This window comes from Tenrec ecaudatus, chromosome 14 (genome assembly GCF_050624435.1).
Source record: "Tenrec ecaudatus isolate mTenEca1 chromosome 14, mTenEca1.hap1, whole genome shotgun sequence".
Lineage (NCBI taxonomy): Eukaryota > Metazoa > Chordata > Mammalia > Afrosoricida > Tenrecidae > Tenrec > Tenrec ecaudatus.
The window spans coordinates 11781526-12067018 of NC_134543.1; the positions used below are offsets into that span (position 1 = coordinate 11781526).

Genomic DNA, 285493 nt, shown 5'->3' on the forward strand with positions numbered 1-285493 from the left:
TGGCTCTTTCTTTTATTACCTACTCCCTACTGTGTCTTGGGTCTAAAAAAAAGAATCAGAATTCCATGCACTAAGCAGCACAACACAACTGATTCAACCAAAAACCAAGCTCACGGCCATTGAGTCGATTCCACCTCACAGTAACCCTATAGGGCCTATAGGGCCAACCTGTTCCTGTGAGCTTTTGAGACTATAACTGTTTATGGGAGTAGAAAGTCTCATCTTCCCATGAAGCCGCTGGTGGCTTTGAACTGTGGATCTTGGGTTAGCCACTATGCCCCTAGGGCTCCCAGAGGTGACAGAACATGAATAGGTGATGGAACAAGAAAACCACTGCCCTTGAGTCAATTGTGACTGCTGGTGCCACCGTGTTGGGCCAGGTTGACTAGCCAAGCATCCACAATCTTAGAACATCTCACCTGAGAGCATAATTAGCAAATTCATTGACACTCATATGTGTGTAAGAGACAGCTTTATATCAAAGAGTGGTTGTATATTAAGAAAACATCTCAGTGCAGTCCAGATCAAGTCCACAAGTCCAATATCAGCCCCTAAGTCTGATACTAGTCCATCAATCACGCTTCAGACTCACACAGTCACAAGCAAGGATGCAAAATGTAGGAAGATCACAGGCCGGTGGGTACAAAGTCTTGTGGATCCAATGGTGGTGAACTCATCTCCAGGGCTCTGGCTGCCATCAGTGTGGCTCCATGTGACTTGGCAACAGGAATGTGAAACAGAGAGAGAGTGTGTCCCACCTCCAGGGAGGAAGAGAGAAAGTTGCCAGAATCCTCATGAGAAGGCCACGCCCACAAGGAGGCATCATCAGACTGTGTCCCGTTTAACAGGCTAGACGACACTCCCTCACTCTATTTATCAAGTTGACACCAGATTATGTAACTACCAGAGCGACCCAATAGGACAGAGAAGAATGGTTCCCTAGAGTCTCCAAGGTTGGAAATCTTTCCTGAAGCAGACTGTCTCATCTCTTTCCCCTGCGGCGGCTGGTGGATTCTAACTACTGACCTTTTGATCAGCAGCCCAAATCTTAACCCACTGGTGGTTAAAGAGCCCTCCAGTCCAGCTAAAGAAACCGAGGGTCAGAGACGATGAGATTTAGCCAAAGCCCCATCATCGGTGGCAACACCAACCTTTCAAATCGCCAGTCACTGTTCTTTCCGGGGGGAGATCCTCCTGCGTTCTCCCCAGCAGGTTCACCATCTGTGCATTTTAGATGCTAGACTGGGAGCCCTGGTGAAGTAGTGATCCTGAGTTGGGAGGCTAGCTGCAAGGCCAGCTGTTCAAAACCACCCTAAAGAGTGACAGTCTCAGGAACTGGCAGCAGCAGTCTACCCTGTCCTGCAGGGTCGCCAGCAGTCGGCATCCGCTCGGCGGCAGTGAGTGAAGTTTTCCTGAAGGCTGGGGACAAGACCCAAAATACTGGGGCTAAAGAAAGCATCCACAATCTTAGAACATCTGAGAGCAAAATTAGTAACACGGAGGAAGGGTAAGGGAATATATATCTATTTCACTCCCACATACTGGCAATGAAGTGGGCAGACTGGACTAGTGGGTGAAGCCTTCAAAGCCAGGAGTCTGTTTGCTAAAAGGGTAGGAAGTTGCAGCAGATACAGTGGTGCCCCACGAGAAATGTCCCCAAACAGCCTTTTCTCCCTCCTTGCTCCGTTTCCACCTCCCCACCACTCCCCACCTCCCCTGCTACCGCCTCTCTCAGGCAGCCTTGCAGCCCTGCACTGAGCGCTGCTGGGGGAGGTGTTCCTAGGTTGTCCGTATATTGCTTCAGACTAAATACTCATGGAGGCAATTGATCTAGTACAATTCGTAAACCTGTTCACTGTGGACATTTCATGGTTCATGCAGACAGCCGACTAGCATCTTCCCTCCATTGTTTCTGCAGGTCGTTGCAGACACATCCCTTGAGGGACGGGCACCGGCTGCAGCAATGGGTGCACAGGTAACCATTGTGAGGATGACGCCGGGCTGGGTGATGCTTCGTTCTGTTGCACATGGGCAACACAGGCTGGGCAACACCTAACAACAACATACATGACTTATATTTTGTCATTCTAGCTCAGCATGAACATCTTTCCAGGTCACAAAGGAGTATTGGTCTAAATTATTTTTAAGTGCGGCGTGTTCTTTTAAAATATTAGGGCATGTTGACTTTGGACATATCGTCAGGAGGGACCAGTCTCTGGAAAAGACACGGTGCAGCAGAGGGGCAGCAAGAAGGAGGAAGACCCCTGACAAGATCATCCAGAGCCACATAGTGGCTTCAACAATGGGCCCAGACCACAATTGTGAGAATGACGTCAGCCTGGGCAGTGCTTCATTAGCTAGCTAGTATGTGGAGTCATTGACTCGGGCCCAACTCAGCGGTGAAACTCACACCAGCCATTCCCCATGACTGTTGAGCTAATGGACCCTCACAGTGACAGAGTAGAACTGAGCCATCTCATAAGGTTGCCGAAGATGTAATCTTTATGGAAACTGACGGACACATCTTTCTCCCACACGGGGACTGATGGGCTCAAACCATCAAGTTTGGGATAGCAGCTCTTGACCACTGTGTCACTGGTGTCCCAGGGGTAAACACTCCCCTATTGGTGGGTGTTCCTTGTGGCCATCAGTCCAGCTACTGTAGTGACAGAGTGTCCCGCCCAGCATCTGCCAGGTGAGTCCAAATGCCGGGTCCCTGTCTTCATTATGCACCCCTCCCACTCAGTCAGAGAACTGCAGTGGCAGCTCAGTTCAGCAACACCGGTGACCTGCCAAACATTGGGTCCATCTTCCCCCTGCTTGCCAGGATCATGGGGTGTCCTTGATTTGGGAATCAGCACTTTAGCCCCTTCTCTGCTTTATCTCAAAAGCAGAGCTCCCCAAATGTTAAATCTGAAACAACTGTCAGGAAGAGAAAAGGGCCCCCAAACATGACACTAGACACTAAGACAAGGGAAATCCCACGTGATTCTGAGGAAGCGAGGGGAGGGTTCTGGAGCAACCACCAGTTCTAAGCCAGGGGCTGGAGTGTGGGGTGCACACCAGTTCTAAGCCAGGGGGCACGGTTTCTGGTTTGAAATGGTGGCAAACAAAGGCAGCTGAGGCCTTGGAAACAAGAGGTCCTGGCATTTCAGCCCAATGGACACGCCTGGAAGTGTCCTTTGAAATCAAGAACATCAACGGTCTTCCCTTGGCATCCCACATTTCCATTCATAAAACACACTCCTTCCTCGTCTCCTCTGTCGCCATTCTCTGGAAGTCTTTCTTTGGCCTAGGTTGTGGACTTCGGCGCCGTCAGAAGTCTGGACAGGGCCTTGCGGTTGTTGTGTGTTGCCAAGCTGATCCCACCTCCTGTCGACACTACAGGATGCCAGGACATGGTGGCTGGTACAGCACAGGGGCAGCAGGAAAGAGGAAGCCGCTGACAGAAGGATGGACACAGTGGCTTCAACAATGGGCGCCCCAGGGCCCACAAGGATGTCGTCTTTATGGGGGCCGAGCAGCAGGGCTCTCTCAGAGCCACAGGTGGGCTCAGCTGCAAACCTTTTGGTGCGCGACCGAGCACTTTAACCACTTTAACCATGGCGCCACCGGGATTCCTAGACGGCTCTGACTTGAGAGTGACAGGCACCTGGAGAAGGCTCCGCCTCCTGCTTTCCTCGTCTGTTGCGGAGCATTCCGGGGAGACCTGGGGTGGGTTGCTGAGGACACATTCATGCATGGCATGTGGGTGACAGTCAGTAGCCAGTCATTGCCCCCTTCATTCTGGGTCTGCAACTCAAACAGTCTTTCCCTGCGCAGTGTCTTCCCACAGCGGGTCACACATGCTGTCATTGCGGGGGGGGGGGGGGGGGGGGGGGGGCCCGCAGTGTGTCTGCTGCCCTGCATTGATTTCCAATTGCAAAAAGCAGTTAATCCTTCCGGCGCTCTGGGGAGCTGACTATGTAAACACCAGGCTGCCTTGACGTGCGCATTGGTGTTTGTCAGGCTGTGATTGCGTGTGCCTGTGGCCAGCACCCTGCTTCCCCCCGCGCCCCCCCCCCTGCCCGCCGGGGAACATATTGTTGCAAGTTGCTGGGAGGAAGGGAGTGAGGAGTCTCCCCAGTCTTTTAAAATTGTGTTCTAGCTCCCCTGGGGTGGGCAGGACCAAAGGTGGTCTCTTGAGTCGTGAGGGAGTGAAATGGTCTTTGATAAAAATCGTGGGAAGGGAAGAAAGGGAAATGTAGCCAGCTCACACGTAAGGTGTTGGCAAAGGAAGGAACTTCCCCGACCCATGATGCTCGGGGACTGGCAATGAGTAGATGACAGCTGGCCTCATTAAGCTTTGCCCTTTGAAGATGGTCCTTCCCTTCCCAAAGAGGGCATCCTGCACTGGGAGCACGGAAACTGGAGCACTGCTGGGGACGGAGGGCCACCAACCTCCCTGGGAGACAGCTCTCCCCTTGGGTGCCTCTGGCAAGCTTTAGCTCGTGATTTATAAGGATCCCCTTTCTGATCCAGCCCTGTTACAGTCATATGGCTCATAGGAGGTGCCGATAACGTGCTGAAAATTTGCAAGGCGAACCAACCTAGAGGTGACTCAGACAGGCCTGGTGATGTGCCTGTGGAAGATGGGAGCCTTGGGAATCGGAAGTGCGGAGCAGCTGGGGCGGAGATGGACAGTGGGTACCGGGCCACCCTAGGAGTCACCATGGCTCTGGGAAGCACCTCATCACTTGTGCCCCCAGACCTTTATGCCGGCTGACTGGCATTGATGACAAAGGGACAGCTATGGTGCAATGCCACAATTCCTGAAAGTCAAGGGAACGTTTCTACACCAAACGAAACAATCTCTGGTGGTTAGGAAGGGGGGCGGGAAAGACGCCCCTCACTGCAGGGTAGATATGTATTAACTTGGGTGGAGGGGACTGTGCTGATAGTAAGAGGGAGGGCAGCACAAACGAAAAAGGCAAAGGGTCACAAGAATGACAGTCAAGGGAGGTCAACACTGTGACGCACACCGGTCTGCAAGAACAGCATCTACCTAGAAACACGTAGACTCGCCATCCAAACAGGGGTGGGAAGGGGAACAAACAGCACTATCCCTGTGCACGTAGAGGTCTATGAAAGAGGACATTTCTAGGTATTCTTCACCTGCGCTGCAAATAATGAGCTCTGGTGGCACAGTGGGTTAAGCATGCTGAGGTGGTGGGTTCAAGCCCACCTGCTCCAGATTTAGTCTCAGGACACAAAGGATTAGTTCTACTTTGTCCTGCACGGTCTTAGTTGGAAGTGGTTCAATGGTAATTTTTTTTTAATGCAGCAAAAATATATCTGCAGGGGCAGTGGATTATTTACTGTGGCCCTTCTAGCCAGTCTCTCACCAAATGATCTTTTTGTGTGGGTCTGGTAGAGGTGGGGGAAGATATGGGAAAAACTTATCTGTGAGTCATTGCAAACAGGATTCCCTGGAATGCCATCCTGCTGTGTAGACAAGGAGCCGCTGAGAAGCAGGGGGAGGGAGGAGTGGAGCATGTCTGGAGAGATTCCTGAGCAGGGAACTTCCTGGGTCCAGATGACAGCAGCAGTTGAACCAGGAGCCAGAGCAAGTACAGCTGTGTGCTTTTGTGCAGGAGGCTGGCTAACGGAATGGTGCGCCTCTGGGCACTTAATTGGGGAAGCTGGACTTGCTGAGCCATGGAAGTGGAGCTGAGTGCCTCTGGGCACTTCATTCCGGGAGCTGGGGTTACTGGGCCCTGGAGCTTGAGCTGAATGCCTTCAGGTTGAGGCTTTTAAGTGGTATGCCCTTTGGGCACTTATTAGCAGAATTATGATGTGTCCTGATGTACTGTGCTGTGCTGTGCATTTCTCCCTAGGATTACAACTTTCTACCTTCCTTCATAGACCCCCTTCCCCATTAACATTATGAGTTCAGTGTAGTCACCTCACAACAGATGCTAGAATCCAGAGATCATTAAAACACTCATGAAAATATTGCCCACTGCGATGTTCTGAGACATCATTCCAAACATCTTTGGGGAATCCACATGAAGATTCTTGGATAAATACATTCTTATGCGACCAAGTTTGAATGGGACAAGAGAAGATGCCCTAGCCAGACGCTGCCTACAACCAGGAAGTGCATTTAAATTCTTAGAAAGGGTCTAAAGGTAAACACGTCTTGGGTCCAAGTTAGGTTGGATGGAGTAAATCCTAGTGTGATAGAGGAAACTTGTGTGTGTCCCTGGGACAGAGTGGGGGGTGGGGTGGGGCGGCTGTTGGTCGATGAAGTGGCTTGGGAAGAGCCCCAGGTTCACTGCTGATAAGCCATGACTTTAAGTAATAAGCCTGTTTCGTTACTTGAGGAAACAGGGGTGGTGGGCAGCCCACAGGCTGTGCTGAAGACTGCATGAGGCCACAACTGTGACGCACTTAGACCTGTGAGGAAGTGTTACAAGGCGCCACTGGGCTTTACCCGGTTGAGGACACAGAACGATCATGCGAGCTAGGAAGTGGCACGCTTGCTAGTCCCCTATAGCTGATGCTCGAACATGAAGGAACTGGCCCAGTCCAGTTAGGAAGTGGATTGGCATGTGAAGCCCTGACTCCGGAGCCGGCCTGCTTAGGTTGTCTCCCAGCACCCATGTGCTTCCACCTGTGTTAACAGCCTGTCCATCTTGGTGGTGGGCACGTTCTTCTACACGTCTCATCTGGGTAAGTCTGAAGTCAAGGTGTCCATCTTGCAAGCCACAGAGGACAAGCTGGACTCCCCTGAAGGTCTGGGATGCTGAGGGACCTGAGTTGTTCCTCTGGGCTGGACCCCCGAAGCTGCCTCACGTGACCCTGTAAACTCACTCCCTTCTGAAGTTAGCAGCCAGCCTCTGACTCAACACTGAAGCGCTCTGGTGTGAAAAACAAGGCATAAAGTAGCCTGAGCCCCGGAGCACTAAGGTCGGACCGTGACGCTGTTTCCTCGTCGGTCAAATGGAAATATTAAGAGGAACAGTCCTGCCCACGAAGTAAAGGAGAAAATGCACAAAAAAGCAGCTGAGTGTTTCGTACACAAGTGCTCAGGGTCAGCTCCTATGGCTACGGGCTTGGTTATTTTTCAGTGAAAAAACACCTAAGCAATTATTTCCATTAGGTGGACCAAATCTACAAAATAGAAGTAATTGTGCTCCTAGACTCCTACCCAGGTTGGGTAATTGGACTCCCCCTCAAGTTCCCCAATGCATCCCTTGCCCAGGAACATGGCATTCTTCCTCCCACTGCAGGCTGAGCAGCGAGTGTGTAAAGGAACACCTCAGCCCTCACTGCTGTGAACTTTGTCCTGACACTCCTCAAACTTAGAAAGTCAATTCAACTGATGCAGTGACAAGTAATTTTTCCTTTTTTGCAAGGAAAGTTACAAAACCTGTTTTAGCAGAGTTTAAAGATCTTTAACTGAAAATGCACTTTTACTTAGGGAGCGTTCTGGGTAACACCCTCCCCGCCCCGCCCCCCCATCCATCTACTACTCCAGATTAGGTTTCAAGCCCTCCTTTGTGGACTTCAACCCACACCAACTACTACTTCTGTCTGCGGCTGGCTTGAATATTATAAGGTTTAACTTGAAGAGTAAAAATGTTCTCACAAAATAGATGAGCTAGATACCCAAAAAGCTATCCAGTCCCTTTCCAAAAATGTGTGGAATCTACACCTATTTCACCACTGAGACCACCACCTAAATTGGAACCCGTTTTGGCACTGCCAGTTGATCCAAAGGCACTGGGGTAGTTTATTGTGCCAACCTGGCTGATAAACACGTGAGGCTAATTGAAGGACAGAGGGATAAATGGCTGGGTGAGCCTCACCTTTCTAGTTCTCAGGTCTCTTGCTTTCTGATGGTCAGACCAGGGTGGAGTTACCTTAGCCAGTTCCCTGCTTTAGCTGGCAAGGTTCACTTCCTGCAAGACATCCCTGAGAAGCCACATGGACCTACCCCGATGCAGCCCTGGGTGCTACAGCAGCCGTGTGGAGAGCCCTGCCAGCACTGGGATGGTTACCCTTCCACTGAGTTGGCTTTCCTCCTGCAGCTGGCATCATTGCGTCTGTTTAGTGAGATGGAGGACTTTGTGGATTCATGTTGGACATAGGGGTTAGTGTTGGATTTGAGGGCTTAGGCAGCACTGGGTTGGGATGTTTTCTTGTTGTGCACTTAAACTTTATATAAAACTCTCTTAAACATGAGCTTCTGTGGATTTGTTTCTCTAATGTACCCAGACTAATACAGGCGCCTTAAAAAATATACTCTTGTATAGTCAATGGACAGGTGCTGCCATGATTGAGAAAGGCAGGAAACTGCCCCTGCTGCCATGGCCAACACAGGCAGGGAGGGGTGCTGGAGCCCAGGAGCCACCTCCATGGTCAGGAGCTTGGGGCCCAATGGGGACCAAGCAAAGAAAGGGATATGATTTGGTCCTTAAAACTACGGCCCGCTGGGTGTTTTTGCCATGTTTGTTTTTTTTCTTCAAAATATGTGCAGTGTGCATAGGAATTTGTTCATAGTTTCTTTTTAAAAACTATAGTCCATCCCTCCAACGGGTCTGAGGGACATTGTCTAGCCCCGTTTTAAAAGTTGAAGACCCCTGCTTTGGACTCCTGTAGTGAGCTAGTCTCAGAAATGCACAGGGCAGTTGTACCCTGCCTTATCGGATGACTGCGAGTGGGTACTGACTTGCTGGCTGTGAATCTGGCTTTATGGGAGTCCGGTCTCTTACTATAGAGCAACATGGATGCATGAAAGCACAGCATCGAGCTCAGCTCTTGGTTCTTCAATCTCACTAGGATGCGCCAGAACTCCTTGGGCAAACGGCTGATTCCAGGACCGAGGGAGAGAAAATATAAAACGAAAGCATCTGGTGGGGCCAGAAGGAAGTGCTTCGAGAGGCACGGGGCACAGCTAAATACAGGAACTGGCTCCAAGGGAGCTCCAATGAGCTAAACAGGAAACAGGAGCATCAAAATAAATATTCCATACTGCTATCCGTAATAAATGAATGAATCAGGGCTGTATGGTATAGCCTAGTTTTCAACTGCTGCCTTGTTATCTTTGAGCCACACAGGGCCCCCAAGAAGGCCTCAGTTGTAAACTCCCACGCTCGTCAGATGTGGCCCCCACCCAACAGGAAAGGCTCCCCACCTGGCTAGTGGCCATCAGCTGGACCATTCCAGTGGCATTGTGGTACAGTGTCAATTAACAAATGTAGAACAGTGAAGGAACTAGAAAATCACCATTTCACAATAATTGATTCACACAAGAACCATCAGAAGGCATTAAACATAACAAATAAAAATGATAAAACACAGGATGGTGAGTCTCACAGTAACTCCCTGCAAAAACACTTATTAATCATTATAAGTATAAAATACTTAATTTCATGGTAACCTCATATGCCAAATATTAAAAATTAGTGTCACCTGTAGTGGGACAGCCTGGCACCATGTGCCTCCTGAAATAATGCCAAGAGGATATCCACACTCCCTTCTCTAGCACCCTGCCCAAACGAATAACGCGAACCTCGTTCTCAGGAACCAGCAGTCAGAAAGTGAAAGTCATCCTACAAACCAACTGGTCTGCATGCTTCAAAAATGTCAAGGTCAAAAAGGACAAGGAATCTAAGGAGACGCCTATCAGCCTCTGTGACCCAAGGATTGTAAATAACAAAATACAAGTTAGGAGGAGGGAACTGTACTAGAGCTCAAGTTCTGAGCACGTGGTTTGCAGAAGGCTACGGGTGACAGTGAAAGCCCAAAATCCATTTGCAGAGACACCAGAGATTAAGCCTCCAATGAATTCTCTCAAGCCACGGAACAGAGACGTGAACAGCCTTGCTTGCCCTCAGACACACTGCATCGGAAAGCAAATAAATGCAGGTTCACTTAGGTTAAATTCTAACATCACTTGTTTCCCCTTTGGCCCATTTTAATTGGTGCTGGTTTCTATTACTTTCTGCTGTCCTGTGGATTGATGTTTTTCTGTTGATTTCTTTATATAAAATCCAAGCTAGGTAGATCTATACAGCGACTGTAGATTAGATGAACAGTTTCTTAGGGTTAAGGTAGGGGCAGTGGGCAGGAAGTGGGGGCTATTAATAATAATAAATACAAACATGACAAGATGTTCTAAAATTGTGACCGCACAACTCTTTAATATGTTCAAACCACTGAATTACATGGTGAATGAATGTCAGTGACTGTTTCTCACAAAAAGCCGAAGAAAAACTTAAATGCTCCAGATTGAGGAAGACTAGAGGGAAAACTTGCTAACTCAACACATGCAAGCGCCTGGATGGGGTCTTGGCTCCCAGAGGCTGTTTTTCTTGGCGTGGCTGGCAACATCTGAATGGGGCTTATGTCCTTATCAACATTACTCCCTGACTGTGATGGCTGTGTAAAACTACCCAATAAAGGGCTCGGACCCAATAGGGCATAATAACAGCAACTTACTTTCAAATAGTTTAAATGTCTGCCCATCTATTGATCGATCTATCTATACATAAGCATGCGTGCGCGCACACGAATGCTCATGGCAGATTATCCATAAGCACAAAGTAGAAAGAACCCAAGTGCGCATCAATAGGTGCGCGGATAAACAAACTGAGTTGAAACACAGAGCAGAATACTAGCCAGTGATAAAGAAGAACGAAACTGACTTCTGCTACACCACGGATGAGCCCTGAGAGCACGATGCGGAGTGGAAGTATGACACAAAAGGCCACACACTGTGTGGTTGGCTGTGGGGAGGAACCGCCAACGAAGACAGGCTAGGGGCTGCAGTTGGTGTAGAAGTCGATACTGGTGATGCTGCGCAGATGGCGGCACATCCGCCAAGATGGGAACAGCTCGATTCTACGCTTTACAAGGAAAAAGTTTGATAGACTGTGAATTATATCTCAAATTTTCAAAATCTAGGGAATGGTTCTCCTTAGGAAATTGAAATCTCCTGGTTCACGCCACCTACTGGTTCATGAAAATAGGGATCTTCTTTGCAGAGATCTGACATTTCTCATGCACCGCAACAAATATCAGCCCCCCAACATCCCATTTTAACCACATGAATTACAGATACCAGCTGATGGATGGTCCATTTGTATTTATTCTTACTGTTAAACAATAAAGATCTGAAAGTTCCTCTAAGCTCATGATTTAGCACACAGTCCTTTTGGAAGCATTTTTGATAGCTCACTGGGGCTCAAACAAATACCTTCATTTTCAAAATTTTAGTAATGCCGCCATCTAGAAACAGTTAACAGTATTGCTCTTGAAACGACATTCGTTAGCACAGCCATCTGCAAGCTGTCCCATTCAAATTCAATTCCGGTTGATCAGACTACAGTACAAAGGCTAGGCCAGGAACAAATCTTCAGTCTCACAGCATTTCAATGTCTAAGTAGTAACTGGAAGCCTTAATCCATCAGACAATGCAAGTTTTCTTTCCCCTGAAATATAAATAGGATTCTAGGCTTTCTCTCTACACTAGCGAGTTTAAATGGGAAAAAGAATTCCAAGGCTCTGAAAAGGGAATGTATTCTGAATATGCACCTTTTGTGGCACTGTTTCATAAATCTGGCTCTCAGTATCAGAGTTGTAACTTTGCATTCATACCATCACCTGCAATAGAAACTTTGTAAGAATGTGAAAAAGAATGAAATATTAAGTATCACCGAGTTGTACTACTCTCCATTGTTCCATTTTAAGTTAAATGAAAACAATGATCCTCCTGAATGCTAATAGACAGAGGAGGGTTTATGTATATATATGAGACACAGACACCAGGGTCTGCCATGAGTAAGCCGCTGCTGTTAAAGCAGTAAGAGATGGCAATAGGGCAACATGGCCTTCTTTACGTAAGTTCAGTGTAAATGGCAAACATCTGCCTTTTTTCCCTGAACACAGGTGGTCTACACGAGTACCATCTGGGCTTCTGGGCACGACAAAGACACCAACGCAAGGAGAGTGGGAGGGTCAACCTTTGCTTTCCTAAAGCAGCGTTTCTTAAAACAGTACAACAGAGTTTCCAATGCCTAGCTGACAATTCAGATACATCTAAAGCATATGTCAAACACTTAAGACTATCCAGAAAAATCAAGACAAATTATAATATATACTCAGTTGATGCTGTTCTAGTCCAGATTGGCAAGAAAAGCCTCGAGAGAACAAGAAATGGGAGAAATAAAAATTGGTTTCTGAACCAAGCACGCACTCCTCCCTGAGGCTAGCTTCACTGTCGGGAACAGTTCGTGTGGAAACAGTTGCAGGTGAGATTTCAAATATGCACTTGTGCACACAGTCAGTGCAAGCTTGGATTGGTTTGTTTGTTTTAATAGCGTGATCGCAAAAAGACTTTTATCAGTTTGGGCTTTTAGTTGCAAATCTTTGCTAAAGCAATCTGGCTTCTCACCCAGGAGACACATGAAACCATTGCAAGGCGGCCTGCAAGCCCGCTTCTCTAAGGCCATGAACTGGTTTCTTCAAGTAAACAGTCCCTCTCCGAGTGAAGGGTCTGCAGAGGAGACCCAGCATCGTCAACTCTGGGGCCTATGCAGCTGCGAGGACACCTCTCACTCTGAAAGCTAAAAGGAACAAGTGCTCTTTTGAGCATTAGCAAAATGATGTCTTATTTACATTACTGAAAATCTTAGACATCATGTTTTTCTGGCGGGTCCTTTTTGTATGTTACAAAGCAAAGCCTTAGAATGAGACCCCCTTTTTCTTCAAAAGGCCAGACAGACACTATGGTACGACAGCCTCTACACAATGGCGTACTGCTCATACAAGAGGCCTCTGATCCTGTAAAAATCTTGACAGAGGCAGCCTTCTAGTCCAATGCGGCCCGTTTCCGTCTGGAAATCAAAGGGGGAAAAATAAGTTTATTTTCTATTCATTATTATGTAACTATAGCAACCAAAATATAATGAACGACTTTTGGATAGGCCAGGGAATACATGGTTCTGACTCACAGAATATGGATACATAATAGTCAAGACATGAATTTTTCATAGTCATAAATGTCAGTGACTTCAAATAATAAAAATCGACCATAAAATTACATCGCATTTCTTTGGAAGTCACTCTTCTAAGACCGTCAAGGTCATCTGAATGTAGCTGATTTATTGGATCCTCAGCTTTGTAAAATTACCAATCAAAAAAGGCCATCCGGAAATAGCTGATGTACTGATCCTCAGCTTTGTAACAGCCAATCTTCTGAAACTTCGTTGAAAATAGCCTTACCCTGCGGACTGCCACTTGATTGTTGCACACCAGGACCCCGCCAACGAATTCCGCTTGAATCCCCTCGCGTAAAAGAACTTGTTTGAAGTCCGAGAGCCTCGGTTCATTCATAAAAACCGACTGATGTCCAGGAACCTTTGCAAAGGGCAAAGAGGAAAGGAAAAGCAAATAAACACCTGCAGCCACAGCAGCAGCTCCACTGTTTGCCTGAACAGGCGACACCCACCCGGGAGCTCTCAGATGCAGACTGACTGCCTATCACTCCCTGCATTTCTGACAGCGCCTTCAACAGTGTGCGGCACATTCCAAGCTGCCATCCCGAGTGTTTCCGAGGTATGAACATTACAAAGCCCTTCACGCCTCCTGAGGGCTCCACAGTCCACTTCAGCAGTCAGCGCTCAAAACCACAGCGAGATGCGCTGGGTTGTGTTATGCTCGTCCCGCACCCACTGGCCTGGTCGGGTGCACGAGAGTGCCGCACGCTAGGACTGTCCAAGGGTGGGTGGTCCAGGTCCCTCCTGTCCCGCCTCCCTGTGCTACCTTCCTCAGAGAATCAGCAAGGCATGTGGTTCAGCCTAATGCTGTGTCTTTGACATGGCTCTGGAGAGTGCTGGTATGAGCCCAGAGAGAAAAACGAGTCCACCTGGCCCCTTCTCCCAGAGGCCCTCTATTACTCACTCCTTTGACTCACGCCAAGGACTCTCACAATGAAGCTCAATACTGTCAGAGGCTTAGGACAGCCAGTTGCCACCTGCGCTGACTAGGTCCCCGAGAGTGTGGTCACACTGGGCTGGCACTGCATTGATACCTCACGGAAGCGTTAGGAGGATGCCAGCCCCAAAGTGGTTGAATGGAGGAGACAGCATGCAAAGAGGGCAGCCTCGGAAAACGACAACCTTCCCAGCTGGAAGCAGGAAGGCAACCATCAAACTAAGTATTTAAAGATATATCATAGAAACATAGGTCAGGAAGCAGTCATGCTCCTGATAATAAGAAAGTTTCCTATAAATGGTTACAATGTGTGTATTGTACCATGCGTTAGTCACACAGAACACACATACACACACACACACACACACACACTTTGATCAAACTTTTAAAAAACTCCAAATCATTCTGCACGCATCACATTTGAAATAGCTACAAACACAAGAGGACAATGGGAAGTGGCTGGCGAGAGGCCAGGACTACGCTCCTTCACCTCGTGAGGCGGCAAGGGCTCCAGCGTGGGAATGATCTCGCTTTCCTCGCCGGTCTCTTTCTCGTCGTCCCCAAAGAGACTTTTCATGGCCTTTTGCTGTGCTATGACGCTAGAGTCCGACGTCGCGTCCACTTGCATTTCTGAATCTTCGCCGTCATCCTTCAGTTCGCCTTCTTCTAAAATAACCCCTGTGTCCACCTTGGAGACTCTCATGTCCAGGACACCATCAATCCAAGCTAGCTCAGCGTCTTTCGCCTTACAAAACTGAAGGGAGCTGACCAGTGAGTCTTTCAATCTCACCTAGACAGGCCGAGGGGAGGACGAGGAGAAATACAAATGGTGAAAAAACTGGGCACCACCCATTGTTCTTTCAGAACTCTGACAATGTGCAGAAAGACACAGACGTCTTCTGCTCACCTGATGAACACAGCACACCTGCGAGAGCACTAGCCCTCGCCTCCTGTCTATGCCGAGCTTCTGGACCTGACCCTACCCTGGAGTCACACGGCCCCCATGTGGCCGTCTGTGAAAGCTGCTGGGCGGAGGACCGGGGACAGCTCTCCAGATGAGTCTCCTCCTCTAACGCCTGCTGTGTCCAGGGACACGGAATCCCTCAGCTTTTGCAACAGGCCACGATGCTGCACACCGTCAGATGCAAGCAGTGCTGCTGCTGCCTCTTGCTAAGCCCGCATGACTTTTCTGCCCGGTGAATTCTCGTTCATTTTCCCTGAGCAACTGTTTCCACACCTGTGGGACAACTTCACCACCAGCAGCTCCCACCGCCAAGTAAGAAGCCACCCGCTTCTCTGTTTGGGAATGCTTCTTCCATTTACACTAACAGGCTCGTCATTGGGTTTTTAACTACGTTTTTGATCTCTTGAATATGAGGGGGCTTTAAAAAGTTCAAGGAAAAATTCCGTTTTCCTTTTAATTCCACTTTCCTAGAATTTTCTTGAAGCCCCCTCATCCTGACCCATTCTTCCTGCCTCCACATTTTTTGCAAACGTTCCCTATGCTTGGAACACTCCCACCCCACTCAACCCTGCAGACGCACACGCTGCTGGGGTTCAGGTTAGGAACCACACCCTCCAGGAAACCTTTCATCCTTCAGACCAGCAGTGGGGACGTCCGGCCAAAGGCCCACAAAGTCCTCCACACCAGCTCATGTCACAGGTCTCACCAAGGAGAAGCTATGGCCGCCACCACAGCAGGGAGGAGCTCATTCAATGTCGGACCAGTATGGACCGAGAACGATGCTATAAGTAAGTGTCCCAATGGCTCTCGGAAGAAAAGCGTTCCCCACGCCCGCTGTACGCTCTCTGCTCTTTAGTGTACGAACAGCGTGCCAGAGTCCCCGACGACGAGCTCTGCCCGGCAGGTCTCAACCACCACTGCCCCCTCGGGCAGCTCGGCGCCCCACACATCTACTTGCAGGAGCTCCGCTGCAGTTACCGACCTGGTAGATGTGCGTCTCACTCGTGGCGTCCACTGTCTCGTGCAGCTTGGGCATATACACTTTGATGTCCTTCCCGCCAAAGGCCCGGCAGCACTCCGCGAGGTCCTGGCTGGCCTCTGGGGGGCCATGGACGATGATCAGCTGGCGAGGCTTCATCTGATTAATGATTTTTTTGATGGAATCCCCATCGGAGCGGCCTTCATAGTCTATGTAAGTAACCCTGGCTCTAGAATGAGACATGATCACCCAGGTGAACTTCTGAGAAGACGTCAATTTGGAAACAGGTTTCTTTTTTTTTTTTAATAGCTTTTATCAGTAGGAAAGAAATGTGTACAATACATGAAATGAAGATCTGAGGAATAGACAAACATCATTGTGTTAAGAGCATTATTTAGATCTTAGCTGTGCTCAAGAATATATATTAACTGCATCACTGGAAAATTACAGCACCTTGTTTTTGGGTGACTGAAAAGAAACAAGTTCCAAAAGGTCGTTGTGGCCTTCAGAAGAAGAGGAGGGGCCACGAGGGAGAGCTCATGTGCTAAGCAGGCAGGGACAGAAACTTCAGATCACACCAGTATTACTTGAGATGCTTAGGCTAGGATTATACTTTCTGAAACAAACACTCTAAAAAAGTAAGTCTGTAAGATGTGCTATTCTTCTTCATCGGCCTCTACATTTACGACAAAGACCAGATGTACACTAGTTTAGTTTGATGTGGGATTCCCTGCCCCACACCAATTCAATGTCCTAACACTCAAATCTGATTGCTAAAGAAAAAAATACATTTCAAGTCTTTGCACAAAAACAAACAAAAAAAGAATTTTTAAAAGTACACAAATACTCTAGAGCAGGGGGTGCTCAAACTACGGCCTCCGGGCCACATACAGCCCGCCAAGGACATTTATCCGGCCCGCCAGGTATTTTTGCTCGTTTTGTTTTTTTTACTTCAAAATAAGATATGTGCGGTGGGTTGGTGCACTCAGAGCTGTCAGAGTGTGAGAGTGGACGGGAACCTGGTGGCACTGTGTCTTTCTGCAGTTTCTCCTCCGGGGCGAGGTTTTCCAGAATCACTTTGAACCCGCTGTCTACGTGTGTGCCAAGTGCGGCTATCAGCTGTTCTCCAGTCGCTCCAAGTACGAGCACTCGTGGCCGTGGCCAGCCTTCACGGAGACCATCCACGATGACAGCGTGGCCAAGTGGCCGGAGCGCAACCAGCCTGATGACTTTAAGGTGTCCTAAGGTAAATGCGGCCACGGGCTTGGCCACGAGTTCCTCAATGATGGCCCCAAGAGGGGGCAGTCCCACTTCTGCATATTCAGCAGCTCCCTGAAGTTCATCCCTAAAAGCAGCACATCTGCCTCCCAGGGAAGTAAGCAGGCAGCCCAAGCAGCCACAGGCATTGGTCACCCCCCTTAAGAACTACAGCCTACTGACCTTCAGGCAGGGAGGGCTGGAGGGGGGTTGTTTCCTGACGACCCTAGCCCCTGTGCCAGGATGGGGACAAGGGCTGGTACATCTTGGCCTCCGAGACTCGAGGCTGGGACTCTGGTCTTAGGGTGTCTGTGTCTTGAAAGACATAACACCCTTGGCTTCTCTCCTCAGCCTGGCGGCCCCTCCCTGCCTGTCTGGTCTCACCCCTATGAGCCCCAATTCCCAAAGGGGCTCCAGCCCTCACCAGGGCCCGTGCTGACCCCCTAAGTTGGGTGAGCAGATGCAACCACTACAAGGCCATGTCCCAGTAGGCGGCTCCAGATCTGGGCATGCAGGCCCATGGCACAACCCCTGAGTCCCAGGTCTCCATCTGTGTGGGAGAGCAGCCACTGATCCATGGCCTTCCTACCAGTCCCCGGTGGGGCCTGGGAGGTCTTGTCCCAGTCTGAACCTGCCAAGCCTGCCCCAGGAGAGTACGTCCAGAGCTCCTGGTGGCGGCCCCACCCTCTCCTGCCTCACCCTCTCCAACTTTCTGAACTGATCGGCTGGAAACTAATAAAGCAAGGAGACCCAGCAGGCCGCCGTGTCCATGACTGGGTCTGTCTCCACCCTTAAAAAATGTGCAGTGTACGTAGAAATTTATTCATAGTTTGTTTTTTTAACTATAGTCCGGCCCTCCAATGGTCTGAGGGACAGTAAACTGGCCCCCTGTTTAAAGTTTGAGGACCCTGCTCTAGAGGATACTCAGAAACTGCACTTTTGAAACATTATGAATTTATGTAATTGAAGTGTCTTAAATTTTATCTTGTCAGTGATTCTCAAATGCAGCAAAACTACTTACTTTATCTCAATGGACTCCGTCGTGGAAATACACTTAGTAGGAACATCGGATAAATCCTGATCCATGGGTTCATCTCCATTTGTCAAGCCAGATTCTAATTTGCTTTTTTCTTCTTCAGTAGCTTGAAGTTCTGGCACTAAGAAATCCTCTGGTCTAAGGAATAAACCTCTGGTTAGAATAGTAGTAGAACACTTGTAGCGAAGCAGGGAAGCTGACTCTGACACTGGGCGGCCCCACATGGAGCAGAGTAAGCAGGTACTCCCCGGGATGAGTGTGGTTAACTGTGCAGAAGTAGACTGCCAGGCCTTTCTTTCCAGGTGCCTGGGGGTGGCTTCAAACTGCCAGCTTCTGGTTCGTAGTCAAGCACATGTGTGTTCCATGTAGGGACCCCATCAGCCTAGTCAGTCGCTTAGTTTGCAGACTGCTCACCTATCACAAATTTAAACAGATATTTGATCCCAGTCCACATGCGTCACCTAACGCCTCCATCTGACCCTAGCGGAGTGGTCATTGAAGATCGCCATGGACAGTGTGAGGCTAAGGGTGCTGGATGAACTCCAGCCACTGCTCCTCTGGGTTAGGCTCCAGGCTGCTCACCAACAGGCCAGTGGTTTAAACCCACCAGCCACCCCAGAGGAGAAACAGATGATAGTCTCAAAAATTCTCTCATCCTCCACCTAAGTCCCACCCCCAAACTGCTGACACATCTCTCTGAGAACACGGACTGTCGCAGTAACTTCCCAACCGCTGATGTCACAGTCTAGTATCAACCACGGAAAGGCACATCCTGTGCAGAGTGACTTCAAAACACAACCTCACCTAATCCTTCTCTCTTATTTGAAAACCCAAACCAATCTCACTGCCATCAAGTCAATGCTGACTCACAGCAACCTTCTGTGGGTTTCTGAGACAATTACTGTTTGCAGGAGTAGAAAGCCCAGTCTTTCTCCCACGGAGCTGCTGGTGGTTTTGAACTGCCGACCATGTGGATCACAGCCCAATGTGTACTCACTACACCCCCAGAGCTCCTTACAGCGGAAAAGCAAAGTCCATATTCTAAACCGATTAGCCACTTGCTAAATGCTAATTAAAACTTGCCAAATAAATTGTGCTTCATCCTTTCTATATTATTTCAGAAGGCCAAGCACATAGTAGAATCCTTGTTAAATCCAAGAATGACGTTGAGCCTACTCTGCTCAAGACAGCAATCTGGACAGCACAGGAGAGACACTTGTTGGGATGGCAAGGGGTAGAATTGGGAAAGATTTCCCCCAGTTTGTGAAGCCAGGTTCTGGCACGTGGATACCGGATGGTAGCCGAGTCAAAGGAGACACACATGCAAATGCATGACGTGACAAGAGCAGATGGGAACCAGAAGGTGGGTCCGAGCAGAGGGGAGAATACACCCTGATGGAACAGGACATCAGTCTAGAAACGGAGGAGGGGAAACTAGATCGTGAAAGATGTGGTGCTCTGTGCAGTACCTGACAATTACCTAAAAGGCAGAGGGATTACATACAAGATAGCAATCTTTCATGAGGGAGGGAGGAGCGGGGAGGGAGGAGGGAAATGAGGAACTGATATCAAGGGCTCAAGTGGAAAGCAAGTGTTTTTAAAAAAAATCATTTTATTAGGGGCTCATACAACTATTATCACAATCCATACATGCACCAATTATGTAAAGCACATTTGTACATTCATTACCCTCATCATTCTCAAAATATTTGCTTTCCAATTAAGCCCCTGGCATCAGGTCCTCATTTTTTCTCCTCCCTCCCGCTCACCACTCCCTCATGAACCCTTGATAATTTATAAATTATTTTGTCATATCTTGCCCTGTTCGACATCTCCCTTCACCCACTTTCCTGTTGTCTGTCCCCCAGGGATGTCACATGTAGATCCTTGTAATTGATTCCCCCTACCCTCCCAGTATTGCCACTCACACCACTGGTCCTGAAGGGATCATCCGCCCCGGATTCCCCGTTTCCCGTTCCAATCTGTACCAGTGTAGATCCTCTGGTCTAGCCAGACTTGCAAGGTAGAATTGGGATGATAGTGGGTGGGGAGGAAGCATTTAGGAACTAGAGGAAAGTTGTATTTTTCATCGTTGCTACATCACACCCTGACTGGCTCGTCTCCTCCCTGAGACCCTTCTGTATGTAAGGGGTTGTCCAGTGGCCTACAAATGGGCTTGGGGTCTCCACTCCACACTCCCCCACTCATTCACTATGGTAAGATTTTTTGTTCTGATGACGCCTGATACCTGATCCCTTCGACACCTTGTGATTGCGCAGGCTGGTGTGCTTCTTCCATGTGGGCTTTGTTGCTTCTGAGCTAAATGGCTGCTTGTTTACCGTCAAGCCTTTAAGACCCCAGACGCTATCTCTTTTGATAGATGGACACCATCTGTTTTTGTCACATTTGCTTATGCACCCGCTTTGTCTTCAGTGATTGGATCATGGAGGTGAGCACACATGATATGATTTTTTGTTCTTTGATGCCTGATAACTAATCCCTTCAGCACATCATGATCACACAGGCTGGTGTGCTTCTTCCATGTGGGCTTTGTTGCTTCTCAGCTAGATGGCCGCTTGTTTACCTTCAAGCCTTTAAGTCTCCAGACGCTATATCTTTTAATAGCCGGGCACCATCAGCTTTCTTCACGTTTGCTTATTCCCCGGTTTTGTATCCAGCGGTTGTGTAGAGAAGGTGAGCATCATAGAATGCTAATTTAATAGAAGTATTCTTGCATTGAGAGAGTGCTTGAGCGGAGGCCCAATGTCTTTCTGCTACCTTAATACTAAACCTATAAATATATGCACATAGATCTATTTCCCCATCCTGATATGTAAATTTATTTGCGTATGTACATGTCTTTATCTAGACCTCTATAAATGCCCTTTGCCTCCTAGCTCTTTCCTCTATTTCCTTTGACTTTCCTCCTGTCCCACTATCAAGCTCCATCCCATCAAGGGGAAAGCAAATGTTTTGAGAATGATGATGGCAACAAATGTACCAAGTGCTTGACACAATGGATGGATGGATGGAGTGTGACAAGGGTTGCTTATAAAAAAGTTATTAAAAAAAAGATAACAATCTTTTCGGCCAAGTGATTAGAATATGTGATTTCAGTTCTTTTTCCAATGCTATCTCTGTTTCTTTGGTAATTAAAACATGCAAGGAGTTCTGTTTGAGACGTACTTCATTCCCAAACAATACCAGCACAATCATCATTAGAAGTTCTTGCTACTCTATGTCTTTTCCAATGAATGTCCCTTATCTTCTATTTCCCTTAGTAAATATAAGTTCTTTTGACAATGCAGCCAATGCCTCCCCCGTGTGAGAACGAAGAGCCGAGCTTGGTTTACGCACGTACTTGATAATCTCCCCATACTCGTCCCATTTGATTCTTTCTTCTGGGGCAGGAAACATGGGGTAGGACTTTTTCGCCTGTTTGAAGAAACTTCCTTTACGACTCCCTTCGCCCTTCATCATGAGGTCATGCTTAGTCTTATGAACAGAAGGCTGGTCGACATCTTCTTCAACATCACTCTCGTCGCTGGAATCTATGTCTGCCCTGAGAGGATTTCAAGAGAGAGGATGGCCGTTACGGTCCCAAGAGATTCTGTGCTAACAGAGTTATTGACATTAACAACCAGCATCATTTAATATTAATTCAGTGATAGTCCTGTAATGTTAAACATTAGACTGGCATTTTATAAAACACTTGTTTTTCGGGGGAGGCCCCGGGACAATGACCACCACCCGAGGAGAAGCTGACAGTTCTTCCTGTCTCACTTCCCGCTTGCCACCAAGACGGCGCCATGAAAACATAATAAAACAGACCACTCACTCCCTGCCAGTTAATAAGACATGCTCACGATACTCTGTATTCTACCACCACCTGACAGGCGTCTTTCATGGCAAAAGACTGAAGTCAAAAGAAAAGGTTAAGTCTTTTCAATTGGGTAACTTCGAAGGATTAGCAATAGAAACTCTTCTATTACACATAAGAAGTCTCCCAACCGTTTCTGGGGGAACTGCTGCCCGATGGACTTCTGGGGAGTCTCCTGGGTTACGTGTGTGAGAGTAATGTCCTGTCAGAAAGTAACGTACTCTTTTGACTGCTCAAGCTTCTTAGCAGCCTCTTTCTTCAGCTTCTCCTTTTCCAAGTATTCCTCCAGCTCCTTCCCTTCAAGTTTCACACGTTTCCGCAACTAAAGGAAAGGAGCAGACGGGAGACAGCATCACTAGTAGCAGGTCAGGGCAGTGGGGGGCTGGGGGTGGGGCACAGGGACCATTGCACCTCTAAATGGAGGCACCATTTTCCTTGAAATGACAGGTGTTTCAATTACATGCAATTTTGATCCTATTTAGGCTAGTACTGAAATTCCACCGTCTAAACTCACTGCCATCAAGGCCATGCCGACTGACAGCGGCCCTCTAAGAAATTCTCTAGAAAGTTTATTTTTCTCTCTCAGAGGGGCTGGTGGCTTCAAACTGCCGACCGTGAGGTTAGCAGCCCAACTTGTAACCCACTACGCTACCAGGGAAAGGGCGAATTTCATTTTACTGAAGTCAAATAGAACACTTGTCAGTCAGAAAAACATGATATGGTCAGCATATTTTATAATTCAGAGTATGTGAAGCCTACATACGACATGAAATCCAAACACTGCAATGGAGAATAATGAATAAGCATGGCAGGCAACGCTGGGGGAAATCGGGTTTGTATTTTAGATCTCAGAAAATCAAAACAACAGAGAACAAGAATCACAGCCAAATGACTGTCAGACACCATTAAGCATTCCTTCGAAGCAGCTAAGTAAAATATGGGCAGCACATTAAAGAGGAAACAACACAGGCGATTCACAAAACAAGCAAGACGATAGCCGTGAGCCGAGAAGAGGTCTAATTATACTAATGGCTCTCGTAAAATAGTAATGTTTACAAACCTAAGATGAACTTTGATGTCTGAGACCGGCTAATCATTAGTATGCGGGAATGGGGCCCTTCACTCACTGTCTACGGGGAATTAGCTCAACTGTGTGTGAAGGCAACTTGCCGAGATCTGAAAGAAAACCTGTGCTTGCCGTCTGACCCAGCACCCCTCACCTCGAGGAGCACCCCCCGAAGGCACCACAGGCCGGCGGGGGGTGGGGGTGGGGGTTTGAGGCACGTGTACACCGCAGTCATATTTGTAATGGTGAAAAGCGGGAACTCCACGTTACACCCCAACCACATCTCAAACTCTTTGATCTCCGGATGGCTTTGACTTTAAAAAAACTACTGGGCACTTCAAAGAGCTATTGTATTTATCACTACTTATCGGAAATGAAAACAGAGATTTAGATATATTTATTTTGAAAGAACAAAGTCATTAGTATGATCAGATTTGTAGGAAAGATAATTCCACTGAAAACATCCACAACAAACAGCGGAAAGCACGGGAATGCTTTCTATCCGTGCACGCCTCTTAGAAGGGAGGCTAGCTGGTTCTCACCCGGGCTTCTGCATTCGACGGCCTCTCAAATTGCGATTTGGATGAGAGTCTATGAAGAAAACCCAGTCTCACACAGATTGTGTACTCGGGGAAGAGAAAAATGGAATTTTATAGCCTTTACAGGTTAATTGTGAAAATTATTTTTTGATACAACTCAAAAAAGTCATTTTTTAAAGGTTAGTTGTAATGTGGAATCTGAAACTATTACCAATAAATTTTCTGTACTCTGCTACACTCACATGCATTGGCCTTTCGTACAGTTTTGTACAGATCTTTTGTCCACACATTGTTTTGAAATATCATGCATTAATTATTTGGGAATTGTTTCATCAAGTTACGTAGCTCTTTTAAACATTGCCAATAGAAAAAGAGTCACGGCAAAAATACCACCACTGTTGATTTATTGGAAAATCAAACTCACCGATGGATATAAGTTTTCTAAAACTCTTTTGCTGGACAGCTTGGCTTTCCCATCAGCAAGAAACAACGTGTTCCTTGCGGTGACAAACACCATCCATTCATTTCTGAGGAAAGGGATGCCGAAGGGCCAAGGAAGAATATGAGCAACCAGTTTGCCTGTCAGTCATTATTTCAAGTAAACTGGTGTTCTCAGTAGTGCTGACTTTAGCCTGTAACTCAACCACACAGGTGGACCCTTCAAGACTGCCAGCGTGCTTCTGGGCGCAACAGAGAAGCCTAACACAGACTGCCCTGGGCCACCCAAACTGAGGCATTGTAAGATCACTACCTATTACTGCGGTAAACGGAAACAGACTTTGCTCTACTGCAATGACTATTACTACCAGTACAGCTTCCGTGCCACTGCCCCGACTTACTCCAAGGCACCAGCACTTTCCCCACCATGGTTTTTGATTATCAGGAGACTTCAAAACGCTCATGAAAAATACTACGATATTTTAATTCCACTTCCGATGAACTTTTTAAAGCCCCTCATAAATGTCAGCAAAGTAGAAAAAGGCAAATGTGTCACTATTAAGAAAGGCATTTAGACCTCATGGATCTCAAAGAGCCGAGTGCCCTCATGCCACACTTTAAATACCACTGACTAAACAAAATCCAGTACACATTTACAGTGTACTCTGAGAATTCAAAAATACGTTTATAATATATGAAGCAGTATGTAAATAATCTGTTTTTATCAACACCATTCCTGATTCAAATGAAAACAGTGTAAAAAATGTAGGTAATTACCCTTCTTTAAAAAAAAAACATTATCAATATTTGTATCTGGGTAGATAGCTCCCCAGAACATATGCTTCAGATGTCAACACTCTTGACAACTGAACGCAATGTGCAATTCCAGGGAATCCTGGGAGAAAGGGAAAGGGTACTTACAAAGGGTGCAATAAGCCAACGCTGAGTGGGGTCTGTGGGGTAATGGCACAACGGTACTGACTGCGGAGGATGTACTGTGCTTTTGTTGGAGACTGTCTGTGTTTAGTAATACACCCTGCAGTGCTTACGTGGTGAAAAATACTGCCTACAATATACTCTCAGATAGCCCCGAAAAGAACTCTCTACTATTGTGTCCATAAAGAGTAAGGCAAATTGTACACTAAAATGTTGACTATTTAGAACTTTTCTGCTATATATGGTATTGTTTCTAAGTAAAAAGTACCAAAAAATTAATTAAAGAGCATCAGGTAATTCTCAAGTATAGGACAAATGGTTAACTTCCATGTCTAGATCTGGCACTCCACCTTGACTTAGCTTACGTTTCATTTAGAAAAGTGTCATTACTTGTCTTTATTACATAGTTAATCCCAAGTACAGTTAACCCCAGTGTTCCCAGGGTGGAAGTCTTTACAGAAACAAACTCCACATCTTTCTCCCAGGGAGCAATTGGGGTTATCCAACTGGTAACCCTTCGGCTCGCAGCCCAGCGTTTTGAGCACTGTGCCCACAGGGCTCCTGGTACAGAACTCGAGCTCATACAGACATCCATCTTTCCCACAAAGAGACGGACTGGATCAGAACACTTACCGCCTTCTCTTCTGAAAACCAAAACATTACTCCCATGATTTAGTTCATGCCTGGTGACAAACATTTTGTTCTCTTCTATTTACGAGCTCTCAAACTTACAACTAGATGCCTACAATGACCTGCCCTAAAGGATACTCTCCTTCCAAACTCCTTTACTACGTAACACCTGCCCCCCTGCATCTGTAAAGGTTCCTTCTCTAAATCCACCTCAACCCCATTAGTCCTTATTCCTTCCCCATCAGGAGGGCAATAAAGGTAGATGAAAAAGATACCATGTGCAGTTCTCTTGTCTAACATGATCAGAAGTCTGGTTTATTACATATTCATCCAGCCACCATGAATTCAACCACAGCTGTTACGGAGGACCTCCGACGTGTCCACACACTGTAACCACCTCTGCCCACCCTAGATCTTTTTTCCCCTCAAGGAACTTGAATTCTAGTTGGCAGGGTAGAAACAGAGGAAAAAGGCAGGAGGTGCGAGTGCTTGACAAATAAAGTAAGGCAACTACCATGACTGGGTTGTTATGCCAAGTGGAAGGCCGAGGTCTCCCTCAGGACCAGCCCTCTAAGCTGGGATCTGAATGCCAAGTGCCAGCGGGGAAAGCAGACTCCCAAAGGAATGGAGTGTGGGACGACCTGGATGCACTGCCTCGGCAGTGATGGCGCTAAAAGATCAGAAGGTAGGCAGGGTCTTTCTTGATCCTGCAAGCCTGGGCAAGTTTGGATTTTATCCCAAAAGTCAAAGAAGGTCATTGGAGAGTAGTATAAACAAGGGAATGACATGGTTTGAAGAATGCTTAAAACAATCTCTTTGCCAGCCATGAGAGAAATGGCGTAAAGGGGCCCAAACGGAAAGATAGGAAGCAGCTGGGAAACGACTGTAAGTGCTGGCCAGTTTATCTGGCACAGAGAGGAGTTAGAGTCAAACTGCTAGACAGACATCTGCTGTTGCTCTTGGTCACTGCAGAGGCTGCCTGGTCCCAGGCCACCTTCGTGGTCACTGGCGGACTTGCGTCCATTGCCGTCAGCTCATCTCCGTGGTGGTTTCCTTCATTTCCCTTGGTGCCAGCAAATACGCACGAGAAGCCCGCCTCCTAGCTAGCCTTGGAGAAGGAAAAAACAGGTCTGGAAGGCGATGTCTGGAGTCCTCCAAACCTAAGCCAAACACACTGCCCTTGAGTCAATTCTGACTCACAGCAACCCGACACGACAGAGAACTGCTCCGTGGGCTTCTGACACTCGGCCTCGTTCCCCCTGGGAGCAGCTAGCTGATGGCTTCTTAAAACTAAAAAATAGGTAAGCTTAACTAACAAAACCTGCCTGTCTTGAAGCATGAAGTTCTTTTAAGAACTATATATGAGGTCGACAAAGTGCTCAGTAGAAGCAAGGATGGCAAGAGTTTCCCTCGACTCTGAACATGCTGTCAGGAAGACCAGCCCCTGGGGAAGGACATCGTGTTACGTAGAGGGGCAGTGGAAACAAGCAAGACCCTCAGCAAGGCAGACGGACCCGCTGGCTACACCAAAGGGTCCAGACACAACATCAACTGTGAGGACGGTGCAGAGCCCTCTGGAATGGCACCTAACTTCAACGTAGAGCCACAAAGTGACAAGAGGAACGCCAAGAGCAGACAGGACCCTCCGGGGCCATGGGTTCGTTCACGGAGGAGGAGCCGCTCAGAGAAGGGTGAGAAGAGCTGCACCACCAGAAGGTCATCGGCGTTGGGGAATGGCATATGTTGATGTGGCTGCCCCCGCGATGTCCTTACCACCACCATACAATTGAATATGGACTGCAGTCCCACTGTCACGCACACATGCTCTCTCGCGCGCACACACACAGACACACACACACACAGAAATGGGAGAGTCAGAGACTGAGAAGGTCAGGCACCACACTTGTGGATGCCAGAGTCATCTGGAATGGAACTCTGGGTACCAGCAGACTGGAAGGCTTTGAGCCACGTTGTAAAGTCATCAGAGAATGACAGAGCATGACCAAGAGATCAGCCAATGTGACACAAACAAAAAGGAGTGGTCAGGAGATTATACACCCTGCTGACAGGAACCATAAAGGACAAAGGAAAATGTCTTGAAAGAAACAACGCACACTAAAAAGGATCCCATTTCAGCTCAGGGAGTGTAAGAAAAAAAACGAGAGAAAGTTTCAGCGAGAGACTGAGAAAACAGTGTAGTCCCTATGCCTTCTGAGGGTCCTTCCGGATGGCACCACAGAAGGATCCGGAGGAGAGTTTCCAATGAAGGGGCTCTGAAACTTGCTCTCCCGGTGAAAATGATCAAAACCCTGGACCATCTCCCAGTTTGATTTTTGGCCACTGATTTCGATAAACCACCCACAATCTTATCTACAAACAATGCAGATGAAGTCCCCCAAACAAGTGCTTACCTCTATTTCTGTAATTTTTTCAGAAGGGTTATCAATCAAGAAACGGGCTAAAGTCCCAGGAGTAGTTCTGTACGTTAGAATGATTGAGTTTTTAGGGTCTTGACACCACTGAATAAAGAGGTCCCTTGAAAATCCACATTCAAGGTCAGGTTGGCTGGCCAGGACAACTTTGGGGCTTGGTACTCGAGCCAGGTCAGTGAGGCCATGGCATAAGGAGAGGTGGCGAAACTGGAATGGGTTATTTCTTTTGTCTTCAAAACATCTCATCAACTTGTCACTCATCCATTCTACCTACCATTGGGGGAGAGATGACATGAATTAGAACACTGCATTGCCAAGGCACTCCACAACCCATGCATCAAGTTCTGCCTTGAGTCCTTTTGCTGAGGAAGCATTTCCTATTTGTGCTGCTGGGTGGGCAGCTTGCCTTCTGCACACAACAAAACGAGACCCCCCAAGCTCAGCTGTGTCCCTAAAGTCACCAAGGATGCATCACAAAGATGACCACCCACCCCCGAGACTGCCATTTCACGCAAGCGTGCTTCTTCTAACCTTCACATGAACCCTAACGTTCAACCTATGGGGTAGGTTCTGTTTTTGTCTCCATTTTATGATGGGGATGCTAAGACTTAGCAAAGAAACTTTCCCAGGCTGTAAAGCCAAAAACTGAAGTGACTTGAGGAGTATATAAAAACTAAACGAACAACTGACAAGTAACGTGCACAGAGCAGGAAGTGGCTGTACTAGTGTGACTAACAACCGCGTCAGCAGAAGTATCAAACCCGAAGGATGATTATGACACCATGCCACAGGCGTCCGTCAGTCATTCCCGCATCCTTCTTTAGAACCAAGGCCAAGATGAAGACACACCTGGGACTTGGAAAACTCCACCACATTATAACTGACATTATTGAGGAGCGCCAGTGAGTAGACACCCAGTCCTGCATCTTTGGTTCTCCAAATTTGATCAAGAAGTTGAGCAAGTTCCAAAACTCGGCCCGCAGTGTCCACTGCTATTAATACATTTCCATCACCTCGAAGGGTCTCCAGGACGTTGGCTAGAAAACAACAAGGTACATGCCCTTTAGAGCAGCGCTTCTGGGTCGAACGACCCTTTCACAGGAGTCTCCCAATTCTGAACAGTAGCAAAATGAGTGATGAAGTAGCAATGAGAATAATTGTATGGTTGGGGGTCCCCACATGAAGAACTGTATTAAAGGGTCGCGGCATGAAGAAGCTTGAGAACCACTACTATAGCACATAAGGCTGACTTCATCCTCCTGTTTGACTTAAAAGACTATAATGTACAAATAAGCAATTATGAGGTCTGGTATACAATTTTTACAAATGTCATTCAAGTTATAGCTGCTTTTTATCCTAATAAGTATATCTTCACAGGAGTGACATATAAACTGAGTAAGGCGCTTCCCCCCCCCCCCCATTTAAAATACCTTGTCAGTATGCAGGGCAGTGAATTTAATCAACCTAGCCAAAGCTTCTAACTGCCAGCAAATGACCTTTCCTTGCATGGGTCTGGTAAGGAGGGGGTAATATAGGGATAAGCTTCATCTGTGACTCATTGCAAACAAGAATCCCTGGAATGGCAACCTACCGTGTACACAATGAGCCCTCCAAGAAGCAGGAGGAGGGAATCTCATCACCAGCAAGAGTCAGGAGTAGAAAAAGATTCCCGTGCAGTGAACCTCCTGGAGCCAGATGGCAGCTACACCATCAGAGGAGCACCAGCAGAACCAGGTGTCAGAGCACAGGACAGAGTGACGGACCTTCCAGCGCACACAGCAAGTTAAGATGAGTGCTTTTGTGCAGGAGGCTGGCTTGCAAAAGGCGGTGGGGGGGGGGGGGTGAAGGGCGGAGTTCCTCTGGGCACTTCATTGGGGAAGTTGAATTTGTTGAAGCATGAAAGTGGAACCGAGTGCCTTGGGGCTGAGGCTTACTGGACTGGGTGCCTCTGAGCACTTGATTCAGGGAGCTGGGTTTGCTGACCTGCAGAGCCTGAGCTGAATACCTTTGGGTCGAGGCTTATAAGTGGTATGCCCATTTGGGCATTTATTAGCAGACCTGGAACTTTGTAACAAGTCTTGGTAAACAATTACCCTGAACATTTATCACTGACAGGACAACTTGTTAGCATCCTTAAAAAACCCTTAATCATGCATTTTATCTGGGAGCTTCTGTGTAGGCATTGCAGTGGGTATTATAACTCAGAGAGAGAAAACAGAGTACACCTAAACAGTGCTTAGTAGTTCCCAATCTGCTTCACATCAGAGTATAAACAGCAAGATAGTCTGTACCGTAAGCTAGATAAATGAACAACTACGTTAAGACAAATGCCACCAGCCTGCTAGTCCCAGGTGACTTTGGTCTTACCAGTCCACCCCATGACCTGCTAGAAACAATCCCCAAATATGTATGTATGTGTGGGTATATATATCACTCATATCCATACATACATATTTAATATACCATATATTTGAAATGTACGTTTACAGGATCAAATATATATCAACTCCCAACAAAAGTATCTTTAGAGATTTTCTCACTCTAGATAAATTTTGCTCAGAAATATTTGATAAAACCAAATTCTAGCAAAAAAGAAATATATAGCACAAGAATTGAAGAGCTTTTTAAAGTACTTGTAGTATACAACCCAAACCAAGTCCACTGCCATCAAGTTAATGCCGACTCTCAGCAGCCCGACTGGACAGAGCAGAGCCGTCCAAGGGTTTCTAAGGCTGTGAATCCTAACAGAAGCAGACCAACACGTGTTTCTCCTTTGGAGTGGCTGGTGAGTTCACACTGCCGATCTCTTGGTTTGTCACCAAGTGCCTAACCCCTGTGCCACCTGGGTACAGTATTACAAAACCCACTGCCATCCAGTACATGCCAACTTGTAACACGTTCCTTGAGGCTGTAAGTCTTTGTGGGAAGAGATAGCCTCATCTTGCTCCTGCAGAGCAACTCGTGGGTTTGAGATGCTGACCTCGCAATTAGCTGCACCCCCAGCATGCACCACTAGGGCTCCGCTGTGTAGCAGGGTATATAGTCACAGATATTTAAAGAAAAGAGGAAGGTTATGGTTTCACATGTCTAAAAACAGGATCCAGTTTTCCCGGTTGAAACCCCCTGCAGCTGAGGGGAAAGACACATTACAGCAGCCTGTGTCGGAACAGAAGTCAGCAGCAGAGGCTCCGAGGCCCCTCTTCAGAAAGAGACAAGCCATCTGGATAGGCCCAGGAAACTCCAACAAACTTACTCCAGTGTTTGCCCTCTCACCCAGCTCCATTCCCATTTCTTTTAGAGTTTAAATGGCTTTCAAAGAGATTTGTCTTAGGTCTTTCTATACCTCACAACTGAGTGCCAGGGAGAGCTGCCTATTTGCTGGATGACATGGAGAAGCCAGTCTCTAGAACCATTCTGCAAAAATGAAATTTAAATGAACTAAAAACATTTCCTTATGTAAGCTAGCAAAAAATATCCGCCCAAGCCAAGTGTGAAACAGAACAGCATACCAGCAATCCCTGGTGCCATACCCTGGCGCTGCTCTCTAAAACGCACACTCGATCATACGTACTCAGAAGTTGCTCGTCTCTCTGTTTTCGCCTGGGCTGCACGTAAGTAGCATTAAATGAATCTGTGATAAGTAGAGAGGGTCTGCTTAGCATTTCCAAGGAACATCCATTTAAGTGGCTATAGAAAAAAGTAAGGAAAAGAGACTATTTTATAACACTCCAAATAAACAATACTAGCTTTTCTTATCTATAATAAGCAACTTCTTTAAGAGGCTTCATCTTCCTCTAACTAGCAAGCACATATGCTTACCAATTAAGAAATCTGGACAATTTAAAGTGTTCAGGGTAAAGGAAAATCTTCTAAATATCGCCACTCAGCGATAGTCAACAGACTTGGGTCAACTCCCTTCTATGCATACAAATCGCATTCTGTCTACACAGCTGCATTTTACAGCAGTCGATATTCCATGTGATAGTCCTACATCTTCACTTTCATCTCCCATGACATTAAAAGATTTTTCCTAAACCTAAATTTTAAACAATTTCAAAAAACACTTTCCACTGTGTCTGCACTGTAAGTATTTACTTCCTTTGAGTAGAATTAATAAATCCTAACGTTACTTCCACCCCTATGTCCCAGCTACTTGCAAATAGTCTTTCAAAACACATTTTTTGTAAAAACATTCCATTGCATTTCTAATTCTTTGAGGTATAGTCACAGAAATGTATATTCTGGAATATACTGTATTTAAAAAAAGCATTCACTATTTGATGTTTTAAATTACTCTAATGGCTTGGTTTATAAAGTAGCTTTGTTTCTAATTTTGTCCTCAAAGGATAACATATCACCAATTGCATTTATTTCAGTTTTGGTTTTCATATACCTAAATCTCCCCCCCCGTTTTTGGAAGTTGAGAAAGATTTTACTGAGGCAGGAAAAGAACTCCCGGGAGGGAAGGGAGAGCAGAGAAGGACAGGGGCATCTTGAGGCCCCGGGCGAGTTCCGAGACCCAATGAGTTAGGTCAGGGAAATTGCATCTGGCAGTGAGGCAGTGGGACATCTACGGGGCTTGAGCCAAGGATGTATGTACTGATAAGGGGAAGGAAGGTATTCTAGTGCTGCAGCTGCAGGTTGTAAGTCAGGATGTGGTCTGTGAGTAAATCGTCCCGGAACACTGAGGGAAGGGGATGTATGTACAAACCCAGCCCTGAGAGATAAGCTCCTTGGACCGCTGGAGGCAGGGACTGCACAGTCTAGCTCTGGCCTTGAGAGGCGGGGGGAAGGGGCCGCATAGTCCAGCAAGCCATCTTTCAGAAATGCTGAGGACAGCGGTTGCATGGTTCGGACCCGGCCCAAACATCCCAAACTCTTAATAGTGGTAATGGGTGTAGTGTTCTGTCTTAACTACTTCCTGCTGAGATAGGGCGAAGAGGGGCGATTAAGTATTGGAAGGTTTGGGGCCTGGGTCAGTCGGCAGCAGACTATAAGGGCAAAGCAAAAGTTGGTTGAAGGTGAGGTTGGAGATGGCATTCATTCGGTCCTGCAAAAATGTAAATACAGCGGGAGCCCAACAGTAACAGTACACATATTATTGCCAAAGGCCCAGCAAGGTGCAAATCCATGACATGACAGAACTCTGAAACCGTGAGGAGGGGCTGGTGGTGCCCCGCTGACGTTTTCTGATTTCCTTGGCCATGTTGCGGAGCGCTTTAGCATTTACTTTCTACTTACTGATAGTAGTGTACATACCTTTTTGTCAGCTGTTAACAGACTTAGTGCACAATGGTTTTGAAGGGTTACCTATGCCAGGGATGTAAGTTGTTGCTGCGAGGAGACGAGAGAATTTGAGGTGGAGTTGTTTTGTTAAAGTTTTGTCTTTGGAGTACGCTGTACCTCAATGGGTGAGTGTGCCGACGTGAGCATGCGAATGCATGAACATAAGTGAGCAAGTTTGTGCCAATTAGTGGGAGTGGGCACATGTTCACGTGAGTGTGTGCAGGCATGTGCACACATGTAAATGAATGTTGTCTGAATAGTGAATATAGCAGTGTGATAAGGTGAGCATGAGAACAAGTTGTTGTGGTGAATATGAGTGTTAGAATGAGCTGGTGCATTAATAGTTACATTATGTTTGTAAACTTTAACCTACATCTCCCTCTTGTGGTTGAAGTCAACCGCATAAACAATTTCTTCTTCTCCATCTTTGACTATTTTCCATATGGTTCCACCAATCATATGGCCAGCTGGCAGAGGTGTGATAGATAAGCCATGTCCTTTGCCTGTGTCAACAAGATAATGGCAACACTCAGATTTCATTTCCAATCCCCAGTAAAGATTATTTTCTTCTAAGATCTTTTGCATAGGTAGTACTTGCAATGACACCAAAGTAAAAAGACATCGAGTGCAAAGCAATTCTCCCTCACCTCTCCCCAACCACGGCATTCCTGCACAGAGGCAAACACTGCTCCCTTTCATTACATATTCTTACAGATACCCACGCTTCGAGAGAGGATAAGGCACTGGACTTAATAAGTAGTTGATCGCCAAACTTACATAATATAAATTAATCAAAGTTAGTGTTTATGTCACATCACAGTTACCAAGTGTTTCCATATATGGAGGCTGACAAAATAATTCATAGCCTATATGGTAAATCACAAACCCTATAGTGTATGGTTGCGATAAATGGTACTTTCTGGCTAAAACTTCCTAAGTCTATTGTCAAACCATTTTCCCAATACCAGGGTCTCTATTTCTGAAAATCTCTTAGTACAATCTCCTCTTCAGATAACAAAGGTCAATATTTACTGTATGGCTCAATTACACAAAAAACAGCTTGAACACCCAATGTTAGAACTCCATCAATGCTGACTGCGCACCACCATGTCCTCCACATCCTCTCACCACTGCAAAGACCCGTTTGTGCTCCTCGGTCCCCCACACCCACTCGTGAACTCCCGGGGGAAGGAGGTGATCAGTTCACCTTTGTCTGCTGTCGTTGTTAGGGACCATCGAGTCCGTCAGAGCCACTGCCACCCTATGCACACTAGAACGCAACACTGCACGGTCCCCACAAGGTTCCCATCGCTTACTGGGCATGGCGCACAGTAAACACGGACTACAGGTCTCCACGGCACTGTGAGAAGGTCTCAGGTGGTAACACTCGCTGAGCTCCCTCAGGATTGTTTTAAAATCCACATGATTTAGGAGGAACTTCTGAGTTCTCCGTCAAAGAAGAAAATGGCTTATTTTCCTTCTTCAGACCATAAGGTGTATCATTTTACAATAACTTCTCAGTAGTTTTTTTGGTAATTAAATGCCATTTATCCAATTATTTCCTACTAGAGACATCTTTTACCTTTCAAGTTCACAATCTGAGAGAACTTCAGCTGCTGTATTTTATCAAAGGCAGCATCAACGTCATCTAAGGTGAAGAGTGTGAAATCTTCTGTATTGTGTCGAGACTAAGAGAATAGCACAAAGGAAACATTAAAAAGGAACCCTGTACAAGTGGTAAGATTGAGAAGCAAACGTGGCCGCGCTTACCTGATAGAGATCGTACATGAACATCTGCCCCATTTTGTACACGGGGATGGTGGCGTAGATAGCACAGTTCAGACCTAGCTTCCCAACAGCATACGGAAGCGCCCCGAGGTGGAGGGGATCGGGGTGGGACAGCAGGACAGCATCCACCTGGTGAACGTGCCTAGAAGAACACAATCACATTGGGCACCCTCTTAGACCGACTCCCAAGGGGCAAAAGACGGAAGATTCCAACGTCACTTGACAAAATGCTGACACCTCTCACTAGTCTGGATGAAAGGAAACGCTGGAGTAAAAGAAGGACACCTATAAACTTCAGTTATTACTACTACTGCCAAGCACACAGTTACACAGTGCATCTAAAATAAATGTCAGGAGGGAGGAAAGAAAAGCAGCAGTCATCACCAATAATTTCAGTTCAATAACTCAGCTTGGAATTTCAACAGACACAAATAATCTGTCACATTATTTATATACCTTGTCTCAGTTTATAGGATGGTGACTAACAACATAACCAGTCCAGTAAAAAAAACTTTTAATTGTGGAAGCAAAGGTTCTCATTGACAAAAGATGTTCAAGTTGAAGGCTCAAGTATTCTTTACTTCCAGTTGGTGCATCTCGCTGCCTTTACGCAGAGGCTCTCTTCTCAGTGTTTAGCACCAGACGATATGGAGAATACTAAACATGATCTATGACACAACTTTCACAGGGAAGGCTTCTCCTCTCCTCCACCCTTTTAAAAATTTTTCTTGAAGAGAACATTAATTAAATCTTAAATCAGAGAGGACAAGACAACGACAGAGGCAATCATTTGGATGAGGGAGCCCATTAACCCAAGGTCATAATGTGGTCCAAGGGTTTGCTGAGATACTGAGCTTTTATAAAGTGCATAAGGGCTAAAGAAAACTGTCACAAAACCATGACTGGTGGCAGAACAACACAACCTCGTCACAAATGGAACTCCTGAAGCAGGATTAGGAGCCATGATTGGGACATGTATGCTACATTAGGCAGAGGAACTTACAATATTGGTCCAGGAGCTTCCCAAAGGTAGTCAAAGAATGATTCATGACTGTAGCCAACAGTAAGTAATCTCCATCAAGGACACACAGGTAAGCCACTAAGGAAGATTGCCCCTTGCTAGGCTGGTAGCAGAAGGGAGTAGGAGGGATAGAAGTAATCAACTTTCCAATGCTGTCTGAGGGCAAGACTATTCGCATCCTCGCTCAGGGAAATTCAGAGGCTTAATCCATGGGAGTATTCTGCAAGTGGATTTGGGGCTTTCACTGTCATCCAGAACTTTCTGCAAAACCAAGTACTCAAAATTTAAGTTCTAATTAATATAATTCCCTCTTCCAAACATGGATTTTATTATCAACAATCCTTGGATTTCAGAGGCTGGTGGCCTCTTTCTGTGTGGACATAGCTGACACTTCACTTAGACAGCTGCTTGTTTTAAGTCAAGCCTTTAAGACTCTAGACATTACTCTTTGTGGTAAGTGGGAGCTATATAATTTCTTTACCATATTTTGCTACAGCACCCCTATCTTCAGTGATCAATTCTTGTCTTCTGCACTCCTATGAACTTAATCTTACTGTTACCTAAAGTTAGGCTACAAACATTTCTGAGCCCTTCATTAGCTAAGAAGCAATTAAAATGTTGCTGAGTTTTATAAACACAGTCTATAAGTCAATAAGTTCACAAGTATCAAACAGTTACTACATTAGGACAAAAGCAAACACTGTCATATCCAAAAGAAAGTTGATTTAAAAGACTAGAAAAATGAAAAGTGACTTACTTCCTCAGGGAATCTATGATATCCAGAGAAAAGTGCTCATCCCAGCCACAGTCCAACAAAAATCTAAATTCATCCACCTGCAGAAGATAGCACAGAGCAGACTCTTCTTGGACCCCAGAGAGGGTAGTTAATTTGATAATCGATGTCATTTTATTGGGGTGGGTGGGTGTCCGAAAACAACAACCTAAAGGTTCTTTCAAAAGAAAAACACAAGTGTCAGAGCACAGACTAAATATAAAACTGGCAAATTAACTAAAAATATATCAAGTTGTTCCATGAACAGAAATCCCACACCTGGAGAACAAACATTTTAAAGACTCCCTGCCATCAAGCTGACTAACTCATAGTGAGCCTCTATTGGGCTTCTGAGACTGTCAATCTCTACAGGAGCAGCTGCCTGGTAGCCTGGACTGCCACCCTTGTGGTCAGCATCCCTACTGCCCAACCCTCAGGACCTCCAGGCCCCTTCTCAAGGAGCTTCATGTTAAGAACTACCCTCTAAGCCTGTGAGCAACTGAAAAATAAAGGTGACATGTCCGAAGCTCCCCAAACAGAGCCTGGGACACAGGTAGTGGTCAATACATATTTAAGGGACGGATGACTAGAAATGGTGAAATATTTCACAGAGGTTGAGCATGTCTATTACACAGAGGCCACGAAAATATTCATTACCAAAGTGCAACGCCATTGCAACGTTTCAGATTTCAGTTCCTCAAGATAAACTGGCCTTTCTGAGAACTTTAATATCTAAAAGGCAAGGAGGAGAGAAACCCACTGCCAGGCTTTTCTTCTGTGGTGCCGCCAGGCGGGCTACTGACCGACATGGGTTAGTTAGTCCTCAAGGGCAAACCGTTCCGGTCACCCAAACAGCCTGATTCCCCAAAGCCCTCCCCCAGCTCAGTTACATTTCTACGTCATTCTCTTTCCCTTAAGAGCCGGCCTGTTCTCTCGAACTGCTGATTTATTTACTTGCTTTGTTTGCCCTCTTCTCTCATCCTGACCCTACTAGAATGTAGACGCCACAAAAGCAGAGTCCTCGTCTCTTCTATCCAAGTTACATGACACTGTCTGCACAATGTATGCCGAATGTATATTGGTGGTAAAGAACTTTCTAATGAATGAAGAAAACATGATCAGTATAAAACGAGCTCAGTGCCCTTACCAGACCATTAACAGTACCTAGTCATATGGGGTTTCTCTTGCTAGGAAGAGCTCAGCGGGCAGGGTAGGCTTGATTCATTTTATACTGTTAGTATATTAGCACATGCTTTGCATATAAGGAATGCTCAATATAATAGTTGCTGAAACAAATAAGCTAAACTAATTGACTTACTTGTCAATTCCTGGATATAAGGTATGAGAAGTACAAGGATGCTATATATTTTCTACATATAGCACATGTGTATGCCTGGGTGTGTGAGCATGTGCACACACACATACCATGCAGAACTTGCATTACAAAATAACACGAGAGGGCTAGGCAGTTTGCAAAATACCGTCAGGTGCATTATCTGCACAAAAACACTAATTTTCTAATCGATAAAATGTTTATCTATACAAATTTAAAGGAATCTAGGAAATTCTCCTTAAAAACATTATAATTTTCTTTACCACAATTAATTGAGTTACTAGAAGCTCTTTTCCCACTTACATATACCTTAAATTCCTCTTTGAAATTTTGGATCACGAATGAAAATACAAAGTCATGTCTTGGAATTTTTTTAACCAATAAAACCAGATATCAACATATAAGGATTTTTGAGTTGCTCATAGTATTAACTTTTCTATTTTTATCACTCACTCATTACTTACTGATTACTAGTTGTGTATCTGATGAAACACCATGAATTCAGAGGAAGACTTCTGTACAAATCTGAAAAATAAAAAGGCCTTCATGAATATGGTAGAAAGATTTACTTCTTTTTGCTGACGGTGTCTAGCCAGCATGACTTGTCCTAAAGGTGAACACCGTAGGCAGTGCTGAGTCCTTTTTCTTAACAGAAACGTGTCAACATTTTAGGAAGCCTACATTTACATAAAAGAGATCAAATAAAAGGCATTAAAAATGAATACTATACAGCACTGGCTATGCTAGACTACACCATTTAGGAAACAACAAGTTTTGAGAAATCAAGGTTAGCTCATGTTACTGAGAATCAAGGAAGAGGTAGGACCCAGCTTTCTTGTTAAGAATCAGGAGGACCTGTATAGGAACAGGAGCCCTGCTAGCAAGAGAAAGATGTGACAATCTGCTTCCATGGGATCTACTGATGTGCAAACTCTGAGGTCATTCTACTCTGACTGACAGGTACGTTCTGAGTGGGAACTGACTCACAGGCCGTGGGTTTGGTTTAGGTATACAAACACACAAAAGGAGAAAGCACTCAAAATGAGAAAGGGCACTGTATTGGACAGGGTTCTTTAGAGAGACAAACCAGTGTTTATCGGCCAGGCTGGCACAATAAACTATAGCAGGCACGAAATATACATGTACAGCTTACCAGTAAAGAAAAAACAAAAAAAACCCAACTCAGAAACAAGCAAAAAACAAGCAGGCCTGGTACCGTTTCATACTGTCAAAAAATATTTAAGAACTGGCGAACTGAATAGAAAAGAACAGCAACAAACCCCACTGCCATTAAGCCTTTTCTAAGTCACAGCGACCCGGCATAAGGCTTCTGAGCGCTAAAGCTCTACAGGAGCCGGTGGCCTCGCCTCTTCCCTGGAGCGGTTGTTAGATTTGAACCACGGAACTTGGGGTTAGTAGGCCAACACTTCCTCGACAATGCCACCAGGACTTCCTAATTGAACAGAAAAGGGCCAGATAATGAAAAACCAAAAAACTCACTGCCTTTGGGTCAATTCTGACGCATGCCCTTGTGAATTTCCAAGACTGCAACTCTGTGGGAACAGAAAGTCTGTCTTTCTCCGTCAGAGCAGCTGGTGGTTTAGAACGACTGACCTGGCAGCTAGCAGCCTGAAGCGTAACCACTAGGTTACTAGGGCTGCGCAGGGCCTTGGGAAATTTGGGTTCAATTTCTACAAGCAACAGAGAAATCTTTTCTGCCCCTCTACAAGTCAGAAAATAATGTGATACATACAAGTAATCTGTGCTTTCGGGAAATTGGTACATGTGATTGATTGGAAAGGGAATGACAGAAAGCAGGGAGATAAAAAGGACTATTCAGCAAGCCATTTCCTGCTCTTAACTTTGCTATTTTGGGATTCATTTTTTTTTAGCCTCAAATGTACTTTTCATCGCCCTTTGACATCTATTCCTTAGGCATTATTCTCAGGAGCCGAGTCTTGAAATGACATCTCTGATTTCTCCTATACTTCTTGCAGTTTCTTGCCAGCTCCTGCTTCTTTCCCACTCAAAATGGCTTGTACACAAATCACTCCCTTTCCATTCCTACTTTCAGTACCTGAAAGCAGGGGGCCTGGCACGTCATGCCCTCCATTTCTCTGCCTCCAGCTCCCCGCTTCCTTCATCTCAACCTCAACACTGCTGCCAGCTAAACCTCCAGAATGATTCTGCACATCCTACCCTGTGCTCAGAGATCTCTGAAGGCTTACTATTTGAAAAAAAAAACAAACAACAACATAAAAAGCAAAACAAACAGCTTAAAGGGCCTCAGCAAGCTGCCCGACATGACTGTTCATCACCATCGCCTCAGACCCATGTTCAAAGCCCACCACCTTTCCAACTCCTCTACTGTCAGTGAAGCTGTGTGACAGAGATAAAATTCAAGTTACACGCACTGTAACATTTCATCGTAACCGCGTTAAAAGGTAAAATATTAACCCACTCAAAACCAGACGCACTGCCATTGAGGCAATGCTGACTCATAGCCACCTGATACAGAAAAACTGCTCCTATGGGTTTCTGAAACTGTAACTCTTTATGGGAGTAGAAAACCTCTTCTTTCTAGCTTAGATTGAAGATTTCAAACTGCTGACCTAGTGGTCAGTAGGCCAACTTGTATCTGAAATGTTAGCATTCCAATTAGGAATCCTTATTTTAAATTATGAATGAGAATTTCACCGTCTTTGGTTGTAGTCTTACTATCTTCAAAAGCAATGTGTACTTCACACTTGAACCATGTTGCCTAGTGCTGGAAAAGCTCATGAGCCTGAACGGAGCAGGTCCAGGCTGGGCTGCTAAGATCACCGCCTGAGTCTGCAGAGCACCAAGCTGTCACTCCTGGAGGTTCAGGTCTTGGACTTCACAACTCTAGAGTCATCTATCTACCTACCATCTAATGGAACTTTCAGAAATGTCTCCCTCATCTTCTGAAAGGAAAACCATTGCCAGCGAGTCAAGTTCAATGCAGAGACTAGACTGCGCTGCAGGGTTTCCGAGTCGGTAAAGCTTACCACAGCTGGCTGCCAGGACCTTCTCCAGAGGAGCGGCTGATGGGTTCAGACCACCCACCTTGTTTAGCAGTCAAGTGCTTAACCACCGTGCCACCTGGGCTCCTCCTTGGGGGATAACTGGGGCCCAAATTACTTTGCCAGAATGACAGCAATTCCCTGGCCTCTAGTTTCCCTGCTTCAAAAGGATTCTCCAAACAACTACGGAGCCTGTTCTCACCGATATCTTCAAGCGCCCTGCTCCCGGCCACCACAAAAGGGCCACAGAAAATAGAAAATCCTTAGTTGGACACCAAGGTCCTCCACAGCGATGATCCAGCCTTACTCTTACCCTGAAGGTTCAAGTCCCTTTACTGCCATCCTATAAACTCCCCAAACGTCTCAACTCTCTCTGCGGGGCTGCACTGGTTGCCTCTCCAACATGACCCCCTTGTGTTTAGATTTCCTCGGATCCTTCATGACCCAAAGGAGATAAAAGCTCCCTTCCCCCCCAGGCAAAGCTAGTTATTTTCACTCTAGCTTTAGCATGGAGCGGGTTAAAAAACTATTCGTAGAGTAAATAAACAGTGGATGCAGGGAGGAGGAACCACCGATCTTGGCATTTCCAAACCAAGCACAGTGCCCCAATCGACATGCACACGCGTACTGAAAAATGAAATCTACACAAGACCCTCAAGAGCCATGAATTCAGCAGGCTCGGCTTCGTGTCGACTCCCTGCCCAGGTCCTTGCTCTGTCAATCGCGGACTTGCGGGGTTGATCATGGCAATTACAGGGCACTATGCAAAATCCAAGACTTGAGTACTGCTTAGCACTGGCGCTCGTTGGGGGCGAGACGTTTCCGGTCAAGGGCAGGAGTGCAGGGCTCTCCAGAGCGGGAAAGCTCACGAGTCGACTCCGACTCGCACGGACCCTACAGGACCGCGTGGAGACGGTAAGGCTGCCGGAGTAGAAAGCCCAGTCTTTCTCCCGCAGAGTGGCTTCCAACTGCTGACCGATGCACGCCGACTAAGCCACCCGGACTCCCACAAGCGAACCAAAGGGGGACTCAACTGGCGAAGATGAGCAAATGGTGCATCGCGTTTGGCTGACTCCAGGAGGCTGGACTTGCGGGGTCGTACCTAGTCTGTTTCCCAACCCCAGCGACCCCGCACTGCCACCCAGTCCGTGCCAACTCCGATAGCCCCCGTGAGTTTCCGAGGCTGTAACGCTGAAGCGCCAGCCTTCAACCGCGGAGCAGCAGGTGGTTTCGAACCGCTGACTTTAAAGTGGTCCAAGTGGAAGCCCACGAGGCGGGGAAATGGGAGCGCGGGGTGATGGGGGCCTGGCGGGCCGCGACCACCTTCAGAAGGCCCAGCGGCGCGTCAGCACGGGCGGGGTCGACCCGAGCAGCTGTCTCCGACCCCCCAGGACGAGAGCCCCCGGGCGAGGAGGCCCGAGGTGCCGCAGCCACCGGGCGCCGGGGCCGCGGGGCCGCCGCGACCGGCCGGGGCAGGCACTTCTTTCCCCCTCGCTGGCGTGCGGGCCGAGAGGCGGGCACGACCGCTCAACCGAAGGCCGGGAGCGCGGCGCCCGGGGAGGCTGGTCTCCCCGCGGGCCCGGGCCGCGCCCGCCCCCCGCTGCTCCCGGCGGCCCTCACTTGCCTCGTCAGGCCTCCCCGACGCCGGCCACTGCCCGGCCCGACCCCTCGTCAAGCGCGGGCTGGAGGGCGAGAAGAGCCGGCGGCCGCTCAGCACGCCCGGGAGAGGCCGGCCCACAGAAGCCGCTCGCTGGAGGCCGCCATTTTGAAAGTGGAGGCGAACCGCCGAGGCGGGCGGGACCTCGGGTTAGACCATCGGGGGCGCGGGGGGGACGGCCGAACTCGGGGCACGAGAGGGCGCTTCCACCTCCAAGTGTGCCGCTCGGGGCCGGGGCTCGCGCCCAATATGCTCTGTGCCGTGTAGACACCGAATGAAATGGCAGAAGAGCCGTCGCGGTCGAGGGGGAAGGGGCGGGACTTGCAGGAGCCACCCCCCTGTCGCGCGCGGACGCGGCGGATGGTACAGCCCGAGGCCCCAGCTTCCGCCCGCGCCGGAGGCCCAGCTCGCCGCTGCCCTTGGGTCCGTGGGGTCGTGGCTGGCACCCGGGTACAGGTGGGTGCGCGCCCCGTCACGCTCGTGCAGGCGAGGAAGGGTGTCCTCTCGGAAAGCCCCGGCAGTGAGAGGCGCGGAGCGGGGGGACCGGGCCCTCCCGGGTCGCAGCGTCCGGGCGGCCCAGAGAACCGAGGGGGTCCGAGGGGAGAGGGAGCGCGTCCTTTGGGGGTGGGGGAGGGGACGCCTGCGACCTTGGCTCCTAGCCGGCAGCATTTGGAAGGGGCACTCGGAGACGGGAGGGAAAGGCGGGAACGTCTGGAGAGATCGCCCGGCGACCACCCCCGTGGGACTAAACCCCCGCGACCACGTCCGATACGGCCAACTGGGAGCCCTCTTCCATAGGCCTGGAAGCGAACCCCACTCGCTTCGGCGAAATGTGCCTTTACCCATGACAAAGCCCCCAGTATTTAATTTGCACTGGGGTTTTTAAGGAGAGCCAGGAAGACGGTGTTCCGTACCTGGAGTGCAGGTCCTCAGGTTCAAACGGCGCTTTGGGGATCTTGCATACAAAGAACTGTGGGCATCCTCCGAGGGTTGGGACCACCACGGAGCAGGCAGCTGACCAAAGCTCCCCCCACTGCGCCACTAGCGCGCCCGAGAGAGATTAGTGCTCACCCACGTTTTTGTTTAGAATGAATTTAGTAACTTGAATGAATTTAGTAGAGGATTGAGTTTATGTTTTTTTTTAATTGCCCAAAACAAGAAGAACCCACCAGTGGATTCTGACTCATGGCGACCCTAGAGGACAAGAGTAGGGGACAGGGCACTTGTTAAGGGCTTTCCAGGGTCTGAGCAGACAGCCTCCTCGCCGGCTTGCTGAACAGCTGGCTAGTAGATTGTACCAGTAACCTTGCTGGTAGCAGGTCAGTGCTTACGAACGCACTGCGTCACCAGCATGCGGTTCTTGTTTTCTTTAAGTTGAGGGGATAAAATTGGGTAAAAGAAAATATGAGATCAAAAGTCAGGTTCCTATTTCTACTGCTGAAGAGAGAGACGGGCTTTTCTGATAAGTGCAAGACCAAGGAGTCTGGGGCCTGAGTGCTGGTGCCGGCTCTGGTACCTGCAGCATCCACGACACGTGGTTTTAGCATGTCAGCCCGATTTCCTCCCCTGGAAAACATGGATAGGGAACAAATCAAAACAAGCCCTTCAACTGTGCAATCAACTCTAGATAGGGTTTCCAAGGCTGGAAATCTTTCTGGGGGTAAGTAGGTGTCTTATCTTCCCACTGAGTAGTTAGTGGGTTTGAACCACTGACCTTGACGTTAGCAGCCCAATGCTGTCCTGGCAGTGCCACCAGAGCTGCTGCATAGGGAACAGCGGGGTGTATTATATGAGTTAATGCATGGATAGTATCGTGGCGAGGATTACTAGTTGTCTACGAACAACAGCTGTGCCTGTTGGTATTGGGTGCCATCAAGTTGGTTCCAACAGCCTGACGCTTTGCACAACAGAATGGTGAACCGCTCCTGGGTCCTCCGCCATCCTCAGCATTGTTCCGTTTGAGACCATACTGCAGCCACGGTGTCAATCTGTCTTGTTGAGGGTCTTCCTCTTTTTCACTGCCCCAGCATGCTGTCGCTCTCCAGGGACTCATCTCTCCAAATGTGTCCAACGTGCATGAGATGAAGTCTCCCCATCCTTGCTTCTGTGTAGCCTTCTGGCTGTACTTCCTTCAAGACACCTGTTTCTTCAGGGAGGCCCCTGGGCCTCATTGTTCTTCACCAGCAAATGCCTGGATTCAGTCCATCTTTCTCATTCACATGTGGCGACATGGCTTGGGTCAGGCCCACCCTGCTTTCCAACACTTTGGATAGGTCTCATGCAGCAGACTGACTTAGTGCAACATGTCATTTGATCTCTTGACGCTACCTTCCCTGTGGCTACACTGTGGAGCCAAGCAAGATGAACTCCTTGACAACTTCAACATTTTGTTTATCATGATGTTACCAATGTTTCCCCTCCTCTCCCCGCCCCCCCCCCCCCTGAGAAGATGAGACTCTGCTTCTGTAAAGATTTACAAAGCCTGAGAAACCCTGTGTCAGATTGCCGAGTCAGAACAACTCAATGGCAGTAGGTTCCAATGCCATGTGGAAGCTTGGCGATGAATAAGGAAGACCAAAGAACAATCAGTGGCTTGGAATTGTGGTGTTGGTGAAGAATGTGAACTATACACCATAGACCGCCACAAGAAGGAACTGCACTGTCTTGGAAGAAGTACAGCCAGAATGCTCCTTAGCAAAGACACTGATATCTCACGTAATTTGCACATGTCATCAGGAGAGATGATTTCCCAGAGAAGGACATAGCTTGGTTAAGTAGAGGGTCAGCAAAAAGGGGAAGAGATTGGAAGAGATGGTCCGACACTGGCTACACAATGGGCTCTGTCTGGAGGTAGGACCAAGGAATCCCTATTTAGAAAAAGGCTCCCCAGGTAATGTGCAGGTATGAATAATTGATGAGTTCTGCTGGCTATGAGTCATTTATTGAGCTGCTAACATAAGGTCAGTGGTTCAAATCCACCAACCACTCCAAAGGAGAATGAGGTCTACTCTGGTAAAGATTTACACTTTCAGAAACCCAAAGGGGCAACTCTACTCTGTCCTATAGTGTTGCTATAAGTCAGAATTGACTTAGTGTCAGTATGTTTTTTCAGTAAACTAAGTGGGAGCCCTGGTAGCACAGTGGGTTGAGCACTTCAAATCCATCAGTGGGTCTAAGGGAGAAAGTTGAGGCTGTCTGCTCCCGTGAAGATTTATGGCCTCGGGAACTGTATGGAGCAGTTCTGCTCTGGCCTATCAGGTCACTATGTGTCGGAGTGAACCCAAAGCCAAGGGGTAGCTTATAAAGTATATCCTTTAGGAATCATGATTTAGAAATACTTAGATCATCATTGTCTGGATTATTGATATTCAGAGAAGCCTAGTGTTTAATGCTGCCCTTTATGGAATATATAGTAATACCTGCATGACTTAATTTCATGGTCATCCCAGGGCCTTGTACCTTGTAGGTGTCTAAAGTTTGAGTTACAAAGATTCCTGGTGGCGTAGTCGTTATGCATTGGGTTGCGATCCCAAGGTCAGCAGTTCAAAACCATCAGCCACTCAGAAAAGTGGGGTTTTCTATTTCTGTAAAGGCTTAACCGTCCCAGAAACTCAGGGACAGTTTTATCTTGCCCTATAAGGTTGCTATCAGTCAGCATCGACTGGCAGGGAGGAGTGATGAAAGAGAGAAAAACGACCGTCTTAAAGGAGAGCGGAGAGGTGCCCTGGCCTGAGCAAATGCAGTTGTCAGCGCTTTTGTAGGCAGCCCTGGACTTAAGGGTCTTCTCCAGCGTTATGCGCGGTTTACCCATTGTAGGTGATTTGCACGCATGGGTGTATTTTGAGTTCATCCTTATATACCGATTTTTTATTAAACAACAACAATTGAACTATCTATGTTTTTATTGAATTAGCATGATTTTATCTTCCACATGATGACCATCAGCTCTACTGTTCCTCCTCCTCTTTTGCTTTTTGAAACTCCTGGAGGTGGCAGTGTGAGACTATAGGCTGGACCCAGAGCTGTGAAGGCCCAGATCTGTAATCCAGCACTGTGCTTCATAGCACTTGGTCCTGGTTTGCTCTAAAGGGAAATAAAATTTAATTCACATTATGTGGAGGCACATTATATGGTACCCAATAAGCATCTCATCATTTCAGATTCAAGTTATCGTTAAAATATGTCATGCTCCTGGTCCCTAGCAGTCATTCTATAAAATTCCTGTTTCCACTTAACTTTTAAAGAGACATTTGGTCGTTGAAGATTCCCGTCTTCATTTATAGCTGCTACCCCCACTCTGTCCCCTTGTACTGTAGTGGCTTTTCTGTTGCTGTGACGCTGGGAGCTATGTCACTGGTGTTTCAGACACCAGCAGGGTCCCCAAGTGAGTAGGTTTCAGCAGAGCTTCCCGACTAAGGACAGCAGATTCTGTAGGTAGCTTTTATTTTGTTTTGTTCTGCTTCAGCAATCATGAATTTAATTCAGATGGTGCGTGACCACTGGGTCCATATCCTGGTCCCTGTGGGATTTGTCGTTGGATGTTATCTGGACAGAAAGAATGATGAGAAACTGACTGCCTTCCGGAATAAGAGTTTATTATTTAAAAGGTTAGTGGCAACATTTTCTTAAAACAAGCTGTTGACTAGATTTGGGGCATATTTTTCTTATCCTGTGTGTCAAACAGAAGGCTAAGGGGTCATTTTCCCCCATGAAGACCACTGCCACACAAGTAGTTTTACCCACGAGTCTTATTTGTTCTCCCTCTAATCCGTTCACGGAGCTGTGTGATTACCTCTGCAATAGAATTGGCCTTCCGTTTATAAACAGGTGGTTGCAAGTCCCACCCTCTAGAAATCAATGTGCTTTTTAACATAGAAACAGTAAACAGCTCACCAAAGCCTCCCTTATGCACTGCTTTTGCAGGTGTTGCTAGCTACTATTTGGCATAAGCTAGTGTCGGGCTCAGAGGCTGTTGCCCTTAGGTGCTGTTGACTTGATCTTTGGCCCGCATCCCCCCAGTGAGACAGAGTAGTACGGCCGAGTCCTGTGACAGAGCTAGCTCCTCAGTCTGCACCACACCTGGCACCGGCTCTCCCTCCCCTTTGCTCTCCTGACCATGTTACAGCGGTCACAGAGGGCGCTCACAGGCAGTCACCATCATATTCGGTTTGTCAGAGAAGTCATAGATTGCAATTCAGGTTCAGAAATGATTCGGGATACAGTTCTTCAGTCAGGACCACCACAGGCAGATCCTGCTTTGGCCCTCAGCCCCTCAAGCCTCTTGGACCAACCTGGACTCTGCACCCCACTCAGCCAGCAATCCTTGGCCCCAATGCACTGAACTCTCTTCCTCACTCATTGGGCCTGTGAGCCTAACTGCCAGGTGCCCAGAGCCACAGACTCGGGCAGCACGCTTCCTGCCCCAGGCTCAGCTCTCTAGTTTCGTGGCTCAGGAAGCCTTAGCACATGGGCTCCTGCTGACCTCCTGGTTCTGCTATCTCTGTTGCCACAATTTCTCTGTCACAGCTTCCAGCTGTCTCCCACCATCAGGTGTGGTAGCTCTCTGTCTCGGGGCCTTTTCGTGGGTCAAGGGGATTTTCAGTGCTGGGAACTTGGGTCCAAAGGATGCACTCCACTGTCATCTCTCAGTGGTAGTGGTTCCCGCTGTGTTCTGAGATTAACTCTTACACGTCGAAATGGAAGAGTTGACCAGTTCCCTAGGTAGGGTTCTATACACCTTTTCCACATAGCCCTACCCCCAAAACTGCCTTTTCTGGAGTAGAAAGCTTATCTCCTGTGCAGAACTCTGCCAGGTACCCAATTTACACTATTAGCATCCTGTCCAATCCCCTGGGTGAGCCACAGTCAGGCCATTTGCAGAGCCCCACCACAAGAATGCACTGCGCTGCCTGCCTCACAGGCTTTTCCCGGCTGCAAGCCTTATGGGAACACACCAAGGAGAACACATTCCTGTAGAATGTCTGGGAGGGTTTAAACCACCAACTGTCAACAGTGGACCCCAGAGCCCCTTGCAGCTGCAAGGGATAGTATTAAGGAGCCCTGGGGTGGGGGTGGGGGGGCCGCACAACAGGAGCCATAGTGGTGTGGTGATTATGCATTGACTGCAGTCCACATGGTTGGCAGTTCAAAACCACTAGCATCTCCTCTGGAGAAAGACTGGGCTTTCTACTCCCGTTGAACAGTTAGTCTTAGAAACGCACAGGGGGTCTCTCTAAGAGTCAGCAGTGACTCGATGGCAGTGAGTTTGGTTTGGTGACACAACAGTTAAGAGTTCAGCTGCCAACCTCTGGGGCCTGGGAAGACCTGTTCTGCAGAGGTCACGGCCAGGTGCCATGCTCTCCACCAGAGTCAGGGAGGTTGAGTGATGGGGGCAGCTCCTGGCCCCATAGTGTCTTTAAGGACAGCTTCTCTGGCAGCAGGGTTAGAGTTGGCTGCCCACTGGGAGGAGGGTGCTGAGGACAAGAGACTTGGGCAGCAGCCCCAGGTGGCAGGTAGAGAGGGTCCACACACTGGGGATTTCAAGAAAAGCACGATCAACGGGAGAGGTAACAGGAACTGTTAACGTGGTCCTGACACAGACTATCCTCCGTGTAAATCTGACTTGAGAGACACGACTATTTTAACCTGGGCAAACACAGTCAAAGATCTAGCAAGAGCTGAACATCACGAGAGGAAAGTGGGTATGTTGAATCTCCTGTCAAGATGGCAAACTGGGCCAACAAACTAGGAGAGACAGTCTTGACTTCCATTTCCTTTGACTTTTCCTTCCATCTGATGAGTTTTATTCATGCGTTTTCCTTTCCTCCTTTCTTCCCACATAGGGAGTTGAGACCCAATGAGGAAGCTACCTGGAAGTGAACGCGGTGGCTGATTACAGAACGCGCGCAAAAAATAAAGCCATGCTTATTATTTGAAGTGTGATTCTTTTTTTTTATGTCTAAGAAAGAGCTTTATATCCCAGAGCAATTGAATATTGAGAAAATATCCCAGCCCAGATCTAGTCTGTAAGTCCAATATCAGTCTATATGTCCGATACCAATCTATAAATTCCTCTTCAGACTCACAAAATAACATGCAGTGACACCGAATGCAGGACGATCACAGGCCAGTGGGTAGAAATTCTTGTGGATCCAGTGGTGGTCGAAGCATCTCAGCGCTGCCAGGGTCCCCACGTGCCTCCTTCAGCTCCAGGAGTCCCTCCTACAGCTCCAGGATTCTAGCATAGCTCCATGTGTCTTGTCTGCAGGAATGTCTCCAGGGAGTGAGTGTGTGTCCCACCTCCAGGCTGCTATTATCTCCTTACCGCCTCCAAATGAGGTCATCAAGCTGCAACCTGATGGACAGGTTAAACTCCACCCCTTCACTCTTAAGTCTCAAGAAGTGTGATTCTTTTTATGCCAAAATAGATTTCCCATTTCAAATATCAAGCACATTTTCAAACCTATTCATTTAAACTGCTTACTGAGTACACCGTTATGTACATTAGTGTTATATTTTCTTTTTTTTAATTTTAATAAGTCATTTTATTGGGGGCTTTATTCCATACATCCATTGTGTCAAGCACATTTGTACATATGTTGCCATCATCCTTTTCAAAACATTTTCTTTCTACTTGAGCCCTAGGTATTTGCTCCTCATTTTTTTGTTTTTATGTCTTACACCATCTGCTGTCTCCCTTCACCCGTTTCTGTTGTTCCTCACTCTAGTGTTATATTTTCATTACCATTCTATTTTTCTGTTTCTTGTCTTGAGCCCCCAAACGAAACCTACTGTCATTGTGGCTTTGTCTCATCTTTGTCCTGAGGAGTGGCTGGTGGGTTTGAACCGCTGACTTTGTGGTTAGTCATTCAACACAATACGGTATTAAAGAGTGAATTTCCCCCCACCGAGTGCTTATATTCCTAGTGACTAACATAGAAACAATTTGTTGAATGAGTAAAACAAAACTCGGAAGCGTGGCATTTTGGAAGGGCGCTGAGATTGGAGCGAGAGGCCAATTCAGAGATCCTTGGGCTGGATGACAGGAGACCAGGAGAGCTTGAACTAAGCCTGTTTAACTATGGGGACCAATGGGAGACAGGTGAGAAACAAGCATTTGAGCCCTGATTAAAATAGTGGGTGATGTGGAAGAGGGACGTGGTGTCAGAGGGCGGGGAAATCATTCAGCAGACAGCTGGTGGTGGAGACACCTAGTCAAACAGAAAATAAACCTGTCAAGGACTTACAGGGGCTTGGTAGAGAGATAAATGATCAAACCAAGCATTATGGTACTGTGTGACAGGAACGATGTATGACAGGAGGATGTGCAGGTGCTCAGAAGAGGGTCCAAAACAACACTACTGTCAAGTTGATGTAGAATCATAGTGACCTGCTAGGATCGAGTAAGACTGGTCAGTAGGGTTTCCACGGCTGTAACTACAGAAACCAGACTGCCTCCCCTTCTCCTGGCCAGTGAGCAGCTGACTGGCTGAAACCATCCACCTTTCCGTTGCCCCAGCACTCAGCTCGCTGCACCACCAGCACTCCTTCAAAGACAGCACGGGGACAACTTCCTGGAGAGTATGGCCTATAAGGATAACATGACCGTTCCTTCGAAGAGTGCTTAGGACAGCGGCAGCAGTAATCAGGAGGAAAAGTGATAAACCCCATTCCCAAATGTGTCCAAGTTAAGTCTAGGATTTGTATCCTGACTCCCAGTCTTTCCATCTTTCTCACTTGACGAGCTTGGGATCCATCACACACAAGGGCACATCTCATGAGGTGATCAGCAGCCATTCAATATTTGAGCCCTTCGGGCTGTGGACCACAGGGCCCAGTTCAAAACCACCGGCCATTCTGAGGAGCAAAGACAGGCCCTTCTACCTTGAGGTAGGTAGTTGTGCCAGTCTGGCCGATAAACACATGTGGGATTAATTGAAGGGCTTGGCGAGCCTTGCCTTTTTTGTCTTGCTCATCGATCATCGGACCAGTGTGTGGCTGCCTTGATTGTTCGGTGCCTCAAATTGCAAGCTACACTACCTGTGGGACATCTAACCCGTGGACTGTGTGGCTGTAATTTGAGGTTCCTTTACGAGTTGCTTCGCCACACCACTGGAATTTAAATCTCTTGAGCTGGGCACTGTCAGACCCTGTCATCTGGCTGACTGTTGGTGACACCTGCCTTGCTGTTGGCTGCCTGAATTGTTTTACAGAGGACTGCCCAGCGGCTCTCAAGACTTGAAGGACTGCCAGTGTCTCATAACTGTCTCACGGGAGGGAGTTGCACTGAGCCATTTGTACTGCTTTATAATTTAGTTAACTTTATTTCTTATGTTATATATCTATCTGTATAAATATATATAAAATTATTAGGATTCTGATTTTGTTTCTCTAGAGAACCCTGTCTAATACATACCTAGATAAAGGATTACAGCCTTGGAAACCTACAGGGGATTACATCTGAGTAAGCAAGCAATTGTTCTAGTGGTGCAGTAGTGAAACTGGGCTGCTAACCAGAAGGTTGGTGGTTCAAATCCACCAGCTTTGCTTGTAAGGGAAAAGATGCAGCGGCTCACTTCCCTAAAGATGACACTCTTGAAAACCTATTCTACTCTGCTACAGGGTCACCACGTGTCAGAATTATGCTTGGGTTTTAAAAAAAAATAGTTTTTGTTGTTTAATGATAGAAAATTCTCTGAGAAAATGAACACAGTTCAAGACTGAGACTACACACAGTGAAAAGCCTCCCACCCATTTGCCTCGTTCTCTCCCAGTCTCCATCTTCCAGAGATTGGCAGTGGCCACCAAGGCGATTCTGAACTGTGTGTCAGGGCAGAACTTCTCCTCAAGGCTTTCAGATGGCCATGCCTTTCTCTCGATTGCCTCAGGGTCAACTGGAACCTCCAGCCTATTGGCTTGCTATGAAGCCTATTAATTGTGTCCCCGGGGATCCCTTGTATGATGAAAAAGTAAGTATATCTTTTCCCATTGACTTTTTAAAACAAAAAGTGGCTTGTTTCCCTCTTCCTCTTCACTTGATGAGACTGATTTGTTTTCTCATTTGCCTGCTGACTTGTAAGAGCAGGTGGTGTTTTTCAAAACAGTGTGGTGAGGTGAACTGTGCACAGAGATGTCCAGTGAATGATGCTTGAGCCCTCCTCTTGAATGTCTGCAATATGAGTGTCCTCTCCCACTGTCCCTTCTCCACCAGACTTGCATCCCCAAAGTCCCCAGTGATCTCTAGCAACAAAACCTAGCTGACTCTTGTAAACCCATAGGTTAGCTGACCTCTGGACTTTCTTCTGTGGCCAGAGTATTTGCTGTAAATGCAAATCTGAGCATATGCCTTCTTTCCAAAAACCATTTATGTCCCCCAACGCCCTTAAAAATACCTCCTTTAACCTGACTCCCAGGTGCAAATTCTACTATTTTAGCCCCTCAGCTTCATCAGTCCTTTCCCTCACACACACACACACACACACACACACACACACACACACACACACTGTACACCATATACACATATTTTATTTGGACTTTTCAGCTCCCAGAACTGATGCCTCCTCATCAAAGCTACTTCCTCATATTTATTCTTTGGGCTGCTAACTGCAAGGCTGGCATTCTGAAGGGGGAAAGGATCCAGCTTTCTACTCCTGTAAAGAGTTACAGTCTCAGAAACCCTCTAAGGCAATTATACCCTGTGCTATAGGGTCGCTTTGAGTCAGAATCTTAACTTGATGGCAGTGAATTTGACGTTTTTTGGTTCTTGTCAAGGTCGGAGCACTTACAACCACAAAAAGATATCTACATTGGAACCCTTTCCTGGTAATCTGTTTGACATTGAACGTGTGTTCTTAGCCACTCTGTGCCTCCCTTTCCTTCCTGTTGTGTAAAATAGAGGTACAACAATATTTACATTGGCTCTATTAAGTTCCACGAGCAAAGCCTAGTCCACAGTACCCCACTGCTATGGAGTAGCAGCAGACTCATAGCCACATCATACTGGGTTTCTGAAGCTAGGCAGCCTCAACCTGCTCCTGCATTAACAGAAGCTTATCCAACAGTGGCACTGGACACAACCACTATCATATTCAACCAATGCCTAGTATGGGAGATACAATTATGTCGTTTTCACAATAAGCCTTTAAGGCGATATTAAATTACCCAGATGGGGTATGGTGAGTAGAGTCCAACTCTCACAGTCAGGGAGTCACTATGAGTTAACAATGATTGGATGGCAGTGAGTGAGTGGATGGGTTTCCAGGGCTATTTCCAGGAAAAAGAAAGCCGTCTTTTTCCTGCAGAGTCGCTGGTGGTCTCGAACTGCTGACCATGAAGCTCGCAGCCTACCTCGTCACCACCACACCACCAGAGGCTGCACGGAGTCCAAAAGTGGAAAGTAAAAACAAACATCCATCCCTGGCAATCTTTAAGGAGATCCGTAGAATCCATAGCAATGGGTGAAAAACCGAGATGATCCTCCAGACGGCAGGGGGCACTGCAGCAGCTCTCAGCCGGCCGGGCCTCAGGTGGAGGGAGGGCGGGCTACAGAGGTCACGTGCGCCGGCGTTTGCCGCCCAGCGTTCCCTCGGGCTGCTCCCCACGTGACGAGCGTCCTGGACGGTGATTGGCCGGTGCTCGAGGCACGCGGGCAGGGGCGAGGCGGGGCGGGGCAGGGCGGCTGAGGGGTGGGGCGGGGGCGGAGCTGGAGGGGGCTGGTTCGGTGCGGGGCCTGTTGGCTCCAGACAAATAAACATGGAGTCCATCTTCCACGAGAAAGTGAGTGTCTGCGTTCGGTGGGGAGTCGTCTGCGGCGCCGGGGCGGGCGTGGGGTGCGGGATCGTCGCTTCCCTGAGCGCTGGGTGGGGCTCGAGTCGCCCCAGTCCCGGTCTTTCCGGGCGCCTCCTGGGCCCGGGGAGGGTCCCGCAGCTTCCCGGCCGCTCGCACCGCACCCTCCACCCAGGCCCCCGCCGGAGCATCGGGGGCGTCCCCGCCCCGAGCACCATGCGCAAGTGCGGGCAGGGCCACGGGGCGCCTCGGGGCGCGGGCGGTGGGCCCCCGCGAGCGAGCCCGCCTCGCCTCGCGTTTCTCCTCCACTTCGTGCAGCCTTTGCCGAACACCCCCTTCTCCGTTCCCTCTCCCGGCTCCTTTCAGGTTCAAGTCCCGCTCCGCAGCCCAGCCCTTCCCAGCTGCACCCTTCTCCCGCCCCCCCTGACAGCGGTAACTTTTCCTTCCCTGAGCTCCTCGCTGGAGTCTCAGGATCCCCCACCCACTGAGGTTTGAGGGGCTGGCTCCCAGGTTCACCGGTTTGTAGGGCCTGACTCGGGAGGACAGGGGAGGACGTCCCCTGCGCCCCTCTGCTGGCAAGTAGGCTGTCACAAGAGGGTTTTGTTACGGGATGTTTGAGGTCGCTCAGTGGCTGTTCCCGTCTTTCCGCCCCAGGAGGCCAGCATTGTTCCCCGGACTCAGGTGGACTGGAATGATGGTGTTGGTGTGGTTCCGCCTAGCCTGGTTCTGCCTGGCGTTTTCAATGGCCACGTCCTGGGAGATGCTGTTTGGGTTATGTGGAGAAGCTTGACTTACTCGGGCAGTTAACACGCCATCTAGGTGGGTGGGTGTGTGTGTGTGTGAGAAACCTTCCTTGGGACAACTTGGCAGATGACAATCGTGTTTCGTAATCGTTGCGTGTTTTGGGAAAGAGTTGCTGTGAAGTGGTTCTTTAGTACGTGCACAGGGTGGTGATTGTATTAAATTTGGGGGACTGATCGGTCGATGGTACAAAACATTTGTGAACGTCCCCCTCCCCCAAAGAAGCACAGTGACTTTCAGTATATATGTATCAAAACCAATTTGTCCCACGGAATGCTGTTCTATATAGAACACATTTTAGAAAGTTTGGGACTGGAGTTGCCTAGTACTTTTTGTGAGGAAGGACTCAGGGATACCTTTATATAGCTAATCTTTTGACTCGATTGACAGCGTTTTATCCGACTTGGAGTAGAGTGATTTAACTGCATAGCTAAGGAGGTCCAAGAGAATTTGGAACTTGGCCTGTGGTGGTTGTTTTTTAAAAATCATTTTATTTGGAGCTGTTATAACATTTCACAGTTCAGTTAAATCAAGCAGCGTTGTACAATTGATACCACAATCTGTTTCTAAACATCTTGAACGCCTTGATAACGGTTCCCTTTTATCTCCTCCCTCCCCCACTGTACCCCCCAGGAACCCGCATTCTTTTTTTTCTGTAATAGTTTTGATTGTGTTTTGCCATATCTTACACAATCCAGTACATCCATTCACATGCAATTCTGTGTTCAATCCCATCAAATGGGGTTACAGTCATCAATGTTATCAGCTCCCCATTACCCACCTTCTCTCTTCCTGTACCTTCAGGGACCCATTAGTACTCTTAACTATTTCTGAGTTTGACTTTGATGTACTGAACAATCTCAAATAAACACGTGTGTTATGTGGCTCACTAGTGCCATGGATTTATCATCCCTTCTGTGTGGCCCTTCTGAGAGGGACTGAGTCTCCACTACATCCACGCCCCTTCACATCAAATTGGTTGTTTGTTTTTGAACTTCTGATACCTCTTCTTGTGGACACCTCATGATCGCCCAGGCTGGTGCGCTTCTTCCATGAGAGCTTTGTTGCTTTCCTGCTAGATGGCCCTTTGTCTAACTACAAGCCTTTAAGATCCCAAACACTGTATCTTTTTTTTGTTTGTTTCAAATCGTTTCATTAGGGGCTCATACAACTCTTATCACAATCCATACATACATCAATTGACACGGTATCTTTTAATAGGCGGGGACCATCAGCTTTCTTCACATTTGTTTATACACCCATTTTGTTGTCTTCAGCAATTGTGTCAGGGAAGTGAGTATCTTACAGTGCCACAAATACCAAATCGTTCTTGTACCAGGTAAGATTTAAGTAGAGGCCCAAAGTCCATCTGCTTCTTTGTTGCATTTGCATATATATACATAGATAAGCAAATTCACATATATTTATATATCATCTTTTTCCCCTCCTACCCCACTATTATGTATACCCCTTGTTCTCCTCTCAGTAATTCCTCTCAGATGCACTTTAGTTGATCGAACACGAAAAGCAACACCCTCCTCGACATCCATTTTAGAACTTACTATTCCTGGTACTTGTCCTTGTTGGCCTTCTGGAGCAACTCCCTTCCCCCTCCGGTGCCTCCCAGGAACTATAGGTCCAGTGCATGCTTATCCTGCCATCTTGCATAGATAACACCAAAAAAGCCACAAAACACAGATAGTGACAGTCTAACAGGGATCCTGGCATAGAACAGATGAATCTCTCTGTTCAGTAGCAAGAAGGACATGTTGTAAACCATCAGTCCAGTCCCCGTTTCTTTCAGGGTACCCTATCCTCCCGGCTCCCGCTTACCTAACAACACATACACCCTTTCAGTCGTCTACGATCTTGCCTGACAGGCAAGCATCCTAAAAGTCCCCATCTCTATTCCTGCAGTCAGAGATGGAGCAGTCTAGGGGCACGCCCTACCTGCCCTACCCCTTGTTATGCCTTTAGACTTTCAGTGTGGCCCCCTTGTGAATAATCTCCAGTCAGTTCAGATAGGAGTGCCAAGTTCTGCCCCTGAGTCAGAAGTCTTACAATGGCATTCTTCGGGGACTTCTTGGCTCCCCTCTTGGTTCGCCCCCAGGTGGGCGGGCCAGACCGGCTGCTCTTCCAGCTTTACCTTCAGGGCTGTCCCCTGCAAAGCTGTCATCTAGAGAGCATGCGTGTCTGGAGCTGAGTTGACCTGTGTTTTGACTTGGAAGACTTGAAACATTTTCACACGGCACTTCATGGAGTGTGTTTGACGCCACTTGCTCCCAACTTTGGGTGAGTTTCAGTGAAAGTAACTACTGGATCTTGAGACCAACAGAAGGTGGGTCAAACCCAAACCAAACTCAATGTCAATCAAATTGATCCGAGTCCAATGTGTATAGGCTCAAAGAGGAGCCTGCCCAGCACACCACAAAGACTTCAGGATTTTGTTTCACTAATCACCAGCAATGCAGAGGCACTTAGCAAGTAAAGGCTTTTAATGCTCTTGCGACATATTTCAAGAATATGGAGAATGCTGGTAACCGTAGGATCCACCCGCATGCAGACACCAGCACATCTTTCATTTATGCCAGATCCTGGGTTGCAGACATTGGTGGTTGAGTGATGGGCATATTCCCACCTTCTATGCAGGACACCTGAGTTCAATTCCTGGCCAGTGTACCTCATGTGCAGCCAGGTGGTTTGTGTATTGTCGTGATGTTCAACAGGAACCCTGCTGGTATAGTGGCTATGCATTGGGCTGCAAACCCCAATGGGGCAATCCTACACTGTGCTGTAGGGTTGCTTTGAGTCGTAATGGATTCAGTGGCCCTGGGTTTGACTTTGAGGATGCCGAACAGGATTCAGTGGCACGTCTGGATTTAGAAGGACTAGGAAGGAAGGCCTGATGGCCTGTTAGGAAAACCCTGTGGCTCAGTGCTCTGAAATGCAGCCCAGGACCAGGCAGCATCTCCTTCGGTTGTGCAGACTGAAGTTGGCAGCGAGCAACAGCAGGCCCTGAGTTTACAGAGACGGAGGCAACCTCGACCTGAAAGAAGCTGTGTTGGTGAAGGTAACTGGAACACCACACCTGCTGCCATCAAGCTGATCCCGAGCCATGGTGACCCTGTGACCTATGGGATGGCTAGAACTGCCCAGCGGGTAGGGGGTGCAGGGGTTTCCAGGCTGTCATCCGTGGAATGGCTGGGAACTGCACAGCTTTCTCCTGTGGAACGGCTGGGCATTCAACTTGCTGCCCTTCCCATGAGCAGCCAGGCGCTTCCGTCGCTGCACCTCCAGGGCTCTGTCAGTAGGGAGACCTGCCTGCAAAAGGCCTTTCATCTGCTTCCACGTGGAATGTGACTGTCCCCTAGGACACTGGGAAGTAAGCAGCTGTTCACCCACGTTTCTCCAGTGCCTAGACTTGTGGCTCGGCTCAAGTGCTTGAACCAAGCAAGCGAGGTGTACGTGGTGATTTTCACCCAAACAGCTTTTGCTTACAGCACTCTTGTAAACCCTAAGCGGAGCCTGGGGGCGACGGGGCGCCACCTCTGGCGGTTTGAACTCCTTACCAGCTGCTGTGGAAGAGCAGGATCTGGTGACTGTCTGCAGAGAAGATCACAGCCAGGAACCCTCGCGCTCGCTGCCATTGAGTTGACTCATAGTGACAAGCTAGAGCTGCCTGGGGCTTGCGCAGGCTTTACATCATTTTTTTTCAAAACTATTTTATTGAGAATTAATACAGATAGCCTATCATTTCATAGCTCAACTACATCAAGCAGTATTCAACACCCCCCTTTCCCCGCTTATTGTACTTACTTTCCCTTTACGTCATCAATCCCGGGTTTCATATATTGAAAAAAACAAACAAACCCCAAACTCCATATAACAAAATTTCAAGAGGGTGACCCCTAATGACATAACACATTTGAGGTAAACCCCAATATGTACAAGCAAAAATAATGTTGCAAACCATGTCAGGCCTAACTTGCCTCAGAGAGGGGATTAACTGACAGGGCTCAACTATGCAAAGACTCAGCCTTACTGAGTAGCCTTCTCGCCTGGTGGGCTCACACTGCAGACTGTAGGGCTATTGGCTCAGTGCCTCGCCCGCCCAGCTACCAGGGCTCCTTGGGAAGATCTCCGAGGGTATTAGTCTGTCTTACAGGGTCACTGAGTCAGAACCATCTGCAGGGCACACAACAGCCACAACACACGCCAACACTCCACAGCCACGGGCCTGCTGTTTCGTTTTTGTTTTAGCTGTGGCGACTGGCGCTGCTTCCTCTCTTTTTTGGTAGCACTTCCCTGGCTGACCACTCGTGGTTCAGGCATCATGCCCCCTGAATTTGGAACTTTGGTGACGTGTGAACTGGGATTGACTTCCGGGTTGGATTTAAAAATCTCTGAAAAGATGCTGAGGGTTTGGCTTGGTGACAAGCCTTTATGTACTTTGTAGTCGCCTTGACCTAGGTCGCTCTGGTGGCATAGTGGTTATGCTTTGGGCTGCCAACTGCAAGGTCGACAGTTCAAAACCACCAGCCACTCTTTGGGAGAATGGTAAGGTTTTCTACCCCCAGAAAGAAACCCCACAGGGTCAGGTTTACCCTGTTGGAAATCAGCTTGGTGGTGGTGGGTGAGTGTGATGGGAGGTTGAGGAGTAAACACCTCCCTAGTAAGGGAGTGGCGGGAACACCCAGGCTTTGAAACTTCCGCCTGTGTTTGAATCCTGACCCCATTACTCACTGCCCATTCTGGGCAGTGGCACTTACTATCCCTGTGTTCCGGCAGGCCCTCCTCTGTAGTGTGGGGGTAATTCGGGTCCACCTCAGAGTTCTCGTTGGCAGCTAACATCCAGCCTCGGCGCTGTGAGTGCTGAGAACCCTCGGGCGCAGTCAGTGCCCCCAAAGTGCTGGCCCTTGCCACTATCGTGGGGCTTGTGTGTGCTGTATTCATAGTAGCCTGAGCACAGGAAGAGGAAATGAATCAACCCTGCTGGGGATTACATGCCCCTACTCCACCCACTCCCTGGGGCGCCCTGGGATGTCTGCCTGGTTTCTCTTGTGGTTGGTGGGATCCCTGGGAATTTGAGTGGGTTTTGAAGACCTGGGGTGGGGAAGGCAGGGTGGAAGTTGGTGATTTGGTGACAGCTCCCACTTGTGGATTTATGAAGACTGAACAGTCTGTCCCTCCTTGATTCCAACCTGGTAGAGTTTGGCTGTGAAGTCATGTCAGTTGCCGCTGAACTTGGACGAGAGCAGATCCAACTTCTGACTAGCCTGTTTGATCGCTCAAAAGACGGGCCAGGGGCAGGTTTGGGGAAGTCCTTGTGTAGGCTTTGTTTTGCTTCCTTTTGAGCACCCAAAATTGACTCACTTGCGACTTAGAAAAGTGATTTCCACTTTGGACGGGGCAGTTTGTTCTTCAGATCCCCACCTACGAAGGTGAACAGCAAGTGTAGAACAGAGGGCCTCACGCTGTAGTCAGGTGTGGATTTGTTTTTAATTTCAAAGTTCCTTCCTTTCTAGCGAGGGGCTGTGGTTTCCCGTCTGCTAGTTGAATGGCACTCTTACTACATTTAATTGTGATGAGCAGACTTTGGGGACGCTGGCCTGGAGCAAGCGGTCTGACAGCCATCCCGGCCTTTTGCCTTTGGACCCTTCCTAGAAGGCCCAGTGTGGGGGACCTAGAGCTGTGGTAGCTCGCCAGAGGCTGTGTGTGGTTCCAGTTTTAAAAAAATCAGTACAGGAGGGCTTCACAAAGCTTGGGAACATACGCAAAAGAGAATGGGATTTTCTGTGGCATTTGTGAAGCCCTCCTATCATAGTATGAGGATGGTGGCTGGCATTGGAGAATCAAGGCAACTTCGGCCCCAGGCCAAGTCCTATGAGGCGGAGGTCAGATGTGCCCCACCATCTCTCTTCTCTACCAGTTCTGACACCAGCCCTCCCCTCCCCCCTCCCCCAAGCGCACTGCTTCTCTGCTGGATTCTAGAACCTGTTGGCAGTGACTACACAGAACTCACAGACAACACTCAGAATTGGGAGTTTCTTAGGGAAGTGACTGAAGACCATTCAGGACCAGAAATCCTCAGGTGCACCTCTTCTCATCCAGGCCTCCACTGCTCTCGGTCCTTGACCACTCAGCCACATGACCTCTTGGCGCCTGCCCTACTTGAGCAATGTCACAGAGCTCTTTTAGCACTGCCAGTAACTTCTCAAAGGACAGGCCGCTCCACCGCAAGCTGCAGCCTGAAGTTAGTTTCCCTCTGGCTCTGCCCCGTGAGCCAGCGAACCTGAAGTTAGTTTCCCTCTGGCTCTGCCCCGTGAGCCAGCGAACCTGACCCAGGGCCAGGAGGCCCAAGACCCTGTCTTGATTCTACTGCTGCTTCTCCAGTATCAGCTCTCTTGTCTCCTGCAGAGAGCCCTAGTGGGGTGGTGCTTCTGCGTTGGGCTGTGGTCCACATGGTCAGCAGTTCAAAACCAGCAGCTCCACGAGAGAAAGAGTGGGCTTTCGAACAGTTTCAGTCTTGGAAACGCACAGGAGGCTCACTACGAGTCAGCGTTGACTCGACGGCAGTGAGTTAGGTGTTTTGGGGTCTGTCTCCTGGATTGAGATGCTTTAGCCCTCGGTGAGCTCAGAGTCCAAATGACAAACTCCACCCTGGGTTTGTCTTTCTTGATGGTGGTGACAGTCTCCCGTTTGTGTTTCTGAGATGGTCCGTTTTTACAATCACAGTGAACTCTCTTAACCGTCCCCTCACAGTGGAATCATACAATCCTATCAGCATCTTTCTCCACGTCTCTTACCCAGACCCATCAGAAAAAGGAAGGACACTCAGTCTGCTTGCTCCATCCGGGCATTTGCTGGGCGTTACAAAGACTAGAAGAGCCAGATCAAGTACATCACTGCACTACAAATGATTACACCAAAGGCGTTGCCACTGCGTTGAGTCCAAAGCACAGTGACCCGATGGGACAGAATAGAGCTGTCCCCTGGGCTTCCAAGACTATTATCTTTTAAATCATTTTATTGTGACTTCTCACAGACGTCATAGCATTCCATAATTCAATTAGATCAAGCACCGTTGTGCAATTTCTACCACAATCACTTTCAAAACATTTTCTCTTTTTTAAAAAAATCATTTTATTGGGGGCTTGTAAAACTCTTATCACAATCTGTCCATTCATTGTGTCAAGCACATTCGTACATTTGTTGCCATTATCATTTTCAAAACATTTTCTTTCTACTTGAGCCCTTGGTATCAGCTTCTCATTTTTTCCCTCCTTCCCCAACCCTCCCTCCCTCCCTCATGAACCCTTGATAATTTATAAGTTATTATTGTTTTTGCATGTTTTACACTGACCAATGCCTGCCTTCTTCCACTTTCTGCTGACGGGCACGCAGGGAGATTTAGCCATAATTCCCTGTGTGGTGTATTGTGACTGTGGCTAAAGTCCCATTTGGGAGAGAGTTCTCTACCTTAATAGTAGACAGGATTAAGGTGGGCTTAAGCCCTAGCCGTAATAGAGGGTGTGAGCCCAGTCACACTCTGTTTCTTTGTTGGGGGTGGTACGGTTGGATGAAAGAAATCACACCTCCCTTAAGGCAGTGTAAAACACGCTGTCACAGAGAGAAGTCCCAGGGCCCCCGGAAGAGTGTGCACTGTTGGAGATCTCTGTCTGAAGTTGTGGAGACTGAGACCAGAGATGCCAGAGACTGGAGCCGGGCTGAGACCAGAGGCCAAGGCAAGGAAACCAGAAGACAGAACAGCCCTGAGACGACAGGACTGAGGCGGAGGGCAGGGGGCTTCCTGGTCCACAGAGGCAGGGACTAAGCAAGGGACCACATGGCTGAGGGCCTGAAGCCTGGAGGGGGACTGGGCTGCTGGCTGAGGAGAGCTGTGGCTGTGGGCCAGTGGCTGTATCCTCACTGTCGACTGCTCCTGACCTGTGGTCACCCGTTACTATGAGTTTGGGGAGTGAGTTCTTGGCCATTGCAAGAAATGATTGAACCCTGCACAGAAAGCATAGACGTAGAGTGCTGTTGGTGTCACAGTAGCTAAAGAAGGGGGGGGGCACTTGTCTGACCCCTGCCTCAGGGCCGCAGGGAAGCCAGAGGAGGTCAAATGCCCCGCTGCCCAGCCCTCCCTGCCCCGCCGCTCACTGGCTTCCACGTGTTTCTGCCTTTTGGCTCTTTTGAATCTTGCTGTTCTGAAAAGAAAAAGGCTCCTACAACGATTAGTGCACAGGTGTCTGTCTGAGGAGCCCCTGCTCTCAGCTCCTTTAGGTCTCTCCCTAGGAATTGATCGTCATTGTGTGGGGGACCTTTTCAAGAACCACACACATTTCAATGGCAGCTGCATCCTGTCGCATTCGTACCAGCAGCAGGCTGGAGAGCATTCAGCACACCTGTGGCACAGGACCTCTGGCCTGTCCTTGGCATGCGGACATCGGCACTGCTGGTCGAAGGGCTGTGCTCCCGTGGGATTCCGTTGGCGCCCTTGATGCAAATCGGCTGACTCTAGACGTTTGGTTTCTTGATTCTCAACTCTGTTAGGCAATATCTCTATTTACGTGTTTTGTTTTTGATCACATGTTTGCATTTCTGGTTTTTGCATGTGAACGGGTCAAATTAGCTTACCAACTATATTGACAGATAACTATCTAGAAAAGGTATTTTCTGAGCATGGGGGAAAAAAGCAAAGTGAAAAACTTCAAAATATAGTGATTATTTGAATAGTCAATGTTAGGGTCTTTCAATTTTCTTCCTTTTGCTTCCCATTATTTTGCAACTTACTGATCTATCCTGATAACAGGAGGAGGAGCCTATCTATAGTGGTTACGCGCTGGCCTGCCAACTGCAGAGTCAGCACTTTGAAATCACCAGCCGCTCTGTGGGAGAAAGGGTTTTCTACTCCCATAAAGAATGTACAGTCTCGGGAACTCACAGGGCCAGTTCTACCCTGTCCTTTAGGGTCGCTGTACATCGACATCATCTTGATGGCAGTAAGTTAGATGGTTTTGGATATCATACACAATTTAAAAAATAAACTCTTGCTTAGAATTAGAAGCAGGAATGGTAACTTATATGAGTATGTATGTCCCATATCCAAAGTACATATATGTTACCAGGAGAGACTAGTCCCAGGACTAGTAAAGTAGAAGGTTATCCATAAAGAGGAAGGAAGCCCCTCAGCAATGCATTGACACAGGAGCCGCAGCAGTGGACTCAGACGCAGCCGCAGTGAGGCTGGCACAGGGCTGGGGGTGTCTCCTTCTGTTCTTCAGACAGGGTTGCTGTGGGTTGGAACTGACCAGACAACGCCTGACAACAAGGACAGGTATCTGTTAGGCTCTGTGGGTGGGGGGGTGGGGTATTGTTAGCTGCTGTAGACGTCTGACAACAGGTAGAGGTCTCTGTATGCTTGATGGGTGGTGGTATTGTTAGCTGCTGTAAGGGCACCATGAGTCAGCGTCGATTTGAGGGCACAGTGGTTTGACTTGCTTGGTGCAAGAAAAGGAAACACTGCCCCGTCATGTGTCCCAGGTGTGAGCCCATTGTCACCATCAGTGGAGGTTCTTCCTCTCCCTACCACGTGTGGTGCTTTCTCTAGGGAGCCGTCCCCCTGACGGAATGTCCAGGGTAGGTGAGACAAACACTCAGTTCTCACTTCCGAGGAGGATTCTAGACAGGATTGCGCGTTCCTTTGGCAGCTCGTGGACTTTGAGCATCCCTCACTGGGGGCTGAATCGCCGTAGTCTAAGGCACCAGGTCTTCCTCTGCCCTCCTTATTTGTTGTCACAGCTTCACATTCTTCGGAGGCAACTGAAACGTCAGGCACACCTCAGTCCTCAGCGTGACAGCTTGGCTCTGGACACGTTAGAGGGGCTTCGGCTTTGCAGCAGCAGCAGCAGCAGCAGGTTTACCTAGTGTGACCCGTCCTTTGATTCCAGACTGCTGCTCCCATGGGCTTTCCTCTTAGCAGGTGGTTGGAATATGTTTCCCAGCTGTGTGCTTCCATGTGTCCACGTTCTGTGCCGTATTTTAACTCTTCCAGTAAGTGTGTGGTGGCAGCATGTTGTGGGTACCGCACACGCCCTCTGCCCCCCAGTGAGGGACGCAGGCGAGCCCCTGTTCATGTGTTTAGGTCAGTGGCGTCCTTGTAGTATTGTGCTTGTTCTGCCCACTTAAAAAGAATCATTTATTGGGAGCGTTTGCCTAGAACAATCCATGATGCAGTCAGATCAAGCACAGTTGTGCCACTGCCACCATCCGCTTCAAAACATCTTCTTTGTACTTGAACTCTTTGGTATCGGCTCCCACCCCCAGAAACCCATATTATATTATGTATTTTATTATTGTTTTGGTTTTGCCATATCTTACACCATCCGATATGTCCACTCACCTACAAACATAGGAAGCAGGTCTGTTTTCAGTTTGCATTGTGTTTATTCAGTGGAGCGCCTTCTCTGGAAGTAGGAACACAGGTAGAAGGAAAAAAGATAGAGACAAAGAAGTCATCCGTCATCTTTGTGGCTGTGGTTTGAGTGTCGTGCCCACGCTGGCCCCAGACTACCTATGTGCAATCAACCTACTGGAGGGAAACTTGCCACCCTGTGCCTGTGTCCTGTGCTCAGACTGCCTTCGTGCCGCCTTCCTGCTCCAGTGAATCCATAAACCCGGAAGCGTTGTCAGCAGCGGGATCTTGTTCCTGAATAATGATGCCTCAGGGAAAAGGGGCTGTGTGGCAAGGTGGTCTCCTTGGGGTCACCATCTCCAATAGCATCTCTGGACGAACTGCGTGATGTCAGGCAAACTCCGCCCTGGAGCAGACCTTAGTGGGAAATGGGAGAGCTCCGAGGGCCAGGGTGTGCAGAAGAAAGAGGTCATCTCACAGCGAGGCATGCTGGGTAGAGCGTGTGTTCTCAGGGAGTGATCTCACAGGGCAAACATGGGGAAGGCGCCATTGCAGGCGGTGTGGGTGGGCGAGCAGGTAATGAGCAGGCTGCTGAGTGAGTGCCAGGCAGGGTGGACTTGGATTTGAGAAGCCTGCTGTGTACCCGGTCATCCAGGAAAGCCAGCTAGCTGCCCAGCAGTCCAGGCTCTGGGCTTCATATGGGGTGTGTGGTCCTTCCCACTGGGCTGCCCAGGAATGAGTGCGTGAGTCCTCACTGGACAGCTCTGCTCTCTGTATCGCTTGTGGGCCGGCGGAAGCGCAGCAGTGACTCGTCTTCATTCACCCAAAAACGTTTCTCTTCACTGGTGCCACAAGCAAGCAGGAAGCCCGAGCGGAGATCCGTGGGTTAAAAGTGCAAATGTCGGCGCATTGCAGTCCCCTGGCAGCAGGACTCACGGCCCTCCAGACGGCAGTGTCACGTGGAACAGGGGAGTTTTGGCGTGTGCGACGGTGCACATGTTTGTCTTCTTGTAACGCAGGCTTTTTTGTTGTAGAGTGAGATAACTGGAATTGTGAAACAAGTGTCAACATGAAAATGTGTGTGCCTTTGTTAATCTTGCTTGTCTGAAAGCTAAGAAGGTGCGAGGCTGGGTGAAAAAGTTAACAATTCCGTGTCTCTTTGAGTCCGCGGTTCTCAACCCGTGTGTGGGTCGAGACCCCTTTGTGGGTGGAACGACCCATCCACAAGGCTCGCCCGGCTCATAACAGTAGCAGTAGAGTTATGAAGTAGCAACGAAAATACTTTTATGGTTGGGGGGTCACCACCACACGAGGAGCTGTGTGAAGGGGTCGCTGCTTTAAGGGAAGGTACAGTACAAATCTGCTTGATCACATCTGATGTTTCCTTGTGGTTTTTCCCCTCTTGGAAATCCCAGCAAGAAGGCTCCCTGTGTGCTCAACATTGCCTGAACAATCTGCTGCAAGGGGAGTATTTCAGCCCCGTGGAGCTGTCTTCCATCGCCCATCAGCTGGACGAGGAGGAGAGGCTGAGGATGGCGGAAGGCGGCGTGACTAGTGAAGACTACCGGACGTTTTTACAGGTGCAGACCTTGCGCTCCGCGCCGCCGCTTCTGCGATTGCCCCGGAGATGCCCTCTGAATCGAGAGGATAGGCCTTCTGGTGTCGCTCTTTCTTTGTAACGTGGGAGCTGCTGACAAGGGATAAGCCAGTCCTCCTCTAGCAGTCTGACTCGGTGACTCTGACTCTGCTGGGGGGGGAGGGCGGGGAAGTCATTTGGGTCAGCTGGCTAATGACAACTCTCTCTTTTCCTTTTCTGCCCCCCCCCCCCCCCCATCTACCTCTCCACATTAAGCAGCAGCCTTCTGGAAACATGGATGACAGTGGGTTTTTCTCCATTCAAGTAAGTAATCACAACACTCTCTGAGGGTTGTCCGAGCAGCCAGGCCCCGTCTCAGCTTCAGGGCATGACGGGTGGGGGTGCTCTGTACTGCAGGGGGCCCTGTCCTCATGTGACCCTTGGCAGTCCGCACAGAGCCAGGGTCTGTATCTGTAGTGGAGGCTCCCAGGGAACCTAGCTCTCCCTGGAGGCAAACATGAATGGTCTTCCTCCTTATTCCTAGAGGAACTTGCTGCTGTGCCCGGCCTTTTGAATCTCAGTCTCCACTCTGACTTCTTTGAGACTTGGCTTTCAAAGTGACCTTTTGATCATTTGTTTGCATCTGAATGCTACTTATAACCTTCATCCCAATAAGGCGCAAAGGGTCAAGCTTCCTCCAGTCTTTTGGGGAAACTTGGGAGAATGCAGCACCTTACAAGCTGCTGTGTGCATCAGCCTGCCTGGCCGCGCTGTATTTTCCTCTGCGACTCTTGTTATTTGGTGTTCAGTGTTCTAAGCTTTAACGTAGAGCTCCCCTGGGACTCTCTTGGCTTATACTTGTGTATGTAATTGTGAGATGCTTTTACCAATACCTATGTGTCTTGTCTGTCGCTGATGAGGTGACCCAGGAGGTGCAACCACAGTTACAGTTGACCCTTGAACAATGCAGGTTTGAACTCTCCGTGTCCACGTGTGTGTGTGAGAAAAATGCCACGTGTCACTCACCCTCTCTGCTTGAACAGTTGATCTCCTAGTAAACTGCACAGCCTACTGCCAGTGAGGGGATTCCCCGTGGTTGCGACCCGGTAGGTCAGAGTAGGGCTGCAGGACTGTACTTCGTCCAGGAGCCTTGTCTTCTCCCATGGAATGGCTGGTAGGTTTGAACTGCTGCCCCGAGGCTAGCCACCCATGCTTAACTCTCGGTGCCACCAGAGCTCCTTCATAAATGGCCTGTCTCAGCCAAAAGTGATCTCTCAATTCTCACTGAATCTTCATGTGAGTGAAGTAGCGTAAGCCTCGAATAACACCGAGGGCCCGTGCTCAGTGCCATTAGAATTGCCAGAATCGCTCCCAGGAAGTAGAGAAAAGTCAGGGTGTTTTCAGAAAACATTGAGTTGCTTGACAGAATCTGTCAATTGAGATCTGTAGCCACGCTGCCCACCAAGTCAAGATCCATGGATCCAATTCAGGGACCTGTATAAATAAAAAGACAAGGAATTCACGAAGCTATCACCGCAGCTGTGTTAAACCTCCTGAAAGCCCTGCACGTTTTACAAAATGTCTTTTGGTCTCCAACTGAAAAGGCAGTGTTTGTGTGGGTGCAGTAGAGAGAATCAACTATGCCCTGTTACCAGTAATGCCTCCTGTCCACAGTTACTGTTGTTGTCAGGTGCCATTGGGTTGGTCCTAACTTACAGAGATCCTGTGCACACTGCCCAGTCATTGCCAGCCTCAAGTTCATTATTATAGCCACTGGGCCAGATCATCTCCTTGAAGCGCTTCCTCTTTTTCGCTGCCCCTCCACTTTACCCCAGTGTAGCCTGATATCCTTCTCCAGGGACTTATCTCGCCTGGTAACATGTCCAGAGGCCGTGAGATGGACTTTGCTTCTAAGGAGCATTCTGGCTGTACTCCTGAGACAACGTGGTTGGTTCTTTTGGCAGTCCACGGTACTTTGAATAATCTTCACCAGAACCATCATTCAAGTGCATCGATTCTTCTTTGGTCTGCCTTATTCCGTGTCCAACTTTTTTTCCATGCTTATTGGGTTGTTGTCAGGTGCCATGGCCTCGATTCCGACCCATAATGATGCGGTCCACAACAGAACAAAACACTGCCTGGTCTTGTGGTGATTGAAACTACCATGACTTGGGTCAGGATGCCTATCCACAGTGAAACCAAAATCCCTGCCATTAGTCAGTACTGACTCTTAGCAACCCCCTGTGGGTTTCCAAGACTGTAACTGTTGATGGGGGTAGAAAGCCCAGTCTTTCTCCTATGGAGCTGCTGGTGGTTTCAAACGGCCAACCATGCGGTTCGTAGCCCAACACATAACCACTACACCACCAGGGCTCCTTTATACACAGTAGGCGATTGGTAAGTAAGTTTGAGAGCAGTCCAAAGAGATTCATGGATTTTCAACTGCACAGGGGGGTTGACACTGCCAACCCCCTTACTGTTCAAGGGTCAACTGTATGTCCGCGTCTCTGTGGAGGGAGCTCTGTCTGCACCCATCTCTCTTGCTTTCCCCCTTGGCCTGCCCTGATGCACCCATCAGGCCCCAGCGTGCTTTTTTGGGCCACAGTTATTGACACGGGCTCCTGCAGGGCTGGGTGGAGCGGAAATGGGGGCAGGCCTGCACTTGGCCCTTGCCTGCTTGTGCCACGCTGCTCTTGCTGCCATTCACACTTCACCTCCACCTCCCTCCCACGCCCCGCCCCGCCCCGCCCCGCCCCGTCACTGACTTCACTTTTCAGCTGGTGCTTGCTTCTCTGTTGGCTACCTTATGAGGTAGATGGGGGATTGAAATAACCAGCTTAGCCCATTTCCCCTCATTGATTACAGACTAACCCTCCCAGGTCAGTCCCCAGGGAACACTCCTTTTCCTAGATAGACCTGGCTTGATCCGCCCTGACACGGCAGGTTGTGTGTTTTATCAGTGGGCTCCTCAAGCTGCACTCACAACAGCCAGAAGAACAGAGGCAGGTTGGGGCCTACTGAGGCGAGACAGACTGTGGGTTGGACTTGGGAGGCAGTTTGTTCTCGGAATTGTGTGTGGTTCTCCGGAACAAGCCAGAAAGCCAGCGGATAAGCTGCTCTTTTAGGGCGATGGATATGGGTGGGTGTGATTTATGGGTGTCATCGTCTTCTCTTTGCACCCAAGCAGGCCCCTTAAAAGTTAGAGTCTTCCCGGGGAAATTGATCTATGATATGCAATTGTTTACACAACTAACACGGCTACTCAGAAGTCTGGCGTTTGAATGGTTTAGCTCATGGAAAGTTCCTATTTTTTAACAGGTTATAAGCAGTGCCTTGAAAGTGTGGGGTTTAGAACTAATCCTGTTCAACAGTCCAGAGTATCAGAGGCTCGGGATCGATCCTATGTAAGACTTTATTTTGCTTTTCCTACATTTCGTTTCCCAAAGTTGATTTTCATAGTTATAACCCCTTAAAGAAGAAAGCAGTGTATTTGGAATGGTTGTAATGCTTCCCGTCTCATGCCCTCGAGTCCCGTGGTACCTTTTGGGGGGATGCCCTTGAACATGTGCCCTCCTGGGCTTTCCTGACACCCCTCTCCCCACCCCCACGCCCCAGGGTCTGTGGCAGCCCAGAGCTGCCACGGGGATGGAATGCAATTGCACCCCTCCAGCCTGGCATCCGTGGTCTTGTGTGTGCAGAGCAGGGCTGCTTTGTGATTGGCCACGTCAGTGATGCTTAACTGTGTACACAATCCTGAGTTGTCACGAACTGTGTGGCTCTTGCTAGCAGATAAACTTAAGTGAACGCAACGCTAGTATTTCCACTTAATCTTGCATATGTACTTCTTTTCTTTTTCTAGAAATGAAAGATCATTTATATGCAATTATAAAGAACACTGGTTTACAGTTAGAAAATTAGGAAAACAGGTAACATATCTTCTCCTTTTTCTCATTCTGCACTCTGTTTAAAACTGAAGAGGTGGGCGGGGGGCGGGCCAGAGCTTAGTGCCTTAAAGATGAGAAAATGCACCGAAAAATGTATGCCCTGGTTCAGCCCGGAGAGACGGTGTTTTAAAGGCGCTGTCAGGTTTGTGGGGACAGCTGAAGGCCATTGACCTGTATCTTAAGAGAAACTGCAAAGTGGTCCCTGTCTATTGGGGTTTTATGTGTTGACTGTGTTCTGCCAGCCAGCTATGTACAGCGTGTGTATGTTCTCCAGTTCGCTGAAGTTGTCACGGTGTCTGGCCTGAATGAAAACCGCCCAAGTGGCAACAAGTGTACTCACCTGATTGTGAGACATCGCTCCAAACAAAGTCCCCTCTCTCTCAAAAAGAAGAGGGCCACGGCCTGTGTCTTGAGCAGCAGCGACTGCTTCACCGGAACCCTGTAAGGCCGAGTGAAACTAGCCTGGGGCTTCCTGGGCTGGGTTCTTAGGGAGGACCCTGGTGGTGCAGTGGTTTAAACATCGGCTGCTCCCTGAAAGGTGAGTCCTTTGAATCCACCAGCCACTCCTTGGGAGAAAGATGAGGCTGTCTGATTCCATAAAGATCGAAGGCTGAAATTGATTGTGGTGGTGATCGCATAACCCTTCTTAATATGATAGAGCAGTTAAATGGTATGATATGTGAAATGCATGCCAATAAGAAACGATCGACAGCCTCGGAAACCCTATGAGCAGTTCCCCTCTGCCCTTTAGGGTCACTGTGAGTCCGAATTGACGCGTACAGCGGTGCGTTCATCTCTGCGGGAGCAGATCCTCAGGTCTCTGAATTCAATCCGTAAAGATCATTACAGAAACAAAACAAATTCACGACTGTCGAGTTGATGCTGACTCATAGCGACCCTGTGTATAGGATGGGGTAGCCCTGCCCCTGTAGTTTCTGAGACCAGAACTCTCAATGGTGGTAGAAAGCCTCATCTTGCTCCTGCCAACCAGCTGGTGGTTTCCAACCGCCGACCTCGCAGTGAGCAGCCCAACAGGTAACCACTAGGATGGGCTAGACCTGTTTCTCTGTTCAAAACTAACTACCCACAGAAAGAAAGCCCTCCTGTTTAACACCAGCCACCTGGCAGGAACCTCACCTTGACTACCGTAGTAGTTTTTAGGGCCCTAGGACTCTTTTGAGGGCAGCTCAGGAGGTGGGGGGTGGAGGCACAAGTAGCGACTGATCTGAGGGGAGCCCTCTCACAGGGGACACACTAACGGGGGCAGGACACTGCTAAGATTTCACCAGTCAGGGTTAAAATTGATCCATCAGCTCTATTTTTGCTAAATCCTCAGTGGATTTTTAAAATCTGAAGATAGATGGATCTGTTAATAAACTAAAAGTCATGTCAGTTCTTCAAAGTTCTCTGTTCACATTTTGAGCGACAATTAGAGACGACGTCAGCTTGCTTTGTCAGTGATCCTCGGTTGTCGAACAGCCCCGAAGCTTGAACTTTCCATGATTCTCACAGCAAAGTTGGAGAAGTAGCTGCTTGGTGTTTGCAACTTTGTTTGATAGTTGAACCGAAAATCCAACTTGAAAGAAAGAGCCTGTCCGGGTCCCGTCTTGCCTCAGACACAAAGGTGACACGACACTCAGTCCAAGTGCTTCTCGCACACAGACAGTTCGTGCTCGTGTGAGGGTGTGAAAAGGTCCTCATTGTGCTTTCTTTGTGTGAAGTACCCTACCCACAACTCCAACCAGCAGGACAGCTAAGAGGAAGGCTGGGAGAGTTAAGGAAAGAAATCAGTGTGAAATTTGAAGAGAGAGTTAAAGAAAGAAAGAAATCGTGAAATTTGACTCAGGTAGCTGCTTGTCGGATTCAGCAGCTGAATACAACATGGCTAAGTCAACAGTGTCAACATTTAAGAAAACGCGATTAAAGCGGCTAACGTAGCGAAAGGTCTGAGACCATCAGCCATGAAACAGACCGCAGACCATGGGAGAGGTTGAAAAGTGACTGGTAATTGGATAAATCAGAAACAACTCTGTGACGATAGGGTATCCGAGACAGTGATATGGGAGAAGGCTAAAAGCCAGTGAGGTAACGTCATGGAACAATCAATTTATAAGTATAATTTCTCGGGCCCAGAATTATGCGGTTTTCCATTATTTCTTATGGGAAAACAGATGCAGTTCTCAAGCATGAATCTGGAACGAATTGAGTTCGACAACCCAGGTATTACTGTTTATCTTTTCATTAGAACTGTAATTTTTCACTGTTGACTCTTCTGACTGTGGCCTCTGTAGAATGACAAAGACCCACATATCAGAGATGTCAGAATCCAGGATAAAGCATAGATCATGATGCTGACGGTACCTTGGGAACTTTCTGGTCCCGAGGATTAAGCTAGGCCTCGGAGCCCGTGCCACAGTGAGGTCCATTACCATGTGACGCGGCACTGAGTGCTCTCAGTCAAATGAGTTCCCTTGGGGCCCCGTGAACTTGCCTTTGGACTCATAGCCCTCCCATGTGACAGGGTGACACTGCCCCTAGAGTTTTTTAGGCTGTCATTCTCTCAAGTGCCCATTCTTTCTCCCACAGAGCCGCTGAGGGGCTCAGACCGCCCACGCCCAGGTTAGCAGCTCAGAGCTCAGCTGTTGCGCCGCCTGGCTGCCTGCTGAGTGAGTTAGGGATTGCACATGCTTCTCCCAAAGTGTTGCACTTGGTTCACTTCTCTCGGTATTTTGACCAAAGCGCTCGGCAGTAGGGAGAAAAACTGGGAGCGTCCTTCTCTCCCCTCCCCCGTTATCATCGGGATGTGCTGGGCTGGTCCTTTGAAGAAAGGTGGAATTGTAGCTGTCATTAAGACACCTGCCTCTCTTTCACTCACTCACTGTCACTGAGTCAGTGCTGAGTCATAGCAACTCCCTCTGGGTTTCCAAGACACTGACGGTGTATGGGAGCAGAGGAAAGCCCAGTCTTTCTCCCTCGGAGCTGCTGCTGGTTTTGAACCGGTGACCATGGGGGAGCGCAGCCCAACACTGCCTTTAGAGTCAGGGAATTAAAACCTGTGGTTAGAAGCAAGCTTTCTGTTTGAAATATAGTTGAATAGTGTTGCATGTGCAGCATTTTATTTGTTTTTTAAAATCACATTGTTCCGCTACTTTTAAAATGTCTCTGTTTGACGTGCTTCCAGTAGCCATTCTGGCGATGTGTGGAACATGTCTCGTCTGTTCTCGTGTGCGACTTCTTTATTTCCTATGATTTACACTAACCGGAAGGAGCCCTGATGGCACAGTTGGTCAGAGGTCTGAATCCACAAGCCACTCCAAGGGAGAAAGAAGGGGCCGTCGCCTTCCGTAAAGCCGTAGAAGCCCTGGGGGCCCAGTTCCACTCTGCCCTACAGGGTCACTATGACGCAAAACCGACTCCATTGGCAAGGGGTTTGGGTTTGGGTGCACTAACGTAAATGTTGACAATTTTTCTTTTCCAGTGGTTTAACTTGAATTCTCTCTTGACGGGTCCAGAATTAATATCAGACACATACCTTGCACTTTTCTTGGCTCAGTTACAACAGGAAGGTAAATAAAGTCTGAACATTTTTGTGATGCGGGCGGGTTTTGCTTTTTTTGTTTTTGCTTTATTTATTTGAAGTAGCTAAGTCAAACTGAGCCGGTTTGGGATGATACTGTTCACTATGGGTTTACCTTGACCCCTGACCCTCCCTGAGGATGCTGCTTCCTGGATCACCCCCCATCCCATCGAGTTCTTCATTCCCTGCTCCTCACTGCTTCCAGGGCGCCGTTCCTACCACTAGCTCACACTCCCCTCTCGCCCCTTCGTCGTCTTCCACGGCTCTCTCAGCCTTCAATGATGAGTCCAGAACCTGGCCCGCTGCCTTGCTCTCTGCTCCAACTCCTCTTTCAAACCGTTTTATTGACACTTCAGTAGCCCAATCAATTCAGTAGCTCAGTCATATCAAGAAGAGTTGCACAACCTTAACCACAGTCCACTTTAGCACATTTTCTTCTTTTATTCGTTGTTATTAGTCTAACTATTATTACTGCTGATTGTGGCAAAAATATACACAACAAATCATTCTCCAGTTCAACCAACATGTATAGTCCAATGCCACTGAATAGATTCTTCAGGTTGTACAAGGTTATTGATATCCTTTCCATAATCATTCCACTGCGGTTAATGTACACTAAATACCGTCTGTAATGAAAAACTCTTCCCCCTTCATCCATGGTGACCATTGGTCAACTTTGGAGTTGTTTTGCTTAAAGATGTTTATTGGTTTTCTTGATGTGAAAGTCACGTGGCGGGCAGTTCCATCGCTAAGTCACGCTCTGAAGGAGTCGCGTGTAGAGCTTCACAATCCCGCCTCCCAGAGTCATTGTTTGCTCCCCCTCCCCGCCCCACCCCCGCCCATTGCACCCACTCCTTCTGTCCTTCATAAACTGGGAAACCCAACAGAAACTTTGCAAAACAACAACAAAATGAAGCAAAGAAGAAAAATAAAACAATAAAGAGCGAAAAAGAAAAGACCAGCAGCAACTTTTACAAAACTAGAGAAGAATTTTCTGTCATAGAACAAGAAATATTTAAGCAGTTTGAGGTTGGGTCAAGAGGGAGGTTAACTGATCAAGTATCATATTACAGCATGGTTCAATCCACCTTGATCAAGGTTACAGTAGTCTCTGTCTGATAATAAAGCCGTTTGAGTCCCTCACCGGTGGCCAGAGGCTTGATCTGACACGACACTCTGCAGGTGGATTTGGCCCCCCACTTCCCTCCATAGCCTTGTACAAAGTGTCCACCATTCAAGCTCTGATACTTTTCCCTTCATCATAGTTGGATTATTTTTTTCATGTTTTTTTTTTTTAGTTCAAGGATCGTTTGCTGGCCCTTAGGAGCGTTTTCCAGTCCAGTCTGTTGGGGCACCACGCCCTGGCCCCAAAGTCCACTTTCAGCATTCCCTGGGGACCTTGCCACTCCACACACTCGCTGTTCGCTGCACTCCCCCAGTGCTTTGCCTCGGTGTGGTGGATCAGGTCAGGTGCAATTCCCACACTGTGTCTCTGGTGCTGTCCCCTGTATCGCCCTTAGTCACTATTTTTTTCATCTTTTGATCGCACAGTTCTCGCGTGCTTCTCCCATGTCGACTTAGATGACTGCTTGTCTGAATACGACCTTTAAGACCTCACCCAGACCGTTCCACTTGCTATCCAGACGGCCTGCTTTCTTCACTGCACCTTGCTGCAGCACCGCATCCTCCGTGAGGAAGGCGAGTTTCTGCAGGGCCTTTTCAGTCATTTTTATCATCCCAGCAGTTTTGATGCTGAACAATCAATCCAGCTCCTTGACATCTCTGTTCCTGCTTTTCACTTTCAAAGGTCATTTTCTTCTCTTTCAGCCCTATGAGGACCCCTATGTCCCCCAACTACCCATGATGCGCAGCATCCTCATCTCTGGCCCCCTCCTGTCTTCTTGCCGTGGGCCCTGGGTTTTCTGTTCCCCTAGTCCTTTACCTCTTAAAGCCTTCCATCCCTACCCTGCTTACTTCCTGTAATTAGACATCCTCATCCCCTGGCATTCCTCAGCGCCTTTCTTATCTTGTTCCTCATCGTTTGCTCACAGTAAAATCCAAATGTGTGGTCCTGTGCATTCTGGCACTTAGGCAGGTGAACATGGCTAGAACAATTCATAAGCATCAAACTGATTCTGACTCCTGACCCTGTAGGACAGAGTAGAACATAGAGAGAAGAGATAGCACGGGGGAGAAGCAGCCTGGGATTTCCGAGGCTGGGAACCTTTATGGGGGCAAACAGCCTCGTCTGTGTCCTGCTGAGGGGCAGCTGTGTCGGTCTGCTGATCTCCCACTCCGCCTCCAGGGCTCCTAGGACTAAAGTATGACACAACAAGGTGATTGGGTGGCTTTAAATTGATGGCCACGAATTTCCAATTGGCCTTTAATACTTCCTGCTACACCTCTTTTGTAAAGAAGACCAAAATCCTCACAACAGGACCAATAGGTAACATGATAAATGGAGAAAAGGTTGAAGTTGTTGGGATTTTATCATGCTTGGATCCGCTGTCAATGCTCATGGAAGCAACAGCCAAGAGATAAAAGACGTGTTGCAATAGGTCCATCTGCTGCACAAGGCCTCTTTAGAGTGTTGACAAGCAAGAGGCCACTTTGAGGACTGTGGGGCATCTGACCCAAGCCGTGGCATTTTTAATGGCATCAGCTGCATGAGAAAGTTGGGTGTTGACTAAGGAAGACTGGAGAAGAAGCGATGCGTTTGAATTGTGGTGCTGGCAAAGAATAGGAAAGAACAGACAAATCTGTCTTGGAAGAAGGACCACCAGAATGCATCATCGCAAAGCAAGGATAGCGAGACTTCATCTCACATACTTTGGACCTGTTAGCAGGAAGACCAGTCCCTGAAGAAGCACCTTCCATGCTTGGAAAGTAGAGGGACCGTGAAAAAGAGGGGAGACATGGGATAAGAGGGATTGAACCAGGGCCTGCAACAATGGCTCGAATCTGGCAACAATTGTGAGGCTGGCGCAGGGCTGGGCAGTGTTTTGTTGTGCATTTGGGTTGCTGTGGACCTGAACTTTTTTTTTATCATTTTATTGGGGCTCATACAACTCTTATCACAATCCATACATACATCAGTTGTGTAAAGCACACTTATATATTCGTTGCCCTCATCATTCTCAAAATTCACTTTCTGCTTGGGTTCCTGGAATCAGCTCCTCATTTTCCTTTTTTCCCTCCCCCTCCCTCCCTCTTCCCCCTCCTTCATGAACCCTTAATAATTTATAAATTATTACTTTATCTTATCTTACACTGCCCAGTGTCTCCCTTCACCCACTTTTCTGTTGCCCATCCCCCAGAGAGGAGGTTATATATAGATCCTTGTGATCGGTTCCCCTTTTATACCCCCCTTTCCCTCCACTCTCATCTTTGGTCCTGAGGGGTTCACCTGTCCTAGATTCCCTGTGTTTCCAGTTCCCATCTGTACCGCTGTGCATCCTCTGGTCTAACCCGGTTTGCAAGGTAGAATTGGGATCATGATAGTTGGGGGGAGGAAGCGTGTAAGAACTAGAGGAAGGTTGTGAGTTTCATTGTTGCTACACTGAACCCTGAGTGACTCATCTCCTTCCCACTACCCTCTGCAAGGGATGTCCAGTTGTCTGCAGATGGGGACCTGATCTAGTTGATGACACCTGACAACAACAGTTTTCTTAAATGCTCATGGTCAATTCACTTTCCAATCTTCACAGTAATTAATTCACCCGTTCACTCCTCAAAACGTTGACCACTGCCCCTCACCTGCCTACTCTTAGCTTATGGCCTTCCTTCATATTCAATAAAGAAACCAGAAGCAATTAAAACATAACTATCTTTCTACCAACAGATCTACCGACAAGTTTAGACTCACTGTCCCCTCTCCTAGCACCCAGAGCCCTCCACTGATCCCAGCCTCGCTCAATAACTCAATCTATCGCTCTTTGCTCCTGCTTTTCTCGCTGTTTCTGTAGAGCAGCAGTTCTCGACCTGTGGGTCGCAACCCCTTTAGGGGTCGAATGACCCGTTCACAGGGTCGCCCGATTCATAACAGTAGCAAAATGACAGTGATGAAGTAGCAACGAAAATGATTTTATGGGTGGGGGGGGGGTCACCACCCCGTGACCCAGAGGAAGGTGAGACCCACTGCTGTCGAGCCTTCCCTACTCTTTCCTTTGTCACTGCTATCAACGGGAGTGTGCGCTCCTGCTCCGTAAGGAGAATCCTGTCGACTCCCTGAAACCCAGCCTCCTCCCAGTTTTCTCTTCTCTCCAGACTTGTCTCCGGTGTGCTGTCTCTTCTTCTGACACTCATTCCAGCCATGCTCTTAGCACCCACAGGTCACCTGACGAGCCCTGGTCTCAGTGTCACTGTCACTCATGACCTTTACACATCAGTCTCTCTTACTCCTTTTTGTCCCTTTTGGGGTGTGGTTGAGGATAGGTCACCATCACCATTGATTCGATCCGTGTGTGCAGAGTACAACTGCACTCTGGGGGTTCCAGGCTGGTCTTGGAGAGATCCATCACCAGCCTGAGCTCAGAGGGGTCGCTGGGTGGGTTCGAGGCACCAGCCTTTCAGTTAGTAGTCCAGAATTGAACAGTTAGTGCTGCCCAGTGATTTTACAGTGAATATCCTCCTTTAAATAAAACGTAAGGAAAATGGCAAGCAAATACAAATAGTAAAGTAAATAGCACAGTGAATCCACATGTACCCTTTGCTTAACTTCAGTAATTGTCTCAGCTAATCGTGCCCTGCCTAGCCACAGAGACCTTACCCTGTTTATTTTGAACCAAGTCCTACATACCTTACCATCTTCTCCGTAAATAAAGTCTTTGTTTCATTGTTTTTAATTTTAACAGTTTTGTTGACATGTAATTCATATTTAATATTTAAATATGTAAACATATTTTTTTAAAGAGTTGGTGTAATCATCGCAGCATTAAATTTCAGAACATTTCCCTCATTCTTGTCCTCATTATTAGCTCACTATTGCCCCCGGCCTTCCTGGCTAGAACCCAACCAAAACACCAAACTCACTGCCATCGAGTCAGTGCTGACACATAGCAAACCCCACCCCACCCCCAATGTGGGTTTCCGAGACTGACTGTTTACTGGAGTAGAAAGTTCAGTCTTTCTCCCACAAAGCGGCTGGTGGCTTCAAACTGCTGACCATTTGGATCACAGCCCAACGTGTAACCACTATACCACCAGGGCCATAACCCTAGGAAACTATTATCCAGTCACTGCCTCTAGGGATTTACCTATCCTAGATTTCATATAAAGAATGGCATACAAGAAACAATAAAAAAATAAGCAGAAGAACCTCAATAAAAAGAAAATAATAAAAATTAGAACAAATTTTAAATGGGTCAAAAGAAAACAAATGAAAAGGTGTTAAATTTTAACCTAATTATAACTGCATCAATTTACTTTCCACTGCATGCTGTCTGATAGCAAGACTGCACGTCATTGGTGAATGGTCAGGGGATTCAGCAGAGGCTTACCCCATGTGTGGACCCCACAAATGGATTTCGGGCTTTCACTGTCATCCATAGCATTCTACAAACCTTGAAACTCTGATAGAGTTTCCTCTTCCAGCCTTGGATTTTATTATTTAGTCCTTGGATCACACAGGTCGGTGAGCTTCTTCTAAGTGGATTTCGCTGGCACCTACCTTACTTAGATGGCGGCTCCTTTTAAGATAAGCCTTGAAGACCCCAGACGACGTTACTCTTTTTGATTGCTCGGCACCTTCTGATTTCTTCACCCCACTTCACTATAGCATCTGTGTCATCATGAGGGCAATTAGCAAATACAGAACTATGTCATAAAAACTAATTCTGATTAACATACCAAAATAAGTCCGAAAAGTAAATTAAAAGCACAATACAATTTACAATAACTACCCAAAGATTAAATATCTAGGAGTGAATTTTATCAGCGAAACAAAAGACTTATTAAAGAAAACTATAAAACATATAAGAAATGAAAAAGCTTACACAAATGGAAGAATGCCCCATGCTCTTAGATAGGAAGACAAAATATAGAGATGTTTTCAATATTACCAAAAATACCTTTTCAAATCAGTGCAATTTCCAACCCAAATTCCAGTAAAATTCTTCAAAGAAATGGAAACAAACTAATCACCAACTTTATATGGAAAGGAAAGAAACCTAGGATAAACAAAACACTATTAAAAAGCAAAAAGAAAGTAGAAAGCCTTTCCACATTGTAAAACCTATTACATAAGCAAGGCGATCAAAACAGCTTGATATTGGTACAATGATAGACATGAAGGCCAGTGGATTATCATTGAGAATCCAGAAATAAGCCAAGGACCTACAGACACCTGATCTTTGATGAAGGACTAAACCATTAAATAGGGAAGATAAAGTCTTTTTAATAAATGGTGCTGGAAAAATTGAGTTTCCAATTTTTCAGTCTCCAAAAGACTGAAGCAAAACCCATACCTCACACTTTGCACAAAACCAAGTTCAAGATGGATTAGAGACCTAAATAGAAACCCTGGAACCATAAAGACCATCTATGAAAAACTAAGAGCCTAACACAAGGCATAATCACTACTGAACATAATGAAAAATCTCCACACTGTAGAAGACAAAATATCTACACTATAAAAAAATGAACAGAGGACAAGAACCTTCTGAAAAGACATTTACGCACATCAGAAGACTTCATCAAACCCAACAAAAATGGGCACAACACACGAGGACAATTTACTAAATAGGACATCCAAGTGGCCAACAATCATGAAGAAATACAGGTTTGCATTCATTTGCAATAAGTTGCAAATTCTCAAGTAGAAAGCAGGTGTTTTGAGGATGATGATGGCAACATATGTACAAATGTGCTGGACACAAATGATGTATGTACGAATTGTAAAAAGAGTTGTATGAGCCCCTAATGATTTTTTTAAATGCAAATGAAAACAATGAGGTACCACCTCATACCAACACTTAGCAAGATTTAACCAAGAAAGAAAATAATAATAAATGCTGGAGAGGATGTGGAGAGATCGGATCATTCATAAAGTACTGGTGGGATTTTAGAATTATGTAGCCACTGTGGAATTAGTATGGTGCTTCCTTAAATAAGCGCAAATACAAATACCTTATGATCTGTAATCTCTACGTAATATACATGAAAGAAATAAAGAACAAAAACCAGACACAAGCACACCTACCCTTAGTGCAGCAGTTTCTGTTCCACAAAGATGGAAATCTGACTCTAAAGGAATGGTACATACGGCGCACCATGCAGCCTTGAAAAACAATGAGTATTGATGATGGCAGCATATGTCCAGCTGTGTTTGATACAGCTGATGTGTAAGCCCCAATAAAATGATTTACTACTAATAAAAAAAATCGAATATATCAAACACCTTAAGACATGCAAAATTAGGAAACATCATGCTTAGTAATCTAAAGATAAATATTTTATGATACTATTATAAAGGAAAAATTTAAAAACGGTTTTCATACCAACGAATCAGGCTTAAAGATGACAACAACAAGGCCCGGGGAGGAGTTGGAGAGACAAGGGACCTGGAGGGAAAGAGGGTGGAAAGCAAGAAACAAGAAAGGACCTCCTATGGGAAGGGGGTTCTTCATGGAATACTGTTCTGATCAGATTTGATGAGAGTTAGTTTTTCTCTGTGTGTGCTATATGCCACACACTCTGCGTGTGTGCGCACGTGTGTGTGTGTGTGCGTGTGTGTGCACATATAAATAAGAGAGCTTGAAGGGTCACAGCCTTAAAATCCTCCCAGATCTCTTACCCATAAGCTCTAAACATTGATCTCAGTGGCTATAAAGGAGAGAAAATGACGCTGAAATAGCCTTGTATTCTTTTGTGACATGGTAGCTCATTTCAAACCAAATAATAATAATAAACAAACTAGTTGGTTTTCAATAGGTAAATACTTTAAATAAAAATTGTGAAAGCAGAGACAGTACAGCCACGGTACTATAATCACGCCTAAGATATTTCACCATCATGTTTTAATAACATCAAATACCCACTGTTCGTGTCTTCCCATTTGTCGCTACAATTTCACTAATTTAATTCAGAGGTAAATTAGAGACATGGATTTCATTGGCTTTGGCTGCATTGTGATGGATCTTCTCAATCCATAGGTGTCCTCTCAGTTTTTTCCGTGACGTATTTTTTTGAAGAAAATGGATCATTTGTAGCACATTCTGGATTTTCCTTTACTGCATCCCCATTGTCCTCTTACCTTTGAGTACCCGCCCTATAGCCTGGTAGAGCTTAATCAGATGTGGGTTGATTGGGGCATTTGAAGTCTGGGTGTCTTCTTTTAGCTTGTGATCTCCAATGGATTTCTATGACTCGGAGTTGTCACTGTTGATCAATATCTAGATCCATTCTCTCAAAATAGTGTAAAATAGCCCTATTAGCTTCCAGTCATGCCTTTATTTATTAACTAGAAAACCTCTATGAGTAAACCTCTCCTGAAGTATGCTTTGAAATGATGTGTCAATTCACTAGTAGTATTCTTCAGAGCAACTAGTTAGTTTTAATGTCACTAATTAGTAAAATAAAATAGATTTCATTACAGTTCTATTTTCGATGCTCAAACCATTCTATCTTTGACCAGTGGAAGTCCTTTTAAGCTCAATCCCAAACCTCTCTAATCTTTTGAAGACTTTATTTTTTAAATTTTATTAGGGGCTCATACAACTCTTATCAAAATCCATACATGCATCAGTTGTGTCCAACACATTCGTACACATATTGCCATCATCATTCTCAAAGCACCTGCTTTCTACTTGAGCCCTTGGCATCAGCTCCTCATTTTCCCCTCCCCCCTCCTTCCTCCCCCCTGACCTTTGATGATTTATAAATTATTATTTTGTCATATCACACCATCCAACGTTTCCCTCACCCACTTCTCCGCTGTCCGTCTCCCAGGGAGGAGGTTATATGTAGACCTTGTCATCTGTTCCCCCTTTCTCCCTCATCTTCCATCCACCCTCCTGATATCGCCACTCTCTCCACTGGTCCTGAGGGGTTCATCTGTCTGGGATTCCCTGTATTTCCAGTTCCTATCTGTGCCAGTGAAGATCCTCTGGTCCAGCCGGATATGTAAGGTAGAATTGGGATCATGGTAGTGGGTGGGAGGAAGCATTCAAGAACTAGAGGGAAATTGCATATTTCATTGTTGCTACTGCACCCTGACTGGCTCGTCTCCTTCCCGCAGCCCTTCTGCAAGAGGATGTCCAATTTCCCACCGATGGGCCCTGGTCCCCACTCTGCACTCCCCCTCATTCACAATGCTATGATTTTATTTTTTTTTGTCTTTGATGCCTGATAGCTGATCCCTTCGATGCCTTGTCATCTCACAGGCTGGTGTGCTTCTTCCCTGTGGGCTTTGTTGTTTCTCAATTAGATGGCCCCTTGTTTATCTCCCAGCCTATGGGGCCCCAGACGCTATATCTTTTGACAGCGGGCACCGTCAGCTTTCTTCACCGCATTTGCCTATGCACCTGCTTTGTCTTCAGCATTCTTGTCAGGGTAAGCTGGTGTGCTTCTTCCATGTGGGCTTTGTTTGTTTATCTTCAAGCTTTTAAGACCCCATATGCTATATCATTTAGCCAGGCACCATCAGCTTTCTTCACTTTCGCTTATGCACCCACTTGGATAGAGTCGGGATAGGCTGGTGTGTTTCTTCCATGTGGGTTTTGTTGTCTCTCAGCTAGATGGCTGCTTGTTTATCTTCAGGTCTTTAAGACTTCAGGTGCTTTATCTTTTGGTAGCTGGGCACCCTCAGCTTTCTTTACCCCATTTGCTTGTGCACCCATTGGAAGACTTTCTTTTTGTTTAACAAGATGTTTCAGGTTTACCATATATATTTCCTGCTGTGGATCTGGAATCTGCCGTTTTTCAGATTCCTTATCGTGATGGTCTTTAGAAATTACAGTCTAATTACACTAGTGTGTTTACTGTTACTAGGTCACTAGTGTGTTTACTGTTACTAGGTGGCAGTGCATTTTTGAGAAGGTGTCTCATAGTTTTAGTCCGCCTACCTCCTGAGCTTTCTTGTCTGCCCCATTCTTCTGACTGCTCTCACAGCCACTGTTTTCCAAGCTTTTCAGGACTTTTCCTACCCAAAGGCCTTGGGCTTGTCCTCTTTCTGAGAAACTCCACATTTGTTCAGAGCTTAGGAATTAACTTGAAATAGCTCTGTTCAGGTGTCTCATCCTCGAGTAGCCCTTCCTGATGATCTCCCTACTCTTCTCATCTTACTTTTCCCCTTCTCCACTTGGCCTTTAATATTAAAATCTCTTTGCTTATTTGTTTGTCTGAATTCCTAAGAGGGGGGGAAACCATCTCAGGCACCTTGAGCAGAGTTGGTGTGTAGTAAATATCTGTTGAGTGAATGAGTGGTTGTTACTGGCCGTCTGCTTGCTACACCCATCCAGCTAAAGGGCGAGGAGGTATCCCATTGTGTACTTGCCAGGACTCTGGGTGTGGCACCCAACATGGGGCCTGACTATTACTTCTGGCAACTATAAACAAAGCCTAGGAAGCCAGCACCTCAAATCTAGTCAAGATATGAAAGGGCAGGGGAGGGGGCCCCTGAGGCTGCTGTTTTGAAAGTAGAAACCAGGGTCTAAACCATACCAACAATTCTTCCCTTTGGTGAAGTGGGAAGGCTAGGGCGCATGCAGGAAGCCCTCATTGAGGTGGTTTGGCACAGTAGCTGCGCAGTTGACTCAAGCACACCCAAGAGCATAAGGATGGCGTAGGATGCATTGTACATAAATTTGTCGAGTTCAGAGCTAACTTAATGGTAACTCACAGTATTAATTTTCTTAGCTAGCCGGCATCTCTGTTCCTAGTGGGAAATTCGGTAGAAAGCCAAGCTTCCTCATAGTGTCAAATCAGGTCCAAGAACAGTAGTATATTCCAGATGACTACCTCAGGGATAGCTTAATGTATTCCAGTCTTGGGTGGGGACATCCTAGATGCATGGAGCTCTTGAGCCATTCTGCCCTGGGTAAAACTAAAAACACTAGGAGAAATAAGAGCAATCTTGACCCCTGTTCTGCCTTCTGCATCAGCCAGGCCCGTTGTGTACCTGTCATTCTCAGTCGGTTGGTGCCAGCACTTTGGGTTAAGTGAGCAACTGAATCTCAGCCTGGTTCAGGTAGTAGAGTATGTGCGCCCCATGGAGCACCACGGGCAATGATCTGTTCTGGGGCCTTGGAACAGTGTTACCAAGAGAAAATACACCGAACCAACTAAATTCAGAGCACGGGTGTCCATCCTTGTGGGAAACCTGAGCATGATTTATTGATTGGGGTGTTAATCTTGCGTGCGCTTCTTTCGCCCTCTGAATGTACACAAAGGGTGTCCGCTAATGAGGGCCAGAGCTTTGCACCAATGCAGTTGTGGGCACTGTACATTGAGGAGGCTCGGGCCACCCTCCCGCAGTTGTCGGAGGCACATCCAGCTGTGAAAGCCCCGCCCTCCCAGGTCCTGTTAGTAAAACGTACCAGCTTGTTGGGGTTCCTTGAAAACCTGAGCCACACTCTGGACACCTTGACTAGATTCTTGAGTACTGGCTTCCCAGCACCTGTTTCCAGTTAAAAGTGTGTGTGTGTGTGTGTGTGTGTAGGATGGCTTATAATTTGATTATATAGTAATATCTCGTTATTACATATACGATCTGATTCTGCCTTTTGAAGGAAGGTAACTAGTATCATCTAACAGGTACAGGAACCAAGACTTGGGCCGGGAAAGTGGTTTGACAGTGGCGCACGGCTAGGAGGTGGGGGCTGAGAATGCCAACCGAGGCCGTGGGATTCACATTCTGTCCCTCCTTCCCTGTCGCTGTCTTAGGAGGGCCCGCTCTATCAGCATGGTCTCATGTTCATTTCCTTCTCAGCCACTCAGACAGCTGTTCCCATTTTACAGATGAAGGAAGTGAGGCTCGGCCTTTCAGGACCATGCCCCAGATGCTCTCCCGTCCCCGCCCCTCCTCCCCTCCCAACAATGTAGATTTACTCTGTCAACCCAGGTTTTCCTGATTCCTCCTCTTGCCGCCACCCTGTGTTACTGTGCCTCTGCCTGCATTCGCTTTTAGACCCACTTGGGATCTCTTCCCGGCTGTTTCAGCTTGACGTTTGACTTTCCCTCCAGGTTATTCTATATTTGTTGTGAAGGGAGATCTGCCAGATTGTGAAGCTGACCAACTCCTGCAGATGATCAGGGTCCATCAGATGCATCGACCAAAACTTATTGGAGAAGAGTTGGCACAACTGAAAGACCAGAGGTAAAGGCTGCGCCTGCGGGGTACCATGTCCAGAGGCTCTCGCTCAGAAGTGCCCGGCCAGGCCCCCCTGGAATGTGCCCTCCATTACGTTTTGGTTTTTATTAATTGAGTTGTATTGACACAGAATTCACACACCACAAAATTCATCATTTTAAATGTATTTTAGACACACTGCTTTCAGATCATATTCTTCATTTTTGTATCCATCATCATTAGTTCCCTATTTCCCCCCAACTTCCCGGTCACACCCTCGTCCCCTGCCCCTTCCCCCCCCAAACACAGACCAGACTCACTGGCATCCAGTTGATTTCCACTCATAGCAACCCTGTAACACAGAATCAATCTGCCCCTCTGGGTTTCCAAGAGTAAATCTTTTTATTCCTCATTGTATTGCGGGTTCTTACAGCTCTATCACAATCCTTATATACATACTACATTGTGTCCAGCACATTTGGACATTTGTTGCCATCATCATTTTCAAAACATTTTCTTTCTGCTTGAGCCCTTGATATCAGCTCCTCATTTTTTTCCCTCCCTCACGAACCCTTGACCATTTATAAATTGTTGTTATATTTTTGCCAAGAGTAAATCTCTATGAGGGTAGAAAGCGTCATCTCTTTCCCATGACCTTGTGGTCAGCAGTCTATGGTGTTGACTTTTTCAGCCCCTCCTATGTTACTGAAGTTTATTGGTACAAAAATGAATTAATTCTTTGAGTTAAATACGGGTAGTCCCAGACTTACAAAGTGCACTTCCCTTTTTGTGACTTATCATTAGTAAGAGTACCACACCACACACATAGGAGCCCTGGTAGCACGGTGGTCTGCAATCCACAAGGTCAACAGTTCAAAACTACTGGCTGCCTCTGCACCAAAAACAGGGCTTTCCACTCCCATTAAGTTAGAGCAGTGGTTCTCAACTTCTTAATGCCGCGACCCTTCATACAGTTCCTCAGGTGGTGGGGACCCCCAACCACAAAATTATTTTCATTGCTACTTCATCACTGTCATTTTGCTACTATGATGAATCGGGCGAACCCTGTGAAAGGGCCGGTCGACCCCCAAAGGGGTCGTGACCCACTGGTTGAGAACCGCTGAGTCATCTCTGGAACTCACAGGGGGCATTTCTGCCCTGTCCTGTAGGGTGGCTGTCGCAGTGTGTCATTTGTTAATGCCATTCTCACACCAACCCTGAAGACAAGAAGTGCTTACATTTTATTAAGACACTAACAAAACCTCCAATAAGAATGAATACTTTTTAACATTTGGAGGTATTGGATTTATGACAGAAACATCATGTGTCAGAATTGTCGTAACGGAACCCGACCATAGTGGAGGGTAGATCCTCCTTCCAGCATTGCTTCAGTGCCATCGCGTCCCTTCACACTCCTGATGTCACTTCACACTGCCTGCGCCTGCGCCGTTCTTAACTGGGGGCTCGTACACCGCTGGTTACAACCATACATCAACTGTGGCCAACGACTAGTTGCTGTGTTGAGCCCATCATTGCACAGCTGTGTCAACTCATGGCCTTGCGGGGCTGCTTTCCCCTGCCCCACACCGTCCAGTCGGTGTCTGAAGAACAGCACATGAAGTCAAGCCATCTTGCTCTTTTGTGTGTGTGTGTGTTTATAGGAGTTTTCTGGCCGTACTTCTCTGTTTGGTCTGGCAGTTCATGGTTCGTTCTCTCGGTATTCTTTGCCAGCACAATTTCAATGATCCATTCTTTCTCGCCTTCCTTACTCATTGTCCCGCTTCCACGTGAGGCACCTGGAACTGCCGCAGGCTTGGTCAGACACACCTGAGTCCTCCGAGGGAGGTCTGTGCTCCTCAACGCTTCAAAGCGGTCTTGTGCATCAGGTGTTTCTAATGCCGTTTCTCATGTCATTTTAAGTTGTGCCTGCTGCTTTCATAAGCGTTGATTGTGGATCACAGTAAAATGAAATCCTTGATAACTTCAGTTTTTTCTGTGTTTATCATGCTGTCAGTTTTGAGAGTTAGTTAAAAAATTTTTTTATTACATTGAGTGATAATCCATTCTGAAGGGTGTAGTCATTGCTGTTTGTGCTTCAAGTCCTCTGGGCATTTGGCCAGCAAGATTGTCCCGTCGGCACATCACAGGCCGTCCCCGAGTGCATCTCTCACTGATGCCAGGTTCCTCTTCACCCAGTGCAGCTCCTCAGAGCCAGGTAAGGGTGGCTACGGCTGCAGCTACGATGGACGCCTTTCCTGGTTTTAAATCGTGCAGTGTCCCCTGTTCTAGTCTTGATCTTTGTCCGAGTTCACATGAATCCCTCTCTGCTCAGTGCTCTCCATAGTTTGTGTGCTCCACACAGGTGAATGTCTGCGTGGTCAATGAAACCCAGTCTGTCTTTTATCCTCTGCTTTCAGCCAAGAGTCATCTGAGGTCAGCAGTGACATTCCGCTTTCTGGGTCCTCTTCTGAATCTGGCTTGAGTTTGTGACATCATCTTGTCAGTGTGCTGCTGCAACTGGCTTTCTGTCATCCTCAATAGTTTACATGCGTGTGCTGGTAATGCTCTTGTTCAGTAATTTCTACCTTCTGCGGGGTCACCTGTCTTTGGAATGGGCTCAGACATTAAATTTTCGAGTCCGTTTACCAGATAATCTATTTCATGAACTGGATTATGGAGTGCGTCTGGCACAGCATCAATTTGTTGTAACATTCAGTTGGCAGTCTGTCAGTTCCTAAAGCTTTGCTTTCTTGTTTCTCACCTAGTGCCTTCTGTGCGATCCACTTCTGCCTACAAGCTGGTTCTTGGTCATGTGCTTACCTCTCGATGTGGCCGAATGGCTGTCATTTGCTTTTGGTACCCCGAGTGTTTATTTCTTCCATCTTCCTCTGATGTTTCCTGCAGTCGTGCAACTCGTGGCTTGGTTTTCTTCCCCCTTCTTCAGCTTGAGATACACTGGGAGTTTTTGTCCCTTTTGGTTTTCCCAATTCCAGGTCTTTGGACGTTTTATTATTACGCGTTCCTTTGGGTTCTGATGCTGCCTTTTGAAAGTTTCTGTTCTTCTTACTCATTTCACCATTTCTTCCGTTTGTTTTAGCTACTCTGTGTTCAAGAACAAGTTCAGTCTTTTCTGAAATCCACTTCTGTCTTTTCAATAACGTTGGCTTTTTTGGTAAGATGTTCTTGATATCATCTCAGAAGTCTTCTGGTCTTTGGTGATTAGTGTTCAGTGCGTCAGATCTACCTGTGATGACCTTTGAATTCAGGTGGGATAGGCTTAAGGTCATATCTTGGCTCTTTTTAAAAAATCATTTTATTAGGGGCTCCTACAACTCTTATCACCATCCATCCATCCATCCATTGTGTCAAGCACATTTGTACATTTGTTGACCATATCTTGGCTCTTGTAGACTTGTTTACATTGTCTTCAGTGTTAGCCTGTATTTGCATACAAACAGTTGGTGGTCTACAGTCAGCCCCTGGTCTTGTTTTGGCTGAAGATAATGAGCTTTCTCCATCATCTCATCCTACTTAAGACCAAATCCAAACTCCACTGACGTCACGTCAACTCTGACTCACAGAGATTCTCTCAGACAGAGTAGAGCTATCTGATAGACTGTCTGGTTTCTGATGCTAGAAATGTTGGCAGGGCAGAGCCTCTGGGTTTCTGGTGGGCTCTCCCTCAAACAGCCCACTGCACCCCCGGGGGGCCGTTGTCTTCCCACAGATGCAGTCAGTTTGGTTCCTGTGTATTTCATCTTGTGAGGGCCACATGTGTAGTCATTGGTTATGGTCAGGCAAAAGATATTTGCAATGGAGACGTTAAGTCTTACAGAATTCTATCATGCGGTTTTCAGCTCTCTGTCTCTCACTGAGGCCACATTTTCCAGCTACTGATCCTTCCTCTTTGTTTGCAGCTTTCAAATTCCTGTCATGAGTAATTATCAAGGCACCTAGATTGCATTTTGGATCAACTTCAGACTGAAATAGATGGTACAATTCTTGTTTCCTTGTCACTGGCTTTAGAGGCTGATGCTTAAATTTGAATAATAGTTGTATTAACACATCTCCCTTGTGGGTGTATAGATAGATCCTGTCACAGGCAGCATTGGACTTGAAGTGTTCTTTTGGGCAAGAATGCAATGCCATTCCTCTTGACCTTGTCATTCTCAGCATCGTAAACCATATTACGGGCCGGTTCAGAATGACCAATGCCTGTCCACTTGGGCTCACTAATGCCTAGGATATCACTCTGTATGCCTGCATATGGCTTCAGTTTTGATGACTTCTGATTTTTCTAGATTGCCAAAGTGTCTGTTCGGAAATGTAGAAGGTTTTGTCTGCCATGATTATCAGTATCTGTGCTTTGCAGAGTCCAGACAGCAGACCTGGAACAAGCCTTGGAAACAAATGATGGGCCAGGAATATTAGATGAAGACGAGGAGGAATTTCAAAAGGCTCTGGCACTAAGTCGCCATGAAATCGACATGGAGGATGAGGAAGCCGATCTCCGCAGGGCCATTCAACTCAGCATGCAAGGTACAGGTGTTCCCAGAGACGTTGTCGCCTTGACTGCGGAGCTGGTTCTGATGAGTCGTCTTTCCTCTGGCAGCTGGCGTCCCAGGAAGGGCTGGAGAAGTAGTGCAGTCACTGCCCAAGAACTAGTTGTTCTCTTGGATTTCCCATACCACAGACCACTTCTAGCACGTGATGTTCTACTAGGCCGTAAAACACTAAAACCCACACAAGTTGGTGTTTGTGTAAGGCAGAAAGAAGCCTGTCAGAGAAGGCAAACTTGAAGTACTCCTTTAACAGGTTTCTTCCTGACCACTAAACCATCTCGCCAGGATTCTTGGCGACTCTGAGCCCAGCTAGCAATAAGGAGACAGTGCACCCACATAGACACTAGTCCTCAGTATTTCTGGTGCCTTCCACACAGGAAGCTTCCAAGAACATCAGTTTCTAGAAGCCACTGCTCTCTTGCGTAACACACACACACACACGCACAGCATGCATGTTGCATCTACCTGGCTACACAGTTGATTGGGACCCATAGTGACCCTGTGCTACCAAGTAGAACTGCCCCTGCGCGTTTCGGAGACTGGCACTCTTTACAGGAGCAAAAAGCCCCGGCTTCCTCCCGTAGAGCTGAGGCTGGTTTTGAACTGCTGCCCTTGTGTTTAGCAACCCAGTTTGTAACCCGCAACCCCTCCAGGGCTCCTCAGACACACACAGGGTGGCTAGGAGTCAGTCACTTCATCCCCACTACAAGGACCAGCGATGACAATCCAGTCATTGCACAGGTGGACAGAGCACCTCGTTGGCACAATCGTTGAGTGAGAACACGAAAGCATGTTTGCAGTGTCGTACCCACATGTTAGAGGGTGGGAAGGAATCCAGGAAAAGGGTTTCTTGTCGGAACACCCATCCTAAGCTGCTTCCAGCTGCGCGCTTGAAAGTCAAGGTTCTGTTCTGTGACATTCCAGGCAGCTCGTGTGGGTGGTGGACGGTTTATATCTCCTCTCACCTTCTGCGTCACAGTTAGGTACCAGGGTTGGATACAGTGATCACTCTCTAAATCAGCGGTTCGCAACCTGTGGGTCACAACCCCTTTGGGGGTCAGCGACCCTTTCACAAGGGTCGCCTGATTCATAAGGTAGCAAAATTACAGCTATGATGTAGCAATGAACATAATTTGATGATTGAGGGGTCACCACAACATGAGGAACTGTATTAAAGGGCCGAGGCCTTAGGAAGGTTGAGAACCATGCTCTAGGTGGAGACTTTCAGCCACTTGCCTCTAATCTCAGAATAGTAGCATTTTTAAAAAAGACATTTTAAAAATGGGCTCAAAAAAGGATATGTAATTCTTGGTAAATAAAATGAAGAGGGATTTTTTTGTTTGTTTGTTTGGTTTCAGGTAGCTCCAGAAATGCAGCTCAAGAAACTCCCCAGACATTGGGTACAAACCTGAGTTCTGAAGAGCTGCGGAAGAGAAGAGAAGCCTACTTTGAAAAGTAAAGCAGTTGGTACAGGATTAAAATTGCATGTTGAACGTGTGCGTTGGTGCTTTCGTCACTTTGCAAATGAATTGCGGTTGGCTCACACTGTTTAGTCGGACACCTCCTCTGCGCAGACTACTGTGGCCTAAACCTTGTGATGACCAGATGAGCGGTTCTCCTGTTTGTTTGTTTGGGCCTACAGCAAATATGTTTGTAAGCTCTGCAGTCAGCTGTGGCTTTAGGGGCCACCTGTGCCCCAATACTGGACAACTCTCAGTGAGATAGGGTGAAGGCACCTGTTTAGCACTTGGACTATCAAGAGCAACGAGGAATTAAAGCACAGCAAGAACCAGCCCTGCCCCACCTGCGAGCATGCTTGTTGCTGATCTGAGTTCACTATTGGCTCTACTGCCAGTCTGTAGGAAAAGTCAGCATTCTAGGGGCTCAGTCCCCCAGAGAGGTGGTGGTGCATGCCTGAGCTCAGTGCTACTTCAGGCGAGTGGCGCAGGCCTCAGGGATGTGGAGACAAACCTGGATCACCTCCCAACGTCTACCTTTGTGTCCTCAGAAAAGACCTATCCCCGTGACAGAGTCACACACATCTTCCACCCCCATCACCTCTTCTCTTTTTTGAGTCAAGTCCTCCCTTAAAGGTCACACAATCTGTAATATACACTCAGGGTGCTGGGCCCCAGCTCAGACAGTGAGAGCCAGTGGCTGGACCTGCCTGTTGCCCACTGCGTTTCAACTGAAAGCTGTACCGCTACACGAAGTGAGAAGCATCTCACAGCCTGCAGGCACCCAGTGCCGCAGTCCCTTAAAATACCGGTGCATGTTATAGCGGATGGCAGAACGAAATGAGGTGACGTTTGCCTGCTTTCTATTTTGTTGTTTTTTCAAGTCACACCTCAAGTCTATGAAGGAAATTTCTGATCAACTGACATCCCCAGGATAAGAGATATTTGTAGTCTTTATTCAGTGATAGATTAATGGGGTGCATTTTATATAAGTTTTGAAACTGTTTGTTAGTACTCTTCACTTCCTTGAAATTTTTTAAATTAACTTTTTTTGGTGTTAAACTTCATATTTCTATTAAAGTAGAGAAGTTGGCAGAATGAACCGCTATTTTTCTCCTGCAGTCTTGCTTTTTTTTCAGTAGCCCTGTCTGTCTTCTGTCCCTTATAATCCTAGCCCCACCCGAACTGGGATTATTTTCTAACAAATCTCAGATCAGTGTTTCAATGAAATTACATCTATTTCAGCATGCCTGTCTAAAGATACACGGGCTGCTATTTGTCTTGTCTTTTACCAACAAGTATGATCACAGACAGTGGGAATGAGTCATTATCAATACAGGGTAACTGTTGATAGCCATGCTGCGTCACCAAATAAAGATCCAGTTGGGGGTGAAATGGGAGAGATGGGGGCATTCTACTCCTGTAAAGAGTTTGTCTCGGAAACCCACAGGGGCTACAGGATCGTTATGAGTTGGCATCAACTTGATGGCAGCGAGTTTGGTTTTGGTTTGGTTAGTGTTGAAAATAATTAGGGAGCAAAGCAAAGCCACAAAACCCTTGAGGAGCCCCCAAAATAGACTTCAGGCCAGGAGGGGCAGTTCCCAGAACCCCCTAAGACCTGTGGGGAGATAGTCATAAAGGTCAGTGTACCAGGAATTATGTATGCTTTTTCGTTTTTAAATTTTTTGCTAGTTCTCTTTTTGTTCAATCTTTTGCTTTGTCGCTATTATTGTTGTTTTGCCTACCAATATAAGATAGGCACGAGAAGCAAGCCTGAGGAGAAAGCAACAGGACCTATAGTTCTGGAGGGACCTGGGGGGGGGGGAGCAGGAGGTGGGGGAAAGGAGCAGTGAGCAAATATCATCACAGACAAGAGAACAACTAGGGAATTAAAAGCAGCAGTGAGGAGGATGTAGAGAGCCCCGTGGTGCTGGGGCAACAGCAATCTAGATAAGAGGAATTACTAAGACGCAGAAGGGCTAGCATGATGGTGGGGCAGGAGGAAGGGAAAAGGAAACAGGAGAGAGCTAGGAAGCAAAGCTACGAATAGAGGTATAAACATAGGTGTGCTCTTGGGTGACTATATTAATAAAAATAACATTGGCCTATGTACATATATTTATATGGCATTACATTGAGGTAGTGGACAGACTTCGGGTCTCTGCTCAAGTCTTCCCTGAACTTTCTGTTCTAACAACCTGGCACTCTGTGATGCTCACCCTCCCGACACAATCGCTGAAGACAAAGCAGGAGCATAAGCAAATGTGAAGCAAGCTGATGGTGCCCGGCTCTCAAAGGAGAGTTATCAGGGCCAGGCGGTGGCCTCCCACTAGTTTCTGGGTGTGCGTGTGTTCACTCCTCAAGGCAACCTGACTGTCTCATGGAGCTATGCAGCCCCATAAAGTGGATGCAAAGCCCCGGTGATGTGGGAAAATGTCCACTTACACTTTATTAAATATTAGATATTAACCTTGACTGCAAAATCACTTTTAGCCAGACACCAAAAGTATCCTCCTTTTTTGATTTAAGGCAGTCTGACTTTAAGGCTGAGAAAACCTGTCTACAGCCGCTCAGCCCCCAGCGTCATGTGTAAACACGTTTTGCGTGGACTAAACTCATTCATGCTTGAACTGGGATCCGAGAAGCAATACTTTTAGAAACAGTCACACGTGTTTTGTAATCACAAAGATTCTCTTCCTCACTCTCACAGCAGATCACCTTCTCATCTTTAAATGTGGAGTCTTACTTCCCATTAAAAGTAGTAATTGAGGAGGGCCTTATCTGACTGCAGTTGATATTCCTGACAGCCTGGGAATAGGTGTGCTCATTTCTTTTTATAGAAACATTTTATTGGGGGCTCTTAGGACTCTTGTTACAATCCATATATCAATTGTATCAGACACATTTGTACAAACATTGCCACCATTCCTTTCTAGACATTTACTTCCCATTGAGCCCTTGGGATCAGCTCCTCCTTTTTTCCCACTCCCCCCCACCCCCACTTCCAACTGTCGTGGTCCCTTGATAGATTATAGACGCTGCCTCTCTCCCCCTCTGGTTTCTGTGTGTTCATTTCCTCACTCATCAGTGATCTGCTTGCTCTGTGCTTGCCTCAGGTGTAGGCACGGGAAACAGATGGGCCAGATGGGGGCAGGGGTGCTTTTGCATGAGCAGAACAGCAGGTTGTGCTAAGTTTCTGCTGAGAATCACCAAGGAGTGCGGGGAGGGGGGAGAGCAGGTGCCTACCTTTAAGGCAGGAAACGCCCCCCTGGGGAGAAGATGAAAAGTTCAGACAAGACCTGAAGGACTGGGAAGAGCCAGTTAATTGACACCATAAATGGGCCTTCTCAAAGGTGCTTATTATTTCCAGTGACTTCTAATAATACTGTCGGCCATCTTGTGATGAAAATGCCAGACTCGCAGCTTGTCCTGGAAATTCTAGCCCGGGTCTTGGTGTCCTCCCACATTCCGTGCGGCATCCCTATTCTCTGTGGCTTCCTGTCGGTGTTCACGCCAGTAAGTGCTCGGTTTGTGGAGAGATTTTCCTTCATGCTGTTTGCTGTTCTGTTTCTTTAACGCGTATTCACTTCTCAACGTTGCAGGCAGCAGCAGCGGCGGCAGCAGGTGGATCTCCCAGGACCAGTTCCACAGCCGAATGAAAGGCCAACCACAAGTTCAGGAGCACTTGGCAGTGACCCAAGTAAGACTTTCTCGGACCCCCACTGTGCAAAATCATCTGGCGGTAACTTAAAAAAATAAACCACCCCCTTCCCCCACCGTCCAGCTGTTGCACGCCTGGGCACACGGGAAGCAAGTGCACACAGAAACCAGGACCTGAAGAGCCACAGGAGCGCCTTCTCCTGCAGGCCTGCCGGGGATCGAACCACCGATCTTGTAGCCAAGCACTGCTGGCCCACAGAGCTCCTTAAAGTGCAAAGTGGAAGTGGTCAAAGTGTCCTTCAGGAGGTGATCGGTACCATGCTGTTCCGGCGCCATGGCGCCTTTCGCAGAAATAAACCGGGACAAGCTTTGGCCAGGTGCAGCAGGATCGCACAGGCATTGCGCTGCGGGAAAGGAGAAGTCCATCTCGAACGCTCACGTTCCACACGATGCCGTTTACATGCCATTCTCCAAACGCACAAGCATCGAGCTTGCGGCAGAGGTGGTAATGGTCAGGGCCCGAGGACGTTTGGTGGGAAGCGCAGTGGCTGAGGCGAGACGGAGCACAGGCTGTGGTGCTGGCAGGGAACCTGGACTGGGCGCCGGCCCTGACACATGCACACACACGACGCCCTCCTGCAGAACTACGCAGTCATGGTGCCAAGGCCACCTGGGGTTTTTGATGGGGACGGCAGTTATGTCCTGAGTCGTTATTGGGGGAAACAGGCCCACAACGTTCACAGAACGTCTCTGAACTCTCTGAAACTTCCCGTGACTCTCACACTTTCAAAACAGGAAAGTGAAAAACAGAGAGCTGTGGATAGACAGACCCACATAGCTCAGGCTCGACTGCATTGTTGAGTGGATGAAGCCACACTCAAAAGGTTCCACACCCACTGCCGCAGTCTTTCCGTGACCGTTCTGGGAAAAGCACAATGCTAGGGACAGAAAGCGTGCTCAAGGACGCCACGGGCTAAAGGTTGACCTCACAGAGGTGGCACCAGGCAAATTGTAATTTTGTGTAAGCGGGCGTAGGGGGGTGGGGTTGTACCTTGATTTTGACAATTCCATGTATTTGTCAAAACTTCGCCCTGACAAGAACGAATGTGACGGCTGTGGCAATGCCAGCTCCCTAAAGGAAACTGTAACACTCATGTTGACAGCGCTTTTCTAGAAACGTACCCTGTGGTGGCTTTTCTGAGGTATGTGTTTCTCTTCCCATCAGGTGCTGCCATGAGCGAAGAGGACATGCTTCAGGCGGCTGTGACCATGTCTTTAGAAACCGTTAGAAACCACCTGAAACCCGAAGGGGAGAAATAGATACTCAGATACTCGTACTTTCCAGCGCCGTCCTGCGTGATGACAACACAGGGTCTTTTGGTTTTGGGGTCCCCTCTCCCCCTAGTCATTTGTCAAAGAGAACAGTGTACCACAGAGAAAATAAGACTTGTGGGTGGTTTGCAAACAGAATGATGGAAAAGTGGGAAATGCATCAGTCATAGGACTACATGATCTTCCGAATACCAGGCTGAGAGACTCTGAGCAGTTAAATTCCCAGTGGCTTTCTCAGCGCTCCTTTCCCAGGGTTTGCGTGTACAATAAGTAGCATGTCTGCAGTTAGGCTCTCCTTCTGGGATCTTTTGCAGACCAACCAACGTAGCTCTTGCCCCAGAACTTGCGCCCTATATTTTTGGTGGCGGTTTCCTTTGGTTTGTTTTTTGTATTCTCTGCAGGTTGTTGGACCCACTTTCACCATCTGGTGCAGCGGTTCTCAACCTTCCTACTGCCGTGACCCTTTAATACAGGTCCTCATGTTGTGGTGGACCCCCCTCACACACCAAATAATTATTTTATGTGCTACTTTATAACTGTAATTTTGCTACTGTTATGAATTGGGCGACCCCTGTGAAAGGGTCGTTCAACCCCCAAAGGGGTTGTGACCCACAGGTTGAGAACTGCTGATGTGGTGGTTGCTTTGATTTCTCATTAACCACCCTGACTTTTTAAATCTTGTCTGTGTGGATGACAGCCAGGGCTCCAGGGAGAGAGGTATGTGTGTGGGGGGGTGGGGTGGGGGTGGGGGGACAGGACACCGCTCTCCTTCCCACCCTTGAACCCTTTGCTGTTCTTGCCTGTTGTCACCTTGGATCATAATTTCTCTACTCTGGTTTGTTTACACCATTTGATACAACTCTTCCAAAAAAAGATCATGTAGCTATCCTGAAGTTCAGCTTTTGAAGTCTTCAAGGATGGAATCTTTATTCCACATCTCTGGTGCATTTCAGACTCGACAGTCAGCCATGCACAGATCCCCCAGACCACATGAGCATGGTTTCTGAGAGCGTGAGCACGTGCTTTCCCTGAACTAAATGTCCCCTCTGCTTTGTCAGAACCCTAGAGCGTCGTCGTAACCCCTCTCCTGCACCTTACTCCCCTCCTTCTCCGCGGGAGAGAAGTAGGGGACGCACAGTATGCAAGCCAGTTTCCTTTGGCTGTGGGACAGCATGTGACACCCACCGTGAATGTATGACAGAGCAAATTTGGCCTTCACTTGTAGTTGCTGTTTTCCTTGTCTTGTTTCTCTCCATAACTTCTCTGGGCTTTCCGTCTGTCTCCAGTTAGAAAGTCAAGTGGAGTGTGCATGTCTGCTGGGCCACAGGCGATCTGGGCTGGGAAGGTCATCTCTCATAGAAATCTCGTTAGGGTTGTCCTGGGATTTGGCCCTGCCGTCATGTTTCCGTACTTTAACAAGTTAATATACTCCATCAGTAAGAAATCTTCCTTTGGATGGGCAGCCTTTAATAGGGGTGGACATTTTCTGAATAAAGTGGTAGGATTTGGGTAAAAATTGACAGTGGCTCTGAAATGGGCGCTGAGATTCTGTCATCTGCCCTAACCTACCCTTTTGCAGTGTTGTAGAATGTCGCTGGGTCCCAAGCCTAACAGCTGGAGGAGGAGCCTCATGAGAGCAAAGAGACACAGCTGAGTGTGTTGCGTGCACTGCTTGATGGCTGCACTCATTCTCTCCGGGAAGGTTCTTGCCAGGGGACTGCCAGCTAACAAGAACGGCTCCCCCACCCACCACTTTTTATTTTTGAGAGACAGGTGTTTTTTGTATATAGGGGTGGGGTAGGGTTATCCATTATTTTGTGCCAAATTATGTTTTCTGAAGTTTCCCCTAAAACAAAAATAGTCTTATTTTAAAATCTAGAGTGTTCTTATAACAATTGAAAAACGATTCAGAGGAAATATAAAATATTAGAACTGCGAGGGATGTTAAAGGTTGATGCCATTCATTCCCTCAAGCTTTACAAGCCGGAATATTCTAGGACACTGGTATGCCTAATCTAATCCCCAGGATGCTCATCATGTCTCCCATGACTGTTTGTTTGGCTTTTCCCTTTGGACAATTAACATTAAGCTTTCCGAACACTTGATACAATAATGCACAACCTAATAGTTATATTTTAATGTTAACAAGGCTTTCTAAAGCTCATAGGTCACCCAGCAACTTTACTCACCCTGGGTAAAGCACTTATGCGGGGCAGTTTGACCTTCATTTGTTAGAGATTTCAAAAACAGTTGAGCACTGAAGCTGCACCGATGAGTGTGTGTGTTTTGAGGTGGTTACACGTGGGTGCAGATTCAGAATCCTGAGTGCCCTGCCGTCCGGTTTGGAATGGCTGAATGCTCACTTCACACGTAGGTGGCATTGAGTGAGTGATTGTGTCCTGGGAAATGGTGCCCTGAGCAGAGCCTCAGCCTCAGACACTTGCAGAGTTGTACAAAGCTATGATCAGCACTTCAGGAAGTGCCTTTTATGGGCTACCACCTGCAAGAAGTATCAGACCGCTAACTTCACGATCACTGGCCTGCTCAGAACTTTCTAAGGAGCTCCAACCTCTTTTACCAATTGGGAAAAACTTAAATGTTTAATATTTAAACTATTGGTATCATTTTTCTAATGTATAGTTTGTACGAACAGGATAAAAATGTGTACTAGTATTCTAAGTAAAGTTTGAACAAGCTCTGAAAATACCACTTTTATATTTTCAGATGTTAGAGATTTAATAAGTAATTTATGTTTTAAAATTTCAGAGTAGCGAACATCTGATCTCCAAGTATCAATATACCTCCCCACCCCTCTTGAATGGTGACTACCTTGACTCTCAGTAGTGCAGTTTATTTCTAAAGTTGCTGCAGGTACACTGTTTCAATTCCATGACCTTGGCCAAACGACAGGCAGTTCACAATATTTTATTTAAGGTGCTCTATTTTTTTTTACAGTTCAAGTTTTCTTAATTAAGGCTTTCTTCACGATGCCAAATATGCGGTCAATTTAAAGAGCAAAAAATTCCAAAGTAGTTGAGTATCAGTGTAACCAGAGCTAGTAGTCTGTCTTATTTCCGTTACTGCTAAGCTGACTAAATTTTATTCCGGTCCTAGCCGAAATCACATTTCTCATGTCTGTATGTTTGATATTATTTTTTAAATCTTGGTAGCACCAAGGTTTACTAAATGCCTTAAAATGGGCTAGCTGGACCTGTACGAGTCCAAGAAAAGACTGGTTGCATAAATAAAATAGGATCACTAGGAGCTGGGGGTGGGGACATAGAAGACAACAAATCTTGATATTTCAAATTCTTAGGAGAAGGCAATAATTAATATCGATGGCTTACTATTAAAATGTCCACCTGCAATTGCAGAGCCTTAGCCCAGTTTTCAGAGTGAAATAGCCCTTTAATCTGGGCCTTAACAAGTGCGGCTTTGATGTGTGCTAATGTACCTTAATTAAGAAAAGCCAGACTCGACTAGCTCTTCATTCAGCAGTGTACATAATCATGTCCATCTCCAAAACCACAACTTCACTTCATTCCTAGTCCCTTTCTAACTAGCTTCTTTTTGGTAAAGAAAAGAACTGGCTTTTTATTGCCTTTAAACGTCTTACTTGTGACAATATTTCTTGTTCCATTCTGCTTTCATGAGTGACAAAGATTATTGATATGGTTCATTAATTTGGGGTGTAAATTTCTTTTAAGAAAACCTTTGTTATTTTTAATTTTTCCAAAATAGTCTGTCATTTTAAGAAGTCATGTTAGTAGCCTGGCTTCTAAACTTAACACCAGGTGGCATGTTTAATTAATGACAGTATCACAGTAAACCTTTTATGACACAGTAGGAAGCATTCGTGAAATACTCTGGAAAGTTCAGAAGCACTTCAGTTGTCTCCTGCAGAGTTCAAAGGTGAATGTTTCCTGGAACTCTTAGGCTGTTTTTCTTTTGTTGCAAAGGGAAAAGCGTACGTTTGAAATGTGATTATCTAATTTCTGCAACACTGGACTATTAGGAATAACGATCTGAATAATGACTATTCTATAAAAAGCTTTGGAATTCAAGTAGGCAAAATGATGGGAAATGATTGAGCGCTGTGCTTGGCCGGGCCATGTGCTCAGCGCCCCCCCTATCAGCCCTTCTGCGTGTTCTCCTCGCCCTCACCACGCACGCACGCATGCACGCACACAGGCCTCCCCGCCTGGTCCCTGGGAAAGCCGGGCTTCCAATGCACTGTTACCACTGAGGAGTCTACTGTTGATGTGGGTTGTTCAATGAGCTGTATTTTAAATATCAAAAGATTATTAAAGAGGATGTTTGCTTTTTTAGTTTCCTTTTCTGTGTGTGTTTATTTTGTAAGTCGGTCCCATCTGCCTGGCACTGCTGTGCCTGCTGATTCCCAGCCTGCAGTCTTCACCAGCTCCCCAGAGGGTCCTCACCCACACTGATGGACTTTTGAGCAGCATCTCTTGGTGGGACTTTGCTAACCAGTTTCAGTAATAACAAATCAGCATGGGGGCAGGGGACCCACTGTGATGAGGGATGCTTTGGTCTTCAGTTCCACCTGACTGCTGCCCCCAAAGGGAGCTTCTGACCATCTCCAAGAGAAACTTGGAATTCCAAATTTTTCTTTGAAATCCGACTCTTCATTTAGAAGTGCCTTGTACCCTCATCTGATCCAACAGGGCACCAGATTGGGAACCAACTGACTAAAGAGTGTAGACTTTAAATTTGCGAAGGAAGGAAGGTTGTATGCCCATTTTAGCTTTAGGGTCTGGCTGAGATTTTGATTGCCACAACCTCTATTTCAATCAGCACATCTTCAGAGTTCAGTATTGAACAGAGGCTTGGCATAACCGGATTTGAATGCCATGAAATGGCTTCAATTATTAGCACTTGCCCATGGGCCCTTTGTGGGAGAAAGAAGTGACTGTCTGCGCCCTTTGAGATTTCCAGGGTCAGAAACCCTAGGTGGAGTCGTGAGTTGGAATTGACCTGGTGGCGGTAGGTGGGGCTGGGTTTGGTGGACCCTGAAATACATCATACTTGGTAAAGTGGATGGGCAACAAAGAGGGGACCCTTAATAAAATGAGCCGACATCAAGGCTACCCCAGCGGGCTGCCACATGAGTTGAGAGGATGGCACGGGCAGGGTTTTGTTAGGCTGGACATAGGGTCACTGGGTTGGAGCTGACTCAGTGTGGTAAAATATACATTGCAAACCATTTTATTTAGGAAACTACACAAGAGTGTGCTCACATCTCAGTTTCATCTTCTCCCCTACTCTGTTGCCTCCATCCTTCTCTGATCCTTGTACAAACATGTATATCTTTCCTGCTCCCCCGTCTGGGTGCAGTCAACCAAACCAACTAGCCTGGAAACCTCTGGTCTGTCAAATGAGGTCGCTAAAGAGTCTTAAGTAAAATCCAAAACACCTAACAACAATATGTGCTTTAGCATGGGCCCCCAGAAGCTGATCTTGAGATGAAAGGGATCAGGGAATGGGAAGGAAGCCAGAAACAATATTAATTCCTTTATTTTTCACAATAAGGTCTAGAATATTATTTAGAAATTCAGAGGGAACAATCAGACGATTAAAGTCCCATCTACATTAAAAACGGATTTTCCTCCTTGCATCAGTAACATTTGGTTTTCAGAACAAAGGAACTTCCTTGCTCAGAGTCATGATGACTCCCGCTGTTGAGAATCAGACTAGCGTGCCGCTTTTAAACGATGGTTACCCTTTAATCTCCACTAGGCAGGCTTCATCCCACGGGCTGGAGTCACTCAGGCCTGGAGCTCTGTCTGAGTGGGATGTTTTGCTACCAGGTAAACATTCACATGGGTATTCGGCAGGAAAGGGTGTTTTCATCTAAAACTGAGCCTTTACCCGTTTCTAGACTTGCAAGACTTTTCATACTTAAAGTTACTATAAAAACTTCATCTATAGGCAAAACAAAAGCCTGTCACAATGAAGCCCAATGTACCGATGGTTCAAGGACCCTGATGACTAGTGAGTTTGTGTGCTGGGCTGCTAATCCCAAGGTCTGCAGTTAGAAGCCCCCCTGGGTCCCAGAGAAAGGGGAGACTTTATGCTCCGTCAAAGGCTAGAGCATTGGGAACCCAAAGGATCAATTCTATGCCCTTGCAGGGTCACTGAGTCAGAAAGGACTTGAGGACAGTGAGTTTGTTTCTATGAATCTGATGTTCCTCACCCAGCTGCAACACGTCAGTGGCTGGACAGCAAGGACTTCACCCCTCTCCCCTACCTCATTGTTGTGAAGCACCTCCGGGGCATCTTATCACGTTATTTCTCAAACACATAACCAGGGCGGAGGGGCGGGGCAATTCCCCAGACGGACTTATGACCCACCAGAGGTCACAGTGGTGGCCCATGGTGCCCTAAGATGAGTTTTCTTTGTTCCACAAAGAAAAAATTCCAAAATCAAACTCACTGGCCTTGAGTCGTTGCTGCCTGCTCACAGCCACCCTGTAGGACAGGGTAGAACTGTCCCCGTGAGTCTGTAAACCTCGGAGTTTGGAAGCCCAATCTTTACAACTGTCCACCTGAACGTTAGCAGCCCGACGCTAGTAACCAAGGTGTTCAAGAATAAAAACAGGTGCCAACAGTTACACACCGAGGTTCCATTCCTGTCGGCCCACCTTTCTTCAACGACAGCCACCCCCAGGCGTCTCTGCAGGAGCCCAAGGTATGTGAGTGACACACTTGCCGAGGTAAACCGTCCTTCCAGACCCGAATCCTCCGTTTCTACCACGGCGCCTGGCAACGAGCAAGTGTGCCAACGTCCGCCCGAGTCACGAGTGAGGGACGCCGCCGCCGCTCTCCGCCTTAGCGGTCTGGCCCCATCGAGATGACAGGTTCCACCGCCAAGTTCGAGGGGTTCCTACGAACCAGGAACTTCCTGGCCACGCCGGCCGCCGGGAATCCCCGCTGGAACCGGCGGGCAGCGCCGCGAGGCCACCGGTCAGCGCGTCTCCCCTCTGCGGCCGACAGGCGGGCGACGTGGAGCTCGACCTTGCCCCGGCCGCAGACCGCCGGCCCAGCCCGCGCGCGCGCGGTCCTCCACGATCCCATCGTCCCTTGCGCCCAGGCCACGTCCGGCCGGCTTCGCACAGCCCTTCTAGGCCGCCGCGAGGCCTCTCTATGGTCTGTGGCCGCTTCCAGGGCTGGTGTCATGGCGGCCGGCGTCGAGTTGGCAGGAGTTGCCCACGGAACTGGGGAGAGTCACTGAAACAGAAGCCGGGGGCCCTCGCCGGATGCCGAGGAGCTGTGAGGATGAGCAGAGGCTCCGCGGGCGTGGCAGTGTCACTGGAGGCGGGCCCTTGGTAAAGCCCGGGCCAGGCCTCTGCATTCCCAGCTGTGGGTGCCGTTGGTGGGCGACCCCTCACAGCCGGCGTGGTTCCGGACCCGTCGCTGGGTGATCGAGTCTTGAGTGTTCTGATTCGGACGGAACCCGGGAAGACCCCGGCGCGAGGACCCTTGGCGGGGGTCGACGGAGCGGGCTGGACGCTGTCCTGGGAGTGGACTAGGTGCTGCTCGGAGCTGCCGCGATGTCGTCCTGGCTGGGCGGCCTCGGCTCGGGCTTGGGCCAGTCCCTGGGTCAAGTGGGGGGCAGCCTGGCCTCCCTCACTGGCCAGATCTCAAACTTTACCAAGGATATGCTGCTGGAGGGCACGGAGGAAGCGCAAGGTAACAGCTGGGGCGCTGGGAGGAGGAAGGGCGTTCGGGGCGCCGAGCGAGCGCCCCTTTGGTCTCTCCTTCCATCTGTTAAGACAGGCGCACAGGTGGAGCGGGCCAGTGCACCCCTCAGTCTGGGGCCCCTCCTCTGCCCCTCCGTCGAATATCCTGGACGAAGGGCACTTCCGAGACCCCCCTCCCTACGGCCCCCCTGCTTTGCGCACCCTGCAGGGGTCTCAGAAGAGTGGAGCTGCTTGTCACGGAGTCGTTTATATATCTGTTCATTTCCTCCACGCCCACCGCTCGCTTTCGACTTGGGGGCGGATCTGAAGTGGGTTACTTTTATACGGACAGGTTGAAAAGGAAAAGAGGGCGCTGACAGATGCCATCTATTTTTGTTTTCTATTTATGTTCACGGATTGCAGTAAGTCATAATGCAAACATGTAGCGGCTTTTACCCATGCTGAGTGAAGTACAATATTTGATGGTGAAACACTTTTCCCTAGTCAACGATTTTATATATATCTTATTCTGTTGATACGTGGCAGTGTTTCTGCTGCACATGCTGTTTCCTCCCCTTATTTTGACAGCAGAAAAAGTAGAAGATGGAAGAAGACCCCATCTTCTGGGTGTCTTAACCCTTTAATCCTGTGTGAAGTCCTCATCCTGCTTAGCGAATGAACAGTGCCAAGTGACAGCCGTCAGTGGTTAAGTTAATTACTATTTTGACAACCAAGTCTGTTTAGATCCAAGGAGTTGTGTAATTTTGATGTAGCTTTGCTTCCCTATCAGTTAATAAATTAACCTTCCTGGCTTAGTTTGTGTATCCTGGTTTAATTACACCATGGTGTTTGGGGTTTATTTGATTGAAATAGAGGTTGTGGCATTTACATTAGCTTCAGTATTGCCCTCACTGCCATCGAGTCGATGCCGAATGATAGCGACCCTACAGAGCAGGGTAGAGCGGTCCCTGTGGGTTTCTCAGACTGTAACTCTTGACAGGAGTAGAAAGCCTGTCTTTCTCTCGCTCAGAGCCCCGTGGTTTCGAACTGCTGACCTACACTGCCATGGCGCCTCAGTAGGTCTAGACCAGTGGTTCTCAACCATCCTCATGCCGGGACCCTTTAATACAGTTCTTCCTGTTATGGTGATCCCCCAAAAGTAAAATTATTTTCGTTGCTACTTCATAACTAATTTTGCTACTGTTATGAATCGGGCAACCTCTGTGAAAGGGTCATTGGATCCCCCACCCCAATGCTCTAGGCTCTAGAAGAAAGGGAGACTAGGGTGCTACTGAAATACATTTGACTGATGGGCTTCCTGTTGGGTGGGAGTGCAGGGTGAGGGACTGGGAAGGGTGGGACTAACCGGCTTCTTCGTGTAGCTTGGGGGGGGGGGGCGGGGAGGGAAGGTCCTGTAACCTTGACGGTAGCCAGAAGCCAAGAAGAGCTGGGGTGATGGGTGAATGGGTAAGGGCCAGTTTCTCCCTGTCACCTCCAACAAATCAAACACAAACATCCCCAAACTCACTGCCATTGAGTGGATTCCAACTCATAGCAACCCTACAGGGCAGGACAGGGCAGAACTGTCCCTGTGGGTTTCCCAGACTGTAACTCTGTGGGAGTGAAAGATTGGCTGTTACTTTGACCCAAAGACGAAGTGTAAGTACCGCACTCTCTGCCCCCACCCCGCCCCCCACCTGGATGTCCTCTAGGTGAAAGAGAGATTTCATTTTTCCTTCCCACCAAATGTGCTCCTGTACTCTTAGTCTTTCTTAGTGAGTGGTTTTATCATTTACTCAAACTCTGAAATTAGAAATCCTTGCTGTCTTCTGCCCTTTTTACCTCCTGCTTCCAATCCATCACTAAGTCCTCTCTGCCCTTTCTTCTGCTTCTTTGGTTTCGACCCCTGTCTCCTGTGAACTGTTGAAGTTTTTCGTTGCTGCCCTGACCCCTGTGCACTGACTCCTGTCGATTTTCTGAAGTGTTGCCATAGTCACTTTACTAGAAACAAATTTGCCTTAAAAAAAAAACAAACCCTTAGACTGTTAATAAGTAACAGGGTGAGACCCAGATTTCTCAGTTGGAAACTCAGTATCTGGCGACAGCCTGCCTTCCCAGCTTTAGCTCTTGCTCCCTCTTCTCTCCTGGCCCCTAAGCTCATCTACAGGCCCCTGCCTACTTGCCTCCCAGAGCGTCAGCCAGCAGAACTTGGTCAGGGACTTTCACACCTGCAAGCTTCTGCCTGAGAAGCTCACCCTTCGCCACCTCTTCCTCTTCTTCGTCCACCACTTTTTCTGGGCGGCATTTTTCCCTCCCTGCTGGCATGTCAGATGGTTGGGGAGACCATTCTCAGGCCCAGGTGGCTGAACTGATTGCGGCTGGTCTGAGCTCCAGTAGGTTTTGTATCTCTCTCCTTGAAAACACTCACTCTGCAGCTGGGATTTTTCTCTACCCAGGGAGGGCACTTTGTTTTATGTTGTCGTTGTTAGGTATTACCTGTACATTTCTAATATTTTCCACTTTGGTATATAATAGATGCTCAATAAAAATTTCACTGAGTGATTAAACTTGGCAAAGTTACTTAATACTTTAGAAAAAATTAAAACAAGTGAGTAATATGTTACATTTTATAAATTACTTAAAAGTAGGGTCAGAATAGAGTTCACTTATTCAACAAGTGTTTATTGTCATCCCTGAGCTAGCAGCAAGCAGGAACGCGGTTCCCAAATAGCACTGTTGGTGCACCTTACAAATGACCTGGGTTTACAGCAGTAGCAGGTTGCTGCCCTACGGAACATCAAGCCAAGCTAAGCCATTGCAGTCAGTCCATTCTGACTCACAGCAACTGTGGCGGACGGAGTGGGACTGCCCAGAGTTCTTAAGACTGTCATCTCGAGAGCAACGAGCTGCCACTTCTTTCTCCCGAGGAGTGGGCTGGCGGGATCGAAACCAGTGCGGTCGAACCGGCGGGGTTGAACCGGTGGGGTTAGTAGCTGAGCACTTGAACCACTGAAGCACAGGGCTCCTCCTACCAAGCACAAGGTTAGATTGGGCTTTTAGAACAGAATGACATGGATTGAAATCCTACTTCTGGGCATCACACATTGAGGGACAGTTGGCAAATTATTAAATACTTCTAAAAGCAGTTTCCTCATCTGTGGACTGGGGGTAATCTTGACCTGCTGCCCATGTGTGGGGCTAAATGAAAATCATGAGTGTAAAGTGACTAGAATTTTCTTAGCAACAAGAAGGCATCAATAAACAGTAGTTGTGGAAATTTTTTTCTTCATTGTAGAATTCAGAATTTGTGCGTGTGTTTTAACTTAAAAACTCTAAGCTCACTGCCATCAAGTCAATGCTGACTCACAGCGACCATATAGGACAGGGTAGAACTGCCCCTGTGGGTTCTGAGACTGTAACTCTCCGCAGGACTAGAAAACTCCTTGTCTCTCTAGGAGTGGCTGGTGGTCTCAAACTGCTAACCTCATGGTTGACATCCCACTGTGTAACCACGATGAGTCAGTTGACTCAATGGCAGTGGGTCAGCTTATCAGCTCCCCTTTATTAAAAAGGCCAGACTGGTGGGGGTGGGATGGGGGAGGATCTGCATTAACTTCTTTTATCTATCTTTGAGACACCTGCAGCTTCCTACCAAGTACTTTCCTAAGTAGATTCCATTTTACTTTGTCCCCATTAGCGTACCAATCTAACCATTCAGGCCTTACCCAAGAACAAGATACAGAAACAACTTTAGAAGTAGTAATTCCACCTGTCTTTCACACCAAAGGGCCCGTTTGTCCCTGTTCTGAGTGGTTGCCACTCGGATTTTCTTTCACTTGAAATGACCGTGCAGAGAACTTATTTTTCACAATAGTACAGTGAGCGCAGTTTATGTACCAAGTGGAACGAACCCTCGCTCCGTGGCCTAACTATGTGGACCATGCCCATTTGAGTATCATTTTGGCACTGAGCTCATGCCGATTGTGAGTAAATTGTATCTGAGCCATAAATGTTTTGTAGTACACTTTCATTCTTTGTAGGTTATTAATTGACAGTTGTGGGGACAGAAGGTAGAAATAAGGCTTTAAGACTGGTTCTCAGCCTTCCTCATGCCGCGACCCTTTCATACAGTTCCTCGTGTGGTGGTAACCCCTCAACCATAAAATGATTTTCGTTGCTACTTCATTGCTGTCATTTTGCTACTGTGATGAATCAGGTGACTCATGTGAAAGGGTCATTCGCCCCCAAAGGGGCCATGACCCACAGGTTGAGAACCGCTGCCCTAAACCTCTTTGTAGATCACGTCCAAGGGTAGCTGACAACAGAAGCCCGAGGTCTAGGCACTCACCAAAAAGCAAGCCGGGCACAGGGGTGCAGAGCAGGAATGGCAACCGGAAATCGTGCCCAGCGTGCCCGGGAGCTCAGCGTGCCTTCAAATGCCTGTTGATTGCTGACCTCTCCTGGTGTTGGTCACATACTCAGTCTGTGCTGTTTCTTTCATAGCCGAGGTTCCTCACGTTAGGAGAGAGGACATCGAAGCCATTCACGCAATCTTACGATCAGAGGTAAGGACAATGAAAGAGTACTCTCAGCCTTCAGAGTTTTTTCTGTTTTGAATTTATGACAAGTTATTCTGATTTTAGCCCTCTCCTTTTAATGTATACTGCTTAACACTTTTTTGTTTTTTTTGCTTAACACTTTTTATCTCTTGTCTTTTATAACCTGTAGTTCATGGGATTGCTGTGCACTGATGTGCAGCTGTCTTTGTGCAATCACCTCAGGTGAAGAGTACATGGTGGGCTTTTAAAAATTCGTGGGAAAATTCCATTGCATTTTAAATTCCATGTTTCCACAAGCTTTCTGAAACCCTGTGTTTTTTTTTATAACACTGTGGTTTGTTAGACCTAATGCGCCCATCTCTGTTTCTCTACGCCAGCTGTAAGACAAGTGCTAATTGTAGAAATCATAGTGGGAACCATTTGTAATTACCAGTGACTCACATATGTTCACATTGTGTTAAATTACAGCAGTGCATCTGCTGGAGTGTAAATGTGAGGCATGTTCTTCTGTTTAGAGCGTCCTAGCCCCCGAACATTAGTTTTTTACCAAGTGGTATTTGGATGCCTAGACATTTAAGCACACGGGAAGGACAATTCTAGCCTCTGATCCCCTTAGCCAGTGCCTGGCTGTGACTCGCACTGGGCAGTGCCCTCACTAGGGGTGAGGAGAGCTTGGAAAGGGCCCAGAGGAAAGGTTAAGATTTCGAAGTGGGGGTTGATGGGAAAGGACTGAAGATGCTCAGCTTTCGCCCCTGACTGGAGGAACCGGGAAGGGCAGGTAAGAATAGTGCCTTCGCCACACATGTTCTCAGAGGACAAGGCCAAGCAGCATTTCTCCGCGCAGCCTGAAGAGAGAAGAGGGAATTGACACATCAGAGAACTTAGCGACCAGTGAGCATCTTTGAAGCCTGGTCTAGATGGCCCAGGTGAGATCATGGAGTTTGACCGAGCAGGGCCTTGTCAGAGGAGCACCAGGAGGATTCTGCCTCAGTGGAAGATGACCGTGTGGCAGCCCTGAGCCCTAACTACCTAGTCCAGAAGTGGGTGCTCTAGCAACAGAGGAGCTTCAGGCAGACATGGTGCCTGGAGCTGAACAAGTACACAATAGAACAACCCTCCCCCCCCCACAAACATGTGCGCCGGATCTCTGCTTGGTGTGGAGCTTGGGCAGGCAGATAGAGGTCTTCGATCCTTCTTTGATCTCAGGGCTTCGCAGGTCTCTCCTAGTGTTGTCACGGGCGATGGCAAGTTTGTTTCTCATGATTAGAAGTACTTGTGGTCCAGCGTATTCCTGAACATAAGCAGTTGTTTTCACCTGGTCCTTAGAGTACCGTGGCCTCTTCAGGTCCTGGAGGAAAGCAGCCTGGTGGACTTCCCAAGGACTTCGTTCCTGAGAGATTCTGACTGTGCGTGATTCTTGCCTCAAGTGCTGCGTTCTTGACTCGGATCCCTTAATGTGACTGTGGCATATCCCTGCCGCCCCCCCACCCCCCCGGGCAGAGGCGAGGTGTAATGTGGTCAGCGTCACGCAGGAACTTCGAGTGTGAATGTTCTGTTTAGAACGCGGAGTCTTCTCTTTTCAGCAATCAGTGTAGCAGCCCACCTCGTACCCTGAGGAACCACCAGGCTCCTCTGAAAGCACCAGACTGCAACCAGCCTCACTGCTGTCAAGTCCGGTGCCGACCCCATAGGACTGGGCAGAACCGCCCCTCTGAGTTTCTTAGACTAGAACTCTTCATGGGGGTAGAAAACCCCATTTTTTTCTCCCATGGAGCAGCTGGTGGTTTTGAACTGCTGACCTTGCTGATTGCAGCCCTGTCCATAACCACTACACACAGGTCCCCAAAATTGGTGGTGTTCTTTGAATACACTTAACTGTTCAGTAACTGTAGTGCATGAACTTGCACATATTTCATCCAACCAAGACTGACTGCACATTTCAGTGACATTGCTAATGGACTGTAATTTGTCATCACTTCTGGCCCTTCTTTAACTTTGTATCTTCAGAACCAGTACTTTTGAAAACTTAGATGCTTCATAGTTTTTTTGAAGAGACATTGACTGCCTCCTTTCCTCTTTGGTTACAAAACATAGCATTTTTATTCTTTGGTTTGTAAGTACTGCCTGGAATGACCAGTCCGTTGGATTTGTGTTCATGTCTACGCCATCAGTTTGCTTCCTGTCCATTATCTTTGTGTACACACTTCCCTTCCTTAGTGTCTGTTTACCTGTGGTCCCTGTCAGCTGTTGCTGCACAGATAGTATATAGAATGAAAGAATATCTGCTTGTAGCAAAACAGGATGATCCCAGTCCTTATTTAAAATGTTCCAGGATAAAATCTTTTTCTGTTGAACGGCGTTACTTGATGGGAAGACTGTACTGTTTTTGTTAGGTGTGTTGCGTCAACTCCGTCTCACAATAACTTTATCTACAGCAGAGTGAAACGCTGCCCGGGCCTGAGCCATTCTCAGAATTGTTGGGTAGCATAGTTGCTGTCCCATCACTGGTCAATCCATGATGTTCTTTCCTGAGACTGGTCTCTTCTGATCACATGACCAAAGTACAGGAGACTGCGTCTCGTCATCTTCGCTTCCAAGGGACATCTGGCTGTATTCCCTCTAAGACAGGTCTGTTTGTTATTCTGGCAGTCCAAACCATAATTCAGTGTACCGCTTCTCTGGTCTTCCCTGTCCATTGTCCAGGGGAAGACTGTACTTCCTTTTCAGTCTTAGAAAAAACAATCATTGATTGTTGGATTTGAGAAGACTCATTCTTTGCTCTGTCCTCCCCTTGAAGACACTTTGGAGGTTCCATTTCTGCAGGTATTGTCACTCCAGTCATTAGACACTAGAATGCTGCTCTGTCTTTGTAGTCATCAAACTTACATAGACATTTTTTTTCTCTTGCCTTCCCTTTGCTGAAAGATGGAAAGTTTGAGTTCAACGGTACTCAATGAACACTTAAAAAAAGGAGGGCATAAAGATGCCTCTAGACTGCTTTTGCCTTCTTAGAAGGTGTTCAGAATGAGGGGTGACTGTGGACAACGCAGTAAGAAAACAGGTGATTTCACACCCTCTGGTTCCATTAGGTGTCCCTTGTCTTATGATCTTATCCCCACCCCCAGATGTCATTGGATCGATTCTGATTCATGGCAGTCCCTCGTGTGTTATTGTAGAATGATGCGTTGTATGTAGAATTAGGTTCCATGGAGTTTTCGATGGCTGCTTGTTTCTGCAGGTACATCACCAGATCTCTCTTCCAAGGCACTCTCAGCTGCATTTGAACTTTCAACCTTTTGATCGATAGCAAAATGTGTCAAAATACAGGAACAAAATAAGATGACTGGGATCCCATGATCTCTTCTTGAATTTATACAAGGGTTTAATCAACCCTCACGGTCATAGCAAGGCAGAATGAATTTTATTCAACCAGATACTCCTCAGAGGTGAGGATGGCAAGACTTTGTCTCACGTACTTTAAACATGTAACCAGAAAGGAGCAGTCCCTGGAGAAGGACACTGCTTTCTATGTGGAGAGTCCATCAAAAAGAAGCCAGCCTTCCGTGAGATAGATGACACAGGCACTGCACCAGTGGCTCAGACCCGGCAATAATTGTGAGGATGGTGCAGGCCAGGGAGTGCTTTGTTCTGGGGAGCGTGGGGTCTCCAGAAGTTGGAATTGACTTGACAGTACCAAAAAACAACAGGAGCCCATGCTTCTCCTTAGGTTTATAAAAGCATCCTACTTTTAAATTGCAAGATGCAATGCGCTTTATTGTATCAAAATAAGTGCATTTTTCCCTTTGCTCGTTGGAGGCCCTCTGTGAAAGAATGAAACCCACAGATATCCATTCTTAGAAACAGACCTGCCCAAATGAGAAGCACACAAACTAGGGCATGCTTCGGGGTAAGCAGAATGAGTTACTTTAGGGATAATGAGTTTCTCACGGATTCCAAAAGGGCCAAAATAGGGCCCTTCCTCAGCAGGGCTTGTAAGCAGAGCTGGAGGGCACCAATAGCTCCCTTTTCTCCTCCTCTTGGTTCTTCTCTGTGTGGTCGTCTTTCCTTTCACATCCCTTCATCCACATGCTAGAAAATGTGCTGAAGGTGCTTTCTCAGCTCTCCTGACTCCGTGTGGGCCATGGGAGCAGACAACCTGGTCAGGTGGGGCTCTGCCAAAGGTCTCCATGGTCTGCTTATTGCAGGGGCGAAACAAATAACCTACGCTTAGTATTATTATTTTTACATGGAAAAGCCTAAAGCGTTCCTATAAAAGGAAGCTCCAGGACGTTCATGGGAAAATTCCATCATGTTTTAATTTCACGTTTTCCCAAGAACATTTTGAAACTCCCACAGAAGACCAGATTTTCACCAGTGTATTGTGTATGGAGACCTGGTGGTATAGTGCTTACTTGTTGGGTTGCTTTCCGCAAGGTCAGCAGTTCGAAACCACCAGCTGCTCCTTTGTAGAAAAACAAGCCCTTCTCTTCCTGAAAAGAGCTGCAGTCTCGGGAACCCGCAGGGCAGTGCTCCCTGCCCTGTGGGGACACCATGGTTTGGAATCCACTCAGTGGCAGTGGGGAACCTTTCCTCAGTTTTGCTTTTCATGCTAACAGGTCACAGAAAAGCATGTCAAAGAAGCAGTCAATAGAATGGGTTCTTTCTCGGACATCATTCCGCAGGCTGACCATGCTTTCTGGGGGTAGAGTCCCCAAGCTAGTGGGCTGTGTACTTTTGCCTTGGGTTTTCTGTGGAAGCTGAAGGAGCCCGTGCAGCCTTCTTAGATTATAGTTCTCATATCTGTTAAGTCGCTCTTAGACTCTGCGAGGAGGACAGATGGCATTGCAAAGTTAGGAAGTCCTCAGCTCTCGCTATCTCTCTAATCATTGCTAAATGGTGTTTATGAATAAAATGATAGAATTCTTAGTTTACCATCCACTTTTAATAATCTGGAAGTCTCATCTCTAAAGTGCTTTAGTGTCTCTTGGCCTTTTATGTCCTTATTATGGTATACTCATTCACATGGAATGATAAGAGGTTAGGATATTTAATACAAGGGGGCCCAGGGGGCTTCAGACGACTTGTGGAAAAAATGGAATCAAAAGGTCCTGGAATTTTTCCCTGTGCTTTTTGAAGCTCTTTCATAGGTACATAGAAAATTTTAAATTCTCACATTGTCCAAATTACTGCATTTATACTTGTAGCAGAACTTTTTATGCTGCGAACTGTAGCTTTTAAACTGAGCTCTAGGGGTTTTCAAATGTTTCCTTCCCCCACCTCCCCCCCACCCTGAGGAGTAGGGGATAAACCAATAAATATTGGGGATGTTAGCCTTCTACCAGTACTTCAGCCAGAACTGTTTTAAAAGAGTTCCATAAAAAACGCTACTACTATTTTTTTTAAATGTTCTATTATTTGGGGAGATAACAAAAGCTCAAGCATGGAGCCTAGACACATTCCTTTACCCAGCATGCTTTGCTTCTGGCATGCTGGACTCTGGGTGTTCAAAGGTGGGGGAGACATTGACCAGTGAGTGGCTCTTTCTTAGCACAGTAGTAAACTGGGCGATTTTACTCTGGTTCACAGTTAGGCATAATCTCTATCGACTTGTTTCTTGCATTTGTTAACCTTACTTGGAAAGTGTAATTTACAGAATTCTGAGACCTTCTATTCTTTACATCGAGTTTTACATGAAAGGATGCTTGTTTTGGGGGAAGAGCGTGCATATAATGATGAGTAAGTACTGCATCTTCTCATTGAAAGGCTTTTCCTTTGCTTCTAGAATGAGAGACTGAAAACATATTGTCGTGATCTAGAAGAGAAGCATGAAGCATCCGAACTTCAAATAAAGCAGCAGTCAACGAGCTACCGAGGCCAGCTGCAGCAGAAAGAGGTACAAGGCTGCCCCGCTACTTCCTGTCTCGCTTACCATAACCACTGCATGTATGTAGGCAGGGTTGTAAGGGTGATAGCATAACTCAAGTTCTATGGAGATACATAACAAATACTGAGAGGGTGTTGAAGCTGATAATTTCCTACTTAGCTTGACATTACTCATTTAGCCAGGGCTCCGTAAGCTTTCTGATTAAATCTGTACCGTCTAAGCTCGCTCTGTGTAGTTGACTTTCTGCTTTTCAAACGAGAACTCTCTGTGTAAAATACCTTCAAATATCTCTTGCTTATAATTACAGATTTTATCACACCTAATTTCTCATCCAAGGAGCCCTGGTGCTGCTGTGAGTTAGGTGTTGGGCTGTTAATGGCAAGGTCAGCAGTTCAAACCCACCAGCCGCTCCCCGGGAGAAAGATGAGGCTGGCTGCTTCCTTCATGAGTTTCAGTTTTGAAAACCCTATATAAGGTTATATGTTTTTGGTTGTTTTTAAATCCATGTGATCCTCACGAATAACAGCTTCTCTTTTAAAAATGTGTTTGACCTCACATATTTTTGTCCATATGATTTTCCTCAGAAAAGCAGAATATGGAGTATATTGTAATTCACCTTCATACTCTTCTAGTAATTACTTTTTGGTTGTTTTTCTGTATCTTAATAGAAATGTTTGCTTTTTCATTGGCTTATCTTTACAACCCTTCTAGAATTTACATCATTCACCAGCATTGTCATGCAGCTTAAAATATAGGTTCTGTGCTCACTTTCATGCTACAGTCAAGTTCTCTTTAGTCTTTAACTCAACAAATACATAGAATTGAATCATTTTCTATTTTATCATCTGGTATGTTTGGTGTTTTCTGTTAATTGACTAACTGCTCATTTTGGCCATGGCTTTGGGATTTTTCAAACGTCGATGCTTGATTTCTGCTTCCCTTAGTGACACAGAAAGGTGACAAATAAAAGCACACTGCATTAAACATAAAGATCTAAAGTAGTGTTTTCAAGGCACCCGTGGTGAAGGGTCATTTTCCAAGCTGTTGGAGGTTGATACTGTCGAAGCCACAATGAGGAGGCACAGTTGTAACAACAAATGCAAATGAGCACAGCTACATGCTCCCTTTTGTGTTTGTTCCTCAAGACTCAACATATTGGAAACACCCCCTGCCACACTGCTTCTGAGGCCTCTGCCTCGCACTTCCCGTACTGACCCTGCCACGGCCGGCCGCACGCAGTCCCGGCGTCAGGCCACAGGGCACGGAAGGACCAGTGAGTGGAGCAGGGACCCTGCTTCCTGTGGAGAACAGCTTGATAATAAGATACTTGTGCCCCTGTCTCCAGGAGAGTCTGGTTTTGTGTAGTGGGGAGGGCCCGTTTCCATTTTTTTTCAAAGAGCTCCACAGTTGATTCTGATACTTTGCCATCAGCTGAAAATCACGCCTGCAAGCAACGTTGGCGGTTCATTTTCTGCTTGATATTAGAGACAAATGAAGCCTTTGAACTTTAGAAATGCTCTTTGTTAATAGAACCCGTGTCACTGCACCTCTACAACTCCACAAGTGGACGTAAGGGTTACTGTGTAAAGAACTTCCTGTTGTGTGATAGCCGCGGCTCCTGGCCGTGTGTGACTTCAGTACGAGTGGACTTCGTACTTTTTGCTAGTGTGGAAGCTAACCGCTGACTACACACTAGACCTGCTCTCTTCTTCCACTTGCTGCCCTCCAATCCTGATAGATTCCCCAAATGCAGTCCAACTCACATCGCCTAGGAGGAAATGTGTGGGCTGATGTACCCTGCGCTAAGTCTAATAGGAAAGACCTGCTTGCTTTCTGTCCCATTTGTCCATGTAAAAGATACTGTTACATTGGCTACCTCTTCAGGATCACATTTTCCTAACTTGTAGCAGAAGTGCTTTGTGGATCTGTTGAGTCCCTTCCAGCAAGCTCAGTCCGGGTTCTCCAGCTTCCTCATGATGTGAGTCATCTTTCACTAGGAGTGGATGAAGCAGTCCGGCAGGTTCTGTGTTGATAGCTTCCTTTGGACCATGACTTGATATTGCTGGCTTCCTGTCAAAACGCAGGAACCCTGGTGGCGTGGTGGCTCCTCATTGGCCTGCGATGCGCAGGGTGGGTGGTTTGAAACCAGCAGCAGCTCCGTGGGAGGAAGACTGGGTTTCTCCTCCTGAAACAGTGACAGTCTCGGAAACCCACGGGGGGTCGCTGTGGGTCAGCACTGACTCTGACAGGACTCTGCTCAGGGTCTCAGTGTTTATACGGTTCTCTCTCTGAATAGGCTCAGGTTGACTGGTCCTCCTCAGCCAACGCTAAAGTGGAGCTCTCGCCTAAGGCTTTCCTTGTTCGTCTCACAGGCTAATAAGCATAGACTCGCTGTGCTGTCTTACGTAGTAGCATTGCGTTAATAGTCAAAGCCTTCCCACAGCTGTGCTACACACACTAGGCTGCCTCAGATTCCTGGAGCGTTTACAACCTCAATCAGCCATAATCACTTCCATCATCAGGCCGCTTCTGCTAGGCCCCTAGAAGTCGGAAGCAGCTCATGGCAGTGACTTGAGTGGGAGGCGCCTCTTCTGATAGGAGACAGGAGGGCCGAGCTTTTAACGCATAGACCGACACCAGCCTTCGTCGGACATAGGGTCATCACTAAAGCGTCGCTACCACCTGTTTCCCTGAGAGTCCTTTTGCTTTTGTCCACTTATGGATGAATCCTGGCCTCCAGAACATTTGAAACATTGAGCTCTAACTCTGGCAAGCAGATTTGTGTTTTAGAGAAGAATCGGATGGTTAGGGCCTTGCTGCTGGAGACTTGGACTCAGTACTGTAACGGAGTGATCTGAAATAATTACAACTTATGATGGTGCAAAAGTCCCTGCTCTAAAGCCTGAATTGTTAACACAGGTAGAAATCAGCCATCTGAAAGCGAGGCAGCTTGCACTGCAGGACCAGGTGCAGAAACTGCAGTCGGCCACCCAGTTGGCACCTGCAGGCGTTGCCGGGGGACCTTCAACTACCACGTCGCCTGCCTTTGCTTACGATGTCAGCCATCACCCCTCGGCTTTCCATGGCGATGATATGGACTTTGGCGACGTAATCTCATCCCAACAGGAAATAAACAGATTGTCTAATGAAGTCTCCAGACTGGAATCGGAAGTTGGCCACTGGAGACGGATTGCTCAGGTAGGTACGATTTTCATGAGTTTTGGAAAATGAGGAAAACGTTGGTGTGTGGCACAATATTAGCTTGTGATGTTGGGGAGAACCTGGAGTGGGGACTAGGCAACCTGTATCCTATTTCTAGTTCTGACCGTGGCTTTCTGAGTGGTTTTGGTCAGCTCGTCTCACTTTCTAGGCCTCTGTTTTCACTCCCGTACAATGCAGGCAGACCCCAGAGAGATGGCGAGTTCCGGCCCAGTTTCCTGCCATAAAAAGTGAATATTGCTCCAAAGTATATCATGCGGTATTTTGGTTTCCCAGTGCGGAGAAAAATTATGCTGACGCAATACCATAGCCCTGGTTGTATCCTGGGTTGGTGCAGTGTTGGGCTGCTAAAAATCAAGATCAGTAGTTCAAATCCACTGTTCACTTCTCAGAAGAAAAATGAGACTATCTACGTTAGTAAAGATTTACACTCTCAGAAACCTTGTAGAATAATTCAACTCTGCTCCGTAGGGTCGTATGAGTTGGAAGATTGCCTCAGTTGGCGGCTGGCATAGTCCATTCAGGTGCAATCACATTTTGAGACAAATTGAGCTACAGTAAGGCTGACCACGTAAGGACACAGCACTTGCTGTGGGGAAGATGGTACCGATTTTCACTCAGCACAGAGTTGCCACTGACCTTTGATTTATAAAAAAATCGCAGCGTTTGTGAAGCCCAATTAAGGGAGGACTTAGAGAACAAAGTATGCTGATATTTGGGAGGAATTTCAAACAATTTTAAAGCAACAGAACCTTGCTCTTTTTTGGTTCTCCCTCCCCCACCCTTGGAAGAAAGAAAAATGGGTAAGCCTGGGATTCAAGGGTCATGGTGGTATTGGTCTGGTTGCACCAGTGTCGTGCCCGGGGGTCCCCGTGGCTCGTCCAGGAACACCAGGGTGAGGAGGTTCTTGGCTCCCATCAAGCTGCCCCCAAGTAAACTGACCATCTAGTACTTAGTGTTCTAGAATACGGTGAACGGTTTCTTACTGTTTTCTATGCCTTCCTATTCTAATGCTTGTATCTTGGATCCAAGGACCCCTTTTGGTGTTACCAGAGTTTATAGATGATTGAGGTTCACAGTAGACTTAAGGCCCAAATAACCTTGAATGAACAATGAACATTGTTGCCTTGGATAGAATATTATCAATGGAGGGAAAAAACAAAACATAAGATAGCAAGAGGGGGCTTCCAAAAGTTCATGGGAAACTTCCATGATCTTCTTACTACAGTTTTTCTACAAACTTTAAAGCCCTATGTATTTCTTTCTGTGAATGTGGTTCTCAGGGAAGCAAAAGCAAATACCCAACCCCATTAAAATGGTCTCTCTAGATGTTAGCAACACCCAAAGTACGCCTAGAGAGGAGCCGACCTCTTCCAAGTTGACCTTCAAGCAGTTAGCGCTCTTAAACGCTGCGTGTGTGCGCCCACGCACATGCGTGCATGCAGGCGCTTGCGTCTACTGTCCATGTCCGACCCTGTCCTCCGGGTGTTTTATTCAGTAGCTGGCTTTAATTTCCTGGGAGTTACCTTCAGATAAGTGTCCTGGGGACTCTGCTACTCTGAGAGGCACATTTTAACTCCTTGCACGGAGGGAGGTTTCACAGGGTAGAGATGGGTTTCTGGGTCCATTCATGTCCGCTGATGTTGAGTGACTGGTAGGTGACAGGCCTGGCCGGGATGTAAAGGTAACAAAGGCTTTATTCCTACTGCTCGTGGAATGTCAGGTTCTGGCAAGGGATCATGAAGATCAGTGTCTGTACTGCACCTCACAAAACGCTTCTCTGTGCACTTTCTCAATACATGTTGCTCTTTGGCAAATAAGGTAGCCCCTTGTCGAGACGAGGTGATGATTTGAATCCACATCTTTGGACTCAAAATCCGGAATGCTTTCCATTTTCCTGAGTCCCTTCTCCAGTTGAGGGGCAGCTTTCAGTTCAGGCACAGCCCCTGGGAGTGCCGTGCTTAAATGCTCAGCTGCTCTCCGGCAGTGGTTGGACCCGCTGTGGGCCCTGTGCGAGGGAGAAGCGGCTGTCTGCTTCTGTAAAGAGGTGCAGCCTGACAGACTGTGAGGCAGCCCCCGAGACGGGCACCAGGACTTAGAATCCACTCTAGTGGGTGGGATTTTGGGTTTTTAATCAATGTCAATAAAGATCGATGAACAATGTGCAGCCTTGAATAACAAGGAAAGAATCCAAGCCTTCTTTGATTTTACCATCAAAAGAGAAATTTTTCCTTTATTGGTGTAGAGCTTTTCTGAATAAAGTCATTTAAGGAAAAGATTTTTACTGAGTTGCTTTTAAGGTTGCTTAACTTTCCATTGTAGAAATTTTCTTTTAGAAAGCTGCTCAGATTATCATTAAATGTACATCTTGTTCAGCTAAAAAATAGTCTGTGTGCATGGGTTTTTTCTCTTTGGTTATTACTGTGTGCCACGCACTTGGGATTAGATACATTAGATACATTAAAAAGTGGTATTAATTAGCCAGAATCTGTTGGGGAACTAGGAGGTATTTTTTTCCTCTCAAAAAAAAAAAAGGGGGGGAGAGAATTTGTGACTTCCTAGCTTCCAAGAAAATCAATATAATTATTTTCTGCATTTTTTTTCTGATCTAGACGACGAAAGCACAAGGAGCAAATAGCGCCGACCAAAGCGAAGTCTGCGAACTGCAGAGCATCATCCAGGTAAAGTGGAGAGTTGGGAGCTGGCAGTCGGGCTCTTGACATAAACTGGCAACTGGACAGCCACAGCTGCTTATTAAAAACAAACCTGTGTTAGCTAAAGGTTCCATGATTAAAATAATCATATAGATTCAGTCACTTAGTTCTTTTTCACTGTTTAGCATTTTCTTTGTTCTTATGGCAAGTTAGGTTTATAAAAAAGAGGTTTACAACCTCTTTCCAACATTGTTTGGTTTTGAGCATTTGCTTATTAGGTAGTTTATATTTCCTAAGTCTCTACTTCTCTCATAGAACTCTCTTTACTAAACTCGGAATCTCAGCGTTGCTGAAGTTTTGAGGTTCAGGACTGAAAAGGACTGTCAGAAAATAGACTGCCAGGATTGCGCATGGTAAATAAGCATTCCCCCTTCGTGGTAGAAACTTGCTAGTTTGTACCAGCCACTATTCTACTCAAGAAAAGTCTCTGTAGCTCATTGTTTGCAGTGAATTGTGACCTACTGCCAGGTACCGCGTTTTTGCCCTCAGGTTTAGTATTGTGACCAGGCTAGGGTGGGTTCTACAGTCATCAGACCTGTGTTTGAATCCTGGCTCTTCCGGTTACTAACTGTAATCCTTTGGGCCAATGGCGCCCATCTTTCCAGCCTTCCAAGTTTTCATCAGTCAAGTCATAGACAGACCGTCATGCTGCCGACACTAAAGGGTGGTTTTAAGGATGGGGCCCAAGACTCATGGCTCAGAACCTGACATGTTCGTAAAGAGTAACTTGATTTCTCTCCTCCAGAGGGACAAGCTAATTTCTAGCGTAGCTGCTTGGTCGTAAGCAATAGAAACCAAGTTTGGCTAAGGAAAGTAAAAGAGGATCCAATGGCAGGGCCCAGGGTGGCCCCAGCCCTGAGGGAGGAGTTGAACAAGCTGGTCTTAGGAAGATCAGGGTGGGCATATCGTCAGGAAAGACGTAGCAGGACCCAGTGAGCTGTCTGCAGGTATCAGTGTCATGGTGCTCTGTCCAGCCCAGCTCGCAGCCCAGGTTTCTGAGAGGTTGGCGGCGTTCATGTCTTGGGTGGCAGAGCATCTTGGTTGTTCCCTGTGGGAGACCCATCGTGCTGGTGGGCGGGAGAGCCGCCGGGAGTTAGGGTAGGAGCAGTAAGACAACAGGTGCAGGTGCCAGGGGTGGACACCGGTGTTGGCGAAGTCCGTCGTTAGGAGGAGGGTCATCTCCTGGCACAGACTAAGCAAAAAGGATGATTTTATTTTTTGCTCATCTCAATTGTGTCATGGAATGTCCCCTCATGAACTGTAGAACAACTGCTTTGAAAGCTCGAGAGAGGACAAGGTCGAGTCCCCGAGAGCTCTCCGAATTGGGGGCCTGCGTTGCCGTGCTTGCAGCTGTGGCGTGGTCCCAGCGCTTTCTCATCGCAGGCGCTTTGGCACTCCTCCGCTGTAACTAGCCGGGCACATTCTCCTGTCATCCTCACGGCTAACTGGATGGGTCTGTTTGTTTAGGAACTTAAACTGAGCCAAAGCCAGGCTCTTGATGTCCATCAGCATGAGATGTCAGTGCTGCAGAATGCACATCAACAGAAGCTGACCGAAATTACGCGCCGGCATCGAGAGGAGTTGAGCGATTATGAAGAACGGATCGAAGAGCTGGAGCACCTGCTGCAGCCAGGTCCTTAACTCTGATTCCAGGCCTTCATAAGCACCTGATAGACCGGCCCGCTAAGCCGCCCCACGGGCAATGGCCCCCGCTGTTGCAAAGTCTTTCTGTCTTTGCTGTACGCAGTAGTAATGCGTCCATTTCTTTACAATGTGAAATGTTGACAGTTTAGCAAGAAATTATTCAAGGTGTTTTCCCTTGGTTTCCAATTCAAGCACATAGGCTTGTTAGTAGCTGATTCAAATAGTATCTTCCCCACCCTTGGACTGTAAGATGTGTATTTTGCTAGGCGGTCCTGCATGGGTGGTGGACGTGGTGAATACACTTGAGGGCTGACCCAAAAGGCTGGAGGATTAAGTCTACCCAGATGCCTTGGAAGACAGGCTGCCTGGCGGTCTGGTCTGAATCACTCCGCCTTTGAGAACCCTGCAGAACGCGCATCTTCTCTGACGCGCCGAGGTCAGAACGGGTGTTGGTACGTGGCAGTAATTCAACTTAACTTTGCTTCCTAAGCTCTTCCCGGTCTGAAGTCTGTTAACTCCCTTGGGTGCATAGCATGTGGTCTGTGCCTTGGACTAGACATTTGATGTCCTGGATTCTGTGCTTGTTTTGTAGGCGGCTCCGGAGTTGGAGTAACCGATCCTTCTAAAGTTCATGAGTTGCAGAAGACAATTCAGGTTCTACAAACCGAAAAAGTAGAGTCCACCCAAAAAGTGGAGGAACTTGTGAATAGTGTGAAAGACATAAGCCAAAAGTTGTCGTCTGCGGAAAATGACCGAGATGCTTTGAGGCAAGAGCAAGAGCGGTTGAGTGTGGAAAAGAGACAGATCATGGAAGAGTGTGAGCGCTTAAAACGGGAGTGTGGTAACCTGCAGGCTGCTGTGACGGAGCAGAGTGACACGGGCACAGGAAAGGGGAGAGTCCCCCCGCAGAGCTCCTCAGTGGAAGAAGATGTGCTGAGACTGCGGCAAGCACTGTCTGGTATACAATGTTTGCACCTAACATTTTCCAGAGTGGTGTCTCATGAGGACTAGCTGTTGGTAGAGGCAGAAGAGCATGTGAAAGAAACGCTTGACGGAAATGAGAGTGTTCACGGAGACGGCTGGGGTTTGAGTAGCATTGTGTACAGTCAGCGCCACAGTCAGCAGGAAGTCGTCACTCGGCATTTTCCACTAACGAGGGTTAAACGTTGGCTAGGTGTCTCCACTTCCTTTCCTCATCCTTCACGTGTGTGCGTGGTGCCCACTGATTCAGGAGGCCGGGTGGGCTTCGAGTCAAGTGTGTATACCTGCACATTTTGGGGGCGGAGGCGTGGTTCTGTTTCTGGTCATCTGTGTAGCGCTGGGCACACTTCCAGTGGCTCACCGGGGCCTGGCCTGCCAGGTGGCGAGTGGAACCTTCTTAATAGTCTGTTGTCTTTGGAAACGTCTCGCCTGTGTCAGCCATGTCCTGAGTGAGCAGAGCCGTGGACAGTCACCATTGTCCATGCACCAGATGGCATTTAGTGCACTGCACCAGCCTTCCGGGCTGCACCAGGAGCACGGTGCGGCTCCTGCAGAACACCCAGAAGCCCTTCAGGTGAAGAGGCCCATTTTGTATCATGCTTTATCATCTCACCTTATCAGCTCTCAATATGTACTCACTCACCATAGTTCTGGAGGGGTCCAGCCTCCCCCTGCCTTCCCTGTACGCATGCCCCACCGCTAGGAGTTTGACTGTGAGCTCCTGAACTTTGCATCATATGGCTGTCCAAGCTAGAGTGGTGCTCTGGGAGATGTCACATCTCCGCTTCCTCCTCCTCCACCACCTACACCCCCCTCCCTCCTCCTTTTACTTCTCCTCCTCGCCCCCTCCTCCCCTCTTCTCCCTCCCACACCTGATGATTGGTGGCATGTACCAGCCACTCCAGACAGCTAGCCACAAGCCACCTGCAAGGCCTGTAGGTGCTACCTCTGTCGCTTCTCACAGGTGTTCTCTTAGCTTTTTTAGTTTCTTATAGGTAGGTGCCTTGGTCCCAGGAGGTGTCAGGCAGGCCAAGGGGGAAAGGAGGGGGTGGGTTGGGTGAGTTTACGATGGCTTTCTCACTTGGCTTCAATCACAGCTCTCCTTTAAATAGGAAGCATTGCTTGTTTGTGTATTGGGTGATGCCTGTATATTCATTTGTTAAACATCAACCTGCTGCCCTAGTCCTTCCTACCCCACCCCACCCCCACCCCTTATTTCTTTCGCTACTGAATTATTTTGGCCCCTCATCACTTCTGTTTTGCCTAGATGACTACAGATCTCTGAATGGAGCAGTCTAGCACAGTGGTTATGAACACGAGTGGATTGGAATCCCACGCCATCACTCTTGGTTGTTCGTGGGTAAATTAGTCACCATCTCTGTGGTTTCTCCTCTATAAGATCGGGGTACTTCTGCTGTCTTCCTTGCTGTTGTAATGAGGATTATAGGAATTATCAGCTGCAGAGTCAAGAGAGCCAGTGCTACACTGATTAAATGATCAGCTGTGAACTAAAAGGTTGTCCATTCAAACCTTCAGCTGGTGTGTGGAAGAAGGGTGTGGTCGTTGGAGAACCTACAGGGTTGGTCTGCTTTGCCCTGGAGGGTCTCTGAGTATAGTCGATTGATGGCAGTGGGAGCTGCAGAGATCTCTGAAGAACAGTGTCTGGCATACAGCATACACATGTTAGGTGGTGTGGTTCTCTGGTTTCCTTGATTCCTCCTTCAATTCATATTCCTCACCACACAGCCAGAATGCAAAGTAAAGTACTCACTCCCCTGTGTAGTATGTCTGTGGATCCCTGAGAAGTCAAGAAACAAAGTCTAAGCTCCCAGTTGGGTATTGGATGTCCTTCGTGATCTGACCCCTGTCTGTATTCAGTTTCAGCTCTTCCGCTGCCCTAACATTCTAAGCTTTAGTCAGTCACATGGAGCTTTTTGCTGCTCCACTGGCATAGTGGTTACGAGTTGGGCTGCTAACAGTAAGATCAGTTCGAAACCACCCTGAGGTGGGAACGATGAGGCTTCCTACCCCTGTGAAGAGTTACAGACTCAAAAACCGACAGGGGCCGTTCTACCCGCTCCTGTAGGGTCACTGTCAGCTGGAATCAGCTTGATGACAGGGAGTTTGAGTTAAAGCAGCCCCCTTGCCTTAGCTTGGTGTGGAGTGTGTTTCTCCTTCCAGCTCACTCTTAGCATTAGAAGATTCAGCTAGGACGTTGCTTCTACTTGCAGGTGCCTAGCACTGCCATCTCCCCAGTCCACATAACCCTCCATGGTTGACAGTAGATGCTTCCTGTTGGGAGCCTTCCAGCACCTTGTGCCCCTGGATCACACTGTATAGGCATCGTGTGCTCCCGTCTGTCTGTCCCCGGCAGTTGTAGCTCCTTGAGCGCATGGACTGTGTTTTTCCATCTTGTCACTCGCACCTGGTGTCAGGTTGAATGTCAGCTAACATCCCTCAGTGACTGTGAGGGGCCCGGGGGCTGTAGTGGTTAACGTGCTGGGCTTTAAAACAAGAGGTCAGCAGGTTGAATCCACCAGCCACCCTTAGAGAGAACGCGGAGTCTTTCTACTCTGGTAAAAGCGTTACGGTGTCGGAAGCCCACAGGGGGCAGTCTTCCCAGCCCTGACGGCTGCAGTGAGTCAGAAGTGGCTCAGGGGAGGGTGTCTGGCCCCATTGCTGTGCAATGGATGGAGCGAGTGAGCTACTGGCGCTGGTTTTATGTTCCTCTTGCAGAAGCTTCTGGTTGCGGATCTGCCCTTAATTCCAGATTGAGTGAGTGCTTTGTCAGTAGTCATGTCTAAATTACCTTAGAAAACTGAGGAATTATTATCTGACTATAAATACACAGGTTCTGTTTTTTTTTAGCATTTTACTATTTCTTGCCATCTGAACTAGTAACCTTATCATGAAGAATGTTGCTAGTATATTTTTCTTATGACTCAGTAATCATCCTACAATTCTGTTATGCTGCTCTATAGAACTGGGTTTAATTTTATGATTAACTTGCTTTCCTATTATGGTTTCTTTGACACGGTCAAGATAGAATATAGTAAAAATATGTTTCACTCAGAATTATTAGTTCTTGCTAATTGTGTATGTTTACAGATATATTTTATTGTAATTGAATTGCATTTCCGACTTTAACATAAGTAATTTTTCTATGGCGGGGCTTCAAAACGTTGGTGGGAAAATCCCATTTTCATCACTTAACTTGATGTTTCCAGGAACTTTTTGAAGCCCCTTTGTATTTAAATTGTTTTCAAGGATTTCAATAGCAAATAAATTCTGTTTGTTTTTACAGATGCTGAAAGTGAAATAGTGAGGCTGAGAAGTTTAAACCAGGTAAAGCATGTTAAAGATGGAAGGAAGCTTTTGCATTCGTTTACTTAAAAAATAATGATAAAAGCTATATCATCACAGTTGCTGATTTTTATGCTTATGTGAGTTTGCCTAGGCCTTTCATCCCAGTAATTTCATATAAGCTAATTGCAAACCTCCTCATTGTATAATATATCGACACAATCAGGAAGATTTGTGTAATTGGAAAATGAAGGTATTTGCCTGGTACGTTCTTTTTCCTACTGAGTACTGATTATTTTATAAGTGCGTTTTATAGTTTTTCTAAGATAAGAAGTCCTAAGCTCTGTGAAATGAGTTGGTGGGTCATAGGTGGCCTGCCTTGCGATGTTGACTCGATCTTTAAAAAGCCCGAAGAAGACCTGTAGGTGCTGACCTAGCTTCGTGGTAAACGGCTCCACATTTTCCTAGGACACCAGTCTCCCGGAAGACCATGTGGCGCTTCGGAAGCATGTCCAAGCTTTAGAGAAGGAGAATTCATTCTTGAGTCAAGAAAAGGTGAGTGCTGGGGTGGAGGGAGGGTGGGCAGAAAGAAAACAGTGTGCTTATTGCAGCTCCCAGCCGATAAAATCAATAAGGCCAGGCCTTCCTTGTTGAGGACGTGTGGAGGGTCCTGAGGAGAACGCTGGTCTCACTGGGGCTTGTTAATCTGGCCTAAAGAACCTGGGAAAGGTTCAGGGACCGAGAGGCCGGCCAGAGCTGGCATTTAGAGATAGAAAAGAACAGCGACATGGAAGGCCCTGTTTTGGTTTCAGATGAGGGCCTGGCAGCAGCCACAGACACAGGTGGGTTGGAAGGCTCGGAGTGGAGCTGCTCCTGCTACTCATTGCCACCCGGATTTGTGTGCTTGCTGTGGGAGACAGGATTTCTTCTTAGTGGTGGCAGGGAGAGAAACGTGGGCTAGAAACGTGAGTCGTGTGTGTGGTTGGTAGCAAAGATGAGCTACGATGCTGCAGCACAGTGCTGTGTGGAGAGTAGGCCTGTGTCTGTACCACAGTGGCAGCTGGGGCTGTGATTCCATGGCGAAGGCAGGTGCTTAAGTACACCGTTGTAGCTGGTATTTACTAAGTTAGCAGCATCGCGGCACAATAGAAATTCTTGATTTTTTTTTAAAGTGATACTTCAGGTGGAAAAACAAGAGTACAAGATTTTTCATACTGTTATCAGTTGGCCTCTTCCCTGTGACCAGTTTCTTAAATGTCCTTCCAGACTGATCTGTACATATATGTAAACTGTGGCTTTTAAAAACCACATGCATCGGCGTACTGTTCATACCTTCCTTAACATTCTATCTTGAACATCATTCCACGTTGGCATGTCAGTGCTTCTCAAAGAGGGCCTTTAGGCGGGAGAAGTCCTCGTTGTGTCGACTGCCCTGTGCATTGTGAGATCCTTGCCCTCCCTCTTGTGACCCACTGAATGCCAGTTGTGTCTCCCAGACATTGCACACCAATGTGTCCCGTGGCTTTTCCAAAAGACCACCTCCCTCGGCAGTCGCTCTTCACTGGGTTGCCTCTACACCTGTTGCCTCTACGCGGCGTTGTCTCTCAGTGCACTCTGCCCTCTCAGTGATTCTTTTCTCTAACTGGGCCGGTAACCCCTCTGCCTCCCCCCGCCCCGTGCCGGTTTTAGATAGGGAAGGTTCTCCAGTGGGAAGGGTTTCGTGGAAAGAAGTTGGAGCTAGAAGGCGTCTACAGGTCATTGCGTCTTGGCTGGAGTTTACTGTGGTGGCTCCATAGCTCAGGCTGACTAGAGCTATAGAAAGACGAGTTGTGGCTAGCCGTGATGTGCCGAAAGAATTTCATACATCGTTGAGGTTTTGCTTAGTAATGCCTGTAATCCAGAGCATTTAAAATAGATTCCCAACTTAGATATCTCTATCTGGTTCATCTCTAGCTGGCTCTTCCAATTTACAGTATGGGTTGCTTTTTCTCCATTCTTTAAGGAAGAACTTCAAATATCACTTTTAAAACTGAACAGTGACTATGAAGAAATTAAAAGTACAGCTACAAGAAACAAGAGTTTGGATTCAGAGCTAAATGATTTAAAACATAACTTGGAGGCGAAGGAACAAGAACTCAACCAGAGTCTTAATGAGAAGGAAATCCTGGTGGCTGAACTAGAGGAATTGGACAGACAGAACCAGGAAGCTACAAAGGTAACGGACGCTCTGCAAAGACGATAAGGTGGCCCCGAACGCCGGGTTAACTGGCATAAATGATGGGTGTGACTTAATTCTTACTTGGGTTTATTGATTCTCTGGACACAGAGATTAGGGAACAACTCACTTAAAGAGCTGGAGAATAAATATTTCAGGCTTTGTAGGCCTTTGTTCAATTGCAACTTTTCGACTACTGTATTGTGAAAAGAGCTGAAGATGACGTGTAGGCAAATGAGCATGAGTGAGTTCCTCTAAAACTTCACTTAGCGAATACAAGCTACACCCGATTTGGCCCAGAGTTGTGGCTTGCTGACCCAACTTCAGTTTAGACCAGACAATAATTGATGGTTATATGTTGTTTACCTTCACTAATAATGTCTTTAATATGATAAAATAGATTTGCTGAAAGATGTTATTAATGGAATAACAGGCATCGAGATTTTAAAATTGCATCATTTTAAGAACCAGAGCTATCTAAGGATCATTATTTTATTATGCTTGCCATTTTATAAAATTTCCTACCATGCAAATTAATTTAGCTTTTTTAAAATTAATTTTTTTCAGCACATGATTTTAATGAAAGATCAACTCTCCAAACAGCAAAATGAAGGGGATCACATGATTAGTAAACTAAAGCAAGATATAGATGCTGAAAAAGAGAAGGTTCATCGACTAGAAGATGATAAAGTGCACATCACAAAAGAGTTAAAGCTGCAAAAAGAGAAGTTCACTGAAAGTGAACAGACCCTGCATGATTTACATGTAGCCAAACAGAAGCTTGAGGGTCAAGTTGAAGATCTGATAGATCAACTCAATAAGCTGCAAAGAGATCATTTAAACACCCAGGAGGAGAACTTAGAACTGACGGAACAGATACGACTGAATGAGAAGGAGCTTTCTAGAGTGAGAAGTGAGTTAACTCAGCCCCTTCGCCAGGACTCGAACAGCGACGGTAAGGATGATTTAGCCAAAGAAAGGGAAGCTGAAGTTAGACACTTAAAGGAACATCTTTCAGAAGTGGAGCAGATCAATGAAAATTTAGAGAAAGCTGCTTTTGATCTCAAGATGGAAAATGAAAAGTTGGTCTTGGCGTGTGAAGATGTCAGACATCAGTTGGAGGAATCTCTTGCTGGAAAGAGTCAGATTTCGCTGGAGAAAGACAGTATTGTTGAGGCTCTCAGGGCGGAAAAACTACAGTTAGAAGCAGAGTTGTGTCATGCTAAAGAGAGGTTGTTGGAACAAGCAGACAAGTACGAGCGAGCCATGGAGGTGTCAGCCGCTTCTAACCTGGACAGTTCCGCTCTACGGCTGGATCGTGAGCACGTACTCCAACGCAGCCGAGAGAAAGACGCTGAGATTGCAGAACTGAAAAAGAGCATGGAACAGCTGAATGCGAAGCATCGAGAGGCGCAGGCCATCCTGTCCTCTAGTGTACAAGAACGGCAGCAGCTGACACAGCTTGTAAAGGAGAAAGCCCTGTTGATCGAGACGCTTGAAGGAAGAAGTTCGGCTCTTCAGGAGGAATTAGATAAGTATGCCCACGCCTTAAGGAAAAGTGAGATCTCAAGACAGGCCGTGGAGGAGAGAGACCGAAGCCTTGCCTCCATGAAGGAGGAGAACAATCACCTGCAGGAAGAACTGGAGCGGCTCCGGGAGCAGCAGAGCCGAGCGACCCCTGTGGCTGAGCCCAGGACACTGGAGGCGCTCGCCGAGCTGGAATCAGAGGTGTCCCGGCTCAGTGTCCTCAAGGACAGCCTGGAGGGGGAAATAAAGCACTACCAAAAGAGAGTGGACGACCACAGCCAGAGCGAGATGCGCTTACTCCAGTCCTTGCAGGAGCAGAAGAAGGAAATGGACGAGTTTAAATCCCAGCACGAGCACATGAGCGCCACCCACACCCAGCTCTGCAGAGAGAAGGAGGAGGAGATCCGGGCCTTGCACAAGACAATTGAGCAGATCCAAACTCGGCTGCACGGAGACAGGCCGGACCCTGGCACAGAGAACACGGACATTTTCCACGAAACCAAAGTCCAGACCCTGCATATGGACAATGGGAGTGAAAAGCACGACTTGTCTAAGGCCGAGACGGAAAGGCTGGTGAAAGGCATCCAGGAGCGGGAGTTGGAGATAAAGCTGCTGAATGAGAAGAACATCTCGCTAACCAGGCGGATTGACCAGCTGTCCAAAGACGAGGTGGGGAGACTGACCCAGATTATCCAGCAGAAAGATTCAGAGATACAGGCTCTCCACACTAGGATCGCCGCGGCTGCCTGCACGCAGGACGCCCTGTACCTTCAGCAGCAGCTGCAGGCCTGCGCAATGGAGCGAGAGCAGATGGTAGCCGTGCTGAATGAGAAGACCAGGGAAAACAGCCGTCTGAAAGCAGAGTACCACCGGCTGATGGACATCGTAGCGGCCAAAGAAGCCGCCCTCGTTAACCTGCAAGGCGAAAACCAAAAACTGTCCATCCGACTGGAAAGTAGCAGCAGCCAGGAGATGTTCAAGGAGACGGTTCAGAATCTCTCGCGGATCATTCGCGAGAAAGACATCGAAATAGATGCGCTCAGTCAGAAGTGCCAGACGCTGCTGACGGTTCTGCAGACGTCCAGCGCCGACGACGCGCTCGGCAGTGTCAACAGCAGCCAGTTTGAGGAGCTCCTGCAGGAGCGCGACAAACTGAAGCAGCAGGTGAAGAAGATGGAGGAGTGGAAGCAGCAGGTGATGACCACGGTGCAGAACATGCAGCACGAGTCAGCCCAGCTCCAGGAGGAGCTCCACAAACTCCAGGCACAGGTGTCGGTGGACAGCGACCATAACTCCAAGCTGCAGGTGGACTACACTGGCCTGATCCGAAGTTACGAGCAGAGCGAAACCAAGCTCCGAAATTTCGGTCAGGAGTTGGCCCAGGTTCAGCACAGCATCGGGCAGCTCTGCAACACCAAGGACCTCCTCTTGGGAAAACTGGACGTCATCTCGCCCCAGCTCGCCTCTGCGCCTTCCCCGGCTCCCTGGCTCGCAGATCCTCCGAGGGAACGCAAGCCCGAGCAGCCGGGCGAGCCTTCTCAGTTGCTCCATCGAGAGCTGGAAGAGCTCAGGAAATCGCTGCAGGAGAAGGATGCCACCATTCGGACGCTGCAGGAAAACATCCACAGGCTGTCGGATTCCGTGGCGGCCACCTCTGAGCTAGGGCGCCTGGAACAGGAGCAGACTGGCTCGGAGATGAAGCAGATCCAGGAGCAGCAAGCTGTCCTGCAGAAGCTGCTTTTGGAGAAAGACCTCTTGCTCAAGACCCAGAGCGAGCAGTTCCTCTCGCTAAAGGAGGATTTCACGAGCAAGGCCAGCGAGAACGAAGTGCTGCGGCAGGCGGTCACCAACCTGAAGGAGAGAACGTTCATCTTGGAAATGGACCTCCAGAAGCTGAAGGAGGAGAACGACCGCGTGGTCGAGGCGGCCCGGGGAAAGGAGACGGAATACCAGGCCCTGCAGGAGACCAACACGAAGTTTTCCATGATGCTGCGGGAAAAGGAGTTTGAGAGCCACACGATGAAGGAGAAGGCGCTGGCTTTGGAACAGCTGCTGAAAGAAAAAGAGCAGGTAGGGCCTGGACGCGTGCGGGCGGCGGGCGGAGCGGGGGACCAGTGGTCCCTAACGTGCTGCTTGTTTACATGCGCAGGTGGAACTTATGCATGGGCATGTGTTTGTTTTGCGGCAGTACGATTCTCTTCTCAGTCACATTTCCTAAGGGATCAGGGAGTTTGCGCTCAGCGGGATGAGAGGAGGATGTGCAGTGTGACTTCACCAGGGTGATTGTTCGGGGCCACCCAGGCGGTTTCAGCTCACAGCCGCCCTGTGCACGACGGAGCGAAACACCACCTGTCCTGCGCACTGCTCCCAGTGGTTCTTCTGTGGGAGCCCAGGGCTGCAGCCACGGGAGTCGATCCACCTCATCCAGGGCTTCCCTCTTTCTCGCTGCCCCTCCCTCCACTTCACCGAGCACCATGTCCTTCCCCAGGGACTGGTCTCTCCTGACCGCATGTCCAGAGAACGTGACGCAGAGTTGCACTGAGGAGCCCTCCGGCCGTATTCCAGGTCAGATCGGCCGTCTGCGGTGCTCTCAGTCTTCCTCGCCAGCTCCGTCATCCCAGGACATCGACTCTGCCTCCAATTTTATACTAGGCTAACTTTTTACAGCCTGTTAAGTGGAAAAGAGGGCTTAGTAGTGGTTTTTTCCTTAAAAAAAGGAATGGGTTATAAGACGCTGCAACTTCATCAAATTTTAGATGCGTTTCAGTAGCTGGTAGTCAGGGCGAGCACGTGCAGGGATGCACGCGTCAAGGCGAGCCCTGTGGCCTGGACTTCTTTGACCGGGACACGCGGTCAGCAATACATTGTACATGGTGATCTTCCAGCAGGCGCGCGAGTGCGTGAGAGAGAGAGAGAGAGAGAGAGACAGACAGACAGACAGACGCACAGAAGCAAACGTTTCAGGAACCAGAGATCACCCTTGTTACGTGCGGTGCTCTATTCCATAAACAGAGGGAACAAAGATAAAAGGAAAAGCCATCGAGTCACCAGTTCAAAGTCAACATGGACGTTGCCAAGTGTTGCCATGAGTCATGCTTTTTGCGTGGTTGTTGGGCACTCGTGTTGCCTCCGTGGCAGAGTAGAACTGCCTCATAGGACTTGCTTGGTGCTGATCTACTGCCATTGAGTCGATTGTGGCTCATTGCCACCAGAGATAAGGTCTCCGAGACTGTGAATCTGTGTGGGAGTCTGAGTGGCCCCTCTTTCTCCTGCAGAAAGACTGATAGTTTTGAATGACCAGCCGTGCTGTTAGCAGTTCCCACGCTTAGCCCACAGCACCACCAGGACACCTAGCAGTGTAGTGGGGTGTGCCCTGGGCAGCTAGCCACAAGGTTAGCACGTGGAGCCTACCAGCCACTCCGTGGGAGAAAGGTGAGGCCTTCTGCCCCCAGAGAGAAACCCACGAGGCAGTTCTGTTCTGTTTGTAGGATTCTGTTCCGTGGGAGAATTAACTGCATGGCTGTGAGTTTGGCGTTCGGTTCGATCCCTGGCTAGGTTTGAACCGCCAACCTTTTGCTTTAGCAGCCACCAGGGCTCCTTTCACAAAGCTGCGCAGAGACTCCTATTCCAGCCCTGGCACGGAAGCATTTTCACCTTGTTGGTTTGCATATTCAGTCTTTGGAGAAGGTTGGCTTCGTGATCCAGAGGAATTGCTTTGGTGGCGCATAGCGTGACGTGTTGGGCTGCTGACCTAAAGTTGGCGGTTCAAAGCCACCAGTTGCTCTGCAGGAGAACGATGGGGCCGTCCACTTCCATGCAGATGCACAGCCTCAGAAACCTCTCTTCTCAGAGCACCACCTCCACAGCAGGAGTTTGGTGTGCTTTGGTTTGATCACTGTTGAACTCAAAAGAGCAGATGGTTTCACCTTCTGGTTTCAGTGGTTTGTCCTGGACAGAAGGGGGCGGGGAGGTGCTATATAGTCATTAAAACATGAAAAATCCATGTTAAACAATACCTGTTTAAAGTCGAGAAGAGAATTAGCTGAAAGTAGCCTAATACTCTTTTGGTGCCATTTAGAACTCCACTGTCACCTTAAACTCATGGCCTGACTTTCTCAACGACGGGTCCCTTTTTTTCTGATGCTGTGCTTGCCTGGCGCGCATTCAGGAATAAATAGCCGTTACTCTCGGGTGTGCCTTCAGGACCAAATGGCTGTTATTCTAGCAAGTTAGCACTTTCCATTGCTGCCAGCAGGTTCGCCTAAAACGAGCAGTGCATATTAAACGGGTCCTTCTCCTCTGCTTGGCACTGCTACTTGGGCTAAGCACAAGCTCCCACGTGTATTTGGCTTACCAGCCCCTTTTCAGAAACAAATGTTACTCGGCTCCCCGCTAGCAGTGAAAATCGTAAGCAGCCAATCGAGCCCCTGATCCAAGAGAAAGCATGTGATGAGCATGCTTCTGCAGCCTCCCCAGGTCGATCTGGCACTCCCCTCTCTTCCCCCCAAGGTTTGGGAAGCCCTGACCTGATGGTGGATTTCTTGTGGTCAGTTAAAACACACACACTTTTAGGGGCTAAGTGTGTGGTAGGCAAAGTTAGGGTAAAGTGGATCAGACTGTTTTCCTTTCTGGCTCTGTAAAAGAATTCTAAGATGTGTTGTATTAGAATCATTGGAGACTGCTAGGCAAGTTGCAAAGCTAAGAGAGTTCCCTCGCGCCTCAAGCCCAGTTCTCCTAATTGCTAGCGTTTTACATTGCCCTGGGACCCTGGGCACGAGCACCAAACCCACACTGGTACATTGTCCTCAAGGGCGGCTCGTGTTTGACTCAGGGCCCTGTGGTTTTTATCACGTGGCCTTTTCCTGGCCCAGGCCCCCTCCCAGGAGTACGTTTAGTCGTCTTCTCTGGACTGTGACTTCCCTTGGGTGTGCGGCCTTGCCAAGCTGTCCGGAGCCTGCCGCGCCGGCCCCGACGCCTAGCCGCCCTGAGGGCGCCAGAACACACCACCCTGTGGATCGTTGTTTTAAATTTAATGCTTTGAAGAAGAAAATGCCCTTTTCACGTGGTCGTTTTCTTTAAAGCTAAAGTTCTTTCTCCCCACAAGGGCAAGACAGGGGAATTAAATCAGCTTTTGAATGCAGTGAAGTCACTGCAGGAGAAGACGGTCCTGTTTCAGCAGGAGCGGGACCAAGTCATGCTGGCCTTGAAGCAGAAGCAGATGGAGAACAGTGTGCTGCAGAACGAGGTAGGCCATGGCCCCTCTCCCCAGCAAGGGACCGGGAGACTGTCACTTAGCATGAAAAGGGTGTTTCTTGGTCCTTCTCGGATACGAGGAAGCAGGATCTTGATTGTTCAGGATGGGTTATAGTTCCCTTTTCAAAAGTGAGAAGCCAAAAAAGGTAAAAGTGATGGCATTTCTTGAATAGACAAAAATGCCCTACTCGCAAGGGGAAATGAGATGCCCTGGACTCGAGGGCCGCCATCCCGAGAACAGCCTTTCGTATGAATCCATTTTCTTTTTGTAAACCATTTTATTGGCTTATAAGTCACACATGGTTCAACAGCTGAATCACACCTTGAAGAGCTGGACAGTCCTAGAAATGACGGTGATCACACAACTCACTGTAATAGTGATGTAGCCGTGGGGGTGGGGGAGACAATGTTCTAAAATTGATTTACGAGCCGTGATATGGTTGAACTCTTGAATTGTGTGACATGTGAAGTGCCAATAAAGTGGGTAAAAAAGAGAGAATTGGACACTCATCACCACCTTTCCAGAACATTGTCCTCGTTCTTGGCTCCCCACCCACACCCCCCTGCCCCTGCGCTACCATTCCCCCAAGGAACCATTAACCCGGTTATTGACTCAGGAGATTGACCTCTCCTGGATTTCATAGACAGAAACACATTAAACCCCAAACAGTAACAAAACAAAGCACAAACACCTCAATCTAAAAGAAATCAGAACATATATTTAAAAACTAGAACAAATGTAAAGTGGATCATGAGGGAGATCAGATAGCCATGAGGGCCAGAGTTGCCAGAAACAAACCTCCAGACCACTGCTCAAGGCCATCTCAAGAGGATTGCCCTTGCCTTGTTTGGAGACAGCTTGCAGTTCACAAACCTAGCATCCAGTGCCTGTGCTTCCTTGGTGGTTGGCTGGCAAAGTGGTTTGCAAGTGGAAAATGAGTGTTTTGTAGAAGAAAAACCAAACCCTCCCCTCTCCCTAGGCGCAGCGTTTTCGGGACAAGGAAATGCGCTTAAACCAGGAGCTGGAGAGATTACGTACCCATCTCTTAGAGTCAGAAGATTCCTACACCCGTGAAGCTTTGGCTGCAGAAGATCGCGAGGCGAGGCTAAGAAAGAAAGTCACCAACCTGGAGGAGAAGCTCCTGTCTTCATCTAGCGCCATGGAAAATGCAAGGTAACGTTAGACATGTTTTCACGTTCTCTCTGACCGAAGACTTCTTGGATGTCCACCTCAGTGAGCATTTTTTACCTGTTAGCTCATTTGGCCCTCACTGGATCCATTGTTGCCATGCTACAGATGAAGGAAGGAGGGAAGACCGTGCCCACCATCTCACACACACAGTGTGGGGGGCTGACACTTGGGGTTGTCACTCTGAACTAGATCGAGCAGTAGTCAAACCTCCCCAAATCTTAGCAGTCATCCTAGATCCAGCCCGAGACCTCTCAGGGTGTAGCCCGTGCGCGAGGGTCACTGCCCCCCAGCACGGGAGTAGCTGCGACTTCTTATTCTGCGTGAATCTGCTCTGTCCGGCTCGCACAGAGCCAGTGCGTGTGGTTTCCTTCTGAGCCCAGTGGCCGAAGGCGGAACTTGGTGAGCTTGGCGGAGAGGGAGGAGTAAAGGAACTAGGCTGGTGGGAATGCACTCTGGAGTCAGGACGACGCATGAATGACCAGCTTTCTTCTTTTGTATTAGTGGTCTCTCAACAAAATGTGTCTCTCCCCACCACCACCCTCCTCTTCCTTTCCTCCTTATAACAGAAGACATCATATTTTCAACTTCAAGGAAACCAGACATCCAAAATCATAGAAGGCCACAGTTCCTGCTTCCCACAGAGAGCCAGCTGCCCGAGAGATTAATGGATCCCTGTGCCTTTTTGTGCCTTGACGTGCGTGCGCATGTGTCAGTATATCGTTCTTAAAAAGCAAATCCGAGCTCATCCTGTCCATCCTCTCTGCGAGCTGTGCTTGTCTTCCAGCCGTCTGTCTGTGTGTCGGTGCGTGTGAAGTTAGATTGCTGCAGGAGCCGTGCGTGGCTCCATTGGGTGCCGTTGCCATCCTTAATTTGACACTGTCAGCTCAGAGTTGCCCAGAGTGCCGACGTGACATCCCAAGGCGTGTACTTCTGCACTGACATCACACTGTTTGTGCCACGTACGTTTTGAGAACCGGAACTAGTGAACGCTGTTTCTTTATCTTTCCCTGTGGGTGACGGATGCTGAGGGGGACATAGGGGGAGGGGAGAGGTTCTGCTGGTAGGCAGAGATTGCAGGTTCTTTTCCAGAGGGTGTTTCTGAGCGGTCCTTTCCCCGCTTTGCCGGGGGTGCAGGTGGGGCATTGTACTTTAGGTCTTTGGAGGAAGACATTGAAAACCGGAAGTCGAACAAGGCGTGCTCATTTGCGTGTGTGCTTCCCATTTGGCAGGAAGGCCACAGCCCAGGCTGGCACATTCAGTCTTCCGTTTCAGGCCCCGCTGTCTGCGGGTAGTTTGTAGTCTCTGCCCTCTTTCATTGGGCCTTCTTAATTGCCAGAACGACCTACGTTAAGTACAGCTGTGATCCGGTTTCTCCTTTTCTCGACCACCGGTCTGGCCCCTCTTGCAGCGGCCCCAGGTTCTGTTGCCTCAGCCTAACTTGCACGGTCACCTCCATCCCACCATCCTGCAACCTCGCTCAGTTTCTTCTTCCATTTCCATTCCTAGTGGGTTCTGCTGGGAGTGTAGGCGTGCACCCAAAGAGCTCTCCCACGACTTGCCCGGCCTTCTTCAGATCCCGCGTCCTGCAGGAAGGTGTTGGATCCAGCATCCCCACTCCTCCAATGGGGAAGTCTGCAGGTTTGGCCTTTTGCCGAGTGGGGCTCTGGCCTTTGACAGGAGGGTTCCAGCAGTCGGTGACTTGTCTCCGGCCGTCGCCCACCCAGTCAGTGTAAGGTTCCTTGGGGTCAGGGCAACTGCCTTCACGGTGTACCCCTGCCACCACACGTATCTTCTTACAGATAGTTTAAAGAAGCTCTCAGTAACTTTGTTGGATGAATAGCTCAAATCTGCAAACCAGATTATGGTATTTGGAACCTTTACTTAACAGTAGTGACACCTGGTACTTATTAACTTTTTGAATGTGGTCACACCTCATTTCAGTTTCATAATCACCCTTTGAGCAAAGTTGAATCAAGTCCAGGGTACATTTGGGGGTAGAGTCCAGCCCTCCCAATGATCAGCTCATTTTCTTCCCACCAGAGGGCGCTATTGGGTAAGGTCTCTTCAGGAAAAACTCAACTCACTGCCATAGAGTGGATTCCAACTTTCAGCCACCCCGCCGGACAGAGCAGAACTGCCCCGTGCGTCTCCAAGGCGGTCACTCTGTACAGGAGTAGCAAGTCTGGCCTTTCGCCCACCGAGTGGCTGCTGGGTGCGAACTGCTGCCCTTGTGCTTAGCAGCATGACACGTAACCAGTGCACTGGCTCTTCATGGACTTCAGTGGGCTGCTCTTGAGAAGTCACTGGATATTAAAAACCCCGGACGACTGTTGCCGTGCATTGTGTGTAGTTTTGCATCAGGGATGAGTGTGGAGAGGCGCTGTCTGTGCCTTAGGGAGCTCCATTTGGGGCAGGGAGGGGTTTGCTGTAGGTACTGGAGGCAGAGGGGAAGGTGATAGTAAACGAGCATGACTAAAACAGCCCAGCTGCCCAGCTGCGGGCTGGCCTGTGCAAAGTCGTGAGCGCCCCGGATTGTAGGGGCACAAGGAAGAGGCCGTCGTTGAGTTAGTCGTTGAGGTGGCAGCTCATCAAAATGACCATCATGAGCCCTTGTAAATTACAAATTACAGTGCTACGTTATATTTGGGGAGCTTTAGTCCAGAATCACAAAAGTACGACATTTGTCACTTTTTTCTTTTACTTAGTCTAACGCTTGGTCTTTAAATTTATGTCATTTGTTCAAAGTCACTTTTCCCAAAAGGACAACTGGAATCATTTTTCAAAGGGATCACAGAGATGAGAGCAGCTCTTCAGGACCCCTCTGACTCTGGGGGACTCCGACTCCAGAGCGGGGCAGAAACATGTAGGGACACGGTTTCCTCTTGGTCAGGTAGATCGACAGAGGCCCATGTGACTTTGCCTTCGTTTCATTTGAAGCCATCAAGCGAGTGTGCAGGTGGAGTCTCTGCAGGAGCAGCTGAACATGGTCTCCAAGCAGAGGGATGAAGTGGCCCTGCAGCTCTCGGTCTCCCAGGAGCAAGTGAAGCAGTACGCTCTGTCCCTGGGCAACCTACAGATGGTGCTCGAGCATTTCCAGCAGGGTAAGCAGCGAGCGGAGCTGGGAAGGCGTCCTCTCTCAGAGTGCTTCGGGCAAGCTTTGAAAGGCACCTGTGGGAAGTGGGGAAAGGCAAGGAGCCATTGAGAAGTTCTTTTAGATTCCAGAACAGAAAGCACCTGTAATACTTGGAACTTGGCTGTAGACTCCTGTTATTACCAGTGACTAGAAGAGTTGGGGAAGTAAATCAATAAAGTGGGAAAGAGTGATCAAATGATAAGGTGGTGAATACAAGGGTGGGGGGATGGCACACTCGAAAAGATGATTTGTCTTGGGCAGATTGGTCGGAAGTTCAAACCCTCCCCCCCCCCCCCCACACACACAGTGTTTAGGCCTTCGAAGTATGATGTACTTGCTCCTAGCTGTGCCTCTCTACTGTGAAGTTTAAGTGCATTTTCTAATCCAGGTGGAAAGCACCTTTCGGAGTCGAGTCCCAGCAAACAGCAGTTTTGCCCTGAGAACCAAATGTGTTTTTTTTTTAATCTGTCTCCCACCCTCACAATTTCCCCCTCCAGAGCCTACTCTCGCCCAGGCAGTGTTGACTGGAATTCATGGCTCGGAGGGGTGATGGGCGAGTGTGAGGCCTGCCTAACAAGACTGTCACTGTGTGTGTTTTAGGCCTTCAGGCTTAGCTGGGTGGTTGAAATCTTGAGTTTTAAGTGTAAGGATTCTCACAGTCACTGGAGCACTATGTGTGCAGAGTAGTGTGGGGCCGCGGCCGCATAGTGGAACCCTGTGTGTGGCGTGGTAAAGGGTGCGGAAAATCAGGGAGGTGGCCAGGAGGGGGTGAGATCAGGCAGAGGAAGCCTCCTGGTCTCCTTGCTTGCATTCCACTCAACATCTCCATGAAATGGTGAATAATTTTCTTGTTAATGAAACACTTGAGCTAAATAAAGTTTTATGGTGGGATGCACTTTAAATAAGTCATTTTCTCGATGGGAAAAAGCTATCGAAATCTCTGTGCAGTTCATATCCACCACCACGTTTTCAACTAGACCCCAGGTTGTGTACAGATGGATGCCCGACAGCGCTCCTGACCATCTGTGCATGAGCCGAAGCTGCACCACGGTTTCCTTGTAGACACTAGGAAGGGGCTTTAAAAGGTGTGGGAAACTGCTCTTATTTCTTGATTCCATTTTTCCCCGCACATTTTTTTAAAGCCCTCTCCTATTGTAATGTTTTGTGACCCACATGCCTGTCATTGGCGGGAGCTTCAGTCACAGTCTGTCTGTGGCACTAACACCCTTGCCCCTGCTGGCCGGGCCAGGAGGTCATGCTCTTTCCTGTGGAGCAGAGGAGGGGGACCCGGCCACCTCTTGCAATTCCCAGCCATCTGTGAATGGCTATGGATGTTGACAATGCAAACAGCAACACCTGCGGTGTTTACAACCGAAATACCGTCGTGTGAGTTAGTTATGGGTATAACTAAGGGGGTGGTTGCAGTGCAGTGCTTACAGTGCCCAGCTGCTGCCCGAGATGGCAGACGCTCCAACCCTGGTCCCACCCACCTGCAGCCCTGCGGGGGAAAGAGGAGACAGTCAGCCTCTGAAACGGTGTGCGGCGCTCTGCTCTGCTCTGCGCTGCGGGCTCACAGGAGGCAGGGTGGACGCTGGCAATGGTTTCGTCTCTTGTGAAAGCAGACGCTGTTGGTGCAGTTAGCTGCCCGTATGTATGGCCCCAGAGCTACCCCCGACCTGGTCCTGGTCCTGCCACCCGGCTGCTCAGTTCCCACCCCCGCTGTCCTCCAGGCCTGACAGCCGCTTGCAGACTCAGCGGGCACCAGCTGGAGGGTGGCCTCGCACTCCTGTGCCTGGCACTGGGTTTTGTTGGTTTCTTTAAGGGAAGGCAGCACGTGAACTTTCCTGGGTGAATTATTAGGAAGCAGGAGGTTTAACATTCCAGTGATAGCCCACAGCCGCAAAAGACTAATGCAGCCTTCCCTTGCTCTCCAGAGGAGAAAGCGATGTACTCTGTGGAGCTCGAGAAGCAGAAGCAGCTTGTCACCGAGTGGAAGAAAAAGGCAGAAAAGGTGGAGGGAAAACTGGTCGCATTACAGGTACATGGAAAGAGTTTTCTCATCATTGGGGTTATTCATGAAACAGTTACGTGTGGAATCCTCCTGCAGGGGCAGCTTCGAGCAGGTACAGAACAGTCGTGTCCTGCAGCGGACAGGCCAGCGTGATCATTGGTAGGGGCCGTCAAGTGGCTTCCGACTCAGCAACCCAGTGTCCAAAAGAAACACACCACCGGTCCTGTACCATTCACACATTTGTTCTTGACCAGAGTGGACACAGCCCCTAGGAGAGGCCCACAAATGCCAGAAAGCTAGCCATCCTGCTGTCTCCTAGCAGTCCGGCAGTACTGCCCCTGGGGCTGTCTGAGGCTGTAAACCTCTATGGGAGCAGAGAGCCGCCTCTTTCTCAGCCATGGAGCAGCTGGTGGGTTCTAACTCTTCACCTTGCAGTTAGCAGCCCCACCCTAACCACTCCTCCCCCAGACATTGTAATTTTTTTAAACCCACGTGGGTAATTTAGAGATCTCTCTGAGACAAACGAAAATATTCTAAAATTTTCATTGTGTAATTTTTTCAATAAAATATACTGTGTACTATATTTTGCATAGATTAAAAATTTTGTTTTATCTTTTTATATTTGTATTTGCAGCATTAGCCTTTAAAATATTTTTTTTGCCTTTGTTATTAAGTCTAGCAAGGGGTTGGAAAGTAATCAAAATTTACTTACATGTTGTAGCTGGTGACTAAGCTGTTCTGAGACCCTGATAGCCTAAATTTAAATTTAATTCAAATTTCCTAAATTATATTGAGTGCATATAAAACAACATTTAGATAATTTATATATAAACTCTTAATAGCAGTATAGTAAATGCCCACTTCCTCATCGCTGACATAAGACATGATGTTAGCTCTAAGACCTCTAGGTCTTACTCTCTTCATGCCACCTTCCAGTTGCAGAGTGTGTGTGTGTGTGTGTGTGTGTGTGTGTACTACACACACAGTAGAACAGTATGTTATATATGTGTGTAGTAGATAAGCTTTATAAGGCTGGTGTGTTAACCTGGTAGACTAGAGAAACAAATCCAGAGACACTCATGTATGTAAGAGAGAGTGTTATATCAAGAGTAATTCTATAGTAAGAAAACATCCCAGCCCAGGCCAGATCAAGTCCATAAGTCTGATATTAGTCCATATGTCCAATACCAGTCTATAAATTCCTCTTCAGACTCACACAACACATGCAATGGAAGATCACAGACCAGTGGGTAGAGAGCCTGGTGGGTCCAGTGGCGGTGGAAGTATCTCAGCTCTGGCATGGGTCTCCACATGGTTCCTCCAGCTCTGGGACTCTGGCTCCATCAGCATAGCTCCATGTGGCTTGTCAGCAGGAAGACAAAGCAGTGGGAGAGTTTGTCCCACCTCTAGGGACTGGAGTTCCCAGAATCCTCAGGAGAAGGCCATGCCCACACAGAGGCCTCATTGGCTATGACCTGATAGACAGGCTAGACTCCACCCCTTCGCTCACTTTGCCAGGAGATTCTGTAGCTGCCACAGCTGGTTAAGGCACCCAACAACAGCAAACTGAAAGTTAATGTCATTTAAATGATAAGCAATGGAAAGCACCTGGATTCACCTTATGGAGCTAATAAACTCTTAAAACTGGATAAAGATGTTAAAATCAAACTAGACATCATTGAGAAAATGGCCACATCTAACCTGCTCTGGCTACCTAAGGGTGAAAAGGGCGAAGGAGAACCCATCTCCACACCAGCCCAAGACGGGCTGTCAAAGAGCAGAGCCTCACAGTGTCATTGTCGTAGTGCTACTCCTGTGCTCTGTCTCAGAGTCCCCGAGCTTTGGCCTTGGGTCTCCATGTGGAGTGGCCTCAGCTGCCTTCAGCGCTTGGAAGTGGGGTAGCTGAGAGAATGAGCTGGTGGCTGTTCTTCCTTGATGGTCCCAAGAATTCTCTTCCCGCATCTGAGAAGGCTGTCTTGTCCGCAGAGGCACAGCCCCCAAAGCTGGGCTGTTACCTCTACTGTTTCACCCACCTATTTGCTTAGTCCCACAGTCATGTGTTGAGAGTTACAGACACATGTATGGAAGAACCTTAGTAAGAAATTTCACTTCACCCCAATGGTATACGTCATTACATATTGTTATCTATATGTTATGTTCTATATGCTGTTGAGATGCCATTGAGCCCGGTCCGACTCATTGTGACCCTGCGTACAATAGAAGGACCGCTGCCCGGTCCTGCGCCATCCTCACGACTGTTAGATCTGAGGCTGTTGCTGCAGCCGGCATGTCACTCTCGTCAAGGGCCTCCCTCTTTGTCTCTCCCTCCACTCTACCAAGCAGGATGGCCTTCTCCAAGGACTAGTCGCCCCTGACAACATTTCCAAAATATGTGAGACAAAGCTCCACATGGGGATCCTTGCTTCCAAGGAGCATTCTGGCTGTACTTCTTCCAAGACAGATTTGTTTTTCCTTTTGGCAGTTCATGGTGCTCTCAGTGTCCTTTGCTAGCATCTTAATTCAAATTCATTCGTTTTTCCTCTGTCTTCCTTATTCAGTGCTCAACTTTCACACGCACATGAGGCCATTGAAAATACATGGCTTGGGTCAGGCACAGTGCGTTCCTCAAAGTAACATCTTGCTTCTCTGCATTGCACAGAGCTCTTGTGCAACGGGGCATTCGATCTCAGTTCCTTGAATATTGATTGTGACTCCGAGCAAGATGAACTCCTTGACGGTCTCACCCCTTCCTCCATCCCCTTAATGGTGCCTGTTGCTCTAGCCGGGAGGGTCTCTGTTTTCTGTACATTGAGCTGTAATCGGTACTGAAGGCTGCAAACCTTGATCGGCTTGTCCTTGGCAAGGGCTTCAGGTGCTCCTCACTTTCAGCAAGCCAGGCTGTGCCATCTGCACATCACAGCTTGTTAATCAGTCTTCCTCCAGTCCTGCTGCTGAGCTCTTCTTCATCTAATGCAGCTCTTCTGATTGGACCCAGCATTCAGGTTGAACAAGTAGGGTGAGGGATTTAACCCTACACATCCCTTTCCTTATTGTTAACCATGCACTATTCCCTTGTTGTGTTCACACAGCTGCTGAGCACAATGTAGTGCTCTGGAACCCCCCTTCTCAAGCCTAGCCACAGTGGTTGTGACCTGCACAGCCGAGTGCTCTGCCATGCTGCGTAAAGCGCAAGTAAACAGCCGTCGGGTCTTGTCTGCTTCCACCAAGATCCACCTGACATCAGCAGTGGTATCACTCGTTTCACGTCCTTGTCTGAATCTGCCCTGAACTTCTGGCAATTACATGTCAGTGTACTGCTGTGACCATTATTGGATGATCTTCAGCAAAATTTTACTTGAATTTGACATTAATAATATTGTCTGTAATTTGAGATTTCTGTTGCGTCACCCTTCTTTGGAAAGGATACAGATATGGCTCTCTTCCAGTCAGTTGGCCAAGTACCTGCCTTCCACATTTCTCTGCACCAGTGAGTGTGTGCTCCAGTTCTTCATCCGCCTGTGGAAACATTTCCGTTGATACCCCATCAATTCCTAGGGCCTTGTTTTGGGCTAATGCTTTCAGCTCGGTGGAACTTGTTTCTTCAGGCACCCTGGGTTCTTGCTCGGATGCTACTTCCTGACCCGGGCGAATGTCCGCTTCTTCTTTTTGCTACAGTGACTCTGTATATTCGTTTCATCTTCTCGGATGGTTTCTGCATCTTTCAATATTTTTCCCACAGTCTTTCAGGATTGCAGCTCGAGGCTCGAATTTTTTCCTTAATTTTAGTTTAAGATGAACTGAGCATATTTTTCCTTGTTTTGTTTTCTAACTCAGGGTCTTGGCACATTTAATTATAATACTTTGTCTTCTCGCACTGCCCCTTGGGACTTTGTATTCACCCCTTTGACGGCATCGTTTCTTCCATTTGCTGTAGATACTCTGACTAAGAGCAAGTTTCAGTCTCTTCCTGTCTTTTTAATGGCCTTGTGCTCTCTTTGTGAACGATGGTCGTGATGTCCTGTCACAACACAGCAGGGCTTCTGTCATTAGCGTTCAGTGCATCGATCTGTTCTTGAGATGTTCTCAGAAACCGTCTGGGACAGGCTCAAGGTGGTGTCTTGGCTCTCACGGACTGTCCTAACCGTCTCCAGCTTCAGCCTGAATTTATAGATCAGCAGTTGATGGACTGGCCCATAGTTGACCTTTGGCCTGGTTTTAGCCGCTAATATTGTTTTTTGTCATCACTTCCTACAAATGTAGTCAATTTAATTTCTGTGTATTCCATCGAGAGAAGTCCACGTGTATAGTCGCTTTTTGTGTTGTTGGAAAGAGGAATTTGCTATGGTCTTACAAAATTTGGTCTAATAAAAATTCAGCCATACTATCTCCAGCTTCATTTCTATCAACAAAATCATATTTTCACCCACTGTTCCTTCCTCTTGTTCTCCAGCTTTCACATTGCATTCACCGATCGTCATGAGTGCACCTTGTTTGGATCAACTTCACTCTGAAGCTATTGGTAGCATTCAGTTTCTTCATCACTAGCTGTAGTGGTTGGTTTATAAATTTGAATAGTAGTTGCATTGATTGGATTTCCTTGTATGCAAGTAGATATTAACCTATCACCGGAAACCTTGTATGTCAAGATAGACTTTGAGATTTCTTTTCAAGGAGAATGCAACCCATTCATCTTAAAGCTGTCGCTGCTGGGATAGTTCTCATTCAAAATGGCCGTCATCAGTCCTTGTTAGGTCACCGAGACCTAGAATGTTGAACTTGTATGCATTCCATTTCATGTTTTCAACTTGTGATTTTCCTGGATTCATAATTCATACATTCCAAGTTCACATTGTTCATTGATATTTGCAGCTGTTGCTTCTTATGTTGAGTCATGGCCCATTAAATGAAAGTCTTTTTTTTTTTTTTCATAAGACAGCCATGTTTACAGATTGGATCAAACTTGGTGTCTCCCCCCTCCCCCCAGAAAACCAAAAACCCACCCAACTATGCTTCTTAGTCACTCCAGGTCTGGAACTGAACCCACCCCGTGTTCTAATAATCAACATTTAAGATCAAAGGGCATCGCTTACCTAAGGGTAAAGTAGAGCTGGTGAGGAAAGGAGGAGGGACGGAAACAGGAAGCACTGGGAGGCAGTGGGGTAAGTGGTGGTGCATTGAGGGGGTTGACCCGATGAATGGAGACCTTTGCATGAATTGTTGAACGTGACGCTGATGATGTGCTTCGTAAAGCTTCACCCAGTTCACAATGAAACGTTTTTAAGAAAGGAGATACATTCTTCACTATGGCTTACACTGCAGTCTTAAACCCAAATCTAAACCCACTGACAGCCATCAGGTTGATATTTTTTCTTAATGACTTCTGAGACTGTAAATCTGTATATGAGCAAACAGCCCCGTCTTTTATTTTTTTCAAAGCGAGGCTTACTTTTTTTAAAATTGTTTTATTGGCGCTCTTAGCCCTCTTGTCACAATCCATACCTACGTCCATTGTGCCAGGCACAGCAAATGAGTCTTAAAGGCCTTACTTCACAGGTTCTCCTCCATCCACTTCACTGTGGTCCATTCTACTCCGAGACAGCAGCTTCTCCCCAGTCTGACCTGACAGGCCCGTCTCTGACTCTGTGTGGTATGTTCTGCTGCTTGTCGAGAGTGTTTCCGTATCTGACAGCATCTTGATGCCGTGTGGGTAGGCAACAAAGGTTGGAGAGGCTTTCAGAGGCTACTTACCGCCTCAGAAGTGGGTGGCGGATCCCTTCATTGTTGTCTGCTGAAACTTGTTCACTTTGGATACCCTGCTGGTATCTGAAGCACAAGTGACGTAGCTTTCAGCATCTCAGCAACACACAGCCACCAAGGTATGACCAACTGACAGACAAGTGGTCATCCACATGACACAGTAAATGTAAAATATGTATGGTTTCTGTTACATACAATTTTCCGTATCCTTTTTGAGAAACTTTTCTCCCTTTCAGGAACGTTTGGACGAAGCAAATGCTGCGCTGGATTCAGCCTCAAGGCTCACAGAACAGCTGGATCTAAAGGAAGAGCAGATTGAGGAACTTAAAAAACAAAGTAGGTTGTTCCTTTTCTGTAAGGCCAGTCTTGGAATCCACTCTCCCGTAGCTGAGTTTCTTCCGTTTGCTGCGGATGGAGCATATGAGTCAGGAAGCTCCTGGTCCCGGCTATCCACATGGTCTTCCAGGAGATTGAGGCAATCCCTCTGGAGGCCACTGCCACTCTGACTTTATGGTCACGATTTTGCCTATCAGTCCATGCCTGTCTTCCTCAAAGCCGTGGTGAGGGCATTGGTGTGCAGGGGAAGGGAAGAATTGAAGAGGATGTTGCAGAAGGTGCTTGCCTGCAGGCCTTCCTCATTTTGTGCTTTGATGCTTGCAGGTGAGTTCACAAGCCCTGTCGGTTCCCTAAGGTCAGGGGGCTATTCATTGGGCTTCAGGTCATCTGGTGGTGGTTCACAGTGCGTTCTTGACTCTGACCGCCGGCCAGGGTGGCGGGCCCACCATTTACCTTCCGATTCAGGAATCACTGGGAAGCAGTAACTATTGCAGGGCTACAGTTAGTAGGTAACGATTCAGAGTAGCAGAAAGGTGCTAGGGGAGCCTAAAACCGCCCAGATTGAGGTGTCTGGGTTAGAAACACCATCACCAAGACACAGAACCAAGGAATAGCAGGTAAGTGCTCAACTGCTAACCCAGAGGTTGGCACTTCAAAGCCATGGGCAGAAGGCCTGGTGATCTGCTTCGTGAAGATGCTATCCAGGGAAGGCCTGCACTCCAGTGCTCGTCTCGCGACAGGAGAGCAGACGCTGAGGAGACGGTGATGAGCAGAGTGTTTGTTGTGCTTGCTGTACACAGTGAGGCCTGCACGCTGCTCTTCCGCTGTTCCTCATGAGCAGCTCTAAAGAAGGGGCACCCGCGCGCGGCCTTTGATGTGGTCAGACCAAGCACCTGAGTTGGAACCCAGATCTCCCCTATGACCAAAGCTCCTGACCTTCACGTCACCGAACGGCTTCCTGTTGGGAAATGGTTTTCTGTCCTCTGAGTCGTATTTTGTTCTGTGCGTCGTCAGCACTGTTGAAGGCAGGCAGGGTCTGCTGTGCTGTGCACACACTGTTGCGATCACTGCTGCTCTTGCGTCCAGGCCATGTGAGGCTGACGGCCAGTGCAATGGCAGCATTTATCCAGGGATACGGGAGGCAGGCCGAGGGGACACACGGGGGCTTCCTGTGTCCAGTGATCAGCTGAACGATCGCTGCCTTGGGCGGGGTCCAGATGACGGAGGTAAAAAGACAATCGGATAGCCTGTGACAGTGCTTTCCCATCAGGGCTGCCCACAGGGGGGCGCCTCCCTCGGCAGGGGCCGGAACTCCAGAGGGCTGCACAGGCCGAGAGTACCCCAGACTGCCAAAAGAACAAGCAGACCTGTCTTGCAAGGACGGCAAAACTTGGTCTCGTGAACTTTGGGCATGTGGTCAGGAGAGACCAGTCCCTGGAGAAGGACATCCTGCTTGGTAAAGTGGAGGGGCAGGGAGGTGGCAGAAGGCCCTTGATGAGCTGAATTGACAGTGGCTGCAACCGTGGCCTCAGCTATGGGGACAATTGTGAGGAGGTGCAGGAGCGGGCCAGGATTTGTCCGGCTGTCATGGGGTTGCTGTGGGTCAGAACCAACTCACCGGCACCTAACAACAAGATGCCTTACCCAAAGTCTTTCATCACCAGGACGCTGCTGAGGAATGGAGTTTCCGAAAGGGGGGAGGAGCCCAGACAAGTCTGGGGAACCTATGCTTTAAGTCATACTGATACCTGCTGACCTGCCTCATTCGCAATAAATTATCATAAGATGAAGAAAAACTATCAAGTATTTTAGTTGATAAATATGATTCGCGTGCCTGCCTTAGAGTTAGCCGCTCTTCACATACCTATGTAAATCCTCTATAGTAAAGTATTTTTGGTTGTTAAAAAATTTATATGAGGCTTAGGTCCATATGCACATCAGACATTACAATTAATATTAATAGAAACGTCAGAGTCCTTACACAGTCAATATTAGCTAAGAAAATGTCTTAATTAGTCTTAGACGACTGGTATTTGCAAGGGCAGGCAGGGGGCAGCTTTGTACAGACAGGAAGGGGGAGTAAAGAGACGCTTGGTTCTGGGGTGTCTTTAAGTCATTCTTGGCATTTAGAGCTCTTCCTAACAGCCTGTTTTCTTACATGACCTAAGTGCTTAATATCACATTTACATCTCTGAACACAAAGGCCATTTTGCTTTCTCAAAGCCGCCTCATTCTTCTGACTTGATAATATAAATAAAACTTTGATTAGCTTGGTTGATCTTAAAAAAATTCACTGTATATTTTCTTTCATAGATCATTAAGTACTTTAAATGTTGATGGATGTTGTAATACTGTAACTTTATTTTTAACACAAAACTTGGCCAGACAGCAAAAAAAATTTGCCAGGAGAAATAATTTTGAAAAAGACAGATTGGCGTTTGTTGCGAGAAAGCACACAGCGGTTTGAATTGTCGGGCAAAGGGTTGTTTGTTTCAAAGCCTCTGTAGACTGATGATTAGCTGACCTACAGCTTCACCATTTGAACAATATTAGGAAATGTACTTTAAACAGTGATATTTTACTCTATTCAAAGAGGTGGACTATGACCTTGCCACCAGAGCTGAGCTCATTCTGTCTGGGTCGGACCGATGCAGAGGGAGCTGTTTCTTAGAACCCCAATGCTAAGGCAGCGGACGGTTGACAACATCAAGCCTTCTCAGAGTCCATCGTTGTTAGCAGTGTGCACATGCAGCTGTGCTTATGGATGGGGTTATCTACCAGCATTGCATGGGAACGTGTGGCCATAGCTGGCACTGAGCCGTCGTGATAGCTCACTGTTTGCTTCTACCCAGATTCTCTGCAAGATCCTAGATATTTTAGCCAAGGTAATAATAACCTGGAGCATAGATCTGCCATGAGCTCCGTCGGCCAGGCTGGTGTTACTCAACAGTGGTCATTAGACGGTGCGTGTGTAGGGTTGGTTCCATTATGAGTCGGGGCACTGCATGGAGGGAACGAGCCTCAGAATCCTGTAGTAGCATCTGTTGTGTGTGCGCATGCGCGCACAGGAGAGAGGAAGGGCGGAAAAGAGAATGAAGTAGCCACCTTTGGGTGAATAAGTGAGTGCTCGGCTATTTGTGCCACCCAAGGACTCCTCTAAATACAGCTGTTACTGTTAGGTGCCAGCTGTTATTGTTGGTTCTGACTCAGCATCCCTGTGGACGGCAGAATGAAACACTCTGATCTTTTGCCCTTCTCACCATTGCTGTGTTTGAGCCCGTTGCTGGAGCCACTGTCACTCCATCTCACTGAGAGACGCCTTCTTGGAGACTGCCCCACTACTTTACCAAGCAGTCTGGCTCCCACTGATAACAAGTCCAAAGGACATGAGACAAAGTCTCCCACCCTCTCATCTTCTTACCCTCTCTTCCAAGCAGCTGTCCACGCTGCTTACTCCCACACAGATTTGCTCATTCTGGAAGTCCGTGGTGTAGTCAGTCAATATGGATGCAGTTTGCCAACACCGTCATTGGAATCCATCAGTTCTTCTCTAGTCTCCCTTATTCGTTGTCCAACTGCTGCATGCCTATGAAGTGATTGAAAATTCCATGGCTTGGGTCAACCAAGCCTCAGTCCTCCAAATGGTACCTTTTTAAAAAGAGACCTTTCGCAGCAGACTTGCCTAGCGCAATGTGTTGTTGAATGTTTGAGCGCTGCTCTCACGAGCATTCATTGTGGAGCTGGTAAACCAGTATCTTTGACAACTGCAGTTCTCCATTTATCATGATGTTGTCCATTAGCCCAGTTGTAATTTTGATTCCTTTGCATTGAGTTGAGTTGATAATAAAACTGTCATCTTTGATTTTTGTCACCAAGTACTTCAAGACCTCTTCACTTTCAGCAATCATGGTTGTGTGGTCTGCTTATCACAGGTTGTTAACGAGCTTACCGCCAACCCCAATACCACGTTCTTCTTCATGTGGTCCAGCTTCTCAGAGTCTTTGCTCCGCACATAAATTGCAGACGTGTGGAGAAAGGCTACAACCCTGGTGAGCCCCTTTCCTGGCTTCCAGCCTTTGGTTCTCCTGTTGTTCTGCTTGAATGCCTACCCCTTGGTCTGTGGACATATTCCACCTGGGCCCAGGGAGAAGGGCTGCAGTTTCCATTCTTGACAGGGCGACCCATTGTTTCTTACAGTCTGTACAGTTGAAGGCTGGATGCCTTTGTTTGGTCAATAAAACACAAGTAAACATTTTTTGATAGTGTCTCCTTTCAACCAGGTCCATCTGCGGTTAGCATTCTCAGTCTTCTTTTGAATCTAAGGTGAATTTCTGGCAGCTCCCTCTCAATGGGCGACTGCAACCATTTTTTAATTACCTTCAGCAAAATGTTACTTGCATGTGATGTTCATGATGCTGCCCAGTTATTTCTCTGCCCTGCTCTTTAGGATGGCCGCAGATAGGGATTTCTTCCAGGTGGCTGGCCAGGTAGCATCTTACACATTCCCATTACAGATGAGAGAGTGCTTCCAGTGCTGCACCAGCCTGTGAACCAGCGTCAGTGGTGTTTCGTCAATTGCTGGAGCTCTGTGTTTGGCCAAGACCTTCAATTAATTTCTTTTTTTTAAAATCATTTTACTGGGGGCTCTTATAGCTCTTATCACCATACATACATACATACATTGTGTCTAGCACATTTGTACATACATTGCCATCATCATTTTCAAAACATTTTATTTCTCCTTGAGCCCTTGTTACCTGTTCCTCATTTTCCCCCTCCCCTCCCTGCCCTCCCTTGTGAACGCTTGATAATTTATAAATTCCTTGCCCGCATGTGAATTTCTTCTTTCAATACTGTGGTAGTTACACACTCTGCTGTAAAACTCCTTTCTCATACACAGATGAGTGTCTATGAACTTGTTTCTCTAGTCTACACAGATGTCATTAATTCTTGGTCAAATGCTGCCCTTGCAATGGTTGAATATCTACCGGTTCTTTCTGATATAAGCACTATGGAATCCTCCCATGTTTAGATGCTTCTGAATTCAGTAGTTGACCATAGACTCTTTCAATAATGTAACCGAGACTTGAACTTTTCTTTAGCTCTCTCAGCTTGAGAAATGCCAGGCGTGTTCTTTTCTTTGGGTTTTCTAGTTCCGGTCTCTGCACATTTCATTGTAATAGTCGGTCTTCTCTAGATGCCACTCTGTTAGGCTCTTTACCTCCTCCTTCCTTCCGTTTGCTTTAGTTCCTCTGCGTTTGAGAGCAAGTCTCAGTCTCTTCTGACACCTAAGGAGCAACACTTCTTGCCTGTCGTCCCACAGCCTCTCCGGTGCTCTAGATAGTCCTAGACGTACTGTATTTGTATGAGTAAAATGCTGGCTGGGGAAGAATCACTGTTCGTACTGTTCATTTCTTCGCAGCACTCGATCTGAAAGTGTTCGTGTTCTAGTTGCTCCTCAGCCTGGCGTCACATGCCGTCCTTCACTTGATAGTTTTAAATCTCGAATTACAGCAGCCCTCTAGGAAGCAGCTAGAAGTACATCTTGAATCTGATCTTCTCTGTTGATCAGAAATTCCCTGGAATTGGCCCCAGGAGAAACTGTACACCCGTGAAGCCCTTGCCTGGTGCAATTAGCACATTTGCCTGCCAACTGAAAAGTGGGTGGTTCACATTCACCCAGAGGTACCTTGAAAGAAAAGTCTGTTGGTGATACGCTTGTGAAAAATCAGTCACTCACCACCCCGTGGGGCCCGGTCAGCTCTGACACACGCAGGCTTGCCACGGGATGTCACCGGCCCCTAGGCCCCTGGGATGTCAACAGACTACAGGTGAACCATTAAAAGAGATTTGTGCTCTCTTTATGGTCAAATGCGCCGTTTTCCTACTTTGTGTGTACATGCATCTGACCCCCTGCCTCCTTGTCCACCACTCGCGAGAGAAAATTCAGGCCCAAATGGAAATGATAGGATAAAATTGAAGTAGGAAGTATAGTGTAGTTTATTTTGATAACTGTTATTGACATGGTGCTGAATTTTCTAGTATGCAAAGAAAAATCCATTTTCCATAGCAGTCCCAGTGTGGGTCCTCCCAGCATTGAGAGTTTCTCTGGCTGTGTCTGCCGCCTCGTTCGTTACCCGAGCCTTCAGGGGCCTCTGTGCTCGCTTCTTTTTTCTCTAGGAAGATTCGGTGACTGCAGGCAGCCTTTCAAGTCTTTGCTGAGTTGAGAATGGAAAAGTTCCTTATTTTGAAAAGAAAATCTAAAAGAATGCATAAAATGAGTCCCCATGAAAATTAATTTGTGGCGTGAAATATAAAATCTATCCCGAACTGCAAATACAAAAGAGGTTTAACATGTTGTTCATGGAACTGCCCGCATGGCGCTGGATGGTGGAGTTTTTATTTTAAATAAAGACATTCCGTTTTCCAGGACATGATTTATACAAGAAAACATATAATGTCCTGTTGAACACAGGCCAAACACATTCCCAGACGCTTTGTTACCCAAACCTTTTGAGGGATTTCTTCAGAAATGTTTTTGGCAGAAGTGGTGATTTTGGAGGAAGCATATAAGAAGTACCAGATGCAGTTTTCCGAATTGCCATAAATGGTTAAAACTTATTTTGTGATGATATAAACATCTGGGTATGCTAGACAATGCCAGAGTGTGAGTTCAGAAGAACTTTTTTATATCAGTGAGGTAAGTAATCAAATGCTTTCAATGTAATGGTTGTGCTCTAAAAGGTATGTCTAACTAATGCCGAAATGGAGCTCTGTTTTAGGGGCACCATGCGTGTTTTAAAAGAAAAAGTAAATTATGCAAAAAGAATGTTTTGAGCTCATACGTGATGTGTAGGCTTCCCGTTTCTTTATGTATGACTGTAATTGAGAACATAGCCATTGATTGTTGTTTTCCTGCATTCTGTTCTTGCCAGATGGTCTCCCTTGTTGGGGGTGAAGGGGTGGGGAAACGCAGCCATTCTTTCACGTATGGACCAGCACTTACTGCGTGTGTGTCTGCGTTGCTAACCATTCGCCACCAAGTCCACCCTGACTCCTGGCGAGCCCGGCGCGCGCGGCAGACAAGACTTGCTCCCGAGGGTTTGCGCGGCTGGTCTTTGCGGCGGCCCATCGCTAGGCCTGCCTTCTGAGGGGTCTGCGGGCAGACTCACACCTCTCGTCTTTCAGCTCACAGCTACGTGTCTTAAGTGTTACACCAACCAGGGACTCCGTCTACTGTGGACCATGCACTGAAATAGGTCTGGGTCCACCCGGTTCAGGTGTTGCCTTCAGGAGGTTTAGAATTAAAGAGGGAAGGAGAACAACATAATCAAATACAAGGAGCCGTTAAGAAGTTAGTGGGAAAAGAAATCTATTTTCTTCTTTTTTAAATCACTTTATTGGGGGCTCGTACAAGTCTTATCACAATCCATACATCCATCCATGTGTCAAGCACATTTGTACATTTGTTGCCATCATCATTCTCAAAACATTTCCTTTCTACTTGAGCCCTTGGTATCAGCTCCTCAATTTTCCCCCTCCCTCCCTTATGAACCCTTGATAATTTATAAATTATTATTATTTTGCCATGTCTTACACTGTCCGGTGTCTCCCTTCTGTTGTCCGTCCCCCAAGGAGGTGGTTATATGTAGGTCATTGTGATCGGTTTCCCCTTTCTCCCCCACCTTACCCTTACCCTCCTGGTATCTCTACTCACATTTTTGGCCCTGAGGGGTTTATCTGCCCTGGATTCCCTGTATTTCCAGCTCTTACCTGTCCCAGCGTACATGCTCTGGTCTACAATCCATCTTCTTTTCATTCCATTTTTCCATGAACTTTTGAAAGCCCCCCCCCACCCCACCCCACTGTATATTTGTAGTGAATTGTTTTGCCAGGAAGGAAGGAACTTGGTGATGGTATGCAGTGTCCTTGGCAGTGGTCATTGGTGGTTGTTGAGCAAGGAGAATGGAAAAGGCTGGTGGAGGGTGGAACCAGCTCGCAGGGATGCTGAATGGACACAGCTAGGAAGGAGGAGTGTGGCAGTTGTGTCAGGTGCCATCGAGTCCATCCTGACCCATAATGATCTTGTGTCTAATGGAACGAACAGCACCCAGCCCTGCGCCATCCTCATGATTGGTCCCATGCCTGCGCCCATTGTGGCAGTCCATCTTGTCGAGGACCCTTGTGCTTTACCAGGCATGATCTCAAAGTAAAGGCAAGCATTCTCCTCGTGGAGAAGTTCCCATCTGCAACTGCCTGTGGAGCACGCTGACTGGCAGTGACTGAAGGATGGGTGTGTTTGGGGGGGGGGGGTGGAGTGTCTTGATGTAGCATGCTGGGAAGACAGGGTTAGAAGTAGGTTGCTTCGAGGGTAACAGATGCATTGCCAGCTGGGGCCACAGTGGCAATAATACAACAGCGCACTGGTAACGTTTCTCCTGCTAGCAGCCAGCATCGCTGCTGTTGTACATGCCGGAGCACTGGATCGTCAGCTCCAGGCAGGAATGCAAGCCCCGGTGTTGCCAAATTTTTGGATCTTCCCAGACACACTGGAAATCTGGATTTTTCTGTCAAAGATTCCAGTTTTTCAATGAGACACCTCATTTACATTTTTGTCAAAACTTTGTGTGGGCTGAATAAAACACTTCTTTGGGCCAGGTGTAGTCTGTGGCGATTCGCAGCAGAGAACTTCCAGACATACACTGTAGATGGTTCTGTGACTTAGAAAGTGTTTTGTCACTTGGCATATTTTCTATACTGATGATGATGGTCAGTAAGTGACAAATTGTCATACTGACTTTTTCACTGACAGCATTCCGGCCCTCCTATGGGGAGAGGACAGCGCAGTGTTGATTCACCATGTTAAGCCCCCCTCCCCTTTTCCCCCCTTCTTGTAAAGGAAAGCAGCACAGATGATCAGAATCCATACCAAGGAGCTGATGGCGGAAGGTGAAGAGGGAGAGTGCAGTTGAGCTAGTGGCATCAGGAAGAGTTGTGCACAGTCTCCTTCAAGTGCCCCTTGTTAGATGCTGCCACCTTGGTTCTGGGTGGTTCTGGGTCATAGCAACCCTAATGTACAGCAGAACCAAATGCTCCCAGTCCTGGGCTGTCCTCACACTCGCTCTTAGGCTTGAACCCATCATTTCAGCCACAAGTGTTCCTCCATCGCAGCAAGGGTCTTCCTATTTTTTGCTGACCCTTTATGTTCCCTGACACGATGTCCTTCTCCAGGGACTGGTCCGTCCTAAGAACATATTTCTGTGAGACCCCATCCCCTAATTCAGCAGTATCAGCTTTTCCTTTGTCTTCCTTATTCATTGTCAGCTCTTTGCCTGCACCCTTAGAGAGAGTCTTCACAGAGGCCCCCTTGCCATGGGACTCCTGAAAGAGCAGTTGTGTGACACATTTAGCTAGTTTAATATGTCCTTTGCTTTCTGGCATGCTTGCTTCTGTGGGTGTTGATGGTTGATCCAGGTAAAATGAACATCCTCAACCAATGAATGCATGTACTCCTTAAAAAGATTGGGCTAAAAATTAAAATACTTGCTGTCCTAATGCACGTGCTTTGTGCCTGGTGAAATTCTGCAAAAAAAAAGACCGTCTGACATCTACCGTGTGCTCTCATGCTACTGAATTAAATGAAGAGGCTTAATCTCTTCTTATTAGGTTTGCTATTGTATCAGATTGAATTGTATTTTTCAGCTAGCCAGCACAGGTAAGACACTGGACTCTGTTTTCCCTGTGAGCCTTTATGTCTCTACATAAGACGCAGGCGGCAAGTGTGACAACATGAAGGGACAGGTGTAGAACTGTGCATGCTAAGTAAACCCAAACTGTGTGTGTGCTACTGCGTGCGGGCGGGGTTGAAGGATGCATTCTGTAGTTATTTTAAGAAATCAGATGGGGGAACCGAGGGCAATGATGGACATATAACCACGCACACCCCCTCCAGGGGTCCGAATAATAGAAACCATGGGGAAGGAAAGGGAGACAGCGGTCAGGATGAGATATGAAAATAATCATTTATAATCTATCAAGGGGTCACGAGGGGTGGGTAGAGAAGGGAAAAAAGAGGAGCTGATACCAAGGGCTCAATAGAAAGTAAATACCTGGAAAAGAATGATGGCAACTTATGTACAAATATGCTTGATAAAATCGATGTAGGGATTGTAATAAGAGTTGTAGGAGCCCCCAATAAAATGATCTTCTAATTTAAAAAAAGAATAGAAAAGCCACCAGCTGCGTGAGTGAGAAGTCAGGCTGTGTTCAGGAAGGTTGTGTTTGGACTCCGCTCCACTTGCGTCCGCGGGGCCCCTTTGCGCGCAGTGTGCTCGCGGTACACTGCAGGCAGCGCCGGCTGACTTGAGGCAGAGCAGGACCAGTGCTGTCACAACTCGAGTCCGTTAGCTTGGCTCTCTTCAGCACGTGACTGCTCAGCCGGATCGGGGTCCTGTCCAAGGGCACTTAGTCATGAGATGCCCAGTTGTCTTTGTGAGGACGGTGAGGGAATTTTAAGAGGTTCTCTCCAAAGCCAGCCTTGCGCTGGTGAGCCTCTGGTACCGTGTGCCTGCCTGATGGAAACACAGCATGCCATTGTGAAGTGTGCACTCGTCGTCCACGGCAGTCCATGCTCAGTGTTGATTTTTCAGTCCAGCGACGAGCAGGCTGCCATCAATAGGTATTACAGAGACGAGGCTGCAGCTGGAGTGCCTCTTACCCCCTCCCCTTCTTTCACTTCCAAAGAATTATTCTGGCATGCCGGTTTCTTTCACAGGGGTGTTGTATTTGGCTTAGAATCCATTTCTGAATGACTGCATTCTGCTTGCCCATGTAAACACCGTTCAGATTTAAAGTTGTGGTTTTGGATTCGTCCTTGGTTTTCATGGAGAAATATTTCAGAATCTCTGATGGGGGAGAGTCGGGGTGCCTGGGGGAAAAGAGGTGCCTGTAGGGACCTTTGAAGTAGACGCTTGACTTTCTCTTCCAGGCCCTTCCCCAAATTCTAAGTGGTCCCCCTCCTCCCCCAGCCTCAAATATTAGAAGGCATTCAGACAACTCGTTGGATTCGAATTGCCCATTGCATGCCTGCGGTTCAGCATCCCATTAGCTCGGGGACTAACTGTGTACTTGGTAAGGAGTTGAAGAAATCTCATCCCAGTTGCTTTCGCTTCTGGAAGTTTTGACGCTTTCTGAATCCAGAAATTTAAATAAAAAGTGTCACATTGTTCATGCAGTTTCTTTAAGAAAGATTTTTTTATTTGGACTTTGTTTAGACAGCTTGATTTCTTGAACAGGATTTAAAAATAGGCTTTTGTATTGCTTTCCATGATGTTGAGTTTTCAGTGACCATTTTACCCAGCACGATTTGGTCCCGTTGAACAGTTTAAAAGTTCTAACCAAAAGATAATCCGATGACATGGATTGCCTATTTTATGATGTGTCAGTGTGCTCATCTGGCCTGGCTGGTCAATTTCCAATACCCTACATCCCTTCCCATCTATGCTGCTGGCTACCCATTGGCCATTTGTTCTCAGATGTGTTTTTAAAGGAGCACAGAGTGCGTGAGTTGTATATATATTCTGTAGTCTCTGAGCCATTCTGTTTTGCTAGAAGGGACTAGTTTGAGTTCCAGGTTTAAAGCAGTGGTTCTCAACCTGTGGGTCGAGACCCCTTTGGGGGTCGAACTACCCTTTCGAAGGGGTCACCCAATTCATAACAGTAGCAAAATTATAGTGATGAAGTAGCAATGAAAATAATTTGATGGGGGGGTGGTCATCACAACATGACCGTGGCAGGAGGAAGGTGGAGCAGCACTGGTTTTTAAGGAGGATCTCGGTGGGGATAGTTCGGGGAGTCCAGTCTCAACTGAGCCCGTCAGTGTGAACTTTTTAAGAATTTGAATTCTGTTGCTCATTTTCCTCCCATGTATTCGGGATCTCTTTGTTGTAGTCCTGAGGGGAACAGTCAGTAGTGGTGATCAGGTCCCATTGAGTCCTTCGTTATCTCAGGAGAGATGCGGCTGTCGTTTGTGCGGACTCCCGTAAGCTACTTCCTTCTCTGGGTCTCTGGTTTTCTTTTTCTCTTTGGCTTTGGCTGTGTAGAGGCCAATAGTTGTTATCTTAGATGGCAGCTTGCATGTTCTTAACACTCAGACATTACTCACCAAACAAGGATGTATAATATAAACTTTATGAACCATAGTGTGCCAGTTGACCACGTTGTCCCAATAGACGATGGTCCTCACCTTCAAACACAGTAAACGGCACTTGGGAGGTGTTTGTGACAATGAACTATCATAGTGGCAGATGGATCTTGGCTGAAACCACACAGTAACAGAATGATGCTTGCCTGTGTCTTATTGACTGTTAAAGGCACTCGACTGTGTGGATCATTACAAATTATTGACAACTTCACGGGGAATGGGAATTGCAGAACACTTGCTGTGCTCACACAGGCCTTTCATGAGGGTAAATCAGAAAGTTTTGCTACAAAATCATAGAAACTGTTGTTAAACAAATACATCAAAATAGGAATCTTTTGTTTCTTGACGTAGCCTCCCTCTAGGTCTGTCCACCTCGGGAGACAATGTTTCCTCTCTTTAACCCTTTTTCAGACTCAGGTTGTGTTCCTTTTCACTGTTTGGGGAACAAGCAAAAGTCTAAAAAGAGGCAAACTCCAGGCTGTAGGGCAATTGGGGTAAAGTTTCCCAACGAAATTCTCATAGGACGGCCCTCATAGGGACCCCATATACAACAGAAACCCACGCTCCGTCCTCCCCGTTGCTCCTGCACTAGAGCCCATTGTTGCAACCATTTTGTCAGTCTACCCTCTCTTTCAATGCCCCCCGACCTTCCCAAACATGATGTCTTCCACCAGGGACACAGGAGCACTCTGGCCGTATTTCTTTCGAGACAGATTGGTTATGTACATCTCTGGCACCACAATGAAAATGCATCAGTTCTTCTCTGTCTTCCTTATTCAACCTCCACATGCACATGAGTCCATTGCAGATGCCACGGCTGGGGCCAGGCGCACCTTAGTCCTCTCTCAAGAGGGCTTGGGCAGCAGACTGACCCGATGCAGCGTGTGTTTGGATCACTCGGATGCTGCTTGCATAGCATTGCTTGCAAGATAAAATCCTGGACTACTTCAAACTTTTCCATCTATCACCTATATATATTTCTCCTCATTTTCCCACTATTATCTCCCCCTTTTTAATCATTTTATTGGGAGCTCTTACAGCTCTTATCACAGTCTATACAACCATCCATTGTTTTCCAGCACATTTGGACATATGTTGCCATTATCATTTTCAAAATACTGTATAATCTTGTGTATAAGCCGAGTTTTTCAGCACAGGGGTTCAGCTTATACATGGGTCAGTGGTACCCCAGCAAGGTGTAACATCTCGCTGCCCCCCCCCGCCCCCCAGGTAACGGGACGAGCGCCTGTTATCTCACGGGTGATTGCCGTTTCTCTGCTGTTCATTCAAGCCCCACTGACACTTCAGGACTTTGAATGTTTGTTTACTCACATCTAACCAATCAGAGGCGTCCTATGATGTGGACGGCTCCAATTCGCAGAAGCACCTGTAGTGATTCACTTAGGCCAGCAGCTGAACTCATAAGGATGTGTCTGTGGCTGTGCTCCATCTCTCCCCTCTGGTCTCTGTGTTAAGTCACATCCTGCATCCCCCGCCCACATGGACTTCCCCCCACCTCCCGGCTAACACATTGTGGGGCGGGGGGTTGTGCGCATTACCATGAAAGTTCTTTATCAAAGTCTTGGTTTTTTATCCTATTAGAAATGGATACTCTTGAACCAAAACAAAACCGCAGGTCATATGAGGCTGGTTTCAAAATGAAGGTTGTGTCAAGAGCAGAAGAGAGCAATAACAGTATTGCAAGTAGGGAATTCTGTGTTGACGAAAAGCAAGTGAGGGAGTGGCGGAAAATGAAGGCTGACTTGGAACAGATTCCAAAAGCTAAAAAAGCTCATCGTGGTTTAATGTCTTTTTATGGGGCTCTAGAGAGTGAATTGCATAAATGGGTTATAGAGTGCCGTCAAAATGGTTACTGTATAACATGCATGGAATCCGCATACGTGCTCTACAAATGGCTAAGGATGACAAATATAAAGCACCAGGCATTGAAAAATTTGCTGCATCAGCAGGATGGTGTACTCACTTCATGAATAGGTTTGGCCTATGTTTGAGACAAAGAACAAAGATTTCCTAGAAATTGCCACAAGACCTTGAAGAAAAAATTATGTTACTCCAGTCATTTATTATAAAACAAAGGATTTATAATTATGACCTGGAAAATATTGGGAATATGGATTAAACTGCCATGACTTTTGATCTTCCAAGCAACAGAACTGTGGCAAGTTTAGGGAAAAAACCATTTTTCTCAAAACCACAGGAAATGGAAAAAAAAACACTTTACAGTTGTTCTATCATGTTTGGCTAATGGAACTAAGCTGTGTCCTGTCATTATTTTTAAAAGAAAGACCTTGCCTAAAAAGATCAATTTCCCACCAAGAATTACTTTGCATGCACTTGTTAAAGGCTGGATGGATAAAGACGGAACAAAAAAAATGGCTGGAAGAAATTTGGAACCGATGACCAGGAGCAGCCTTAAAGAAAAATCCATCATTACTTGTTTGGGATATGTTCGGGTGACATAAAAAAAATTGGCAAAATCTAGTAAAGTTACTTTAGCCGTTATTCCAGGTGGGCTTACATCTGTACTGCAGCCTCTGGATGTATCTTTGAATAAGCCTTTTAAAGACCATGTGTGAAGGATATGGCATGAATGGATGTCATCCGGTCAAGCCTGACTAAGAAAAGGAGGAAATCTCATGAAGCCTGACATAGAGTTAATAGCAAACTGGGTTCGAGATGCATGGGAAGACATCCCAGAAGACATGATGCTGCGTGCCTTCCAGAAATGTAGTATTAGTAATGCTATGGATTGCAGTGAAGACTGCGCTTTGTGTGAAAATGACAGCAGCGATGGTGATGATGGCGATCTCAGTGAGGACAGCGTCTATGATGACCTCACATCAGCTGAAGCTCTGCATTGGGATACAGATGATGATGAGGAATCCAGTTTTGAAGGATTTTAACTCTACATTTTAGCTTGGTTGCTGATTGAGCTCAGGGAATAGTACTCTTAAGGTATCATTGTTGATACCTTATTGTTTTTGTTGAACCTATTTTCCACTTACTGTGCTGGTTTACTAATGTTAAATAATTTGTCCTTTTATTTAAAATAAATATTTAAATACATTACCCCACTGATGTCTCAATTTTTAGTAATTTTATTTTCCTTTGTTTTGATTATTGAAACTCACCAATAGCTTCTGCATTTTCCACCCTAGGCTTATATTCAAGTCAATTAGTTTTTCTTGTTTCCCAGGTAATAATTAGGTACCTTGGCTTATACTCGGGTCAGCTTATATTCGAGTATAGACGGTACTTTCTACTTGAGCCCTTGGTATCAGCTCCTTTCCCCCCCTCCCCCACCCTCCCTCCCTCATGAACCCTTGATAATTTTTTTTTTTAAATTTCATGTCTTACACTGAACGATGTCTCCTTTCACCCACTTTTCTGTTGTCCATCCCCCTGGGAGTGTGTTATATGTAGATAATTGTGATTGGCTTCTCCTTTCTACCCTACCTTCCCCTTCCCCTCCTGGTATCACTACTCTCATTATTGGTCCTGACGGGTTTATCTGTCCTGGATTCCCTGTGTTGCAAACTCTTATCTGTACCAGTGCACATGCTCTGGTCTAGCCTGATTTGTAAGGTAGAATTGGGATCATGATAGTGGAATGGGGAGAGGAAGCATTTGGGAACTAGAGGAAAGTTGTGTGTTTCATTGGTGTTATACTGCTCCCTGACTGTCTCGTCTCTTCCTTGTGACCCCTCTGTAAGGGGATTATGTCCAATTGTCTACAGATGGGCTTTGGGTCTCCACTCTGCACTCCCCATCATTCACATAATAGGGTTTTTTGTGCTGGGTCTTTGATACCTGATACCTGATTCTATCAACACCTCGTGATCACACAGGCTGGTGTGCTTCTTCCATGTGGGCTTTGTTGCTTCTGAGCTAGATGGCAGCTTGTTTATCTTCAAACCTTTAAGACCCCAGATGCTATATCTTTTGATAGCCGGGCACCATCAACTTTTTTCACCACATTTGCTTATGTACTCGCTTTGTCTTCAGCGATTGGATCATGTCGGGAAGGTGAGCATCACAGAATGCCAGGTTGTTAGAACAAAGTGTTCTTGCATTGAGGGAGGACTTGAATAGAGGCCCAATGTCTGTCTGCTACCTTAAGACTTAACATATATGTAATGTGTACACAGATCTATTTCCCTGTCATTATATTTAAGTATGTTTACATGTGTACATGGCAGTATTTAAATCTCTCTAAATGTCCTGTGCCTTCTAGTTCTTTCCTCTATTTCCTCTTACTTTCCTCTTATCCCACTATCATGTTTGGCCTTAATTCGGGCTTCAGTGATTCCTCTTAGCTACATTGCCCTTGATCAACCCCCACCAGGCATCCTACACCCTGCTCGCCATTGATTTTAGATCGCTTGTTTCCCCTTTTCCTACTACCTTAGATTTGCTTGGCAAATTGAGGACTTGCTGTATTACTGTAACTTAAGCCTATGGCTCACATTAGTTAAGCTTCACCCTTCGTGTTGTACGCGTCTGTGGGTTTTGACAAATGCACACTGTCTGGACCATTACATCATTCCATGCTGCGTGTCTTTGGACATCCGAAGGAGGGAGGGGCTTGGGATGGGAAGAGGGTGGTGACAAGGTGAGAGGTAGTAAGCACAGCTGTACGACAGAATGCTGTTCAGTGATGAAAAGAAATGAGTTGTCGAGCCACAAAGGGACAAGGAAGAACCTTGAACACAGTTTGTGAAGTGGAAGAAGCCCATCTGAAAAGGCTGCAGACTGTAAGATTCCAACTATATGTCATTTTGAAAGAGCCAAAGTAATAGACACTGACCGAAGATCTACGGCTGCCAGGGGCGGGGAAGGAGAGGGAGTAACGGGGAGGAGCAAGTGGAGAGCACAGGGGATTTTTAAGGTCCTGGAACGATTCTGTGTATACTGCAATGGTCGGTACAGTGTGCATTTGAGACGAACACGCTTATTTGCTGCTTGCTCTCCCTCTGAATAGCTCTGTGTACATCCAGAAAGCAGACTGGGATAGGCCAGCAGCACCAGGTGCTCCTCATGGATAAGTGGCCATCCTGAAGCAAAAAGGTCTTTTACTCATTCGGACTGTAAGGCCTCATGGTCCTTGGGAAGTGGGGTGGGGGGCGGGGTGGGGAGGGAGTTGCTTCTTTTTCTTTCTACTATCCAAGTTTAAATTCCTTTCTGGAAAGACAGGAAAGGAAACGTTAGTAGTGGATTTTCCGAATACCAACTTGGCTTTTATATTATGGTTACAGCAACCATCTCTATATTGGTAAAGCTAGCCTCCTATATGAATTACATTATGCAATTTAGACTTTTAGAAACCACCGGCAGCTAAACAGGACGTTGTGACTGTGCATTGTAATCCCAGTGCAGAAGCACTGGACAGCGTAGATTGAAGTCGTAAAGCAGGCAGAGCTGCCCTGACCTGTTTGGTTCAGAAAACGTGCAGGCTGAATTGGGGGTTAATCGAGTAGATGTAGTAGTGTTGACAGAAAGGGTTAAGATAGAGAGCTTTCTCCAGGCAGAAGAAAAACATTTGCAGAAGTCTTGCAGGGGCAATTGAGCCCAGAAAAAAAAATCCATACATTTATGGTCAATTGATTTCCAACAAAGGAGCCCAGAAAATTGAATGGGAAAAGAATTGTTTTATTTTTTAACAAATGGTGCTGGAACCACAGGAACTACACGTGAAAGAATGAAGCCAGATCCTATCTCACTCCTTGCACAGAAACCGACTCCCAAAGGCTCACGGCCTCGACTTTACAGTTCACCGTGTACAGCACCCCAGCAGAGTAAATCCTGGTCATCTTGATCGATTGAGACAGCGGTTTCTTGGGTATAATGAGTACATGGTATCTGTTGGACTTCATCCAGATTAAAACCTTCCGTGCTTCAGAGGATGCCCTCTGAGTGGACAGACAATGTGCAGATTGTAGGAAAATACCTGCAGGTCATAGCTGATCGGGGAGCCTGTTGCCCATCCACTTTTAGGGAAATGTAGAATCACCCAAATAGTTGGTCCATGGCAGGAAGTCTGGGTCTTACGTTTGGATGCGCCTTTCTTGATTTGGAAAGTAGAGCTCTGCCGAAAAGCAGCTGCTTTATTTTTTCCCATTTCTTCCCGAACAAACACCTGTAACCTCGCGTGAAGAGGGTAAGCAGCTCTCAGAGCCCCTGCCTGTTTCTGAGGTAGCAGGGGAGACACCACAGGTCGGCGGAGCGTTCTTGAATCGTGGCCTTAATGTCTGGTTGGATTTAGGCACATGACCTCGCCTGCCTTCAGTTCTGCTCACGTTCTAGATGTTTGGGGATTTTGCTTCCGTTTCATTAAGAATTGTAAACGAGTCCAGGCACTCACAAGTCAGAAGCTTGGCCAGTCCTGATTGACATGCTAGAGACAGTGATTTCAATGGCATTTTGCCATTTTCTGACCCCAGAGTACTTGACCCTGCCAGCCGGCATCTTGGTTGTGTGAGATACTCTTCTTAGATCACCAAAAACAGGCCAGCCAGCAAAATGAAAAAGGCAAGTCGAAAATTCTCCTCCCCACCTCTTCCCGTGACCGAGTGGTGCTGGAAATGTTTATGCAACAAAGGAAGAGAGACTCTCTTCTTTGCTATTAAGTTTCTGAAGAGGGTGGAGACGTCAGTTGGTTTTCCAGTTCTCCGTGAAAGGATTGGTACTTGGTTGGAGGCAGACCATGCGAGTAATGTATACTCTGGCTTGTAGGAAATCTCTCTTCTGGAGCACTGATTTCCCTGGACCATAGAGGAGAGAAAAGTGATTGAGTGGGTCTCCGTTCAAATACATGCTTATGTTCAAATGCACAGTAGAGATGTGAGAAATCTCACTATCTTTTCATCTGAACTCTCTTTAATCATGCAGTGACTAAGAATCTCTGTTCCCTTTTTTATAAAAAACAGATGAGCTCCGAAAGGAAATGCTGGATGATGTACAAAAGAAACTGATGGACCTAGTAAATAGCACGGAAGGGAAAGTGGATAAGTATGCTCTGCTTTCTAACGTTTCTCTGATTGATGGATTGATTGTAAATCACTTTCATGTGTAGACATTTACATGTGATTTAATTTTTTAAGCCTTTTCCTTATACAGTGATAAGTTGTAGGTACTTTTAATGAGAGGTAAACAGATAATGTCCTTCCTCCTCCTGTGTTTTAAATTGATTTTTCTCTCCAACATACTGTTTTAAAAAATACACGCAAAGATGTAAACATCCTCCAAATATAAACTTCTTCTAGTTTTTTATTTTGTAAGGACAACTTTTCATTGCTTCCAGAGGCTTGTACCATCGGTCTCATGTGGATGTAATTGTAACACCTTCTTTAGACTGAACTCTAGCGTTCTCAGCGCCCACAGTCCTTAAGGGGAGTCGAGATTGACTGGGGAGGGGAAACAGGAAAATCAGAAAGTCTTAGCAACATAGATTTGGGAACTGGGTTCAGTTATGACATGTTACAGACTCAAGTCATAGAACTTCCCCAGCATCTAGACGTCCAAACTGATTATAAATGGGGGGGGGGAGATTCTGATCAGCAATAAAATCCAATTTCAGTTATGTACAGGCATGTTTCTTTGGTGAGCATCTGGATACATTAACGTTTACCACAAATTATTTCATACAAATGTTAAAAATGCTATGAAATAAATACTTAAGAAGATAATAAAATTTATTCTTATTTATTTTGTGAAAACTCCTGTCACTGTCCTCATGTGAACATAAAACATATCATCTTGCTCAAATGTTTTGGGTCTAAATCCTAGTTGTGTGTACATGTGTGTGCATAATCATTTAGTGTTTAAAAATGAGTCTTACCAGCAAATTAATTTTTAATAAATGAGAATGGGAGCATCTACGCATCATAATACAGGGCAGGAACCAGCAGCACCATTCACAATGGGGTCCGGGGCGGTGGGGAGCAGGAGCCCAGGCAGGCCTGGAGGTGCCTGCTGAGGCCCAGCCCACAGGTGATGATTCGGTTGAAGCAATGTGTTTTTAGACGACAACTTCCTAAGCTGTCCAAAGTACTCTTAGCCATCTCACATAGTGCGTCTTGTTTGTGCACAGTCAATGTTGGGGTCACTTGTGTTCGCTTGAGTTGTGTCTGCCTTCATTTTCAGAGTTCTGATGAGAAACCTCTTCATTGGACATTTTCACACTCCGAAAAATAAGCGTCAGGAAGTATTACGCTTGATGGGAAGCATCTTGGGAATCAAAAGGGAGGAGATGGAGCAGGTAACTCAGGGTCGGACGCCAGTCGCAGTCTCCACGCCCCATTGTTCCCGCCCCTTGTGTACTGGGCCCTTTTAATGACGATGATGTCGTCGGTGATGTGGGAAGGGAGTCATTTCATACTGTAGCAAAGAGGCAGCTTTGTTCCATTCACAAATTTACTTACATCTCTTGTAGCTCATCCTTTCATATCAAAATATAGTTACATTTTGATACAGGATAATCCCAAAAGCTCTTATTGGATGTGGCTGGGAAAGCATTCTGTCTTCCTAGCCTCTGTCCGTTCCGCAGAATGTAGCCACTCTGAACTAGAGTTGAAAAGAACGGTTTGTTGTATCTGAAACTGTGTAAAAGTGGATGTTTCTCTCCCCCCGCCCCCCTCCCCAATACTTATAACTTCTTTCTGTTTTAAAATAATCTTTCAGTTGCTTGATGAAGGTCAAGGCGGTGTAACCAGGTGGATGACCGGGTGGCTTGGAGGAGGATCAAAAAGTGTTCCCAACACGCCTCTGAGACCCCACCAGCAGTCTCTGTTGAACAGCGTAAGGACTGCTCTGCCACCACGGGCGGGTGGGCAGGGGGCGGGCGGGCGAGGGCGGGTGGGCAGGGGGCGCGTGTGCAGAAGGTCCGCTGTAGGTTGTTCCTTGTATACAGCCCTTTGATTCAGGGGCTTAGGGAAACGGAGCTACAGAGACATAAGAAGCTAGTTTGCATTGGAAAGAATAATCTCAGGGTTAATTTTCTTTTTATTGTACATATATTTAAATCGTGGGGAATATATGACGGGGCTTCAGAAAGTTTGCTGGCACACAGAATGGAAAGATGACAGACCTTTGCCACAAGCCCCTGCACCCCAGGAGGTAACCAGGCCTCTGCCATGGCCGCAGGCTTCCCATGTGCCGCGCAGTTCCGTGGCCGTAAGTCTTTGCGGCCTGTTGTTGAGCCATGTTCCTTTTTGATTAATAAAGAAGAAACTGAGGAAAGGGAACCCGCCCAGAACCAGTTAGTTGAGGAGGAGACCCAGAGCTGTTTCATTTGGACCACACACAGCTCTCGTGAAAAGATCAGTCTCTATTATGTTGCTTTAATCCGCCCGGTAGTATTCCTCATGGCCTTTTGCCACGTCTGCTGATGGGGGCTTTAGCAAATGTCACCAGTACTTGCTTCTCTGCAAATCTTGAAGTCTGTGTAAAGAGGTTGAAATGGTTTCTCAGCTTCACTGTTGTAAGCGTCATGGGTGGCAAGAAATGCAAAGTTTGTCAGTTGGTTAACGTGATTACAAGGTTTGCAATGAGTGTTGTCATCAAACAATATCGACAAAATTTTAAATAATTTATCATTGATACCCATATAGCTAAAACATAACCATTTTAATGGTTCACAAATCTTATCTGAAATACAAAGATTTAAATGGCATTAGATTTTTAAGATTTAATTAGAGAAATGGGTGCCTTTTCTTAGTTGCTGTGAATGTAATTAATTATTGAGTCTAAATGTAAGCAGTTCTCAGCTTATGTTTGTTTGTTTGTTAGTCTTTTTCAGAACTTTTTGTTAAATTTCTAGAAACAGAATCTCATCCATCTATTCCACCACCAAAGCTTTCTGTTCATGATATGAAACCTCTAGATTCACCAGGAAGGCGAAAACTAGCTACAAATGAACCAGAAAATTTTAAAGGTAAAGCCAGATATTTATTTTTCCGTGATTTAAAAAGCTGAGTAATTTGTTTCACAGTGCTATTAACCACATTTACAGAGTTGTTCGAAAACGCGTGATGCCCCCCCCCCAATCTCACAAAGGCATCCAACATTGGCTTCATGTATTCTTCCTGCAATTTAATTATTTAATTGGATTAGGTTAATTTAAGCAATGTGAACTATTTTCCCTTTTTATATCAGGACAACACTTCTTTCTCAGCACATTCATTTTGAAGAATTATTCTTCTGAAAGTGATGGTAAATTTCTCAAATCCATGCTTATTTCTAGTCAGGGTTAGAAGTGTAGTGTGTGGTTAAAGAGGGGTTTGTTTATGTCCCCTGTGAAATATGTGTTCCACTCAGTAACTAACCCTTGGCATGCTCACCGTAATCGCGAGAGCAGCGGAGTGAGTGGCCCTCTTCAGTGAGAGCGTCAGGAAGCACTCTCGGATGTTGCAGGGTCTGCCTGGGAGCACGGCTGGTGGTGGGTGACTTGTGGGCACGTCTTCTCTCTCACGGGTTGTTGGTAACATTTCTGGAGCTGCAGTTGAATTAGAATCCATTGGACCGTAGACTGGTTTTCTTTTGTTCTGAGAGTTTCAGATCTGAATCTAGGCTGGCCTATTGACAAGTGAGCTGTGAAGGTTTACATTCTACGCTGTCAGGTCTCCACCACATGTCCAGATTTTCAGTTGGAGCAAAGAAGTGAAAATATATATATTTTGAAGTTGTGAAGACTTCCTTAGTTATTTAGACAACAATTTGTATTACCCGGAAATGTTCTTGAAGAGAAGGTTAGGTAAGGAGTACTTGTTTAGGTAAATGATTTATTGTTGAATTTAGTGAAAAGTTATAACTTTGTCTAAGAAGTGTAAAGAGTTTACTGAAAATGCATTTTCCTTGGCTCACCAGGTTTCGGACTGTGTGCTAGGATTCACCATGGCAGGGTCTCAGTCTCTATTTCGCCTCCCTTGTTTATTGTGAGCAGTTTCACAGACGACACGTCATGCATCATGCATTGCACTAGTTCATCACATTCATGAGAGTTGTGCAGCCTTCATCACCATCAATTCCAGCGCACGTCTTCTCCTTCCTTGGACTCAGTGCTAGCTCCCCGTGTCCTGCCAGCCTCCCCTCTCTGTCCCTTTGAATCTGTCCATTCAGCTGTTGATAGGGGTCTCTCTCTCTCTCTCTCTCTCTCTCTCTCTCTCTCTCTCTCTCTCTCTCTCTCTCTCTCTCTCTCTCTCTCTCTCTCTCTCTCAAGCTAGTGCCCAACTTGAATTGATAGAGACAAAATCTTAGTGTGCTCTGTATGGGCTTATCTTTTATCTGGGATCTGCAGGTGTGGGATATGGGTCAGTGTTCACTAGAGTTTGGAACCTAGGGCTTCCTGTGAGATTGATTTGATGAGCTTGTCACAGCACTTCCTTTGACGCCTGGGCACACTCAGACAGCCACCCTCTGGGCAAGGCCAGGAACACTTAGCCGTTTGCACCGCCCTGGGATGGCTCCCACTCCACAGAGTGCTGCTCCCGCACCAGTGAACCATGCCAGCTTCACGACCCAGAAACGGGCGGATCGAGATGGTTGTCTCATTTTCCCCAAAGGACCAGGCAGTGCAAAGCACCCGTTGTTGTTTTAATGAGATATTTATTCTAGTTGTTCTCACTGTAACGTGGGTGTCCATTTTCTCTTAGCCATTATGACCCTTTCCCACCTCTCCACGTCCAGTTAGCGAGCTGGCCCGGCACCACAGACCTCACCCTGAAAACCTGTTGTGACGGTCGAGGGATCTGCTGTGTCTGTTTGTGTTTGTATCATTGATACACGACCAGCACAGGATTACGGAACAGTGGCATTTATGTGTCAAAGTATCACATCTGCGTGCGAATACTCTTCTCCCCTCTTATTTTTTTCATTCCTTCTTCTCACGATTCTCTCTTATCTTCCTCTTTTCAATGAGCCTGTTTGCAGGAGCCAAAACACCCACCAGCATGTGAATCAGACTTAATGTCCGCGGCCTTGGCTGCCGGAAGTACCATGTGGAACATTGTTGGGTTTGTTTGTTTTTTTAGAACATTGTTTTTAATCAGAAAATGTTTTGAGTTTCAAAGGGTGGACTTCAAACAGTGTTTAATAATACGAATTGTTTAGTCGTTTAGACTTAATTCACTCATTTTGAACATTTAAAGACTCCCTCGGCCCTCCTCCCCCTCCAAGAAGCCGCATGTCAGATTCTGATTGCCAGCGAGGAGTTGGCAGTGGTGGTAGATTGATATTTTCTTTCTCTCTCTCTCTCTCTCTCTCTCTCTCACACACACACACACACACACACACACACGCGCAAGGCCTAGTCCATTAACATGTTAAGGTGCACCCAGTGTTTTGTAATAGCACGCAGGCTTTGCTCTGTGACACGTATGAAGCGTTAGGATCATTGTTACCGCTGTGCTGCTGTGTTGAAGGTGGGTTTGTGGGTCTGGAAGCGTTGCTGTCATGTTTTCTGCTTGGAAAGGCACACTCTCTACCGGGACAGACGTTAGAGATGAACTGTCCCTAGCTGTTCCAGCTACTTCAGCGTACAGACAGATGTGGGAATGGAGCCCCTTGGTCATCTGGGCCACCCGGTGTGTGAATGACCATCAGTGAGCCAGCCGAGGGGAGACTAAACTGTGTGTCTTCCTCCTCTAGACCCAGCGGGAGCCAGAGCCAGCAGAAGAGCTGACACGAGTCCCTTCATCGCTCCGCGCTCTGCAGCTGTGCCTCTGGTTAACCCTACTGGACTCGGACCCGGGGGGCCGGGGCATCTTCTTTTGAAGCCCATCTCAGATGTCCTGCCCACTTTCACACCCTTGCCAGTGTCCCCGGACAACAGCGCTGGCGTTGTATTGAAAGACCTTTTAAAGCAATAGCTGATCCTCCCATCAGAGACAACCAAGCACTTTAAAGGAACCATGAACACTATGTGTATGTACTTTATCACAAAGTGGCCTTTGGAGAAAAGTCATGTCTTTGTCTGTCATTGCACGGCCCTCGACGGTTAATAAAAAGACTCCTCCTGCTTTTAAGAAATGACACATGCAGGAGTCTGCTCCCCCTCCCTCTAATTTGACCCTCATTTAAGCTAGACATATCTGATTTACAAAAGAAATAATAAAAAGAGAGACAAAAATGGGAGTAGCTATAAATCAACTGTTTTATTTCCTCTTAGGATTTTATCAGCCCCTCTAAGCCAGACACATTTGGTTTTAGCTTTTTTGAAGAAAGAAAAACAAAAAAACAAACCGACTTCTAGTGACCTCTTTGCCTCGCGTAGAGAGTTTTTCCGGAGCATACATTAGTCACCTTGGCAGAGTTTGGTGTAGCCAGGGCAAGATGACGTTATTCCTGGGAGGTCAGAGATGGAGGAGCGGGAGGGGGGGGGGAGGGGATGGGGGGGGGGACTTTCATCCTCGGTTCTGTACAATTTGAACATGTGCAGATTCTCACGACAAGCTGCAGGGCGGCTCCCACCAAGACTTGGACCCGCCCTCCCTGATCATCTCTCTAATGTCATCATTTCAGAGGCTCCTGCAAAGATGGAGCCATGAAGAATAAGACCTTTTGAGAGAGGCTGCTTCCATTCCACCGTGGGTGGTCCAGGTCGAGTCTGAGGGCCGGTGAGCACACCGTGTCAGGCAGTGGGAGGAACTAGGGTGAACAGCTGCCTCCCATGAACACGTGCCGCCTCCCGGGAGTATGAACTGTCCCGTGTTGAGTCTGGCTCCTGAGGGTGTCCAGAAACCCCAACACCAGGTGCTTGGCACCTACGGAAAGGAAAGTGTTGTTTTCATTTTAGAAAAGTCCGGACTTGCAACTTCAGTGTATCCAAGCGTTCGTGTCTGTGTTAGTTGCTGAGTTGTGTGTTTGAAGAGACGTTTGCTGGGACCTGCAGACGCTGCAGTGTGTCTAGGAGCAGTATTCTGTGTAGCGAGGAAAGGTGCGAGCGACTTGAATCCACATGTGTAAAGAGAAGCCTGGGGCTGGCCAGGACAGAGTTTGGTTAGATGTGAATTGTGTCCCGAGGAATTCTGTGTTTTTTATACTGTGTCTGGCAGATGGGAAGGCTTTAATTATATGCCTATCGGTTGCCCTCGGTGTCCTGAGATAGTACGTCACTGAGACATACTGCCCCCAAATCCCACCTGTCTCCTTAAGTGACTTACAGACAGTGCTGTTCTTGATGGTCCTCCCCTGGACAGGAAGCTCCCATTTCCAGTTCTGCAATAGAACTGCCAAAGCTGCCTCCCGTGGGTTCTCCCCGTCTCCACTGTCCGGAAGAGGAGCCCTCTGGGGGTGACCGGCTCTTTGCCAAGATGCTCCATGTCACACCTTCTGTTCTCTCCGAAGCCGTGGAAACACCTGTTCCTGGTTTGGGAAAAATGACAGCCATAGAAGCCTGTTCTCTACTGTCATGTGAAAGGGAGATGTGTGGTGGGGATTTTAAGTAGCATAGCATCATAGTTTAAATGACTTTTATGACAGGCCCTACCCATGATGCCCTGTGGCTCCTTGCCCCATGGTTTCCACAGACACTTGAACACTGTTGTGGTCGGATGGCCCTCCAGGGCTGCAGTCTCCATGCTCCGTGGCCTTGGCATACAGCTGCTGGACTTCATGTCCCCCACTGACTGCTAGGCACACTGAGTGTGTGTAGATTTCAACCAGACATAACTCATCGGCTTTTTTGAAGCTGAGTTGAGCCAGAGACGAGCCATCTGCTTAAGGAATCTTCTCAGGAGCCCTGCAGTGATGTGGCCGGCCGCTAATTCTGCTGGCAGCCGGAGGGGATGGCTAGCATCCCCGCTCCATCTGCTCCAGCCCAGTCACTACAGGGACGGTGCTGCTTGCTTCTTGCTGCACCTACTAAGCGTGTGGTTGCGTTCTGCCTCATTGGATTTCGCAACATTCCTGGGGTTTGCCACCTCCCTGCCAGAGTAGAGCGCTCCTCCAGTCTGGGCTTTGGACGTCAGTCTGACCCTGTGTCACGTGGCGGTTTTGCGTTTCAGTCCCTGCATCGTTGGTTAGAAAGAGAAGGGCAACGTGAACAGTGAAAGCAGGGGAAGGGGGTGGCTTCCCTGCCCCTTAAACCGCCATCCTCCCAGTGAGGCTCCCAGGGTACCTTAACCTTGTCATGGTCAGAAGAGACTCACCAAAATACTTCCCAACTCGGTGGGCGAAGAAAAGCCCGAAGCAGCTGTCCCCAGGGCAGGAGCATGCTGCGAATGACCGGCAGCAAGAGCTCTCCCAAGCACCCGGACTCGCGTTTCACAGCCGGTGACTGTCCCAGGTCCACGTCTCTAGAAGGCCTTCCCATCACCCAAGAGGCTCTCTTTTGTAAATATCAAGTAAGTGTAGACAGTATTTATTTCCACATATTCCTATGGAAAAGATAATGGTACGTTTAATGTTCCGACATTTGCGATCACCTGTCAGTCTTTACCTTATTAAAGTTGATAAGTGGTTTTGTTGATTTTTAGGGAAAGCTGGATAATGGAGAACGTAGGCACAGACCGTAATGTGAGTTTGTGTTTGTGTTGAATAGCACATCCGTGCGTTTCTGAATTTCTCAGGAGCACCGCAAGGAAGAAAAAAATACTCCAAATAAAAACGATCCGTGTAAATTGGCAATGTCTTTATCTGCAATAAAATTTCCTTTTTCTTCTTTTCTTTTTTTTTAGCCAACAGCTGCCGGCTGTTTCTCGGAGGGGGGTGGGGAGAGATGATGTGCACGTGTTGTTTACAGCAGCAGTTGGTGGAGCATTGCAGCTAGTCTCTAAGAGCTCCCTGATGTCTGCCGCGAGGATTCTGTGTGAGCTCTCGAGATCTGAAGTGCCCGAAAGGTCGTGGAAAAGTAGAATGTAAATAAGACGGCCATTTTCCCCTGAAGTTTTCGAAGACCCCTCGTATAAAACATTGAATAGATGCTCAGGATCATTTAGGGAAAAAAGGATCAGATGTTTTTAAGCCATCTTGTTTTTCCTTTCCCGTCTCAGGTGCCATTGTGCATTGTTGCATCTTGGTCTTTCTGCAGACTAATCAGCTATGTTTGGGTTTTTTCCTGGGGCGTGGAGCGTACCTACTTCAAGTGGTTCTGTGACATGGTCGTGAAAGAAACATGAGTTGGTTTTAAAGTGGACAGCTGATTGAGTACCAGCTTTGCCCCCTTTCATTAGCCCTTGAGAGCAGCCCTGCTGGCTTCAAGTAGTTCAAGGCTGCCAGCAGGAGGTTAGTGGTTTGAATCCACCAGCCACTCCACAGGAGAAAGATGAGGCTGCTTGCTTCCATATCGATTTTCAGCCTTGGAAACCCTATGGGAACTGTCTGCCCTATAGAGTCCCAGAGTCATAACTGACTCTAATGGTGATCTTTATTTTTATCTCTGAAATGAGGTGCAATACCTTCCTAGTAAACTTCGTAAGCAGCAGACGACATTCATGACACTTGGTAATTGAATCCACGTGTAACCTGTGAAAGTGCTTTGTAAAACAGATACATGGGGGTGGTCTTAACATTTTCATGAGAAGTATATATTGTGAAAAACTGCATGGCTTTCAGAATTTTTTTTTCTGCATCAAAATAAACTCATACTAACTTGTTGTGACAGACCAGAACAGAATCTAGTTTGACGCATTAAGAAGGATAAGACATCAGTTTGAAAAGAAACCTTATCGGAACAATATAAATTCTTCTGAAATGGAAGCAAAAGCAAATAACACCTTAATAGTGAGGCCTGGGTGGTGGCGTTTAGGTGCCATCAGTCGGCCCTGACTCAGCAACCCTGCCCACAGCCGTGGAACACCTACCTGTGCCCCTGTCATGCCCAAGCCCCCTGTTGCAGCCACTGGATCAGCTTGTCTCTGCAAGGACCTTCCTCTTTTCTGCTGCCCCTCTTCCAAGCACGATGATCGTTTCCAGGGACTGGTCTCTCCGGATCACGTGTCCAGAGTACATGAGACAAAGTCATGCTAGCTTTGCTCTAAGGAGCATTCTGGCTGTACTTCTTCCAAGACGGCTGCGTTTTCCTTTAGCAGAATTCCTCGCCAGCACCACAATTCAGATGCTTCGATTCTTCTTTGGTCTTCATTAATCACCGTCCAACTTTCACATGCATTTGTGGCGACTGAAAATTCCATGGCTTGGGTCCAGCTACACCTTGGCCCTGAGAGTAGCATCCTTGCTTGTCAGTGCTCTAAAGAGGTCTTGTGCCGCACATTGACCTAATGTGTCATTTGATCTCTTGGCTGCAGCTTCTGTGAGCATTGATTGTGGATCCAAGCAAGATGAAACGCAGGACAAAAAAAATCTTTGTTCTGTTGATCATGATATTATTATCTATTGGTCCCATTTTGAGATTTTGGTTTTCTTTACATTCGTTGTCATCTGTATTGAAGGCTGTCATCCTTGGTCTTGGTCTGCAAGGACTTTCAGCATGCAAGATGGGGCTGTTCATGAGCCGTCTTCTCCCGATCCTGATACTGCATCCTTCTTCATATGACCCCGCCCCTCTGATTATATGCTCAGCACACAGACGGAATAAGTATGGTGAGAGGATACAACCCGGACACACATCTTTCCCGACTTTAAATCCTTGTTCTATTCACACAGCTGCCTCTGGACCCGTATACAAGTTCTGAATGAGCACAGTGAAGTATTCTGGAGTCCCGGTCTTCTCAAGCCTTTCCTGGTGGGAAGGAAGAACCGTGTCGTCACTATGCTAGGTGTGTGAGGACGATGGCCCAGAGAAGCCAGATGACAAAGGAATGCACAACTGGTTTTCAGAAGGGACAGAACAGTACTGAAGAGCTGCTCAGCAGTAGGCCATCCACATCAACTGCAAGGAAGTAATCCTGCTCTTTGCCTTAATTGAAGAGGCTTGAGGCCTAAGAGCAGAGACAATAGCCAATATTGTAGACATCTTCAGCTGGTTACGCTTACACAATTCTGACGGAAAAAGTTGAGCAAACTTTCTGCGTGGTGGGTGCCAAAACTTGTGTCCAGATCACTGACGACAAGTGCAGACCTTGCCATGGAAATTTCAAACATGTGGGATCAAGATCCTGAAGCGTTCCTTGGAAGAATTGTAATCAGAGATGAAACATGGCCTTACCAGTCTGCTCCTGAAGGCAAAGCAGGATCCGAGCCGTGGCTGCCAAGAGGGAGAAGTGGGCCAGTCAAAGCACCAAGGCCATGACAGCAGTTTGGGGGTGGGGGATGCTCAGCTGGCTTTCTGGAAGATCATAACTTCTACTTCTGAGAGTATTTTGAGTTCAGCCAAAACTTTAGTAGGAAAATATCTGGGAATGCTGCACCAGTGGGCCCTCCTCCTTCCCAGCAAGGGTCCTGCTCATGCCTCTCGGGAAATCAGAAGTGTTTCTATTTCCCATAGGAAGTCATCAGGTGTCCACATGCAGTCTTGCTTTGGCCCTTTCTGACTTCGTTTGCTTCCTAAAACAATCTTTTTAATCTTAAAAAAAAGAAAAATCTTTAAAAGGCACCTGTTTTTCTTCAGTTAATGTTTTTTATTATTACTTGGGATTTAATAAATATATCATTCCATAATTCAATCACATCAAGTAAAATTGTACAATTGCTTCCACAGTTTCCAAACATTCTTTTTTTTCTACATGGACTTGACCTTGTCTCCCTTTTACACCCCCCTGCTCTCCCCGCTTATTGTGCTTGCTGTCCCTATCGGTTCAGCAGTCCTGGGTTTCATAAACCAAAAAATGGAAAAGCATATAACACGGCTTCAAGAAGATGGCCTCGGTTGACATAACCCCTCCGAGACACACTCTTCGATGAATAAAGCAAAAGTGCAGGAAACCAGGCGACACTGACCTGGTTAAATTCCCAGTACTCTCACTGATGGAGCTTGTATTGAGAAATAGAGTTCATCTTTTATTTTTAATCTTTTAATTCCATCTCCTCACCAGCTCTCTGCAGTCCCCTCATACACTCCCTCATCACTTAGTTGATGTGGCTCGATTTCAAAGTAGCAATTTGCAAAAAACGGACGACCACATCAGATCACCGAACACAGCATGACCTAACTGCCAGATTACTGAGAGTGCAGGCCTGGCCACATTGACACCAAATCCTCACAGCCAGCCTTCTCTTTGCCTGGCATCGTGGTGTTGCCTACTGGCGGTGGCACACCGCCCATGCACAGGATCATGAATAGCTTTTTGTTGTTACAATTGTAAATGACTTGTTGGATAAGGAGACAGTGGATATGTGAAGAGGAGGTGCAGTTCTCAACTGACGTCAAACTTGTGAAAGTAACTGATGTGGCTAAGGAAGTCGGGAAGCGGGGAGGGTGGGACAGAGGGTGTGGACGACTGAAGCCAAGGACGGTGTGTAGTAAACAGTTTGCATCAAGTCAACTCATGGAGGGCATGGCGTGGCAGAGTGCACCTTTGCTCCCGAGGGCTTTCCCTGGCAGCTTTGTGTGGAAGTGCTGGAGGCCGCGGCCTTTTGTTTGAGATGCTGCCTGGTAGACTTGACCTTCCTGCCGTCTGGTTGGCAGCCAGGCACGTTAACTGCACGCTCGGGCTCATCGTGGAGGTAAGGAAAGGCACAGCCAGGGAGTGCTGCTGAGGGGCCGGGGGAAGTTCTTTAAAGACATTTTTAACAGCAGGAGGTGGGGGGGGGCTTTGACTGGGGTGGTTTTCGGTGAGGGTGGTAGGAGCAGAAGCCATATTGTTGAGTGGGGGATGAGCGAGTGAAGACAGTGGCGGTGGGCAGCTCTTGAGAAACCAGATGGCAAAGTGGGAGAGGGTATTGGTGGGGAAGTGACATGGAGGGCAGGTTGTGTGACATCCCTGGACTTGAACATCATGTACCAGTGCCTGTGGGAAAGTCACAGCTTAGCTGGAGAGGTTGAAGACGGGTCGGGAGGGGGGGGGGGGGCGAGGGGGGGGAGGGGCGGCAAGGACAGTTCCTCAGAAACGGGAACAGATAAGATCAGAGACAGATGGAGAGATTGGCCAGAGAGCAAGGAGTCTTTATTGTGAAGAAGGGGTGGGGGGGGGGCAGAGAGATGTGGATCTGGAGGGAGGGATGTTGGGATTTCCTTCTGTACGTCTGGAAGAGGTATTACCTTCTGAAACAGGGCTATGGTCTAAGGCTTGACAAATTCCGTCATGTGGCAGAGACTGGTGCATGTCCAAGGGACCGGAGAAGCTGAGGGGCTCTGGGGCCACACATCCTGCCCTGAGGCCCCTCACAGACCCAGCAGACAGGGAGGGGCAAGAGGGTAGTTAGCCAAGTCTGGGAGGAAGGGACATGTGACCACTTTTGAAGGAAGCAGGCTAGGAAATGAAATGTCAGGGAAAAGTCGAGTCACTGCCCTAAGCAATTCTAGCAGTCAGATGAAAAATTGTTACCCTGAACCCTGTTTTTCCCATCTCTGACACGTCAGCCATGTGAATACACGTTTCTGAGGATTTTATAGCATAGTGCCATAATTTAATAGCTCCAGTGAATTAATCGTGTAATTGCAACACTGTTTTGGAGATAAGGGGAAAGAATCAAGGATGTTAATAAGGGGATCCCTTTAGGCAAATGTTTGAACCCTGAGTTGGTTTTCTGCTTTGGCGCCTCGATCAGAATCTTGTGTGTCTCATTTCTATGTCAGTGTCTTTAAAGAGCCACAGTGTGATTTATTAGCATATTGACATCTTTCCCAAAGATGTCTGCAGGCACTTTCCCCAAATCAAGGCCGGGTAAGCAGTGGGGATCCAAGAGGCCGCTCTTGCTGCCCTTCTAGGGTCATGAAATGAATCACTGGACTCTCATGATGATGTTGTTGTTGTTGTTTAGCTGATAGCTTTCAGCTGTGACTGGTTTCACAAGCCTAGCCTCTTCAGCTTAGACATTCTTTGACTTCCAGGGAAGTTTTCCTGATCCTTAAAAATGAAATTTTGAGTATTTGAAAAGACTTAACCGTGAACTTACTACAAGTAAGAATTTGGTGCCGTTGTCTCCCTGATACCGTGGACTCTGTTTAGGAATGTGAGATACTCGATAACAGACAATTTAGCCGAGATGAATGACTGAAATCCAAATGAAGGCAGAGCGTGATAGTGGGGCCGGAGGAAAAAGGAAATAGAGGAAAGGACTAGGAGACAAAGGGCATTTATAGAGGTCTAAATACAGGCATGTGCATATGTAAATATATTTATATATGATGATGGGGAAATAGATGTATGTACATATATTTATAGATTTAGTGTTAAGGTAGCAGGTGGACATTAGACCTCCACTCAAGTATTCCCTCAATGCAAGAACATTTTGTTCTATTAATCTGGCATTCCATGATGCTCGTCTTCCCGATACCATCACTGAAGACAAAGCGGGTGCACAAGCAAATGTGGTGAAGAAAGCTGACCGTACTCCGCTATAAAAAGATATAGCATCTGGGGTCTTAAAGGCTTGAAGATAAACAAGTGGTCATCTAGCTGAGAAGCAGCAAAGTCCACATGAAAGAAGCACACCAGTCTGTGTAGTCACAAGGTGTTGATAGGATCAGGTATCAGACATCAAAGAACAAGAAATCATATCATTGTGAATGAGGGGGGAGTAAGAAGTGGGGACCCAAAGCCCATCTGTAGGCAACTGGAAATCCCCTTACAGAAGGGTCGCAGGGAGAGATGAGCCAGTCAGGGTGCAGTATAGCAACGATGAAGCATACAACTTTCCTCAAGTTCCTAAATGCTTCCTCTCCGCCACTATCATGACCCTGATTGTACCTTACAAATCTGGCTAGACTGGAGCATGTGCACTGGTATACAGATAAGATCTGGAAACAGAGAATCCAGGACAGATAAACCCTTCAGGACCAATATTGAGAGTAGCCATACCAAGAGGGTAAGGGGAAGGTGGGGGGAGAAAGGGGGAGCCCATCATGATCTATATATAACCCCTACCCAGGGGGATGGACAACAGAAAAGTGAGTGAAGGGTGACATCAGTCAGTATAAGACATGGAAAAATAGAATAATTTATAAGTTATCAAGGGTTTGGGAGGGAGGGAAACAAAATGAGAAGCTGATACCAAGGCCCCAAGTAGAAAAATTTTTTGAAAATGATGGCAACTTTTGTACAAATGTGCTTGACACGATGGCTGTATGGATTGTGATAAGAGTTGTATGAGCCCCCAATAAAATGATTTAAATTAAAAATATTTAAAAAGGAATATGAGATACAGGCATTCCCTGCCATACCAATGAGTATCATTCCTGTCTGTCTGGAAGTTGGATTTGTGCGTAATTTGGAACAGTTAGTTACTGTTGGTATTTAATACCAGCCTGCCAGTCAAATGTTTGTCCTAGTAAGTAGTGTACTTCCCTGTGCATAAAAACAAAGAAACGCTTCCAGAGGCATGGAAACATGCTGCAGCTAATGACACAATAATACGGCTTCGATGTGTCTTCCAAACGTTGCCAGTGTGTCATTGTGGTCCGTTGTTTGTATCGCAAGTTTCTCATGAAGGGGCTGGTTCCTGACTATCCTCGTTGGACATCAGTCGGATGTTCGTAACCTGGGAACTGCCTGTATGGATGTATCTTCAGAATAAAATTGGACCCATTTACAAGGACATTGTGCATTGTCCCCTCATTAGGACAGATCAATCGGAAGCCCTTCCTGAGTTGTGTGAGTAGGTAGGTTCTACGCACGGACATTTCGTAAGGGGTGAGGCTCATCCCCAATGGCCAAAGAAGACATAAATTTGTTAAAAGAAACAAAGGGGGCAATGAAGAAGTCACGTGAAGTTGACTCTAGGTTTCAGATGCAGCTGTCTTCACTTCCAGTGCATTGTAAGAACCTCTTGGTGGTTATGTAATCTGGTGTCAATGTGGGACTTGAGAGGATTAAGAGTGAAGGGGTGGAGTCTCCTCTGTCAATTGGGTCATCACCAATGAGGCCTCTGTGTGGGCATGGTCTTGTCCTGAGAATTCTGGGAATTCCTGGATTGTCTCCCTGGAGGCAAGAGACGCTCAGTCCCTAAGAGACTCTCTACTGACAAGACACATGGCACTATGCTGATAGACTCCGTGTCCTAGGAACTGGAGGAACCACATGGAGACCCCTGCCAGCGCTGAGATGCTTACAACGCCACTGGATCCACAAGGCTTTCAACCCACTGGCCTGTGATCTTCCTGCATTCAGTGTCATTGCATGTGTGGCCTGAGTCAGAAGAGGACTTTATAGATTGGTGTGGACATGTGGTCCACTATTGGACTGATGGACTTGATCTGGACTGGGCTGAGATGTTTGTTTCATGTTCAATTGCTCCTGTATATAAACCTCTTCCTTATACACTTAGGGGTGTGTTTACGAACTTGTTTCTCTAGTCTGCCCGGACTAATCCAACCACAGTGCTCTTTATCCACAGGGAACCGTTTTGCCAAAGGGAGCTGCAACTCTCCCTGAAGCAGAAGAGTGGCCAAAAGCGACAGTCCTAATGGGAATTAAAAAAACAAAAACAAAAATAACCTTATTTGGAGTTTAAGAAGCCCTGATGACTGTGGCTTAAGCGCCTGTCTGCTAACGGAAAGATTGGTGGTTTGAGCCCACGCAGCAGCTCTGGGGGAGGAAAACCTGGAGATGTGTTCCCACCAAGATGACAGCCAAGACAACCCCAAGGAGGCACATCTACTCTGCCACCAGGGGTATTCTGAGTTGGGTCAAGTTGACAATGGCCAAGTGGTGATGTGTTGGGTTGCTAATCCCACGGTCAGCATCTGGAAGCCACCAGCCTCGCCATGGGAGAAAGACAAGGTTTCCACCCACATAACCAGTTATTGCCAGATGCCATCATGTCGGTTCTGACCCATAGTGACCCTGTGCACCACAGAACAACACACTGCCCGGTCCTGCACCCTCCTCAGTTGTTCTCATGCTTCAGCCTATTGTGGCAGCCACGGTCCATCCTTCTTGAGAACCTTCTTCACTGCCCTCTACCAAGCATCTCCTGCTGCAGACAAAAAGCCCACAGTACGTGAGACAAAGTCAAGAGCCACAGTCTCACAAACTCATGGGGACAGCTCTACCTGTCCTATAGGGTCGCTGTAAGTCACAATTGAGTTTTTTTGTTTGTTTTTTAGCGACAGCAATGATTCCACTTTGAGAGGACTCAGGTGCACCTGACCCAAGTCCTGGTATGTTCAGTTGCTTCCTGTGCACATGAAAGCTAGATATTAAATAGGGCAGACCAAAGAAGAATTGATGCATCTGAATTGCGGTGCTGGCAAAAAGAAAATATTGAAAGTACCGTGGACTGCCCAAAGAATAGACAGCTCTGTCTTGGGAGAAGTACAGCCGCACGCTCCTTAGAAGGGAGGATGGAGGGTCTTCGTATGATGGCTTTTGGATACATTGTCAAGAGGGAGGGTCATAGACAAAGGTTGACCGTCAAGGAGATGGGCTGACTGGTCACTGCCACGATGGGCTTCTAGCAGGACCAAGAAGTGCGGGCGGTGTTTGCTCATCCTGTGTGTGCAAGGTCACTGAGTTGTAGCTGACTCAACAGCACCCAGCAACCACAGGCGCGCCCACCGCGGGGAGTCTAGCCTTTCAAACCGTGTGTCTTCCTGAGGTGCCCCTACAGCGTTTGCAAAACCACCTGCTAATGCACTGTTTTAGACTGCTAGTCTTCGGTCCCTTCTTGGTAGAAATGGCTAAGCGGCGGCTACGAGCTGACAGTCGTGGCGCAGAGTGTTCAGCAGTGCCTGCGAAGAAGGCTGGACGACCTGCTTTCAGAGGGTCACCGCCTCGAAAAACACATGGGGCAGTTCTGCTCCGCACACAGGGTCACCATGAGGCCGAATGGGCTTGAAGGCCACCAATAACAACAGAGCTTGTTGTCAGGTGCCTTCGAGTCAGTCCTGAACAGTAGGGCCCCTGCGTATAACAGGACAAGCACTACCTGGTCCCGTGCCGTCCTCACCATTGGTCCTATGCCTGGACACTTTGTTGCTGCCACTGTGTCAATATATCTCGTCGAGGGCCTTCCTCTCTTTGCCTGCCCCTCCTCTTGACCACCCATGATGTGCTTCTCCAGGACTGCTCGATCCGGATAACGTTCAAAATGCGTGAGATGAAGCATTGTCCTCCCTGCCTCTGAGGAGCATCCTGGCTGTACAGCAGAGACCTGACTTCATCCAATATGACTCTCTCTCGGGTTTCACATCGCCACTTAGAAGCCTCTGGTTTTTGGTGCTTCCTTCACCCCATTACCATGACCTCAGTTCTACCTTACTAATCGGATTAGACCAGAGCATGCACACTGCTACAGGTAAGAGCCCGAAACACAGAATCCAGGATAGATAAACCCCTCAGGGCCAACAATGAGAGTAGAGATAGCAGGAGGATAGGGGATGGTACAGAGAGAAAAGGGGAATTGATCATGAGGATTAACCTAGAACCACCCCCCCCAGGGGCACAAATAATTGAAAAGTGGGTGAGGGGCAACAGAGGATGATATAAGATGTGGAAATAATAATCTATAACTTCTCAAGAGTTCGTGAGGGAGGGCAGGTGGGGGAGGGAGAGGGAAGAAATGGGGAAGCTGTTATCAGGGGCTCAAGTGGGAAGAGTGCTTTGAAAATGATGATGGTGGCGTATGTGCAAATGTGCTTGACACACTGGATGAATGTATGGATTGTGATGAGATGTAAGAACCCCCAATAAAAGTATTTTTTTAAAATAAAGTAATTCTCTACAGAATGAGCACTTGAAAATTCAAGACTTCCAGTACTTCTCTTGTTAGAAACTATTCTTTCTTGTCATTTCTTTCCCGGGACATCGATTTTACTTGGTGACATGCTATTTCCCCCTTGCTGATGGCACCCTTTCATCTCTGTACACGTGTGTGCCACATACTTTAAACAATGAAGGAGACAATACGGCTGAGGTGGAACTAATGGTCATGACAGTAGTGGTTTTGTGTTGGTCTGCAATCAGCAGTTTGAAACCACCAGCTGCTCTGAGGTAGAAAGATGGGGTTTTCTACTCCCATAAACAGTTACAGCCTCCGAAACTCACGAGGCAGGTCTACCTCATCCTGTAGGGCCATTATGAGTCCGTATTGACACATGGCAGTGAGTTGAGATGGCCACGGCCCGTATAAAGCTGGACCAGCTGACAGCGGCTGCGCTGTGGGGCTTTGGAATCCAACCAAGGGTGCACAACAAATTGGCAAGCATTTCGTTTTAGAAAGATGTAGGGCTTTGAGTGAGGACCGTGGAGTCTGTGGCCTTCCCCACTAGGGCTGACCCCTCACCTCCCCATTCTACTCCCCGCTTGGAAGGGATCACCGAACTTCCTGGCCAACGGAAGCCCACGGCTGAGCAGGGAGACTCATGGGCAAGTGCACCATGGTGAAAATCCAAGATTGCCTTAGCCTGGGTTCCAGCAAGTTCCCAGACACACGGTGTGGGCAGGGACGCCTCCGCGCTGGAGGTATGTGAGTGCAGGCTCGGCTGATCGCTGAGCACCGTAGACAAAAAACTTAACTGTCAGCATCTTGAAAAACAAATAAATACAGAATTAAGAGAGGCAGATTACAGAGTTGAAATCCAGTCACACTTAACAACAACAAAATTTGTTTAAGCGCATCAGTTATAGTGGCTACAATATAATAGAAAAGGCTTACTTTCCAACCAACTCTGAGTAATGAAAAGACGGAAGTGTAACCCTCATTCAGGAAAAGGCTGATCACCATCAGGGGCTCCCGTGTTGGGTGCAGCACAGGGACTTGGAAGCGTCGGACATGAACGAAAGAAAGAAAGGCGTGTACACAGACGGAGCCGAGGAACACAGCATCGAAGAATAAACACTTGCACATCAGGATCGTCACGTTTCAACCCGGTGCCACATTTTCTCCAGAAGTTCAACATCTCCTGATAGGAAATTCAAACTTAAACTGAGAGAGTGAGTGAGAATGCAGTGAACCTGTTGCCAGCTGTCAGTTTTTTTCCCATCAACTTAAAAATATATCATTGGGGCTCTTACAGCTCATGTTAAATCCATACATAAATCCATTGGATCAAGCACATTTGTACATACGTTGCCACCATAATTTTAAAAACACTTTCTTTCAACTTGAGCCCTTGCTATCAGCTCATTCCCCCACCTCGCTTCCTCATGAACCCTTGATAATTTATAAATTATTTTTTTCATGTCTTACACTGACCACTGTCTCCTTTCACCCACTTTTCTGTTGTCCATCCCCAAGGAGGGGTTATATGTAGATCATTGTGATCGGTTCCCCCTTCCTCCCCCCACCTGCCCCTTCCCCTCCTGGTATCGCTACTCTCATTATTGGTCCTGAGGGGTTTATCTGTCCTGGATTCCATGTGTCACAAGCTCTTATCTGTACCTGTATACATGCTCTGGTATAGCAGGATTTGTAAGGTAGAATTGAGGTCATGATGGGTGGTGGTGGATCAACTCTTGTTTCTTCTTGCACCTTACCTACTTTTTTTATCATTTTATTGGGGCCTCATACAACTCTGACTGGCCCGTCTCTTCTCTGCGACCCTTTGTAAGGGGGTGTCCAGTTGCCTACAGATGGGCCTTGGGACTCCGCTCCACACTCCCCCTCATTCACAATGATATGATTTTGTGTTCTTAGGTGCCTGACACCTGATCCTATTGACACCTCGTGATCACACAGGCTGGTGTGCGCTGCTTTCAAAAAAAAAAAAGAAGAAAGAAAGAAAAATGCTCAACTCAAGCATTCTCAAAGCGTGCTTTGTAACGTTGGCAAGTTGGGTATCAATCTCGTTGTTAGACTCCTGTTGCTGCTGTGCTCGGGCTTGAGCTGCGTGGGCCTGGCTCGTGGGGACTCGGTGTGTGCAGAGGAGGACTAGCCCCGCACCCTCCTCCTCGTCCAGCCTTGGAAACGGCCCATGCCACCAGGGAGCCCACTGTGGGAGCAGTTGAGATAAGCCAACAAGGCATGCCTCTCTTGTTCTGGGGCTGACCACGAACGCTGGTGGTTGGAATTTAACAGCCCATCTGGACTGCTAGAACGGCTTCTATCGTTTCAGGTCTGGACCAATGGACCGATTGCTGGACATTCTGTGGGTGCGAAGCCGTCACTGCTCTGTGACATCGGTACGTGGATGCAGGCTTTCAGTGCGGGTCGCAGAGTGTCTCCCACTTCCAAAGGCATGTTTACCTCGTTTCTCACCAGGTGGCCTGAAGTGAAAGTTCGGTCTTTGTAGATATAATTAGCTAGATGAGGTCAGACCAGGCCAGGGTGGGCCCTAAGTCCAATGACTGGTGTCCTCAAAGGAGATGGCAGACAGCGGAGGAATGCCAAGAATTGCTGGGAACCCTCAGAAACTAAGAAGCCAGGGATGGATTCTCTCCGTGAACTTCCAGAAGAAACCATCCTTGCCAATACCTTGATTTTGCACTCCGGCCTACTGTGTCCCGAGGGAGCCTAGCGATGCTGTTTGTCTTCCGTTACTCGAGGCCTTGCAGTTCTGTTACGACAGCCCCAGGAAACCGGCGCGAGGCTGGTGCACCGGTGTCCCCCACCAGCAAGGGGCGTGTGCGAACCTACGCGTCTTCCACTTGCAAACTCCAGGGCAGTAAGGAGATGGGTTGGCAGCTTACTCTAGGCAAAAGTAGAAGTTGGCAGCTTACTACTGTCTTCTGCCTGGATGGAAGGACTTGATGTTGCTGACAATCTAAGAAGCAATGAGCCACTCGTGATCTATCTGAACGTGGATTATGAATAAGACATTAGAGAAGCTGAACTTAACACCATTTGAAAGTTACCTTGACTATATTAAGTTTGCCCCAAACCTCAAGCCACATTGAGTGTTAGAAAACAGAGGTGGGAAGCAGAGGAGCGCCACTGAGGACTTCTTTGAGTGCAATGCTGGGCTGAGAGGCAAACGACCTGCTTGCCGAAAAGCCTCGATCAAAGCAGTCATGGAGTATTCTGCAAGTGAGTATGGATTAAAGTCTGCTCCCATGGGGATCTACAGCCTTGCAAACTGGACTCACGGAGACCCCTGTGTGGCTTGAGGTCCGGATCCGTGGACCAGGCCTTGGACACCCTGTGCTGCCCCCTGTGGGTGGGAAGCTGTCCAGCCTCGCAACCCCCACCCCACCCCAGGGCGGTTCTACTCTGTCCTGTAGGGTTACTGTGAGTCGGAATGGACTCAGTGGCAGTGAGGTGGTTTCTAGGTTAAAGTGACCTGTGTGGATTATCCAGGTTACCACTAAGTGGCTGTCAGAGAGACTCTGAAACTTGCTCCGGAACGCAAAGTAGCTCAAGTAAAGGGAAGACACGATGAGGTCAATGAGCGGAACAGCGCACTTCAGAGTGCCCCAGAAGACAGGATGGTGTGTTGGAAGACATGTCACTCCGACACTAAGAAGGGAGAAGGGCTGGGGGGGGGCAAAAAAGGGGGGCAAAGAGGGAGATGACGGCACTGGGGGAGCAGGGTTCTTAGTCCATCCACGGGGCCGGTATTGTTTATGTCTGCACAGAAATGGGAGTGTGGGTGCCAACAATTTAAAAAGAAGAAGAAGACAGGATCCCAGTGAAGTGTGCAAGGAGCTGGACAGAAAGCCAGAAGGGAGGACCTAGCTCCTCGTGTTGCTCAAGTTGAAAGAACTATGATTTTATTGTAACATTGAAGGATCCTGTGGGCAAGACCTTGTACGCAGGAAGGGGCAAAGGACGATGGAGGAAATGCATAAAGTAAATGGTTAATGCATGACCAGCGCAGCAGGAAGCAGGTGGTCAAGAACGGACGTGATGTTGAAGGAAGAGACCAAGCTGCACTGACGGTATTGACAGACACCAAAGCTCCAGGAAATGCCAACCGAAGGCCAGGTAGGAAGTGCTCCCTCGTCTGTGCCAGGACATTTAAGAGACTTGGTCCACTGACTGAAAGAGATGCGTGCGCGTGTCTATGCTTCTTCCAAAGAAATGTGATCCAGTGGAATGTGAAAATGGTTCAAGGCTATCATTAATGTCCCGTGCAAGTAAAATGATGTGGTTGGTAACTTGGAAATGGTGGCAACACCGCAGTGATAGAGAGCTACCAGAAAGCCAAACAAGATTCACAAGAAGATTGGAACTAGGGATATCATTGCCGATGCCAGATAGATCTTGGCCGAAAGTAGAAAATAGCAGCAAGAGCCTTCTCTGTCTTTGCTTGACTATTCAAAGAGATTCCACTGTGTGTATTATAGGAGATTATGGAAAACACTGTGACGAATGGGACTTCCAGAACACTTAATTGTGCGTGTGCATAGCGTGTACCTAGCCCGAGAGGAAGGCGTGCCAGAGGACCTGGTTTAGTGAGTGGTTTAAAATCAGGAAAGGTGTGCATCACCGTTATATCCTTTCCCCGTGCTTATTCCATCTGCCTGCTGAGAAGATCCTCCGAGAAGATGGGCTACATGAAGAAGAATGCTGCATCAAGACTGCAGACTCATTAACAGCCTATAACATGCAGATGATGTAATACATGCAGATGATATTATCAGCCTGGGATATGCAGCACATTTGCTCGCTCAAAGTGAAGAGGACTTCAAGCATTTACTGATGAAGACCAAAGACTAGATAGCCCTCAGTATAGATAGCACCTCAACATGAAAACACACACACACACACACAAGCTCACAGCTGAACCAACAAGCACCATCATCATCCATGGAGAAAATACTGAAGTTGTGAAAGCTTTCATTTTACTCAGATCCACGATCAATGTCTGTGGAAGTAGCAGTTAGGAAATCAAATGTTGTCGCTATTTGGGCAGACTTACCATAAAGGATTTCTTAAACGTGTTAAAAAGCAAGAATACCACCCTGAGGACTAGGGCGCACCTGACCCAAGCCATCGTATTCTCTATCCTTCGTGTGCATGTGAAAGCTGACCAGTGGAGACCAAGGATGAGAGGCGTTTGAACGATGGTGCTGGCGAAGGTCTTGAAAGTACCAGGGACTCCTGGAAGAACAAGTGAGTCTGTCTTTGAAGAAGCACAGCCAGAATGCTTTGAAGAAGCAAGAATGGCGAGGCTTCATTTCACTTATGTCACTTGGTATCAGGAGGGGCCATTCCCTGGAGAAGGGGCATCATGCTTGGTAGAGAGGGGCAGCGACAAAGAGGAAGACCAGTAAGATGAATTGACGCAGTGGCGGCCACAGTGGGTCCAAACATAGTGAGATAGTTAAAGTTTATTGTGCCAACCTGGTCGATAAAACACGTGGGGTTAATTGAAGGGTGGAGACATAAATGACTCGGTGAACCTCGCCTGTCTGGTCTCTTGCTTTCTGATGGTTGGGCCAGGGTGCAGCTGCTTTAGCCAGTTCCCTGTTTCAGCTGGAAGGCTCACTTCCTGCAAGACATCCCTGAGGAGAAGCCACATGGACCTACCCCGATGCAACCATGGGTGCTGGAACACCCGTGTGAAGACCCCTGCCAGCGCTGAGATGCTTACACAATCACTGATTCAGCTTTCCTCCTGCAGTCGGCATCATTGCATGTGTTTTGTGAGATGGAGGAGGACTTTGTGGATTGGTGTCGGACATATGGGTTAATATTAGACTTGTGGGCTAACTGGGTTGGACAGCACTGGGTTGGGATGTTTTCTTGATGTGCACTTAACCTTTATATAAAACTCTCTTATACATGAGTTTCTGTGGATTTGTTTATCTAAAGTACCCAGACTAACACACATAGCAACCAATGTGAAGTTGGCACAGCAGGGAGTTCTGGTAGCATCGTGGAGAAGAACTGGGTTGGGGAAACATGCAACATTGTTGGATGCTGGGACTGCAGGATGAGAGCTAAGGGTGAGAGGGTTTGAGGCATCCGCACAAAGGTGACGGTTGAAGCTCTGGGACCAGTGACTGTCCCCAGGACAAGACAGTAGCAGAGCAGGCTGGCGCACACTTTGATGACTGGCTAGGGAAGAGGACAAGGACCAAAAGCTGTAGGAAAATACACTCAGGGTCGTGGCAGGCAAACTAGGATAACTAAAAATCCCATCCGGACTTGAGAGAAGATGGGTCTTCAAGGTCCAATAAGGGAAGAGTGAGGCCGTGGCATGGTATTTGGCTTTGAGGCTGCCAGTAAACTCAGGGAATGCCCTTTGGAGTGAATGGTGGGGCTGTGACCATCCTGCAAAAGGTTGAGGTGGAACTAGGTGGTGAGGGGTTTCTGGGTGTTGCAATGGTTAAATACTTAGGTTGATGGTTTGAACCCAAGCAGAAGCACGTTGAAAGAAAGGTCTAATGACCTGAAAGGTCACAGTCATGAAAGCCCTGCAGGGCACAGTCCTCTGCTGTCACACAGGAGGTTGACATGAACTGGAATCAACCCCACCACGGGCAAGTAGTTACTTGGGTTGTTGTAGTTTGGGTGGGAAAAAAAAAAAGACAGAGACACGTACTTGCCGAGAAATCAGACAAAGGTGAGGAGAGTGGAAGCCACCTGGGGGGCCAGGAACAAGAGGACTCCCTGCCCCCAGGTGGGAAGATCTGTGCGGTGAAGCCACTGCTCCACCCTGTCCTCAAGTGTTGGGTGCTATTTTAGTTGATGGCCAAATTTGGATCGACTGACGAGTGAAAAGCTTTATTCGTATTATAGCAAGAAAAAGAGAAGAGGTTGGTGGAAGGGTTCATGGAATTCTGAAGTGTGTCTGGGGAGGGATCTAGAACCAAGAGCTTCCAGACTAAGAACAGACCACAAAGAAGGAATAGGCTGTCCACCCCTGAGGACTTAGCCACTGATGACCGTATGAATCCCAGTAGGACAAGGTCAGCTGCAGCGCCAGAAGACGGGCGCTTCCGGTCAGAAGGCACTCAAAGCAGGACTGCCGAAGTGCTGCCCTCTCCAAGTAAAATTGCCCAAAATGATGAGGCTGGAGCCCCTTGGGACCTTCATGCTCTGCTGGGGCATGGCTCAGAATGAGAAGAAACAGCTGCAAGCATCTATTAACAATTGGAAGTTAGACTGTATGAAGTATGAGTCCGGGAAAATGAGAATTTGTCCTAAATGGAAGGGAACACGTGAAGATTTATGCACATGCGTGAGCTGAAATCGACTGGCAGTGGCCACTTTGAATCAGACAATCATGAAGTTTGCCATGCTGGTAATGACTACTTCAAGAGGAATGGTTTTTGCATTCATCATCAAAAAGGGCATTTCAAGGTCCCTCTTGAAGTCCAATGCTGTCTGTGATGGGCTAATATCTATCTGCATATAAGAAAATCCAGTCAATACAACTATTATTCAAGTTTATGCACCAACCACTAAAGCTAGTAATGAAGACATTAAAGACTCCTACTCACTTCTCAAGTCTGAAATTGGTAAAACATGCAGTCGAGGTGCATTGATTGGCCATTTGAATGTGAACGTTGGAAACAAAGCGCAAAGAACAGTAGTTGGGATATACGGCCTTGGTGATAGAAATGAAGCTGGAGATCTCATTATAGGATTTTGCGAGACCAGTGAGTTCTTCGTTGTATCCCTTTGTATACAATACCACCGGTATCTTTTACCGTATTCATTCAATCAATGCTCACTGAAGCAGCCGTCAAGAAATTAAAGGGTGTGTTGCAGTGGACAGATCTGCTGAACAAGGCCTCTTTCACATGTTAAAGAGCAAAGACACCACTTTGAGGACTGAGGTGCACCTGCCCAAACCACGGTATTTTCAGTCACCTCATATTCATGTAGGAGTTGGACAATGCACAAAGAAGACTGAAAACAATGGATGCATTTGAGGAAACATATTGAAAGTACCATGGACTACCAGAAGAAGAAACAAATCTGTCTTGGAAGAAGTACAGCCAGAATGCTCCTTAGACGTGAGGATAGTGAAACTCCAGCTCACGTGCTCGGGGCATGCTACCGGGAGACGGACTTCATGCATGGTAAAGCAGAGGACCAGCAAAAAAGAGGATGGTCCTCCAACAGAAAAGCGGGTGAAGGGAGACCGTCGGACAGTGTAAGATATGACAAAATAATAATTTATAAATTATCAAGGGTTCACGAGGGAGGGGGGAGTGGGGAGGGAGGGGGAAAAATGAGCTGATGCCAGGGACTTAAGTGGAGAGCAAATGTTATGAGAATGATGAGGGCAACGAATGTACAAAAGCGCTTGATGTATGTATGGCTTGTGATAGGAGTTGTATGAGCCCCTAATAAAATGATTTAAAAACAAAACAACCAAAAAGGACGGCCCTCAATAACATGGAGCAACACCGTGGCTGCGACCGAGGGCTCAAGCCTAGGAGAGGTTGTGCTGCCGGGCCAGGCAGTGTTTCATTCCGCTGTGTATGGGGATTCTGGTCATCCGTGCCAGCAGGACACCTACCACCACCAACAGTGCATCACGGAATGAAACACCGTCTGGGCCTGTGCTGTCTCCGCGGTCACTGGTATGTTTTGAGCTGCTCGTGGCAGCCCCTGTGGCAAACACCCAGGCAGGTTTCCCTTATTTTCTCTGCTCCGTACTGAGCATGGTGGTCTCGCTCTCAGTTGGTCTTTCCCGAGGACCTGTCCAGAGGGAGAACCCCGGAGTCTCGCCATCTTTCCTACTCAGGAAGGTTCTGGTTGTATTCCTCCTCAGATTCAGTTTGTTCATGCTCTGCACATTCAGTATTCTTTGTCAAGACCAGTGCGAATGCACAAGTTCCTCTTCTGCCTTTACTTTTAATGTTCCAGCTTCTGCGTGCATGCGATGTCATTATAGAGACCATGGCTTGCACCTGCCTTCATTTGTAACTTCTCCCACCCACCCGAGGTCATGGATTGAGTTGGGGAACCCCCACGTACGTGTCAACTTGCCTGTGTTGCAAACAACTTTCTGAGTAGTTTTGGCACATGTGTAAGATGTAGCCATCCCCATGGTGTGATCTGATGTGATCGTGTAGATTTCCCCCACGCTGTTGCTGCATCGCCCTTGATCTCAGAAAAGATGAGAGAGAAGCAAGCCGAGAGGGAGGAGCCTCGCACCACCCAGAAAAAGCAGGCAGGAGAAGAGTGTTTCCTTTGGACCCAGGGGCACTGAGATGAGAACCTCATAGACCCAGGGGGGAGGTTGGAGATCTCCAAGGGATCCAAGACCCACAGATGCCGAAAGGGGATATGGTCCTGCCCCCAGAGCCAGTGCGGAGGGAAAGCCTTTCCCTAGAACTGGAACTTTGAGTTTGGATTTTTAACCTTCTAAACCTACATCTTAACTTTTTAGATCAGCTTGATCTTTGTACAAGTACTACGTTCCACCTACAAAATATATCGGAACTCCTTCTAAACATCCGTGCACAAGGCGCTCAGCGAGTGAACTGTAACATACGTAAGAAGACTTCAGAAATCACAAGTGTACACAACCCCGGGTAACCAGATCAATAATTAGAATATTACCAGAGCCCCAAAGCTCTGCTAAGGGTCTGCCAATCACTACCTGATTGTCAATTTTATGCAAATCAGCGGTTCTCAACCTGTGGGTCTCCACCCCTTTGGGGGTCAAAAGACCCTTTCACAGGGGTTGCCTGATTCATAACCATAGCAAAACGACACTGATGAAGTAACAATGAAAAAAATTTGATGGTTGGGGGGAGGGGGGGGTCACCGCCACATGAGGAACTGTATGAAAGGGTCGCGGCGTGAGGAAGGTTGAGAACCACTGATGTACATGGAGGCATGCAGCCTTTTAAGTTGGTCACAGCAGCTTTCTGTTTAGAAGTTCTTTGTGTGGGAGAAAGAAGGGGCTTTTTACTCCTGTGAAGAGTGAGTCTCGGAACCACCCAGGGGCACTTTGACCCCATCTTAGAGGTCTCTAGGAGCTGGCTTCGACTTGATGGCAGAGCGTTTGTTTCATGTAAGTTTTTTGTTGGACGCCTAGGGTTTAGAACAAATCCTTTGCTCTTATAAACAGTGCATGGCCTCGTAAGTATAATCTGTCCTTAAACTTTAATTAATTGTGGTTTTGAGTATTATATATGTATTTCAACGTGCTGTTAGGGAGAATGGGAAACATCTGCACGTACAAAGTATAGTTTAGTGGACCGTCAACTTCAACAACTATTAGTGTTTTGCTGTTCATTAAAAAAATTACTTACAGTAACATACTTGTAACAGAGTGTTTGCCATTTCCACCTTTTCTTCCTTGTACAATTCAGTGACGTTGGTTACATCCATCGTGCCATGACACCATTCCCACCATTGTTTTACAAACTATCACTCAGCTAAGGACCTTTCTTTGCCCTCCCTCCACCCCGACCCTGCCTCTGGTAACCAAACACTGATCAACTGTGCTCTCTGACACATCATGGGCTCAGTCGGTCCTTTTGTGACCAAGCCTTCAAGACCCATCCCCACTGTAGCGTAGCTGTCTATTTCAATGTGGGGCAGAGCGCTGCCCCATTGTGTGGCGAGATTATATGGTGCTAATGCACCTGTGGGTGGTTTCGAGCCTTCGGGCTGTTGAGCTGTAACTACAGAACTTCGTGGGGCAAGTTCCTGTTTGTGTGCTGCTCTCCATTCCTGCGGTGTGTTCTGCTCCAGGCACTGGGAGGACAGGGACACCTGGCTTCCGTGGCGGTTCTGTGTCCCACGTTTCAGTAACTGCCAGACAGCTTGGCGTCTATCATGTCCTTCTTGTTTAGTTGGAGTGGGTTCTATTTCCGCTCTGCCACAAGGCTGAATACGGAGACTTTTGAGGCTCTGCCGCATCACTTCCCAGCTGTGTGACCCCTGGAGGACATTACCTACCCTCTCTCAACAACCCCCCCACCAACCAGGGTTTCTGGCAGGGGGTGATCCAGCCCCGCTGGGAGACCCTGGGATGATGCAGACCAGCTGAAGAAGCAGATACCAGGACTATCCCGGGAGATGGCTGTAGCCCAAAGATTTTCTTTTTTGCGGGGGAGGGGGCTCTTACAGCTCTTATAACAATCCATACATCAATTGTATCAAGCACACGAGTACAAACGGTTTTGCTGAGTAATTTTTTTCTCTGAAAGGGGAGCGGTAGGCCAAATAAGTTTGGGAACCTCTGCTCTAAATACCAAAATCAAAATCATACCATCAAGTTGATCCCGGCTCATAAAGATGTTATCGGACCAAGTAGACCTGTCCTGGTAAGGTTTTCAAGGCTCAGAAAACCAACCTCATTGCCATTCAGTGGACCCTCCAGGCAGGGTAGAGCTGTTCCGTGAGTTTCTGAAAGTGTTTGATGGAAATAGAAAGCCTAGTCTTTCTCTCTGGGAGCGGCTGATGGTTTCAAACTGCTGACCTGGTGGTGAGCAGCCCCAGGATTCCCAAGGCAGGATATGAACGTCTGAAGATGCAGACTGGCGTATCACTTCCTCACAGAGTGCCTGGTGGGTTCCAGTGCACATCCTCTGGGTTGCCACCGCCGATTGCTATAACCATGGTGCCACCAGCGTCCCTAACACCCCAGAGGCCCCTCCCATCTCAGTAAAATGGAGAGGAAAGTTCCTGCGGCTCAGAGTGTAGTGAGTGGAGAGGGGAAGGGGCGGGAGGCAGGGAGAAGCAGAGGACCCACCCAAGTGTCTTAGGTCTCTTTCTTTCCCCAAGGGCTACGGTGCTGAAGGAGAACTCCTTGGAAAGCAGCAACCTGCGGCCTGTGAAGGAGCTGGCCTTGAGCTCTCTCAGGATTGTGACTGTCAGCCTGCCTTCCCTGCTGGTGGCTCTGTGACTCAGGGTCCCCTTTTCACAGGCGAAAACCATTGTCCAGTCAGACAATGTTCTGAAGGTGCCAGTGAGACTGGGTGGGGGGAGATGAGGAGTGTCCTCAGTGGGGTTTGCCTGACCCGAGAAGAGGTCCTGAATAGGCACCTGTTGGGGCCCATCCCTTCCTCCTCTCAACCCTTCTGGAAAACCCTGAGTCTGCACTCTACTTACTCACCACACCCCCTCCACCCCAGGTAACACCACCATGATACAACCCAAACTCACTGCCATTGAGTCGATTCCGACCCCAGAGGACAGGATAGAATGGCCCCAGTGAGTTTCAGAGACTGTCCCTCTCTCGATGGGAGTCAAGAGCCTCCTCTCTCCCCCAACTCTCCACGACATCCCTGAATCCAGTCTGGTTTCCCCAGTCACACACTTTTGGTCCCTGCAGCTGTGCTTCTCATGGATTGAAGACATCCCTCTCCCAGAGACTGATGATAACTTTCCTGAAGTTCTGCCCCCTCCCCATCTCAGGCCCCTGGCTGCCCCAAGCTCTCCACCACCCCTGTGAGCCCTGGGGTGTCCTCCCTGGGTGGGTAACTAAAGGGTCAATGGCATTCCCAGCCCCTTGCACCCCACCCTCCCACTTGCCGGCCAATCGCCTCCCCTGGAGACGCTGGGCGCCCAGTGCGGCTGCTCACTTCCACTCCCCGCGCTGAGCACTGGACCTGGCAGACGCCCCAAGATTGTTGTGAGGAGTCTAGCCAGTTGGTGAGCAGTGTAATCTGAACCAGCTGTGTCCAGACTGAGGCCCTATTTGCATTGTTTAGCATACTTAGAAAATGAAGTGTTCATTTTTAACATTCCTGCTCCAATTGGTTTAATGCTGAATTACTGAAGAAGGCTAAGCAAAACCAGGTGCTTTCTCTGCAGGCGTTCCAGTGGCCCGGAGGACCCAGGCTCTCCCCTCATCCTTCCCCCGGTCCAGTCTCCTCTGGGAGGAAAGCATCGGGCCAGGCCGGAGGGCCCAGCGGCAAGGAGACTCAAGTCCAAGAAGCACTCGTGTGTGGGGCTGCGAGCCGCCTCTCTCTCCCGCTCTGCTCTGTCCACAGGGCTTCGTGGACATGCCAGGATTCCAAAGGTAGGCTCTCAGCACCTTCCTGGAAATCCCAGTGAGGGACGTGATGGGTGGGAAGTGGGATCGCTGCGGCTCAGGCTGTGTCAGGAGATCGGAAAGGCGTTGGGGAGTGATGCAATGATATTGGTAATTATAAAAAGCTGCGCCTCTGACATTTCCATCTCGAAGCCTGCTTTTGGGAGTGGGCGTTTGTACGTCGACTTCCAGAAGTGGAGCGTCCGAAAGAGCATCTGCAACACCCCCTGAGCTTTCCTGATCTCCCCCCCCCCTTTCTTTGGGGAAAGGGCAGCCGCTTTGTGAGCAGGTTTTTCTCCTTTTTCATCTGTATGTTTAAGAGGGGAAGTTTGCTGGGCAACAGTGTCAGTGCATCTGCCGTTAGACGAGATAAGGTGCAAGTGGAACCCTGTGGCGTGGGGTCCCCCCTCACTCCCAGGGTCTGTGCTGGGGGGGGGACCCACAAAGTGCACTCTGCCTGCAAGCCAACAGGAGGGGGGAGCTGCAGACACAAATACCTGTAAGCATACGCCTTGCTGTCCTTTAAGGAAATGGCCACTCCAGCCAAGAAATTCTAAAGTCTTGAAGAGCATTATCTAGATGCCGTCTGCAGAGTCTACATTGAACTCTTGCCAGCCTGGCTCTGTGTGTGTGTGTGTGTGTGTGTGTGTGTGTGTGTGTGTGTGTGTGTGTGTTCATGCCACCTGGGCAACAGCACCTTGGTGACAGACAGAGCTGAGGTCCAGCTGTCTCCCCAGCTTTCCTCATACTGTAGGATGGTGCTTGACACGGGGGCTGGAGAAAAATCCCGGGGCCAGCTTTCCAAGCAGCATCCAAACTAACGAAACCCAAACCAGTTGCTGTCAAATCCATTCCGATTCCCAGTGACCCTGTAGCACAGACAGGAACGGCGTGACGGGGTCTCCAAGCGTGGAGTCTTGACGGAAGCAGACTGCCAAGACCCCCACGCTGCCCACAGTTGGTTCCCTTATAGGGTCTTCTCATCTTTTGTTTTTGTCTGTCGAGAGGCAGCTGGGTTTTGGGAGACCCTCCCTCCTAGCCTGGTCCTTGTGGGGGCCCCAGGACTCAGCTGTGGTTCTCGCAGGAGGCTGCCTCTGAGGTGGTCTCTCTCAGTGGAGACTGGTCTCCAGGTTGCCCTCATCGCTACCCAGAAGGAGTGGGGGAGTGGGGCCAGGGGGAGAAGGGGCTTGTTAGCTCTCCAATTCCGCTGGAGCCATGAGCCCGCACTCTCTCCAACATAAACGAGACAGGGTTTTATAAGCAACCGAAAGGAAACTTCATGTGAAGAAACAGGAAAACATTGAAATTCATGATACACAGACTGGAAAATACATTTGTTATTGTTCTTCCATCCCCCAGATACAAATCTGACTGTCGCGAATCTCAGAAAGCCCTGGGATTTGGACTCAGGCTGCCTTCAGTGTTTTAGACCCTGGCTCACACAGGCTCTCAAATGGAATGAAAACGGTGGGACATTCAGGATCTTTATTCTTTGGGTTGGGGAAGAGGTGGCGGAAGTGGGCGTTGCCGCTCCTGGCAGCACCTCCTGCTGAGTTCCCACTGGACTGGAGGGTATTGGGCTCTTCTGGGGCCAGTGAGCACCCACCGCCACTGAGTGTCGCACACCACGGATCATAGGGTTGTGCACATGCTTGGTACTCCATCCATCACTTGAAAGCAGGGGGGTGGGGTGGGGGGCGGAGTTATGCAGTGGAAGAGGATGTGGGCGGTAACAGGCCATCAAATGTAGCCCAGACCACCTCCTCCAGGAAGCCTTCCTGCCCTGCCTACCCCTCCCTCCAGCCAGGCTCCCACAGTGCCCATTGGCCTATTGATCAGTGCGTTGGCATGGCTGATTTGTGGGTCACCCGGATCAACTCGGGAGGGTAGTGATGGGGTCTGATGCCTGACCTCCATGCCTTCAAGTAGCAATGACTCAGATGAGCGGCATTAAATGGTGCTCTACATTTGCATGTACGTTGTGTTTCTGAAACTGTGTGTGTGTGTGTGAGACCATGATGACACTGAAAGAGGTTTGTAGGAGATGATGTGAAGCCACAGGCTCAGAGAGGACTGGAGGCTTGAGAGAGACAGAGGTAGCATGACCTGAGCTTCTTCCTGAATTTTCTCCAGGGGCTGCTGCTTCTTTGGGCAGCCCGGGCTCACAGGATCCGGGATCCTGCCAGGGACAGCTGAGCAAGGTTGGGGGTGCCATGTGGGAGGATGGTGACCCAACACCACCTGTCATTTGTGGGGGGGGCGTTGCTCACAGGGGGAGCAGATTCAGTGTCATTCCTGCATACCTTCTGCAGGCCCCCGGAGGGCCTCACACGTAGACTGCTTTCCTGTCTGGGAGGGAGAACTGAATGGGCTCACTCTTTCATTTCTTCCTGAAGATGGTAGCAGATCTGGCTTTAGGAATTAAAAACAAATGAACCCAGTTATCATCAAGCCAATGATCTTCGGGCCAGCCCCTTAGGTGTGCTCCGTACATGCTTGGGGAAATAGGTTGCCAGGCCTTTCTGCTGAGGGGCCTCTGGGCAGACTTGGAGACACCAAGCCTACAGCAGCTGAACCTGCTAACCATCTTCCAACCACCTGAGCAGCAGCAACAAACGTCTGGACATGGGGCTGACCCTGGAGGGCAGAGTAGACCTGCCTCATAGAGTTTCCCCATAGACCCAAAAGAAACAAAGCCTCCATACCGAGTCATCTGGACGTTATAGGATGGGGTAGAACTGCCCCTGGGAATTTCCAGGTGTAGAAAGCCCCGTCTTTCTCCCATAGAACCACTGGCAGTTTCAAACTGCAAACCTTGCAGGTCACAAGCCAGCATGAAACCGCTATGCCAGCAGGGCTCCAGTTTCCCCGTCGGATGTAACAGCACGGCTTTCTCCCATAGAGCAGCCTGCGCTTTCGACTGCCGGCCTTTTGGTTAGGAAGCGGGTGCTTACCCCCTGTGCCACCAGGGCTCCACCTTCATCCCACCCAGGGGATTCCAGACCCGGACACTGCGGAGCTGACTTGGTACAAAACCCACTGCTGTGGAGCCGGCATCCAGTGGAACGGTCTCACTGAGTTTCTAGGCTGATCCTCCCACGGAGTGACCAATAGATTCTGAGCACCAACCTCTGGATTAATAGCCAAGTGCTTTAACCATGGCGCCACCAGATTGGACAAGGCGAATGACCCATATTAAAGCCACATTGGTGATTTTTAGACTGTTTTCCTAAAGCCGCGGAATCTTTCCAGATCAATGTGTCTTCCCTGAGACATGTAGGGGAGGAATGTTCTGTTTAAGGTTCGGGTCACTGGGCTGGGGCCCCAGCCCTAGGTATGTCTCAGGCATTTACATTGGACCTCTCACCCCCCACAGGATACTCACTGTGACCATTCTGGCTCTCTGCCTTCCGAGACCTGGGGACACACAGGTAAGGTCCTTTCCTTTTTAGTAATCTAGAAACGTGTCCCAGCGGGTGGGCTGTGGACTTGCACGGGCCCCTGGGTGCCCTGCAATCTGAGCTCTTGGTTTTACCGAGATGATGAAAGCTGAGGTTCAGATGAGGTGAGAGTCCTGCCCTGGGGTCAGGCCTGGGACCCCAACTCCTGACCCTTGACCCTGGATTCAATTCTTCAAACTGCTGCTTCCTTTATGCTCCCCCGAGGTTGGGGTGGTGGTGGTGGAAGGGAGTAGGGGCTCTTGATTGATCAATATATTCTGTTTCTGTGAGCTGGTGACCTTGACCTGCATTCACGTTGCCCACCAGGGTCAGTGTGTGTCTGGGGAGAGGATGTGAAACAACACCCTCTCCCAGCATGCCTGTTGGGGTCATTCTGTTTCAGCCCATTTCTGGGCTAAGCCAGGGCCTGGGGGAATCTACAGCCTGCTGGACTTTTAAAGTAATTGGGGATGGGTTCCTGCTCGTGCCTGCCCTTGAGCTGTGTGGCCAGATCCTGAAAGCTCAGAGCAGCCTCACGAGCCAGGGAGATGGCTCCCCTGCCTATAATGCATTTTGAACACATCTGGGCCCTTGGGACCAAAGGATCGTGGGGGGAGTCCCAAAGAGCTTTAGGCTTTGGAGGGAGAGCAGAATCTACTCCTCTGGCCCTGGTGGTGGAAATCTCAGCCCGGAGAGGCCAGTGGTGACGTTGGTTTATGGCATTTGAGCACGTTTCGTCCTTACCAACAGTAAGTCCTGGTGTAGCCATTTCACAGAGGAGGAAACAGATAAAGAAGGGCTATGCAGCCAGATGAACATCTGAAGTCAGAGGGTCCAGAGGATTTGAGTCCTTTTACTGCTCTTCGTCAGGGGACCAGGGCTGGCACCCAGGTCTCCTGGTCACCCCGATCTACAGCATTGCCCACTGACCCATCTGCTCTGTTCCTTTACTTGAAGGTCCAGGGACAGCTGACTCCACCCCCAAGAATCGAGTTTGTTCACTACCCTGTAGCTCGGGGAAGCTGAGACCCTCTGCTGTCATGGGGAAGGTGGGGATCTGAAGAAGTGGAGGTCAAGGACAGGGATGGGGGCTCTTGTGGCTGTAAACACCCTTTTCCCACCTCCTACTCATTCCTATAAGATAACAGGCTCCAAGGTGCTCACCCCGAACCCCACTTTTCCACCCCAAAACATGTTTTTTTAAGTACCTAAAGTACTAACATTCAAGTGACATGTGAATCACAGCTCTCTGGGGTGGCTGTGGCTCATCTTTGTCTGGAAGCATACTTCAAGAGTAAGGAACATCTCCAGTTCTTCTTTCTACTGGAAGCTGGCTGGATCTGCTATTTTGTAGCCTCAGAATCAGGCTCTGAGAAGGCGAGGTGAAATCTGCTTCTAAGAAAGGCAGTCATTGCTCTGAAGGAGCTGTCTCGTCATTTCTTGAAAGGGACCGAGCAGCGATGTAGACACCTGGTAGACCACACCTGGTTAACCTCATCCTTCTTCGCCAGAGCACTACAAATCCCCCAACAATCATCTGCTCAAAGTGAGGTTCATTTTATGACGTTACAGTGGGAGAGGTGGGAATTTTGGAAGAAATGCTTAATGTAAAATAAAAATGGTAGGAATATATGTATGTGTGGATGTGAACAAACAGGGGGTGTAATAGATGTTATGCATGACCTACTACTTCTCAATTTGGTGTAAAATATAACAGAAGCATTGCCACTTGAAAGTATACTTGAACTCGGGAACATTCATTACTTTCATGACATCGTATAGCCATCATAGCTTTTTCCAAAATATTTAGGACTCCACAGAGAAACGCAGTCCTCAGTGAGCAAAAGAGAACTTCCCATTCCCCTTCCCCCTAGCTCTGGGTACCCACTAACCTAATTCTATCTCTGTGCATTTGGCTCTTCTGGATATTTACTCTAAGTGAGAAAATGCTGCACCTGGCCTTTGGTGTCTGACCCATTTCACTCGACGCAGGTTGCCAGAGTTTACGTCTTTTGCTCTTTCATGGCCGAGAACCATATTCCACTGCATGGACTGGCCACATTTTTAATTTAAATCATTTTATTAGGGGATCATACAACTCTTATCACAATCCAGCCATTGTGTCTAGCACATTTGTTGCCGTCACCATTCTCAAAACATTTGCTTTCTACTTGAGCCCTTGATACCAGCTCCTCATTTTTCCCCTCCCTCCCCACCCCCACATGAATCCTTGATAATTTAGATATTATTATTATTTTGTCATGTCTTACACTGTCCTATGTCTCCCTTTACCCTCTTTTCTGTTATCCATCCCCCAGGGACGGGGTTATATGTAGATCCTTGTAATCAGTTCCCTCTTTCTACCCTCCTGCCCTCCACCCTCCTGGCATCACCACTCTCACCACTCGTCCTGAGGGGTTTGTCTGTCCTGGATTCCCTGTGTTTCCAGTTCCTTTCTGTACCGGTGTATATCCTCCGGTCCAGCCGGATTTGTAAGGTAGAACTGGGATCATGATAGTTGGCGAGAGGAAGTATTTAACAATTATAGGAAAATGGCAACAAATGTACAAATGTGCTTGACACAATGGATGGATGTTATGGATTATAATAAGAGTTCTTGAGCCCCCAATAAAATATTTTTTTAAAAAGAACTACAGGAAAGTTGTATGTTTCATGGTTGCTACACTGCACCCTGACTGGCTCGTCTCCTCCCTGTGACCCTTCTGTAAGGGGATGTCCAGTTGCCTGCAGATAGGCTTTGGGTCCCCCCTTCACACTCCCCCTCATTCACAATGATATGATTTTTTGTTCCTTGATGCCTGATACCTGATCCCACGGACTGGCCACACTTTGTTCATCCATTCATCCCCTGGCAGACACTGGCGCTCCTTCCATCCCTCGGGTTCCATGAAGAGTGTGCTACTGGACATTGGTGGCGACGTGGGTGCCGTTGTCTTTGTCTCTCCTGCACTGTGTGACGTAGAGACATGGTTTTTACAGGACAGTGTGGGTACGTGGACATGACCTTGCCTCTTCTCTTTACTTTCCCGCAGCAACAATGCACTAACGGGTTTGACCTGGACCGCGCACTAGGACAATGTTTAGGTAAGTTCACTGGAAATCCTGTCCTGGGGCAGGGCTGTGGGCCCACTTCTTTCTCAGTTGGTGCTTGGTAGATTCAAGTCTCTGCTGGGGAATGAGTGAAGTCGTGGCACCCTTTCCTTGGTCGCCTTCCTTGTCCCCGGCCCTGGCTTCTAGCTGTGAGGAAGAAGGGTCAGTGCTCCAGCCTCACGACGACGTTTTGCATTCACACCAGTCTTCCTTTGCCACCGCCGTAACAACTTGTCGCGGATTTGTAGCTTAAACGGCACCCATGTATTGTCTCTCAGCTCTGCGGGCCATATGGCCAACGTGGATCTTACTGGGCTACCATCAAGAGGTGGGCAGGGCTCAGCTCTTCTCTGGAGATGCCGGAAGAGGACTCCGTTTCTTGCTCACACAGGCGATATTGGTAGCATTCAGTGTCTGGTGGTGGAGGGACTGCTGGTGGCTGCCATCTGAAGGCCACTCCCAGGTTTAGGAACCACCCTTATTCCTTGACTCTTGCCCTTCTTCCATCCCCAGGGCTAGCAATGACCAGTCAAGTCTTTCTCACAGTTCAAATCTCTCCTCCATTTCCTTCCATGGCTGCGTCTCTCTGACCATCCCTTCCGCCTCTTCTTCTGATGTTCAATTGGGCCCCCCTAAGATGATCCAGGGTAATTCCCCCCTTCCCAAGGTCAGTTTATTTGCAACCCCAATTCTATCCTATTGCCAACTAATGAAATGAGTTCTGGGGATTAGGACATAGACATTTTGGGGGGTGGAGAGATAGGCAGTTTTGCCATTCTTCTGCTCACCATGTTATCCAATAGGCGAGAGAGAGCTAAAAATAGACAATGTTGAGGCAGAATGAATAAAGTAAATGCCCGGTAGATCCTGTGAACTATGCCTTGTGTGTGTGTGTGTGTGTGTGTGTGTGTATTGGGGCAGGGGGTTCATAAAGGAAGTCTAGTGGAGGACATGTGGGTAGTGGGTGTTGACCATTGGGTAGGATCCTGAGAAATGACACTGTAGGTGGAAGGAAGAGTGTAGCAAAGACCAGGGTCAGAAAGGATATTCGGCGTATGGAATACTTTGGGGTGAATGAGCATCGGGTATAGAAAAAGAACAAGGTAGCCCCATTTCCCCTTATCTCTGGTACTTACTGTGGGTATAGGATCAGGGCTGCTGTTCAGACGGGAGTCAGGGTTCCCTCCTGCCTTCTCTGATCCTGCCCTAAACAGGGGACCTCATGTGGGTCATAGTAGAACACCGTCTGCTCCAGGGTTTCCAATGGCCAATTATTTGGAAGTAGATCAGCAGGCCTTTCTTTCTTGGTAGCTCTAGATAGACTTGAACTTCCAACCTTCCTGTTCACAGCTGAGGGTGTTCATTCTTGCCCATCCCCCTGCAAGGCCAGTTTTCTGAAGAACCTATCTCCTGCCTCCAGGCATTACAGCCTGCCTGGAGATGAATCCCACTTGCCAGTATGGTTTGAGTTGACTTTAAAATCCAGCTCTTAATCTAAGAATAAGTAGTTCTTAAGATGTGGCCCTTCTCAGTATTTGCCCTTTAGAAGTGATCACTGAAGATCTGGATGCTGTAGCAAAGGATAGTGAAGACATCAGATGGTGCCAGTCAGAAAGAGTAGCATCAGGGGTCTTAAAGGCATACCTTAAAATAAGCAGCCATATAAGTACAATGTCAGTAAGTCGACACGGAAGAACACACCAACTTGATCCAAGGATTGTAAATAATAAAATCCAAGATCAGAGGAGAGGATTGTATTAGACCTTAATTTCTGAGCACCAAGTTTACAGAAGGCTGTGGATGATAGTGAAATCCCCAAATCCATTTGCAGGGCCCCCATCTGGATTAAGCCTCCATTGAATTTCCTCAGACCATCGACAAGGATGTAAAGTCTTGCCCTCAGACAGAGTGCATTGGAAGGCAGATTACTGCAGAGATAGATTGAATTGTAACATAGTATTGAATTGTAGCAGAGTATTGAATTGTAACATAGTATTGAATTGTAGCAGAGTATTGAATTGTAACAGAGTATTGAATTGTAACAGAGTAGCATCTGTATTTTTGACACATTTTTCATTTGCTCTTGTTTCTATTACCTTCTGCTTTTGTGTACAATTAGGTTTTCCTGGGTTTTATTCTATTGTCATTGTTGGGTTTTCTTTATGGGGGTATGGTCTTCTTGATAGGAAATCGATGATAGGTTTTCTTTATATGAAATCCATAGAGACACTAACCAGATGAATGGTTCCTTAGAGTTATGGCAGTGGAGCTGAGGTCATGGGGGACTGGTAATAATGGGAACAGGCATGAAGAAAATGATATAAAATTGATTGTGGTGATGGTGCCCAACTCTTTTCCTATATTAAAACCATTGACTGGTCTGGTATGTAAATTACATGCCAATAATATGGTTTAACAAAAAATAACGCGAGGCTCTGCTTTCTAAACACGTAACTAGAGCCCAGCTCAACCCCGCCTTTCCTCTTTTCTGTGTTCCTTTACGTTTTTGTGTCGTCGAGAGGATGCCCAGTGAGACATAGACCCAGCGTTTCTCCGTGTGCACTGTGGGGCATTGGTCACAGCCTCTGAGTTGTGCAGTCGTCCGCACCTGCCTCTTCTGAATTGGTCTTCCTTCACTGACATAAACCCACTGCTCCCTAAGGGCTGTTGTCTCACCTTTGGAGTTGCTGTTGTCGATTTGTACAGCTAATTCTTTTTTTAAATCATTTTCTTGGGGGCTCGTGCAGCTCTTATCACAATCCATCCATCCATCCACTGTGTCAGGCACATTTGTACATTTCTTGCCATCATTCTCAAAACATTTGCTTTCTGCTTGAGCCCTTGGTATTCTTACAAAAGCCTTGTGCTCAAGGCATTTCCTTGTTTATGAGTGAAGCTACATTCTTGTCCCAGTTTAAGAAGCCATCAGGGGATTGTTTGGGTATAAGGCTTTTAAAGATGGTCTCAGAGCCTTAGTCTCCGGGATTCAACCAGCTTCCACAGCACTAGAAAATCTAGAGTCTGTGAAAATTTGGAAGTTTCTCCTGCATCTCCTCTTGAGATCAGGATTCTTCTGCAAAACCTCTGTTCAAGATGCTCAGCCATGGTAGTGGGGCACCCTCCAGTGCTTCTGGTCTCCTGGTGACCAGTGTCTTTCTTGATGGTAGGCATTCCGTCTCCCCTGCGCAGCCATCAGTTTAGAGTGGATGTGGGAAATGACCTCTGGTCCATTGTAATGTCTCCAGGGAGCAGGTGTGCATACAGAGGACCTGACCTGTTTTTCGATGGTATCTTCTCAGATAAACATGCTTGATTTGAACAGTTAGATCTTGAATCATGTCACTACCTTCTTGATGTACGATTTGCTAGAGACTCTCACTTGCTGCCATGATAGGACATGTTAAAATTTTATGAGATTTTCAAATATTTAAGTTGACTTGGGTTTCCAAGGTGAGTTGACTTTTAAAGAAAGGAGGGTTGATTTAAAGCATCCCATCACTGTGTAAATCATACAGGCCTTTGTGGACATGGCCCCAAATCATGCTAGCGGAATGTGAGTGGCTGATGGTTGTGTGGCACTGGCTCGTTGGAGTCATCCGCCCACCTTGGGGAGTAGCTGCCCGCGATGACCTAGGGACTCCCCAGGTGGTCGGGAGTAGGAGTTGTTATTCTGTAGCCCTGGGCTCAAAGCTCTGTTTAAATACACCCCAGGCACACTGTGGACGAGAGACCGCTTAACACGCGTCCTTTCTGTGGCTCTTCCAGATGTAGACGAATGCCGGACCATCCCCGAGGCCTGCCGAGGAGACATGATGTGTGTCAACCAGAATGGCGGATATTTATGCATCCCTCGAACCAACCCGGTCTACCGTGGCCCCTACTCAAACTCCTTTTCGACCCCGTACTCAGGTCCATACCCAGCAGCTGCCCCGCCAATTTCAGCTCCAAACTACCCCACGATTTCGCGGCCTCTCATATGCCGCTTCGGCTACCAGATGGATGAAGGCAACCAGTGTGTGGGTGAGTAGTGCTGCCCAGTGCCTCCCCTCCCTTACTCTGGGGTGAAGTGCTCCCCGAACCCAGCATGTCCCACTCAAATGAGTTGTCACCTCCTATTCCACACACCCAGCGAATCCATGACTTACTTTCAGTAGAGGCAAGCCATTCATCAGAGCCTCTATCTCCGGGTCTCCTCTTGCCTTGGGGAGTCTCATGCAAAGTTTTTCCAAAAGTCAACTCCTCCTTTATGGTATTTTTTGGTTTTGTTTTTGAGTATTATATTTTCATTTATTAGTGATAGGGATGTAAAGCCCCAGTTTAATAACAAGCACATCTGGGTAAACGTAGTAAAGTGAATTCCAGAGACAAGAGCTAGAAACCCACCCCACCCCAAACCCCTTGGAGTGGGACATATACTCCGGCAACAGCAGATGCCCTAAAGATCAACTGGGAGCCAAGTGCTCACCTGGCCAGGAGGTGCCTTACAGATGGGGACACATGACAAGAATAGCCCCTGGGAGGAAGGAGAGTTCACAGCCATGGGGACCTCAGGAGCTGGCAAAGAGTGGGCCCCAGTGAGTTCTGGTGTTTGGCTGGCCAGTGTGGCTGTGTGTGAGCATACGTACAAAACAGAGACCTTGCAAGGACATGCTGCAAAGAAAGACAAAAGGAAGTTTGAAGACTTGCTTCTCATGCGCCACGCGACTGGGAGACTGCTGGCCCAGCGGGTGAACTTGGTGTTGACCCAGTGCCAGGGCTCTCGGCAACTGTTGGCCAGGTGGTGTTGTTGTGTTAGAGAGGGCCTGCGGGGTGTTCGTGCCCCGGACATGCATTTCCATTCGGCCATGTGCAAAGAATATGCAAGGATGTGCCCTGTGCTCCAAGGGAAGGTGGGACCACTTGAACCCAGCTCCCAAGGTCAGTGTGTGAGCCAGGGCGAGGCAGGAAGAGAGAGACCGTGTGAGAACGAATGCAGGAGGCTGGTTGCTGCACAGAGCAGCAGTGGGGGACCCATCAGGCCTCGCACCGAAGCTCCGGTGGAGGCGATGCTGCCTTATAACGCGGCAGAGCCCTCGACCATTATAACTGGACAGGACCTTACCAACCTGTATCTCTAGACTCTTCACTGCCACCACAGAGGTAGGAGGGCCATCCCAGTGGCTCCATTGTCCTCACTGCATCGCATGACAACTCCCACCAGGTAGAAAGGACCCTAAAGAACATGCAGACAGAAAGAGGGAAGGTGATAGCTCTTCTGGAAGGGAAGACCTGCCCACTTGCCTGTGTATGAAGTGAGGCTGGGGTGTCATGGGGAGCCCTGGTGGTGTAGTGGGTTATGCTGTGAGCGGCTAACCTCAAGGTCTGTGGTTCGAATGCACCAGGGGCTCCAAGGGGGAGAAGATGCGGCTGTCTGCTCCCATAAAGACATACAGCCTCCGAAACCCAAAGGGGTACTTTTGCTTGGATTACTGTGAGTTGAAATCAACCCTCTGGCTATTAGGTTTGGGTTTGGGGTGTGACAGCACTTGCAAGGCACTGTAGCTTTGGGGGCAGGGTTAGGTGGTCAGTGTTAGCTGTACGTCCCGAGGTCCGGGGCGGCCCCTCCCACAGACTCTCTCTAGGATCCCAGTGCCCTTGAGAATGAGCAATGGCTGGGAACCCTTTGCACCCCTGGTCCCCGTGACGTCATGCAGTTTGTGGCCGTGAACCTGGCACAGGGGGATGCGGGGCCTGCAGAATGGTCCTTTGTGTAAAGAATACAATCGAGGGGATCTCGTAAGACCTGGCAGCGGGCCCCTCCGTTTCCTAAGGGTCCAGCATTATGCATTCACATGTCCAAGTTATTTCTTCCTTCCCTTTGCCCCACCCCACCCCTCCGTTTCCTAACTTCACCCAGGCCCTGCACAGACCCTCTGGGCAGTGTCAGCAGGGGCCTCATGCCGGATGGGGCTGGAGATCAAGACAGGGGAGTCCCCCATGGCTCCTTCCAGGCACACAGGTGGCATACAGGAGAAACGTTGAGAAAAGTCAAGGAAGGGAGTGCACACCAGTCATTCCCAGGAGAGGGATGGTGGGCTACGGTCCTGTGGATGGCACCTCAAGTGAGCAGCGTGAACATCGTGTGGGGTGGGGTTCCCCTGAAACGTTGGTGCTCTTGGAGAGAAGGCAGCATCCCTGGGCGGGGTGGGGGTCAGCTCTTCCTGCTGGGCACGTAACAGAAATAAAATAAGCCATGCCAACACCAATATAGCCATAGCAGGAGTTCCAGAAAACACTTCCCAGCGGCCGGGGCAGGAGGACTGTATGTGTGTTGTACCAGTGAGCCCTCTTAGGCCCAGAGAGGTTAAGAAACCTGATCAAGGTCACACCGCCCATGAGGGGCAGAGCCAGGACTTGAACCTATTCAGGAAACTGAAACCCAGCGAGGTCAAGGCTTGCTTTGGACCCCACAGGGAGTCAGGACCAGAGCCAGGAATGAAAAACAGGTCTTTTCTTTGTTCTTCAAATCCCCCCTTTTTTGGGTTGTTCAATGAAAAGTTCTGTTCTGTAAAAATGTTGGGCTAAACAGAAGTAGAGAGGGTCTAAGGCACACTCACACCCTCAGTACCCGGCTTCAGTCCTTGATTTAAATGTAAGGCAAATCCCAGTCAGCAGATCATCTCCTCCTAAAGATGCCAGAGAGTATTCCAGAAATAAGGCTCCTTAAGGAAAAAAAAAAGTCCCACAATACTATTGTCAACTCTTAAACTCACTGCCATCAGGTTGACTCCCATGCATAGCGAACCTCCAGGACAGGGTAGACTGCCCCTGTGGAGCCTTTCTCCCTCAGGGAGGCAGGTGGATTTGAACAGCTGCCCTTGTGGGTAGCCCACCATGCCACCAGGGCTCCCAAACTTCCCAAGGTGATCAATAATACAGATAAAAACCAAGCCCAACCCATTGCCCTTGGGATGCTTCAGCTCCTGGTGGCCCCGATTTGACAGGGAGAGGCACTGAGCTCTGCAGGGTGGCTTTGTCTGCGCTCAGCCGGACTTGGGCTGCCAACTGCAGGGTCAACAGTTCGGAATGACCAGCCAGCTCTGAGGGAGAAAGGCGAGGCTTTCTGCTCTGTGCAGGGTGACAGTCCTGGAAGTGCTCAGGGCAGCCCTACCCTGTCCTGTAGGGTCGCTCTGAGTCGGGACAGACTCAGTGGCAGTGAGTAGCACAGTCCTGGGGTCCAGTCTATGATCTGACTCTGATTAGAAGCTTCAGGCAAGTTATCCCAGAAGTGGAGTCCCGAGTGACACAAAGGGACCACGAACCAACAGGTTGGTGGTTCAAGTCCACTTAGGGGAGCCTCAGAAGAAAGGCCTGGTGACCTTTTTCGGAAACCCCATGAAGGGCAGTTCTCTGCACACCGGGCCACCCTGAGCTGGAACTGACAGCTTCATAGGTCATGTCCCTGCTCCCGGGTTTGTCTGCCTTGAAGAAGCAAATGGACAGCCTCTTACTCTTTCTGGTTACAAAACTGCTTTCAAGGAAGGAACCTTCTCTATTGTGTCCAGATTAGCCTGGGCAGGGGCCAAGCTGGCCGGGGCCAAGCTCTGTGCTCCGGGCCCCAGTGCACCCCGCCCAGCTTCCCTCTCAGCCTCCCTGTCAGAGGTCACTATCCTCAATGTCAAGTCAACCCTCTGACCCTGGAACAAAGTTTGGCTCCCGGTCGAAGCACATGAGGGTCACTGAGTATGGCTTTGCAGACGGCTGGACGGGGAACCAAGGATGACAGCACATAAGCCCAGGGAGTTCTGTGTCATTAGGAAAGCTGACCTCTTGGCCTGGGGAACCCTCCGAGGGTGGGGGGGCTCAGCCCATGAGGACATGCCACCTAGATCCTGGGGAGCTGTAGTGGCCTGCTTCTGCGGGGCCGGGGAACCAAGCTGACGTGGTGAACTGGCAAGGAGGAGGGATTGTCGGGAGGGGCTGCTCACCCATCTAGAGCCCAACCAACGCCCAGAAAAACGACAGAACCAAACGCATAGGAAGCTGGCCAAGAGTCCTCCGGAGTCAGAGGGTGTGGGGTAGACTGGGGCTGAGGACTCAGGCCCCAAGCTGAGCCGCAGCAGAGGGCCTGGCCCCTGTGCCAGGAGCTTTCCTATCCTGCACGCCATGCCCGAGAATAGCCCCTTTGGAAGAGGTCCCTGTGGGTGGATGCCACTTGTTTCTATAAGCCTGTTCCCTCGGGGCTGCACTTGTCTCCTCTCTGAGGGGTAGTCCAGTTTTGGCTCTCAACCAAGCCAGCTCCGGGACGCCCTCCGGGTTGCCGGCAGCAGCGAGGGCTCATGAAATGGTTTGCGGGTGAGAAAAGCCCTTCACAAGAGCTGGGCTTCACCAGGGGCCGGCAGGAATTCCTCTGGTCATCCGTGCAATTACAAGCAGCCCCTTTCCTCTCCCCTTCTGGCCCGAGATGTCTCTGCTGAGCCCAGGCCACTCACGTAGGCAGGGAGCACTACATCTGGGTCCGTCTGGAAGATGGACTGGGTTGGCCTGAGGCTTTCTCTTGGGTGCATTGTCCTGAAAGCCAGACAGTATTTATTCAACTGATATTTTCAGAGCGCCAATTTGGTGCCAGGGTCTGGCCAGGGTGTCGAGGCAGGCAGAGAACGTGCTCAGGGCCACGTGGCACTTGCCAGAGCTGATGCTCATGGGTGGGGATTCCCCACGAGCCCTAGCAGCAGAAATACCAGGCTTTCACTCATTGTTGTCCCTCGCTGTCACATCCGTTTCAAGTCACAGCCCCCCATGCGTGTGCGCGTACATGCTGAGCAGAGCTGACTGCTCCGTCGGGTTTTCAAAGCGGTGACCTTTGGGCAGCAGATCGCCAGGGCTGGCTGCTGAGCACCTCTGGGTAGGTTTCAACTGCCCACCTTTCAGTGCTTCCCCTTAGGTGTCCCCCAGGGACTTGGACATTTAAGGCGGCCATTGAACAGGGCGGAGTCTGGGACTATGAGGCTGTCTGGAGCGGACAGGGCCAGGCTTAGCTACTTCCTATCTGTGGAACCTTGGCCTCAGTTTCCTTGTCTGTGATGTGGGTATCACAGACCCCCAAACTCTATACCAAACACGGTCATCGAGTGGATGCCGACTCATAGTGATCCTGTAGGGCAAAGTGAACTGCCCCTGTGGGCTTCTGAGACGGAGGCTCTTGATGGAGTGGAATGCCACATCTTCCTCCCAGGCAGCTGCTGGTGGATTCGAATTGCTGACCTGTGGTTAGCAGCCCAATCGCAGAGCCCACTGCGCCTCCAGAAATGCCTCGCCACACGTCTGCAGTTTGGTCCATTACCTGGCCCCTGGGAGAGTCTTGGGGGAGGCCCTGGGGTCTGGTGATGATAAGCTATAGACAGATTTGTGGTGTCTGAAACATATCAAAGGCCTTGCCCTTAGGACGGTCCACATGTCCCACAGGGACCGCTCCAGGGCCCAGCCACATCCACATTGCAGGCCGAGCCTAGCTAAGCCTCGGCGGAGGCTTCCGTCAGAATCCACCGACCACCTGGCCTCATTTAGATTGTGGGCCCCAGTGGCTGAGGCCCAGGCAAGTGACCCCTCGGCCCAGGGCCCGTGGCAGCACAGAGAGGGACGCTGCTTTCCTCCTGGATTTCCACACAGCCTGTGGCCTCTGGCCTGCACTGTAACCTGAAGCCAAGCCCCAAGGTCAGACAGGAGGGGACAGCTAAGGTTCTTTGAGCCATTGCTGAGGACTGAGTCGGCTGCGGGATGGGAAGCCGGATGGAGGGTTCTCTCTCTGCAGCCCCGCATTGGCTTCCTTTGCCCCATGGAGTCCAGCCCTGGCTTCAGGCCTTTCACATTCATTTTAGCTGGGTGGTCACTGTGCGAGTGACTCACCTTCTCTGCGTCTGTTTTCCCACCTGTAAATTAGGGATGGCGACGCCCTGCCATTCGGTCCATGGGAGTAGAAAGCTTCATCTTACTCCCAGGAAGCAGTGGGTGGTTCATAACAGCCTCTGTGGCATGCTTTAAAAAAAATTAAGTGTTTGTGGTGGTTGGGGCAACAATTTACCGAGCAGACTGGTTTTCCATTCAACAGTCCATGCCAGCGGTTTTTGGTGACACTGATTACGATCCCCTCCACATCACGGCACGCTTCCCATCGCCTCCCTGGGCTTACTGTTGGCATCCCTTCTTTGGGGGCTCTCCTTCCTACCTGCCGCGCTTTCTCCCTTGGTGAACGCTGCCCCTCTGACCTGGCCCGGCCTACTGTTTTAAGGAGTCCTTAGCTCTCCGATGTCCTCACTCCCCAAATAGATGTAACTGTCCATTGGTTGGCTGAAATTGGGGCCCGAGGGGTGAGCTCCCTCCCAGGCAGGAAGGGTGAGTAAAGAGCACCATCTCTGGGATTTCCACCAGTGATCCTCAGATCTGGAAGGCTGGTACGTCTTCATGGTTCTGGGCTCTGTTCCACATTCTTCTCCCATGCAATGCAGGGTCTCCTATTTTGATCCCCTTTCTGAGTGGTTGGCACTGGTAGCCGGGCACCATCTAGTTCTTCTGGTCTCAGGGTCTTGGGAGCTGGTGTCCACGTGGTCCATTTGTCCTTTTGGACTGATTGCTTCTTTGCATCTTTGTTTCACTCTTCTCTCCTCCTGGTGGAGAAATACCCACAGCCACTCGCCTGCTCAGAAGACTCCCCAAAGTAGGATGTAGAACATTATGAACTGTGTTCGCTGACCTAACATTTTATTATTTCTAAGAAGACGAGATTGAGGTCTTAACCCCGAGTCCACGGCTAGAACTCAGAGAAACCAGGAATTGGGTTGGGAACACATTCTCTGTTTTTCCCGCTGATCTCTTCCCTGAACTTGCACATGACCTTCCATCGTGCAGGCAACACGAACACGGGATTGTTCACAGGACCCGCGATGCGTCAACAACACACACACCAGTCTTTGCGCCTCACACCGTCCTGGGGACAGTTGTTCGGTAATAACGTTCTCCGTCCTTTACCGTGACTTCCAGACAATGAAAGACAGTAGAGCAGCTGTCCGGTCTTCTGCTTGAGTGGCTGATCATGAAGTACTTATCTCATGCATGTGTCTTGAAAACTAGTGTGATAATTGCCTTTCAAATAGCCCCAGCTTCTCTCGGCGGCCTGTGAAGGTTGTCTGCGGCAACCAAGCACGGTCTTCTGAGAAGAGATCCCCCAGGTTTCATCTTCCTGCAAAACAGACTCGTGGTATACGCTCGACAGGTCTGCCTTCCGTGGAGCAGGTGGTTTTTCTCCGGGCCTGCCAATGCAAGAACGGCCTCCTGTGCTAATCCTTCCCAAGCTTCAGAGAGCACGGTCCAGATCGCTGGCCTTCTAACACGGCTGGGCTTATTAGGAGGAAGCTCCTCCTGGGTAGACTCCAGCCCGCTTTGAAAACTCCCGAGACCTGGGTCGGGGGCCAGTGCCTTGACCCCTCCTGAGTGCCACGTGGAGCCCCGTCTGTGGGACCAGCCCCAGCCCCTGTGCGGTCATTCACATCCCCAGAGCTTTGCCTCGCCTTAGTGACCAACACGTTTTTCTTGGCTCTGTGCTTATGTTTCTTGGGCCGCCTGTGTTTCTCGTAATTATGTTCCACTCTGGAATAAGCCAGCTGTAGATGTTAAAAGCAAGCGGTGTTGCCAGAGGGTGGCTGGAATGCAGGCCTCCCGACGGCAGGTTCACCAGCTCTGCTGCTGATGATGCTGGCAAAGGGGGTGCATTCCCAGAGGGCGCCATCAACTGCCCCGTTGGGTTGCAAATAGCCTGGAGTGTCAGAGCCGGGGCTGAGCCAATGATTTAGCCACGTGGGTTTTAGATTAGGGGGAAGTTCATGGGACGGTCCTTCTGGAAGCAGCATAAGGGGGGTAAACATGGCGACACAGAGGAAGGTGAGGATACCTTCTCTTTCCCTGTGAAGGCTGATTGTACATTTCTCTTCCAACACCCCCTTGGTAGGGTGGGACCGAAGACACCACTGTTAACTCTAGAACAGAGTCACCCACATGGGCGCTGTACATAAACTGGCAGCCCCTGATGTTCTCCGTGTCTCTGATCCACTTGTTGGCTGGTGTCAGGCGGGCGTCTGGGGCTCCCCTCCCTCACCCCAGCTGAGACGGAAGGACCTGGGAGCTGTGAGTGCCATCAGAAGTGGATTCAGTGCACACAGAAGAAGAGGTCGACAGCCCAAATAGCCTGTGAATGTCAGACCCTGGCTTGCGGTGAGCGCGTGCGTGCGTACGATGCCACTTTAATTGCAAGGATACGTGATTGGTGCCGTTGTTAGGTGCTCTTGAATGGATTCTGACTCAGAGTGGCCCAATACACAGCAGAGCAAAGCACTTCCTGGCCCTGCACCACCTCACATTGTGTGAGCCATTGTGGCAGCCACCGTGGCATTCTTTCTCATGGAGAGTCATCCTTTTTTTTTTTTTTGGCTGACCCTCAACTTGACCAAGCATGATGTCCTTCTTTGGGGACTGGCCCCTCCTTGACAATGCACCACAGGTGTGAGATGAGGTCTCAGCATCCTCACTTCCACGGAGCACACTGGCTGGACGTCTCCAAACAGATTTGTCTGTTCCGCTGGCCGTCCATTGTATCCTGGATACTCTGCACCGGCATGATTAGCCAAAGGCATCGGTTCCAAGGCCAGTCTTGTTCGTTCTCTAGCTCTCACATGCACACGAGGCAAATAGGATGGTTTGGGTCAGGACCTCACAGTGACTTGGGTGTTTGTTGTTGTTGTTTGTTTTTTGAAGAGGTCTTTTTGCAGTAGATTTGTCCAGTGCGCTACATGGCTGGCTTCAGCACTGCTGCGCCCATGAGCATTGGTTGCGGATCAGCGTCGATGAACTCCTTGACTTCTGTCTTTTCTCCATTTATCACGATGAGACGAAACTCCTCACAATGATTACTAATATACAAGAATCACTTATTACTTCAGGTGTGCGGATTGTTGTCTCCTGTATGTTGCGGCGTAATCCACACTGAAGGCTGTAGTCTTTGACCTTCATCTGTAGGTACTTTAAGTCCTCTTTGCTTTCAGCAAGCCACGTTGTGTCCCGTGCACATCACAGACTGTTGGTGAGTCTTCCTGGATTATTGACTCAATTGAATCAGTAAGGTGACAGGAGAGGACACCTTTCCTGATTTTAACCCAGTGTCTTCTTGTTCTGTTAATTACGGGATTCCCATTGTGGACATTCCCACCTGTGAGGGACTGTCGGGATGAGCTAGTGGGGGCTGTCCAGGCAGATCCCTACACTTTGCCTGGAATATGGGCTATAGAGCAAGCGGTTTTAATTGCCAGGGGAGTGACCCTGAGTCATTTTTTTTCTCCCTCAAAAGGGATAAACTCAGTTAGGAGCCTCTGTGTTAGAACAAGAGCCTCTTGGCTGCTGTCCAGTTTCTGCACGAGCACATTTAAGGCCTTCTGGAATTCCCTTTCTTTGCAGTGTCTCACACACACACACACACACGCACACGCACACACACACACGCACACACATGCACGCACACACACACGCACACACATGCACGCACACACACACACGCACACACACACGCACACACACGCACGCACACACGCACACACGCACACACGCACACACATCATGGCATAGTCAATAAAACACAGGTAAATAGCTTTCTGGTATTCTTTGCTTCCAGTCAAGGTTCACCAGGCATCTGCAATGATATCCCTCATTGTGTGTCCTTTCCTGAATCCAGCTTGAACTTCTGGCAGTTCTCGACAACGTCCTGCTACACCAATCTTTCACCTATCTCTGGCAAAGTGTGGCATGTGTGTAATATGAACATTATTCAATGATTTCCACATTCTGTTGGATCATTTTTATTTGGAATGGGCAAAAATGTGTACTTCTTCCCGTTGGTTTGCCGGTGGCTGTCTTCCAGTGGTCTTGCCACAGACGGGTAAGTATTTCCAGAGGTGCCGCCTTTTGTTGGAACAGCTCAACTGGTATGTCATCAATTCCCAGATCCTTGATTTTTACCAATACCTTCAGTTAAGCTTGGACTTCTTCCTTTAGTACTATCAGTTCTTGATCATGTGCTGCCTCTGGAAATGGTTGGATATTGGCCAGTTCTTTTTGGTGCGGTGACTGTGTATTCCTTCTATTTTGTTTTTGTTGCTGCCTGTGTCATTCAATGCTTTGACCCTAGGATCCTTCAGCAGGACAACTCAAAGCTTGACTCTGTTCTTCTTTTACCGTGAGTGACGCCAAGCCTTTCCTCTCCTAACATCCAGATCTTTGTAACTGTCATTATAATTCTTTATTTCTTTTTTTTTAAAAAACCCATTTTATTAGGGACTCAAACAACTCTTATCACAATCCATGCATACAACAATTGTGTAAAGCACATCTGTACATTCTTTGCCCTCATCATTTTCAAAGCATTTGCTCTCCATAACTCTTGCTTTCTTGATGTACCCTTTGAATTCTTCTGTTCAGCTCATTTGCTTCAGCATTTCTTCCATTTGCTTTTGCTATCTGTCTATGTTCAAGAGAAAGAGTCAATAAATTAGCAATCATTTTTGATGTGGCCAACAAAAGCCTCATGTAATCATTAAATCATCGTCCCAAGTTTAAAATATAGGGTTAGGAAGAGAAAACAAAAACCAGGTGCCCATGAATCCATCCCACTTCATGGCCCCAGATGTGTATCAGCTCGCCAGTGGGCTCCTAGAGTTTGCAACGGCTCAGTTTTCAGAAGTAAATGGTCAGGTCTATCTTCTCAGTGGGCTCAAACCTCCAACCTTTTGGTTAGCAGCTGAGCACCAAGAGGCCTTTATTTTCTTAACGAGCTGGAACGAGTGCTTTATTGTCCGTGAATTCCTGGAACATGGAACCATGCAGTGGGAAGAGATTAGGCATTCGATTCAAGCAGAATGCAGACTAGAACCCTGCCCCTGGGTCAACACTTTAAACCCATTATAAGTGGGATTCCGAGAGTTGCTTTGTGGGGTGACTTAGGGGGTTAGCAAAGGACACGCCGACACACGGAGCGCTGAAGGGTGGGCATACATCAGTGGAACCTTGTAACTGCTAGAAGGACAAACTGATCTGCCTTACGGCCAGAGTGCTGCTTAGAGGCAATGGCAAGACTTCGTCTCATCTACATGTTTGGACATATTGTCAGGAGAGAGCAGTCCCTGAAGGACTGCTTGGTCATGCTTGGTCAAGTGGAGGGGCAGAGAAAAGGTGGGCAGCCCTCAGTGAGATGGACTGACACGGTGGCTGGAGCTACGGGCTTAGGCACAGGAACAATGGTGAAGATGGCGGCGGCAGGACGGCGCGGTCTTTCTTTCTATAGTGCATCGGATCGCTGTGGGTCAGAACAGACTCGATAGCACCCTGTAGTCGGTCTCAGTCCCCAAACAATTGTTGCTGCTTCTCTCACCGGTCTGCCTTGGACCGGTGCCTGTAAGCTTTTATGACTGGGCACGAGTGCAATCCAACTGGTGGCAAGTCCAGGGGTGTCAGAATAGAACTGTGATCCATATGACTGTCGGTGGCTGCTTTTTTGGGGGGTTTTGTTTTGTTTTCCTCTAAAAGAGATACATCCCAGCTTCATCCTTCAGCAGAGAACTTGCTCCAAGATGCTACAGGCCAGAATTCAGTTCATCCCATAACAAATGAGGACAGGAAGAGCTGGATTACCTCACTACAACTCACGAACAGTTTACCCTGTAAAAAAGTGCCCAAGGAGAAATGGTTGAAGCCAGATTGTTTTGTATGGGAGGTGCTGGCTGCCAGGACCCACTGCCAACCAGGTCCAGCCCCTTGCACAACTCCAGAGGGCGCTCTCTAGTTGGACTCAATGCCATTGGAACCCCTGGAGGGCTGCCACCACCCCGAGGCTCCTGCAGGTCTTGGATAGAGAAGAGCAGCCCCAGGACGGGTCCCCAGACTGCCTCCCTGGGGGGCTGGCAGGAGAAGGACATTCATAGGATTCCTTGTGTCCAGAGGACTCGACATCAGACTGGGCCCAGGGACTGACCTCCTGTTCCTCTCTGGCATTCCGGAGCCAGGCCAGAGGGGAGATGGGGACAGCCGGGGCTGGTTCCAGCCCCAATGGCCAGCCTGCACACACTCTCGAGGGTGCCGAAGCAAGTGGGGCTGGTGAGCTGAGGTCAGGGAAGCAGTCATGCCCAGGGGGACAGTCAGGGCCTCTGACTTCCCTTCAGATGGAAACACTTGACGAATCCTGGCCTGCGGTGCTCTCTGGATGTCACATATTTCACTGGTCGGGACATTCCCCCAGGACCGGTGAGGTCAGACAGAACCGACTTTGCATCCGGATCGCTGTGAACTTGGCGTCTTCAGCCGTTCTCCTGGGGGTGGGGGTGGGATGGGGGATCATCATCGAATGAAGACGCTATTGTACTACATGATACTACCTGAAGACACAGAAACCCCCCGATTCTGCTTCCCGATGGCTGGGAAGAAACGACACATCTGTTTTCTGCATCAGAGCTGAGGGAGAGGTGGCCACTCTGCAGGGCCTACTGGGACCCACACCAAGCATGACGGGATAGAGTTGCTAGGGCAGCCAGCGAACTCCGAGTGAACTTAGGAGTGACCACTGTATCCCGTACTTATCCTCTTGGGCTGTACTTGCTAACCGATAAATAGACGGCTTGTGACGATTGATCTCACATCGCTCTACTCAGCCAGAACTTGCTGCCTTGCTCACCACAGTGTTCTCGGTGTTGACCAACTCGAAGGAGCGGGAGGAAGCGATGATGTCTCAGGCACAGGTGTCCGAATGGTTGACTTTAAGATCAGGGATTGAACGTGTTCATTTTGCATGGTCAGTTGAATGCATGAAGTCATTTACCACTTGTGTGTTTGGTTCGGCACCGGGCTCACTGAGGTTACACAGACCTCGTCACCCTTCCAGGGAGTGTACAGGGTCTTGGCAGGAGCCAGGGTGTGGGTGGCAAAGGAGATGGAACCTGGAATGCAAGGAACTGCAGCCCGATGTAAGTGGACTGGGACAGGGCTAGGTGGGGGCCTGGGACTGGCCCTTCCTGGAGTGGCCTCAGTAGGACACTTCTCTCGGGACGGACTTCACACGACTGCACATGGATGCGATTCAACGGATTCTTTGTGCCCAATACAGCCAAGTGCGGGGAGGGTCCCTGCCTGGAGGAGCTCTCGCACCATGGAGAGAATGTGAGCGAGGCTTTTAAGGCAAGGAGACACATCACTAGTTCAGACTTGAATCAGCATCCATATAGGACCCAGCGCGTGGGGCGTGCTGAGCGCAGAGTGCTCCCTTCCGGGTGCTCTCCAAACCACGCTCCTCACTGCCACCGAGTCTGTGCCGACCCGCAGTGGCCCACAGAGCAGAGTAGAACTGCCCCGTGGTTTCCCGCACTGTAACTCTTCATGGGAGTAGAAAGCCTCATCTTTCTCCCACTGAGCCGCTGGTGGTTTTGAACCGCTGACCTCCTCCCAGTTTGCAGTTCCACTGGTAACTCAGCAGGGCTCCCGGGTGCTCTAGGCGTGAGAGTTCTGCTCAGGATAAGGAAGGTGCACTGCCTCTCTGGGGGCTGTGATAACAAGGAATCATACACAGAATGGCTTACAGAAGAGGCATTACTGAAGTCCAGGATCTGAGTGCAGGCTGGTGGCAGGGCTGTGTTCTCTCGGAAGGCTCCGGGGGGATATCCTCTCTTGTGTCTCCCAGCTGCTCGGTACCCCAGATGGTCTTTAGCTTGCAGCGGTGACCCCATGGTCACTGGGCCATTGGTCTTCCCTCTGTGTCTCACACCGCCCATCTTCGAGTTGGACCGACCTGACTCTTGTACAAACTCACATTACTTGTTGTCAAGTGTCATCCAGTTGATCTTCAACGCTTCGTGATTCCATGCAACAGAGCGGTACCGCCCCCGGCTGACTGTCCAGGCTGCCACCTTCGGGGCGGAGCCCTAGTGGTGTAATGGGTGCTGCATTGGGCTGTGGACGGCAGCGTCGGCAGTTCTAAGTCACCAGTCCCTCCGTGGGGCAAAGATGGGGCTGTCTGCCCCCCTGAAGACTGACAGCCTCAGAAATCCCAGGGGAGCAGTTCTATGCCGCCTTGTAAGGTTGCCATGAGTCGGAATTTACCAGACACAGTGGATAGTTTCATCTTTAGAGGAGCGGATGTTCAGGTCTCTCTCCCGCGGGCTTCTCCTGCGTGATCTCCTCGTGTGCTGCTAAGGCTCCTTCAGACGCCATCAGGTGGTCCGGGTGGTAGGGCTGCAGACGAGGCTCCTTCACATTGACTTAGCTGAAAACCTCTGCACGGTTCTATTTCCAAACAAGGCCCTGCTTACAGATGCCAGGGGTTAGGATTTCAACCTAGGCTTTGGGGGTGGGGGTGGGGGGCACGCTTCAATTCACAAGATGGACAGCTGCCTGGCAGAGAAGATGGGGAGACTTTAGCTTACTGTGGCATGTTATCCAGAGGGCCCAGTGCCTGGAGAAGGGCACATGCTTGATAAAGCAGGGGGTCAGTGAAAAATAAGGGGACCCTTGACCAGATGAATGGACTCAGCACAGTCTCTGAGCAGGACCCAACCTGGTCGCACCAAACAACAGCCACGCCATGGCCTTCTCGTGAGTCTTTGAAGACTGAGAAGGGCTTTCATATTAAACATGGAGGAAGTTGTAGGCTGGGGTGAGGAAACAGCATGGACAAAGGCATGGAGGAAAGTCCGTGGTTGGCTTAAAGAACGCGGGTGCAGGCCAGCCAATGAGTGCATGAGTACTCACCTGCCCCTGCATGCTGCTGTGTGGACAGGGGGTGGTGGGGGGGGGGGGGCAGGCACAGCGTGAGAGGTCAGTGTCTCCGTGCCCATATGCTGATGGAACAAAACACACCTTCAGTTTGTCTTTGAAGAAATGCTCTTCTCAGTTCCGTAGGCCAGAAGTCTGCATTTGGGGCGTGTCTCTAGGGGAAGGGCCTTCCTTGACCTCCAGCTCCATCTAGCAGCTGCCAGCAACCCTCGGCATCCGGGTCTCAGAGGCTTCTGTGCCTGATATAGCTCGTCTTCTCCCTGCTGTGCCTGTCTGCTGTTCTTATAACTGGGGCTAGGCTTAGGACCCACCCCACACTGGTGTGACCACAGGAACCCCTTCCTTGTCCCACCTCCCGAGGCTCAGATCTACAGGTATGGGGGTGAGGAATTCAGCACACATTGGTGGGGGGGAGGGTGAGGGTCCACACAATCTGATCCATAGCAGCGAGGCTAAGAAGGTGGGTATGAACTTGATCTTGAGTGTCACAGGGTGACTTGGCCTTTGTTTTGTGAGCGCTGGTTTCTGGGTGCAAAGGCGGCACGCTGTCATCCTGAAGTTGGGGGACAGGGGAGGGGATCTTGATCTAATGCCATTCTCACGGTGTAGTGCTGCTCCAACCCCTTCTCCTTCTGGGGCTCCGTTTTCTCACCCTCATACGTGGGGCTGATACTGGGAAGGCTCCCTCTCGCCCTGCCCACTTGGCATGTGTGGGAAGATGTTTATGACAACCAAGATCCGGGTCGTTTCTTGTATGGTAAGACCGGAGACTGGTGCACTTCTCATTGGACTGCCTCTGTGCTCGAGGTGGAGTCCTTTGGTGTGTCCCTCCAGGGAGGGGCAGCTGTGGATATACCTTACCCAAATCCAACTCTGCTATTGGGTCAATGACGACTCCTAACAACCCTGTAATACAGGGTAGAACTGCCCCAGTGGGTTTTCCAGTTTACTATCACTTGGCGGGAGTAGAAAGCCTTGTTTTTTCTCCCTTGGAGAGATTGGTGGTTTCGAACTGCTGACCTTGCGGTTAGTGCAGTCCATCTCATAACCACTACACCACCAGAGCGGCACATAATCAACCCACCTCAGCGAGGCTAAGAAGGTGGGTGGGAATTAGACTGGGGACCTTGAGTGCCGTGAGCTTGATGAGTTCAGTGCTCTGGGAACACTGGTTTCTGAGAGTCCGTGGCTTTGGGGAAATAGTTTCCAGGCTTTCCCTTCTCATCTGGATTCACCTGGAAGTGGCTTTAGCCCACTCCCACTAGGGTGAGTCTGACCTCGTCTTAAGCAACGACTCTTCCCGGCAGTCACTCGCAACCTGGCCCTTCACTTTATCTGTAACAGGTGGTTTTGAGACTCAGGTGTTCATGAACAGCATCTAAGGAAGTTCAGGCACAGGTTTCGGTAGGTCTGGGTTCTCAGGGGGTGCTGGCGCCCCTGGGCTGGGAGCCATTCTGCTCGCAGGGCTGACTCTCCATCGTCTACACGGGCTTTGCTTTGTTGGCTGTGTCAAGTCTTAGCTGTGAGCTTCCTGAAGCGGGAAACCTCGTCGGACTCCCTGCTGTATCCCTGGCACCTGGGTCGGGGCTGGGACTTGGTAAATGTCTGTTAGGTGACTGTTGGCCGAAGACTCCCTGGGGCTGTAGAATAGCCGTGACCCTGAGAAGGAAGAAGGAACTCCTGGGTCTGAGCTACTCGGTACAGGCCCCGCTCCCCTTCTTCCCTTGTCCACACTCCAGCTGCGGCTAAGGATCATCATTAATTATGAGGACAGAGTGCATGCTGACCTTCATAAAACCCCAGGCGAAGGAATTGCGCCGTGTTCAAGGAGGTGGAGGATGGGGGTTGGAATCCCACCTGAGAGGTAGATCCCTGAGTCTGCCACATCCTTGTCTGTGCTTAAACCCTGAAGCTCACCCTCATGTCAGCGGATCGGGAGGAGTGCATCCTTAGTGGAAGGCCCTGCAGAAGACAGTAAGCTGGGGTCAGGGTGGGCAGGGGAATGTAGGCCGTGGCTCTGGGCCAGACCTTTCCTCTGTGATGAGCAGACTGACACAAACTGAAGAAACCTTGAACTTGGCCATGTTAGCACCACGTTCCAACAGACTGTTTATCCCAGCCTGGGCTCCGAAGCTATGAACCTTGTCGAATTTTCAGGGTAGGTGAATTAACCGTTTATGACTGGTGTTCACAGAACACATCTCATAATCCCTAGGGACACTTGAAGAACCCCAAAGTGTCTACAGCCTCCTACCTGTTGGTTTCAGAAGAACCAAGTTGAGATTTTGCCCTACTGGAATTGGACTTTGACTGCAAACGTGGGCCTGTTCTGACCACAAGGAGTGGACGGGATCGGAGGGAATTATAGTTGCCCTAAAGCAAGCATGGTGACCAGAAGGAACCCAGTGGGTGGGCTCGGACTCATGTTTCCTCTTCAGGTTAAGGGGCGGGATTCCCTGGAGAAACTACAGGAAGTAGGAGTGGGAAAGGGGAGGATGCTGGGAGTCAGGACCCAACACGGGGCCACCATGGACTAAGCATCAGAGGAGCTGGGGAATCAGGAAGAGAGCAGAGAAAAATCTGGAGACCAGGGCTGTGATATGGCTCAAGGCCACCAAGCAGGTCATTTGCAGAGCTGAGGTCAGGCCCAAAGTTCCTGGATACCTGATCCCAGAAAACCATGTTCTGTTGTGGGAAGAGACTGGTTTAGGAGGTGAGCAACCTTGGGCAGGTCACTGCTCTTGCTCTTTCAAAGGCGACTGTGTATGAAGAATTCGTTTACATCCTTTCTTGAGAGGCACTGGTGATACCCAAGGAGCACCCCAGGGGCTTGGCTGGACAATCCTAGGACACTCCGATTCTGTTGCCTTGTGCTAACACTGGTGTCAGGAGTAGGGTCTTCTGTGGTCACAGTAAGGTGAGCCAGGGATAAATATGAATGACCTTTCTCAGGTGAGCGCATGGCCTGGACTTCAGGTGCTTCCATTAAACTGATCCCTACCCAACTCAATTCCCTGGACTTACAGAGCCCGAGCCTCTCTTTCTGTCAGCCACATGCCCTGTCCTTTCCATGTTTCAGCTCAGAAAATAGTTATCCATTGAATAAATGCTGCTGGTAACAGGATCTTCACACACACACACACACACACACACGAGACCCTGCTTCTTGAGTAGGCAGATGGGCCACCAATGGGTTAAGGAGCCAGGAAGTTGCGAAGATACTGGAGACGGAGCAACTTGGCTCTTCGCTGTCCTGCTTAGAGGGCTGCCAGGATTGCATTCCAGCCCAGCCCACTGACCGTGGAGAGGCTCGGGTTTCCAAAACCCAGCCCGGAGAGCCACACGCACACTAATAGGGTCTCGTCAACAAGAACCCTGCAGCAGATAAATGGCTCCTCGGGTGGGGAGCAGCCGCAGGGTGGGAGGTGCCCAGGGCCAGGCAGGAAACCCACAGGGCACTGTCCTCTTCCTCTGGGGGTGACCCTGGGGAAGTCGGAGGCCACTGGGCACAGCATCCCTTTTCCTCATCCCCACTAACCTGTCCATGTGCGGTTTTTCCTTGGCCGCCTCCTGAGGTTTTCATCACCCTCCTGGGAATGCTCCTGCCCCATTGACGCGCTCTCCCCCTGCCCCTTCCCCTCTCGTGTTCCCATCAGGAATTGCTCGCACCCCTCTGGGAGTTTCTCGTGCTCTCTGTAGTTTAGTGGTAGGATTCTTTCCTTCCCTGAGGGTGACCCTGTTTGATTCCCAATTGGTGCACCCCATGTCCTGCTATCACCTGTCTCTCAGGGGAGGTTTGTGTGTTGCCATGGTGCTGAGCAGGTTCCAGCAGAGCTTCCAAACTAAGACAGACTAGAAGGCAAGGCCGGCAATCTATTTCAGAAAACAAAAGCAACACCTGGTGAAAACCCTCTGGGTCAAGGAGGCCTGGTCCCCCATTTGGTCCTGGGCATAGAGCAGGAACCAGGTAGCGTTTCACGCCCTTGTGCAGTCAGAGGCCAACTCGATGGCCACGCACAACAACAGCAACAGCTCTAGACTTGTGGACACAAGAGCCTCAACCTTGGACTGAGCTCTCCCATTGATCCCAAGGATGGAACGGGAGCAGGCCACACTTCCTTGTGGGATGTATTAGGCTGCCTGAATCGGAGCCCACCCAATGGCCCACCACCAACCGTATCAGGCTTAGCAGCATGTCTGTGTTCTTGGCTTCAGGCCTCAGTTGTCCTTGTCTCCATCTCCTGTCCCTTATATCCCACTTGCATTGAGGCCCCGTGTCATCGCATTTGTTGATGGGTCAGCTGTCCAAGAGAGCGGGATCCCAAGTGCTGGGCAGACAGGAGGGAAGGCAGTCAGCAAACAGCAACCAGAGCCAGTGAGGTCCGGTGCATTCATCGGCCGAGTTGAGCTACTGCTTCACAAAGAATAAGAGCTCTTCCCACCCCTCCCGCCTTGTTTAACCGCAATAGGCCCCCAGAAGAACCTGCAGACTGGGTGTTCAGCATGATGAAACACCCGGACTTCAAGGAGAATGACTTCTTTGGCCAGTCTTGAAGAAACTCTTCAATTGTTCTTCAATAACGGCCTTCTTTTGGTCCAGCTTGGTGGACACTCCTCCCCCGCCCCCAGTCTGGCACCCTCTGCCTCCGGATCTCTTGGCCAAGAGTCTGGTCTGCTGTAGAGCACAAACGCCGTTTCACTGGAGCTTCGGGGTGTTCTTCCCAGGATCCCAAGACACACACACACACACACACACACACACACACACACACACAGCCGGCCCGGGCAGACACAGCTGGGTTGTGGCGACTGGGGTTTGAAAAACAAGCAAACAAACCAAAAACCATGACAGTGCCAATCATTTTCAAGCACTTTGTCCTCCAGAATGGCATATGGGAATGAGGAATGCATTGTCAGATAAGGCAAGCCACCATCCGGTCAGGAGAAGAATCTTGGGAGTATGTGCTCTGAAACCCCCTCCCCTCCCCTTCCACTCCTACGACCCCCCCCCCCCATGCTCTACGTCTTGGCTTCCCAGTGGGCAGGGGGTGTTAGGCATGTCTGCCTGTTGATCCCTTCAGCTTCCAAGTCAGTCAGCAAGGACTTGGTATGCCGGAGTCCTTGGGCAACTGCCGCTGCTCCGCTCCTGGCTCTCTTTTGCATCTCAGCCTGGGAGACGTGGGAAAGGCTGCTGCAGGCTGACGCCGGCTGCAGAAAGCTCTGTTCAGAGGGGACTCTCATGACTTGCCCTCTGAAATGAAGCCACCCGGTTAATATATTCAACTCAGCGCCCTGCCTGTGGGCGAGCGGGTCTCTGTGTTAGCACTCTGTAGTTTGATAAGGCTGCAGGGGACATTTGAAAACATTTGTGTCCTAGTCAGGGCTCTTGGCTTGTAAGCAACAGAAAACCGGCTCCGAGCGGCTGAAGTGAAACAGCAAACCGACCACGGATGTTTGACAGCTGCACACGTGACATCATGTGGGTTTTTTCTCTTTTGTTCCTAACTGAAAGTCCAGGGCTAGGACGAGCCTCAGGCATGGCTGGATCCACGTCTGGGCTTTTGCCCCTGGGTCATTCCAGCACCCCTCCTCCAGGGGCAGCATCACCCACCGTGGGAAGCGCTGCCCAGAACTCTGACCAAGGACTTGGCAGACGATTGCCCAGCTAGGCTCACATGGCCATCAGCATGACCAGCAACAGGTGGGACATTAATTTACCAAGCCGACATCCTAAATCTCCCCCTGGAGCCAGTGAGGGGGCTACAGCTGCCTGTAACACGTGGACTTAAAGTGGGAAGAGGTGACTCTTCAAGGGAAAATTGAGTACCGTTATCAGGTGACGGGAGATTGGATGCTGAACAGGTAAAACCTGGGATCCTGGCTTCCACATGGAACAGAGGACTTGAATTCTGTTCTGAGCCGACTGTGAGACAGTGGCAGGTGTGTCCAACAGCTGATTCAGCTTCCCGTGCCCCCACCCCAACACTAGGGAGTGACCACCAACAAAGAAAGAAGGAAGCCAACCTATCCACCTGTCCCTGGGTGGCAGGTGCCCACACTGCCTTCCAAAGTCAACTGACTCATCAGAAATGACTGGGGAGCCAAGGTCATGAGGCCTCATGACAGAAAGGTTAGAGTGCTTCCAGCCAAGGAGCAAAGCTTAGTGCCTAGCTGGAATTACTGACAGCACTTGGACTCTTTTGGTCTTTCTCATTCTACTTTCCCCCCCAAAACTCAACCAAACTCTCTGCCATTGAGTTAATGCTGACTCATAGCGATCCGATCTGGCTCTCTGAGACCGGAACTTCTTGATAGCGGAAAGCCCAGTCTTTCTCCCATGGAGCTGCTGGTGGTTTTGAACTGCCAACCATGTGGATTGCAGCCCAAGGCATACCCACCACATGACTCTTTTATTTTTTTTCCAAGTGTTGCTTTGTGAGGGAAAGGGAAGTTGCTGGTATTCCCGTCTCCAAAAGGTACGTGCTACTTCTGGACAGCTTACAAGACTGCCAGGGGCCATGCCAAGAGTCTGGGACTCAATGCAAAAAACCACGTGGAGGGAACACCAGCATAGGAAGCCACTCATGTGAAACCAGGGACCCCTAGCGGCCAAGAGCACGTGGGCTGAGAGGACCAGCAGGGCTTAGGCTGGGCACGGGGGAGAGTCCCACCCTCCTCTTGCAGACCACACCAGAACAAGAGAGGACCCCATGACTCTTTAGGGTAAAATAGGCCCGAAGAAACCAAAGAATGGTGGATTCTCACCCTAAGTAGGCATCATCTTCGTAATCACACATCGCGCATCTGCGTGTTTCTTATCATAGTTTAATGCAGTGATACCACTGGCCGGGCACCTTCCCTGGCTCCGTTTGCGGATGCAGAGCTGTGGGTCCTTCATCTCCCTACAGCAACTCGAGAGGCGACGCTTCACCTCTGCCGGATCTGCATGCATTCTTAACATGGAGTTTCTGTACCACTTCTTTGAAGCAAACCAATGCTGCCAGAGTCTTATGAATCTTATTAGTCATGTGTAAAGAACCAATTCTTGGGTTTATCGATCTTTTCTATTTTGTCTTAATTACTGGTTTGCTTTCTATTTCATTAATTTCTGTTCTCACCATTACTTTTCTATTATACCCACTCCCCATGTATGGACTACTTCATTATCTGACATTTCACATTTACAACAATCGTTAAAAATCAACGACCTGTTCTGCACATGAAAGGCCTATGTCTGACAGTGAGACTCTGAGAGGCGCGAGGCTAGAGGAGCCCCGGCCATGGTGGATTAGGTGATGTGTTGGCTTGACTGGGCACAATTCTTAGGCATTTAGTGTTTATGGAATGATGTGACTTGGCAGTTATGGAATGACGTGATTTGGCAGTTATGTAATGATGTCATTTGGTGGTTATGGAATGGTGTGACTTGACTGTTATGTAATGATGTCATTTGGCAGTTATGGGATGATGTCATTTGGCAGTTGTGGAATGATGTAGCTATCTTCCATTTTGTAATCTGATGAGGTCATCCTCTATTTTCACCTACTGCTGATTTTAACATAGGAACCTGCTCTTTGCAGCCTAGCCATTTCAATAAATAAGGAGTTGGGTATACATCTATTTTCATTGCCACTGAGTTGAAACCCTTTCCCATTTCAACTGTGAGTTCTTTTTCTGACTCCCGACTTATTTAGCGGTAAGTTTGTGAATGTACAGATTTATAGAGTTTAAAAATTGTACCTTTTTGTCATTGAGGTCTAACTATTTGCACGGTCGTCAGGGAAGCAGTTGGCATGACACCGGTTCTGTGGAATGTGTCTGGAACATGATCTCTCCACGTTGCTGTCCTCCGGGTCGAGCACAGTGCCAGGAACATACAAAGTGCTGGGTCGATGTTTGCCGGTCGAATGAATGACAGACGAACAGATGCCGAGTGACTAGCCATTAGCGGAATCACCCCTCCTGCTCAAAGGGTCTAATCCTTCCAGTTACAGCACGTTCAAAGCAGCCTTGCAGAGGAGTCCGGCAATACGATGGTATAACACCAGGCCCTTCGGGACCTTTGCCGTGGGAAGCAGACGTTGACTGGGTGAGGGAGAAACTGCGTGTGAAGCTTGTGAGTCCATCAAGCTCAGGGTCAAGCAGGATAGACCCAGTCAATTCCTTTCCCACTGGTTTCCTTGATGACCTGGAGAAAGTACTTCTTCCATGGTCATAGATACTTTCCAGGGTCCTCAAACTTTTTAAACAGGGGCCAGTTCACTGTCCCTCAGACCCATTGGAGGGCCAGACTATAGTTAAAATTAAAAAAAAACTATGAACAAATTCCTATGCATATTGCACATATCTTATTTTGAAGTGAAAAAAACAAATTGGGGTTAAATCACCCAGCGGGCAGGATAAATGTCCTCGGTGGGCCACCTGTGGCCCCTGGGCCATAGTTTGAGGACCCCTGCCTAGACCCAGGTAGGAGGGGCATTTCCTCCACATCTCTTCATCCTCGCAGGTCTCTGCAGCTACTTACACATGAGACCCCCATTTCACAAGTGGAGAAACTGATATAGCTCTAGTTGGTAGTAGTAAGACTGGTTGCGTTATTGATCTCTTCTGTTTTTTCTAGACACTATCCAGCTCTACCTCCACCTCATTTTTATAGAACCAACCTAAGTGAGTTCTGCTTATACAAGGGCATTCTAAGAAACACACAAACAAGCCATCCTGCCCTGGCCCGTACATATTAGTCAGGTGAATGAGGCACCGTTTTTTTTTTTTTACTTTGATCTGTGAATTTCCTCTTTCTGGAGTAGACAACTACTGGGCCATGGTAAGGAGAAGAAAGGGAGCCATTAGCATCTCTGTCTTTTCCTGAGCTCCTGGGAAAGACCCTTTGACTGATGCTTCTTAAGCAGGTCTTGAAAGAAACCCTGGGAGGGGGGGCGAACCTTAGATCCTCCCTGTTTTTGAACCGAACTGAGGGATGTGGCGATGTTTATACACTGCATTAGAGACCTGCCTAGGAAGAGACCAGCAAGTGGAAGGTAGCTTATTTGGACTCCAGAATTCGCATGACAACAGTAGAATCCTGTCAGGAACCCTACCCCCCCGCCCCCGCAGGTCATTCTCTTACCTTACGTCCTCTCCCCACTGGATAATAAAACCAAACCAAACTTACTCCATAGAGTCAATTCTGACTCCCAGTGACTCTGCAGGACAGAGCTGAACTAGCCCCTGTGGGTTTCTGAGACTGTAACTGTTTGCGGGAGTAGAAAACACCATCTTTCTCCCACGGAGTGGCTGGTGGTTTTGAACTGCTGACTTTGTGGTTAGCAGCCCAACACAAAAATCACTGCACCACAAGGGCTCCTCCGCTTGGTCATAGTGATGAACAATTTTGTGTGCAGAAGCCAATCCCGAGCCCCTCCCAGTTGTGTTTACGTCTTTCCCTCTTGCATCCCCCAGGGGGCGTCATAGCCCGTGAGCAGTGAGGATGAGAACTCACCTGGAGGCCCAAGGACTCCCATTCATTAACCTTTCTGGATTCAAGATTCAGATTTTCTTTCTTTTTTTTTTTTTTCCAGAGAAGGAAACAAGCTGAGGGAGACTGACGGCCACCTATTGGGCTAGTGGGAAGTTCTGGACTAGAACCCCATCGCCTTGGAGTTGAATACTTTCTTTTTCTCTTCTTGAAGGAGGCGGGCACTTTTCGCACCCAGCCGTCTCCCTTCTTCCTCTTCCTCCTCCCTCGTAGGAAGCTGTAACCGTGCAGGGCCATCCCGTGCCTGGTACTGTGTGAAAGTGTTACTAGCGAGCGATCTTCAGAAAATCCTATCAGCTCCGCACGACCACGTACTCCCTTTACAAGGAGCCAGCCAAGACGGCAGGGACTAAGCAAGCTGAAATTGTTTGAATTCACACGGCTTCAGAATCCCAGGAGGGCCAGGTTTGGAACCAGGCCTGCCCTCAAAGCCCTTGTTCCCATCTACTTCCCTGGGGGCTCTTTGAATCAAGTCACCAAGGCCACAGTTTGCCCCACATCATGAAGGAGCCCCTTGGTTCCTCTTTCTTCCTCCCTTCCCTTCCGGCGACGCCTTCATTTCCTCCCTGTGCCTCCAGAGGTCTCACCTGGCCAGTGACACTTGACTCTCGGTTCCTTTGCGTTTGGGCAAAAGTGGAATTGACCTAAGTGAACCGGGATGCTCTGGAGCCTTGCCTGATCGACCGTGACCCTTGTGTCGTTCACACAGAGTCCCTTGTCCTTTTTAATAGTGTTGGCCCATGGTAAATGTGGGACATAAATGAATCATGGGCAGATGCAGATCAGCATTGTGATACCTCATGCCTTTCGTGTGTGGGGTAGGGAGAGGGAGGACAGGGCTTGGGTGGCCCTGAAAGCCAGCCAGTCAGTTGGCCTTACATGTTGCTCTTCTTCCTCTTGACCGTCCACCCTCAAGACATCCCGGAGTTGGCCGGTGACCTCAGAGGAGTGGGTGAGAAAGGACAGCCCACCCACTATCCCGCCTTCCGTCGCCAGGCAAACATGCAATCCTGAAAAGTGTTTACTCATCTCAAATATTTATTTTAGGCTTGAATGAGAGCCAACTCTTACCGAGTCCAAAGGGTGGGTGATAGGAGCAGGGCATGGCCGACTTCTTTCAGCCATGGCTGTCCGTGGCCATGGCCTTACTTCCAGACTCGCTGGGCACATGGCCATGCTCAGCCAGGAGAGGGGCAGTCCTGGGACACCCTCTCACATGGTCTCCCCCATAGCCCCTCCACACCTGCTCTCTCTTCCCCACCTGGTGCTTCACTCCTCTTGCGTCATGACTTCAACAACTGCTCACTGCTGTGGGGCTGCCGGCTGCAGACAGGGAGCAGGGGACTCTGGATCCTGCTAGGGAGGATCGGGGATGAGAGGGAAGCAGGCTAGCAGGTTGGTCTCCGGTGAAATATGGGTAATCCTAAGCACCCGCAGGTCTGTTTCTCAGAACTCCTTCTGTTGAAAGGGTTGCCTGTCCTTCCCCCGTCCCTCCTCCTGGAGCATCAGGTCCTGAATGGAAGGGCATGAGGGACCTGCTCCTCACACCACCACCCACTGTTGAATCCGCCCTGGCCCTAGGGTTCAGGCTTGGACCATGACTCGGTGTGCTGCCTATCTATCAGCGGAGCTGGCCCCTCTGCAGGCCGGCAGGTCCCCGGGCACAGCGTAGCCATGGAAACCCATGGACCACAGCAGTCCATCGCACTGCCCATCATAGGGGCGGCATAAAGCGGGCAATGCGTCATTATGGTGTGCACGAGTCGCCCTGAGTGGTGCCCAACTGGACAGCACCGCGCACACCCGCCTTCAGGAGACTGGCAGGTGAGTGATGGAGGCGGAGGTGCTCAACATGCAGTGCTGTGAACCTAGATGTGCATATTCCCAGGCCTGCGTGACCTGCCAGCGGCCAGACGGCCAGAGAGATGCTAGGAGATGCCTGCGTAGGGAAACCAGAAGGCTGAGTGGGAGAGCCAACCCTCGATGTGTGTGTGTGTGTGTGTGTGTGTGTGTGTGTGTGTGTGTGTGTTCTGGATGGTTCTGGAGGTCATATCAAGAGAGGTGTGTGGGAGGAGAGACTGGAGGCCAGAAGGTGAGGTACTGAGTTAAGACAGCTATTTAGGGATCAGGCAACGAGGGCCTGCAACCTTTGGGAGTGGAAGGTGGGAATTTGCAAAATCTGCGGAAATAGAACTGCCTGTCCTTGGCAATAGTGTGAGGCTAGTCACTGGGGGCGGAGGTAGAGATGAAGTCTCTTGCCCGGGATCCTAGAACTCTGGGGTGCCGTGAATGGGACACGCATGTTGGGAGCTGGCATGGGCATCAGGCAGCCGGCTACCGGACACTAGGGGCCAGAGGATCACAGATGGGGGCCTTCTGAGCATGAGAGTGTGGACGTATGTCAGGGTGGGGTTGAGGGAGGAGGAGAGGGCCCTGTGTAAAATGAGAGGACTCAACCTATCACATTGAGGGAGCTTGTTGATGAGGGCCGAGTTACAACGGGACGCTGTGCTGGGGGAGGCAACGTCCTCTGTCCCATTTGCTATCCTATGTAATTTTTTTAAAAAGAAAAAATCATTTTATTGGGGCTAGTACAGCTCTTCTCACAATCCATACATCCATCCATCGTGTCAAATGCTTTTGCACATTTGTTGCCATCATCATTTTCAAAACATTTTCTTTCTACTTGAGCCCTTGATAGCCTCATTTTTGCCCTCCCTCCTTCACCCTCCCTCCCTCACAAGCCCTCGATAATTTATAAATTATTATTTCTATGTCTTATACTGAGTGATGTCTCCCTTCACCCACTTTTCTATTGTCCATCCCCCTGGGATGGGGGTTATATGTAGATCATTGTGATCGGTTCCCCTTTTCTCCCCCCCTTCCCTTCCCCTCCTGGTATGGCTACTCTCATTATTTGTCCTGAAGGGTTATCTGTCCTGGATTCCCTGTGTTTCCAGTTCTTATTTGTACCCATGTACATCCTCTGGTCTAACCAGATTTGTAAGGTAGAATTGGGATCATGATAGTGGGGGAGAGGAAGCATTAAAGACCTAGAGGAAAGTTGCATATTTCATCAGTGCTACACTACACCCTGACTGGCTCATCTCCCCCCCCCCCCGCCCCCACCACGACCCTTCTGTAAGAGGATGTCCAGTGGCTTACAGATGGGCTTTGGGTTTCCACTCCACACACCGCCTCATTCACAATGATATGAATTTGTTCTTGGATACCTGATACCTGATCCTATTGATACCTCATGATCACACAGGCTGGTGTGCTTCTTCCATGTGGTCTTTGTTGCTTCTCAGATAGATGGCCGCTTGTTTATCTTCAAGCCTTTAAGACACTACATGCTATATCTTTTGATAGCTTAGCACCATCAGCTTTCTTCACCACATTTGCTTGTGTACCTGCTTTGTCTTCAGCGATCGTATCGGGAAGACGAGCATCATGGAATGCCAGGTTAATAGAACAAAATGTTCTTGCATTGAGGGAGTGCTTGAGTGGAGGCCTAATGTCCATCTGCTACCTTAATACTAAACCTATAAATATATGTATATAGCTCTATTTCCCTGTCATCATATATAAATATATTTACATATGGACATGCCTGTATTTAGGCCTCTATAAATGTCCTTTGCCTCCTAGTTCTTTCCTCTATTTCCTTTTACTATCCTCTTGTCCCACTATCATGTTCAGCCTCTCGGTTATATTACCCTTGATTAAGCCCTACCAGACCTCCTCCACCTTTCTCACCATCGATATTAGATCACCTGTTGTTCCCTTGTCCCTGGGGTTTTTAACACCCACTTTCTTTCCCCCCATCTCCCCCTTTCACCTGTCCCCCCAAACCACTGGTCCTGTGTTTTCTCCTCCAGATTTTTTATCCTGCCTATCTTATCTAGATAGACCTGCAGAGATAATAATATGGACAAAAAACCAAGACAGAACAAAACAAAACAACAAAAGAAAACAAAACAATAATAACAAACCACAAAAAAAGAAAAGCCTGTAAATAGTTCAAGGTCTGTTTTTTGACATTAAGGAATGTTTTCCTGTCGAATCTGATGGGGTGCCACGCCCTGGCCCCAAAGTCTATTTTTTGGTATTCCTTGGGGACTTTATTGCTCTGCTCCCCTTTCTGTTCTGTTGCATGCCTTTAGTGTTTTGCCTCCGTGTCATATTTGGTGCAATTCCCGCACCGTGTCTCCAGGGTAGTGCGATGGGTCAGTGAGGGACATCCTGTCTTACAGTAGGGCTGGCCCTATGGTCCTCTCTATGCATTGGCTGCTCTGAGCAGGAATATCATCCTCAGGGCTTGTTGGGCCAAGATGTGCTCCACTCTCTCTTCCTACCCCCTTCATTTGCTCCTGTGTGCTCTGATCAGATGTGTCTCTCTCCCTGAGCTGCAGCTTCAGTGCTGTCCTCTGAAGCGAATTCTTCTTATAGGAGGGGCGCTGTTCATATAGCTGGGATTGGGGCCGGCCCTTCAGAACTCCCTACTGGTGCCCTGCTTCATGCTGGTATATTGTATTCATGTCTTGAAGCACCGGCTGCAAGTCTGGTCCCGCTTTCCCTGTAGAAGTGATCCTTTGCACTTTGTCATCAACTCTGCAGAGCATTTCCAAGAACATCCTTCAGATTCAGGGAATTGAGCTGCTCATGAGAAAGCAATGCACCACCAGCGAACTCAAGGGAGGGGGCTGCTGTGGGCGGCCCGAGGTGGCCCAGGCATGGCTATGGTGGACCCTCAGCCACTGCAGATGGCTCTGTCTGCACTGCAGAAGAGCAAGCCGTTGAGTTAAGGCCTTGCCGAGAACGTCCCCTTTGGTCAGACTCCCCAAGTCACACAGCAATTTAAGAGAGAGAGAAGACAGTTAGCAGTCAACCGCTTCAAGCTACCCACTGGCAATGCCCTCCCAGAGGCTTGCGCAAAAACTCAGCGTGGGTTGCTGAGAACAAAGGATGTTTCCTGTAGTTTCACATATTAAGAAGCCTGGCAGGCGGGTTTCTGGGGTGGAGGGAGGCCGTCATGCTGTGAGTGGGAAGTGAGTCCCAATAACATTCTCGTAATTAATATTGTTCCCCACTACACCCTCCCATCATAGTGCTACCTTAAGGGTACCTCTTATGAGCACATGGCTGATGGCTCTGTAGCTGGCAGCTTTAGGGTTAGGGTGCAGCCCACTTTGTTATATATGTGGTTACCTGTAACTAGGGGGACTTGCACGTCCTATAAGTGCGTCTAAACCTTGGTTGGAATATAGTCTCTCTCTTTCTGCGCAGACCTGGCTCCTGAAGTCATGGCGGTCCGAGAGGTCAGCACTCACATGCTTCATCTTGTCTGATGTCTCTTTAATATTACCCCTTAATGACACTGCCCCTTGGACCCATTTAATTGTGGGGGCTGGCACCCCAAAGGTCACAGGACATAGAATCAAGCATCCCCCAGAATGGCGTCACACCTGGCTCTGAGCAGGGTGGGTCCTAAACCCACAGCCTCGCCTTGGCCTCACCTGGGGGTGCATTAGAAATGCAGACTTTACCGAACCGAAACCTGCGTATTACCGAGCGTCCCACTGTTTCCCACGGACACGGAAGTCTGGGAAGAATGGCTTTGACACCCAAATCCGATTGCCCTCAAACTGATGCTGTGCAGTGATGCTGGCGGGCAGCCTGGGACTGCTCCAGTGGGTTTCCCAGCCTGTACTCTCCACAGAAGCAGACCCCGCATCTTTCTTCCAAAGAGCGGCTGGTGGGTTTGAACTGCCGACCTTTAGGTTAGCAGCCGAACATATTTTAACCACTGCACCTCTCTCTGTTTTGGGACCCCCCAAACCAAATCCAGTGCCCTGGCATGGTGTCAATTCCAACTTCTAGTGAGCGGCCCTGTGGGACAGCGTGGAGCTGCTCCCAAGGATTTCTGAGGCTGTGCGTCTGTATGGGAGCAGTCAGTCTCTCCCGTCTCCTGGGGAGTGGGTGGTCTCGACAGGGAAGGTTGCCAAACTGGTTCTGTGCTGAGTTCCTTTGGAATAAGCTCGCATTAAAGTAAAGCAGCATTCCAGGCCCCAGCCCCATACATGACGATGTCCGACTAGGGAGATTCTCCTCGGCAGCCAAGCTTGCGATTCACTGGCCTGTGCAAGTTCCAGATTGTTCCCTGTTGATGGACAAGTGGCAAGAATTCTAGCGAGCGGACATGTGGTGTGAGCTTTGTAGTCACGACAATGGCCAAAGCCACATGCCCCTGACAAACAAAATACCATGTTCAAGTGGATCACAAGCGGCCTCTCTGACTCTGGAGACATCTTGATGCAGGATGCCCAGAAGAAACATGTGCGCCCCTGCCTTGCCTTGTGGCTGTGACCACTCATACTCTGGCAGAAGTTGAATGGTCCTGTCCAATTTACTGCCCAGTTGGAAAGCAGCCAGAGTCAGCTGATGTTTACCAAGCCCTCTGTGGATGAAAGCAATTACCAAGAACCCATTAGTTGCATAGTTTGTCGAAGGTCAGAGCTAGCAGGGCCTGTACGAGCTCTTCTTGAAGCACTCCCTTAATGGATAGAAAAATGGACTCCACACAGTGATTGGGACCTGGATTCCAGCTAGTTTCATCCAAGAGAAGAGAAGCAGTCGATGTCTGGGAGATGGGCCGCGTATCTGGTGCCTAATGGCAGGCACAGAGTAAGCAAACTGCATCCTGAGTCCCAGGCTCTCTACGGAGCATTGGGGAAAGTCCTGTACACACGAGGCACTCTGGTTTCTGATGGTTGCCTGGGACCTGTAAGCCGCGTGGAGTGCAGATGTGCCGGGGAGTCACCAAGCGAGTTCTCCAGGGCTGAGATCTACGATGAAGCAGGTGTTTGGGAAGGAGGCCCTGTGTAGCTTCCAGCTTTGGCTGGACTTACGTCCCTGAAAAATGGCACTGACCCAGCTCAGCAGCAGGCCTGAAACGGACTTCAATCAAAGGCACAGAAATGAGCCATTGTTATTCTCCCTTATCAAGCACCATGAGTTTGGGCAGGGGAGGAACAGGAGTGGGCTGGGGACACTTATTGTCTCACGGCGTGAAAATCTACTACCCTGGAAAGGGTTTTCACCATGTCCAAAAAAGGAATCATAGGGGCCTTTGGAAAGGAGGATTCTTCCAAGTACGTTTGGACAGCGTCTCCCGGTGCCCCTTGGCTGATGCTGTTCTCACTCTCACAGAGACATCTGCGCTACCCTGTGATCAGCGTACCACCAGGGCTCCGCGTCACGACCCACAGATGCCAAATGCCTTCCATCGCAGAGGGGGACACCAAAAGTCAAGAAGGAAAGCAATTCTTTTTCTTTTTTGTTTTTCCACCTCGCATCCTGGTCCCCTGCCCCTTGCTGGGTCTTGAGAGGCACAAGTCCCCGGCTTTGAATCACAGAAGAGCCGGTGAACAGACGTCTTTGTGGCCCTGATGAAGCCCAGACAGAGAGCTCACAGCAGGAAAGAGCCAGGCCCTCTCTCTTTCACAGCCCGGAGAGAGCACTGACCAGCAGGGGAACAAGAATCTATTGAACACCTACTATGTGCCACCCAGTGGTGTGTGCTCGCACAGCGACCTGGCAGGAAGCTTCACATGCCCTCTCTGCAGAACCCCGAGGTTAACAGATGTGCTCGGAGTTACTTATGGACAAACTCATTAGGCACAGCCCGCCGGGGTCCTGTCAGTGCCCTGGCAGAGAGCCCCATGTGTCAGGGTCTGGGTACAGGCTCGCTCAGCCATGCACCAGACCTTTACAGAATATTCCCAGAGGCCAGCCTGGCCTCATGGTCCCCAAACTCCCAGGAACCTACTGAATTCTGAACATGCCCTTTCTGCTGACAGTCAAGGAAATGAACTACTGAGAGTTCAGCTCCTAGCCCCCGACCTCTCCCTCGGCTATCAGAGTCCCATTGGCGAAGTGGTTCTGCATGGGGCTGAGATCCACAAGGTCAGCAGTTTGAAACTTCCCGCCTCCCTGGGAGAGAGACTTCTTATACCTCTTGTAAAGAGTTACAGTCTCAGAAACCCACAGGGGGCAGTTCGACGCTGTCCTCTGAGTCAGTCGACATCGACTGTGGCAGTGAAGTTGGTTTGGGTGTTGCAGCCCTGGGGGAGGACGTGAATGTGTTGGAAGTTTTCAAAAATGAAGCAAGCAGACTTTGGTTTGTAGCCTGAGTATTTTACTGTCTCTCTCTCTCTCTCTCTCTCTCTCTCTCTCTCTCTCTCTCTCTCTCTCTCTCTCTCACACACACACACACACACACACACACACACACACACACACACACAGTTTGAATAAGTGTTTGGTTTCTCTGTTGGGCTTTGTCGCATTGTGTGTGGCAGGATTACACAAACACAGGGACCTGGGAACTAGCTGGGATCGAGTCTTGCCAACAGTTCTTTCCCCACATCAGTCTCCGTCACCCTTCATCCCTGCCACCCCCCCCCACTCTCCCACCCCCACCCCACCTCCACATACTGCCAGTCCTGAGGCAGGAAAAAGAATGCAGATTTCTAAGGCACGGCTGTTCCCAGGGCACAATTGCCATCCATCATCCCCACAGGAACAATGTGGATATGCCCTGGCTGATAGGCCTTGATGAGCTGGCAACGTATGACCCGCTGGCAGGGCTGGGGGTGGGAGTGGGGCCAGGGGCAGAAGGGGAAGAGGTTCGGCCACTGGGGTCTGGACTGGAGATTAGCCACCGAGGCTGTACATCGCCACACTGATGGTGGGCAGAATCGGGAGTGGGGGCGGCCTCTGGTGTGGAACCCAGGCTCTTGTAGGCTCCCCATGTTTGGAAGCGTGAAGGCTGGTTTCAGAGGTGCCCAGGCAGCTGGTGGCTTTGAGGTGCAGTGGGGTGTCCTTAGAGGCGAGTGGCCAAGCCAGGTGCCATGGGGTTGACTCTCATTTGCGGCAACCCCTGTGTGTCCGAGCATGAGCGGTGTGCCCAGAGCTTTTCAATGGTGAGGATGTTTAAGCAAATTGCCTGGCGGTCTTCTGAGGTGCCTGTGGGAAGATCTGAACATCAACCTTTTGATAAGCTGAGGACATGAAGCGTCTGCATCACGCGGGGACGCCAGACAAACCGTCTGTTGAATGGGTCACGTAGCTCTGTGCCACACACCATCCTCACCCTCGAGGAGCTGGGTTTCTGGGCCTGGGACCGTCTGGATGGTCGAGGGGCTGACCGTATTCGAGGCGGGGTGGGCAGAAGGCAGCCCTCTCTCCCCTGCTGGACTTGTGCTGGGCTGCAGACGCGCTGGCCTCTGTGGTCCTGTCCAGAGTGGAGAGGTGACACGCCTGAGTTCAGCTCATTCTGTTGTGTCACATGCAGTCAGGAGCCCGGCTTGTGGGGCAGGGTAAGTGTGGTCGCAGCGGCCAGTGAGCCACCGTGTTGAACATATTCCCAGTGGTGTGTGTGAGGGCAGCAGGGAGAAGGGGGAAAGAGGGGGTGAGGACAGAGGCGCGGGCACAGGCCGGCTGCGGGGCTGGGTGATGACTGGGTAAATGCCTGGTGCAAAGTCTCCTCCTGGAGGTCCATGTGAGATCGTGGCACAAGGAGGCCCCATTGGAGGACCCCGGGTGTTCCCCTAAGGACGGTGCAGGGATGAAAGGGAGAAAAACTGGCTTCAGCTTAGCCCTTTCAAGACCCAATTATCTTCTGCATTGGCTTTTTTTGTTGTTGAAACAGGAAGGCATTTTCAGTACAGGAAGGTATTTTAAATAAAAGGGGGAAATTAAAAAAAAAGATAATATGGATTCTGATACAAGTAGTGGGATACATATGTCTCGAGGGATCTCAGTGCTGGCTGGGTGGGATGAGGCTCATTTATTTGTGCAGTTATACAAGGGTCCAGAAGACAGTGGCATACTCTAAAAGTGGGGTGGCCACTTTCCACTAAACCCCAGAAGTGGAAAATGGAGGTGGGTACTGTATGTCCCATGGGTCACGGAAAGGTTTAACAAACTGTTCTGAGCACTGTCCATGTCCTAGGTGCCTTGGTTGCTATGGCCACGGATACAGCTGGAGTCCCAATTAAACAGAAGAGATGGACATGGACACAAGTACCCTCAGGTTCCACCAGACAGACCGGGCTGGGGGATGGGTCAGCAGCAGCATGAGCCAGGACAGAGGGACATGACCCGGGGACTAGAGTAGACTAGGCGTTTCTGATGGTTGGGAGCATTTCTTCCAGTTGTGTTAGTTCTCAGTGGTGTTTACTGTGATCCTGAGCACACAGCAGCTCCACATGAAACGCCTATTTCACACGGAATGAGTGAGCCTCTTCCAGCAATGACTGTGACCAAGCGGATGCATTTTCACAGAATGATGGAGTCAGGTGACCCAGCCACGACACGTCTGTCTCTTGGCCTTCTGGGCCATCCTCTGTGGGTTTCTGGCGAGCCAGGGGGGCGGGCGGGTCTCTGCTCCTCGACTTCAACAGCTGACACCTCTGGTGGCCCCTGAGTTCTCGATGAAGGCACGTGACGTTCTTTGGAACATGTCTGTGTTTCAGATGTGGACGAGTGTGCGACAGATTCCCACCAGTGCAACCCAACCCAGATCTGCATCAACACGGAGGGGGGCTACACTTGCTCCTGCACCGACGGCTACTGGCTCCTGGAAGGACAATGCTTAGGTAACGGCTCCCCGGTCCTCTCAGACACCATCACTGACCCGGGTGACACCGCCACCTGTCACCGGCCCCATCATGAGTGTGTTCAGGTCTCATGCATGTCTGACTTCCCCTAGTCAGGACTGCCTGCCTTCAAGTGGGGGCTGGTCGAGGACAGTCCTGCTGTGTCCTACTAAAAGACATCACCAAGAGAAAGGGGCCCCATCCTCCTCCCAGTCCTGCACGGTTGCCCCCACCCACGCCCACCCCGTTAGCTATGGCCTTCCCTCTCCCCGCCAAGGAGTCTCCCCTCCTCCATGGGAGAACTGCCCCTCCCTCGCCACTGGCACCTGCCCCGGATTGTTCTGTTTCTTTTGGCTTCTTCCTTCCCTCCCCCTTTCATGCTCCTCTGAGCCAAGTGGATGAACTCTTGGCCATCCTGGTTGTCACTTCAATGTCTGTTTCCAGGTTGTGACATCTGTACTGTGTTTTCTTGGGGGTGGGGGGTGGGGGTGCGCAGGGGACATCCTGCCGGTTTCACTTCTCCAAGGCGAGATTCTGTTATCGAAACGTCAGGTCTGGCCGAGCTGAGGAACAGGTCAAACCAAACACAAGCCGGCTTCTTCCTCCCAAACCCCTCTCGATGGAGGCCGAGTTTGGGTCCGCCCACAGATCCCTGGCTGACTTGGCCTTGGGTCTGATAAGCTGGAATAGACTTGGCCTGGCTTTCCGGGCGTGCTCTGCCCAAGGGCTGCACGCATGTGGGCGCTGGGGACCATGGCGGTTGCTGTGCAGTCTAACTGCCCGCTGCCAGAATGGAAAATGTGATGCCGCTTGTTTGAACACACACAGAGCTGTGCAGGGGAGGTACTTTGTAAGGGAACCTGATACGTGGGATCCCAGAGCCGGGAAGGTGTGCAGTGTTAGTTCATCCAACTTTTGGAGATTGGGAATTGAGACTCACAGAGGGGGAACTTGAGTTGGATCGAAAGCGTCTCCTACTTCTCCGTCCAGGTGTTTCCACCAGCAGGGGCGCTAGAGAGGACTGGTCACTCGAGAGGACAGGTGAGAGGGATTCACCTGCTGGATTTAGGAAGGGCGTTTTCACCCTCAGAGTCGGAGAACTGGGAGCTTAAAGACAAAGCTTTCTAGTCTTGTAAAGTGTAACGGCCATTCTACTCTGTTCTATGGGATCAGAATCGACTCGAAGGCAGTGAGCTTTTTGGTTTGGTGCAGAACAGAGCCCTGGAGGTGTCCTGGTTAAGTGCTGGGCTCCTGACTACAAGGTCGGCCGGGATTTTGGAACCACTAGCCGCTCAGTGAGAGAAAGACAAAGCTTTCTACTCCTGTAAGAATTACACACTCAGAATCCAAAAGGGCAGTTCTACCCTGTCCGCTAGGGCCACTATGGCTTGGGGTGGACTTGGTGGCATTGAGTTTGAGTGGACTTTGAGATTGAGGAGACAGGGTTGGACTGCTGGCCAATGCACCTCCTGTGCACCCACCACCTGGTTGTCAGTGGAGACTTGTGGGTTGCTAGGGTGTCAAACTGGTTTCCACGGAGCTTCCAGACTAAGATGAGCATGGAAGAAAGGCCTGGTGATCCACTTCTGAAAAACAGTCCATGGGAAAACCCTAAGGGTCCCAGTGGCCTGATCCTCAGCCAATCATGAGGATGGTGCCAGGCCAGGCAGCTGTTCGTCCCACTGTGCACGGGTTCACTGTGCTCTGGGGCTGTCTTGGGGGCAACCAACAGCAACGAAGGCCAGGAAGCCTGCCCCATCGGAGGGGCGCAGCAACCGGTTCCTTCCTCCCTCTGGGAGGACTGCCCCGCTCCACAGAGTGGGAAGTGTCCAGGGGACGCTCCGGGCTCTGATGTGGTTCCCGCATGGCACAGCATGTCCACATGTCACTCCAAAGTCACCTTCCTAATGGTCAAGGAATGGATTTTGTCCTTTTGCATGCCCAGGCTCCTTGCCTGCTCTGGGCACCTGTGGGGACAAGACAGAGCTGGTTTACCTCCAAAGCACTCCCAGGATCAAGAACCCCTCTTCCTGAGCCTTAGGAAAATGTCAGGGCCAAAGATAACCTATGTGCGCTTCCAAGCAGGATCTACATGGTGACCTGTCCTGTGGGCAGTGGGCTGGGCCAGACTCAAAGTTGCTGGCACTCAGAGTCAGAAGATTCTCAAGGACGGGCACACAATCCAAGTAGGGTGCTCCAGCAAGTAAGGCGGAGGTGGAGTCTTTTCTGGCAGTGGTTGTTGGATGCCACCAGTCGGTTCCGACTCGTAACAGCCCGATGTTGAGCAGCATGAAGCACTGCCCGTCCTCACAGTTGTTCTGGTTTGAGCCCAGGGTTGCAGCCAGTGAAACAGGTCTTCCTCATTATCACCACCCTGTCCAGTTTAACTAAGCACGAAGTCCTTCTGCGGGGACTGGTCTCTCCTGACAACATGTCCAAAGGACATGAGATGAAGGCTCACCATCCTTGCCTCTGAGGAGCATTCTGGCTGTACTTCTTCCAAGACAGACTTGTTTGTTCTTTGGGCACACCACGGCACCTCAGTATTCTTTGGCAGCACCATGGTTCAAGGGCATTGATTCTTCTTCGGTCTCCCTCATTCGATGGGCCAACTTTCACATGCATCTGAGGCAGTTGAAGCGACCAGTGCAATGGGTCGTGGAAACCAGGCATGGGAACTCGGGGTGGGAACTGGTCCCCAGAGACCTGGATGGCTCTAACATAGCTGAAACATCAGGGAGGGGACATGGTTAGCTTCGGGACCAAGGGGTGTGGGGGAGAAACAGGACCAGTTAAAGCCACAGCCAGACCAGCCGATCACAGCAGGCACTTGTAAAGGTGAGAGGTCCCTCTCCACCTGCAGGTGGACGATCTCCTTCATCACCCACCACGTCCCCCAGGAGGGCATCCTATAGCTCCTCATCCTGTCACCACGAGGTGCTGGGAAGTCCCTTCCTGGTCATCGATGGAGGCGTGCCAGTGGGAGGCCACATCTCTTGGCTCTGCAGGCAGAACCATTCTCCTGCAGGGGTGCTACTTCCTCTGGGCTTGACGGCCTTGTGCTCTCCCGAGGTTCCACATCTGCTCTGTTGCCAGGGTGAACTCCAGCCTCCACCTGCGGCCGCACCTGCGGCTGAGGGTCTCCAGACTCCCACTCCTCGCCTCATCCTGGCTCTGCCCTTGACAGCTGGCCATGTTCATGGTCAATGGAGCTGGCGAGGCATGTAGGGGAGGATCCCAGGGGAGTCCTGCTGGGGATCCCTCTGACACTGTGAGCTGGCTGGTCTCCCCACAGGCAGTGGGAAGCTCACATAGGGGTGTGAGCATCTCAAGGTCAAATTCATCTCAAGTGTCGTCCCCTCCCCACCCTCCCACTCTGAGCTGAGCTTTCTTCAACCACCCTCAAGCTAGGTTCAGATGCTCATGGGAGTGAGGTGTGCTGGGAGGTAGCGCATGGAAGGGAGACGGAGCATCCAGTGAGCACCCCAAGACTGCACTCTGCAGGCACGGGCTCCCCTTCTTGTCCTTGGCGGGCCTCGCTCAGAAGAGGCAGGTCATCCCAGGTGCCTTTGTCTTGGCTGGCTGAGCAGGGGACCCCACCTTGACCGGCCCGGTGCTTCTGCTTCCAGACATAGACGAGTGTCGCTATGGTTACTGCCAGCAGCTGTGTGCCAACGTGCCCGGATCGTACTCCTGCACCTGCAACCCGGGCTTCACCCTCAACGAGGACGGGAGGTCTTGCCAAGGTACGTGACCTGAGTGACAGCCTCAGCGCCATGGGAGGGGCCAGGTGCTTCGGAACCAGATGACTTATGTCTGTAGTGTCTCGCTGTCCAGAAAGTGTGCGGAAGGTCCGCCTCAGCCCCGCTGCCTGCGCCCTCGCCCACTGCCTCCGGGAACCGCCTGACCTGCGCACTGCATCCTGCTGGGGAGCCCAGACCCGCCACCACTGTCTGGAGACGGTTGTCTCACCTTCTGTGTCTGCTCCCTACGGCCCGCCCCACCCCCGGGGCCTCACCAACTTGCTTGGCAAGTCAGAACCCTTCCTCGGGTCGTGTAGCTGAAGTTCAAGAGCCAAGAGCCCCCAGCCCCCCCCCCCCCGACCCTTGAGCAAGCACAAAGTCAACAGCTACACGTTACACAGGTGTTTCTCGGGCCATCCTGACGCCTCTCACCTGTGCTGAGGAGGGCCTCCGACTTAGCCGAAGGCCTGGCGGTGGTGGCGGTGACCGCCTCTTCCGCTCAGTGTCCTCCCACCCGCCCCCAACCCAAGCACAGAAGAGAACCAAGGGTTTCATGTGATCCTTTCAAGTGCTGATAAGTAAGATCAACAAACGGCTCAGGCTGGAAGGTTTCTTTTGCTCAGGAAGTGGACGGGGGCTTAAGACCTGAGGAATTAGTGCAAGTCCGGCCCTGGCCCCTGGCCTCTGGCCCCTGGCACTCAGCCTCCATCCCAGGCAGCTCCTCAGCCAGGGTGGGGGCAGAGCCGGTCACACAGAATGAGGTCTTTGTCTGCAGCTGCCGTGAGGGTTTGCAGGGCCTGTTTCCTGGTCACACCACGAGCAGTCTGGGCAGCAGGCGCCAGGCCAACCAGTCGAGGATATTATGTCTCCACCAGCCTGAGCCCATCGAAATCACTGAGTAAACAGGAAGGCATCCGTGTGAAGGAGTCTGATCCTGGCTTCTTTGTAAGTCTCCCCTCTATAGGCAGTTCTGCACACTGCTCCAAGAAGTCTCAGCCGTGTTCCCCTGACTGGGGAGGAGGCCAGGCCAGAGGGCTGGGGGCTCCTGGCTCCTCTGCTGTTGTGCATGGGATAGATGCAGACTTCTCTGAGCCAAGGCCAGCCTGGAGGGGCGCAGTGTACCCTATATCTCCTGGGGGTGGGGGACAACTGTACCCTCCAGGCATCTCGGGGACAGGTCTGCCCGTGACAAGGAGCAGATCAAGCTGTGGCAGGGCCAGGTCTCACAGAGGCACAAAGTAGGATGCATAGCCCTGGGCCTGGGCTTGGGCCTCCCAGCCCGTGGGCTGCCACCTTGGTCGAGCCCATGGACAACGGGCTCCCTCCATCATCTATGGGGCTTCTGTAGGCATAGCAACTGGGAGTACAAAGTCCTCTCCCCAGCATCCTCCCGTCTGTCCGCCTCATTGTCATCCAACACCAGCCTTCTGAGGCGGGCAAGGCCCTGTCTGTGGCCCTGCGTCACAGAAGAAGAAACAGAGGTGAAACAGTTCACCCCTGTCCCACAGCCAGGTGGGGGGCAGGGACAAGAGCCAGACCCAGCACGCATGCAGCCTCTTGTCCCAAAGCTGGGGGTGTGGTCGGGGAGGGTCTTACCTGGTGCAGGTTCAGAAGGTCAACCAGGCCCGTATGCATGGATGAGACATGAGGGCTGTTGGGAAACCCAGGGGAGAGAACCCTGGTAAGGACAAGACACAAGTTCATGGTCTTACTGTCGCAAGCATCGAGCCAGACTGGCACCACCAGCCCTGGGCATCCCAAGTGCTGCCTGGAATGCCACTCAGTGGCATAGCCCCGTGGCTACTGCCCTGGTCTCCTGGGTGGTGGGAGTGGCCCCCACCCTCCCATGATCTCTCAGGGGACCCACTCTCCCTACCTGGATGCCTTTGCAGATGCCAGGAATAGGAGCTGTGTGACCTGGTCCTCCCCTTTATGAAAACCCTCTCGCTAGGAAGCCCCTCCCCTCTACACACACTCAGCGGCTCAAACCTCTTACCCTGCCTGATGGGGTCCGGAAAACATCTCTTGTCTGTGGCAACTTTGCTGACAGGCACGTGGCTGTGGGCTGAGGACCCGTTTCTCCTTCAAATGAGCCAGTTAGCACCTGGAAAGATCGCTGCCCACTCCCGCCCCTCCCTGGGCTGAGCTGTGCAGAACGAGTCTTTGATATTTTGGAAAGCCCCCCACCCCACACAACTCATATTCCAGTTCTTACTGGGTCCTTGTTGGCTGGACGTGGGCATCTCTCTCACCCTCAAGAAAACGTGTCCCTCCTCCTGGAGTGGTCATCATGGCACGATACACGCACACGGTGGCGTGCATTCTGACACATGGGTGGTGCACCCTTTGCCACGTGTGGTGAATGGATCCCCTGCTCCACGGCATTTCTCAGGGCCCCGTATAGCCCTCTCCTTGACCTAACCTCTTTCCCTGGTGGTCAGCTGGGGCAGTGACCCAGGAGGCAGCCCCGTGAAGGATATCCGTGGGTGCCACCCTGCTAACCTGTGGAGCTGGAGATGCGGAATAGATGCTGTTCTGCATGGCTCCCGACCGGAGACCTTAAAGTCGGCATGGGTGACAAAGCAGCTGGTGCTGGAATGAGGGGTGCGGGGCAGAAGCAGGCCTCATCGGGGGTTCCTGCTGGTGAACCTTGGAGAAGGGACTGACCAGCTTGTGCCCCTTTCCAGAGCTGTACCCAGAGAAGGACATGCACGGAAAGGTCCTGTCCTTTTAGCAAACATGTCGGGGTCTGGCGGGGAAAGATAGGGCTTTCTACTCTGTAAACAGTTCCGGTTCTGGGAACTCACAGGGGCAGTTCTACCCTGTTCCGTAGGGTCTCTATGCGTCCGTAGTGGCTCTATGGCAGGGAATTGGATCGAGTTTGGGCGCTGAGAGGAGAGGTCACAGGTCTGGTTGCCGGTGTGTTTTCCTGGCTGCTGTGCGGCCGGGATGGTCAGTGACATGCATTGGCTTTTTCCAGACGTGAATGAGTGTGCCGCCGAGAACCCCTGCGTGCAAACCTGCGTCAACACCTACGGCTCTTTCATCTGCCGCTGTGACCCCGGCTATGAACTGGAGGAGGACGGTGTTCGCTGCAGCGGTAAGGGGCGACGGCAGCGGAGATGCCCCCTTGGACCTGGGGCCCCGGGCAGCGGGTGGGCGTGGGGGCCAGGGCTTCCTGCTCAGGTGCTTCCTCTCAGTTCCCAGGCACATCTCCCTCTGGGGAGGTTGCCCGGCACAGGCCGGTCATGTTCCCACAGTGGAGATGAGTCACTTCCCGAGAGGTGGGATGGTGTCCACATCCAAGGGAAGGGTTGGCCATTGTCACTTGACCCCCAGTGTAAAAGCCAGTGGTGCTACCTTCGAGGGCCTGTGGTGGGGGCTGCAGAGGAAGGGGAGTCAGCCACCTGATGTTGGCTTGAGCGTTGCTTGACCTCCCTCTGCACTGACTCCAGGCCTGGGGACAGGACAGACAGGACAGATAGCATGATGGCACATCCCAAGAGGGGCGGTGATGGTGTGTGTGTGTGTGTTTGGACGTGGACAACCCTCTGGGAAGCTCCCAACCCTGTCCGTGTGCCTGGTGGGCAGAGCAGGCCCTCAGTGGTTCTAGAATAATGGACGGACAAGTGTGGAATGAGCATCATCCTCACAGAACAGCCAGGCGATGGCTTTGGTCGGTCAGCTTTCATAAATGTCTTTCACTCCCAACAAGCTCCGGTTTTCCGCCCATGCTGACTTGCTGGCCTCGTTAGTTTTGGCTGCCAGCAACCCCGTGCCCAAAAATGCAGTGCTGCCCCGCCCCGGCCATCCTCACCCTGGCTGTTCTCTTGGAGCCCACGGGTGCAGCCACTCTGTCAACCCATCTCCTCCATGGTTTTGCTGCCCTCCCACATGCCCTCCCCTACTCAGCCCCTCACCCCAAGTTAAAATACAGCTGTCACGTAGATAGCAAGCCATTCCAGACTGTGGATTCCTTAAAAAGAAGGGCCACAATGCGCACATGTCTGTGCCTGGTAGTGCCCCGTTCAACTGGGCCCTAAGGGTTTGTGCTCAGCTGAGAACCAAAAGGGTGGCCATTCAAACCCACATGGAAGAAGCACAGCAGCCTGTCTGACCACGAGGTGTAGAAGGGACCAGTTATCAGACATCAAAGAACTAAAAATCGTATCAGTGGGTGCCCACCTTCCTGATCCGATCAATGAAGACAAACATGTGCATAAGCAAAGGTAGTGAAGAAAGCTGATGGTTCCCGGCTATCAAAAGATATAGCATCTGGGGTCTTGGAGGCTCGAAGATAAACAAGTGGCCATCTAGTCCAGAGTGTATGAAGCTCAGTTCTGCTCCGTAACGCATGGGACTGGCCCGCATCAGGTTGGAAACTTGGAGTCTCTCTCTCTCTCTTTCTCTCTCTCTCTCCTTCCTGAGCTTCAGTGTAACAAGAGCCATCCCAGAGGAAGGAGACCTGTCTGTGTGACAGCCTTTCTTGGGACTGGACTGGTCTCTGCTCCGGGGACAGAGCTCTCCTCCTCTCAGGGCTAGGGCCAGGGGAGGCAGAGCCAATGAGTAGGCGGTCACAGAGGGCCTGGGACCCATGACACAGTGACTCGTTAGCCCCAGAAGCAGCCGTCAAAGAGCCTCTGGCCTGAGTGGCTACTTTCTTCCTCGATTTCATGGCACTTTCTGGGGCCTGTGGGTCCAGGAACTAGGAAGTGTGGGCAGGTTAGCACCGTGACCTGCAGACGTGCACAGGGTGTGAACCCTCCAGAGGTTGTCTGGGAGAGATGACGCTGAGGCCAGAGAGCTTCCAGGTCTGACCCACAGTTTTCCTTCCTTTTTTTAATCGTTTTATTAGGGGCTCATACAAATCTTATCACAATCCATACATACATCGATTGTATAAAGCACATTTGTACATTCATTGCCCTCATCATTCTCAAACCATTTGCTCTCCACCCAAGCGCCTGGAATCGGCTCCTCAGTTTTCCCCTCCCTCCCCGCTCTCCCTCCCTCATGAACCCTTGCTAATTTATGAATTATTGTTTTGTCATATCTTTCCCTGTCTGACGTCTCCCTTCGCCCACTTTTCTGTTGTCCGTTCCCCAGGGAGGAGATTATATGCAGATCCTTGTAATCAGTTCTCCCTTTCCAACCTACCCTCCCTCCACCTTCCCAGTATCACCACTCACACCACTGGTCCTGAAGGGATCGTCCACCCTGGATTCCCTGTGTTTTCAGGTCCTATCTGAACCAGTGTACATCCTCTGGTCTAGCCAGATTTGTAAGGTAGAATTGGGATTATGATAGTGGGGAGGGCGGGGGAAGCATTTAGGAAATAGAGGAAAGTTGTATGTTTCATCATTGCTACCCTGCACCCTGACTGGCTCATCTCCTCCCTGAGACCCTTCTGTAAAGGGATGTCCAGTGGCCTACAGATGGGCTTTGGGTCTCCACTCTGCACTCCCCACTCACTCACAAAGATATGACTTTTTGTTCTGATGATGCCTGATACCTGACCCCTTCAACACCTCATGATCACACAGGCAGGTGTGCTTCTTCCATGCGGGCTTTGTTGCTTCTGAGCTAGATGGCCGCTTGTTTACCTACAAGCCTTTAAGACCCCAGACGCTATATCTTTTGATAGCCGGGCACCATCAGCTTTCTTCGCCACATTTGCTTATTCACCTGCTTTGTCTTCAGCGATTGTGTCGGGAAGGTGAGCATCATAGAATGCCAGTTTAATAGAACCAAGTGTTCTTGCGTTGAGGGAGTACTTGAGTGGAGAGCCACATTTTTCTTATTCACCACCCCCCCCTGCCTCCCAAACCCACATGGGATGATCATGAAGATTGAACCAGCAGGTGACCCTCAGCATGGTCATCTGTTCATTCCCCTTCCCTGGGGCACGCCCAGTGCTTGCAGGTGCCTTGCAGGGTGTGAGACAAGGTCGTTGTAAGGACAGGGTCTGGGGGCAGCTCTGTCTGACCCCCTCTAATTTCATCTGGGGCAGGAGAGTTGGTCACCAGAGTCATCCACACCAGGGACCCACGGCCGGTTCCTCTGAGGCTGGGGTCAACCCCTCTCCCTCTCCAGTTCTGACACCGCTGTGCTGCCTGCAGCGTTCCCCACTTCCCAGCTGGGCTCCACACTTCATTGCATGGCCACGCGGAACTCAGACACACTTTGTGATCAGGTGTTTGTTAAGGAAGTCAGCAGGTTACAGCTCAGGGGAGGAAGACTCAGGATATCAGTTGAGTTGGAACCACCTCTCCTCTGTGGCACCTGCAGGCAGGCCCCTCTGGCCTCAGACCCTGGGCCTGGCCTCTGCCCTGAGATGACAATAAATGCCCAGTGCACCATAAGCCTCAGGTCTAGCTCCCTCAATTAAGTGCCTGGATGTACTCTACTCCACAAGCTGCCTTTCTGTCCCAATACCCTCAGCTTCACTTGCTCTGTGAGCTGAGAAGCCCCCACTCTGTGTTAGTCTGGGTATACTAGAGAAATAAATTCATAGAAACTCATACGTGTATAAGAGGGAATTTTATATAAAAGGTAATTGTACATTAAGCATCCCAACCCAGTCCAGTCTAAGCCCATATGTCCGATGCCAATCTATAAAGTCCTCTTCAAACTTACAAAACACATGCAATGACACACATGCAATGCAGGATGATCACAGGCCAGTGGGTAGAAAGTCTTTGGATCCAGTGGCATTGTAAGCATTCTCAACGCTGGCAGGGGTCTCCACGTGGTTTTTCCAGTTCCCAGGCATGGGGTCTATCAGCATAGGGCCATGTGTCTTGCCAGTAAAGAGTCTCCAAGGGAGTGAGCCAAGAGAGTCTGTCTCCCACCTCCCAAGGAGGAAAATCCAGATTTCCCCCAGAATCCTCAGGGGAAGGCCATGCCCACAGAGGCCTCATTGACAGACTGGACCCCACCCCTTCACTCTTAATCCTCTCAAGTCCCAAATTGACACCAGATGATGTCACTACCACACAGTCTCATGCTCTGGTTTCTGGTTCTGCTGCTGTCCCTGGTGTCTTCTGGATCCATGAGGCTCAATGCCCAGGGATCTCAGGGTCCCAAGGACATGCTTCACTCCTGGCTCTCCTCCCCTCCCCATAGTGAGGGCCCCACTTCCTGCTTCTGTCTGACGTGGCTCGCTGTGTATCCTGCAAGAAGGCACTTGGAGTGAGCCCTGTGCCCAACCACTCATGGCCGGATTCTATCAGCGTCTCCCTCTACCTCCACTTGCTCAAACCCATCAGGAAAAAGGAATTTGGTGGGAGTTACAAAGATGACGGCTATAAAAACCAAACTCACCTGCCATCGAACCAATCCTGACTCACAGTGACCCTATCGGACAGCCTAGAACTTCCCCTGTGGGTTTCTGAGACTGTAGCTCTCGGCGGGAGGAGAAAACCTCACTGCCCGGTGGATGTGTGAGATAGCGTTGGCTTTTCAAGGTGTGACTGTCCTGGTGGGTGGACATGGATGCTCAGGACACTCACTTTGCCTCCTTGTCCACCATGCTGCCCCTTCCCCAGAAGCCTTGTGGTCACCCCTGGCTACTGCAGGCTTTATAGCCAGGCTGGCCAGGGGGCACCCTGTGACCGGTGGAGAGTGGGGTCCTCTCCTCCCCAGCCCGTCCTCCCTGTCCATTCTTGTCTGTAGTCTCTAGGAGCTGCAGCCCCACTGTGCCATCTCTCAAAGCTGGGCGGCCCTCCATGCTGGCCTGACCTTTCTTAGCCCTGTCTCCCGAGGATTCAGGGGGCAGAACCTGGAAGCCAGTCCTTCATGTGGATAAATGGAAATGGCCTAGTGTGTCCTCCCTGCCAGAAACCCAGCCTGTAGCTCAGTTTTGCAGTGGTGGGTGGAGCTGCAGCCCTCAGCCAAGTCCCAGGATTGAGCTGGGCCAGTGGAGCCCTGCCCTGCCGGAGGGGATGGGATGGGAGGTGGGGCCGAATGCTGCCCTCTCCAGCTGCACTGGAACTGGCCCTGCTTTGGGGGATGGGATGGGATGTAAAAAGAAAAAAAAAAAAAACAACCAAAACCCCAAAACCAAGAGTGCTCTGATTTTTCAGGGAAATAAATCAAAGAGCCCTTGTGGCTTAGTGGTTATGCTCTGGGCTGCTGACTTCAAGCCAGCAGTTCAAAACCACCAGCTGCTCCACAGGAGAAAGGGGGAGTTTTCTATTCCCTTAATCTACGGCCCGTGGGCCACATGCGGCCCACCAAGGACATTTATCCGGCCCACTGGGTGTTTTTGCCCCATTTGTTTTTTTACTTCAAAATAAGATATGTGCAGTGTGCATAAGAATTTGTTCATAGTTTGTTTTTTTTTTTAGAACTATAGTCTGGCCCTCCAACCAGGTCTGAGAGATAGTGAACTGGGCCCCTGTTTAAAAAGTTGGAGGACCCCTGCCGTAAAGAGTGACAGTCTCTGAGACCCCCAAAGGCAGTTCTACCCTGTTCTGGGGGGTCTCATGATGGTGGTGTGCCTGGTTTTCTGGCAAGGAGGCAGGGAGGCATGGAAGGGGTTGACTGCTACCTGGTGATCTGTCCCTGGAAATACTGCAGCATAGAAAACACCATGGGGCAGGCTCGGTCACGTGGACTTGCTCAGTGACACCTCGAGTTGTGACCAGTCCCGTAAGCCTCAGTGTTCCCTTCATAAGATGGGGCTCATGACAGCACCTCCCAGGTGACGTGAAAGGCCTCCTGAGTGGTGTAAGAAAACCCGTATGGTGGCATAATGGGCTAGCCCCAAGGCCAGCAGTTCAAAACCACCAGCCTCTCCATGGGAGGAAGAGGAGACTTTCTGCTCTGTAAAGAGTTCGTTTCAGAAACCCACAGGGACAGTTCTACCGTGTCCTGCACAGTCGCCATGAGCCAGCCTCGTTTTCATGGCAGTGAGTGTGTTGTTTGTTTCTAGGCACAGGGGTGGTGGGTGTGATGTGGGTTGTTGGCATGCTCAGCTGTGAAACCAAAGGTTGGTCGTTTGAGTTTCCCCGGAGGCACGCCTGCAGAAAGGCCTGGCGATCTGTTTCTGAAAAACCATCAGCCAGGAAAAGCCGCGTGGACACAGTTCTGCTCTGAGCAGCCCCACGGGGCCGCCCGGCACGGGAGTAAACGTGGGTGGGGGTAACTAGCTAAGGGCTGAGGTGGGGATGAAACAGGGTGGAGTAGGGGATGACCAGGGAACAGGGTGCTTTGGGGCTTGATGGGTTGGGCCAGAGGCGATGGGGCCCTCCGCCAGGGACCAAGAGGTGGGCGGTGGGCTGTGACAGAGGTCATACTCCTTAAGGAATGGTTTTCTCCCACTCCATCTCTATTCTCACACTGGCACTCAGAGGCCCCGCAGAGTGGCAGGGGGAGCTCTGGGTGTGGGACCCCGGAATCCTGTCCCGGTAGAGCAGCACCCGATTGGTGGTGACACGCACCCGCTTGGGGTGCTTGAAGCCACCGGCGGCCTGGGAGTGGCGGAGTGTTCCGAGGACATGTCACATGGGGGAGGCAGTGAAGCTTTCGGGAAACAACAAATGCAAGAAAAACATGTTTTCTCTGGCTGCTGCTTGTTGAAGGAGGCTCGGACGGGGGCTTCGGAGCCAAACACTGTGTGTGCCGAGGAGCTGGCTCTTCGGGCCCGCCTGCCCCTGCAGCCATGGCCACGGCCCACCCAGGCACATCACGGGAAAGTCACGTGGGCTCCGACTCCCCCTCCACACCCTGCCTCTCCAGCCCTGGCTGCTCACAGATCCCGGCTCCCAGAGCGCCTCCGAGAGACCATCGCACCCCACCCTCCCACAGCCCAGGGCTTTCTCTCTGGGGAGGTCTCTTGACACCAATATGATGCTATTCCTTGGCCAGATGGAAGCAGCTGCCTGGTGGCACTGTGGTTTAAGTGCTCAGCTGCTAACTGAAAGACTGGCGGTTTAAAGCAACCAGCAACTCCCTGGGAGAAAGACCGTGCCCTCTACCAAGTCTGCGGCCTTTGAACCTCCCTGGGGCAGGTCTCTGTCCCGTGGGCTTGAGAGGAACTGGAGTGATGCGGGGGCAGTTGGTATGGCCCTAGGAGGAGCCCCTGAGAGATGCAAATGGTTAACCCAAAGATTAGGTCTGGGTTCACCCGGAGGCACAGTACTGGAGACCAACTTCCAACAAAATCAGCCACCGAGAAGTCCACTGTGACACACATGCAGTTGCCTGGAGTTGCAATCCATCCGATAGTAACTGTTTCCTTCCTCTCTCTTTCTCTCTCTCTCTCTCTCTCTCTCTCTCTCTCTCTCTCTCTCTCTCTCTCTCTCTCTCTCTCTAACACACACACACACACACACACACTCCTACACCTACACCTACACCTACACCTTGCAGGTCTGGTGGATACGTCACTTTCTGTGTTGCGTTTTCAACATGAGATAGTGGAGCTACTCAGAGGGAGCAGGGTTGGTGGAGGGGGGCCGCTGGCACTGCTGAGGCTGCCCCTTGGGAAGACAGGGCCTCTGGAAGCCAGCAGATGTGTTTGGGGTTTGAGAAAGGAGCCCAGCACCCAGAAAGCCCCCGTGAGCAAAAGAGCGTCAGGTCCTGGGTCAGGTCGGTGTCAGGTGGAGGGTGAGTTCACTGACATGGTGAAATGAGTCAGTAACTAACAGATGACATAGATGAACCAGAGGCAGGAGGAAGGGGGAGATCCGTGTGAAAAGAGGGTTCTGGTCCAAAGAGCAATGGGTTTCCTCGATGGGTAGTGAGTGCCCCATCAGGAGAAGCAGTCAAGATGTGACTAACAACTTGTTGGCAGGAAAGCTGCCAGCCCCATTAGCAGAGAGAAGGGGATTGTGTAGCTGGCCTCGCCACCTCCCAATAGTCTGTGATCGTCCACCGAAGCTGTACCTTGTCACCCCCAGATATGGATGAGTGCAGCTTCTCCGAGTTCCTGTGTCAGCACGAGTGTGTGAATCAGCCTGGCACGTACTTCTGCTCCTGCCCACCTGGCTACATCCTGCTGGAGGACAGCCGGAGCTGCCAGGGTAAGGCCATACAAGGGGTGCCAGCTGGGGTGGGCCTGCCTCAGGGGTCACCTGGGGGGAACTGTGGGTGGCTTTAGTGAGTGCTACAGGTAGACAGAGGGGCAAGTGTTTCTTGCCCTGAGACCCACCTTGTAGCCCCAGAAAGGACACAGGCCACTTACATGCCTGGATGGAGCTGCCTGGCCGTCGGCCTCCCCTAGGGTGACTGGCTCTGGTCCCCACAGGCAGGTGTTTGCAGCCTCTCTGAGGATGCTCCCCACCCAGTCAAGAGCTCTCATGTGACAGCCTGCTTGGTTTTCTAGGGTCTGGAGGGCAGCCTGGCCACTGTATCTCCATCCCACGTGTCAGATGCACCCTCTGCTCTCTAGGAATCCACAGCTAGTCAGTCTATTTATTTATTGTGGTAAAGGGAGCCTGGCAGCGTCATGGGTTATGTGTCGGGCTGTAACCACAGCCCAGCACTTTGAAACCACCAGCCACTCCGAGGAAGAAAGACAATGCTTTCTACCCCCTTGACGAAGAAGTCCCAGGGGCAGTTCTACCCTGTCCTAGCGGGTCACTAGGCGGCAGAAGTTAGCTAAATGGCAGTGAGTTTATTTACTGTGGTTCACAGAAACACACACAAATGTGTGTGTCAATTCACAGCATTGACATGATTGCGTCCACAGTGGAAGGACAGGATGCCACCCTTCGTGTGGGCAATCCCTATCTCTTGCCTCATTATTCCACTGCCAGCGATCAATTCTGCAGCCACCCCCTTCCTCTGACCCCTGGCAACCACCCATGACCTTGGGCTTCCGTATAGTTGCAGATCCCTGAGTTGTCCTACTGTGCGATTCCTTTCACGCAGCCGATTGTTTCCAAGGTTCACCCACATGCCACCCATTAGGGCGGTGCTTCTCTGCCTGGCCGAGTAAGCCCATTGTACTTGTGGACTCGAACCACCCCCGTTCCCCTTACGTGGACTCTAACTTATAGCAATCTTACAGGCCAGGGCGGAACTGCCCCCCACCCCACCCCCGGGTTTCTCAGGCTGCAGGTCTTTACAGAAGCAGACTGACACTGCTTTCTCACATGCAGCAGCAGGGGCGGGGTTCGAACTGCTGAGCTTTCTGTTAGCAGTTGAGTAGGAGCATGATCACCATGCTGCCAGGGGCCTGATAGATGGTATCCATTCACCTGTGGATGGACAGTGGGCCTGGACTGCTGGCTTCCTAGAAGCCAAGGGGCTGGGGAGACCTCACATCTCTGAGTGCTGGGTCCTTCAGAGGCTCAGGGCCCCAGGCTGGCAAGGGATGGGGCTTCTCTAGATGGGTCACGGTCACTGGGGAAAGCTGGGGGCCCTGTGACCACCCAATTGTAGCCTCCCAGACAACTTGCCTCATCCCAAGGCCAAGCAAGTGCTCATGCCGCCAGGCATACACATGTACCACAGACTCCCAGTGTGAGCTGCACAGGGAGCTTGAGATGCTTCCAGAAGCCACATTAAGAGAGTAGAAAGGAAAATAATTTTTAATTTAAAAAAATCTCACCACACGGAGCAGGTGCACACACTCCTTAGAACAACTGATTGCAGGAGACCCAAGGGCAGCGTGCATCCAGGGATGCAGCTCTGAAGGCAGGAAGGGAAGAAAGCAAACTCGGGGGTGAGGGGGGCGGGCTGTCGGATGCACACTGTTGCATTATGGGGGCTTCTCTCGAGGTTACAAAGCAGGGTTGTTGAATGGAAAACCAACACGTTCCGTAGGCTTTCCTTCCAATCCCAGTGAAAAGAAACAAGTAAAATAAACGTTCCCTCACACCACAGACTCCAAGACATCTTCACTTCCACCCGCAGCCAGTATAAAATTATTGATGAAGTATGATCTGGCATATTCTTTTCCCACCGGCGTCATCAAAGCCCACGGGTATTCACACAGCACATCTGTTTGGACTAGCCACAGGCCAAGTGCTCTGTTGCCACCCGGGGCCCTGCAGTAAGGGCCAGGCCACTGTGCCCACCCTTCCCAGGCCTCCGTGCCTGCCCAGAGCCCCGCCTGGGTCGGCCTGTTTCATCCTTGCCTCTGCCCTGCCTTTCAGACATCGACGAGTGTGAGCATAGAAACCACACCTGCAACCTGCACCAGACCTGCTACAATTTGCAAGGCGGCTTCAAGTGCATCGACCCCATCCGCTGCGAGGAGCCTTACCTGCGCATCAGTGACAAGTGAGCCTGGACTGTCCCTGTGACTCGGGGGTGGGGAGCAGGAAGGCAGCTCAGGGAAGGGCGGGCTGGGTCTCAGCGTCCTCCTCTGAGGATGTGTTTGAAGCAGCAGTCACCTCTGTGCTCCTGGTCAGCATTCCTCCCTGTGCCTCCTAACGGCCCTGCACACACACCCTTCCTCCTTCACGCCCCCACCCGGGCCAGCGTCCCGGGAACATCCTCCGGAAAGTTGCCTGAGCAGAGGCAGCTCAGGCCCTTGCTGTCTCCTCACCAACTCTGCTGGGGACTCAAGGCCTGAAAAGTTGGTCCAGGTGGGGCCGGGGCTGGTTTCACACAGGCTCCCGAGTGAGTCTCCCTGGACTGCACCTGAGCAAGTTGGGAGAGGGGGGGCGTGGCCTCTAGAATTCTCCAGAGAGCTCCTGCTACCAGACATTATACCCTTGTTCCCTTGGCCAGCATTCCACCAAGTCACCAGATGGCCTCAGAACAGGGCTTCAGACCAGTTCTTTCCAGACGGCGTGAATCCGCATCCGCACTTGACCAGGCTCCCAGGTGGTTCTTATAGACCACAGAGGGTTCTGATTCAGGGTATCTGATGTGGAAGGGCAGATTCTCAGCAGGGGTATCAAACCAGAAAGACTGGATGTTTGGCCCTCCAGCCCTCCATCTTGAGGAGGGAATTAACGTGGAAACACCACTACTGAGTGAAGGTGCTGTCTGTGCTGGGTGCCACTGAGCTGAACCTGACTCGGCGACCCTGTAGGACAGAGGAGAACTGCCCCTGTGAGTGTCCTACACTGTGTCCTAGGGCAGCGGTTCTCAACCTGTGGGTCGCGACCCCTTCAGGAGTGGAACGACCCTTTCACAGGGGTTGCCCGATTCATACCAGTAGCAAAATGACAGCGATGAAGTAGCAACGAAAATAATTTTATGGTTGGGGGTCACCACCCCATGAGGAATGCAGCCACTGAGTCAATCCATCTCTTTGAGGACCTTCCTCTTGTTTGACCGCCCCTCCCCCTAACCAAGCGTGATGTCCTTCTCCAGGGACTGGTCTCTCCTGACATGTCCAAAGTAGGGGAGACAGTCTCACCAGCCTGGCCTCTATAGAGAGCATTCTGACTCACAGTGGGCCTGTGAGAAAAGGTAGAGCTACCCCAGTGGGGTTCTGAGACTCTTATTCTTGAAGTACTGAGTAGAAAGGCTCATCTTTGTACCTTGGAGAAGCCGGTAGTTTCAAACTACCGACCTTGCAGTTAGCAGCCCAAGGCATAATCTCAACCTTCCTACTGCCGCAACCCTTTCGTACAGTTCCTCATGTGGTGACCCGAACCACAAAATTATTTTTGTTGCTACTTCATCACTGTCATTTTGCTACTGTTATGAATCGGGAGACCCCTGTGAAAGGGTCGTTCGACCCCAAAGGGGTCTCAACCCACAGGTTGAGAATGGCTGACGTAGAGACTGAAGTAGGGATGTGTGTTTTGCCCGTGGTGCCTGGGTGGTCCCCGAAGAGCCTTAGGTGGCATAACGCGTGGACCCCTGGCTGCTGTGTGGAGGCTGGACCTGCCACAGGGTCTGGGGAGAGGTGACAAGAGGCTACGAGGCAGAGGTGATGACAGTCCAGGTGCTGAACAACGGCTGGATTTGGAATGTGTTTTGGAACGGGTGGCGTGGATAGATCGGAAGTGAGGGGAGAGCCACCGGAGACACAGGAAGTTGACTCCCAGTTTTGTCCAGCAGGACACAGACAGACAGGCGTTGAGGTGGCCCGGGTTCTGGTCCAGGCCTCCGCAATGAAGTCAGGGTTGCCACAGGGCCAGCCACGTGAACCTGCTGACTCCGAGTGCAGATAAGTGTGTGTGGACCCAACACGGCCATCTCTACGGAGCGTGTAACACTCAATGGGAAGTCTGGAATGCTGGGAGAATGAACATGATGGGAGAGAGGCAGGAAGTGGACACACATTTGGGAGAAAAAAACAGGAAAATATCTGCGCAGCTCAAGGAAGTGGAGCACGCTGGCCCGTGGTCGGCCCGTGTGTGCCGGAGTCTCCATTCTGTTGTGGACGCTCACCACTAGGCGATGTCTCCGGGTGGGGTCCGGGGTCGGGGGCTAGAGATGAGTCAGGGGAGGTTGAAAACAGACTTTCCTTGGGAATAAAAGATCATCCCGATCTTCCAACAGAAACTCTTCATTCGGAGATGCCGTTTCTGCCCCGTGTGTGTTTGCAAACTGGGGGTGGTTACGTCTTCTACGGTGGGATGTTGGCTTCCATCTCCTGGTTCAGGCTGGCCTGTTGGAGCTTCGTCTGCTGGTTCCCATATGTGGCTTTGCTTTTCTGGACTCTTTTTCTTGTTCAGGTTTTTGATGGTCTGGAAGGGTCGTGAACAGCATGATGAGTGAAGGGGAGTTGTAAATGGCAAGGGTCATGTGCTCCTTATGCCAACTCATTAAAAAAAAAGTCAGGGATTTGAGACGATGACAGTGCTGTTCCAGTGTTCCCAACAACCTGGTTGGTTGGGAGATACTCATGTCCATGTCTTTGCTGCCTCCTTCCTACTAGAAGGTGAGCAACCAGCCGTCATGGTCTGACTGATTGCTGTATCTCTGAAGTGTCTCCCACGGTTCTGTGTATACAGTGAGTTCTAGGCTCTGCTTGTTGAACAGAAAGCCCGAGCCCGTCTCCACACAGACTGAACTAAATGAGAAAGAGAACGCACTGGGGTCCGTCATGTGTCACTTCTCATGTTGACAGATTCTCCCTGAGTCGTGGAGAATGGTGGTGGCGGTGGCGGCGTGTGTATGTGTGTGTGTGAAGGGCTGTGTGATCAGAGGTTACATTTTGCCAAGTGTCAGGGCCTTAAAGACCTCCCTGGAGTTCTGAGAAGCAGAGGCTGAAGATGTGTTTCTGAGTAACTAGAAGGTTCCATTAGCCAGAGAGACCATGCCAGAGCTGGGTGACAGCTCCCCCACCTGCTGGACAAGAGCCAGGACCTGAGCGGCTCTGCGGATATGGTGTTGGGATGACGACAGTGGGGGGGCCCTGTGGGGTCTGTTAAGTGAGGAGGTTCTAGAAGGGATTCATTGGCATGTGGTACATCCGATTCCACTGTCCCACAGCCGCTGCATGTGTCCTGCTGAGAACCCCGGCTGCAGAGACCAGCCCTTCACCATCCTGTATCGTGACATGGATGTCGTGTCTGGACGCTCAGTTCCCGCTGACATCTTCCAGATGCAAGCGACGACCCGTTACCCTGGGGCCTACTACATCTTCCAGATCAAGTCTGGGAACGAGGGCCGAGAATTCTACATGCGGGTGAGAGCACCTGGCGGGCCATGGGGGCTGGGGGGTGGGCGGGGGTGTCTAGCCTGGGAACATGCTACCATACACAGGGAAGAGGACAGCTCAGAGGGGCTGGTGGGGAGGGAGAGGAACAGAGAGGGTAGGAGTCGGGAGTTCAAGGTTACAGTGACCTTGGGGAAGATGCTTCTCCTCTGGGGATTCTCCTCTGAAAAGTGAGGAGGAAGGCCAACCTGGAGCCTTAGGAGGTTCTGTGGGGGAGACCAACTTACATACCGATTTTATCCATCCACCTATGTTACAAATACTCCTTAGGAACCTCGAGTGCACCTCTAGCAGGCAGGGGTGGTTCAGTAGTATTCTCACTTTCCATGTGGGCCTCAGGATCCCTGGTGGCATAATGGTTACACATTGGTCTGCTAATCATAAGGTCAGCAGTTCGAAACCACTAGCCGGGCTTGCTATTCTCATAAAGAGGTACAGTCTCAGACACTCCCTGTCCTATAGGGTCACTGGGAGTCAGTGTTGACTCAATGGCAGGGAGTTTGGGATTTTTCAATGTGGCCCTTGGGGTTTGATTGCTGGCCAGTAGGTTCCCCCTCCATGCACAGTCACCCCCTGTTCATCATTGGAGGGCTGGCTGCTTGTTGCTATGATGCTGGGCAGGTTTAGGTGGAGCTTCCAGGCTAAGACGGAGAAGGATGAAAGGTGTGGAGATCTACTTCCAAAATGAGTCCATGAACACCCTATGGTCCAGCCCACCAAATGGTTGTAGGGATGGTGCTGGACTCCATTGTCCATGGGGTCATGAGTCAGGCTCCACGGTTAGGTAAAAACTCCATGACAGCTAATCCCAACATCATGCACATCTAGAAACATCAGTTACATCCCGTACAGACATTTCAAGCCAGCTGCTCTCCTGGTGTTTCCAGTCCTGGGTATGTCCAGGCACGGCTCCCAGAAGTGGGTTCTATCCGCGTGGTCCAACAAAGTAGCCATGAGCTACATGTTGCATTGGCAGTCAACAACTTAAAATGAAACAATATGATCCTTGAGTTTCTCAGTGCCACTGGCCGTGTTCCGAGTACATCATGGCCATGTGTGACTCCTGTATTGGATAACTTCGATGCAGAACATTTCCATAAACCCAGAAGGTCCTACTGGGCAGCACTGGCTTAGCCATGCCAGTAAAATTGTCAACTCTTACTGCCGTAGAGTCAATTCTGACTCATGGCGACCCTAGAGGACAGGGTGGAACTGCCCCTGTAGGTTTCTAAGACGGCAACTCATTACGGGGGTAGAAAGCCCTGCCTTTCTCCAGTGGAGCACCTGATGGCTTCCCACATCCATCTCATTTCCTCCCATTTATATCCTCGAGTTCCTTGGCCTGGGCCTCTTGGGGTACTCACCCTCTCTAGAGACCACAGGCTTGGTGTGGTACCTTCCACTTGTCATTGTGAATTAGAATCATCTAGGGCCCTTGTCCAAAAGAACAGATTCCAGAACTTCATTTCCAGAGAGTCTATTTCAGGAGACAGTGGGTATGGCCCGTGTATTACAGGTGGAGCCATGGGGGAGAAAATGCCTTTCTGGAAGCTTCTGCTAGGGCCCTGGTCATCACAGCAGCTAGAGAACCCTTGAGACTGACAAAGTAGAGCTGTGGCTGGCTCACACAGCTATGAGAATGGTAATCATTTGATTTTACTCAAAAGGGGATACTAGGATTCGACAGGGACATAGGCATTCCATGACAATGACTAAAGAACCTTCTTAGTAAGAGGACATAGGGAGACTTGGGGAGGGGCGGTGGCAAGGAGGCAGTACTTGGTTTGAAAGGTCCAAAGATTGTACCTACCACGAGCAAATGGGCTTGGTGAGCGGGGCCCTGGGTAGCCACAGAGCCCGAGGGCAGAAAGGCAGAAGTCCAACAGTGAGGGGCCACATGTTCCCCCTGCCCAAAGCTGCAGGAGACCCCTTGGGAGCCATCCTGGCCCGCTTCCAGTAGGTTCCCCAGCTACCTGCTCTGTGACTTTGGGACGTGTTGCCTAACCTTTTGGAGCCTCATTGCGCTCCTCTGCAAAGAGGGGATAATGATAGTTTCTACCTTAGGATTAAAGGAGATCATCTATTTAGTGCAGTTCCTGAACAGAGAATGGCGGCTTTTTTTATCATCAAGAACAGGGATTTGTTGGGATGAAACCGTCCAATAGCCTCCTTCTTCTCACCCTGCTCTTTCTCCCCTGCCCTCTCATCCACCTACACGGCATCTCGGGTTGATTCCAGAGGATTTCCGGTCACTTGCAGTTACTTTCGAATTGTCCCTTGGCCCATGTCCTGGCTTGTTGCTGGCTCACCGGGAACCCTGGGCTGTTCTTTCTCGCAGTCACCAGCAGCTCCTCCCTTCTCCTGGCTTCATCACTAGCGTTAGTGGCTGGCGCTGGAATTTGAATAGCCGTTGTTTTCACTGGTCTTCCTTGTAAGCGTATAGGTATCCCCGACAGCATTGTGTTTCGAGATAGATCTTGAAACATCCTTTTTGACGATGCATGCAGTACCACCCAATAGCAATGTTGTTGTTGTTGGTGGTGGGTCCCATGGAGTCTGTTCTGACTCACAGCGACCCTCTGTACAACAGAAGGAAGCTCTTCCTGGTCCTGCACCGTCCTCAAATGGTTACGTCTGAGCTCATTGTGACAGCCCTTGTGTCAGTCCATCCCACTGAGAGTCTTCCTCTTTTTCGTTGACTCTTTCGCTTGCAAGCAGGATGTCCTTTTCCAGGGACTGGTCTCTCCTGAGGACATGTCCAGAGTGCAGGAGACCAGGCCTCACCCCCCTCCCTTCTAAGGACTGTTCCGATCGTCTGTCTTTGTTTGTTCCTCGGGAAGCCATGGTACCTTCAGTGTTCTTCCATAACAGCCTAATCCCAATGTCTCAGTCCTACTGCAGTCCCTCTATTCACTGCCCGGCTTGCACAGAATTACAAGGCCATTGAAAATCCCATGGCTTTAGAGCAGGGGTTCTCCACCTTCCTCAGGCCTCGACCCTTTCAGACAGTTCCTCATGTGGTGGTGACCCCCAACCATAAAATTATTTCCATGGCTACTTCATCACTGTCATTTTGCTATGAATTGGACGAGGCCTGTGAAAGGGTCATTCGACCCCCAAAAGGACCTCGACCCACAGGTTGAGAACCGCTGCTTTAAAGGGGCATCGTAGCTCTTGACACTTTAAAGAGGTCCTTGGGCAACAGCTTTGCCAGTGAAACAGGTCATTTAATTGCTCACAGCGGCTCCCACGAGCATTGATTGTGGATCCAAGCAAAATGACATCCGGGAGAACATTCATCTTTTCTCCATTTCTCATGGTGTTGTTTGTCTATTGGCCTAGATGTTGTATTTACAATGAGCTGTCATCCACATTGAAGACCGGCATCTTTGGTTTTCATCAGCAGGTGTTTCAAGCTCTCCTGGCTTCCAGCAAGCAAGGCTGTATCACGCGTATACCAGAGGTTCTTAACCAGCCTTCAGCCAATCCCGATGCTGCAATTTTCTTTGTAGCCAGCCCCGCTTCTCAGGTTGAATACTTGTGGTGAGAAGCTACAGCCCTGACACACACGGTTCCTGGCTTGAAACTACATGCGTCCCCTTGCTCTGCTCCAGCGACTGCCTGGGGGCCGTGTCCGGGTTCCACACGGGCACAGTCAAAGGAGCGCAATCTCAATGGCAAAAAACAACAAACAACCCTCCACAGTTACCGAGTGGACTCTAACTCCTCACGGGCCTAGATGGGAGAGGAGACCTGGTTCTCCAGGTGCTGAGACCACAAACCTGTCCTGGCGCGGCCAGCTCACCTTTCTCTTGAGGAGCGGCTGAGGGGCTCAAATGACCGGCTCTGTGCCAGCATGTGCCACATGCAGCCCAGCATGCGCCACCGGGGCTCCTGGTAGTGACAGGTGCTGGGTACACTTTAGTCACTGTCGCATAGATGATGTTGTCACCGCCCTGCTCCTGCTGCTGCCGCTGGGGGGCCTGAGCTCCTGGGCCCTGGGGGAGAGGGAGGAAATAGGGAAGTGCTGGGGAAGGGGTTGCAACGTTGTGTGGGAAATCGGGTCGGATGGCGGCGCAGGGATTTGGTGATTTTATTACACAAGTGCTAAAAGCCCCCTCATACCTAGTAGACAAGCGGGCATGCACACACACATGAAACACACACACGGAATGCGCACACACGTGTACCCTGCTGGTAGTCTGTCCCACACCGAATGCTCACCAGAGAACAGGTGACTGGCTTTGGCCAGGTGCCTTGGGGACACACCTAGAGCCAAAAGGAGCCTGGTCATGGGGTTCAGACCTACATCTGGCAGGCTGTGCGGTTGTGACCCATGTTTATTAAGGGCCACTACCAGTGGTTTTGAGTCGGGCCCTGGGAGTTTGAAATGCGCCTTCGAGGGACCCCCCCCCCTATAGAGGGAGGGGCCTGGCAGAATGGTTCTGGAGTCTAGAGAGTGCGGCGGAGGGAAGAGCAGAGGGTAGGGGCTCGAGTGTGGGAGGTGAACACTCTGGTGTCATGGGCTAGTTCTCTGCCCACGTGTGCTGTGCTGAACCTACTGGTCACGTAAGGTTAGGAGGGTGGAATCAGAGACTATATTAAAAGTCTTAGCTGCGTGGTTGGCATGGTCAGAGCATTGTCCTTTGGCACAAAGCCATCCAAGACCACAGATGACTCATGGCTCTGGGGTCGCCTGTTTCATGCAGGACTGGACTCAGCTCTCACAGCTGGCTGGAGAATGGCTCTTTTGGCAGCCCCGCCCACCACAGACCCCCTACTGTGCATATGGGCACACCCTTCAAGGATGCGGAGGATCTGACCCTGGTGAAGGTTGGGATTACTGGCCAGCAAGGCTATGTCCAAAGGGGAGAGACATTCAGTAAAGCCCAAAGGAAGAGCCGGGCAGCTTCCGGTTGCTCCACGCCCCCACCCCCATGCTGGGCCCTCAGGATCTCCCTCTCAATGGGCTTCTACAGCTTGGCCTCAGCCTTGGCCTTTGCTCAGGCAAACAGTGAAAGCCGGCGAGCTAGCTGGATAGGAAAACACCGTGGGCATGTCCTGGTGTGGCTGTGCCCGCTGAAGTCCTGGCCCGAGGCACTGGGGTTTGTGAGGGTTGATGAGGAAGTGCGGGCCTCCTTCGGCTTCAGGAGGTGTCAGTGACGCAGATGCTAATGGGAACCGAGGAGGGACAGAGCCAAGAGGAAGTGGTGTGGCTACCGGCTGCTGATAGCCCAGCAGACAGGGAAGGCCCCAGCAGCTGGCTGGCACCGTCTGCCAGGCCCGCCCTTGTCATACCCAGGGTAGTTCTAGGGGACGTTCAGGCTTTTATGGGGAACCCTCCCTCTGTGGAGACAGGGCTTGGATTAACCGGTAAGCACAGGACACACCAGCTTACAGCAAGCCAGGTGCACCGGCCTTACTTTTGTTTACTGACTCATCTGCCACTCACCACTTCACCTGGGTTCCACCACAGCTGTGATGTGAAAACCAGGTAGAATTGTGCACGACAGATTAATAAGTAAGCACAAGCAAGCCTGTGCATACCATGCTGATTAGGTACTTTGTCCCTGAGATGGTTACCTACCTGGTGTCCTTTACATAAGCCACACACCTCGATTCCCCAGACCTCTTTCAGCTTCCAGCCAATCACTGGGATCTGCCTTTCCTAGAAGTGCCGGCCCACCTGTTCCTGCTCTCTGATGCTGGTTCCTCCCAGGCGCCCTGGGGTTGGACAACGCCCTGACCCCACACAGCTCTGCTTTGAGGAAGTGCTCCCTAACTCCATTTCACAGCCATCAGCTGATGCCAACTCTTAGCCACCTTATAGGACAGGGTAGAACTGCCCCCTGTGGACTTCCAAGACTGTACCTCTTTTTTTTTTTTAATAGACACCAAAGTTTACTAGTAGTTATCAGAGATGGATGGGGAGGGGAATCGACATTCTTTCTTCTTTTTTTTTTAAAGATCATTTTATTGGAGGGCTCTTATAGCTCTTATAACAATCCATGCATCAATTGTATCAAACCTATTTGTATCGATGTTGCCACTACTATTTTCTAAACATTTACATTCTATTTGAGCCCTTGGCAGCAGCTCCTCTTTTTACGCCCCCCCGCCCCCTCCCACTCTCATGACCCCTTGACAAATCTTAAATTATTATTAATTTCATGTAGACTACAACTCTTTAAGGGAGCATAAAGCCTCATCTTTCTCCCACGGAGTGGCTGGTGGTTTTGAACTGCTGCCCTAGCCGTTAGCAACCCAACACATAACCCATGGCGTCATCAGGGCACTTAAGGAAGTGCTAGGGAGAAGAGACAAACACAAGCGGATGGTTCAGGGGTAGAATCTCGCCCCGCCAACGAGGGAGAACCAGGTTCATTTCCAGCCACAGCTCCTGATATGCACCACCTGTGTATCAGGGAGCCTCTCCTGATACAGCAATGGGCACGGGCCTCAGGGGGTCTTCCAGACTAAGACAAACTAGGAACAAAGAGGCAGTGATCCATCTCCACAGGTTAGCCCCAGAGAAGCCTTGGGTTCACAAGAGCCGGATCTGCAACGAGCCGTGGGATGGAACAGGACCAGAGAGTGTCTTAGCCCTTTGTGGGGTGTGGGAGTGGGGGTCTCCAGGAGTCAGGGGCTGACTTGTAGACAGTTGCCACCACCAGGGAGAAGAATATCCAATATCGGTCTCTTCCATAACTGTTGGCGGCAAAAAATAAGGATTTGACAGAAACATGCCACGGGGACCCCTGGCCTCTGGTGGCCCTAAGCCATTATGTAACCTCGCTGGGCCTTGACCTGCCCACGTGAACTTGGGAAGTTATGAGACATCCCCCAAACAGCCTTTGGATGTGGGCAGTCAGGGGCCCGGGTCCTGTACTTTCCCCTGCCTTTGATGCACACACTTGGGGGTCTAGTTGGAATGCAGGTTCATGGCCCAGTAGCCAAGATGGGGCCTGAGAGTCGGTATTCCTTATAAGCTTCCTGGATCACCCTCGAGTAGCAAGGCCGAGAAGGTTCCTATGAGGATGAAGTCAGGGATGTCCTTCCCAGTGGCTGAGAGAGCACCTCCTGAGTGCTGGGGACTCGGCGGCATCGGTCCTCTCAAACGCTGTAGTGGAGGAGAGCTATCCTCTCCAATCTAAGAGGACACAGTGGTGGGGTGATAGGAAGGCGGAGCTCAGAATGCATCCAGACAGCCACCAGCCCCTCAGAACCACCCAGTGGCTCTTAAACAAATGACACCGGCTCCAGGCCTCACCTGGAGAATGGACGGGACCAGAAAACCCGGGGAAGAGCCCCTAACGTTACTTTTAAAACGGTGTCCTATGTGCTTTTGAGAGGAGCCCTGGTAGCACGCTGGTTAAAGAACTTAGCTGCTGGCCATAAGGTCGGCAGTTCAAACCCACAAGCTGCTCTGAGGAAGAAAGTTGAGGCTGTCTGTTTCCATGGGGATTATAGCCTTGGAAACCCAATAGGGCAGTTCTACTCTGCTCTAGGAGGCTGAGAGAAGTCAGAGTCGACAGGGGGGGAATGGACTGGTGATTCTGATGCTGTTTGGGAGAAAACCGTGACTTGTTGGACCACTGGACCTGGTCCACACTATCATTTTAGAGATGAAAAGGCATGTCCCTAAGCCTTGCAGTTCATTCCTTGAGCCGTCCACCCATTCATTCCGCATATATGTGTGAAGAACTCACTGGGTGCCAAGCATCATGCCAGGTTCAGGCAGGGGGCGGGACAGGTCCAGTGGGACCCCAGACATCAGACCTGGGCCAAGTAAATAACAGAGATGATGGTACTAAACACTCTCCTGTGCCGAGAAGAACATCTATGTAGCAGGGTCACAGGTACTCCAACTGAGACTGGGGCATCAGAAAAGGCCCCTCTGAGAGGGGACCTGGAAAGTTAGCCACAAGGAGCCACGTGGAGCGTGGACAAAGGGTGCAGATGCTGGTTTGACGGCAGCACAGGGCGCAGGGGGCATCTCAGATGGGCGGAGGGACAGCCTCTTGCTCTCCTCCTCCCACCCTGCTGCCGCTCAGCAGATAGCTCCTGGGCTCCGGCTCACCTTCTCCCACCTGCAGTCAGGTCTTCTCTAACCCGCTGCTCTCCCTTGTGTCCTCAGCAAACAGGTCCCATCAGTGCCACCCTGGTGATGACCCGCCCCATCAAAGGGCCCCGGGAGATGCAGCTGGACTTGGAAATGATCACCGTCAACACCGTCATCAACTTCAGAGGCAGCTCCGTGATCCGGCTGCGGATCTATGTGTCACAGTACCCCTTCTGAGCCTGGGGCGGGCACCCGTGCCAGCCTCTCCCCGCAGCCGGGGACAGGAGAAGAGACACGCCCCAGTGAGAGCCAGACGGACCCAGTTGCGCCTTGCCTGCTGACCGTTTCCCTGAGGGGTGGGCCCCTGCAGCCCGGCCCCCCACCTGTACTCTTGTAGACTGCCACTCCAAAGACCTGCTGTGGCCGGCGCCCACGGCGCACTTATCCAAAAGCCTGGTCGTGGCCCCAGTGGGAGGTCCCGGTGATTTTGGAAGGCCCCAAGTTCTTTTCCACCCCCCCCCTTTTTTAATCAAAGAAACTAGTTTAAGTTTACTGGGGTGTACGTCTATGTTCAAAGACTGTGAACAGCTGCTCACCCTTCCATGCCTTCTCTGTGTGCCTGGCCACCTCGCTGTTCTGCCAAGGCCCGGGACGCTCCCGGGCAGGGTAGGGTTGGGGTGGGGCAGGGACACCGGGTTACGAGTGTGCCGCTTGCGTGTGCAGAGAAAGCCCTGGCAACACCCCAGAGCAGGAGGGAAGGGCTCTGACGGGTCTTGCCCCCCGAGTCTGGGCTTGTCAGTCATAGATGAAGTCTGTGTGCCCCTCACTTTGTATCTCCATGTAATTCTGTATGGTTTATTTGAGCTTTATTATTATTATTTTCTTATTTTAAAAGAGGCGGTAGGATGCTTTCACAAGCCTTCAGACAGTACTGTTCTGTCTCCCCAAACCCAGTCTCCTCCCCACTTGGTGGTGGTGTTGTTGGGTGCCATTGAGTCGGTGCTGACCCTTAGCCACTATAGGCACCATCCTCACAATGGGTCCTACACTTGAGCCCAAAGTTGCAGCCACGGTGCCAGTCCGTCTTGTCGAAGGGCCTTCCTCTCTTTCGCTGCCCCTCTGCTTTCCCAAGCACGATGTCCTTCTCCAGGGACTGGTCTCTCCTGACCCTATGGGAGGCCCCCTCCCAGACCATGCTTTCTTTGGCATTTTTTAACCCCACTGAGTCAGAAGGTGGGAGGTCTCCAAACCAATTAAATGTTTGAAGAGATCATCTGGTGGCTTCATTTTGACTTGGTGGCTTCTTCGCCCGGATCGGTTTCAACCTGGGGGCTGTGCGCTGGCTCTCGAAGCTCTCCAGAGCGCTGGTTTATCACTCAGGACTCAGACAGGCTGGTGTGGGCAGAGGTGGGGCGTGCAGAGAGACAGCATGACAGGGACATTGGGAGGAAGCATCCACCTGAGCCCCAAGTTGTTCCATTTCAAAATCACCAGCCATCTCTCCGCGGCGGGGACCTTCTTCAAGCAAGTTTCCTCAAACCCCTGCTTTCCACCCCTTCCTTCCAAGGGGAGCTTTGGAAGGAAACCCGATTCCCTGGGCCTCGTCCCCTGAGAGCCTGAATGGGCTGGTCTGGGGCAGGGTCCTGGCACTGGGATTTTGTAGACGTGTACTGAGCAGCCCAGGGGGTTATGTGTTGGGCTGCGATCTGCATGGTCAGCAGTTCGAAACCACCAGCCTGAGGGCAGAAAGACAAGGGCTTTCTGCTTCCATAAATAGGTGCAGTCTTAGAAACCCACAGCGGGGTGGGCTGAAGTCAGCTTGTGAGCAAGGACAAAGAGCCACGGTTGAGGACCGGTTGTGATCATCCCCACAGAGCGGTGGATCCTGTGCTATGCGCCCCTCACATCCCGCCACTTAGCCTGGTGCGCATTTCAAGTCTCACAACCCCAGGAAGGGGCAGAGAGCCAACAGGACAAGTCATAGGTCTGCCCTGTAGGGTCGCTGCCTAGATGTGGCATCCCCAGAATTTCCCTGAGGCTTCAGAAGGACTGAGTGCCCTGCCTGGCCCTCCCTGGTGGACGAGGTTGATCCGTGGGGGCTCCCATTCTAACTGGTGGGGATATGCGAACGAAAGAACCTGCCCTGATGGGACTCAACTCCCTGACTTCTGGGAGTCAAGCACTGAAACTCGCAGACACATCTTCTACTTTGACACTGGGGGTCACCAGGAGTTGGCATCGGATGGATGGCAACTGGTTAGCTGGCTATGTACCAGGCACTGTCCTGGGCTCTGTGGGCTCATGGGGATTTCACCCATCATTTATCAGAGGCCATTCTTCCTAGAGCATGTGGAGTCCCCTGCAGGGTCCGAGGGCTGCACATGGTCCTCCCTCTCACCTGCTCCCCACTCCCCTGGGAACCCTTCATATGCCCACATCTAATCTTGCTAGTGGCTCTGGTGATTTCTCTAATGACACCCAAGCACGTCCCCCCCAACCAACCAAACTCACTGCCATCGAGTCAATTCTGACTCTTGGCAACACTAAAGAGCAGGGTAGCACTGCCCCTATGGGCTTCTGAGACCGCACCTCTTCGCAGCAGTGGAAAACCTCCTCTTTCTCCTTCAGAGTGTCTGGTGGGTTTGAACTGCTGACTTTGCAGTTAGCCACCCACTGTGAAACCACGGCGCCCGCCACCAGAGCTCCCAAGCATGCCCCACAGCTCTCAGTAATGCTCCCGCAGCCAAGTTCACTGGCACGCACAGCACACAGCTCAGATGCCCGCTTTGCTAGCCCAGAGGAGGCCCGGGCAGCCTGCGGCCCAGCTTGCTCTCCTCCAAGCAGAGACCAGGTGCCCTGAGCCGGGGAGCGAGTGGGGGTGGCGTGCTCCACTATGTGGGGTGGTGTCAGGGCTGGGTGTGGAGTTAGCAATGCCGAAGCTTGATGTGGTTTCCGCCCCAGGTGGCTCCTGGCCACCCACTCCCCGCGCCACACAGCTTCCCTTCAGAGGAAGAAGGGAGGGCGGCTTTCGCCCGGGGACTCGAGGACCCACTGGTTTCAGAAGTGTCACTTTTTGAACCAGAGCCCAGGCTCTCGGGCTTGTGTTTTATTTGTTTGTATCAAAATGTGGCTTCCTGCTTCTAAGAGGGGAAAAAAAGACAGACAAGGCACCCAGGGGCTCGTCAAGGCAGGCTCGGAGGGCTTCTTGGCCCTCAGCTGGCTCAGAGCATGCCCGATGAGTTCACTGTAAATGAATCAGAAGCATGTGGGATCAATTTTCCCGAAAATACGGCGGGGCCTGAAAAGTGAAGGGGAGAAACGGCCTGGGGCAATGCGTGTTCTGTGAGGCCAAACCCAAAGCATTGGGGAAATTGCTCCAGAGGCTCCCAGAACTCCAAGAGCTTCAGCCTCCCGGGGTAGGCGGGGAAGGGGGGACCGTCCAAGTCGGTTTCACGAGACTGGGGATTATGTGTCCCTCAAGTCGCAGCTCTGGGTTCCACTGCAGAGTCTGAAGGGGTGGCTCTTCCCCGGATCCCTGACATAGGCGGCCTGGTCCCCTGCCTGTTCCTGGTCAGCCTGGCCCTTCCAGAGGCAGAGCACCGAGCTCTGTGCACTGTGAGGAACGCAGCGTGCTGAGGGGGCATGGGGGAGGGGGCGATGAAGTGTGGAGCCCCCTGTGAGAATCTCTGGGCTGCCTTCCTTCTCATGCCAAGCTCCTGCACTTCCTTGAAACGGACTTGGGGAGGCCGGCCAGCCTTTCCATTAAACTGCAATTCGAGACTTTGGCCAGGCTTGGCCAGTCCTAACGCTCTCAAACTGGCACCAGATTCACCTATCTGCTGCTGCCTCACAAGCTTGGCTAACAGGCTTTAAAATCGTTCCGAGGTAACAGGCTTGGCTCTTCAGGTGTACTTTCTCCAGATGGTGACAACACGTAAGCCCGTTAGATGACTTGGTTGTCAGAGGTCTCCATGTCCATCAAAGGCCTCGCTCCTTTAGCGTGAGCAAGCTGTGCGTCTGGAGCCGAGAAGGTCATTGGGCGTGAGAGGACATGACAGAGGAAGCCGCTGTTCTGAACTGCCCTCTTCTCCCCAGAGGAAATGCTGTCTGTCAAGGGCCTTTTCCTTAAGGAAGGTACTGGGTCTCGGGCCCAGTGTTCACTTTGGCTAAGCCGGTTGCTGGAACAAGATAGACATAGTCTACAGAGGGCGCTGTGCTAGCCAAGGGTTGATGCCACCTATCAACCTTTGCTCTGAGGGTAAACGGTGGCGCTGTCTGCTCCCGTAAAGATTTACAGCCTCAGCCGTCTTAGGGAGCAGTTCTCTGTCCTGTAGGGTTGATCTGAGTCAGCATCAGCTTGATGGCAGTGGGTGGTGGGTGATGTGTGGTGGAGGTGGTGGGTGAGGAGGCAGATCTGGACTATAACGTGGTGGTGCCAATCAGCGGCGCGGCTGAACTTGTGTTTGTGAGTTCTTTTAAAATATATATATGTAGCAAATGGTTTGGCATCTCCATATTCTTCGTGTATATCAGTGTTGTAACTCTGAGGGCATCATGGCGTTCAGCCAGCAGCATGACCCAGTTCTACCTTTTCCCATCACAGAGGCTCAGTGACCCCCAGCAATGAGCCGCCTTCCCTCCCCTCCCACCCATGCCCTCCAGGCAACCACTAAGAAATGTTGGTCTCTGTGTTCTTGTATTGTAGACCCTAGATATTCCATCCCGGTGAGGTTAAACAGTCCTTGTACCTCGGTGCCGGATGGATTTCACTGTGCCCAATGCTTTCCGGATCCATCGATGTTATAGCAGAAAGACTTCCATTCTCTTGATGGCTGAGTACTATTCCACTGCATGTATGAGCCACGTTTTATTTCCTTCTGTATCCATTGGTGGTTATTGCTTACCCAAACTAAGCTCACTGCCATCAAGTTGGTTCTGACTCATAGCAGCCCTCCCATGCTTTCAGGACAGGGAGCATCTCCCTCCCTTAGAGCAGCTAGGGGTTTGAATTGATGACCTTGTGATTGACTGTGTTCAATGCCTAACTCACAGTCCTACCAGGGCCCCTGGGAAATCAGCTAGGTTTTAATAATTTTTAAGATATACCTACCTTATGCAAAAAATTCCCATGAACACCTGTAGATACATGCTTGAAAGTTAGACTCAGATACCCCTGTTGAGAACGATGACGTCGTTTCAAAGGAAACACACAATCAAGGTTAGAAAGTGAATACTCTCTTCCTGTTGGGCACAATGGGTAGGTGTACTTTGAAATGCACTGGTTTCTAGGGAAAACAAAAAGGGCACGCATTTAGTCAAGCCGTTCGTGGTTTGGGCATGGGCCAAGGTCCACCCACTGCAAATACATACACAGATTGTTCTTTATGTAGCTGTGTTTTGTCCTCAAGTGTCTCAGTCCCTTTACTAAGAACAGATGGCAAATCGCTTCCTTAGAATTCCCGGAGCGTAACTAGAAGATGTCTTTTTCTTTCTTTCTTCTTAATAGGCAAGAGATTTCGGGACAAAGGAATGCATAGGGGACAGACTTACTCCTGTGGTAGCTTTGGCTTCAATAGCAGCGTCCAGTTAGAATCCTGGCGGCTCAATAATATGTCTTAGCCAGCAGCTGGCACTGACGTGAGCCATCATGGTGAGAAAATCGGTACCAGCACAGGACAGACACGCTCAAAGGCCACTGTTGGTGTCCTTTGCTCTCAGGGAGCCACGTGCTAGCAGGCAGTGACAAACCGGGCCCGGACAATGAAGTAAAAGGAAGGCAGGGCTATACCTTGAAAAGGTGCCACACTAAGGTTGAGAAAGGAGTTATTCACACTGATTGGGGCAGCATCTCCTTGGAGAAGAACTTGACTCCATTGAAAAGTCATGCTTGTTTCCAGAGGCCATTAGTTGATTCCGATGCGTAGTAACCTTAGATCAAGTCTCCGAGGCTGGACATCTTCATGGGAACAACCAACCCCAGGTTTCTCGCATGGAGCGACTGGTGGGTTTGAACTGCCAACCTTGCGGTGAGCAGCCCAGTGCCTACCCTAAAGTGCCACATGGGCTCTGGTTCTCGTTTGTGGCAGCTTTTTTTGTTTTCAACCTAGTCTTTCCTCCTAATTCTTTCTGACCAGCTCCTCGGGATGCATTTGGTGTTGAACAACTAGCTTGTATCATAAGATAACTCACCAACCAAAACCACATTCACTGCCGTTGAGTCAATTCCAACTTATAGCGAGCCTATCAGACAAGGTAGAAATGATGTCTATGGGTTTCCAAGGCTGTAACTCTTTATGGAAATGGAAAGCCTCATCTCTCTCCTTGAGAGCAGCTGGTGGTTTCGAACTGCTAAACTTGCGGTTGGTGGCCCAATTTGTAACCCACTATGCCACCAGGCTCTTACAAGATAAGGACTGTCATTTAAAACAGCCTTACCTTCCATGTGGAGACCCCCACCTGTCTTTGGAGGCTGCACGGTGCCATGATGGAGAACAGGTGTCAGTGGAGTTTCCAGGCTAAATTAGGCTTGGCAGAAAGGCCAGGCAATCTACTTCCCAAACTCAGCCAATGAAAGCCCTACTGTGCGCAGTGCTACTCTCGCACCCAGGAAGTCGCAGGACGTCAGAACCAACTCAACTTCATTTGTGTTTAAATGTCCAAACCACCTATAGTTTATGTTCTCAAGAGGAACATCCATTGCCGATCCATCTATGAATATTCTACAGCCCCATGCTCTTAACCACACACACACACACACACACACACACACACACCACCACCATTGTTGTCAAGCTGTGATGCATGCAAAGATCTTGGCCTTTACACTAATCCTGCGGTTTTAGTTCGTTGCCTCCCACTAGCTCCACATTAAAGACAAACAACAAACCCTTTTTATTATTAATTATGTGGGGGCTGGCATTTCAGATGTTCATTTTTGCATTCAGCAACTTAAACAGCTTGCCCCATTCCCTCCCTGCCTTCTGCTTCCCCCTCTTCCAGAATATGATCCTCCCCTCTCTGCCATGGTAACTCCTGCTGCCCTCCCAGAAGGAGGATTATCTGACCCACAGGCTGAACAAGACCCCAGAAATCGTCGATAGCAGCCAACCTCACACACCTCACCAAAGAGGCAGTTCCAGCCGTCATATTCACTGCCGCCGAGAGGGTGCCGACTCATAGAACTGCCCCTGTGAGTTTCCAAGACCATAGCTCTTTATGGGAGTAGAAAGCCCCATCTTTCTTCCAAGGCACGGCTGGTGGTTTTGAACTGCTGGCCTTTCAGATCACAGCCCGATTGATAACCACTACGCCACCAGGAGTTTGTTACTTAAACGCTTGACCAGTATATCCCGAGAATGACGCTATCAACAGCCAGTGACCCTTGGTCGAAAAAACGGTCCCCCGCCCCTGCTCTAGCCTATTGGCTCCCCTCCCCTCGCACCGCTGGTAACCCTCCAAGTCAGTTTCTTTTGTATGAAAACCTTTATCTTGGTTTTTTTCCCCTTTTATTACAGTGGCCTCATACAATGTTTATCCTTCTGTGACTGACCAACGTCACCAGCAGAGTGCCCTCTAAACCCATCCATGTCACAAGTTCCATCACTGCTTTTAGTGACCCCTAGCCCCACAGTTAAAAAGCCCCAGTGGAGATTTTCCCTGAAACCTGGCAGCCCGATACCGCCTCTTGCCAGTCTTTCTGAGAAGCAACCCTATGGGCCAATAACATTTCTATATGTTCGTGTCCAAATGCGTTCTTGAATTCAACGTCTGTTTCTCTCAGTAGAACTGTGGTTCTACTGAGAGAAACAGAACTGAGTCAGCTCAGAATGTATGCCTCCTCGGGGGAGGCAGGCTCGCTTACTTCCTGTTTGTTACCTCTTTAGAACTTTTTATGTTCCCCTCCTTTTTTTGTCCGTGGGTGGGGTACATGCTTTGTGCCTCACCCTAATCTACAAGTCTGGCCATTTAAAGCCACTCAGTGACCCGTGAAAGAAAGGTCTGGCAAGCTGCCTCTTAGCAGCCCATTGCCAAGGAAGTCGATTGAGGCGTTCTCCTGGGGTGACCACAAGTTGGAATCGACCGATGACCCTGGATCATCTGCCATCATCAGAGGACGCTCCTGCTAGCTGCTGCTGCCCCAGAGGGGCCCTGCTGGGCACTGCTGCCCCCTCCAGTGCTGTGCTTCCCCTCGCGAAACCTGCTCAGGGCGGCTCGTGTTCCCAGCCTTTGCCAGACTCCTCTTGACCCCACTTGACTCTAGTGTGGTTCTTCAGGGACCTGCCCAAGGCTGAGGATCGGCCGCTGCTCTCCACCCTCCTCTGCAGGTGGAGCTCGGTGTGCTCTCCTCGTTTCTGAGTACTGGGCACCGGCCTGGGAGTGACCTCCACCCCCTTCCTCTTCCTCCCCGCGCCCCTTTCTTTTCCTGTCGTCTCCTCCCTCACTTCTCTCCTCCATGACACCCCTCCCCCCACTGCCACCAGGCCTTCCTCTTCCCCACCTGACCTCCATCCCAGAGTCAAAAGGAGATGGTCCAGGAGAGGGCCATCCAAAGAGGACAGAGCTATGTCGAAGGGACACAACGTAGAGTTGTCCTTGGACTCTGACCGTCCTGTCAGCTTCGTCTCATCGCAACCCCGTCCCCAGCAGAGCACAGCACAGCCCGCTCCTGCACCATCCTCACTCCGTCCTCACAGTGCTGTAGGTGGAGGCCCCATTGGCAGCCCCTTTTCGGGGGGACCCTCTCCCGCCCTGATGCCTCTCCCCAGCACACTTCTCCCATCCCTGGAATATCCCTTTCTAAACAAACCCAGGCCTGCCTTTTCCTGGTGTCCTGCTCAAACCAACAAGGTCTTTATCCGGTGGCCTGGGCCTGGGGTGGCCTTGGGCGTGTTCTCCATGAGGACCCGTTCCCCGGTTCCTTCTGCTCTCCAGACTTTTCCTCCTGTAGTCAGTGACCGCCACATGACACGTCTCGTGAGAGAGTCAGGCAACTCACACTCCTTCCCAGAAATGCACTTTAACAAATATTGCCAGCCACTTGACAGGGTATCCATATGCTCCACTGATTCTGAGCAGAGAGGCTGGAAGACCCAGACTCTCTTTAACGAGGTGTTAGACAGGGTTCTCTAGAAACACAAAACCAGAATGCTAATAATTATATATTTAGATAGATAGATAGCATAAGAAATAAACAATCTCTAAAGCAGTACAGATGGCTCAGGACAACTCACTCCCTATAGAGACAGCTGTGAGACACTGGCAGTCCTTCAAGTCCTGAGGGCCTCCAAGTAGAGCAATTCAGGCTATCCAGCCACAGGCAGCAAACAGCAAGGCAGGTAGGTTCACCAGTAGTCAGCCAGTCCTACAGTCTCCAGCTCAAGAGATGTATATTCCAGTAGTGTGGCAAAGCAGGTTTTGAAGGAACCTCAAGTTACAGCAACACATCCATGGGTTAGGTGTCCCACAAGTAGTGTAGCTTGCAAACTGAGGCACAGAACAAGCACACTGGTCCAATGATCAAAGAGCAAGAGAAAAGAAAGACGAGGCTCACAGAGCCATTTAGCTTGCTGCCCTTCAATTAATTCCACATGTGTTCATTGGCCATATTGGCACAAAAAAGCTATCTCAAATGATAAGGTGATGCCCAGTCTCCAAAGGCCAGCCTCTCTTTGCCAGTAACTATGAACCTTTAGTTTTCTTGTAAAATACATTCTAGCCTTCTCCACGGATTCATGGATCACGGAAGCACTCACTCAAAATATTCCCCAAATAGAGCTGACACTAATCACAAAGTAAGTGATGGAGGATGGTTGGATCGACAGGTAGCTAGAGAGATAGGCGATGACTAGATTGATAGGGAGATAGAGAGATAGGTGATCAATCAACCCCCACTCTGGGTGTCTGTGTTCACCTGACCTGCGGCACACTCCTGGTGCTCAATTCCAGCATCATCGCCCCCCAGGGCACCCCTTTGTCCTCACCCTGGACCAGACTAGCAAATACTTAAGCAGGAGGGCTGTTGGTAATGGAGGAAATGGAGTTTCCTTGTCAGCTTATTTCAGAAAGCGTCTTCCTCCTCTCCTTTTTGGTTGAGGTAGAAGTTATATACAGGACAATGCATCTCTCTCTCTTTTTTAAAATAAATCATTGTATTGGGGGCTCTTGCAGCTCTTATAGCAATCCGTGCATCCATTGTATCAAGCACATTTGGACATAATGTTGTCATCATTATTTCCAAAGCATTTTCTTTCTACTTGAGCCGTTGGTATCAGCTCCTATTTTCCCCCTCCCTCCCTGACCCTTTCACCCTCATGAACCCTTGATAATTTATAAATTACTTTTATTTTCATATTTTATACCATCCACTGTCTCCCTTCACCCATGTTTCTGTTGTGTGTCCCCCTGAGGAGGGGGAGGCGTATGTCAATCATTGTGATCAGTTCCCCTTTTCTCTCCCAACCTCCCCCCTACCCTCATGGTATCGCTACTTTCATTATTGGTCTTGAGGAGTTTACCTGTCCTGGATTCCCTGTGTTGCGAGCTCTTAACTGTATGAGTGTACATGCTCTGGTCTAGCCAGATTAGTAAGATACAACTGGGGTCATGAT

At 49.1% G+C, this 285493-nt stretch overlaps 5 protein-coding genes across 9 annotated transcripts; 4 read left to right on the forward strand and 1 right to left on the reverse strand.

Annotated features, from left to right (window-relative positions):
- Nucleotides 1-11119: 11119 nt before the first annotated feature.
- Nucleotides 11120-43172, reverse strand: CPSF2 (cleavage and polyadenylation specific factor 2). Its single transcript, XM_075532322.1, has 16 exons — nucleotides 43009-43172; nucleotides 38805-38865; nucleotides 36993-37185; nucleotides 35197-35356; nucleotides 35009-35114; nucleotides 33800-33929; nucleotides 31712-31827; nucleotides 28990-29177; nucleotides 28120-28410; nucleotides 22321-22421; nucleotides 21581-21781; nucleotides 18205-18357; nucleotides 15930-16155; nucleotides 14474-14773; nucleotides 13273-13407; nucleotides 11120-12884 (listed from the first exon to the last, which is right to left on the reverse strand). The coding sequence occupies exons 3-16, from the start codon at nucleotides 37139-37141 to the stop codon at nucleotides 12792-12794; spliced, it is 2349 nt and encodes a 782-aa protein (XP_075388437.1). The 5' UTR covers nucleotides 37142-37185; nucleotides 38805-38865; nucleotides 43009-43172; the 3' UTR covers nucleotides 11120-12791.
- A 175-nt stretch (nucleotides 43173-43347) lies between these two features.
- Nucleotides 43348-49977, forward strand: NDUFB1 (NADH:ubiquinone oxidoreductase subunit B1). The gene is made up of 3 exons (XM_075532323.1): nucleotides 43348-43497; nucleotides 47507-47648; nucleotides 49884-49977. The coding sequence occupies exons 2-3, from the start codon at nucleotides 47512-47514 to the stop codon at nucleotides 49918-49920; spliced, it is 174 nt and encodes a 57-aa protein (XP_075388438.1). The 5' UTR covers nucleotides 43348-43497; nucleotides 47507-47511; the 3' UTR covers nucleotides 49921-49977.
- Nucleotides 49978-54749: 4772 nt separating this feature from the next.
- ATXN3 (ataxin 3) lies at nucleotides 54750-102768 on the forward strand. 2 transcript variants are annotated; one of them, XM_075531935.1, is made up of 11 exons: nucleotides 54750-54819; nucleotides 67462-67626; nucleotides 67902-67946; nucleotides 70941-71026; nucleotides 71482-71548; nucleotides 75045-75132; nucleotides 87324-87456; nucleotides 91802-91968; nucleotides 93350-93446; nucleotides 97051-97148; nucleotides 98334-102768. In XM_075531935.1, exons 1-11 carry the CDS (start codon nucleotides 54796-54798, stop codon nucleotides 98426-98428), a joined length of 1065 nt encoding a protein of 354 aa, XP_075388050.1. In that variant the 5' UTR covers nucleotides 54750-54795; the 3' UTR covers nucleotides 98429-102768. The 2 variants fall into 2 exon arrangements, with proteins under 2 accessions (XP_075388050.1, XP_075388051.1); XM_075531936.1 differs by lacking the exons at nucleotides 54750-54819; nucleotides 67462-67626; nucleotides 67902-67946; nucleotides 70941-71026; nucleotides 75045-75132 and having other exon boundaries at nucleotides 71528-71548.
- Nucleotides 102769-105590: 2822 nt separating this feature from the next.
- On the forward strand, nucleotides 105591-175230 carry TRIP11 (thyroid hormone receptor interactor 11). 3 transcript variants are annotated; one of them, XR_012779734.1, is made up of 21 exons: nucleotides 105591-106150; nucleotides 110644-110705; nucleotides 116482-116592; nucleotides 119503-119781; nucleotides 122415-122483; nucleotides 123984-124149; nucleotides 124753-125118; nucleotides 128446-128486; nucleotides 128913-128999; nucleotides 130447-130659; nucleotides 131227-134256; nucleotides 137291-137431; nucleotides 138420-138613; nucleotides 141569-141732; nucleotides 143699-143802; nucleotides 149769-149868; nucleotides 169018-169099; nucleotides 170234-170348; nucleotides 170771-170887; nucleotides 171909-172022; nucleotides 174734-174870. XR_012779734.1 is itself a non-coding variant. In XM_075531696.1 (21 exons), the coding sequence occupies exons 1-21, from the start codon at nucleotides 106012-106014 to the stop codon at nucleotides 174952-174954; spliced, it is 5946 nt and encodes a 1981-aa protein (XP_075387811.1). In that variant the 5' UTR covers nucleotides 105592-106011; the 3' UTR covers nucleotides 174955-175230. The 3 variants fall into 3 exon arrangements, 2 of the variants coding, with proteins under 2 accessions (XP_075387812.1, XP_075387811.1); XM_075531696.1 differs by having other exon boundaries at nucleotides 105592-106150; nucleotides 171878-172022; nucleotides 174734-175230; XM_075531697.1 differs by lacking the exon at nucleotides 124753-125118 and having other exon boundaries at nucleotides 171878-172022; nucleotides 174734-175230.
- Nucleotides 175231-200502: 25272 nt separating this feature from the next.
- FBLN5 (fibulin 5) lies at nucleotides 200503-276159 on the forward strand. Of its 2 annotated transcripts, XM_075532088.1 has the most exons (12): nucleotides 200522-200539; nucleotides 200702-200909; nucleotides 204298-204352; nucleotides 207415-207466; nucleotides 211238-211492; nucleotides 246380-246502; nucleotides 250132-250248; nucleotides 253226-253345; nucleotides 261150-261272; nucleotides 263352-263478; nucleotides 266599-266794; nucleotides 274962-276159. In XM_075532088.1, exons 2-12 carry the CDS (start codon nucleotides 200893-200895, stop codon nucleotides 275121-275123), a joined length of 1347 nt encoding a protein of 448 aa, XP_075388203.1. In that variant the 5' UTR covers nucleotides 200522-200539; nucleotides 200702-200892; the 3' UTR covers nucleotides 275124-276159. The 2 variants fall into 2 exon arrangements, with proteins under 2 accessions (XP_075388202.1, XP_075388203.1); XM_075532087.1 differs by having other exon boundaries at nucleotides 200503-200909.
- The last annotated feature ends 9334 nt before the right edge of the window (nucleotides 276160-285493 follow it).

Excerpts from the sequence above, each read along its gene's own strand:
- CPSF2 (XM_075532322.1), bottom strand. The coding sequence starts at position 37,141 with ATGACATCGATTATCAAATTAACTACCCTCTCTGGGGTCCAAGAAGAG. Across the intron at positions 35,357-36,992 it reads ATCATAGATTCCCTGAGGAA|GCACGTTCACCAGGTGGATG; the intron begins GTAAGTCACTTT and ends GTGTTCTTCTAG. Across the intron at positions 16,156-18,204 it reads ACGGAGTCCATTGAGATAAA|AGCCAGGGTTACTTACATAG; the intron begins GTAAGTAGTTTT and ends GTCTCATTCTAG.
- NDUFB1 (XM_075532323.1), top strand. The coding sequence starts at position 47,512 with ATGAATTTAATTCAGATGGTGCGTGACCACTGGGTCCATATCCTGGTC. Across the intron at positions 47,649-49,883 it reads AAGAGTTTATTATTTAAAAG|GGAGTTGAGACCCAATGAGG; the intron begins GTTAGTGGCAAC and ends CTTCCCACATAG.
- ATXN3 (XM_075531935.1), top strand. The coding sequence starts at position 54,796 with ATGGAGTCCATCTTCCACGAGAAA. Across the intron at positions 71,549-75,044 it reads TTAGAAAATTAGGAAAACAG|TGGTTTAACTTGAATTCTCT; the intron begins GTAACATATCTT and ends TTTCTTTTCCAG. Across the intron at positions 93,447-97,050 it reads AGAGAAGCCTACTTTGAAAA|GCAGCAGCAGCGGCGGCAGC; the intron begins GTAAAGCAGTTG and ends TCAACGTTGCAG.
- TRIP11 (XM_075531696.1), top strand. The coding sequence starts at position 106,012 with ATGTCGTCCTGGCTGGGCGGCCTCGGCTCGGGCTTGGGCCAGTCCCTG. Across the intron at positions 106,151-110,643 it reads GGGCACGGAGGAAGCGCAAG|CCGAGGTTCCTCACGTTAGG; the intron begins GTAACAGCTGGG and ends TTTCTTTCATAG. Across the intron at positions 110,706-116,481 it reads ACGCAATCTTACGATCAGAG|AATGAGAGACTGAAAACATA; the intron begins GTAAGGACAATG and ends CTTTGCTTCTAG.
- FBLN5 (XM_075532087.1), top strand. Across the intron at positions 204,353-207,414 it reads CGAGACCTGGGGACACACAG|CAACAATGCACTAACGGGTT; the intron begins GTAAGGTCCTTT and ends ACTTTCCCGCAG. Across the intron at positions 250,249-253,225 it reads GGACGGGAGGTCTTGCCAAG|ACGTGAATGAGTGTGCCGCC; the intron begins GTACGTGACCTG and ends GGCTTTTTCCAG.